Below are 288,358 nucleotides of genomic sequence, written 5' to 3'. Positions count from 1 at the left end.
ACATCCTGAAAGGAATGACAGCACTAGCAACATAAATGAGAGGCTTTCACAGAGGAGTGAACTGCTTAATGTTGTTGAGCTGCTAGTTGTCATGACAATATCTAATCAGCACTGAAACATTGTAACCGATAAGGAAGAGAAAATTCCAGTAGATTTCATATCATATCTATTCAAATTACATATAAATTAGATAATTTCTCTGTAGGTTATATTGATGCCATCTTTCGTCAACAATCAGAAACAGCTTTTTTTCTAGAAGCAAATGAGAGCATCAATCGAGTGTACTTGCTTATGGAAGTGTCTGCCCTGTAGTTATTAAACACACACATGCACAAAGTCACACACTCCCAATAATCATATACTTCAGTTTATATAAGATGTAGAAGACAAAGCGGCAGGGGACTCATTGTGGCCATCATGCAAATGTAACCTTTGAACCGTCAAAATGGTTTGCAGTCTAACCTTTCTCCTTCACTATTCGACGCCCAAACCCTCCCCTCCAGACCAGCCCTCGGCTCCACCTAACAGTTTTTGAACATAACAGGAGTTTTAGTTTTTTTTTTAAGTTTTTTTTTTCTTAATTGTGGTTTACATCATCTGAACAACATTTAACACTATTGTAACAGTAAAAAAGTACACACAAGTATTATTTCCTGCTTTATTATTATTATTATTATTATTATTATTATATCAATTCACACACACACACTGCATGTACAGAAAGATGCTTACCCTTTCCATGTATTATACTTAAGGTTTGATTTCTGTATGTAGAAATTACTATTAACCTACTATTAAACTAGATTACAAAATAGCTATTGCATTAGCTATTGTTAACAAACTAATGTTAACAAATTATATATTTTACACCCTCAATTTATCTTGTAATTTCTCCACAATCGTTTACAGTTGGAAGCTATCCAAAGTTAGACTGCTTTGGATTGAAGTATTCTCCATTTAATGGATCGCATAAAGACAAAGAGTTTAGACAGAAATCAAACAAACAAACAAACAGACAAGTGCTGCATTTAGCATTTCCAAAAAGCATGTTTGAACATGTTTTTTTTCCCTTTACAACTGCTAAGTCAAGCACAACTTGAATGTGATTGTTGTTGTCACTTAATACTTAACAAAAGCCTGCACTGTGTTTTGTTTGGAGATGCAGTTTGGAGCCCTTTGAATTGTGAAGAGACTTGGAAGAGGTCTCAGTTGTCTACATGCTCAACCCTCTATTCTCACCACTGTTGTTTTGGATGAGGAGGTTTATTATTATGCCCAGTGGAGAAATGCCTTTCCTCTAAATGCCACTTTAATCTTTTCTCTGGTGGCAGTGAGAGTTACTCATTTCCATTCAGAGTGGAACACTCCATCTGACCTGTGCTCAAGGAGAAATCTCTGAAAACCTTGCTTTTGAAGGCCTCGCTATTGGCAGGTGTTTTGTGTGTTGTGGTGAAGGAGAGAAAGACAGCCGTGCAGGCAACTGGACAGACAAACAAAAAAACACAGAATACTGTCAATCCAAGACTGTAGATGTTTGCTTGAAGCAAAAGGGGCTAAAATTATACAAAAAAATAAATAAATAAATATATAGCAACAAATAAGATTGTCTAGCATCTTTTATTTGAGACCATATGCATACATGCAGGCCCTATGCATAAACAAATTAAGTCAATAAAGTAAGGAAATAAGTCAATGATTCACTCATAAAAAAATAAAAAAAATGGAATAGCATACTACTCTTACTATTTCTGCAATATAAACATATGGCAAAAATAGTAGCACTGTGTGTACACCAGCTGCTCTGCGTCAAAAGCAAATGGAAATAGGCTAATTATAGTCAGTGATTCTGTCTACACTGGATGTGCCACGACAAAGTACAGACAGTATATTGATGCTCCATTCTATTTCTGACATCCTCCACGTGGTTGCACTACTTCCAACAGCAGGACTAATAGATTTGGAATCCAGTGTAGACAGTCTATAAATTATAGTCTGCAGACAGACAAGCTGCTGTAGTGCTGTGTTTCACCGAATCAGTCGAGTGAATGATTCAGTGACTCACTCTTAAAAAGTGACTTTTTAATCAGCTTTATTAGAAACAAACCAGTGTGAATTTATGACTAACTCATAAAAACAATTGTCAAATGTTTCCACCTACTGGTGAAACAGTGGAACTTGCAGAAAGAGTCTGTAAAACTAAGGCTACATTCACACAGCAGCAGAATACAGTTGTCAGTCCTGTATTTGAGTCCTTAATACAGTTACGTTCACACACAGCTCGGTTATTTACGGGTGTGACAACCGCATTCTGTAACCGAACTCGAGGTCAAAACTAATGCACAGATTGAAAGTATGTCTAGAACCGGGTGTGTCTCACATGTCCTGAAAAGTGAAGCTGCGGGCTCTTTGATCGCCCCCTGGTGGCTGGCTGCAGTACAGGTCATAAACCCTGCCCTCTCCATGTAAAGGAATGGGACTTCAGTCAAAATAAAAAAATAAAATTACACTTCCAATGCAATTTTCCAAAATATGGTTTTGGTAATTTAAGGTAGTTATCACACTGATATATGTTCAATTGTTCGTTTTTGTGATAAGTTTCATTTTAGCTAGTAATTTGATGCTATAAAAACGGGGCGTGTCGTTATGGTTGATTGGATCTGCAGGAGTTTGGGCGGGAGTTTGATTCCGCGGCTCCACCTCATGACTTATTTTTTTATTGCTGAAATCAAGAACAAACAAAATAGTACAAAATACAAAATAACACTTGAACAGGCAATAATAAAATAAAACAGTAAAACATACCCACCTCATGACTCTACTGCGCAGACTTGGGCTCCAAATCACGTCATTTACTCAAGATGGCAGCAGCCATACTGAGATGCATTCGCTTTAGTGATGGGAAGTTCGGATCATTTTACTGACTCGGACCTTTGAATCTCGTTCAGCAAAATGAACGAATCTTTTTTTGAGTCATTTCGTTCATTTTAGCAAAATATAATTAAAATGTTACGTGCTACTTCCTTAACACATCTACTACTTATGCAAACGTTGATCACACAACAAACAATACAAACTATAATGCTATAAGAAACAGAAAAGATGAATTCATCGTTTACCTGGGTCTTGATTAGCTCACCTCACCTCTTATCTGACAAGCCTTCGGGTTTGAGTCGTTCGTTCATCACGTGACAGCCCCATAAGCTAAACCAATGCAGTCAGAGCCGGAAAGAGAATTGATTAGTTCACCTGTTTCGAGTCTTCGGGTTTGAGTCGTTCGTTCTTTTGTCACGTGACCACTTGCCGGATCAGTAAAATACTATAAAGTAAAACTGTATTTTTTGTATGTTGGATCATATTTAAGAATTATCATAAAATTATCAAAATATTTGTAATAAGCATTTTCCTAGAAATAAAAATGGTCTGTTCATTTCTGTCACTGTTTTTGTTACTGTTTCTTGAGGAGCTGTGTTATTTTATAAATAAATAAAACCCTGTTATAAATAATATATTGATTGATTTGTCCTTTCACTGTCTTTGTCTGTCAATAAACATATAATATAACTATATAATAAAAAAATCCAAGCCTAAAATTACAAAGCACTTATAGTTTGTTCATTTTTACTCCAGTTTTGACTTTGCTGGTATAATTGTTTTTCCTAGGCAGACTTGACATATTGGTCTAATATTTGTATAAGAAGATTGGTCAAAAAGGACACAATGATATAAAGTGAAAGCAAATAACATTTTGAATATGAATGATTAATGTTAGTTTAAAATATTAAGGTTATGATCTGGCTCTGTGGCTTTAGTATATTTTAATTTTCTTGTATTTTTTATTTAAATTGTTTTAATTAATTTTGGAATAGTTATCCTCTATGCTAAAGCTTTTTCTGGCACAAAAATAAACAATAAAAAACAATTCAAGAGTGTGTACACAGTTAATGTCTAAAGTGTCATATGTTACAAAATTATAGTAAGTAACACTATAGTCTAATCGAAAGGGTTAACTCAAAAGACATAAATACAACAAGGTATTGTATTTTATGAAGATTAGACTCCAAAAAAAATAAATTAAATTCAATTAAAGCATAACCAACTCTTTATTATCTTTATTACTACATTCAGTATTATGGAAAAGAACCATCGTGACAGAAATTAAAAGGAATAATTTGAGACCAGAAATGCATCACATAACTGTAGGAGTAAATAATAATAATAATAATAATAATAATAATGACTATGCACCCGTTTGTAAGGAAGGTTGTAAATTAACTAATTTCTCTGCCCAAAGCTGTCACGTCACATGACAAAAGAACGAACGACTCAAACCCGAAGACTCGAAACAGGTGAACTAATCAATTCTCTTTCCGGCTCTGACTGCATAGGTTAGTGTATGAGGTTCTCACTTGATGAACGAACGACTCAAACCCGATGACTGGAAACAGGTGAACTAATTCCAGTAGCCTACAGAACCTATAGGATGTTGCGCATGCGCGACTGAACGAATCACTCCCTGAGACGACTCGTTCTTCCCGAGTCACATTAAAGATTCGTTCAAAATGAACGAATCGTTCAAGAACGACCCATTACTAATTCGCTTCACTTTTCTATAGTGGAAGGAAGTGGAGACGCGTCGTCCATCTTTTTATACAGTCTATGTCTAGAACATGCAAACACATATGCCAGTGCTCAGCCAATCGCATTTATAGTCTGGAGTGTGTAGAAGAGTGTGATAATAATCAGGCTTGAGGCATTGTTTTGAAACAAAGCGATCACACAGACTTTGTTACTGTTATTGAACATTGTTAAGGCAAGTAGAGTAAAATACAAAAGATTAACAAACAAACAAACAAACAAACAAACAAACCATAGTATCATTGAACGGGTGTAATGTGCTGAAGAAAGTAAGAAAATTGTCATATGGAAATACTTGTTATACTACGGGGCCGTTGAATGCTTGAATCTGATTGGCCAACGAACGTTCTGAGGTGTGCAATTATTTTCAGGGAAACGCACGGCGAACGTAATTCCAGGCAGCTCTTGACCGCATTACATGACCATATCACTTCGCCAAATGATTTATGTTATTTCAAAGGCCTTACAACAGCAAAATAACCAAAACCTACAACGACACTGGCCAAACAAATAAATATAGTAAAAAAAGGATAAAAACGAAGGATCATGTCCATGTTTTTGACACAAAATTACGTTTTATTATGTACTCCCGCTCTCTCTCCCTCACAGACGCACATACAGTTTGCACACACTTTAACATAAGCGCTAATGTTGTTAGCCCTACTCTGACAATTTTATCAGTAACATAGTTTAACAACTTAAAAACGACATGACTTCTCACAAGCGAGGTAACAACAACAGCAACTGAACTTGACGTTTCACTATAACTTGAGACATTGCCGCCGAACACTATTGAGAGACGCACAGACTCTCTCTCTCATAACTTAGTTATTAACTGTATTAATTGCATTAGTCTGCTATCAACGGCTCAAGCCTCTGTTACTAGGTTTAAAATTACGTTTTGATATTAGCAACGGAGGCGTTGGATGAGATGCAGAAGAAATTAATCCTACTCACAATAGCGATTTAAGTAGAAAAACCGGACAAATGCCTTGAAATATATCATCTGATCGATGTCTTGAGGTAGTAGTTGAGAGAACCATAGTATAAGCAGAATAATTGACTTCGGTCCATTGAATTATTAGAAAAATAATGCACACCCGAGGTGTAACCATCACTACCTCGGGTGTGCATTATTATTTTTCTAATAATTCAACGGCCCATCGTCAATTCCTTACACAATCCTGTAATCTTCTTTGGGTATTGTACATATGATCTGTTATCTGTAAGTGCCTGTAGCTATAATAAACATATATTCACATGTTCCCTCTGAAAATAAGCCGATAAAGTAATTGGGTGTGAATGCAGCACCACGAACAAAATCAACTCTTGCAACTGCTGCAGTGTAAAAGTCTGTTTATGGAAGAGTGAAACTGAAAGTATGTAAATTTAATCATAGCATTTCATATAATGGGATGCTTGGGGCACTGTAGTAATTTCTGCTTAGAATAGCAGTTGTACTGACAGCAAGAGGCCCTGATTAAACCCCATTAAAGGAGTTTAAGAATATCTTGATAGTAAACTGCTCACATGACATTGATTTCATCAAGAGCTTCGCCCATTAAGACTTCAAATAGGGCCTGGAAAATGGCATCCCTTTTTTCATAAGTGTGAGATCAGTGCAGAGTGGAGGGTTTGACTTTAATCTGTTCAGCAGAGGTGCTCTGATTTCATAATGATTAAACCTGTGCCAGTCGACCCTGCTTCTCTGTTCTGTGACCAGTGTTGCTTTATAGCTGTTACTTTGTGCATAAATCCTGCAAAGACATGCCTCTGGGGGACTACCCACTGTGCCCATAGCCTCTGCACATTTCTTTTTCTCTCATTTGGGCTGATAATTCATCAAAGTACCTGCAGAGTCAGCTCAGAATGTATGCGTTTAGCTGTTTAATTATGTAGTTTTCCTATACACATAATGCACAGTATATGTCCATTATATGATTAAATGAGGCCCACCCATACTCACCCTCATTCTCTTCTCTCCTCCTTTTCTCAGTCGTTAAACTAATGATAGTCTGGGTAACGTATACGGTCAGTAGACTATATCCATTAGTTATGAGAGAAAATGCATGGTAAAATGCTTATTAAGGCAATTCAAGTCAAAACAGGATTCCTCGTTAGTGCTGATAGTCTACAGATAGTCTTCTTGTCTGTCTAGCACTGGTTGTGTACCACATGTGACTCACCTTTTGTCTAGATCTACATGGCCATACCTGAAGGCTTTGATAGATGAGGTAATCTGAGCAAGTTGTGTTGAGAGATCCATCAGGAAACAGACAGGCCCATATAAACTATGCAAAATCTAGGTCCTTGTTGTCACCCATCGGTAGGCCTCTGGATCTATAGTGGTTCCCCAAGGGGCAATAAGTCGCATACATATGCAAAGAGACAAAAACACTTTGCCTCTCCCTAATGTCTCAGAAACATCCAATGACCCTATTCCATACCTCTTGTCACACTATCCTCCCCAAGCCGTCTTCAATTGTAATTCATTGTTTGTCTTGGAAAAATTGATTATTAATATTAATATTGAAAAATAATATTAAACACCCACATAATTTATATTTATTAGTACTTTTAAAATAACTGATTAATTTAGGTGATAACATTTTTAAAAAAAGGAGCTAACAATATTGGTAATTGGGTAATTAAGCAGATATACATTTTTAATGAAAAACACGTTTTTTCATAAAAAAAAATAAAAAAATAAAAGATGAATTAAAATTGTTGGTTACACTTCAATAGTTGGTTGAAGGGGTGTGCATAAGACTGACATGACACCTTCATAATCTGTATATGAAGGGTTTTTATGCATGTTTATGATAAGTGTCATTAACACTAGAACCGCCAGAGGTCGCTGTATACCTAAAAGCGCCAGCGGGTAAATTTTACCCGCACACATGGCAACTGTTTTTATAAGACTAAAGAACAATTAATTCACTGTATTATGCCACTGTCTTCACAAAGAAGTGTCTAGAGTCATGAAATGATTGTCTAGTCCTCAACTATATTTTTACCCTGTTGTTTTATGTTCAACACTTTTTAATGCAGCCTACACTAATCCATAATGGTCAGTAAGCTAAAAAAAAAGCCTGCACTGACAACGAAAATGAGAAGGTAGTAAAGCTCCAAAATCACATAAAGTACCGAAAGTAGTCAATTCACGTGATTCATGTACGTTATTCCAAGTCTTCTGAATACATTTAACGTGAACAAGATTTGAAAACATGGGAAGTTTTCGGTGCTTCAAACTTTGAGATCGGTAATCAGTGTGAGTTTCATATTCAGTGAATGGCAGATTCATCTGGTGTTGTACAAGAGCTGTTATGATTTTCTATTGCAATAATGGAGTTAAATCATCCAACTATCCTTTTTAATTGCTTTACGATTATGTCACACACTTCTGAATATCACATCCTGGAAATGTATTGACAAAAACACATGACTTTGTCACACCTGCTGACTCCAGGTTCTTCCTAAAGTTACTTACAGATTTACATCTACCTACTGCTTTGTTTTTCTGTAGTAGAAAGCTATTGACTTTTTTTCATTTCAATTCATAAACTGTGATTGATCTGTGGTTTTATAAAGGCTCTCCTATTTTACTCCTCTGTTTACCTTGGGGAGCCAGACAAAATTTTCCATGTGAAGCATAAAGTAGTCTGATAAATGAAAATGTTTTCTTTAAAACATCAAATCTCAAAGCTTTAATATAACTTAATAGCACCTTAAACATGACCAAATTCATTTTGCTCAAAGTATCCGTTTTGCTCTGTATTGATTGGTAAATGCGTAGGATCTCAGGCCTGACTGACATGGGCTGACAGCAGCGAGAGCTCTTACTGAGAAAAAGTAGAACTGCATTTTTCTTTGACGTTTGGAGTCTAGATGTGGTCGAGCCAAAGACCTTTTACTGTGATTACAAACAACAGAAGTGAGGTGCAGCTATCAAATGCGTTTATGATATTCATAAGTCACTCCATTATTGTAAGTAGACTACAGATGTGCTTGGGTTTTGAGTAGTCTATTCAGCTGAGGTCAATAAACCATTGGGACAGCAATTTTACACACACACACACACACACACGCGCGCACACACACACAGCTTTTTGACTTTATTTATTTTGCACTAAAATTTCTATTGCTTTAGGCAACAATATCTAAGAGTACTAAGGTATCAAAACAATGCAGAAAAACTACCCAGCACCTGGGCAAAAATATTTAAAACAACCCAATAAAACGATCCAACAGGCTGAACCCAGCATTTAGGTTAAAAAAATAACCCAGCATTTTCTGTACACTATTGCAGACTTAATAGGTTAGACTGAACTATGGCATTTCTAGTGAGTACCATATGATGGCCAAAAACTATTCAAGCTTATAGAGAAGCAATGGGGAAACTGAAAAGAGCCAGTGTAGCTACAGTACATAACTATTTAAAGGCTTATGCAATTCTGCTCTCTGCTTTCACGTTCATTAATATAGAACACCATCTCCCACCTTAAACACACACTTATGACAGAGCAGATCAGAGTAGGAGGCAGAGGGGAGAGGTGGGGAGTGTTTGCCCCCAGACCAGTAAAGCAGGAGAGGCCGCCAATACACACAGCTTCTCTGTAAATTCCCCACAGAAGCCAGAGGGGCCCTGGGGAGAATGAGTCAGGATCCTGCCTGCCTCCAAAACCTGGGAACAGCTGGGCTTGCCATCTGCCTCCTCTTCATGGTGGATACCTGCAAGTCGATTGTTGCCTCTATCTATTTATGAGGAGGTGAGAGGGAAAAGCTTGGTACTTACATGACTGCAGTACCCAGAAAGACCTCAACAGATCTCTAAACAGCTTTAGATTAGTCTGAGGAAAGGCACCAAATGAATAGCCCACAGGTCTCCAAAAAGAAATCACAAAGAAAACTACACAGTAAACAAAGACTGTAAAAAAATAAAAAAAAATAAAAAAGACTGCAAGTACAGACATAAATGAAACAAAAATTGTTTTGATATGAATTGAAATGTAAAGAAATCCATACGTCCATCTATCCATCCATCCATCCATCCATCCAAAACCCATTCAACAACTCATTATGTTTGTCTTTCATTTAATTCCAATTAAATTCAAGTTTACAGTTAATTAATTCAATAATTAAATTGGAATTTAAAATAAATTATATACATATATTAAAATGTCAATATTTAAATTTGTAATGAAGGAATTAAGTTCTGAAATTTGTATGAACCTGACAGAAAGATAGACACAGACAGACAGACAGACAGACAGACAGACAGACAGATAGATAGATAGATAGATAGATAGATAGATAGATAGATAGATAGATAGATAGATAGATAGATAGATAGATAGATAGATGGACAAGAATAGTGTTATGAATGCATAAAATGCATAAACAATGCTTCACTGTAAAAAAATTTAAGAGCTGAGAGTGAAAACCAGACTGCTAGATTAATCTTGATAGGTAAACTTCCAAAATATGTAAATACATTCCAAAATATGTTTGACTCCTCGGGTGCATTTCAGATAATGAAACCAGCTAGCAATTAACAGTCACTCGCTGAGGCACTGGCAGATGATTTCTGCATTTTGATGACCGACTCTTTACTAAATATATAAATAATCAACACCTGTTCTTTTGAGATGATTCACCAAATGGGTAATCGCCATTCATCAAAAGTCGCTGTGTCATTACTTATCCAAATGAGATGGTGTTAATTACAATAAATTACAGATGTGTTTGATGCATTAGTGAAGCTTCAATGAACACAGAGTGCCAGGTTGGTGCCTAATGGCTGTTGGTCAATGGAATGTGTGTGTTGCTGCCTGCCTGATGGTGTGTGTGGATTTAGAAAGAGAGAGAAAGCACCTGTGCAACAAGAGGCTTCTTTTCGGGACAAAGCATATACGCTGCTTTCCAAGTGCCTTGGAATCTACAAAACGAAACAAGCGCTATTTTTTCACCGAGGCCTTTAGGGTGAAATGAGTTGATCATCACTTTCAGAATGAATGAACCATTTGAAATGCTGAGACGTCTGGCATGAAAAAAGAGGTCAAAAGCTCTTCAGCATATAAAGTACGAGCGGCAAAGACTTCAGAGGGGCGGGTGCAGACCGAGTCCACAGTGGCCCTCGAAGACGCCCCGGCTTTTAACGCTGCCATATGAGCTGGTGTTGGAGCATGGTATCCAGCTTTGAAGTAGTCTCCTGATCTCACTCCGCCACTGAGAGGAAATTGAAGTCAAGGGTTCACAGCACCTAATGCTGCAAAAAAATGATCTCACAGGACAGAGGAAGAGAAGGGTAGTCGGGGGAATTAACCCGGACACTTCCTCGTAAAATAAAGCCAGTGATGAAAACAGCACTCGAGGATGGTGTGAAACTGAGGTTCACTCTCTCATAAACAAGTGGTATGAAGAGGCTTTGGCTGAAATCACTAAAATTGATTTACAGAGGCTCTTGTGCGGTGCCCCTTTGCTCAATCAAGAACACCATATAATGACAACACATATTTCCTCAGTAACAACACAAAGGCATCACACCGACATGCAGTCGATTTCAAGGTTTCAGACTAATTTGTGCACATCATGTGTCACGGGATGACTATTTAAATGTCACTCTGCTCGTGTTCGCATTAAGCCTCCGAAGCCCGACAGGGAGCCCAGGTAATGTGCTTAAATATTTAGGCTTTATTGTTAGAGACAGAAATAGATGAGAAGTGACTAGACTTGCCTGTCATCAGTGATCAGACTGCCTTAATGAGACAGACACAGGCACCTCCAGAGTCAAATATTCAAATTCCTCCCGCTGAGGAAGTGCCTAAAAGGGCTGATGACTGCCTTGGAGCAAGCCCACACCAATCTCATTTTGTCTCTTAAGTATGCCAAAACTCTTCAAAAATGCCCTTTGAACCTGGCAATGTGCCAGCAGCAGTCTGTAAACCTTGATCTAGGGGGTTGTGTGAATTACCAAACAGCTAATGCAATAGGCCTGGAGATTATCGAGGCCTCTTTTGGTGATGTCAGCAAAAGCGGCATCATAGGAGGGGGGCAGTCATTCAGGGCATGAGTCATTTCGCCTCACGCAGAGACATGTACTCGTTTAAGATATTCTTCTGTCTTGGTCAACCACCCTCTCTGAAGGTCATAGTTCCAGCAAAGCAATTCAGACCATAACAAGCTGTAGTGAGACATTAGTGATCTCAAATACATTTACAAAAAACAACAACAACAAAACTTTGCGAAAGTGGTTTGTACCCCAAAATAAACCTATACGAGAGTGAAGAGTGCTAGACGGCCCTTCTGTTATGACTGGCTTTGGCTCTATTAACTCACTACACACATCCATTGGCTTAGTTTAAGAATAGCTGATGTCAGCCACGTGAATTCCTCACTGTGTTTATTGGCTAAATCCGTGCTTTCCCGAGCTCCAATTTGCCAAAAAAGTAGGGAAATATCCATTCCAAGCCTTTCCAGAGAAATAGACTCATGACTGTCCACCACCAGTACTATGGCATTTCATCTCTAGACATCCACTTATTATTCTCTGTGTCAGAGTGGAAATACATACATAAACAAATAAATGAAAGAAAAAAAAAAACCCTCCTAAAACTCAAACAAAGATCTCAACATTTTCTACCGAAGCCATGCCGATGCCGATGCTGTGGTAAAACACTCATTAACTCAGAACCGATGGCTGACCTCATCTCATACACCATTAATAGCACACAATCATTATCAGTGGCTCATGAGCTGCGCTGGGGCATCTGCTTGCTGAAACAAGCTATCAGGAGACTGTATGTGAAGGATGAATGTGGAAATAGTGGGCAGATGCATAAAAAAGGTAGCTTTTTGTTTACCTCCTCACCTTTCATTCAGCACATCTGTTTGGGGTACTTTGGTTTCCAAGGCAACAGGCTGCATGCAAACTCTCTGACAGGTGAGTGCTCCTGGACATCAGCCGATCTCCCTTGGGTGCATCTGTCAGAGCGAGAGCGTAGACCAAAGCGGAAACTCTCCAGCATATCACCCACCCACATAAAGCCCCGATTTCAACGCAGACCCATCACAAAGAAGATGTCAACTAGAAACAAGGGGGGGAAATCTCACTGAAAGGAGACAATAACAATTGGAGTACCTCATTTCCTATATCCGTGTCAATTTGCATGTGTTGTACAGCTGAGAAAAGACTTGTGGAGTAAAACTCGAATTTAGCTCGAAACACTCATTTTACTCTAGGAGAGCATTTCTGGTAGTTTGTTTCACAGTGGTAGTCTGCCCCGAACGGACGCAGCACTTAGACAGCAGGCAGTCTGATGTGACACTAAGAGGGTTTGTGATATGCCAAGAGCGCAGGCAGAATGGAAGTGACCAGGGGCTGTGATTGTTTTTTCCTGCCATTTAATCTCCTCTCAAAGATGGTTCATTAGTCTGGAGGATAGCAAACTGCACAAAGATAAAACCTGATCTGTGAGTCAGGGACACCACAAATCCATTTCCATTCAGCTCTACGCCCAGCGGCTATACCATCAAAAGCATCACTCTGTTTCTTGCTCAAATGAAATGAAAAGAGCAGCTCATACATTTTTTTTACACTCCTCCCTTCCCTTCTTCATCTCATTCTCAATTTGAGTGATCATTTTGCATTTTGAGGTGATATAAACTTTTTGGTTTTCCATCCATGAGACCATTTTTTTTTCCGCCCTGAATGACACTGACAGGTTATCCATACAAATTCACTCCTTCAGTAGCAAGGGCCTCAAGTGGGCAAGTTCCGCCAATCATTTGTGACCTTGATGTAGTGGTTGTGGCTTTCCACTTGAGAAAATAGTTCATTGAATATTAGCATATTAGCAAAATAACATCAGATCATTTGCTGCTAATTGCTATGTTTTTAATATTTCACGAGATGAAGTACTAATGAAAATCTGCTCAAAGCACCAAGATGTCCACAATTTTTGAGTATATGCTTGGCGAGTTAAGGAATGCTAAGAAATCGTCACGGGGGACTCGTCATGTCTGAGCCTGAACATGGTGTGACATTCGGAATGATCAGTTGTCATTAAGGGGGACATGGCCTGGGGCCGATGGGTAGAGGGCCCCGTTTTTAGGAGATGTGGGAGTGTGTCGAAGGGAGCAGATTGTGTTCTTGGAGAGCCTATTAAAGCTGACAGAGACGAGGTGGAGGAGTCGGATCTCGGCCTGATTACACCCCTCTCCTCGGCTCCCCTATTGACTGTGGTTAGGATGTAGCTTTCCATTTCCTGCAGAAATAAATTAAAAGTCAGAAGTAATTTGGCTGATGTGGGATGCAGGTGGATTTTTTCCTCCCCTCTTTGCCTCCAACTTTCTGAATAAAATTCTCCCCTTGCCTGGAAATCAATTGAAGACCCTCTTTGATGAGGGAGGGCTTATTTTCTGCCAGTGACAGTTTTGTGGCAGGGAAAAAGCAGGGATTTGATTAAAGTGGAGATACCGCGAGATTGAGGTCTTGTTCCAGCCAGAAGAAGGATAAAGGCCTTTAATCGTGTCTCCTGCACCATAAAGAGGAGGACGTGCCATTACAGCTTCACCTCTTTCAGCACCTAAAAATCACCATTTGTGTTGATTTTGAAATCAATCTCATTAATCAATCTACCAACCAATCAATCAGTGGGCAGATTGTATGTTCTTAACTATACATTATCCCCTCCCTGTAGTCTCCCTGTATTATTAATTGAGAGGTCACAGTAAATAAATTAAAAAAAAATTGAAATTTACGACTAGGGGTGTGCAGCGAAGCCGAAATCTGTATCTGTATCAATCTCAAAATTATTTGGAAATGGGCGGGGATTGAGAAACTGAAAACCGTTATGTCTGTGGTTTTATAGTGTTTTTGTCATAGTTATCACTGAACAAATATGCCTTGTATAACTGATAAAATAATATTTTTCATAATGATTATAACATTTATTTAAATATCTTCTGATGCGAAATCCAATTCAGGCCAGACGGTTAGGTTGAAGGAATATGCAAATGTATTCTTTAAAGTTTCAAAAATAATAATTGTGAAACATAACTCGAAAATGAAACATGAAATTTAATAATCATATGCAAAACAGCATATGCACCTGTTAGTACAGTTAATACAAATCACTCATATTTCAAACCTTACATAGTTAAAACCATTAGTAAAGATAATAACCAATTTTGAGTTAATACTAAGTATTAATAAGGAATAATTTCCTTTTGAAAATACTACAAATATTCTAAAAAGAGATAAAATCTTCCTAAAAAGAGAAATCAATCTGCAATGAATAAAACCCATCATAAAAGTTTTAAAAGGTGCACCCAAAGTATTGAAGAGTAAAACCTGAAGTTTCAAGAGGAGAGGAGAAGAGAGAAGAAGAGTCTGCAGGGGAGGGGTGCAGCACATCTTTTATACCCTTACAAAATCTAAATATAAGAAGAGCCCAATAATTAACATAAAGCTACAGTTTGCCACATATCAAAACACAATAACTGCCAAGCCCAAAGTCCACATACTGGCTCAACCCAAATATCTCGGTACTTTCAGATCCTCTCTTTGGGGACCAAAACGGTCTTCCTCTTTCTGCTGTGCACTAGACATTTGAGATCAGTCAAAAATATCAACATGACTTTTGGTTGCAAACACAAGCTAAAAGGAGCATATAGATCTCGTGCAAAAGTCATCTCTCAGCACATATCTTTCTGCAAAGACCATTTCTCAGAGTCAAAACCTCTTAACCCTAGATAATTAACACACTATATCTGACTACTTTTAATTATATGTATAAGGCAAAGATACAGTAGATATTTAAAGTCTGCCTACTTCAGTTATTTGAAAACAACAATTTGTGCACATAAACAAACACATAAGCATAAATCATATTTGTAATCATACACATAAGCATAAACCATATTTGTATACATCATTTTTCCTTATCCAAGACACCATCTTCTAACTGTCAGAGCCGACAATTTTGTATAGATAGACAATGCTTTGTGGTGTAATGCGGTTGTGCTTCGGGTGACCTGAGTTCCAGGGACCTTTTGTGATTTTAAAAGTTCTAATTAAAACAATTTTAATAAATGCTAATAAAAGTAAAATAAGAGGAATATATATATATATATATATATATATATATATATATGGTAACACTTTACAATAAGGTTCATTAGTTAATATTAGTTAACAACATTAGTAAACATGAACTAAGAATGAACAATACTTATACAGCATTTATTAATCTTAGTTAATGTTAATTTCAGCATTTACTAATGCATTATTAAAATCACAAGTTGTGTTTGTTAACATTAGTTAATGCACTGTGAACTAACATGAATAAACAACGAACAACTGTATTTTCATTAACTAACATTAACAAAGATTAATAAATAGTGTAATACATGTATTGTTAATTGTTTGTTCATGGTAGTTAATACATTAACTAATGTTAACAAATGACACCTTATTGTAAAGTGTTACCATATATATATATATATATATATATATATATATATATATATACAGTGGGGCAAATAAGTATTTAGTCAGCCACCAATTGTGCAAGTTCTCCCACTTAAAAAGATGAGAGAGGCCTGTAATTTTCATCATAGGTATACCTCAACTATGAGAGACAAAATGAGAAAAAAAAAAATCACAATGTAGGATTTTTAAAGAATTTATTTGCAAATTATGGTGGAAAATAAGTATTTGGTCAATAACAAAATTTCATCTCAATACTTTGTTATATACCCTTTGTTGGCAATGACAAGAGGTCAAACGTTTTCTGTAAGTCTTCACAAGGTTTTCACACACTGTTGCTGGTATTTTGGCCCATTCCTCCATGCAGATCTCCTCTAGAGCAGTAATGTTTTGGGGCTGTCGCTGGGCAACACGGACTCCAAAGATTTTCGATGGGGTTGAGATCTGGAGACTGGCTAGGCCACTCCAGGACCTTGAAATGCTTCTTACGAAGCCACTCCTTCATTGCCCGGGCGGTGTGTTTGGGATCATTGTCATGCTGAAAGACCCAGCCACGTTTCATCTTCAATGCCCTTGCTGATGGAAGGAGGTTTTCACTCAAAATCTCACGATACATGGCCCCATTCATTCTTTCGTTTACGGATCAGTCGTCCTGGTCCCTTTGTAGAAAAACAGCCCCAAAGCATGATGTTTCCACCCCCATGCTTCACAGTAGGTATGGTGTTCTTTGGATGCAACTCAGCATTCTTTCTCCTCCAAACACGACAAGTTGAGTTTTTACCAAAAAGTTCTATTTTGGTTTTATCTGACCATATGACATTCTCCCAATCCTCTTCTGGATCATCCAAATGCTCTCTAGCAAACTTCAGATGGGCCCGGACAAGTACTGGCTTAAGCAGGGGGACACGTCTGGCACTGCAGAATTTGAGGCCTTTGTTACTTTGGTCCCAGTTCTCTGCAGGTCATTCACTAGGTCCCCGTGTGGTTCTGGGATTTTGCTCACAGTTCTTGTGATCATTTTGACCCCACGGGTGAGATCTTGCGTGGAGCCCCAGATCGAGGAGATTATCAGTGGTCTTGTATGTCTTCCATTTTCTAATAATTGCTCCCACAGTTGATTTCTTCACACCAAGCTGCTTACCTATTGCAGATTCAGTCTTCCCAGCCTGGTGCAGGTCTACAATTTTGTTTCTGGTGTCCTTTGACAGCTCTTTGGTCTTGGCCATGGTGGAGTTTGGAGTTGGACTGTTTGAGGTTGTGGACAGGTGTCTTTTATACTGATAACAAGTTCAAACAGATGCCATTAATACAGGTAACGAGTGGAGTACAGAGGAGCCTCTTAAAGAAGAAGTTACAGGTCTGTGAGAGCCAGAAATCTTGCTTGTTTGTAGGTGACCAAATACTTATTTTACCCAGGAATTTACCAATTAATTCTTTAAAAATCCTACAATGTGATTTTCTGGATTTTCTTTCTCTCATAGTTGAGGTATACCTATGATGAAAATTACAGGCCTCTCTCATCTTTTTAAGTGGGAGAACTTGCACAATTGGTGGCTGACTAAATACTTTTTTGCCCCACTGTATATATATATACTGAGTAGTCACGTCAGCCACAACCTCAAAAAAGTGGGGGCTGACTCTATAAACAGCTGATTGGAGAACATGGAGGTTGAAATAAATAAAAAAGCAAAACCTTTATTAAGCATAGAAATGGCAATCTGAACAAATTATAAAGTATATACAGTACCTGCCTAAATGCTGTCTCAGAGAGTGAAACCTATATGTAGCCTATGATACAAAGTTTAAAACATTTACATAGATCAAGCAGTAGAAAATGTATATGTAGCCTATTAGGCTATAGCTGGTTTGATTTCTGAGAGATGCGCAGAGACGGAATGTCGCAGTTTGATTTACGATCTACCGGTAACTGTGCTTATTTCATTAATTCGTTTATCATATCATACAAGATTTGAATCATTAAGACATAGGCTACATATCAAATAAGGTGTATGATTTAATATCTGTTTTAGTTGTTTTACTTCTGCCAAGCTCTGATTTCTAAGAGACACATGGAGAGGCAACTGCAACTGGCTGTTTGATGTCGGTAACACTTTATTTTGATAGTCCACTTTAGACATTCTACTAACAGTAAGTAACTTTGCAACTACATGTCAACTAGCAGTCATTATAGTATTAATAGACCGTCTGTTTAATATCTTCTAACACTTTATTTTGATGGGTCCACAACATACAACATACTGACTATGAGAAACTTTGGAAGTATATGTCAAATTATTCTACTAACCCTAAACCTACCCTACTGAGAGTTAGTAGACAAGTAGTTGCTAATTAATGAGAATTAGTTGACATGTTACAAAGTTACTTGTGCTTAGTAGAATGTCTAAACTGGACTATCGAAATAAAGCGTAACCTTGATGTCCACTCTTCGAGTTTACACTCGTTTACTTCACAATGTTATTATTGCGTAGTGATTTTAGAGGTTATGTATAATGTTGTGCTTTACCTTGAATCACCTGTTATCCAGCAAACTCAAGGAGTCTCTGTGTCAGCCTCAGCAGATTATTATTCTGATTAATTATTCGTTATTCGTTTTGAAACCATTATCCGTGCCTTTCCGAATAAGTTATTCGGCTTTGGACACACCCCTATTTATGACACACACACACACACACACACACACACAAACAAAAAACATATCTGTAGAGTAAAAAAATGGATAATGTCCTGGCAGAAAATTACCAGTACATTTTCCATTAAATTTACAGATATTTCCTTCAACCATAAAAAAAAACAAAACAAACAAAAAAACAATGCAATTATGCAATACAGGTAAAACGAATGGGGGAGAAAAAACAAAAAACAAAAATAAATATAAATATATATATACAGGTGCATCTCAATAAATTAGAATGTCGTGGAAAAGTTCATTTATTTCAGTAATTCAACTCAAATTGTGAAACTCGTGTATTAAATAAATTAAAATGCACACAGACTGAAGTAATTTAAGTCTTTGGTTCTTTTAATTGTGATGATTTTGGCTCACATTTAACAAAAACATTTATCTCAACAAATTAGAATACTTCATAAGACCAATAAAAAAAACATTTTTAGTGAATTGTTGGCCTTCTGGAAAGTATGTTCATTTACTGTATATGTACTTAATACTTGGTAGGGGCTCCTTTTGCTTTAATTACTGCCTCAATTCGGCGTGGTGTGGAGGTGATCAGTTTGTGGCACTGCTGAGGTGGTATGGAAACCCAGGTTTCTTTGACAGTGGCCTTCAGCTCATCTGCATTTTTTGGTCTCTTGTTTCTCATTTTCCTCTTGACAATACCCTATAGATTCTCTATGGGGTTCAGGTCTGGTGAGTTTGTTGCCCAGTCAAGAACACCAACACCATGGTCATTTAACCAACTTTTGGTGCTTTTGGCAGTGTGGGCATGTTCCAAATCCTGCTGGAAAATGAAATCAGCATCTTTAAAAAGCTGGTCAGCAGAAGGAAGCACGAAGTGCTCCAAAATTTATTGGTAAACGGGTGCAGTGACTTTGGTTTTCAAAAACACAATGAACCAACACCAGAAGATGACATTGCACCCCAAATCATCACAGACTGTGGAAACTTAACACTGGACTTCAAGCAACTTGGGCTATAAGCTTCTCTACCCTTGCTCCAGACTCTAGGACCTTGGATTCCAAATGAAATACAAAACTTGCTCTCATCTGAAAAGAGGACTTTGGACCACTGGGCAACAGTCCAGTTCTTCTTCTCCTTAGCCCAGGTAAGACGCCTCTGACTGTTGTCTGTGGTTCAGGAGTGGCTTAACAAGAGGAATACGACAACTGTAGCCAAATTCCTTGACACGTCTGTGTGTGGTGGCTCTTGATACCTTGACCCCAGCCTCAGTCCATTCCTTGTGAAGTTCACCCAAATTCCTGAATCAATTTTTCTTGACAATCCTCATAAGGCTGCGGTTCTCTCGGTTGGTTGTGCATCTTTTTCTTCCACACTTTTTCCTTCCACTCAACTTTCTGTTAACATGCTTGGATACAGCACTCTGTGAACAGCCAGCTTCTTTGAATGTTTGTGGCTTACCCTGCTTGTGAAGGGTGTCAATGATTGTCTTCTGGACAACTGTCAGATCAGCAGTCTTCCCCATGATTGTGTAGCCTAGTGAACCAAACTGAGAGACCATTTTGAAGGCTCAGGAAACCTTTGCAGGTGTTTTGAGTTGATTAGCTGATTGGCATGTCAGCATATTCTAATTTGTTGAGATTTTTTGAGGGTTTTTGTTAAATGTGAGCCAAAATCATCACAATTAAAAGAACCAAAGAAGAACCTACTTCAGTCTGTGTGCACTGAATTTATTTAATACACGAGTTTCACAATTTGAGTTGAATTAATGAAATAAATTAACTTTTCCACGACATTCTAATTTATTGAGATGCACCTGTATATATATACACACAGTGTATATCAATACTGAACATTCCTCCATATTAACACAACTCAATGAGCTGTGTTTTTATGGAGTGCACCAACATTTCTAACTACAGCATCATGTTAGTTACAACACATGCAAAAATGCATCACTCATGCTAGTACAAAGTGAACAAAGTACAAAGGGTGCTTTGTGAGATGTAGTGTTTTGGTCATTATCGTTGGGCCACTGCATGATTTGCACACATTCTCAATCTTTCTGATAGTTTGTGTAAAATCAAGAAAAACAGTGGTGGTCTTTCTCAGTCGTGTGGCTGGTGGGTTCAGGCCCCACCAAATGACGGCGCTGTGTTGCAAATTGTATTGCATGGCTATTTTGTTGTTACATAACTTGTTTTATGTTCCTAAACCTTTTTTTTTTTGTTTGTTTCTTTGTTTAAGTGTAAGCCATATAATATAGTGCTAAAATGAAACATAACATCAAGAGCACAACAACAAGAGCGACAGGAAAGAATAGCAGGAAAAGTACTCAAAAGCTTTATATATGTTATGACAGACTCTCATGGTCATGAACCATCTTTACATGCACACTTGTTAAAGCCTTTATTCTGAGAGTGAAAAAAGATGTTTACATTCTCTATAGAGTGTTTAGCTGTTGGATTGGTTTCTGTATGTCAACGTCACGAGTCAACGTTTAAATAAATTAAAGCTTTTGAGTTTTTTTCCTGCTATTCTTTCCTGCCGCTCTTGTTGTTGTGCTCTTGATGTTTGTTTCATTTTAGCACTTTAATGAAAAATTAATTCTTATTCATGTCTTTAACTGTAGCAGGAGAATGAAGGATGAACTGGTAAATGTAGACCAATAAGCTTTTTTAAATATTGTTACATTGCTGCTGTTTATGTTAAATCATCTAATACTAATCATGAGCATGTAGACATGATTAAAGAGCTTAATAGGATTGAAACTTTATTGTGAAATTCCAGAGGTTAAACACCCTTTAAATGGTAATGAATTTACTAATAGAGATGCAGATCTTGACAGGAGGGCACTGACAAACGATTGCAGTGCATCATTTTTTACAAGTAATTTTCATTGCTTAATCAATCTGATTTATTTCTAATGCACCATTAATTTAGTGTTGAAGATAAAGTGCTGAATTTATGTCATAAAATGTTATATTGCTTTTGAGGTATTGTTGATGATTTCACTTCACAACATTCAGATGCACACACACACACACACACACACACACATGGATACATTGCTCAATTTGATTGGCCAACTGCAGTACAAGAACATGCGCTGTCCCAAACCCTTTGCTACTAACTATCCTGAACTGACGTCAAAGGAGAAAAAAGGCCAGTTCACACTTTTAAGAGCCCTCCAAAAAGCATTCACTATAAAATAATGAAAATCACTAGGAAATAGGACTATTTCTTTTCAGTTTTTTTACAGCCATTATTTTCTATTATGACAAAAATAAAGACTCTTTTTTATTATTTAAATATGCATTCATTCAAATCAAGACTTTCTGCAGTCATTGCACAATACATTTTGTTAACTTGAATATTTTTTCCAATTCACTTTGATGGAATAATTACCCGCTTTTTAATTCCTTTTAGACTTACGAAAGAAATGGCTTTATTATCAAATCTTTTTTTATTCATTCAGATATCAGTAGCCTTCTTTAATCTGCCAAAGCTATTTGATAAGTGTTTGTCTGTGTCATTAAAAGTGTGGCGTTGATATTGATGGTTAATGCATTACTTTTGGCTGGGTGTGAAACTGATTAAATCAAATCAAACTGCTTTTCAAATATAGTTCTTCAAGGATTTCCATCTCTTCAACAGAGATGTTTTAATGTTATACAGTTAACAGGCTGGTGGCTTTTACAGTAAGTATATGGCAGTATAGTTATGTTGATATAACCAGGAAGGAATGAAATGTGTAGCATTCAGTTTAATGCTGTGCTATTGTAAGACTGGTTGCCATCACACCTTGACTTTAGTTGAATAGATGCCAGTGGTGGGTCTTATTACTGCCTCCTACAGCCTATAGATGTTTGGATGTGAGTGAGGTTTGTTCTAATCCTGAGCAGAACCACTACAATTGGTTATGAAAACTGTTCTGACAACTCTTTGCATGTCAGTGAGGGTTCACAGAACTGCTGGGCAAGATTCTTTCAGACAGTTAAGCTGTCTGCGTTTGTGCACGACAGTTGGTGTATGTTTAGTTTGTCTTCTTCCTATAAGTGATCTGAATTTGGGGGCATTTTCCAGTGAAACAATATAAAAATCAATTTCTTCACAATAACAGAAATGACAGACGTGACAGATGGAGCCAACCCTCAAGCTCTGTAACGACAGAAAGACTGTTCAGGGAGACAACTTCATTCCATTCGGATTACTCTTGTCTTGTCCCATAAAGCAAACTTTATTAGAAAAGCCAAAGTCAGAGATAAGTTCTGTTTTGAAACTAGGGAAAAGCTTTAGTTCTTTCACTTCCCTCTATAGATGCACCTTGATAAATGTTTGGGTGTTTAAATCTGTCTTTGTGTGGTCGCCCTTGTATCTCTTTGCTTTTTAAATGCCGCCTTCTAACTGAGCATCTCGCTACCCTCAAACAAACTGTCTCGTGGCGTGTCGCTCCCATGTGGGCTGTTGTTCAGAGCAAGGTGAACCTCTCTGACATCAAAAGGCATTTCATGTTTCTTTCATTTTAAATGGCAGAGTTTCTGTACCACTAGGCTTCTAGTGCCAAGTTAACTATGCCCTCTGCTAGGATGACAGATCTAGTCGCGGCGGCTCCATCCCTAGGCAGAGTTGTGTCTGTCTACAGGTGATGAGGGAGGAGGCCAAAGTGGGTGCTGAGCTCATTGAAGTAAGGATATGAAATTCACATCAGGTACAAGTGGGGGAAAAGCACAAAGCACAAAGGCAGACGATAAGGTGTCGGCGCCATTTATATGCCTAAATCTACAGCCTCAGATCCAAAGCCCCACTCATAGAGCCCATCTGGGAGAAGGTGCTTGTGCTTGAAGTGTGCTCCAGACACAGCGTTTTCACAGGTGCTGGAGCCCATAGGCTATTTCTGATGTTGAGATATGCAACAATGCTTTCCCCTTGATGATCCTTTAGGTTACTGATCTCATCTTACAGTGTCTTCCAAAATAACTATTTCACTTCTGCCAAGATTGTACTTCAAGCTGTGTTCATTTCTACATAGTTTTTTTTTTTTTTTTTTAGTTCATTCTTGTCTTTTGACAGAAATATCATTTACATGTAGTACTAAATATTTCATCATGTCTTTTCTATTCATTTTAGTCAGTTTTACTGTAATTTTAGTTGACAAAAAGTGCAAAATTAAAAAAATAAAACTTTGTAAATTTATTTTTACCGGGCTCTCTAGGACAATAAGTGTATGTGAAAACTAGATGTCCTGAAATAGCAATATAGTGACATAACTATTGTAAGATTGTTGAGTTATTCATTATGTGTGTCTTAGTTCACTTGTACATTTGCATGCATTTGTGTAGACATATGTTGTAATATCACATGATATAATTAATCTCATATAGGATGTATGTTTTAGGATGTATGATCTGTGCATTTTGCATTTCATCTTCATTGATGAAATAAAAAAACAACAACAACAAAAAAAAAACCCTTTGTTTGTTTAGCTGAAGACATTAATGCCAATTTCGAGGAATGTTAGGGATTTGAACCATATCGTTGGAGCGGTTTAGACCAAAGAGATGGTAAGAGGTTCTTCAGTAATTAAACATTAAGTCAGCGTCTGTGTTCACAGGCAGCAGCTCGTTTTGTATCACAGTTCTTCAAAATCCCTTTTGCAGACAAAACAAAGCAAAGGGAAAAAAGAAAAGCAATAGAATAACAATGTTGCAATAAGGCCGCTTTTGAGTTGTTCTCCCAAGATAGCTCCCCTTTCACTAAAGGAGAGTTATCTTCTTCCTAACAAGCTTGATGGTATTCTTGGTGCCCGGGTGACAAAGAAAGTGTCTATTCTCCAGAGTGACATGGGAGATGTAGCACCAATCAGGTCAGCGCCCAGTCAGCGCCTCAAACTGTGCCCTGATCATGATGAATGGAAAGAGCGAACACAAGAGGCCTGGAGTCCTCACACTGTGGGGGGAGACATCACCGCTTCTGTCGTGTTGTATTGTAAGCCATTCATTTTCTATGTCCGAACCCTAATACTGTATATTCATCATGTGCATGTAAGAAATAGACTCTCGTTCTGTTGGTGATACAAATGGGCTGGGATTCGTTTCAGATGCGGTGTGCTCAGATTGACCACTGTCTCTCTTCAGTGTTAACAAGTGGTCTCATTCTCACATCTTGCTTTTAGCATAGTCACGTCCTGTTCTCTCTCTCTGTCTCTCGCTTTCTGTCATCTCTCCTTTTCTATAACGGATCGCATGCACACAGTATATCCCTTCAAGCACTGGTAGTGTTTTGAAGATATACAGTCTGTCACAGAAATCATATGAAACACTTCTTTCAGAATATCATGGCCCTGTTTTGGCTTTGATCAAAGCCAACAATGTCAATTTCAAGAGATGGTGGAGTAATGTATGATGAAACTGTCAGAAAGTTGTTGCGACTCTACTGTGCATCTTAAAATTATCATTCTGCTGCTGGAGATTTTTCTGCTTTAGTTCTTTAAGAGATTTAACACAGACGTTCTTGTGGAGAGGATTGCAGCCATATTTGTTTGCTTTTGTAATGACTCGTGCTGAGCCACGGTCATGGAGTGCCCTTGCAATAAATGGCTTGGTTAAAATAATACATGCTCAAAAGAGCTGACAAGACATCTCGCTTACCTCGACACGGACAGCAATGAGAGCCAGCATAATTTAACGACACATTGATCTTTACACTATTCTGTTAATTACATTTTAAGCAAACTATAGATGTGAAATTAATGAGAGGGAAGATGATGCCATGGTCTTCACCTCACTTTAGTCAGCAAGGTTGCAGACAGTAAGTTATTTTCTTAGGACTTTTAATTTTTTATAATCCCCTTTGTGATGTCTAATTACTATTATTTTTTAAAGAAATACAGTATCTCTAACGCCTGAAAAACATAATGTCCAAATGCTTCTCGATTACTTAGCATTAGATAGATGATCGTCACTTTTTTTTGGATATAAAACTCTTTTTTCTGCAATAGGCTAAAATCTGCTCTTGTAAATTTTAGTGGCGTAAAAAAAACTCAATTTATGAAAATAATATTGCATCCCTGGTTAAATTCTGCTTTATTGTTAGAATTCTCCATGTTTTTTGTGCTTGTTATGAAGGACCCACTGCTTATGAGAGCAAATCATCTACAAAAGCATCCTAATAGCATCCTAATAGCTAATAATCCTACAGTATGATGGGTAATGAATCATGTCGGCTTAGGTAAACGGCAATATCAAGATTCAAATAAGAAGTCTAAGGTGCTATTACGTATGATCGTATTCTTCAGCAGAAGGTTCTTTGTGAAGGCATGCTCTGTTTGATTCTCGAATACGGAAGTATTATAACTGCTGTAAGTCTAGAGCACTTTGGCTGATATACTGACACAGTTTTCACATTTAGGGAGATGATCAATGCCATATTGCAAGATCATTAAATAGATAGTTCAACCACAGACGAAAATTCTATCATCATTTACTCACCCTCATGTCACTCTAAACCTGTATGACTTTCTTTATTATGTGTAATATAAAAGATATTGGAAGGATGTGAGAGTGAGTAAATGATGACATAATTTTCCTTTTTTGGTAATCTATCCTATTAGAATTTATCTAGTCATATCTTACATTATAAAAAGTAAAAGCTATTTAATATTATACGGGTCACGTGATGTTTTAGCTTCACACACTACAACTCTACCAGGTTTATACGTGGTACTGCAGCCATGCTCATTCTAACTGACACACAGTGTCTGATTAATGAGTTCGGAGCATAGACAAATAAACTAAGAAATAAACATTTTCACATAAATCTTTAAAAACATCATTTACCTGTACATCCAATATAGATTACAGTTGTTAAAACACCTTAAAAGACCTGATGAGTAAAATTATGCATTAAAAGTAAGCTCCGGGCTGTAGATCAAACCACAGGAAATCAAACTTTTGTCCAAATATGCTATAGACTTTTAATGTACCTTCATCCTTGATTGACAGATTTAATATATTTTACGTCTACATGAATCAAACTCCTTTGCTATTTCACGTCTTTCTTTTTTGGAGGAAAACTGAAAAGTGTTTGCATGTGCGGGGGAGATAGAAACGAGTTTGAAATTAAGTTGGGGGATGGGATAAAGAGATATTCGTGCATGCACATGTTTAATGCTCTCTCAATATTGCTTGCTGAAATTCAAATAAAAAGAAGGCATAATTTCAATTAACATTTGTGCGATTGCCTCTAGGCTTTTTAGTACAATAAATTTAATTTACATTGCATTTAATTTATTCACAGGTTTGGAAAATTAACTATTTTTAATAAAACTTACAGCACTTTACGGATGAAAATTGTGTATAAAAAGTGGGTTAATTGGAGGAAAGCAATCATCCAACCATCCAGAAGAGAGACCTTTTCCAAATGCGAGATAGGACATTGCTGAGCCAAAATATCCTCTCAATAACCTGAGAAGCCTGCATGGAGTAAATATCCCGCTGATGCTCAGTACTGTGAGGAGAGAACCGCGTTATTACCGTTTTCAGCAGGGGGCACCAATCAGAGGGAGAGAACTCATGTGGAGTCTGCCCTAGACTCCTTGGCAAAGCCATCGGGCCTAATCGTTTTAACCTTCCTCATCAGGTTCTCTGTAAATACATTTCTAATTTATCATTTTCTATATTCCATGCTTCACTCTCCATGAATATGGAGAAATCATTTGAAATTCTCCACTTCATGAGCTTCTTCTCTGGAGTAATTACTTTAGCACAATAAGCGGACTAGTAGAGAAGCGGTCCACAGCACACCTTTGGAAAAATGAGCAAGGAGGGTGTAAAAAAGAGAGAGAAAGACTAAAGGTAAAATTGGGTGAGAGGGAGAACCATTTCAAGTGCTTTAAGCTTTCACTTTAGATTTGTTCTTCCCTGTAGAAGCTGTCTTGCTGTGGCAATGGAAAGAGCAGCACATAAATAATGGGCAATTGTGTTGTTGGGAGCATGAATATGGGTAATTGGCGGTTTCTCTAAAGGTAGGTAATATTTAAGGGCATGCCCTCTGAAGAGCTGATGCGCTGGAGGGGAGGAGAAGAGGTGTGGTTGAGGGCACAGGGACAGAGGGATGATTAAAGACTGTAGTGACACAGTACATGCAGTGGGTGAAAGTTAATCGTGTCAAAATCACAGATGAGGACACTTTCATTCAATGTCGTCCGGAGGAGGACTGGAACAGTCAGAGCGCACGTGGCTTCGGAAAGACGTACTCAGCGTAATTACGACTAACATCCACCGCTGTGACAGACGGCAAGTGTTCAGAATCTCAAGGCCTCTAACAAGACTTGTAAGAACATGGTTGCACAAATGTTCGAGTTGTCCTTCTATTCCACAACTGCCGTGATCTTGTCATCCCAATAAAAGGCATAAATTTCATGGAGGATATTTTAGAAGAGCTGGACTGTTTCAATGACGGTTTCAAATCCCCCAGCTGCTGTCAGAATACAGATGACTTTGTTCTGCAGAAGTTTTAAGGCATTCTGATGTGTCTAAACCAATTTCTGTCTGGTGTTTCAAACACATTGGATGAACGTGAATAGATTTTAAAACTTGACCATAATATCTGAAAATATTATATATGAAAATCAGGAGCTTCTGTATGCATTTTCAAAACCTGATAAATCAACCATTTAGTCATGGATAAATACTTAAAATAAATTCACTTCTCTCAAATTATTGTCACTAGGGGAGTAAACCAATCATCAGGAAAAGACATTAAACTTTAGCCTTGTTTAGTATTTTGAAAGCTATCAACATATTAAACAAGCAGCAACAACAACCACATCTGATAAGACAAGATTTTAATTCATTATTAATACTTAATGTTTTTATATATATATATATATATATTATTTTTTTTTTAATTTATTTTTTTTTTCCCGTTATTTACATCATTCATCTGCTTAAGGATGTGTGTATGCACTGCTACATATATCCTCCATATATAATTTATATACACTACTCTTCTGAAGTTTTGAGTCCCTAAGATTTTTATTTTTTGAAAGAAATGCATACTTTTATTTAAAAATACACATTTGTTACAGTGTGGCAGTAAATACATTTATAATTACAAAATTATTCAGTTTATAAAAACTTTCTGTTCATTAAAGAATCATGCAAAAAGATGTATCATGGTTTCCATATAAATGTTAAGGAGCAAAAACTGTCGATCCTTCTTTCTTGAAGACCAAATCAGCATGAATTCTGAAGGATCACGTGACACTGAAAACTGTTAAAAATTCAGCATGTTACGGTAATAAATTACATTTGAAAAACCGTACATGAAATAGAAAATTGCAATCAGAATATAAATTCCCTGGGAATTGAACTTATGACCTTGGTCTCGCTAGAGTACTATATGCTCTGTACAGTTTGAACTATAGGAACACTTTTGACACATTGAAGTTGTTGAACAAAGCACATTAGGATCTTGAACGTCAAGAAGACCAGTGTTCCAGCTTCTGATTTTGCTGGATATTGCTCCGGCAGAATCATCTGGGAGGCTGTTTATCGGATGAGGAAGTGTAAAAGTTGATGTGTGATTTACAAGGCCATTACCAGGCAGTCTCAAGACACCAGTTCAAGTCAGAAAAGGCATATTGTAATGTCACTATATGACAAAGCTGGGTGCATTGCAATGGGGGTGCGCGTGGGGGGTATTGAGTGTAGATTATGGAGTCTGCCTGAGGTCTCCTTTTTCAACGGGGGAATTATAGCTAATCGTCCGTGTAATGCAGTGCTTCTCACTTTTTGACAGGTTTGTAAAAATGGTGAGTTTAGGCACAAGATCTGTATGACAGTCTCGCAATTAGTCCTTCAGCATACAAGAGCAAAGGTGAATGAGAGCGCCAGCGATATTAGATTATCAATCATCATGCTTAACCATGAGCACCTTCCCCCGCAGGGAATGGGAGAACAGGAAAAAATGGAGTGATAAACCCTAAAAGTGAGTCATTATTATTTAAAACATCCATCTCTGCTCTTAAACCCTTCACCTTCCCCAGAAGGAGTGCTCATCTCTACATGAATGGCTTGTTGTCTTGTCGAAGGCCACTTAATAGTAGCATGGCAGTCTCCTGGGGCCTGTCTCGGTCCTATGAGTGGGACAGAAGGCCCTGGAAAACTCATTCAAGACTCTGTGTGCCGCTCTCATCTGCCTGTAGTAGTCAGCAGAAAAGAGAGAGGGCTCCATCTACTAGCTTGTGAGCTGTCAGCTTCTATTTGGAGTATGTATTTGTTCCTCTCCACTGGCTTTATTTATTTATCACAAAATATGCGTCAGGGGTTTGACTCACAGGAAGACATGCCAAGACACACATAAAACTAGCAGTGTCAGGACTGTTAACACTTCACTAGACACCACTTTCGTCAGGAAAAAAGCAGGGGCCATTGATGCTGTTTTCAGTCAAAGTCAACTCCGTTTTCATGACGGCAAGCAGGAAGAATCAGCCTGTCCTCTGAAAATCACTTGAACTGGCAAAAGTTGCCATGGACTGTCAACACAAAAGAGAAGAGATCAAATAGAATTGGCAGGGGGGGAAATGAGGAGAGTTCTGTATTCTGCGGAAGGAATTCTAGTGAATGTAACAAGTATGTATGTGTATATGCAAAATGGTTCCTAGTGACATGTTGTTTGACTTTTAGAAATTCAAAAGAAAAAAAAAAGTTAAATTGATAATATATTAAAGATATATTGAAGATGAAAAAAAAAAAAAAGAGAGAGAGGGGTGGCTTGCCTTCTCTGGCAATGGCAGAAAGGAGGCTGTGCACCTGCCTTCACTGTCAAGCACCAGTAGTCTTTGGTGATTTAGTTTAAGGTAAATTTAGCACAGGCCACTGGAGACTGGGAATTCAATTCTTTTTTATAATACAATAGCTCTCTGTGTAAAAACCACAAAATATATTACCCACAGGTGGGTGGTGGGGGGTCTACAGTCATTAAATCTGTCAAATTGAAAAGTTTGAAATTAATTTTCTTTTTTTGTACTCTAAAGTCCCATTCATTTTTTTGAGTAAAATGCAAAATTTACAATAACTGACGAAACCACTTGGAAGCCATAAGGCGCCTCCATCACACAGACTGGCTGGTGGGGGTATTATGTTTGTTTTTCTGTGCGCATGTGGTGCATTTGTGTGAGTTGTCAGGTACTTGGTATCCAAATTTAGCAGCATGAAATCCAATGAACACTCAGACTTTGAGTTATAATAAATCAAAGGAGCTCACTGAAAAAAAAAATAAAAAAATGCACATTTCCAAAATGAAATCAGGGGCCGGTTGCATAAATCTGTTTTAGATTAGTTTTTGCAAGTTAGTTGTTTAAAACTTAAAAAGACTGGCCTTTTTAAGTCAGTAGAATAAAAACTTAGTGGCCTAATTTAAGATCCCGAAGTACAAATGCTTACCTTGAGGCTAAATTTCCTTTCATATACAGGCTATGAGGAGCTAGAGGAGCTGCGGTAAAGTCTATGGTTAAAGCCCTCTTCTCTTAATTTATCCTGACACTCTGTAAACACTCCTCCTGTTTCTGAATTTTTTTTTTGTCATTTTCTTTGCCTCTTGTCCTATGCTTATCTATATTTACCTACATTTTTGAAGGTTTAGTTGATAAACACTATTAATTTATTTGTAATACAAGGTTGTTGTTTTTTTTTTTTTTTCTATTGTAATCTCTAAATTTCTTGATTAGACTTGATTTGGCAGATGTTTTCCTTGAAGCAATCACTGCTGGACATGTTTACTGTATCTTACCTTATAATGCAATGTGAATTAGACTGTCTGAGTTTGCTTTATGCAACAGTTTTTCTCTAGTCTGGCCCATATATTATACAATATATGATGGACTACATACATAAGAATAATCTTGTTTAAATAATAGCTCAAAATATGAGTAAGAAGGGCTGTAAGTCTAAAATCGATTTCTTTGAGTGACTGTGTGTGTGTGTGTGTGTGTGTCTGCTAGTTAAAGCCACAAGCTAGTGATTAACCAGTGATGCTGATACATGTGCAGTGTAATCTTGAATGAATACTTCAGATGAAAGTACATCTTGATAACATTAACTGGCTCATCTCGTCTGAGGGTGATGATCAATGGAGTCATGGAGCAGAATTTATGGGTCATTACGGGATTGGATGCTGTGCCAGCAGTTATGATTAGAAGCTGACTTATTAAGACATTGATGCTTTAAATTGGATTTAAGCCATGAAGCATGCATGTGACTGAGCACTAATTGTTACAAATGAGAGCCCCATTGGACATAGCGTTAAGATGTTGATTGCATTCCTTTAGAGGTAATATGATGTGTGTGGGCATTTTGGGGAAGTTGATATTTCTTGATTTTTGGGGAAATAAAAAAAAATGTAATTAACCAGATTTTCATTAAAATGTACAAAAATATTGATGTTTATCTGTTTATGATTCAAATTGCTTTATCAAGTCAGTTTTAGTGAAAGTAACGCCATTTCTCATAAAAAGATCATTTCATTTATGTGATATAGTATATTCTAGAAAAACAAGGCACACTAATGGAGCATATTTTGGAGTATTTACAGCAACATTTTGTTTTAATGGTCTTGGCTAAGACGCAACCTGATGCAACACTCATGTACTGCTGTATTTTCAGAGAAAGGTCTGATCATACACTTTCCCTTCTTTCCATTCCATGGCATCCAGGTCTGTAATAGAGGGCTCCAGCAGTGTAGATGGGAAGCTCATTTGGTCATAGTAACCCTGCCAACGCTGCCCCAGTAGGTCCCCCATCGTCATGCCGTTCCCCCGCTGCTGACCTTCAGTGTGCGGAGGCAATGTCACGGAGAAAGGTTTGTTGTGGTTGAGTCCCATCTGCAGCTCTTTTTAGCTCTTGCTGCGTGAGTGAAATGGAGGGAGAGAGAGATGCCTGTGTGGCGTGCTAAACATGGGCTACTCAATACTCCTGCCTGTACAATGCCGGCACTGTGGACATGTGGGCTCGGGTTCACCAGGCCCTAGAGAGGGGAGAGGATCCCAGTCTGCCACAGGCACATTTCCCTTTCCCCTTCCAAATGGGGCCTTAATGATTTATAGATGTTTGCTTTAAAAAGCCATTGGCATTAATCCCATGGCTCATTAACTGTTTAATTAAAATTAAATTCAGTGGTAGGAGTTAAGCAGATTGAAAGTGTTCCTCCTTGGTAGGTGGCTGCTAGATTGCCTGGTTTTCAGCATTTCTCCTTGATGTTTGGGGAAGTGTTTTGAGTGGGGAATGACACGTGAAAATGATCAGCCAATGGGAATAAAGACCATCGACATGGAATGCATGGAATAGATAAGTGCATTAGCACCGGGCTGTGCTTGCAAGCGCAATCGCATTAATATCCACAGAAGAGCTGTGCGTGCTTTACATTTATCTAAAATTCTTCACAAAGATTTATTCAACATTGGCCTATCTTCTGGCTGAACCGAACGCCTGCGAAATGCAGTTCGTGCCATAGGGCAAACAACAAGACCTTCTGCCTCTTCTCTCCATGTTGGAAACCTTAGTCTAACACAAGGAGATACTTAAAAGCCTGCTACATAAGCCGGAGGCTGACAGCAGGAAAACAAAGAGTAATATTTGGAAGCATTTTCTGTAACGCTGATACAGGATAATTAAGAGGCTAGACTTCTTCACCAGTAGCGACGGTTGCGGAGTGCTTTAAATTGCTTTCTAAATGGGTCTATGTTACCTAATATGTGGTTTTTATGTGTGTTTCAACAACCTGAGGGAGAGATGGAGCGAGAGGGGAAAATGGCCCGAGATTGATCGCGGAGCTCCTAGTTGTAACCCTACGCCAGCCTTCGTCCCCAAACTGGTTTTTATAACATTTAAAATAGCATCCCGGTAATGGCAAACATGGGCACTTTGCAGGACAAGTTGTGGTCAAATGTGCTGGGAAATGATAGAAGGTCAAAGCTATAAGTCCACTGAAACAACCTCCTGATCTCACACGTGCTCTGTTGCCCATCTCGATCGACTGACAGCACCAGCATTCTTAACAGAGTGAATTCTAGAAGGCTGCTACTCTGGCAATATTTTCAAAGAACAAGTCAGTCTCAAACGACAGCCGTTTGGAGTTGTTGAGCAATTATCCAGGACTGACTTGGTCTGTGCCTTTTGGGTTCTGAATTTGATTACACTGTAGGAGGCTGAGTATGTGTATGGCTGGTTGGGAGAGACTGGGAGAAGAGGCAAACTCCGGCGAAGTGGTTCAGATGACTTGAAAAATGGTGCAAGGCTTCAGTTGTGAGTGTGATACGTTACAGCCCCCCCCAATTCTCTGTGGGTGATGTTTCAAAATTTAGAGCAGCTCCCAAAAAACAGCAGGAATGCTGCTGAAAGAAAGAAAAAGAGAAGAAAATTATAAGATGAATAAATAGACTAGTGCTTGCTTTGTTCCAACTTATCACATCTAAATCTGTTGTAGACAAAACAAAAGACACACATTAGTTGTGTGTCGTATGTCTTGTGTGCAATTGTGTTGGAAAACCAGATGCTTCCAGACAATCAAACCACCCTCGGAGGATAATTTAATTTTATATTTTGGATTCCAAGGTGTATGATTTCAGATTTTGGTGTGCAAGACATAAATATAATGCAATATGCAGTTATATACTGTAGAAAATACTTGTGCTGAATCAGATGATTATTATAGGTTGTTATGTATATGTGCATACAAGTTCAGCAAACAAACCTGAAAATAGGTTCACGCCTCTGTTTAAATGGACTAGCATCGTAGTCATTGAAGGTTTAGGCCTTTAGTATAATTATTTCTTTCCTGTTGCTGGCAGGTGGCCAGAGATGAGGCAAGCTGGCAGGCAGTTTCACATCAATATCCAAACTAGCCACTAGGGTACACAGATATGGTCAGGGACGTTTAAAGGCAGCTGGTAAGTTGCTCTGGGCTGTTCCCACTCAACCAAGGGTTTAAATTAATTTTAATGATGGGGATGACTTTAAAGAAACACGTCTGTTAATTTTTTGTTTGGCTTACAGAGACACGGGAAGCTTTTCTCCACACCAATGGAGAAAGATCTCATCTGATATCTCTTGATTCCAATGATAATTGGTATCACATGGAGTAATGCAATTATGCAATGAAAAGAAGAAGAAGAAAAAAAAGTTCTTTGGAAGGACCAGCCATTTGGCAATTTCATGGATGTTACAAAGAGCTTGCGGTGGGACCAATTAAGCCAGTTGAATTCATTGTGGATGAAAGTGTTCCTAAATTTATTTGTCATGTAATTATAGCACTTAAGTAATTAGTTGTGTGTAAGGATTGGTTTTATAAATTAAGCCCACAAACACTTTTGAAAGTGTAATTTAACTAAAACCCAAATAAATATAGGCTTATGTTATGTGTTATTTTTCTTGAATATAATAATCTATCACAAGCCACAATGGGTTTAATAATGAAGCATGCACATTGGTCTAACTTGACTATACAAAATTCTCACTTGCAGTGCTTGTTGCTGTTCTCTGCTCATCTTCATTCCTTCCCCGCAATGCTCAGAAAGTGCTAGACTTAGTGAAATATAGGTGAGAGTCTTGGGAGTCTTTTCCTGTTAGTCAAACAAGATTTGGCCTGTTTATCCCAAAACTTGTCGCAGGAGCCTGACTCAGGATTATTGATTTATTTATAATTGACTGAAGCTCTGCAGTGTCATTTGATTTGACTCAATTTGGCAAAGACTAGCCTCTAATCTTTCTCTAATTCTTTCTTTCTTTCTTTCTTTCTTTCTTTCTTTCTTTCTTTCTTTCTTTCTTTCTTTCTTTCTTTCATTGAAAACTAATATATATTTTGGTGGGATCATGTCATGCCATGTAATTTTAATAATTGGGCAAGAGACATTTAAGATAAAATATATATTTGAAAAGGTCTTCCGGCAACATACTGACATTTGGCTTTCTGATATCTGCTAGACAACCAGATGTATGTGCTTTCATAGTATGTTAATTGGAGCACAGTTTCAGTTCAGGAGTGACTGTGGCAGATGCTTATGTCTGGCGTTGGATTTCATAGTAACATTGACTGAAAGGGATAAAAGGAAAACCGAAAGGGAGATACAAATAATGCATTGTCTGCAGTCTTTGGTGATTGGTAAGAAAACAAAGCTCCCAACTTTTGGGACATACAACCTCTCTGGTGTAAATAGCATATCACTTTATTTTATTGTAGTATAACAAACATATTGAATCTGTCATAAAAAGGTATGGTTTTCATTAAGAATGGCTTGCATCCTCACATTTTCATTTTCCACCCACATGTAAACTTAAGATCAGCTCTTGTAACGTGAGCCATTGTGAGTATGCAGGGTGTGACACTGTTTGAAGATACATTTTCAATTGCATATGAGGTAGCAGCAAGGGAAAACCCAAAGCTTTTTGTTTTGTATGCACCTAAAAGCAGATGCATAGCTGTCATTCCAAGTCCCAATGAAGGCGTCTATCACATACAATTTCCTCGAAGCTGTTCCCATGGACTGATGTTCAGTGATACAGCTATTTCAGGTACTTGTCAAAAATGTGCTACAAAAAGCATAGGGCATAGCTTCATGTTTTTATTATGGTAATGCAATGATGAGGACATCATTCTCACCATATTTTATCGTAAAGTCCAGAAATGTGTAATTAAAAATGCACTAAAAATCTATATTGATGTTCTTGTCTGCCGAGTAAATGTTCTTATAATTATGACAAGTCACATGACCAGATGGTTGGCAGATATTAAGTTTAGCAAATTTCTGTTATGGACAGAATTAATTAGAGCAGATTTAGGCCGATGGCAACAGCTCATGTGACAAATGCAGAAGGAAACAGCTGTCCTGACGAAGGAGGATTCAGTAACTGAACAAATTAGACCTCATTCTAATTATTAATATTGAAACTTGAATTATGTTGGGAAAATGACCCATTGTTTTATTATTTGAGGCATCATTAAGAACAGCTGCATATGTATATGTTGAAAGTGTTTGTTTACAATGACAAAAAAATAAATAAAAATACTTTCAACCAAAATAATTACCCATTATTGTAGTAATGGTTCAGCGTGGATGGGTGGCCTCTGGACTGCAGTCTCCACAGATATAAGGCTTCTGGGGGTTGCAGATAGCATGTGACCTCGCACATTTCTCTTGTCCTTGGTAATGCCTTGAGGCTGGATGAGGGTGGAAAAGAATGATTTGTTTGACTTCATGTGCCTTGAGGATACATGTGCTAGTGCTCAAATTCTGGAGCAATCTTATTGCCCCTACACGTATGGTCTACTGGTCTCATTGTTTAAACACAAGTATTTATATTTAACATTTAGAGGTTCAAAAGTTATGTCCTTTTCAGTATGTTTGGGTAGATGCTGAAACATAAAATATGGACTTTCTAGCAACATCTTAAACGTAAGCAGTATTACTTATTTACAGCTATAGAAAACTAAAATATGTATGAAACCCTTATATCACATATCATAAATATATTTATATATTTTGAGCATTTTAGATATATATTTTAGATCTGTCTTAACCCTGTCCCCAATCCTAAACATAACCACTTTTCAAAAAAAAATTAAAATAAATTATAACTAACTAACTAACTAAATAAATAAATAATAATAATAATAATTATTATTCATTTTATCATTTTAAAGTGTAGGGTGAATTCAGCCAAATTGGGTCACATTTTGCCATTTAGATGACTGGGAAAAAATGGCTTAATTATCCTTAATTAACCCTAGTGTTATAATTGTGTAGTTCTCAGAAACGAGCTGGCTTCGAAAGTCACACAGAACAGAATTAAATGTTATAATATCAAATTAAGTACATGGGTAAACCATTAAATTAATGTGAATATTCATAGGTCAAATAAAGATTCTTAAACATTTGTACATCTCATACGTAATTGATTTACAGTTTAGATGCTGCCAATATGTCAGTATTGTGCATTTTTGTGTCTATGCAAACATAATCAAATGTATGTGTGGAAGAACTTCATTTTGCATAAAATACATACAAATATTAATCAAATCACACTGCCAATTCGTATCACAAACACAACCACAAGATGGCAAGAAGAGCACAAAACAAATATGCCTTGTCTTTATTTGTCAAAGGAAAACCCATTCCCTCCAATTTGTCAAGCATCTGCTATGTATATTAAGGTTATACGAATGCTTGTGAGGTGTTAAATCGTCTTTGCAAGGAGAAAAGTTGCTGGGTTCTGAGGCCCCCAATGATTTCAGTGATGCATTGAAAAATCAATTAGAATACTTGCCAAAATGGATCATGGCGACTAATGATGGCATCATATTGCTCTGGGTAAACAGCTCAATACTCTCCCTGGTGAACTGTGAAAACACATTTCTCTTAAAGGAAAATGGTGCATCAAGCTACGGGAAGGGCCTGCAGTTTGGAAGAAATCCAAATTCATATATAAATGGGATGCCTCTGTTTAATGCATCTTCATTTGAAGCAGAATCATAGGCTTGACTTTTGGCCAAACAACTAAATTCTACAAAACGTTCAGGATCAAAACATTGACTGCTGCCAACTGTTGGACTATATTTATTGTTCAGTGCATTTCGAGTGTCTTGCATAGATGCTCTAAATGTGGAGAAATCATTGTTCAGTACATGGACTGTGACACATGTTTGAAAGCTCACTTGATAAACTTCTCTCTTGCATACTGCAGTTTAATCATATTCTGCTTAAAAAGGCTCATGGTCATGCTGGACAGATTGAAATAAACAAGTCATTTGTAGCCATGGGTCTCCAACCCCTAGACTGAGAGAAAGAGTTGTGATGTAGCTTTGAGTTTCTTACTGTGACATTCTTGGCTGTGCTAGTGGCACATTAGAACCACATATCACCCTACGCTGACACCCTGCGTGTCCCTGCCAGCGATGGGCCATGCACAAAACACCCCGTTTGCAGTAACACCCAAAGCAAAACATGTGCTTCCCTAACTTACAAGGACGTGGACAAGATACAGTGACTTGATGTGCATTCAAGTTAACAATTAACTTCAGGTTAGCAGTTTAGATGGGGGGAAAAACGACAACGACCTATTATATCATACTTTTTTTTTTTTCTCCCAAAACTAAAAATAATTGTATTAATGATATTATTAATGTTAGCTAAACCGTGCCAATCTCTATTGTTTATTATAAGGTTTGATTTACTATACTATTCATTGGTTGATCTCCTGGACTCCTCAGAAGTGGAGGCAGTTTTTTTTTTTTTTTTTTGGTAGCTGTAGTTAAAAGAAAACTACACCCCCTCCACCAAGTTGTTGTATGGAGCAGTATTGTATATTGACATTTTTATGCATCTTTTTAAAGGCTCCTTTAACCTTCAGTCTGTGGCACCATAAGATAGATGGATTTGAAGCACAAGTAGATTAAGCATGATCATGGAATATATAATTTTCAATTTGTGGTGACCTCAATATTGTAAAAGACAAAAGACAAAACTTGTGGTTTTAATGCTTTCAGAATAAGGATTCATATTCAGGTGTATCTCTTTTTTTTTTTTTTTTGCTATACTGTGTGCACATGTGCACTACTATTAGGAATGTAGCTCACTATATTATGTATAAATAAGTAAAATAATTCATGTTTTGCTTGAGTTATAATTATAGGCTTTATTTCCCGATTCCTGCATTGATTTGTGGATATTGTTGTGTTGTTGTAACCAGGCATGAAGTCATATGTGACTTGTTACAGTCAAACTAAATGTGTGTGACAGCCCTGATGTTGTTTCACTGATTAGTACAATACTGTGATGTTCATCTTCACGTAGGCAGGAATAAACATGATTTGGTGACATGATTCAACACAATGAAAAATATATTAATTCATCATCTCCCTTCTGTTGCAAATGCATTTAGTTGAGTTCAACACGGTCAATGAGAAACTAAGAATTGGACACTGCAGATTTTAGATTTTAGTTTTCCAACATACTTAAAACTGCAATCTGAATTTTGCCATATTACAAATACACACCTTAGTGTACCTTAAACTTTTCTACTCTAGTTATGCAGTGTGCCTCAAGGCATCAACTTGCAAACTGTATTGTAATTTACATCAAATGGTCATTGCTTGTTTCCATAGCAATCTTCTAATTCATTTTATTTATTCCACATCTCATCTGCATTGAATTATTGTTTTAGCTGTGACATTACTTACACAATGCAATTCAAATTGTCAACATTAGAACAGAAGAAGATAAAATATACGGCAATATAAATGACCACAATTTGAGAAAATGTTTCTTGCTACAGATCCTCAGCTTTCAAAGATGTCAGTGTGAAAGAGTTACATTACTGTTCATTTATCTAAAGCAGCAGTTTGTAAGTCATCCTACGCATATTGTATTCATTTTGCATTCACGTGTGAGGAAAAAATACACTTTTTTCATGACATTGAATCAGTCAAATATTTATTTTAAGATGTACTTCTTTATAAATAAATAAATAAATAATATAAGGATAACCTACTGTTATTGTTCTTTCTCTCTGAAATGCCCTCTTACAGCACTTAATTATATTATGAGCACTTTATAGAACATCATGCTGGATAATACTTCCTGCGATGTTAAAGAGCACATCAATATGTTTTTAGAGCTTTTCACAGTGCCTCCTTGTTCCTTTTATTTTAAGCCAGACGATATATGAAAAAAAGTTATCCTGACTCTCTCGTGTCTTTTCCAGAAGGGCCACTCCAGTGAAGAAGTGAATGTTTTGACCCGCATGGATATTTGAGAGTGCGCCCCATTTGTTAAAGTCCATTGGGCTTTCTTTGAAAATTGGTTTCAAGCTAGGAGTGGATCCCGGTGAGCAAACCTATTGTGAACTTATTCTGTGTGAATGGCTCAACACAGTGATGTGTTCCCACCAAGTATATGCTGCCTTTAAATGACCACTGAAAAAATATCATCAACATCTTTTTTTCTGCTTTCTTTCATGCAATATAAGACACAAATGCACCTTAAAGTAGAAACAAAATGCACATTAAGCCATGCTGGATCTTCTAGTGTATTGTATGACCTTATACTCTTTCTTTCATCACTCTGTGAGAACAATCCAGTCCTCTATTACAGTCAAATGGCCTCTTCGTCTGACTTCAGAAAGTTTTTGACACTTTGACTGTTTGGGCTGTTCTGGCAAAGAGACGGAGAAGGGAAGGAGGGGAGGAGAGGCTGTAGAGGATGGAGGAGACGCCACCATGAAAGGACAAGAAACTGTGCCAGCCCATTGTTATCAGCGCCGAGATGAAAGGCTGGCTAGCTAATGAACATCTGCCTGACACACGCAGGTACTTCAGGAGGCTACGTCGCTTTGAAATGGACCATTGAGCAGAGCAGCTGTTCAGCTCCCATAGACCTTGTGGACTGATGTAAACCTGTAATTAAAGAGCATTCCAGGAGGAAGCCAGTGAGACAGACAGACAGAGAGAGAGCCAGCCAGTGCCCACGCTAATGTGCTTTTGAGGAGATTTTGAGTCAGATTTCGAAATATCATGAGTGGCAGGGTTGATTTGCACACTGAGATAACTCTGTGATGCACCAGAGGGGAGTTTATTTATAATTAAGCATTTATTTATAATTAAGCAATTAAACTGAAATCCCCGTGAAGAGGCAGGACAGACATCATGTTGCGGTGGAGGGTGAGCGAGGCATTCTGTGGTCTAAATTGCCCTGTTCCCTGAAAGAGGCCTTATTTACTTGTAATTTATTTTTAATGCTGTTATTATTATTATTATTTTTTTATTCTATATGGACAGTCTTAGTAAAAAGCTCTTTAGCTGGAAAGTGCCCAGACCAATCAGATTAAAAGTTGTTTTAAGAAGTTTGGTGCTAATTTAAAAAGTTGTACACAGTAAGAAATAAACTGTGTTTGTGTCCCTATACATAAATATTTAAATATTAGTAGTAGTGATGCCCAAGTTTCTTTTTTTTTTTCTCTATCTTTTTTGTTAGACAGGTAAGGGAGTTAATTATACAACCTGATCTCATGAAAGTGCGTATAAAAAGTACACCAAATAAAAATGAAAACTCGTGGTATTGATATGCAAAGATGGACTTTGGCAAGGTAAAACCTCACTCACCTGATCTCAAGAGGCGCTCTAGTGACTGACACTAGAGGCCGTGGCCTTTAGCCTCCTTATTAGAGCGCCCACCTCCCACGCCGGAGACTGCGGTTCGAATCCTGCTCGGAGCGGGGCGAGTAGGACCGCAACATTAGTGTAATTTATATAAAACATGACTTCAGCAAATCACAATAATCTAAAAGTAATTCAGACATCTCCAGTCCATCAACTGACATAAAACGATAATGCAGTATTATGGATAAAGGATATTTGAAGTTTAAAAAACATTTTGATGGATTTGTTTATTAAAAACAAAACTTTTTACTTCACAAAATTACAAAATTACAGTAATTGATGAACTGGAATCATGTCGATTTCTTGTGGATTTTTGTGATGCTTTTATCAGCTGTTCGCACTCTCATTCTAATGGCACTCATTCACTGCAGAGGATCCATTATTGAACAAGCGATGTAATGCTAATTTTCTCCAAAGATAAAGAAACAAACTCATCTACAATTACACAAGTAAATTGTAATTTTGGAGTGAACTATTCCTTTAAAGAGATATCTAAAGAACAATATTGTGATAAAATGGAATAGTTTGAATTGGATTTGATTTCCAGTTCTCTTTGATTGCCACAACTGCAGTCCACGTTTCCACTCACTGTATTAAAGGTTTTCATCTGATCCCTCTCCCCCTCCTCCCCCTCTCTGTTCCAGTAAGACACCAGAAAGGGAGGAAACATAACGCTTCTGTCTGTGGATCTATTACATTAACAAAGAGAAAGGATTACATTTACTACTCTGCGTCTACAGAGTACACACAAGCTTGTGTGTGGCAACCGGAGCTCACAGAGTTGTCACTGTCAATGTAAAAGTGTGTTTTTTATGCTGTCACATTCAGATAAAAATAACCATTTTTCACGACTTAACCTGCAGTAGTTAAGTGTTTCCGGAAATGGAAAATAAAGCCACTTTGAGTTTTCTGAGCATAGACGTGAGTTACCAACGAATTAATAGTGTCAGTGTTCTTGGTTAATAGCCTCCACCACAGGATTTCAAAGAGAAGGGAACATTTAACTCTAGACCTGAAGTAGCATGAGCACAAATGGGGTCTGAAGTGGCGCAGGACTTCAGAGTGATATGTAAATAGAAGATTACCCTCTGAGACAAGCAGTGACTCTGTGGTAATTGCTCGGAAGTCCTTCTGCTCTCTGGGTGTCTGAGATGGTGGTAGAGGCCTACGGGATTACAGGACAGAGGTGCAGTTCAGAGGGTGTCTGTGTGAATCTGATGGCATGAAGGTGTAATTGGCATCAGTGGCAGGGAAGATCTCACTCAGACAGGAAGGTCATTGCCCTCGCCCACCATGTTAATCTCTCCTTGCGACTGCAGCACCCTCCTGAGCCTCAGCCCACCAACGGACACTGGTTTACTTAAAGGATCAGTTCAGGCCAAAACTCACAGCATGAACTGGATCACAGACCAAAGCTTTCGGGCTCAGATGTGTGTAAATGTATTCATATACTTACTCCAAAAAAGAGAGAGAGAAAGATAGAGTAGGTGTGATGGAGCATGCTCAGATTTTTGTTAGCTGGAATATGATGCCAATTTTCTGTTCTTTTTTTTTTTTTTCAGTAAAACTTGTGGGGGTGCAAAACAACACTATTAAGACAACAAATACAAAGGGATTAACTAACAACATGTGGGATTTATCCCACAACACAAAGGAATTCATCCTTAACACAACAGAATTAGTGCACAAAACCACTGGTTTAACCCACAACATTAAATGAAAGCTTTGCTTTACAAGTGGACCACAGCAGAAGTATTGGGACAAAGTAGACGTGGTTTGTTTTGAAACCTAGACTCATTGGAATGACTGTGGCGATAGTTTTGCGAAATATTGTATTGCTTGTTGCCCATTTCATGACACTTTTTTGAAGTGAAATATCCAGTGAGTAAAGCTAAAAACATGTTTTAGCTGAAACAGATCTGACAATGTTTTACTACGTTGCATTTGAAAATAATATACCAATGACAATAAACCCTATCCTAAATCTAGCTGATTGTGTTAACAAAAGGAAACTGATAAAATGCATTTGTTGAAGCTATTTCATCCTAACTTGTGAAAACATGGGACTTTTCCCCAAGCTTTTCGCATCAAAAGTGCAGTCCTATCAGGTCCTACCAGGAGAGCTACCAAGCACGTTTACTATGTCAGAAAAGCAGTACTTATGGAGTTGATTGTGTGATGCAACTGTCAAAATGTATTACTTCACAAATCATGCACTATGGTAAATGTGTTTTGAGATCATAACATAGAATAGGAATCACACAAAAAATAAGTCTTTATTAATCAATAATTTGCCCCTGTAATTATAACTTGTGAATAGGAATAGGAATATTAAAAGTTGTTGTCATGGCACCTGTGTTCATATCCATTGGAAACTGGAGTTAATTTTATGTATAGGTATACGTTTTAGAATTTTGCAAAAAAAAGTAGGTAGTAAGAGGTATGTTTTTCCAATGGATTTACGTTGTAGTGTTGTTGTATTGTGAGTTAATTCTGGTGTAGAGCTGTGTCCGAAGGTCCACTGTTAATTTGCATAATTGACAAATAACAAAAAACTGTCTTTGAAAATGTTGAATTCAGTGAACTATATACAATAACTAACAGTAAACAGGTTTGGAGAGAAAAAAAAAAAATAATTGTTGGCTCATATTTTATTGATTGTCTAATATCGGTTTGCAGTAGGAGTTGAGTCCCTATGACTCAGTATGGGTTTATATTTGTAGAGAAGTATATAACAGTACCCAGCATGAGTTGCTTTGTTTCAGTGCTTCTGTCGGCGTGGATGTGTGTGGTTTGCACACTCTGCAGAGTGCTTGGCAGGAGTCCTCCAGGCGTGACTGATACTCTAAGGCCAGCGGTAGCATGTGGGGGGGGAATGTGTGCTCTCATAGTGAAACAGTTATTCTCGGGTTAAACAAGTAAGCTTCCCCATGCTGCAGCTCAGTGTGATCTAACTTTGAACAGAAGGAACAATATTCAGCACAAAAACGGAGGATTTTTCTCTGACCATTTCACACACTATATTCAGCTGGATTCCGCTGTGAGAGGTACATATAATGTGTGATCCTGAACGAGCATGAGGCAAAAGGTCTGTGGCTCAACATGGACCCGTTTCCATTAAGCCTGAGTGTGCCGAGTGACAACACAGAGGGAAAGAACTCAAGCAGAGCTTTTAAAATCATCATTGTTTCTGGCATTGTATTCTGTTGTGTGCCTGAAAGAGCAATCGCTTTATATACAGTATTGTAACACTTTATTTTAATAGACCGCTTTATACTAACCTGTAACTTAGCAACTACATGTCAATTACCAGTCGTTAGAATATAGAAGTTTTTGTCAAAAGTCTTATGGGATTTTTATTTATTTATTTATTTAGATATTTCAAATGCTTAAATTATTAGGTAGATGTATTTTCTCTTTTCCTGTATTTCCTCATATTTTATCCAAAAATAATAATAATAATAATAATTTGATCAGGGTGAAAGAATACTCACATAATAAATATATATATATATATATATATATATATATACATATATATATTGCATATATTTGCAATATTCAGAATAATAATATTATTCTGAATATTGCCCAACCATTAAAAAACATGACTAAACATGAACATGAATTTTTAGCACATAAAAGTGCAAAAAAACACAGAAAACCTGTTCTATAGCTCCATACATTGGGTATATTTCCCTTTAAGAAAGGCTATCAGCAGGCCAGCAGAGACAGCTGTGGTCCTGTAGGCTGAAGCTGGCCTGGATGCTTTAAGAGTCGAGAAATCCCACCGAGGCTGAAGAAATCCCACCTGATTGATTACTAGTAAGGAGGTGATTCATCATTAATCCGACCTGCTCCAGCTACTTATAGGAAGCTAAATCCTGGGGAGGAGGCCAAACCACAGCTAGCAAACACAGAGGATGATGGGACAATAAAATTAAAGACTTATATCCACATATATTTGGATTTATGGCTGTATGGAACAAGCAGCTCGACTTGTGTGTAATATGGTCCCTAGGCTACTTAAACTTTATGGAGTATATTCTTATAGGAGTTCATGATTCACTGAAAGTCCCCTTCTAAGTGTGTGGACAACATGGACGAGTCTACATCCACAAATGCATTGTAATGTAGATGGAATTCTGGACTGAAAGCAAGCCAGTTTACCACATCTCACTAACACATGTCTGTAAATATAGTATATCGCTGTCAAAATCAATTTACATGTTTAGAGAGGGAAGTGGTGTTGGCGAACGCATTATTAGTTTCTTTCCTAACTCGGTCAGCCTCCTCGATATTCATTCTATCTCCCGAGCTGGGTTTGAAATCGATGCGTGTCTAAATCAATTTAATCAATATATACTCTAGCAATCACGAAGGGCCACCGATCACAATCTATTGCCTCAAACTATATGTCTAGTTTAAATTCCCAGCAAACATGAAGTCTTTACAAGCACATCTAATAATCTTTCACTCCCCTATGTCCCTCATCGCATAGTGGCCGACAGAAACCATCATTATGGATCAGCCAGTGATGTAAGACAGAGGGTGTAAAATTTTATACCCCACTTATGGCCACTAAGGATTAATTTCCAGAGCTTGCTTTTTAGGAGGAGTTAAATCAATGCAAGTGCTCAGTATTTTTTTGGGATGAAGTCAATAGACCTTCAACACTAACAAAAAATTTAAGATGTGAAAAGGGAAGAATTTGATTTTACACATCCCTGATTGTGCAAATGCAGATACTCAAATTTATGATATTCACCTGCAGAGTGTTGAACATGCAAACAACGTGCCATTAACCTATATTTATATAAAGGACAGAGACTTTTGGTATTGCAATCCCCCTAAATCAGGTGTTTTTGTGAAGTGTGGAGAAGCAGATTTAAACACACCTGCAGCCATTTGCTACACACACACACTCACTTACTCTCCCTCATGTTTACTTGATCGCTTGCACATGGCATTCAAAAGCTCTTTTTTTGGGGATTTAGTAACTTGGTATTTGAGGCTACCTGATGTGCTCTGGGACACACAGGTAGGTTTTACACAGCTTTTGTGCTAAAAGGTTTCAAGTCGGTGGTGCAGATAGAGACTCCCTGTCTGTGGCACACCACTGGGCGGGCCAGGAAGAGGAGGAAGGGCATGAAGAAAGTGTGAGTCTTCAGCACAGCCAGAGCATCCTGATGGGGAGTCAACTAATCTCTTCCTTACTGTCTTCCCACTAGAAAGCACCTCATTTATGGCACGGCTCTTTCATTGTGTTGCAGCAAGTGCATGTTTCCTCCTGTGGCTGGTGCAGAGGAAGGTTTGAGATTCAGCTGCTTGACTAAATTTCTGCTTCTACACATACTGGATGTAGTTAATGCCTAAGAAAATCTGATTTACAATACTACTACTACTACTACTACTAATACTACTAATATGATTCAACTTCTGGACTAAATTACTGCTTTTCCAAACTGTTTGTATTAAAGTGCTTAGATGTAGTTAAAATGCCTGAAATTGGATTGATGGATGGAGTGACAGACAAATGGACGAATGCATAACAACAACAACAACAACTGCTAAGACAAAATTTAGAGCTGAAATGCAATGTTTAACAAATACAGTTTTTCTTCCTCAGTATTCAAAACTATCATCTATGCTCATGCCATGTCGCGCGCGTGCGTGTGTGTGTGTGTGTGTGTGTGTGTGTGTGTAGAAGTGTACCAATTTAATTACGCTGGTAGACATAACTTGTATTTTCATATTTATGACACCTTTTCACTTGCTGTGCTCCTCATAAAAACAAACACACCGATACAAATAATGATGTGACAAGTAACTAAAAGAAACCAAGTGCATTTGCTTATATATACCTCATTCAGTTCTCAAGATGAATTATTCCTCTCTAGGTGGGTCCTAGCATGAAAACGTTTGGGAATGTCTGCTCTAGCACACAGTAAAACACCTGTTTCTGTGTAGCTGTCCATGGTTCCTCGTATGGAGCTAGCCGTGGTCCTTCCTTTTTAGTGCTGAATCATTCATTCTTTACCTCATATAGAGATCAAGGATCCAGAGATTGGAGAGCTGTGATGGAAACCTGACTATGGCCTCTTCACTATCAGCTGGTGTCAGCAATCTGTGACACCACTGCATCAGGGGGCAATTGGTGAGAGCTATCGGTCGCTGGCTGAGTACTAGTTTTGGCTTTGCAGTGATTAGTCATCTGTCTGTTTTTAACTCCTTTTTTTTTAATTTTTTTTTATTTTTGTGTGAGTGGACAGAGTCTGAAAACTTCCAATCCACTGAGAGCTAAATCTCAGCCAGCAAACTCATACTGTGGACTTCTCATCCTAGAGATCAGCACAGCTCATTTCCAGCACAGTTCATTTCCAGCTCTCTCCTTCTTCTTCACTTCAACAACAACAAACAGAAGGAGCGTTGAAGCAGCTCTGCTGTTTACATTTGCTCGAGAGCTCCATTTCTTGAAAATGTTTGAACAAAGCAGAGGTGGGCAATAACTCAATTTTGAATCAACGAGATGAGAGGTAAATGCATCAGAATCAGAGCTGAGGTGATAAGGCTGCATCAGGGCCGGCTCATACCTCCTTGGAGAGAGTAAATTTGATGGTAGCCGATCAGATGGAGTGGCATTGAGGATTTATATCATATATTACCTCAGTGACAATAAAAGTTACAGGAGAAAATGTCCCAGGGGGCTAAACAAATCCAGCGCTCTGCTTTTGCCAAATGTTTTAACAAACATGAATGCATGGTAAGTAATACAACCTATTGATGCAGCCCCTGAAAAGCCCCCAAAAAACAGGTATATCTTTATGACAAACATCCATACTGAAACACGCGCTGATTAAATCTGCTGTATGACTGTGTCATCGAGCATTACGCTGAAAAACAGTGAACAATGAAACAGTCCCTGAGGTGCTCTCTTGCACATCATGATCATATTGCATATGTGTTTAGTAGCCACAGCTATGAATGGCATCAGAACAATGTTACCTGCCATTTAGAGACAAACAATTTTACCTGCCCCAGTGAATGGTAATACGGGAGTCCTAATGAGCCTTAGTGGAAATGCAAAGCAGAGGAGATGAAAACGGAAATTGGACCGTCACTATTGAATGACAAATACCTAACGTGCCTGGGGTTCTCCTGAAGACATTATAGCGAACGGCTCCTGAGTTACTCCTGAGTTCAATACATCTTATTATCTTGCAGCAAGAACAGAATAAATAAAAAAGGAAACTAAGAGTGAAAAAAATAATAATAATAAAGGATTTGTGGAAATAAAAATCAGAGATTGAATTTCCTATTGACCAAACGCTACCCTTTGCAGCTAAATTATTCTATTGCATATGGGCACCCCATTATGTTGCAAAGTATGTGTTCTTAAGATTGGGTTTATTTATTTTCTTATGCCTGATGGCTCTGAGTCTCTCAGGAGAGTGGCCCTGAGAATTGATTTCTGACAATCCATGATTCACCTCCCAAAGCCCCGCTTCTCTGACACTCTAGCAAATCAACTTAAAGGCACTGCCTGACAGCTCCTCACAACGCACTCCATATAAACAGCCATTATTCTTTCAGAAAGCTCTTTTTGTCTTGTTGCGGGTTCAAAAGGAGCACATCTCTCCAAAGATGAGAAGCACATTTGAAAGAACTTTGAAGAAGGCGAGATGGGAGAGATGGGGATTTGCTGAGCTTCTACACAGCAACATTTAGAGGTGCTGAACATGCTGTCACTCTCATCTTCATCTGACATGTCATACCTCACTAGTAGTTTGAGGCTATCTACTGATTCATGGTTATTATGAGAATCATAAAGTGATATTTGTGTCGCCATCAGAATCGTATGATGATGCACCTTCATCATGCACACTGAGATAAAAGACACATACTGTATGGGTTCTGTCAGATGTATTTCGAGCAGCACTGCAGACATATTTCACCCAGAAAGAAGCATCAATTTGGTCAAATACATATTTTCAAATTAATGCACTTTCTTAAAGGTCATTTATTTTTATTGTAGCCACATTTCTCTGCATCCATATTCAGTTTTGCGTTTGCATGTTCGAATAGAATAATTGCAAATCCCCCCCAAAAGTCTAAAATCCAAAACCCCGGTCCAATTACAGCCCTTAGACCAATAAGAAAAAAAAAAAAAAAAAGAATAATTCATTAAACAGCATTTCATTTGCTCAGTTTGACTTGGTGGTGCTGAGAGTCAAATAGTCAATAGTCTTGGCTTCAAAATGAGTGGCAGGCTCTGTTGATGGATATATGGCATAAAAATTGCAGACGATACAGAGTTTTTATATTTTTTGACAACACCATTCCACATCAGAGTGCTTGAAAAATGGCACCCACAGAACAGAGCTGTGCAGGAGAGATTGCACTTCATAAAAAGAACAGCACACAGGGGTGAAATTCCACTGTACATTATGGATTTGCCACTACATTATTGATAGATTGCACTAATATAACCTCAGTAAAGACTTCAGGACATTTATTGATGGTTTCCTTCTTTCTGAGCCTCTTGTATCCTCATGCCCTTAAACATGCTAGCTTGATTTTTCAAAGCCTTCAACCTGTCATTATGTGTGTACTGTTGTCTGCACGTAATCCCTCGGATTTACATAGACTTAGAAAGCCAAGTTTGTAGTGTTTACACTAGAAATATTGACGATTCTCTCGAGTTTAAACCGGAGTGATCTTAACAGACAGTGAGTCACCCAGCTGAAGCCATTGTTTGGCATTTTATGCCGTCAGTTAAACAGGCTGACAGTTGTGGGTTTTAATGCACTAAAGAGATTCGTATTTACAGACAAGCGAGTTCTTTAAATTGCTGACAGGTCATGGAGATTCCAGGAACCCTGAAAAAATATATATAAATATCGGGATATATGAGCAGCTGATTTTAATGTACTGGCAAACAATCCACATTTATCAAGGCTGCATTAAAGAAAAAACTTTGTGACAGTGATCAGCTGTGTCTGTAAGGGGCATTTTCATTATGTGCTAGTGGGTATGGATGTGTGTGTGCGCGGTGGTCTTCTGATCCTGCACCTCAGGGCCCTTGACCATAATGTGGTTTGTTTGTGTATGTGCCTTCTGTGAGACTGGAGGAGGCAAAACATGGGCCAGGAAAAACATATGGCACTGCTGGGATATGATCACCTGCTGCTGCTGCTGAGCCATTGTGGCCGTTTTCAGGATCATTTTGAATCAACCTTAGTTAATGACAAAGAAAACAATGAGTATTCAAACAATTCATCTCCTCTAGTAAACCCCACTGGAGTCAGAGCTCTTTTTTTGGCATAGCCTATATTTTAACCTTGAAAACTACGTTATTTGTTTCCTTTTTCATTAAAAATATATTTATTTATTTATTTCATTGAATGTGCAGACAAATATTCAAATGGTTGGTTTAAACAATCTCAGTATCTTCATTCTTCGTTTTGTACATGAAGCTGTTTTTAGTGCTTGTCTCCTATACTAATGTACCCAGTGCTGGGACTCAGTACATTCTAAACAGACATCCACCTTTTCCCCTAATCCCAAAAGGTGCAGGTGTTCTTCCGAGCTGAAAATTACAGCATTATTTGCAAACCTCGGCTGAACAGCTAAGAGAATGAAATTAGCTCAGCCCTTATGAGAGAAGAGATCAGAGCGATCAACACACAAAAAAGATCAACTTCCTTCTTACAGAAAAAAAAGAAAAAAAAAAAAAAGAAAACATTTAAGCTTTGAAAATTCTTCTAGGGGGAAGTAAAAGATGCATGGCTATTTAATCTGAACTATATATTATTGATAAATCACTATAGTCCAAAACTAAAAATTATCATCTTGAATCGCTGAAAAAGGAGTCAAAATTCAGAAAGGATGAAGAAGAAGTCCAAGAATGGTTGTACAGTTCCAATAAGTGCCTTGTTAGAATTAGCTTCAGGCTGGTCAGCCTAAATGATATTTTATGTTGGTGTCTGTTTAAGATACAGTGCAGGGTTTTAAAGTACCATTCCATAACGCATTAGTCTGACAATGACCACCGGCCAAAGCTCTGCTGTAAATCAGACAATTGCGAAACGCCAGCTCAGCACAACAACCAATAAGCCTTAATTAGGCCCGTATTGTCCAATTTGTTACCAGTTTCTCAGTGTGCCACTGTAATTGGCTAAACATCAGAGCATATTATGTCTCAAATAGGCCAACATGGTGCTAATAAATTACAACTTATTAATGCAGGAGTAAATCACATCAAGGACACAGAGCACCAATGGATATTATGATCAGAAATTTATGAGCAAAATAAAGAATAAATGCCAGAGCCCATGCTTTACTACCCAGCATAGTTGGCTAATACTTTAATTTACATTGTAATTATGTTCATTTGTAATCATTTATGATTATGACAGCAATCTAAAACTCAAAAACAAACTGTGTTTAATACCAGTAGGTTTTCATTGAGATATTGCACATTACTTTAAGACATACATACAGTGTAATAAGAGCAGAAAGTGTGAAAAGAGTGGGTGCTCTTATAATGTAACACCTGATGTACTATGAACGCCAGTATTTTTGGTTCATTATTATTAATTCATGAAAAAGTTAAATTGCCATTTTGATGTTTTGTTCAAAAACATTATTTGGAAATCAGCAGATGCTTTGCTGTGTATACTAGGGCTGGTAATCGATTAAAATATTGAATCGCAATTAATCGCATGATTTTCATGAGTTAAATCGTGATTAATCACAACTTAATCAAGTTTTTAATACTCTAATCAACATGGGCATGGACAAATATGGATGCTTTATGCAAATGATGTTTATTATTATTGAAACCATAGTCAACATAGAGCATGAAGTCTTGACATGTTTCAAAGGTCATAGATGTTTTTCAAAGAACTTGTTCGTGTCTTTTAGACACATGAAAAAAGAAATACCAGGTTCCCATTACTTCTCTTTCTTTGCACTGAGCAATTTACTTACACAAACCGGTTTACATTTCTGCAGGACAGGGCAGCTCACTTCTTCTGAACATGCAACATGTACATTTATTATTAAATGTTTGCCTCTCTGTGCCCACATACTGTATTTTGATGCTGCAAAATTATCAATAAAACTGTTTTCATTGATATATTTTACTGTTTCTGTTGTCAGACAACCCATTAAAACTACATAGCGGTTATAACCAGCTCCTCCATCCAAGATGTTAATCTGCACAAAAATCCTGATAATGGAGCCATCATCTGATGAAATCAAATGCACATAAGTTAAAGACAATAGCTGTGCTGTGATTTTGGCTATACTTGCATGTAAAATTAGAGAAGCAACATAATATCTGTGTTTAACTGAAAGTGTTGCTCCTCTCCGCCGCTCGCTGTACAGAGCAGACGCACAGCACAGAGAGAGAGAGAGAGAGAGAGAGAGAGAGAGAGAGAGTACCGGCGAGTCTCAGAAACTAAATAAGGTTTGGGCGCTTTTTTGAAGGGAAAAAAAAGTCGCTAAAGGGGTCTGCAAAGTCACTAAAGTAGCAACACTATGTGCATCTCCATTTCTCCAACTACAGGCTAGGCAATGGGTCAAGCAGAAAATACGTCTTGACATTGTTATGCTCTACCAGTTAACCTACATTACAGGAACCCCCATATTTCATACATTTCTGATAAAATGTCTCATGATGTATATAGTAAAACTTGTTTTTCTCAATTAGACTGTCCATAATAGAACCTCTTGAAAACATCTTCCTGCTGTTTTCTAGGGATGCATCTACATTTTGCTTTGTTAGTGTGGGAAACAAATATAATTAAAACACTTTAATAGATATTTAATAATGCATGTTTGGACAGTAAAGGGAAGCACAGCTTTGTTATCTGGTAAGCATGAGAAGCTTCTCAACAGCATTTACTGTAAAGAATAGATTGATGTGGTCATAGTTAACTAACTCTCCAATCTCTTGATCCTTGATCTCTGCTTTGTCCAAACATTTGCAAGTTTTAATTTGTAGCATGTTTTACAATACACATTGTTTCAAAGCAGCTTTTCAGAAATTAATGAAATTATTATTTATATTACCTTAATGCCTGATTGTCCATTTTTAGCAGTTTAGAGCTGGGCGATAAGAAAGTAGACATATATGGTTACGAGCAGTCAATATTTGAGATATATATATATATATACATATATGTATGTGTGTGTGTGTGTGTGTGTGCGTTTACTTTATGTATACAGATGAAGCTAGATATATCTATAGCAGTTGCAAGTTATTAATTAATAGATTCATGAATTTGATTTAATTAACTGAAACAATTTAACTGAAGTTATGTGTGCATATTATAAACCCTTTAAATCCTATTTCTTTTGATGCATTACAAAATGTATTCCACAAACATTTCCACTCGTTTTGTTATTGTCCAGTTTGTTTCAGAGATTTTCTCCTCGCTGGCAGCTGCTGTCTTTCATCTATGGCTGGTGGCAGGCGGTGTGTGAGGGTTGGTGTGCCAGCTGGTCATGTGATTGTTAGGTATGGGGGATTGCTTGAACCCTGTGCCCTGGGCACCTGCTGATCAGATGCTGAATGGCCTCGGCAAGATGATTGGAAAATGCTGCACTTCTCTACGTTCGTATTCAGAATTGCTAAGAAATCCATCTCCCAGCACAAATATCAGGGGCCCTTTCATTTTCAGCCAAACAGGCTTCTCTTCTCTGACACAAGCTGCCAAAGAGGGAGAAGAGTGGAGCAGAGAATCTCCATACCAACCAGGAAAAATGGACTTCCTGAGCACAATTGCCCCTGTTCCTGTCACATTATTCTCCTCTATTTGATTACAGAATTGCCCATGAATTTCTCATGGGACAAAGGAATTAAACATTTATCAAGTTAGTCCAGCACCCAGTCTCAAAATGTGTCTTTAGGCAAATGTGTCGCCAAACTTTGTTTTTAGAGAAGAAAGAAAGAGAGATTTGGAATCATTTGATCTCAGGCTGCAGACTGGATTTTCAGGTGCATAATATTTATGCAGTGTCTGGGTGGAAGGAGTAAACAGATGCACATGCTGACTCCACACCTAACAGCATATGGGTAAGTCACAGGGTGACATTAATAATTCTGCCATGCTGCAACAGCCGACATTTCCTACCTGCTCCAGTTGTCCAAACCTTCTGCTTATGAATGTAAAGCATGGATACAAGGAAACAGACAGAGCGTGAGGGAGAATCGAGGTGAGAGAAGGAAAAAATAAATTGGAAAACGAGTACATAGTAACAATAACAACGATAATAACAATAACAATAATAATAATAATAATGAAAATTAAAACTTAATGTAATGAAAGTCAGAAGAAAGTCTGTGATCATTTACTCACCCTTATGCTGTTCCTGTATGATTTTAGTTCTTCTGTAAAATATAAATGGAGATTACTTTCCACACATACAAAAACAGATCAGTGGCTATCAAGCTCCAAAAATAAATAAATAAATAAAAAGTCCATATTGCTGCTTCACAAGTCTACTGAAGCCATATGATAGGTTTGGGTGAGCAAAAATACTAAAACTGCTAAAAATCTTGCCCTCCACCACAGCGCTCAAACAACCAGTGATGTCTGAATATAGGCAAGCGTGAATGACTTTTCAGAGCTAGGACAAATTTAAGCTTTTCAACTAATTACAACAGAAGAACTGGAATATTGCACATATATTGTCATACTGGACCAGTTTAATAATTTGACAGGTACTGGTCACTATCTACTAACTTGTATGAAAAATTACAGCTTTGACTTTGACTTTACAGTTTGTGTGTGTGTGTTACAAATACAAGCAAATAAAGACAGAATTTTCATTTTTGGGTGAATTATTCTTTTAAAAACACCCCAGTTATGTATTTGAAGTTTATAAAATAAAATAAAACAGCTTGCAAAACTGTAATTGGAATGAGAAATGCCACTCACCTTGTCAACTTCACTAAGATAAACTATATAATTGGCAAGAAGCAGGAACAGACCTTGTCCTCTCCAAAATAAATTACATTCAGAAAAATGAATGAAAAATATTTTGTCATGGCAGCTTTATGTGTTTAGAGGCATGATGTTCTTCATAAACCCATTCTAGTTGCAATAATGCATTTTGCAATAAACTGTAAGCATACAAAAAGGGTTGATGCGTTTCACTGGATAATGTGGTGTGAAGCTAATATTCACTTAATGCAGCAGAATGGGTTGAATGCTCAGAGAAGCTTGCAGGCCCTATACTGCTTTATGGTGTGTGCCTGCTCCATTATGCTCACCCTTATTACAAAAACATTAAATAGTTAAGGGGAACTTATTTAAACTTTACAAACTAATCCTCATGGAGGGAACAAATTCTAGCAGTTGATGGAGCATACCTCTCTCTCACTAAGTGCACTTTCTTGGAGTGCATTCAACTGGATCTTGATTAACAATTGTAATCAATCCAGTCTTTCACCATCTTTTTTTTTCTTCTTCCTCTGCTGAGTACTGATAGTGTGGCTGCATCAGTTGTGAATTTGCACCAAACATTTAAGCAAAATGCAAAATTATTCCAAAATAGGCCACTGTATAATCTAACCTAAACTTTATTTTCTACAATAGTAGAAAACGTTTCTTCACACTGTTCTTGATTGCATGTAATATCTTTTGATCCATCCTTCACAATATTATGGGCATGGAATGTTTTTTTTTTTTTTTAATATACAAACAATCCAGCATCATTGTCAGCTCGCATGCTAAGGCACAAGCCAGAACTTTGCATGAACAAATATTTGAAAACCATGGTGTTTGTTTGGTTTGCACTCATGGACTTATAGCAAGCCAGCTGCTTGATAAGTAACTAAATAAATGAATAATGTTTTAGTCATTTGTGCAAGGGTATGTTCCTAGTTCAGTAGATCACTAGCGGGTTGCAGCCCAAAAATGTTTTTGTTGCAAGGTTTTAAAGGATAATGGACAGCAGGGGATATACAGTACAATGCTAGATGTCAATAATACATAGGCCGGTATCTTCAAGGAGCACAAAATGCTTCCCATAGCTTGTGTTGTCAATATCAATGTCTGTGAATCCTGTAATCAAGCTTTATGTGATCTGAGCACATACACATCCTTCACTTGGAAATAAATAGTAGTAATAATAATAATAATAAAGAGTGTTTGTTCTATGTGTCAAGCTGGTTTTACAGACAAATACTAAGTATCAGCACGTTCATGGTGTCTATCTGGCACAATAGAAAGCACAAACAAGATAAGACACTCCAGAGTAAAAGTAGACACTCTGTATGTTTACGAAAGTTAACCCATTTAAACCTACCGGTCACAATAGTGACCGTAAAAAAGTTTTTCATTTATAAAGCTCTACAAACCGAACCGAGGTTTTAGTGCACTTCCTGCAAATATGGAAAAAATAAAGGGTCTCAATTAAATATGTGCAGTTTTGTTGAGTGTGGTCATAGAGTGAGTAAGCATGTTGATGGTCACAATAGTGACCGGTGGGATAACAGTGAACTTTATTTTACAATATAATCCAATGGCAGTTGCTAGTGAAAATGACAATAAAATGCTGCAATGACAAAATATTGCACTAAATTAAAAATTCAAATGTTAGAAAAATTTTACAATAATACTTGTAGCATTGATTTAAAAATTTGATGTTATATTTTAGAAAAAGTAACAATTTTGAAATGCGGTCATGGTTGAATTTTTTTTGTTGTTTTTTTTTTTTTTTTATCTCAGTGTTCCTATCAATGTTGCATAATATTTATGCATACTATTTATGCATAATAGTAACCCTAGAATGTGATCAAACTGTTTAAAATAGCTGAGCTAAGATATATAACAATTTTTATGACTGCAGACATATGTGATTTCAGTACTCTCCATATCCCACTATTGTGACCGAACATAAAACACACTTTTTCACACACTTTTCAAATTTCTTTTTAAAAATAATTATTGATTATTGCAAAGGGTTACTAATGAGATATAATTTGGATATTTTCATGTCTGGGAAAAAAAATTGGGATTAAATGGGTTAAATAATAATAATAATAATAATTTACAGTAATTTATGATTTTTATATGCAAGGAAGAAGGGTTCAAAACTTTAGGTTTTCAATACAGATCATTCATGATTAACACCTTTATTGACACAATTTCAAAGTCTGGCATTGATTTAGTTGTCCAAGTATTATGTATCTTATAGTGACAATTGAATTTAATTAAACCATGAGCTGTGAATATCACAAGGCTAAACAGTTCTTCATCTGTCTTTTTAGATATTCAGAGAAACACATTCCCTATAAGCTCTTGGCCAATCAGCAAATGTTATTTTCATAAAAGGCTGAAATTTAAATATATGTATATATGTACATATAGACACACACATACACACACACACACATACAAAAAGCGCTCCTTTGTCTTGGTTTGAACAGGCATGGCACCTCTGCTTGATGATATCTTATGGAATGCCAGAAACACCTAGTATAGATATTTCATATCATATCTAGCATTATCAGCTTTGTGCTGGAACCTGCATTCATTGTGTAATCCGTCATCAAGACTAGAATAAAGGTTATGCTTATTTTTGGAAGTTTTTAACCTCTCAGAGTGTCCATTAGTCTCACACGTTGCAGCAATCTGACAGAATAGAGGGGACAGGCTGAAAATTGGAACTTGCAGGGAAAAAAAAGGAAAGAAAAAAGAAACTACTGACAGCTTCATCATGGGCAGCCAGTAGATCTCTGTCATCTCTGTAAATTAACCACCCCCAGCAAGTATGCTATGTCATAGATCACAGGAAATTGGTGGATGTATTATTTCAGCACTATATTTCAGTAGAATCTGTAGATATTTTTGGAGTATTTTGGCTTCTGTTTCAGTCGAACGATATTTGGGCTTATGTTGCATTATTTTTCCCAAGCGAGTGGTGACAGCGTACTTCTTTTCTACCTGTCCAGATGAGTGAGTTCTCTATATGCGTTCTTTATCTACTCAATTAACAAAATATTACTCCACTATTATATCGCCCTCTTGAAAATAATGATATCATTATCATCAGTTTAACAATCACTTGTAATCAAGAGAACATTTGCAGATGGCTATGCATAATGGCCATGATTTTACCATCGATGAGAGTGTCATGTATCATTTCAAACTATGTTCACGCATCTGCAAATCATTCTTCTTGTGCCTCTCACCACTACAGCAAATTAACATTTTCACTTAAGTTTGTTTATGATTTATCAGTTTTATAGCATTGCCTAAGATTGTCTTTCCATTGCTGTCTCGCGCCAGCAAATTTGGACAAATGTGAGTAAATTTGCAGCAGAGACCCGTTGGCTGCTTGGTCGAGTGCCTTGCATACCAAGTGTGTCCGGAAAGAAGGAGCCGCGTCTCCCTTCTCTCCAGGCCAACGCTCTTAAGAGTTTGCTCACATTTCCCCCAGTGTCATGCAAAGATAAAGGGTGAAAATCATGTCAATAATTGCAGCATGAGAGAACAAAGGGGAGAGTTTATATTTATAGTATTTTTTTTTTTTTTTTTTTTTTTTAAGAGCAGAATAGGCTTCAAGGACTCCCTCAGAGCCAGAACGTGAGGAGACAAGACTCATTCACCAGTGTCCTTGGCAATCGTTTCATGGTACGTATTAAGTGGCTTTGGTGATGAGACCATGCCATATTAAAGCAGACGAACTGACACACTTTTCTGAAGTTGTCTCATCAGTTCGAAATGACCACTGATAATGTACTAAAGTGAGATATATTTCATATTCAAGTCAAAATTAATTACATTATCATTCATATAATGGCATAAAAGGGTGTAGAATAAAACATATATTTCTCTTTAATTGCTACAACGGCCACATTTACAATGGCCATGTGCCCTTATAAAGCAATTTTAAGGCAGTACTGTGATAAAGTTGTGGCTCATGCCAAAAGAATACTGTGTTTAAGAGGAATATGTTTAAAATCGTAATAAGCATAAATGCAGTACAATTTGTGAAGTACTAAAGTTTTACTCACTCTGTATAAGCATGTCTAGGCTTTAATCACATTTCATCCACTTCTGGGCAAAGACACCCTCTAAAAAAATTCTATTCTGGCCCGCTTGCTACCTGTAACAACTTTTTACTAATAATTATTAATCAAACATAAACTTTATTGCATATTTAATAAGATACACTTAAAACAAACAAATTAAGTACAAAGTGTACTAAAATATTAATACATATATATAAACCTTTTTCATACACAAAAGTATGCGTGTGAAATAAGAACAGGTTGCTCAAAAACATTTAAAAATATTTTTATGCATATTGTGCAGATTTATCAAGAACAGTGTCATTATAGAAACCCCGTCGAGAATTGCTTGAGATAAGCACACAATAATTGCATTCTGTTTGGGAAAAAAAAAAAAAAAAAATCTGTATTATTCCTTGTTCTTGTTTTTTTTTTTTTGGCGTAATCAGATGTCCATTAGTCAGTTGATGGCAATCTCTGGCGGTTTAATTAAAGAAGTGCTTGTTTGATGAAGGGGCTTAACAGTGTGTTCTGTGGAGTGCTGTATCATTTTGATACACTAAGATTTAAGTACTCGTTTCGTCTGACATGTGCTAATTATATATTGTGCACCACTTCAGTAAAATGAATGTCATTGTCTGACATCTTTTATGTTATGTATTGCTGTTCTCATTGTCAAAGATACAGAGACCCTCTCTTAGTAAAACATTTTGATCATTTATGCATACAATTTTTTCCCCCTTCTGTGTAGCTCACTGGGAGAAGAAAAAAAAAAATGCAGTATGTGTCTTTATTTGTTTCATTTTGCAAATCACTACTCATACATTAAGCATTTTTGCTTCAAGTAATAACATTAACAAAACCATGCTAAAGTAATGCTGTATAGGAATGATGACTGAATGCCCACCACTAAATTAAAATTCATATAATTAATAATTCATTTTTATTTGTCTTTTTTTTTTTTTTTTATAAAGTAGTTGAATGCTGAATGAGTAAATTATTATGAGTTATTTGACTTATACTCTGTGCTCACTGTAAGTTTTTGTCACTATCCTCTTGTCTTTCTTTCTTAATTTATTTCGTTCGAATAGTCAGAATCTTCAAATTAAACAATATGCCCTTAGAAAACACCCAGAAGTACACATACATTGGGATAAACGTCAGCACTATCAGGATCTGCAGACAAATAATGTATGCAGAGCAGACCCACCATTAAAACAAGCCAGTGATACAAATTCACTGATAATGGTAATCCAATGCATATGCCATAACTTCAATACTGCAGTATTTTTTGAAAACCAAAATAATCATTTAAACCAGCAAATCGACAAACAACTCATTGCATGCAAACTATCCAATGCATGTGGCAGCAGTTCAAAGCAGATCATAGCAAACCAGTACATAGTTCAGCAAACCAATGCATATTCTTAAAGGCCAGAGACACAATACAAAATGTGTTATATTAAATCAGTGTACAGTATACAGTATAATATAAACAAATATATGCATGTTCATACTAATATATCATAAGCCAATGTATTTGCCTTTAAAGTGTATAATAAGCTTTACACAATATGCATGCATTATTTCAAGAGCACTACAAATACTTCCATCTGAAACGCTCAAACCTCAGCGGTCTATGCAATCCTGCCATGACAACCAGTGGAACAATCAATGATAAAATGATTTCAAAACTCTGCAGCTGTAAAAGTTATGCAAGCTGTTGCTATGTTTTAATGTTCTTCTGCTACTTCTTGGATTTACTGATGGATGGCAAACCGACTTTTGGTGCATTACTACCATCAGCTGCACAGCAGTGTGGAGCTTTCGTTTTCATGTCATTTTGTGGAGGTATTTTTAGTTCATGCAATGTTTTATTTTGGCATTATTTTATTATTTATTTATTTATTATTATTTTTATTTGTAATAGTTTTGTTTTGACTAAGTTTACATTTCCCTGTCCTGGCGTCCTTCTTATATCAGTCCTTCTGAGGCTTCAGGTTTAAAATTCTACTCAGAATTCTATAATGAGATGGTCCAGTAAGTCTAGTAACCATCTGTGTTTTCCCATTAGTTTATATTACAGATAGTTCAGAATCATCGGATTAATTTGCAACAAAACAAAAGACAACATAATACTTTTATCTCCAAAATCATTTTTCTTTGGTCTTGTTTACATATTGAAATTGGACGAGTGATTAATAATTTCACACTTATTCTTCCAAGAAAATTATTGCACTATTGCATTATTGCAATAAGAAAATTTATTTCTTATTATAAAATAATAAGAATGTGCACAAAGGATTGTGGGTGATTTGAAGATGTGAAGTATATGAAGTATCCTTCAAAACATGCTAAATGAAGGACGTGAGACAAATGCTTCCTTCCAAGGATCCTTCAAACTGTGACGGTCTTCGATGGGGCTTGGGCACGAGATTAAAGTCTGGGCTGCCATAAAAGACCACTGGATGCAGCCTTCCAATTAAAAAGCACCTCAGGTGTTTCCAGCAGTGTCTTGTGATTGGAAAGGAAGTGACGTGTGGCCAAGTATGGTGACCCATACAGAATTTGTGCTCTGCATTTAACCCAACCAAGCACACGCGCACACACACACACACACACACAGTGGGCAGCCATTTATGCTGCGATGCCTGGGGAGCAGTTGGGGGTCAGTGCCTTGCTCAAGGGTCTTACCTCAGTCATGGTATTGAGGGTGGAGAAAGCGCTGGACATTCACTCCCCCCACATGCCAGACCTGAGACTCAAACCCACAACCTTTGGGTTACAAGTCCAACTCTCTATCCATTAGGCCACAACTGCCCCCAAATGATTCATATTGAATTAGATTTGGTTCTCCTGCGTATTTAAACTCTCATATTTGCTATCTGTTATTAGGTGTTAAATGTTATTTGTACTTTGTTTTTGAGGCCTTATAGCGCAGTTTGTGTTCATGTCTGTGTAAATAAAATTGAATTTGGATTTAAAGTTTCATCTTGCCTTCCGAGGTTTGTTACAACATCAAAAGAAAGAAAGAAGATTGAGCAGGCCATGACTCAACATTATTTTCTGTTTTTCGAAGCAAAACACTAGCACAATGGCCTCCTTTTACCTTTTACTTCTTCAACCAAGGTCATATCACACAATAGCATAGCAGCTGGCTTAAGATTGACTCGGTTCACAATAAGCATACGATAAAGGTGCTATTTGACTTCAGTTTGTCACTGTCTAATTGGTCATAGGTGAACTTCATAGTGCACATCACTCAATGGTGCCCTCAGGTCACAGTTCATAGGATAACATACAAATACAGAACATTTATGTCAGAATGTCTTACTGAATCACAAGCCTACTTAGGGAGACAATTATTCTTTACTCTTGTGCCTGACACATGAGTGATCACCTAATCTGTTTGCAGCTCTTGAGTATAAACTGCTGAGCAACACATGGAGAGCTTTTTTTTCCCTTTCACCCTAAACTTTATCACCATCAGACATCAGGCATTAATCAGCCCAATTATGAACCCAAAACCCTGGGGCTTGTCTTCAGGCTTAGCAACCAAATAAGATGCAAAGCTGAGATCCTCAAAGAATTTCTAACTCAGGAATAATGCATTCCCTTGGCTCCACTGTGAATGTTTGTCCCCAAGCACAAGGTGCAGATAATTTAAACACATAAGCAGGTTCTTGGCGTACCTTAATCAACGCCGACGGGGCATTTTAGCAAAGAGAGAGGGAGGCAATAAAGAGATAATGCTGGTGCAACCTGGGGACTTGGTTCTGGAGAAGCCTGCAGTGTTGCAGGCCTGGGGGTAATGAGCAACAAAACTCCTGACAAGAAGTGCTCCTGGTGGTTTCTGCACATGTATGAACCCTAGCATACACCTAAACTACACTGACACATCATGTGAAAGCTACTATTAGAGTAGTTCGACCTGATAAGTAACATTGTTGGATATTTTTACATTTTATAGACTTTTACTTATTTTGTTTGCTCATTTGTAATATTATTTGCTCTCTCAGACTGTCAGTAAACCTGATGTATGACTGTTTTATATTGCACAGCATCCTGCCCACTTCAAACAAAGGTGATCTATTAGCCGCTGTCACTGCATGGCTGAGAGGACTATGATAGTATTATTTTCTAATAGAAAATCAGCATGAAGTACTTAACTGAATTGAGTGAATTGTGTGATTATGAACAATAATAGCCAATTAACACAAGAAGCCTTAAGAGCGGCCTTTTTTTTTTTTTTTGCAAACACTACCTAGTCTGTGGATAATGTTCATAATAAAACTTCCTTAAACCAGATGTCAGCACTGAAATCCCACATCAAACTGATATATGAAACCATTTTCCCAAAACAAACATACCTCAAAACATTATTAGCGCCATTCCCACAACGTATTAAGTTGAGAAATGCTGAAGGCAGAATGGTGAGAGCCTTTCTCAATGATGAAGTGCCTTCCCCATCAGGTCTCACTCATACAGAGTGAAAATGGAGGAAATTTATCAGAGAGGTCACTCTAACACATTCTCGTCTTCACTCTATCTCTCTCTAAGTGAAGGAGAGATAAGTGCTACTGATGTGCCATGACTTCCAAATTTACATGTAGCTCAGGTATATAGAATTTACAAAAGTTCACAGATAATAGAACATAATGGGGTAATATAATGGCAGTTCTGTTAGGCATAAGTTGAGTGCATAATAGGGCTGGTTGAAAATATTGATTTCTCAATTTTAATTGATTCTCATTCTGATTAACCGATTTCGATTCTTTAATCCCAAGAATCAATCTAGCTGCTTTCAGCTGATGCGTGAACAAAACCTAATGGAGTCTCCCATTCAATAAATTGCATTAAGCTTTGTACATCCTTACTTTGATATGAAACAAAGTCTTAAGCTTTAAAATTCTGAGAAATTTGTTTACGAAATTTAAAATTTTACAATAGAGCTCTCTGTGCTCTTAATGTAATGTGACAGATCAATATAACCGCTTCAGTACAAGCACAAACGAGGAGCGTAAGCTGATACATCAGAAGGTATTTTAATGTTATGTTGAAAGTAACATTAGAACTTACAGAAATGTGTTTTATGCTCATTTCAGGATAAGGAAAAAAAAACGCTGAATGGAAATGCCTAGATGTGCATAAATTGTAAAAATGCACATGAACAACAATTATTATTTTTTTATCCACAAAGAAGACATTCCCATACACTATGATGGAAACACATTTACTGAATAAAATCCTTGATGCACATTAAACAAATCATGACTTGCAATGGGTTGGCATAACTGGACTAACCAGCAGACCGTTCTCATTGCACAGGATCTGAAATGTTGTTTTGGTCATTCTGAAATACCTGAGTCGAAGTCTGTCATCAAAGTGGATTGGTATAATTATCTCTAGAACTGTCTACACAACTGTGTTCCCAAACAGGCATCCGCCTCTGAAACCACGTTTTGTTTTGTCTGCACACTCTTAAGGCGCAAATAATTATATATGGAAAAAGACCCACAGTGATGACTTATGCTGCAGCAAATTACCTTTATCTTAGTGTTATTTGTTGCCAGTTTATCAGGAATCGTCGGTGACGATCGTCTTGCTGGATGGAAATGTTTTATGCGATGTTCCAATTTTGTGCATGAGTTAAATTCACTTTGGATGAAAATATATATATATACCGGTATATATATATATTTTTGCGAATGCACTATACTACATATTCATTATATTTTCACTTAACCTGTTTTTCAAAATCCATTGTAGGGCAAAAATGAAAATTCTGTCATTAATTACTCACCCTCATGTCATTTCAAACCCCTAAGTTCATCTTCGGAACACAAATTAAGATATGTTTGATGTAATGTGAGAGCTCTCTGACCCTCCATAGCAATGCAACTGCAATGTTCCCAGAAACATAGCATGGACATTGATAAAATAGTCCATGTGACATCAGTGGTTCAACAGTAATTTTACGATGCTACGAAAATACTTTTTGTGCACAAAGAAAACAATAATAGCATCATTTATTGAGCAATTCTTCTCCCTGAGTTACTGTCTTCCACCATTTTGGAGAGAATCTACTGAACGTAAACAATGTAATAAGTGTTGTTTACGTTCAGCATGCGCGCGCTTTCGCTGAACATAATCAGCGTTGTTTACGTTCAGTAGACAGTGTGCACATGCTGAACGTAAACAACGCTCATTACGGAGAATAATTGCTCAATAAATTATGCTATTATTGTTTTCTTTGTGTCTACAAAAATGTGTTCCGAAGATGAACGAAGGTCTTACGGGTTTGGATCGACATGAGGGTGAGTAATTTATGACAGAATTTAAAGTTTTGGGTGAACTAACCCTTTAAGTTATGACATCCACAGTTTAAATATTTAGATTTCAACAACAAACTTGAGTAGAAATGTGATTATATCATTAAAAAGTCATTAAAATGTTATTATATAATAACATTTTATTATAAAAAAATATTTATTTACAGGTCACTTTAATATAGTAATGTACTAACTGACAGGGTTTATAGTAGAGTTTATACAGCATTAGTTAAAACATTGTCCTCTGTGAACTTTGATCAAAAGTTACACGTCATGACTACATTTTCTTCAAACTGGGTATCCTAAAATCATCCTCTGATTCTCCGGATAGTGTCTAAATCACAGCGTATACCCGTAATTGCTGCTTGCTGCTTTTGATGAGTGATGAAAGCGAAAGCGAGTAGAATTAAAATTTGTCGGGTATTATGCTGTTTGTTCAGTGTTAATTATCAGGAAGCACCAATCTGTTGTCGAGTTCTGCTTCTTACAGTGGATTTCCTTTGCAGCTGTTAGGTAATCATAGTTAACCATGCGCTTACGTCCATTGACTTCAGAGATTAAACTTGTCTTCCTCCACACTATTAAGTATGTATGTTTTTGTGACGATCCTGTGTGCGTTCCCTAAAACCCCCCCTTGCATTTGGAAGTTGGTTGATTCCATAAGTGGTTTCATCACGGACACCTGGCTTCCCCATCGTCATGTCCTTTAAAAGGAGCCATTCCATTACTTGTTGAGGGCCCCTTCTTTTGGTTTACTTTATTTGCTTCTGTTGCTCTTAATTTTCTTTGTTATATTTTTGCACCAGGGCCACAGCACATTACATATCATGCATACACCTTACTCTACATCACTGACTTTACTGACGGTAACATTAGTATTCCTTTGTTTTTCTGTTTTGTAAATACATTTTCAGTAATTTTCGATAGACAGCTGATTGGCAGGAACAGTATTATCTGCACAGAAATGCACTTTAAAACGATTTTAAACGATTTAATACTGAACAATGTCATTTATGGAACAGAATTGGTTAAAATATGAATAAATCTTGAATAAAGATAAAAAGTTCTGCCAAACTATATTTCTTAAAAAATCCCTTCCTACATATATATATAGCTGTAGGCTACGAAGCAGTGATCTTTAAGAAACTGCAGTTTGTCCCTAGGCCTCTCATTATGAATATGTCTTTAATATTGAATATCTCTATAGCTGCTTCTGCTTTTTCCCCCACACTGACCTCTGTGGCATCACCTCTCTGAGCGCTGGCCCAGCATGCAGCAGACAGAACAGCATGTCAGCTGTAGCACGTTTAATGATTATATGGGGTCGGCACCTTTAGCCCACGGAAAAGTAATTTGAAGACTCTCCTAAATGCAGTTGTGTCACTTTTAAAGGTCAGGCTGCAGGTCCGGGATGAAACTATGCTGCATGTTTTGCTGCCTCATTATCACATATATCTGTGCAGCCCAAACTATTCTCTGAGCCCTGGCTTTGATAACTCAATGCTAGTGAAGGCTCCCATTCCTAGGAGGACAGATTTATGCTCTAGGTGCTCAACAAGTGGGCCAATCTGCCACGCTGTTACTAGAGGATGAGATACACCTGCTTAGGCGACCACAGTGCCACACAGTCCTTGTATCAGACAAAAGCTGGCTGGGAGGTCCAGAGGGCTCACTCTTATGGGGGATTTTCCCCTCGAAAGATACAGACAGAGGCAGTCAGAGAGAATGAGGGGATGAGAGCGATAGAAACATTTCTCACAGCAGCTGAGCAGCAATGACACAGACATCTGCGGCCATGCTCCCCTCCAACAGGAAGCGTTTAATTTTTGCTTTCGACACAGTGACAGTCCAATCTTCCCTCTGTAATTACGTGTTATTAATCTTATGTTATCCATCTCTGCTTGAGGAGGACCTTGGTTTTGGCAATGCAATTATTGACACTGGCTGGAGTCTATGGTTCCTATGGCTTTGAATAGTGCAGGTCTAGGCCTGATTATACTCTCATTAAAGGAATAGTCCGTGTTCAATACAATTTAGGTTCAGCTGACAGCATATGTGGCATAATTCTGATTATTACATACAGTGCCCTCCACTAATATTTTCACCCTTGATAAATATGAGCAAAGGCGGCTGTGAAAATAAATCCGCATTGTTTATCCTTTTGATCTTTCACTCAAAAAATTCACAAAATTCTAACCTATCATTGAAGTAAAACAATTGAAAGTGGGGAGAAAATCTCATGATGAAATAAATGTTTTTCTCCAATGAATGTTGGCCACTATTATTGGCACCCCTAGAAATTATTATGAGTAAAATATCTCTGAAGTATATTCCCATTCATATTCCCATTTTTTTAGCACACCAGGGTGACTAGGAGCATGCAATTATCCAGCCATGACTTCCTGTTCCACATGATTATAAATATGAGGAACACAAAGGCCAAATTCCCTTAATCATCCATCACAAGGAGTAAAACCTAAGAACATAGTTCTGATGTGCAGAACAAGATTGTTGAGTATCACAAAATAGAAAGTGGCTGTAAGAAAAGAGTTAAAGCATTGAAAATATTCCACCATATATTGAAAAAATTTCCACCATCAGGGTAATAATTAAGAGGTTCCAATCAACTAAAGATGTTAAAAATCTGCCTGGAAGAGGACGTATATTAGTTGAGTCTTGGGGTCAGAAATCTAATATATATATATATCTCAAACATTCCCTACATCACCACATGTTGTTCGGGAGGATTTCAAGGAACATTCTCCTCACTCATCCAAAAAAAAAAAATCCAGCAAATTCAATTGTCAGACACGACTGGAACTTCAAATGGCACTGGCTTCTATGGTCAGATGAAACTGAAAAAAATAGTTTTTTGGCAGCAAACCCACCAGATGGGTTTAGTACAAACAAGGATAAAAAAGTACCCCACACTCTCAGAAATAAAGGTACACAAGCTGTCACTGGGGCAGTACCTCTTCAAAAGGTACATGTTTGTACCTAAAGGGTCCATTTTGGTACCTTAAAGGTACATATTCGCACTTAAAGTGTACGTATTTGAACCTAATACGTTGAAAAGGTACTGCCCCAGTGACTGAGAGTGCATGTCCACAGTTAAATATACTGCTGGATCTTTAATGTTGTGGGCCTGTTTTTCTACCAGAGGTCCTGAACATCTTGTTCAGATGCATGGCATCACGGATTCTATCAAATACCAACAGATAAAAAATCAAAACCTGACTGCCTCTGTTAGAAATCTTATAATGGGCTGTGTTTGTATTTTCCACCAGGACAACAATCCAAAACAAACATCAAAATAAACAAAAATATGTTTTTGATGAACCCTACAGAAAATGAGTGGGGTGAACTGAAGGGAAGAAGTGCTAACATGGAGCTGTGAATCTGAAGGATCTGGAGATATTCTGTATGAAGAAAATGGTCTCTGATCTCTTGTCAGGTGTTCTCCAAACTCTTCAGGCATTATAGGAGAAAACTCAGAGCTGTTACCCTGAGAAAAGGACGTTGCAATAATTTAAATTCCCCCACTTTCAATTGTTTTACTTCAATGATAGATTGGAATTTTGTGAATTTTTGGAATGAAAGATAAAAAGGATAAACAATGCAGATTTATTTTCACAGCCGCCTTTGCTCATATTTACCAAGGGTGCCGATATTAGTGAGGGCACTGTACATCCATATATATAACTTTGACTCAACCCAGTGGTAATGGTCATGATGTGACTTATACAGTAAGTATATTTCCCTTGTCCCTGTCCTTAGATGGAACAGAATGAAAAAACAAGAAAAAATAAATATACCTGAGCATAAATAGAAATGTGAAGTTTATAATTGTATTCAATCCCTTCCATTAATTTGTCTGTTAAAATGTGTGTATTATTTGAGCTGTAAATTTGTTCTTGCTATTTTTATGGTAGTTTTAAATATTTCAACTTTATGTTTCCATTTAAACAAACTGTACAATTGCATATAACTTTACACAGAAAAGGTTAGTAAGCATTTTTTTCTCACTAAAAACGTGTTAACATGCATATTGTTCACGCCTTAAGGCTCTACCATCGAATCAGTATTTTAATGTTTATGAATTGTCTTTATTCACCTCCATTGTAAGTGTTTTTTCTTCTTCTTTTTAAGAAAAGGAGCAACAAGTTGAGCATTTTTGTCGTAATTAACGTTATATCACAACTGCTGTTGATTAGACCATTGTACATATATTATTCATTTAAATGCTGAAAACGTGATTCCAATGTGTTTGCCTAAGCCCCTTGTTTTTAGGTTTTTCAGATGGTGTCATCACAGACATTATTTTTCTGTGGGAAACTGTAGTGTTTACACAATTAAATAACCATTATTCACCATGTTCAAGTTATCTATGAGAGGAAGTGGTGATCAACGTCTGACTGCCCCTGTGGGAGTTAAGATATGTGCTCATGATGAATTCATCTCTGGTAGTGTGAGTTCGGCCAAGGTCCACACCTCTTCACAGACCGTGGGCAGAACATATTAAATGCTGCGGTTGATTTCCCCAGGGAGTTCCTATATGTTGTTCACTGCTAAGGTTTAAAAAAGGAGTGAATTCCATTACAGAGTTTTGTCTGTCATACAATAAGCTGAATCTGACATTTTACCGATAGAAAATGTCACGTTGTCGATCATTAGACTTACACCGATAGTGGTCAGGATGTGTAAGTTGTGCTGAACAAAGGTCACAAACACCCACAGACGTTCTTTTTTTTATTTTTATACCAGTAGGCCTTTCTTTAGCTAGAAACATGTTTGTGAATTCTGTGTCAAGCATTGCTGAAGTCAACTGAAGAATCATTTTTGTTCATTATCTTTTCAATCTTTGTTAATTTTCTATTCTTCAGAAAGAAGAAATTGACTTCACTCAATTGCACTCACTACAACAATTAGGCAGCACCCACAAGGGAAGAATTTAAATTGAACTTTTAAATTTTGTTGCATACAGCAGCAATTAATCAAGATAACTAGACTGTACTTGTTGTTTCACAAGGCATAATGTTGCATTTTGGGTTTCTTTTTAAGTGGTTGAAGGTATTGACAACAATGTTTTCATTGCTTCATCCTGCTCACAACAAGAAGAGCAGTCTTTGAATGCTGTCCAAAGGGTCCTGCCTGGCTCAGTTCGGAACGTCAATTGATTCATGGTGTGCTTGTTTTTAAGCTTTAGTGTTACATATTTGACAGGCTGCAATGGTAGAAATGGCACGCTGTAATTAGGCATCACAGCCAACAGCTGTCCATGGAATACTCTGTCTTGAAAGGTGTTCTGTGAGTAATATTGTACTGGGCTGACTGCCTACCTCTTAATGTGAAATATGGTGAAATTCTGATATTATTTTAAAAAGGGATGACACGTTTTTTTGCAGAGACTTTATCAATTGCCTTATTATTTCTAAGCACTGCACTAGTGATGCCTGCAAGAATGATATGACAGCTGGGATGAATGATATTATTATACATTTTTATGTCTAACAACATTATAGTTTTTGACACATAATAGAATAATATTTCAAACATTCTGTTCATGTAATTTATGACATAGCTATTCATTGCAGCCATTCATTGTCAGAAGGATTTTTTTTTAAATATCTTTAGGGAAATTTACTTTAAAAATAAAACATTTATTATAAAAGGAAATACATGAGAAAATGATGCATAACTCACCTGAAAAAATGCATTCTCTTTAAATTTCAGGTTTTAAAATTTGATGTAGGTAATAGAGCAATATATACAATCTATTTAAATGAAAATGAAAATTGAATAATTGAAATTACTTAAATTATTGCAATTAAAATTTAAATGTCAAATAGTTACTTAGACTCTCGCCAACTGTTAGCAAAAATGTGCTATCATGTGATATATATTAGTTAATGGGAAAATAACTGGTCACAACCAGTACCAGCTTTGTGTCATTTGAGTTATGTACTTGTGTCCTTATTTTCTTCTTGCACGGTGTAAACTCAGGATGTTTGTCTTTAAGCAAACCTAATTTGGAAGATCAAGCCCTTTCTATCGGAACATGCTACACAACTCCTTGTTCAAGCTTTTGTTCTGACCAGGCTGGACTATTTGAATGCTCCCTTGGCAGGTCTTCCAGCCAATTCTATCAAACCTCTGCAACTAATCCAGAATGTGGAATCCAGAATCCACATCCTGATATTGCCGAGTTAGACGTGTTCCTGGGTCAACATATTTTGTTGACCCTGGAACAACATTTTAATCCAAAAATATAATCTTAACCATATTCCTACACCTAAACCTAACCTTACCCATGAGTAATCCCTAAAATCAGAGGAACTGATAGATGAATTACACTGCTGTACAGGCACCAAACACTGATTGTAATCCTAAACTTCACAAAAATTATAAACTGGTTCTTGAAATCTGATTGGTTAATCACAATGTTGTTCCAGGGTCAACAAAATATGTTGACCCAGGAACACGTCTAAGTCGACAATATCAGGATGTGCGGCTACCAATAGCTGGCATAGATGTTTGCCTACAAAACAACCACTGGCTCTGCAACCCTTTACCTAAATTCACTACTTCAGACTTGTGTGCCCTCCAGAAGCTTGCATTCTGCAAATGAATGGCACTTTGTAGTGCCATCCCAAAGAGGCACAAAATCACTTTCACAGACTTTTACATTAACTGTTCCCTGCTGGTGGAACGACCTGCCCAACTCGATTCGAGTTCAGAAAAGAAAGTCACAGTGTTTTTAAAGTCACAATATCAGACAATTCACATCTTAATCTTATATATAAAACATGTAAAACAGTCATTTTAAATGGTAATATTTTTTTCACAGTATTAGTGTTTGTACTGTATTTTTGAGCAAATCGTTTTTTTGGCAAAGTTTAATCAGGCCTTGTTTGCACCTTGTGGTAAACCCTCTGTATTTGTTCTTGTGAAGTCTTCTCTTGATTGTAGACTTTGACAGTGACACACCTCCTGGAGAGTGTTCTTCTCTTGGCTGGGTGTTGTGAAAAGGGTTTTTCTTTACCATGGAGAGGATCATCCACCACTGTTGTCCTCTGTGGACATCCAGGCCTTTTTATGCTGCTGAGCTCACCAGTGCATTCTTTTTTTCTCAGAATGTACCAAACAGTCGATTTGGCCACTCCGAATGCTAATTTTATCTCTCTGATGGATTTGTTTTGTTTTTGAAGCCTAACAATTGTCTGTTTCACCTGCATGGAGATCTCCTTTGACTGCATGATGTGGGTTCACAGCAACAACTTCCAAATGCTAATGGCACACTTAGAATCAACTCCAGACCTTTTACCTGCTTAATTGATGTATAAATAATGAAGGAACAGCCCGCATTTGTCCTCAAAATGGCTTTGAGTCAATTACTTGTCCAATTACTTATGGTCCCTTGAAAAAACGGGGAGGTACATATTAAAGAGCTGTAATTCCTTAACCTTTCCTCCAATTGTGATGAAAACACCCTCAAATTAAAGACCAGAGTGTGTACGTTAAGCCCATATTCATTATATAACTGTAACTTGAATATGTTTTTAGGTAAGAGCTAAAATAATAAAAATAGCCTGTGCCTATGTCCAAATATATGGACCAAACTGACCTAATCTTCAGTGTCAGAAATCATTCTGATATGCGTATTTGCTGCTCAAGAAACGCTTCTAATTATTACTAGTGTTGAAACAGGTATGTTGCTTAATATTTTTGTTAAAACTACGATACATTCTTTTTCAGGATTCTTTGATGAATGGAAATTTCAAAAGAACAACATTCATTAGAAATAGCAATCTTGTGTTACTCAGTTTTGCTTGTGTTACTTCTCTCCCATCTTCCAATATGTGTTTCTGTGCACCATTGACAAATGTAATACAAAACAAATAAATACACAAGTTAATAAATAAACGACAGCAGTAACTGTAGAGGAAATACTTTCCACAAATCCTGAAAAACTGTTACCACTTCGGAGGTTTTCTTTTCTTTCTTAAATCTATACTATAAACTACAGAAGTCTTGTCATTTTGGACCTTAACTGGTTTTGAACAACAAAAAATGGACTTATTTCAACTCAAAGCACATCTCCAAAGACTAGAAAGGCATGAAATCAGGCACTCTAAGTGTAAATGAATCCTGCGGCTATTGGTGTGCCAGGACAGAGGGTATGCATAGTATAAAGTCCCCTACTGAGTCTCTGCCTCAAACCAGACATCTTCATGAGGTGCTGTTTTATCTTCATGCTTCTTTCATAAGCAATTTTGCTGAGATCTTACCAGATCTGACAAGAATTTGATCCATGTATCACATAACCCCTGTTGCGATATGTATGGCAGTGGGAATATGTGGTTATGGCCACTGAAGGCTGTGGGTACATAACTGCTGCTCTATGTACTGTACATGAGGAAGTATTATTAATGCTAGTGAAATACAAGTACATAATATGGAATTATTTTTAACTATTTGGTATTAACACACCGTTATATTATTGCCATGGATAACATAATATATGTAAAATGGACATTACATGTAAAATATTGACTTGTATTGTTGTAGTTTAGGTATATTTTGTTGTTTAATGTCATTATAGTAGCATTTTACCTTTTTCATTTACTACAATGTTTCATCCACATTACATCTCTCAATTTTGCAAAGTACAATATTTTTTTTCTTATTGTAATACAAACCATCAGCCTTTGGTACAACCATCCTCAAATAACTTGTCTTTCATCCCTGTGTCGGAATTGTTCTTTCAATCTGAAATCCCCATCGGAAATAAACGTTTGCACTGCATGGAGTGATATTTTGTCACATTTTTATTTTTGACATGTTTTTTTTCTCCTTTTTTTCTGATTTGATATGCAGCAGAGCGAATGCATGAGCTAAATATGACAAAAGCTCAAACATTTGGAGCTTGCTACATAATGTGACAGAGAGCAAGGGAATATGTCTCGGTCTCCCTAATGACAACAAGAGATTTGATTTCAGTTTGAAAAGATGGAAGGGAAAGCTTGCTGCGCGCTCCTGCTGATTGACTTAGCAGAAATAGCAATGTAATACCTGACTCCCTTCACCGTGCATCAGGCTTGTGCATGGTCTTCATTGTCAAAGCCCTGTCAATTATCTATTCTGCATGCTGGAGAGAAGGTACACTGCTCCCTTTGAAACTAGTTTGTCCTTTTGGCGAGGATTTGTATATTCAGAGTAACTCTACAGATAATGTGAATAACTGAGAATTTAATGAGGCTTTTGTGCACCACTGTGACATTTTGGCCTCCACCATACTCTGTCCCTGTGCGTGTGGATCATATACTTTAACTATGCACATGGGTTTTGACAGCAATATCAAGCAGTTAATTATTTCATGGATGGTGCTTGTACATCTGAAACAGTTGGATCTTATGAGGGCACTTTTCATATTCCAATCACTGATTGGAGGAGACTGATTGGAATATGCTCACAACACCAGCTAAACTCCTTCTTTCCAGCCAAAGATCTGAGCATGAAAGAGTACAGCCGACAAAAATAAATATAGAAATGTGCTTCTGTTCTAATTCTTATTTAAATTCTGCACTCATTAGACAGCTACATCTAGTCACAAATTCATTATTGACTGTAGAGTGCATGGCACGGCACTTATTCATGCCACCATTATAAGCCTATACAGTGTTTATTATAGATTATAAATTTATATCAGTTGAATCATGTCCTCCGCTTTATTTTGCAGAGAAAGTTGGCCTAGCACATTCAGCAATAGAGGTTGAATAAAGTTGCATGTTGGAGGCTATTTTTTTTGTATTGACCACACAATCAATAGAGCTTCCTATAGCGCAAAGCTATTGAGGATAATATTGCTCGATTTTTCACAGTTAGGGTGTATTAGTTCCATGAGAGCTTCTCTATTGATTTAACCCAACCAGGCTATTCAGTGTTATTTATTGTTAAGGTGTGTTATGTGTGAGCCACATAGGAGAATCTTGGTCTTGTTGACTTCTTGACTTCATTCTATTAAATAGTTTCTTTAATGCTACACAGAAAGGCCAAATGACCAAAGTTGGCGAACCAAAACTAGCAATGCATTTCCCTTTTCTCCATTCAAATGTCCATTTCTATTCATATTTTTCATGTACTTTGTATTGCAGACATGCTAAAACTCAAAAGTAATTTGTGAATAGAAGTATCTTCTATTTTCTTTGGTCCAGCACGTCACTTTTTGATGTTCAACTCAGTATTCATGTATCAATTGGAAAATTCCATTAATGTGTATTTGTGTGGGAGATGAACTCCTCTCTGTTGTTAAAGTGCCAATATTAAAACATTAGCTGTGATGAATAGCAAAAAGGCAAGGCTGCAGCACTGTACTAGAGATGTGTGGTAAATGATGGCTTATTGTGTGTGCATGTATCATTCACCGAGAGCTTGGATGCTATGACCTAGCCTGTCTCTAAGTGCTATAATGAACTGGGCAAGCATTGATGAACAATGTGTGATGCCTGGGGGGCAGAAACTACGGGAAACGCTGAAGCAACGCGCATTATCGTCCATCCCGCTTTCCATTAGTGGTGTGCAATGCACCTACAATATGCCCCATGGGAAAGACGGGAATGTTACATTTGAAAGATTGCAGGGTCATGTGATATTTAGCAGGTAGGACTTCCCGTTGAGTGCTGGAAAGAGAGAGAGAGAAAAAGATGGCTCTTGAATGCATTACTGCATTTTAATGGAGTAAACTAGATACCTTTTAATCTTTTTTATGTATTTGTAGTTCTTTTGGATTATTAGTTTCCCTATGCACTGGATTTTACTGTGCATCTGTTAAAGCCACTGTCTAGTGATTAAGATTCAAACAACTATGCTTTATGTTAAATGTCAAGTTTTTAAATTAAATCAAGCATGCTTACCATTCTTTCCTCCCTTAAGATCCTTTGCCAAGGAGATTTAGTGAAACATGAGGGCTTTGGCACGTAGATTAGAGCAGTGTGTGTCAGACGGCACATGCTGAGCTGTTACGTTTCAAACAGGTGCTGTCATATTCTCAACAGAGGAATAACAGAAAGGAGAGAGTCATTCAGGGCACCCACCTGCCTCTTCTACTGCTGACAGTCTGAGAACCCTTCATTTGAAAAGGAATGGTCACATCTAAAGCACATTATATTTCTGTTCTTGTAAATATATATTTTTTTGGGGGGTTATCAGATGTTATACAGCGAGACAGGCAAAGTTCAAATCACAAACAATAAACAAACACACCTGAATGTCATAGATTCTATTATCCTAAAATGGGTTCAAAGTAAAATAGCAAAATTCACAGGGAGTGAACCAAAGATATTGTAATGACAACCATTACTTTGATATTTTTTTAAATTAAATAATAATAATAATAATTATTAGTAGTAGTGGTAGTAGTAGTAGTAGATTTAACATTTAACGCTCAGACATAATGGGCTAAAAACAAAGATGCATATGCTTGCCATATGTTTGTGCTGTCCATTAAATCATTCTTTTTCAACAGACTGTTGCCGTCTTGATTTATTTTGCTTAGTTTTAAGGAGTCCATCTGTCTCATTGTCCAACAAAACACGCACACACACACACACTCTGTGGAGAGAGAGAGAGAGAGAGAGAGAGGATAAAACAGAGTGCCGACCATCACAGCTGTGTCTCTCCTTTCATAAATATCACACGCTCTGTGCTCAGTATGGGTAATTACAAGTTTGTTTAGCATTAGCATAATAAACATGCATGTGCGAAAGTTAACAAATGTGACATGATTACTAATCCACTTTGAAAAACCACCGCATTTAATTAGACTCCAAATGGCCAGTAAGGGTGGCCTTGGTAGCTAGAAAAAGTTCTTTATACAAAAGCAGTTCAAGTAAACCATCAGGACCGGGCCTGACCTATAGTATCCCTAGAGAAGAATCCTCAGCTAATTCCACACTCTCCGACTGCAAAACTTCCCCTCGCTCCCCTGAGATAACTTACGACAGAATGATGTCATCACATGCTTGGTGGAACGAACAGTCTCGGCTCACCCAAGCACATCCTTGCATCTGCTGGAGACAGAATTATGCATGATGGTGCCTTATTTTCATAATGAACGGGTTAATTACACTTGTGTGATGGCCCAGTGGCCTTGTCGTGAGTGTTGGGACACAGCTGTAGGTCTGCTAGCTAAATCATGCACTAAATATGTCTCCTAGAATTAGACCCAATGGGGCAGGCCGAGTTTTTCACAGGCCAGGCGCCGAAGCCATAGCCACAGACAGACGCGCTGGACAGAACTGACAGTGCTCAATGAGGCGTGGAGGATGCAGAATTCCAGCACAGCTGTCTGTGAATTTCCCAAGCTCATTGGAGGATCATGATGAAAGAGGTGATACCAATTGCACAACCACTTACCCCGATTCCTTTTTCTTGACACCTTGGTAAACACACTTGCTGAAACCCTGGACTCTCACAGCCATTCTTTGACATTTCTTGTCTGAAAGCGATCACTGATCTACTAACAGCAGATTTGGATTCGGTTCAGATTCCACAAGTGCACAACATTTCTGTACCGCGACTGTTTGTTGTTGCCCTGCCCACTGAAGCGCCCTTTATTAGTATTGAATTTAGTCACTAGTTTTAGTGGCACCGCACCATCATGTAATTCCTTTTTAGTATTTGCCCTGGAGTATTATACACTTGCATAATTTATTCTGCTTAGCCTTAATTAGTGGTAATACTATTTCGTTCTTTTCCATCAGCTTGGATGTAAGAAACTCTTACTGAGGGAGTGTAGAAATTAAGTCCATTTTTCACTACAATTAGTGTTCAAACCTCCAGAGAGGGGGACCAAAAGCTCTCTCTGATTTTTTGCTTTAATTTTCATTATCTTGGCCACATGTGAATTGTCAAGAGGCCAGCGTGGGCACAAACTGCTTGTTGATGACATGCTAATCAGGGATGAAGGCGCTTCTAGGTATAACCTACTTCAGTGGCAAATGAATATGCTAACCCACTTACAACATAATGAGGAACATAACATTTAACTGTGCTGTTTACAGCCAAGGCATGAAACACAGGGAGGCCCTTCACTCTTTTAATTCAGACTTACAAAGTGTGACAGAGCATAGATCTGCCCTCCCGTGATGTGATTAACGCATCCACACTTGGTGGAATGAGCTCCATTTCTCAGCTTTTTCAAGTATCGGATATTGACAGTTTTGAATCTTGGCTGGCCTGTTGCGCTCGCACAGTTCAACAAATGGTGGACGATGTGTCAAATTTATTCATGCAGTTGGTCATCAGTTCAAAATGATCACCCTCTGAAGGAGAGATAACACAACAATGCGACACTGAATTATTTGCTTAATGTCCCACTTGATGTATAATTTAAACTGATGTCTTTAGTGTTCAGTCTCATCTTTTTTAAAAGAAAGACAGAGAAAGAAAGATTTGTTTTCAATATGCAGGGTGCAATTTGTTAAAAAGCGGGGTTTTTGAATGACGGTGTAGAAATAGTGCCTATAATTTAAAAAAATTAACTGTAAAAATATAGAAAATAGTTGATTTATCTGAATTAAATTATATTTACATTTTTAACAATTAGGTCCCATGAGGTACTAAGACAAGCTGTCAAATATTTTGAACACATTTTAGTCATCTGTCCAGACATATTTGTATTATCTTCATTCCATCCTAGTCCAGGATAAGTTGTAGTGTCGCGCATCTGATACTAGTCTTCTTGCAATGCTGAAAATAAAACCTATAATGAAATATATAATGTAAATCTGTTTTGGTTTCATGAAAGAGCAGCAACAGTGCATTGCACTAACTATCCATAATATCACCTTGTGTTGAGCAATAGCTAGTAAAACTGTTGACCTTCCATTTATAAACAATAGACATACAGGTATAACATAACTTACTGTTTCATATGGTGGTAGAAAAACTTACATCATCTACTGTCGGAAATGGGAAATGGAAAAAAACAAAAAACAAAAAAAAACAACAATGGGAATTGCATCTCGCCTGACCATAAGCAGGGATAAAACATATAAAAAATGAATGACCAGAGTGGGGGATATCAAAAACAAGGGCAGGAAAATCCCCCATTCCCCTGGCAAATCACACCTATGATTCATTTTGCTTCATTATTCCCATCAAGACTAATTTTTATTTATTTATTTATTTACTTTTACCATTGAACTATTGAACAATTGAACAATTTCACAGTTACTGCACAGGAAAAAAAAACAACAACAAAAAAACACTTTACTGTACACATTGATACAGCATGCCTCAACTGCATAGCTTGCTGTCACACTACATGGGGTAAATTGTCACAAAGAACTTACAAAAACTGTAAACTCAATTCCTCAAACAGCAAACATGTAAAAGGTAAGATACAAAAAATGTCTATTGATTTAGCCAACAAATAAAATAAAGTTAAATTAAATTAAATATGACATTTAAACATGACCCAAAACCTTATAAATACTAAACTATATAATTTATAAAACTAATTTATGACAACTAACATCAATCATCCCTGTTACAATATTTTAGCATTTCTAATTTTCCTAATGAACTACTGTGATTTAGAACATAATCCACCTTTATAACACTCACACACTTTGTTTGTTACAGCAGTATTAGACTGTGTAAAAAAATGATGCCAATCGGCTGTTGCACAGTGTGTGAATACTGAGCCTCGCAAACCAGCCCCTCTGAGTCGCTGGGATTCTGTTTAGCACTGTTGTAAGCTCTTCCTTCTGACAGTATGTGAGTGTCTTTTGGAAGGTTTCTGTCACACCCCTCTTTATTATACAGCTTTACAAGTGCCCTATTATAAAAAGGATTCAGCAACAGGCTGTGTGGAACAAGGGGATTGAGGGTAAATGAAGATAAATGGCTCTTCACTTGTCATCATTCAGTCGGCTGCCCCCTTTGCCTTGTGTCACGGTACAGGCTTGATTCTGCTGGACAGTGTTGTGCATGGCGCGTACGTTCACACTTCTATTTCTGGCCAGGCCAGGTGTCTCACTCTCCTCTGAGGTCAGAGGAGGGTACATTTTTAGGAAATAATCTGACAGGTAAGAAACATCAATTCAGCCGTTTCCATAGCCAGTCCTGATTAAGTCAACCTTATCATTTCATGGTTTAAAAACAAGATTGGAAGTGGACGGCATCATTTCGGATCTTTTTAATTTCAAACAATAAATAAGTAAATAAATAAAATATTTTTAAAACATCTAAAACTGTATTTGTACATCAACTGAATTCAGTCTGATGGATTTTTTTTTTTTTTTTTACCCACACTAGAATATGACGTGTTTCAGACTGTATTGAAAACAATATATTTTAACATCAGCACACTGTTCTTACATAAAGAATCATGTTGGTAATATATAGAAAGAAACAATACACTCTGCTGTATTTCATTGAAACAAAGTCATCATTAAAGTAATATTTACAAAATTTAAAACAATTCTGGCATCTTGCACACCTTCATGTTATTCCAAGCCTGTATGATGTTCTTTCTTCTGCAAAAGACAAAAACAAGATATTCTGAAAAAAAAAAAACACAGGAGCCCACTGACTTTCACAGAATGTACAAAACAAAATGGAGTATCTACCTTTGTGTGTAGCAGAATAAAAATAATCATATAGGCTTGGAATGACATGAGGGGTGAGTAAATTATGACAGAATTTTCATTTTTGCTTGAACAACCTTTTTAACTCACATATAGGAGTTTGCCGTTATTTCTCATTGCTATATGCTATGCTCAATTTAATCGAAATTATTTCTGCATTTCCATGGTGCTGGGTAAATTGGTCATACATTTATGCAGAAATCCAAGTTCTTCAGCAACTGTATACTCTTTGTATACTCTTGAATGTTCTTGAACAAAAAAAGCACTTCAACTAATCACATAACTTTTTCCAACACTTAACTGTAACACTCTGCGTGAATAAATTCTTAGTTCAGTGAGAAGCGCATGCACAGCACCATGGTACATAGTGTAGCTCACTACTCACTCAGAAGAAGAGTTCTTTATTGGGCTGACAGGCCTCTTGAATAGTGGGAGGAACACAGTGAGATGAGATCACAGAGCCAACACAGAGATGCTTCTTTGCGGTGCTCTAAAGGGGCAAATTTTCCATAATCTTCTCTTCCTCCTCCCACTTCCTCTCTCCTCCCATCTCCTGCGCTTTTCAAAGTGTCCAAGGTTTTTTTTTTTTTTTTTTTTTTGTCATGCCAAAAAATGACAGTGACAAAGACACCTTTGTGTCTAAGAGGGAAATGGATGAAAGGAATGGAAGAGAGGAAATAAAAATAACTAAATGAAGGCTGAAAGATGCCTCAGAGAGACATCAAGGTGGAAGGCAGAGGCAGGTGGTATGATCTACCTAGTAAACAACCATTCTTACCATGAGCCTCTGTCAGCACAAGCCTTTGATGTGGAGAGGCAGAAAGAGCTACAACTTTGCAATATGTTCTTATAGTCACATTCTTCCTCTGTAAAACTAGGAGAAGAATCTATTTCAGGCTTTGGAACATTAAAAAAATGTGTTTGTATATCACTTTTATTTCTCTCAGAGTGTGATCAAGGTAGCCAGTTTTCATTTGCACAGAAAGAAGACCCACAATCCTGTGAGAGGAAGGTGTGAACTGATAAAATGGTGTTGCATGAACCTGTGGGGAAAATAGATGTTTTGTTACGAACATGTGCGGGTTGTTTAGGCATAAAATTTGATATTCACAAACTGTCATGTGAATATACTATCACATTAGACTGCACCTTGTCTGTTGCACAAGTTTATATACTGCAAAGGTAAAATAGTAGATCCAAATCTAAAATCTTGATCTGAATGTAATTGTTCTGTACCACTGCTATGGCCAGCCCATAAAGACATCTGCGGTGTATATTGAACCACAGCCTACATGTTAAACATCTTGAATGTGAATGTCACAGAAGGTCATTCATAGCTTATGTTATACAACGGTTCCCTGAAAGGGAAAAACAACAACAACAACAAAAAAATTCCAGCAGCTTGCATTCAATTTATCAGTGAAATCGACTGATTGGAGGACAAACAATCTGACTCAAGTGCCAGGTGGAAATGAGAGGAATGGCCCTCTGTGAGACTTCCATCAGTTGCTTGACTCGGGTCATTTGAACATGCTGCACCATTGTGCTTGATTGCAATTGATGTAGAGCCATGATGAACAAGTTGAGGTATTAACTGCAACACCAGAACAAATGTAAACACAATTATTAATATAAGCACGGGTCAATCGTTAAAATATATAACTCTATGTGGGAATCTGAAGTGTTTTAGTTTTCTAATCAGTTCCTGGTTATATACAAAATGCCTCACTTAGGTCATTTAGCTAATAAAACCCCAGTACAAAAGGCTGTAAAATATACTATAGCATTTTGGCACATCCATTGTCCTGAAGTCATAGGTTTTTTGAATGGGTTTTTAGTTAAATGCCTGAAAAAACAAAAAAACAAACAAAACAAAACTGTATTTAAAGACACTGGATGCCTATTTTCCAAAAGTTGGTATGATTCTTTGTAATCTTCATGAAATGACTGTAACATGTTTTCGTTAAAATTCCTCAATGGTCATGTAAAACAACACCCTTTTTACTCGTCAAAAACAGCTCTGTTCACAGCGACTCATTTCAATGCATATCTCTTTAAATGATAATGAGCAACTGCTCACCCCGCCCCTCTCTTCTGTGGGGTGTGTCAACAGAAGAAATGTGAATTTGTGAATGTGAATCTATTTTAAAGTTTTAATATATAACATAAAATACACCAGTATTACCACACCTTTAAGCTATTGTGTGTCTTGGAAAAAGGTAGTTTCGAACAAGTGGCTAAATGGGACTACAGAGATTGTCAGGGACATTAAACACCATGACATTGAACAGGTAAAAATCATCTGCTCAATAGTGCACTTTTGCAGCCTTATTGTATTTATACTCCTGTTCATGCAAACTATGCAAAGTGAATGTTTACAATTTGTAGATTTTAAATGAAGATTGAAAGATTTGTCATATAAACATGGTGTAGTTTCTTCATTAGCTTTTTACTTCTGCTAGCTCCAAAAATAAAGGTTGTGTTCATTTGTGAAGATTATCTCGATGACCAAAACAATGATAAAAATAATCTAAAAGCCAGTGGTGAAATTCTAAAATGCCACATCCCTGCAGCACTCTATTGAAGCTGGCACATGATCACATTGTTAATTTGTACATTATCTTAAAACATTTATGTCAGCCATATTTGATCAGTGGTACTTTATGATAAAAGATGATGTATTTCAGTGATTTGAAGTTTGATGGTAAGATTCAAAGCTCCCAAGTTTTTTTTTTTTTTATTCTGCATTTGCACGTGAATCAGATCTTATTTTGATGGCTCATTGCTTCTAAAGGCAATCTCTCCTTGAGCTCATGGGGAGAAAGTATTGTATTCCTGTTCATGAATATGCAGCAATTATTAAAACCTCCTAAAATTCTCCTACAGAGAGGTAAAAATAGATGTAGGTCAGGTTTCAATATTGCATATCAACCACAGTGTTCCATAAAACAATAAAATGTGTTATCTTAAAATGATCTGAAGAGAATATGTATAATTGATTAGATCTCTTTGTCCTTACGTGAGGGGGAAAAGGCACCATAAATATATTTATCAATAAGCTCACTTGTTGATTCTGACCCTGTTGTTGGTCCACTGCTAAGCTTTTTCCATCTACAAATAAAATCCCCTTGATCACTAAAAACCCTTTGCAACGTGAGGTGAAACTGACATACCTACGGCCAAATGTATGATTAAAGACACAAAGACTCATAACAAAGGTTCTTTGATTCAGTTCAGATACTTTTTACCTCACTGAGAAATATCTGTAATAGCGTTTGATCTGAAATAATGCTGTGAGAGTATAGCCATGATTCGGATCTTTCCTGGAAACAAACATTCTTTTCAGCTTTGTTTGATTTTCCCTTCCAATATATCAAAGCCTTTATCCACTGCATCTCTTTCAGAAATCAAAGTGATGCTGTGATTTTCATGCCAGAGAGGAAATATTCAGTCCTTCAATAGATGACCTTTTAATAATACGAGAGAGAAACTATTAGATTAGATTCTGTGCTCTACTATTATGATTCATTATTAATGAGTATTATTATTCTGAGCAAGTCTGCAATTGTGAATTCAAAAGATTATTTTATATTCTTTGTTTACGATTGTTATTTCTATATATTTTTAATTATGCATTACGGGGCTGCAAACATAGCAGAATTATTAATGCTGCCTTTGCCAGATTTATCAAAACCTTCCCCCAAAAATTACAATACCTGAAATTTCACGGCCAAGTCAGCATTCCTAACAGTGTCATTGTTCCTTGACTTTCACAACCCAGAGAGCTGAGGCTGCAAATATGCCATCTCTCTCTTCCCTCGTTAATATTTCCACTAGTGCGGTTTGTTGAGTAAAACCTTGTCTGAGATTGACACATAGGGCTGCTGAAATTGACACTGAGAGATCACCTCCCCACCAGCTCCGAGGTGACAGGTCATAAATCCCTACAGAAATCCACCGGGGGGGAAAACACTGACCTGAAGGAGATTTCTCCTCATGCATAGAGAGCTACTTCCCGCCATCTCTGCCACTCCCAGCCCCCTAGGGACCAGCTGCCCACCATGCTGCATGCAAAGCAGCCCCACTGTCGATTGGGTGTGGGCAGCACAACTTCCGTGCGTGTTTTGAAAAGAGGCATGAGAGGGGAGGGGATGTCTCCAGAAATTGTAGCCCGTTCCCTATTATTCGGATGATTCTGAATGCCAATTACCCAGAGTTCTGTGGGGAATGGTCTGTCAGTCTGGATGGGTCTGCCATGTGAAGGAGAGAAGCAGACGCTGTGACTGCTGACAGTTCAGCATGGTGAAAAGACACAATTTTGTAAACACACATCAGGCACGGAGACAGTAAAGCTCACACATCCTTCCCTGCAAAGCCTTGGCAGTGTCAGCCATCATTCAGTCTATAAAGCATAACACCTAGACAGCAAAGTGGCTACCTAAAAGTTTCATTTATTCACCAAAGCCTGTGAAAGGGAGGTGATTAAAAGCAGGAGCTCCTGCTAAGATTGAAGTCTTTCTCTGAAGTTTGCCTCTAGGGCCCTGTTTACACCTGGTATTAAGATGCATTTTTGTCAATTCGATCACAAGTGCCAATATTGAAAGTGATGTAAACAGGGATTAAAACATTTTGAACTTGTTAACTTTTTAACTTGTTCACATTCAACCAACCGCCCACTGACTAACACATGAGCGTTATGGGAAAAGTTACACCAAAACAGCTGATTCCAACTTCACTTTGTTGTGCCAAAATTCACAATTGTGATCAAAATCATTGTTATCATTTGAATACTTTCCATTCACTTCTTTTCCCACTCGCTTGTAAGCAATATAATGGTTTCAATCATGTTTTCCACACATTGCGCATTGAATGTTCATCCACTCAGAACCATTATCCAGGCTGTCTGGTCTTGCTTTTTTTTTTGTTCACTTCTTTTTCCTTTCCCTCTCCCTGTAAATCAAATGTCATTTCATATCAGGAATTCTGACGAGTAGAAGCGGTCGAGATTTGTCTCTATTTTGCCACCTGGCTTTGAGGTAATCGTTAAAAATAAAAAGATAGGAGGAGAATGTAGAAGTACCTGTGTTTGTCAGACACTGTTTTCTCATCAGATGTGTGCACAGCGATAAGAATCAGAGCAATGCCCATGGGCTGAGTCACATTCTGCATGACAATCCTCAAACATGTGTGCTTGCCAGAGGCCGGACAGACTTTCTGCATGGTGGGACCTACAAATTTAGCCACTGTAGTCATATTGTCAGTCTATATGTTTAAAGGGATAGTTCACTGTCATCATTTATTACCATTATGCCACTCCAAACCTTTCTTCTTCAAATGAAAAAAAGAATGTTTTCTTCCATATAAAGAAAGTCATTGATAGGGCTGCACGATAAATGAACAATGAAATTGCAATTGCGATTAAGCAAAAGTTGTGATTTTCATGCGCATCTTGTCAGTGATTAGTAGTAAATCTCCATCTGAAGGCCAGAGAAACTCCAAATACGCCCCACAGAAGAAATCCAGGAAATCCCTATAACGTTAGCTGAATAAACAGACGATTTAACTGCTTTCATTCATTCAGCATGACGACTAAACCCAGGACTACAACAATATATGATTTATATGGGTTCTTATTATAATTCTTATTATAATTTTCATTGTAATAAAGTATATAATAATGCAATACTGATCGACATAGCCTTTATCACTGCTTAGAATACCATGAAATATGTTGCATGCCTTATTCCTGTGTAAGAAGCCACATAATCTCACGGAAGCATATATTTCAAACACTCGACTGATGTTACAAAGTGAGTTTGTAAATATGTTATTAAATGTGGTATTTTCATGTGCTTTCAGATGGAGCAGCATTTGTTATTACACAGAGCCGTAGTTCACTGAGAAGCTATGCAAACAGCTTTCATTATCGCGAACGGTATCACGCGATTGTATCGTCTCTCGTCTGCGATTTTTTTGCGTAGCTTGTCAGTGAACTACAGCTCTGTGTATTAAATGCTGCTTCATCTGAAAGCCTGTGATGGAGATTTACTACTAATCACAGAACCGGCTTTACTGACAAGATGCGCATGACAATCGCATTCGATTAATTGTGCAGCCCTAGTCACTGAGGTCCAGTGTTCAGTGGGGCCCAACTTTGACTTGGAACTGGACCAATTAGCTTTCCAGACATTGTGGATGAGTCAATGTTGGGCACATCTGTTTATTTCATGGAGATGTATAGTAGCTGTTGTGATTTGGGACTGTCTGACTCTTTCAGTTAGGTAGAATCATGGTGTCTATCTTTGAGGTCACAGCTGTCATATGAGGTCTCATAGCTTGTGATGACTTGTAGCCTGTAATCTCTTTTTGACATTTACAGGCAAGCTCCTAAGGGTAGGAGATGTAATATTAAAGCAAATCTGCGTTAAAAAAGATGATTTCAGTGTCCACGTCTGAATGACAGTCAGTCGGGTAAAAACAGATTAAAAAGAAAGTTGCTGTGCGTAAAAAAAAAAGCCCCTTTAACAATGAGAGTTTAATGGAGTCTGCCAATTAACACTTGAGCTTTTAATCAGTTTACTGACTCATTAATGGTTCACACCTTTGTTAATTTAACATTTATAACCTCCTTATGCTTTGTAATTGACTTTCAAAATGTGAAACGACAACTGTGTTATATTACTCTCATTAAGCACAGCTGTTTGAATAATCCTCTGTTCTAAGACATTTCTAATTAATGACACAAAGTCAATTTATTTAATATGACTGATCATTTTTAGTTATGATGAAAACTTCTGTGGTCTTTAGGAAAATAATCTGCCACTTTTTGGAGTGCTATGAATCAAGCTACCTTCAACAAACTCTTGCAAATGAAACCTGAGACATTGTGCTTGCTGGCATATAAGAGCAAGGTCCAATCTCGCCTTTGCGAACAGTCCTGACATTAGGTGGTGGTGACAGGGAGACAGGGAGACTGTTTTACCTTGTCTAGCAAAATAAACCCTGATTTGTTGGTGTTCTCCATATAGATGGGAGAAGCTCTTTACTGTGTGTTTAGATGTCACACAGACAGCATGTGATTGTGGTCAAGTGGACGTACAGACAGGCAATGAATTGAGGACTAGTGGGGTTTTTTTTGTATTCATTTAAACACTTCCTTGATGGTGAATGTCCACATGGTGCTGTCTTTTACAGAAAAGTTAAATAATTAGGAAAAACGGGACATTTTATCTGCAAAACCTAGGCTAAAACTAAAGAAGCAAATTTTTTACTAAGCTCTGCAAACATCAGTGTGCAGAATTCTGTTGAGAAAACCTGAAAGGAAGAATAAATGCGGGACTAATGTAGGTGTATGTCAGACACCTTGTGCATTTGTTCTCAATTTTCTCTTTACACAAGCTATTGTTGCAGAATCTGAGCGCCGGAGTTTTAAACATTGGAATGCCACGCCAGGGTAAAGCAATCGTCCCCAGCCTCATCAAATGTGACTGGGGGCTTTTCTTGGCTGTGGTGCAAAGCTGCTTTGAATCATCTGTCAGTGCCCTCCCCTGGATAAATGTCATATGTGGAATATCGCAGGTGGCAGCTGGGCTGCTCCAATGCGGGGGCAGGCAGCCAGAAAACAGCCGAAAGCGTCCCACGTTCACCACGCCGTGCAGCCATTTTCTCTTATTTATTTACTCTCAATGCAGGACTTCGGACCACACACATCAGCCAAGACCAAAGGGTCTCCAAACCATTTCTCAAATTTAATCAAAAACACACAGGGGTTCCCTTTCCTCTGGCAACTCCTGCCCGGTCAGTGTGTGACGGTCTACAGAGTTTCATTTGTGCCGCACGTTGCACAAACCGTTTGTCCGTATAGCAGACAGAAAGAAAACTGTTTGGCTCATTTGAATATATCAAAATATCCTGCTGCGAATGTGTGCCTGAGTGCCAGGAAGGTTTTCTTGCAAAAACTCTATAACACCCTCAGAGTTGCCCTATAGAGATACAATATTCCATTGCCTACACTTTTGTTGTACTAGAAGATCAATGTCTCTTTGGATTTTTCTCACAGGCAAAAGTCACTCTCACTCTTTCGCTCATGTATTTCATGACATATAAAATGATAAAATGATCCACAGAATGAAGTGCAATGATAGCATAACAATATTATCAAGCACCTTTATCACGACAATTAAGTATTTTTGTTATTATTAAATTATTTAGTATTTTTTAACAGTGTATGTTTCTGTTCTCTGTCCATGTTAATTAGCTAAGTCATTTATTTATTTGAAGGAATGCTCTGATCATGAAATTCTGAGAATGTTATTTAAACTCATACATAATCCTTCTCTATATTTATTTTATTTTTTTCAAATAATATGATAGCCTGTCAGGATGTTTAAAAAAATAAAACAGCCACTATTCCTGACTTTGTGAATTGTTAGAGCATTTCCATTCCTCAGCTTCACTATTCTGAGTGCAGGGGAAAACTGCCTTTACAGCTCAGTAAAGTTTGAATAATTGGAGCTGAGAATGAAGATTGACAGGAGATGCAAGTCTGGCATTAATATGGAATGAATGTGACAGATTGTTTATTAAGGACTTGTCTTTGTTTACTACTGAGGGCAGCTTTGCCTTGACTTTGAGCGCTGTTAGAGACAGAGTTCAGAGCAGGTTCAGACAGCAACCCTCCAGCTTTCCGCATGTTTATCACTTAAGCCCTCTAGCTAAATCCTTACTCTAAACTGTCCATCCTCATAGAACTGGTCCACTGTGAAAGATGTAATCACGTCTGCAAAATATTGCACTTTCAGCCTCTGAATTATCACTGAAGTGAGGCTGACAAGAGACAAAAGAGCTTGAACCAAATCCCCCTTACATGGAAAGCCAATCGAACAGCACAGCAGAGGGAAAAATTAATTGAGTCTTGTATATTGCATCCACAGATACATACCATTTACAAGAGGTTAAAAATAGATATATAAAACTCTCTATCTAATGATTTTCTTTGCAGGTATCAGGGCCAGTGCTCTCATGAATCATTCCTTAACAAATGTTTCAATTCAAGTCAATTCAATTCAATTCAAGTTTATTTTTATAATATAGCGCTTTTCACGATTCAAATAGTTGAAAAGCAGCTTTACAGAAAATTATTGGTCATCCAGTCTTTTACATTTTTAACACACTATGTTACCTTATATAATTTAAAAGTTTCATCTGGTCTTGTTGAAATATATAGTTGAATATCATCAGCATAACAATGGAAACGAATCCCGTATTTTCTAATAATATTACCAAGGGGCAACAACATGTATATTGAAAATAGCAGAGGGCCTAGGACAGATCCTTGTGCGGACAAGCGTACTTCAGAAACTGCATTATGCACTGAAACTAAAGATGTAGAAGATGCCCTTAAGCGGGTGTGAACGTACACCTGAAACTTGTAAATATATGCCTGTGGTCTCTCCACAACACAGGTGCCAATGAAATACATTCTGCTCTATAGCTTGACACAGTGCATCTTTCTTCTGGTTATTTCACTAAAAATGCAACATGCAAAACCTGAAATCTTAGAAATGTACAGCACATTCTAATTCCAGAGGGAAAATCCCATAAGAGTTTTATGAGTCTAGCTCATATTAGCTGTGAGGGAGAAAGGCTCAAAGCACCTGTTTTTTTTTTTTGTTTTTTGTGTGTGCGTGTATTTATTCATTCCAACATCTTTCATCATATATAGCTGACAGTCATGACCATGGTGGACTGTAGACACCTGTGTTAGCAGGATCTGAGCTGAGAGGAAGAAGACCTTGGAGGCCAACAAATCATGCCAGTAAACTCAATAAAACCAAGCCTGTGAAAGATTTATCCTCCAAAACAAAAGCTGGAATGGAATTGGTATGTGCTGACAACCTTGAGGGCCAAGAAGGATCGCACCATAGAGACTACACGTTTCACCATATACAGAAAAAAAGAAAGAAGTCCGGGGCTAGTTGTCACACTGGGAAGTTGTTGCTAGATGTTTCTGCCTCACTTTAAGGTTTCAAGGCAAAAGTCTAAATACACAATTTTTTGTAGCAGTGCTGCATCTAGTAGAAATTATGAATTGGACTTTTAAATTCTGTCTTCCAAAATAAAACTGCATTGCTAGTTGTTTGCTACAGTAACAAGTGAACACTAAGGGAAGAGTCAGATATGCAATATAGGTATATTTTTAGTTTAAAGTCTAAACTTTCAGAATTTTAGAATAGGAATATTTTTCATAATTTGTTGTCCAAGTTGTCACTTTATTTATTTTTTATGTTTTTACTTATTATTTATCTCAGAAATGATCATATATCAGAAGGGATTGACATGTCTGCATGTTTTACATACAATACAAAAAAACTATAAAAATATTATATTATATGAATGCTGTTTAAATTTTGCTGAAAAGCCTATAATAGGCTCTTTAAACACATGTTCCATTGTGACAACTTTCCCCAGGGTGACAACATGCCCTTGTTTTTGGTCAGTGTGTGTTCAGTGAACTTTTTATTTTTATTTATTTATTTTTTATTTTATTATTATTATTTTTTTAATACATTTGTATCAATTCAATTAATCAAAAGTCTCAGTAAAATATTCATAATGTTACAAAATTAATAATGCTACATAAATACATTATGTTTTTTTTTTTTTTTTTACTTTCTGTTTATTAAAGAAATGGTATCATGGCACACACACACACACACACACACAGGTACTTTTTTTTCAAAAACATTTGAAAAATACCGAACCCAAATTTTTGAACAATTGTGTGTTTATTTAGAAACATGAAGGAAGGCCTCTGTCTATCTATAAATGGTGTTGATGACAACCCTGCAACCTACAATTTAAAATCTTTGATTGAGTGAACTTGAACTGTAGGAATAAGGCTGAGACTCTCATCCTACACAGTCCATCACTGCTCATCGGTGTGCAAGGTTGGGGTAATGCAGACCTGCGCACCCCGGGGGAGGAGAGAAGGAGACAGAGTGCTCAGATGCCGCGAGTGGATGCGTCTCTGAATGAGAGAGATGGTGACAGGCAGTTGCCCCTCTCTCCGCATGACCTCCCCGGGCCTTTGAGTGTGAACGTACTCCAGAGTCACATCCTCACCAACAAAGCAGCGGGGCAACTTTCCCGAAGGGCATGCCAGCAACAGCCCTCTGACATTCAAACATCTCTAGAGATGGAAAAACAAATCTAATAAATAAATAAATAAATACATATACAGGAGTTGCAAAAGGACTGGAATAGACTTGGCCAAACCTAAGGCTAAATCTCTACTTCTACTGACCTTGAGTGTGGAAAAGAACCTGAAGGTTTGTGCTTTCTGAAGGGTGGTCAGTATGAAGAACACGGCACAGCCTCTATGTGAACTCAACACTCTTCTTCCTCTTTTCCTGATTGTATAAAGTGTTTTTTTAACAGAGAAAAAATAATGAAATATGGGTGATGCAATTCATTACTGACAATGGTCAGACTGCTAAACAAACACAACCATAGAAAAACACTAGATACTCAAATGATTTTCAATGCTTAAATCATTGTTCCCTGAAGCTTTGTTAATAAACAGATTTCAACTTTTGAAGGTTAAATAACAACAGATCATTATACTGTATATGACAGCCTTTCAAATGCATGCATATATTTTATTGTTTTACCAACAATAAACAATACCAGATTTATTCAAACTATGAAAATCCAATATAAAAAAGTTACATACTACATGTACAGTACATGTATTTGTTTTGTTTTTTTTAGAAAAATAAACAGTTCTAAGGACTTTCTGGTTTCAAGGATTTCATGCTGAGCCCTCCTGTCCCCCTGCCTTTGCGATTGTGGAAGTGTTTTCACTTGCCTGACTAAATTAAATTGAAGTGCAATACCACCTCCTCTTCTATTCAGCTCCTTGAGCATTACCTTTTTTTTATGTTTGATTTCTTACTTCGTACTCTAAAACCCAAGTATATTTTCCTCAAACAGGATATGTGCAAAAATAATAATTAGGTTGTAGAACATAGTTGTCACGCTTGTAAATAACTGAACTCTCTGAAACGGAATTAAGCACTTGACTAGACTGACAACCATATTTAGCTGCAGTGTGTTCATGGCCACTGAGTAATGGGAAATAAAGGTTACTACTAATAATAGTCAAATTATTAAATAAGCATTTCCAGGAGGGAATATCAGCAAGGCAGCTTAAGAATAGTATTAAGAGATATACTGAATGATGAGAGTAAGTGAGTAGTGAGTAAATGATGACAGGATTTGTTCTTCCTTTTTTTGTTTAAGTTTACAAAAACGGAAAAGCCAGCACATAAGTTTAAAATGATCTATAAATAGATTGGAGTCCGTTCAAGAAGTGGTTCATTCTGAATTAAGTGCAAAGATGTAATACTTACAGTTACATTTTTAGACTCTTGTCCAGAATGTGACCGCTGTATTGAGGAATAGTGCTGCCATGCAAGAATTGTAAAGGATATAAGAAATACGTTTGTTATTGATGTCCAACTAACCAAAAATTTGTTGAACCAGCTAGCACATCTGCAGGAATTGAGCTAATCAATTCCATTTCCACTGATTCTTCTTTCACTCTTCGTGATGGCAAGAAAAAACTTTCAAGACACTCGTTTTATCAAACTTTATGACAGCAAGCATTTAAAGCAGGAAATGACTAATCCCATCCTCAGTATGTAGATATATTTGCTTATAATTTTTTTTTTTTAATCACAATTTTCTGTTTACTTTTTTCATGGAGTTTATAGAGTTTAAGTTTATTTAAGGTGCTCCTGCAGAGCTTTGTGAGGCACAATTACTTAATGCCCTGCCATCTGGAAATAATTTTGTAGCTTAATTTAATATGTGCAATAGAAGAAAGTAGAAATTCAATAACTTTAAATGAAAAATCCCCCCCCCCAAAAAAAACAAAAAACAGTGAGTGGCTGATTGCGATAAACTGCTCTCAATACAAGCTGAATTTCTATTTACTGTGTTTAATCAACATAATGTGCCACAAGGCCACATCACCACTCAGTTCATATTTATTCGTATAATTTTCAGATGCATAGGGGCACCATTAATCCCAGAATGGCTGAGAGAGAGACTCATATCCGTCTATGCATCTCTTATCCACTCCACAACCTTTATTTACTCTGAAAAAAAGGGAAAAAAGGGAAGAGAAAAAAAGAGAAGAAAGCTAAAAGAAATGAGAGCAGGGCTAAATTATGCACAATGGGGATATCTATTTTCCTGTTTTCTTATGAGATAAGGGCTCTTTTTTTTTTTTTTTCAGCCTTTGTTATTAACTGTGTTTGCCCATGGGATGATTAGTAAAACAAAGGATGAAGGAATAAAAACCTGCTCATGGTTCAAAACAAGTTTTTCTTTTCAAAGATGAGAACTCGCTGCAGCTAGGTTAAACTGGGTCTGGTAACATCCATCCTAAGACCACCATAACATGGTATCCAGACCTGTGACCAATTTAATCCACTGCCTTTTCTAAATGACATGCATGTTACTGAAAAATGTAGGTGGTGGTCCATAGTCACAGTTAAGGTATTTTATTCTTGAGTCATGGGATAGAACATGCAATGGAACTGAAAGAAAGGTTAATATTTTGTATTGCAATTATTTCAATTTGCCGAACATGTTCAGAAGTATTCACTACCTTGCTTCCACTTCCTCACAAAAGGTGACAAGTTTGGAAAATCATGGTTGTTACTTGACAAGATGCAAATATGAGAAAAAAAACAAAAAAACATAAATTTCAGTTAAATATTTTGTCATATCTCCAGAATCGGTGAACAAATACACAGTGTAGATATATTATTCATATTTTGTGTGTTATCATTGTTAAAGTGTGAGTAATGGATATTATATTAGTCCTGGGCCTTGTATTAATGTAATGTATCAATTCCAATTTTTCTGAATCACAGAGAATCCACAAATATCCATTCAAAAAAAAAAAAACAAGGGACATAGCTGTATACACCAAACAAACATTCCAAAATATTACTCAAGTTTGTGACAGAATAGTTGCTTTCTTGATAGAGATAAAAGTGACAATCAAACAAATTCATCTTCAATAAAATATTCTTTCTATATTCTAAACTGTAGCTGTAAACTGAAAGGATGTCCGCTTTCTACTGTATACTGTTACTGATGCAATGGAAAGCAAAGGTATGAATGCTTTACACTTGTGTATATGAAAAGCTCTTTGGTAACAGTATAAACATGAATAAACTTCTTTATCGTTAAAGTTAAATGCCTATTGATTTGTTACTTGTCAGTTTATTTTTATTTTTTTATGCACTCTCCTTAAACCTGCAGGGTTATGTTTACAGCCCAATATCCTGAGGAAATCCACAGACCTGCTATTTACCCAGGATTCCCTGCTATATTAGATAAATAAAATGTAATTTTCCTGTGCAAATATGTGTGAAATTAAATACACAAAAAGGGGCGGCTTTACAGTCGCTGGATTTATCCTGGCCATATTTGCTTATTTTAAAGTATGTTCAGCTAGCAAGAGAAAATGTGGTGTCAATGTGTTTAAGACGTTACATGTCTGAGCAACTGTGGAGTTTCGATTGTACAGTCCATTTTGGTAAGGATGGGCTTACATGTCAACCAAAGAGAGCTGGATCAGGATCTAAAATATTTAATACATTTAAACAGGACCACAAATAAATGTGTTTGCATTTTGAGATCAGATTGTACCTCTTATAAATCACACCACACCATCGCAGACTGAGGCTGTGCAACAGGCTGACATGAAGCATTTGGGGATGATGGATGCTGTAATATTGTTAACTCTAATATTGAAAATTCAGATCTCAGATAGTGAGAGTTTTGATTATTGCAGATTATCACGGTAGTTATTGCAATGGAGTCCATCATTTTCAATGAACTTATCTCCATCTTGTTCTTTTTCTTTATGTTGTTCCTTCTTTCAGGTACAGAATGACCAAGCATTGCTATATTAAAGAGTAGTATTATTAATTATCATGGGGGAAAATCTCAAACTTTATAGTCCGTTAAAATTTAAAGCATTTAATACAATGTACCTAATGTTCTGCAAAATTAATCTGAAATTGCTGATACAAAGGTTAGCATTAGCGTTATGGTTAGTTGTTAGCAGTATAGAGTCACTGTGGGACTCCAAATAAGCAGTGTATGAATATCACATGTGAACCTTACAAGACCTTTTGCAGAACAATGTTTACCATCTAACAGAGATGAAAACTCAAGGCTGAGAATCAATAAAACTGTATAAACTATTCATTTTAAAAGTCAATTAATATATGTGACACTGGACCACAAAACCAGTCTTAAGTGTCAATTTGACACTTAAGTGCTTACCATTGATGTATGGTTTGTTAGGATCAGGCAATATTTGGCTGAGATACAACTATTTGAAAATCTTGAACCTGAGGGTGCAAAAAAAAAATCAAAATATTGAGAAAATGAATTCTTAGCAATGCTTAGGAAATTTACAAAATATCTTCATGGAATATGATCTTTATTTAAAATACTAATGATTTTTGGCATAAAAGCAAAATCTATAATTTTGACCCATACAGTGTATTTTTGGCTATTGCTACAAACATACCCCAGCGACTTAAGACTGGTTTTATGGGGCGTAGTAACCGTGGGGGATGATGGGGGGGTTAAAGTGTTCGCGTTAAAGTGCCACTGAAAATATTGACTATGTTTTCAGAATAAGAAATGCTTCAAAATGTGATGAAGTTCAGCAGGTATTTAGGCTACTGTTAATTTAAGCACAATAGTTTGTAGATTGTGAGGTATGTTATGTTCAATTATTACAGCTATTAAATTGTTGATGTGCCTGAGGATACACTCCAACTTACTGAGCCAACAAACATTTTTGTTTATGTACCTAATTTATTTTGACAATCTTTAAAACAGTTAATAACTGATATAAATGTATCTTTGCTGTTGTTGACATAATAAAGTTTCAGTTGTGATCATTCTGTGGTGTTTCTTATTGTTTGCTCAGTTGGTAGCTTATATAACATATACCCAACTTCAGTAATAAATTAATGTTTTTGTATATAAATTGTAATATAAACATTCTTAACACAGTGTTCCAAATGGTTAGAAACATGGTGTGATGATAAAAGATAAAGTCACTGAGTGCGTTTACATGGACCCTCTTAATGCGATTATAATGAGATTTTGGTGATATTGCGATTATGCTTTACCTCATGTAAACGCAATACTTCGATCTAAATAATACGATTAAGCTCATAATCGCAGCAAGCATAATCGTATTAACATAGGTGGCGTACGCCGATTTTAATCGGAATATACAAGCATGTAAACACCTTAATCGCAGTATTGCCGCTCTGACCAAAGTGCGCATGCGCTTGTGACATATATGAATAACGTGACACGCACCTGTAATAATACGGAGATTAGAAACGATGGAGGGGAAGAAAGCATCGCATTCTGAGGAAAACACAACAAGCTGCCAGCAGTCTCTGTGCAACATGATCTCACAGAATTCCGTGCAATGTTCACGGACTTAATTAACCCCGAATCTGTGGTGGCATCACGGAATCGCCGAAAATTCCGTGATGGGCTCACAGAAAAAATTCCGTGATGGGCTCACAGAAGTGATACCAATGTAAGTCAGTGACAGGCATCAGCCATGCTCCACGCACGGAAACCAGTGAATCCGTGCATGGACCACGGCTGATGCCTTCTGTGAGCCCATCACGGAACTTTCGGCGATTCCGTGATGCCACCACAGATTCGGGGTTAATGATCTCTGTGAGATCAGGTTGCTCTGTTCCTTACCCTCATTCAGAAAGGACGAACAGAACGCGACGGCAGCGTATAGGCAAACAAATTCCATCATATTTCTATCATGGCGCCGAAAAAGCGTGGAATACAGCGATACAAAATCATTATGCATTAGACGTAAATAGATTAAAACAGCGACCAGTAACACTGCTCTTTCTGAGTCCATCATTTGTGCTGTCCAGTGGGGTATGTGAATAATGGCAGTGAAAAAATTAACCACAATTCTTAGCGAATAATAAGAATAATGGAAATTGTTTAGAGAAGACAACATAACCTAACCCTTTAATCGCCGATGGACCACCTTTTCTACCCCCTCTATTTCTATTCTATTCTATTCTATTCTATTCTATTATATTGACTGAATGGCTAGATGACAGAGAACAGTGGTGCACAATTACATGTAATGACCAATTATATATAAGACTCATTTATTAGATTTTGCACTGTTGTGTTGAAGATGGATGAGGCTAAATTCAAAGCACTGACAGACTTTAAAAGATTTGGAAAGATACCTCAGGGTCTTTTCAGACATGACAAATTCATATTTCTAAGAAGGGCTAAAAGCTTCATTTTTGAAAGTAAGTAATGTAAAATGTACATCTGGATTTAGTGGCTTCACTGGTTGTTTATAATGATTTTTATACTTTTTAGATGAAGCTTTGTATTATATTAAAACAGAAGGTACTTTGGCAAACGTGGTCAGCACGGAAAAAAGTGCCCAAGAAATTTTTGAAGAGCTCCACAGCAGCCCAATAGGTGCTCACTGTAGCATTCAAAAAACCCTGGATGCCATAAGCAAGCGCTTTTATTGGCCTGGTATGTCTGTGGACATTAAAAAAATGGGTGAGTTTAATATGTGAATCCTTCGTCATGTTTTCATACATCTATTATTCCATCAAAACTGATTTTGATAATATATTTTAGGTCAAACACTGTGCTGCTTGTCAAAAAAAGCAATGTTCTCTGAAGAACTCAACAGAATATACCCCTATCGTGGTAATTCATGTTTTTATGAAAAACACAAGGAATATTTTTGTTACAGCAATTTTATATATTAAACATGAATGTTTATTAGGTCGCGATGACACGATTCACACGATCAAATTTCCATGTTATGATTTAACCTACTGTAATGCTGCAAATCAGGGCTCTACAGTGCGACCATTTCAGTCGCATTTGCCACTGAAAACCACTACGTGCGAGTCGACTATGAAAAAATATTTAGGAGCACCCGTCCCGATCAGCATATTTGTGTTTGCGCTGAGGGAGCTTCAAAGGTTTCTAACTTAGTTGCTTTTGCAATTGAGTAATGTATCGCAGACAGATGTATCCCATAACAAACAAAGTGTAGACAGGATGTAAATAAGAGATTCATTGTGCAGTGTAAGGATCGCGATGAACTAAGATGACAGCTTTTAATAATGATTAAGGGAGTTTGCAAATGTGATACTGATTTAATACAACAGTTAATTAAACAAGAAATTAATATTAGTGACTTATATTGTCTGACTACAACACTGTGGCCTTATTTTGTTTTATTTTAACTTTATTTATTTTAAACGATTCTAGTGAGTCAATGATTCAATTACCCATTCAGTCAGTTCTTCGTTCCTGAATGAATCAGCTGTTCAAAAGAATCAATTGAATGAATGATTCAGTGATCAAATCAGTGACTTGCTGTCACCTACTGGCAGTTTTATTTTAATTTTTAAATTATCTTTTTCTGTTATTTAAATCATTTAATATTTCTATATTCAAAAAAAAAAAAAAAAAAAAAATTGTGTGTCCTTCTGTGCCACTTCTGTAGTACAAATTTATTTCTTAAATACTGATTTCATTTGATTGGTAACTTATTCTTAATCTATTTCTTATTCTTCTGTTGTTTTAATTAGAAATGTTAAAAAGCTTATATATATATATATATATATATATATATATATATATATATATATATATATATATATATATATATATATATTATTATTATTATTATTTTATTTTTATTTTTATTTATTGCCTCATAATGGGAAGGCTAATTTTTTATCAGAATTTTTGATTATTGCTCCTAAATTTTTGACTGTGCTCCTAAATTTTTTTAAAGTAGAATTATCCGGAGTAGAATTATCTGTGAATAAGTGTTAAGAATTAAGATAAACGTTATTATTCAAGTGTAGCGTAATTTAAATATTGTCCATAAAATATCTTTATTTCACAAAAAGTATATTTTTACTTCATCAGAAAATACAGATGTCCACAGTGGGCTCAAATATAGATGTTCACAGTGGTCTTAAAGTCCCAAGTCCTGAAGTTATTTTTCAAATTTGAGTATGATATCACAAAATAGGTTTCTGTAAGCTATCATGGCACGTTCCCAAAATTGCAACTATGATGCTCTAAAATGCCAATTGGTATTCTATTTAGAATTTATTATATGAACATGAATGTACTTACTTTGTACATTATGTACAAAATTTATTTTCCTTTGAGGGTCACATCACCTGACAGCTGTCCCCCCCCCCACACTTTTAAAATGGCTGCTACGCCCCATATTGTTACGGAGTGAACAGATTAAGAGACGTAAGGATCCATCTGCTGGCTTTTATTTAGATGAGACAGTCAAATACACATGCATGGGTCTAAAACACAGCAAACAGGAACAACACAGGCAAGGCGAAAGAGTAATCCAAAACGGGCGTGGTCGATAGACGGTTAACAATATCCAGAGGGCTTGAAAAGAGGCGCAGTCTGATAACACAATCAATAGTCCAGGCAAGGTGCAAACATAATCCAAACGACAGGTAGAGATCAGACAAGACGAGATAACAGGCAAAGATCAAGACACGGGTAAATAGACTGTGAACAGGACTAAACTATGAACTCAGGAAACACGGAAAGGCTCCGTAATGTTGCTATCACTAGGAGAGAGATAACTGCAAACAATACTTGGCGATCAGAAAGAGGAAGTCCAAGGCTTATAAAGCGTGTCTCATTGGTTACAGCTGTGTATGTGTAATCAGTGCAGTGGATGATGGGAACTGTAGTTCAGAGTGACATGTAACAGTATGTGTAGTGTGAGAGTCTATGTGGTGAGCGGGCGGTCTCTGGTGGTGAGTGAACGGAAGGGCAGGCACAAGATTCTTGACATAGCCATACTGACATATTGGGTACATTGACAAAGGCTGATTGGGTTGACAGTTCACAATTAGATGCAGGAGTTGATTTAAAACAGACAGACAGTTCAACATCAGACTCATGGACTGAAACAGGAACTACCAATAATTCGGAATTAGGTTCATGAATTGAGACTGGTAAGACAAATGACTCAGAATTAGACACACTTGGAACCAGCAAAACCGACAGACAGATCAAACCCATGTGCTTTGACTGAAACTGGACTGGTAGACATTTCAGTGAGCGAAACTAAACAGGCAGACAATTCACAGACAGACTCAGTTGAACTGGGACACACAGACAGTTCATTAGTGGCCTCTTTGGCAATGACAGACAAGGCCGATAGTTCAAAGACAGCCTCTCCGGATGGGTCGGGACAGAACAATAGTTCATAATTGGCCTCCATGGTCGGTTCAAGGCAGGAGTTCACAGACGGTCTCCTTAGCCGTGACAGGACAGGCAAAGAGATCAAAGACGGCCTCCATGTCCATGACAAGACAGACTAAAGGTTCACGGGCGTTCTCTGTAGCCATAACAGGACAGGCAGAGAGATCACAGACGGCCTCCATAGCCATGACAGGACAGGATGGGAGTTCATAAGTGAGTACCACTGACACCTCTAGAGGTTCTACAGTGGATGCCACTACCTCTGGAGGTTCTACAGTAGTACCATCAGGATACAAGGAGAGTTTAGCAACGGTTCCTTTGACCGCAACATGACAGGCTGAGAGTGCGTTGCTGGGCGTTACCACCACACAAGGAGCTGAAGCGAGCACCGCCGCTTCGGGAGGTTCTGCAGCATGTGCCGCCACCTCTAGAGAAGCAAAAGAGGGTGCCATCGCCTCAGCGAACACAGCAGCAAGCGCCACTAACTCGGGAGGTTCTGCAGTGCCAGCCGCCACCTCTGGAGACATCACAGTGGTCGCCACCGTTTCTAGAGTTTCTGTGGTGGTGTATGCAGCCCAGATACACCATAAAGCGACCACCATTGTGGGAAGCGCTACATACAGGGGAATTAGTTCAGAAACAGGAGGGCTAGAGTGAGTGGGTATGGGGATACCAGCTGCGCGTGTAGACACCAGCAGTGCATCCCTCACACTGGATACCAATCTGGGCGACTGAAGACCTGACCTCGAAGATCTGGGTGCCACAGACAGGAAGTGACAGGACTCTGGAAGATCATTGGAGATGTGACAAGACTATGGAAGATTAGCTGAGACGTGACGAGACTCTGGAAGTTCAGCTGAGACGTGACAAGACTCTGGAAGAGACTTTGGAAGATCAGCTGTGACGTGACGAGACTCTGGATGATCAACTTTGACTTGACTCATGACGATCAACTGGGACTTGACTTGATTCATGACGATCTACTGTGACTTGACTTGACTCATGAAAATCAACTGTGACTTGACGAGGTGTTGTTGTCGCCGACATTTTGTGAATGTGCTCCATTTCAGCAGCGGGTTGAATCACCGGAGTAGCAATCACTATACAAGAATGTCCTGGGGCTTGCGACTGATCAAACTTTGCGGTCGTCATTACGGTGATGTCGTGTTCTTCCTCCACGACACTCACAGTAAAAGAGGAACCAATACACATCAAAGCATAGTTCATAATCTAAACGAGTGACGAATGCGGACCCTCTCGAATGAGCTTAGACTTTAGTGGCTGATTAATGCCATCACAGAACAAGTCTATTAACAGACAGTCCGGCAAGTCAGAGCCATTTGTTAAAACTAAATACTCCTCTATGTAATCCTCAAGTAATCGTGTGCCCTGCTTGAAGGATAATAACAGACCTGCCATACCCAAACCTGGCCAGTGTCCACTTGAAAAACCGCTGGATCCTGGTGTGGCTGAGTATTCTGTTACGGAATGAACAGACTGAGAGACGTAAGGATCCATCTGCTGGCTTTTATTTAGATGAGACATAGTCAAATACACAGGCGTGGGTCTAAAACACAGCAAACAGGAACAACACAGGCTAGGCGAAAGAGTAATCCAAAGCCGGTGTGGTCGATAGATGGTTAACAATAACCAGAGGGCTTGAAAAGAGGCATAGTCCGATAACACAATCAATAGTCCAGGCAAGGTGCAAACATAATCCAAATGACAAGGCGAGAGAAATATCCAAGGCAGGCAACAAACTCAAGGGCAGGTAGAGATCAGACAAGATGAGATAACAGGCAAAGATCAAGACACGGGTAAATAGACTGAACAGGACTAAACTATGAACTCAGGAAACACAGAAAGACTCTGTAATGTTGCTATCGCAAGGAGAGATATAACTGCAAACAATACTTGGCGATCAGAATGAGGAAGTCCAAGGTTTATAAAGCGTGTCTCATTGGTTAAAGCTGAGTGTGTTTAATCAGTGCAATGGATAATGGGAACTGTAACAGTCTGTGTAGTGTGAGAGTCAGTTTAGTGTGGTGAGCGGGTAGTTTCTGGTGGTGAGTGAACGTAAGGGCAGGCACAGGATTCATGACGCACCCTCATGTTGTTCCAAATTCGTAACACATTCGTTCATCTTTGGAACACAAATTAAGATATTTTTAATGAAATCCAAGAGCTTTCTGACCCTGCATAGACAGCAATGCAACTACCTCATTCAATGCTCATAATTGTAGTAAGGACATTGTTAAAATAGTCCATGTGACATCAATGGTTCAACCTTAATTCCTTCCTTCCTTGTCAGTCACAAGAGTACCACGATGCATGCGTGTGGTGCTGCTGACCCAAGAGCCGGCGTTCTAATGTAGAACCCGGATGTGCTGCACTTTGTTTGCATGCATCGTGGTACTGTCGTGAGCGTGCATCAAAGTCTGACATAGAAAAGAAGAAATTGTTGAATAAAGTAGGCCTAGTTATTTTTCATTTCTTTGCACAGAAAAAGTATTCTCGTAGCTTCATAAAATTAAGGTTGAACCACTGATGTCACATGGACTATTTTAACAATGTCCTTTCTTAGCCTTGAACAAGGTGGTTCCCTAGCTGTCTATGCAGGGTCAGAAAACTCTCACATTTCATCAAAAATAACTTAATTTGTGCTCTGAAGACGAATAAATGTCTTATAGGTTTGGAATGACATGAGGGTGAGGAAAATCCTTAGAAACAATACATTTTTTGAGACCTTTATAATCACTCTGTCTCCACTGTCTCTATGAATAACATTTTAACAATGCAAATAATAATGCAAGTAGACAAACAATTATTACTGCCACGACTCCACAGGCACACACAAAAAGAGATAGTGTACTCATTAGTGTATATAACATCTACCAATAATTAATCGAGACAGAAACATGAAAGCACTGCAGACACAAGTTATCCTCCACCAGCTGTACTCGTGATGTATGAAAGCGCTAGAATTACCATATTTTAGAACCCCAATTGCTACCTGAGCCAAGGACTATCAAATTCTTTATTTCTCCCCGACACTTAAACAAACACGCACATACACGCGTACACACGGGCCCCTATATTTGGTGAAAATGAACGTCCACAGCAATAAAAATGATGTATTGAGCAAAGGTTACTCTCCCTTTTAAATGCTAATTGTTCTGCCAACAGTATTCATTTGCCTGGGCTCCCAAAGGGCATGCATCCATTTTGTTTCCGCTCCAAGCAGATGTGGGGTCTCAGTTTTTGTGTGTGCTTGTGTGCATGCGAGAGCAAAATAGAGAAAGGGAGCTTTCTCCTGTTTATGCATCATAATTAGTGGCGCCTTGTTCGTCGCCATAACCTACCAAATCTAGAGAGCGGAAAGATGAGACGGTGTGTACAGAAAGCAGCATGAATTCTACACAATGACCTCTTCTGCAGCAGCAATGAAAGCGGCCCTTTAACTCTGACGCTAAACAGTAATGAGGGTCACTTCTGCTCTCGGGCCCCGCCGCTGTACATTTCTTAAGGTTAAATGACATGACAGTGTTTAAGTAAGTCTTTCTCCTTAAAGGTCAAATGAATATTTTATCTTTGGCTGGGCTGGATGTATTGAAATGTTAATGTAAATACCACCGGTGCAGAGTCTGCAGGACAGCTTCAATAAAGGGAGGGATAGGAAAGGTCATATAATCCCCTACCAGTCTCTCATCCTCGTCGCTCAGCGCTGGTACATTCCACTGTTTGAAACAAAGATGAGTAAGTGACTCATTACCAAAATACATCAGCAGTGTCTTCACGGATGACCCATCAGGTGGACTTTTGTGAGTTAAAGATTAAGGTTTCCCCAGACATTTCCTAGTTCAGTGGTCAAAATATCATTCAAATCTCACTTTTTATCATTTATAATTTAAAAATTGGGGACAATATTTTGCAGACTATATATATGTATATTTACTTGTTGTTAATGTAATAATATAGTAGGTATAATAATATAGCGTACTATTCTCATAATGAATAAATGAACCTGACAAGATCTGGTAAATTCAGTTTGTCCAGTGTGAATGTTCTATGGCAGACATTAATATTTCTGGTGGCCTTAATTTTAAATAAAGTTATACTAAAATAATGTAATGCCTATTTAAGCCAGAAGATAAATTAGATAATGGTACACTGTAACAAAAGGCTTCTGGCTTGTCACAGTTTTGAGAACTTATGACTGACCTTTTCAAATATGAAAAAAAATAAAATAAATAAAAATTTATACTTTATAATTATTTTTTATAATTACTATTATTTATTTATTTTTATTTATTTTATTCTTAATCATAATTTGATTTGGACTTCACATACTAGAGTGTGACATATTCTTCACAGACTGAACTTTGTTTTAAGTACTCTCTCAGACAGGCACAATGTTCAGCATTTTATTAGAAAAGCATTAAATGTGTGCGTGTAAAAACAGTGCCAAAATAGTACCACATACACTAAACCATGAGGCAGCATGTCTTAATAGGTCAATTATTTAATGTCTAGACCAGATTAATAGTAACACTAAAAAGCAGATTTATATTGCACAAAAATGGCTAAACATTTAATCTTGTTCCTATATTTAGCCTATATCCATAATAAACCTATATTTATTTACAGTGGCATAACAAAGATCACACAGGCCCTTGTGCAAAAACATTTCATGCGCTGCTCCAACAGCTTACAAGGTACTAATACATGAACTTAAATGCATGAAAATATAACAAGACATATGAGGTAACTTAATTTTAAAAGTGTGATTTCTAGACTTAGAAAATATTAAGTAAATAAAGTATTATAACTTGTAATATATATATATATATATATATATATATATATATATATATATATATATATATTTATTTATTTATTTATTTATTTAATTTATTTATTTTGTTATTAATATAGGCTATACATTTTACTGAGGTTAAAATAATGGGGGGCACTGGAATCAAAAATGTTGACAACCACTGTTGTAGGTCTGACATAAGAACTATTTTACAAAATGATGTTCTTATTTAATAACATCTACCAAGACATTTTTATTAGTTAGTATTCTGTATTCTTGCTCATATATCTTTAACTTGCATAATTGTTCTTCTAAGGCAGTCGATTGAATTTACTGGAATGTACACCAGTGCATGGCTGTTAATTAAATCAACATCAAAAAGTGAAGGAAGGGCACTGAGATCAGCAGCACTGTGTCATTAGTATTTAGAGCATTGGGTATGTTTCTGGGACACATTGCCAATACATCTAAGTGACTACTTTGCTACACTTTCTCAAGGACAGCATCTATCAACTTGAAATACACTATTGGAATCTTATAAGCTCAGTACAGAATGATTCACCCGATTTACTCTCCGGTCCACTTAGCCCCTTGAGGTATGGAATACATCAATGAAGCACAGCAGCTCTGTGGTGTAAAATATTCAATTATGATGCATTCCCTTGAGTGGCAGCGTCAATATCCAACATGTGATGAAATCCAGAAGGGATATTTTAATTAAAATTTGTCCAGCGATTGTAACCGCATCAAAGTTATTTGTCTGAAATCCTTTTATTGACGTACTCAAATTAAATTTTCCCACACACACTGTTGTTTCTGAAGATTCAAATTGGAGATTAGATGTGGGGATATTCTTATCTTCAGTAATCTTCAATCTCATCTGTCTCGCTGATCATGTAGCATTCATGTCAGCACACCATAAAAAATTGGCTGGGGTATTCGTGGCACTTTGCTGTTCTTAACAAAGGAATTTCTTTCAAAATTCCCTTTCTTTACTATTGACTATTTTACACTTTGTCACATGGCAAATCTTCTTTTGCTATGTTGAATTAACAGTTGCAATTTGCAGTTGGATTTTTGCATACATTTCTCATAAAATGTTATCTTCACCTAAAGCCCTCTTCGGACAGGACTAATTTTGACCAAGGAGCTCAGGTTTTTTGTTTTTGTTTTTAACAGACATACATTGTGATTTTGCATCGTTTCTAAAATATTTGCATCGGTAAAAAACGATTTATTTATATATACAGTGGGGCATTTAGTCAGCCACCAATTGTGCAAGTTCTCCCACTTAAAAAGATTAGAGAGGCCTGTAATTTTCATCATAGGTATACCTCAACTATGAGAGACAAAATGAGAACAAAAAAATCCAGAAAATCACATTGTAGGATTTTTAAAGAATTTATTTGCAAATTATGGTGGAAAATAAGTATTTGGTCAATAACAAAATTTCATCTCAATACTTTGTTATATACCCCTTGTTGGCAATGACAGAGGTCAAATGTTTTCTGTAAGTCTTCACAAGGTTTTCACACACTGTTGCTGGTATTTTGTCCCATTCCTCCATGCAGATCTCCTCTAGAGCAGTAATGTTTTGGGGCTGTCGCTGGGCAACACGGACTCCAAAGATTTTCGATGGGATTGAGATCTGGAGACTGGCTAGGCCACTCCAGGACCTTGAAATGCTTCTTACGAAGCCACTCCTTCGTTGCCTGGGCGGTGTGTTTAGGATCATTGTCATGCTGAAAGACCCAGCCACGTTTCATCTTCAATGCCCTTCATTCTTTCGTTTACACGGATCAGTCGTCCTGGTCCCTTTGCAGAAAAAACAGCCCCAAAGCATGATGTTTCCACCCCCATGCTTCACAGCAGGTATCGTGTTCTTTGGATGCAACTCAGTATTCTTTCTCCTCCAAACACAAGTTGAGTTTTTACCAAAAAGTTCTATTTTGGTTTCATCTGACCATATGATCATCCAAATGCTCTCTAGCAAACTTCAGACGGGCCCAGAAATGTACTGGCTTAAGCAGGGGGACACGTCTGGCACTGCAGGATTTGAGTCCCTGGCGGCGCAGTGTGTTACTGATGGTAGCCTTTGTTACTTTGGTCCCAGCTCTCTGCAGGTCATTCACTAGGTTCCCCGTGTGGTTCTGGGATTTTTGCTCACAGTTCTTGTGATCATTTTGACCCCACGGGGTGAGATCTTGCGTGGAGCCCCAGATCGAGGGAGATTATCAGTGGTCTTGTATGTCTTCCATTTTCTAATAATTGCTCCCACAGTTGATTTCTTCACAACAAGCTGCTTACCTATTGCAGATTCAGTCTTCCAAGCCTGGTGCAGGTCTACAATTTTGTTTCTGGTGTCCTTTGGCAGCTCTTTGGTCTTGGCCATGGTGGAGTTTGGAGTTGGACTGTTTGAGGTTGTGGACAGGTGTCTTTTATACTGATAAGTTCAAACAGATGCCATTAATACAGGTAACGAGTGGACACAGGAGCTTCTTAAAGAAGAAGTTACAGGTCTGTGAGAGCCAGTAATCTTGCTTGTTTGTAGGTGACCAAATACTTATTTTACCGAGGAATTTACCAATTAATTCTTTAAAAATCCTACAATGTGATTTTTTGGATTTTTTTTCTTCTCATTTTGTCTCTCATAGTTGAGGTATACCTAGGATGAAAATTACAGGCCTCTCTCTCATCTTTTTAAGTGGGAGAACTTGCACAATTGGTGGCTGACTAAATACTTTTTTGCCCCACTGTAATTACTAGTGGATGCGCTATACTTTTATTATTTAGAAAGTTACCAATAAACTGTGGCCAATATTTTATATGTAGATTGATATCTCCTCTCTAAACTGTTTCTCAAGCGCGTTCCCTCATCACCGCTGCGCGTGAATATGACGAATCACAACATCACGGAGACCCGAGGAAAAACTGGGATTAAAGTCCAAAACATAACCTAACCTGAAATAACCTAACAAATCAATCGGGGCTAAAGCGGTTCCATAAACCACCAATTAAATTCACACAATCTCACTAATTTGGGCACATTTAAGCAGACCTTAATGTCATCATGGGTCAAATCGATCCACCATGGCAACGGCGAATATATCTGTGCTGTTTAATGCATTTGAGACGTTGTGTTTTTCTCAGTGCATAACTGAGATGTCACAGGTATATTTTTCATCTGTAAATGTTAATCCTGGTTTAAGCCTGGTTTATACTCGAGGCGTCCGCAAGTTCGCTTGGTTTCGCTTCGCGTCAAGTATAATCACTTGATTATTACTTGATTACTTCGCGCGCACCTCCCCAAACGGACGAGGCGTTTATACTTGACGCGTTCTCCGTTGAGATATTCTTTGAAACGACAGGGGGCGCACAAACGAAATCGTCCTTTAAATCCGCAGGAAGTAGAAGAGAAGTAGGAATTTTACCGGAATTACGTCAGATCATTCAAGATGGACTATTGTTTGTTGATTTAATAAAATTTTACATCAAACTTTTTGTTCACTCTTTCATTTCTGTGCATAATGCAGACACATTTCTACATATTGCAGTATAGCTAACGGTATGTGGGTTATCGACAGTGTTTTTACAGGATGTCTTATTTCTTATTCTAACATTTCAAATTAGACCACATTATTAGAGTACAAGTTAGACAAAAATATTGCCAGGTTGAGGCTCAAGTAGGTGTAACTGTTCAAATACAAGATTAATGTTATAATGTATATAGTTGAAACCCTACAGTGTTTTGCAAATGTAACACTTCTATAAAGGTTAGGGACTGCAAAATGTACTTTGTCATAGATTAACCCATGTGATGTCTTTGTTATGTTATATAAAATGAGAAGATATAACAACAGTTCAAAAGAGCAATGTTGATCAATATTGTTTTATTCTGAATACAATATATTACAGACACATTATTATGTTGTGCATAGAATACTTTGCTATAGATACAGTGCTACAGGCATATGTGAATAATTATTTAAAAACTATTATAAAAATTACAAAGAAAATATAAGCTGTTCATGTTGACTGCGGCGCCGCGCGAACTGTTCGCTCGAGTCTCAAAAAATGTCGTGCACACCGCCACGCGAAATGAGGTCGCGCTCATCCAAAGCGAACTTCCGCTAACACCACGATGACGTCATATTTGGTGCGCACACCCAAGCGAACTTGCGGACGCGTCGAGTATAAACCAGGCTTAAAACCAGGCTTTATACTTCCAAACGCCTCGTCCGTTTGGGGAGGCTCGCGAAGCGGAGCCAGGCGCGAGTATAAACGAGGCTTTAGAAAGTCATGCAAACATATCTAATTTGCTGTCAGGAGTGAGCGAGGCACGCGAGCGCTGCTGGGCGCATGCGCGCTAAACAGATAGAGCGCAATTGAATAGTAGGAGCGCAATAATTCTGAGTAAAATATAAATTTTGCAAAAATATTTGTTGTTGGACATTAAATGTGTCTTGTGGAATTTTAAACCTAAATATAAGTGTATTTTTATGATAACAGTAACTGTAAAGGGAATATTGTAATGGGTAAATAAAATGTAAACTAATTGAGTAAGCTCAAATGAGTTAATGTGTGTTTCTTACAGCAGTTACAATATAGTCATTTTCTTTATTATTTATTTTCATTTTTAATTCAGTGATTTTAATGTTTAATTTAGTTATTTTAATGCTTTAAAGAGCAATTTTAAATTGTAGTGTTCTAATGTTCTTCTATCTGTTCTGCAAACTATAAAAGGTACAGCTGTCATAAAACCAGGTTACCATAGACCAGGTTAGTTTCCCAGCATAAGTTGTCACAGTGACTAAGCTTGATCTAGGCCTATGTTTAATTTGCTTTATGGAACCAAATAATTTGATAATTAGACAGACTAACTGAAATAAGCCTGGCTTATTTGGTTAACTTGTTTTATGATTTTTTATGAATGTTTTATGATTGTGTAGCCTAGTGAACCAAACTGAGAGACTGTTTTGAAGGCTCAGAAAACCTTTGCAGGTGTTTTGAGTTGTTTAGCTGATTGGCATGTCACCATATTCTAATTTGTTGAGATAGTGAATTGGTGGGTTTTTGTTAAATGTGAGCCAAAATCATCACAATTAAAAGAACCAAAGACTTAAACTACTTCAGTCTGTGTGCATTGAATTTATTTAATACACGAATTTCACAATTTGAGTTGTATTACCAAAATTAACTTTTCCACAACATTCTAATTTATTGAGATGCACCTATATACACTCTAAAAAATACTGGGTTAAATACAACAACAAAAAAAAATCTGTTTTGGGGAGACATTTATGTGGCCAGGTGTAAATGGAACAGTTAAAAAATAAATAAATAAAATAAAAAATACATCTGATTTATTCAAACAGAGAAATGTCCATGGCCAGGTGTAAACAGGCAATTCACTTCTCAGTAGTGGTAAAGGCACAACAATAGACAAAAACTGTCTGTAAAAATAACAAATAACACAAAAAGCATTGGTATTTTCATATTCAGTGACCAGTTTGTGAACCATTGGATTTAATAACAGACTAAACATTTGTGACTGTATTTGTGAACCAAACCTGCACTATGGTCAGGAGGAAATTGACACCATTCCTTTTGACAGAACTATTTCAGTTTTAGCTCAATTCTTTCAGTTCAGCAATATTCTCAGGATGTCTGGTGAATCACTCCCCATCCACAAAGCATCTCAGTTAGGTTGAGGTCAAGGCTGGTCCGAACCACTCCAGAAGGCACATTTTCTTCTGTTGAAGACATTCTGTTGTTGATTCACTTCTGCGCTTTGGATTGTTTTCCTGTTGCATCGCCCAACTTCAACTGGCCTTACATTCTCTTCCAAAATGGCCTGATAAACTTGGGGATTCAGTTTTCAATCGATGGTAAAAAGCTGTCCAAACCCTGAGACAACAAAACTTCTCCAAATCATGATGGCCTGTCCACCATACTTTACAGCAGAGATGTATGTATTCCATTGATGTTTGATGTTGGTGTACTCTGTACTGTGCCTTTTTCACCACACATAACATTGTGTGTGTTTTTCCCAAACAACTCAACTTTGGTTTAATCTGTCTAAAGTATATTTCGCCAGCAGCATCCAGGTGCTCTATTTTGATCTTCAGATGTGCAGCATCTTTGCAGTCATCTTTGCAGGACGCCCACTCCTAGGAACAGTAACACCAGTGTTGAACTTTCTCCATTTATAGACAACAATTTGTCTCACCATGGACGGATGAGCATGAAAACTTTCAGAGATACTTCTGTGACCCTTTTCTAGTTATTTACAAGTCAGTGTTTGTTAATCATAGAAGTTACGAGGTGCTTCTTGTGAATAGCAAATTTCTGTTTTCATAGGGCAGAGCGACTTTGAATAACATTCACTGATTGGACTCCAAACAGGTTTTGTCATTAGTCTATGGGATTCACATACTTTGTTTTAACCTTCGCTGTGAGTGCTTACATTTATTACGTGTATTAAAGAAAATGCATAATTATTTTTGTATTATTTGTTTAAGCAGAAAATCAAATGTATGCATGTAGTTCCTGCAACTGCCTTTCAAATACATTAATATAAATACAAGCAGAGTGACAGTGTAGTGACAAAATATATCAAATTTGTCATGTAGCACCAATGTTTTGTCCTCCAGTGGCAGTTAATATCCAAGCCTCATCGACACACCAGAGGCAATCATTAGTTTGCACTTCTCATCCGCAGCATATGCCAACAACATGGAGTCAAATGATACTTGATAAGGTTTACTCCACTCTGAGGCAAAAACAAACTTATCTTCTGAAACAAGCTGTCAGATAGCGAAGATTGAGATAAATATAGATGGAGTGAAGGCAGTGGTGTTGCAGGACATTTCTGAGGTTAGAAGTACTTCTTATTTCACCAGGATGAAATTATTTTGCCAATGGCAATTTTATGCTTCTGTGAGTTTCTAATTCCCTCTGGCTCGTGCTAAGTATCTCAGCTGTAGCATCCATCTCTCTCCTTCTTCTTCATTTTTACCAACCCCCCATTCACCTAGATGACAATGAGTTGACTATTCCTTCATCTTTCAGTTCTTGCTCTCTTACACATACATAGGGTGCACAATTAACAGTCAGCAATCCCTTTCTCAGTCGTCAACATGGATGGGATCCAGGCCGGAGGTGCACATATGTGAGGTACTTAAGAAAAATGCTGACTGTAGAGAAGAACAGAGCCCTGTGGAGCACATCTGTGCTTCCTGCTCCCCAACATCCAGCAATGTGGAAATGAAAATGTGTAAGCTGAACGTAAAATGGAGCAATTGAACAGCATGTCGTTGCAAGCAGTTTTGGTCAAAGCCACATCTTTTGAGCAGGGTATTACCTTGTAAATTGCCTGTTGAAATGTACAGGTGCAAACCCACCTAGGGGAAAACCTATTGGAGGACAAGTTCATAAACTACCTGCAGAAAAATGCTTTCTGTTGGTTGCTGAATACGGACAGTGCCTTTGCTAAGCTATGTTTAAAATGAAGCTGAAATGCAAGGAACAGTGATAAATGTCAAAGTAATTTAAAGTAATATCTCTACCGTTCAAAGGTTTGAGGATGGAACATTTTTTAACTGTTTTTGAAAGAAGTCTCTTATGCTCTCTGAAACAGCGTTTATTTGATCAAAATACAGTAGCTAAAAACAATATTACTGTGAAATATTATGACAATTTAAAATAACTGTTTTATATTTTCATATATTTTATTCCTGTGAGGGAAAAGCTGAATTTTCAACAGCTCCATTCTTCAGTGTCATACGATCCTTCCAAAATCATAGATATATAATTTGTTTTTATTTATTTATTTATTTTCCAGGAATATTTGATGAATGGAAACTTCAAAATAACTTATTTATTAAGAAATTTATTTTAAATAGATTTTTTGTTTGCTTGTAGCAATGAAAAAGTCAGTTTCATGTGCCATTGCAGAATAAAGTATGTTTCTTAAACAACAGCAACAACAATACTGACCCAAACTTTTAAATCACAGTGTATTTATTATTATTATTATTATTATTATTAATGCTGTGTAAATTGTAGTTATACACTTGTTATACAAATTTTGTTTTCCAAGAGAAAGGCAACAGTCCAAGTCCCCCAAAAAGCATTTCCTCTTACTGGAAAAATTTTCATTCCACCACACGGATACTGATCAATAAGACAAATAGGGACAATTTGACTATAAAGATTGGACTACCAAGAACTTCATGGGCCTATTTATAACTGTTGGTATGTCCATTGTAATAATGATTATTTTGCATTCCTGTAGGCTAAAATCCATATGTATTTTCATGTCGTGTAAGCGAGACTCAATGAAGAGATGCCACAGCATTTTACTGAGCCTTTTTTTTTCTAGAATAATCCTTGAATGCTTTTTTTTCTCTCTCTCTCTCTCTCTTAAGTGTTTCAGAATTGTATACTTAGCATTTGAATCTTCATTGTTATCCTTTTACATCCACTCTACATGCACCATTATCAAGAACCAGGGAAGTGTAAATGCCGCAATGCCATTTAAATAGTGGTACAGTATTTCATTACACATTGATATTTCATTCAAATACTATATCTACGAGAAAACATTTTAGAGGATTGGTGCTATATAAATATTTCACTTATAGTCGACTTAATTAGGTTTTCAGTGAAGACTAAGCACATAGAAATTACTAAATTAAATGCACTGTTCCTCTCTCTGTACTCCTATGAGGAACTAAATGCAGAAAATGAAATTATGTTTTGTTGGTTTTGTCTTTATTTCCATAATGTGGGATTTAATGTAATTGCTACACTAAGAGTGGGATTTATATTTACATTTATCATTTGAAATTCAGATGGGTGCCTTTGGAAACTTGCTGACATAAATGAAATCCCCGAAACTGCTACACAAGGCTGTTTCACTTCATTTAATTAGAGAGAGAGGATCATATGTGTAAAAAGAGACATAGTGGCTCTTCAAAGAGCCTATGGAAAATGGAAAGTACATGTCAAAACCAGCCAGCCATGTTGACTTTGCATTTTAAATGGCCAGCTGTATGCTTACCTTAGTTACAGTGTTTCTTAGGGTTAGGGTTAGAAGGAAATGAATATCACATAATAGAATATCAAATCTAATAACTCACTGTCCCATGTTGACACTACATAAAACAATAACAGACTAAATACAATAATTTACATTTTATGGGACACTGTAAACTCAATGAGCAGAAATTACAATTCCATTTGAAAAGCCCACTTTAGGGCACTAATAGTGCTGAAAATAGTTCACATATGGAGTGAGAAACAATGTAAGTTCCCTTTGTGAAATATCAAATACTGTAGCGCTTTGATCTCAAATTTCACAAGAAGAAGAAGGCACACAACAGAAACTGTTAACATAACTTCTTGTAGCTGTGATAGTTTTGACCACAGTTTCAAGAATTATTTTGGTTTTGAGAATCTCTCAAAACTTCAAAGTAACTTTCGTGGTGTATCTTACCCACTTTCACCAGTCCTTAACATATGTAAGTCAAAAAAGAATCAACAAACATTTGTGCACTGTATTATGACACATACTGCACTGCAGTCTCTCATATGCTGGAATCAATGCACTGAACATTGAATGTTAACTAAGGATCAGTGTATACTGTATAACAATTTAGCTGGTGCTGTCTTGTACATCATGGTTTTTGGGTAAAAATATGAGCACACCCTAGTAAAAAATAAATACATTTAAAATACATTTTGTAGTGCTATCAGATGTTAGATAGCCTAACACGGGGCACCACTAAATGCAGTGATTTTAGATTTAAGTAGCACCACCAGTGTAATGGTGTTGGGCTAAAATATGAATATGAATATTAATATTTAGCTTTGGTCATACTATTTTACAGGGCACCGGCCAAGGAATTGCACCTTGACAATAAAGAACAATCATGGAAGATTGTTGAATAAATAAGAATTACAATTAAATTATGGGAAGTTGTAGTCTGACCAATCTGAAGGATTTGTGAGATATCGTTAACTTGTAGAGCCTTTTGTCAACACAAGGAAGACACAAGTGTAATAAAAATGGGTTTTTATTAACAAAGGGATAGAAAAGAGTAACTAACAACTACTAAATACTAGATACAATGAATGGGTAAAGTGCGAAGATTGATAAATGGAGGTGACTGAGTTGGATGTCACTATGGACGTTATCTTATGGAAAGATAAACTGAAGTTTCCTGGGAGTATTCTAGGTTCAACAAATAAATCGAGGGATTATTTGTTATTAACTGCCATCAGTTATATAGAATCTAATGCAAATTAGATAATAATAAACTGACAATACACTAATGCCATCGGTCTCTGGAAAGAGTGATATTTACTGAGCGGCGACGTCTTCCACTTGTCGGTGCAGTGGAAGGAAAGGAGTTGTATCCGTTTCACAGTCTTGAACATGAATAACTGGTGGACGATGAACTCCTGAGCACCGAGAAGGTTCTTTGGTCTGGAACATGTAAAGCGGAGCCTTGAAGGTGAAGGTTCTGAAGTCTGTACAGAAGACCTGGACAGAAGACCTGGACTACTTGGAACACGAAGGAGGGAGGCTCATTAATGTTGACTTTCAGAAGTCGTTGCAGAAGATCCTGGCAGCTTGGAACTCGCAAGCAGAGGATTGCTGAAGAGAAGATTCTGAAGTCGTTGCAGAAGATTGGGGGGCACTAAGCTTGTGGTCGTTGTTGCTGTGGCAGTTGCAGCAAATTAGCTTAAGAAGGGAATTATTTATAATTAATTATAACTGGTTATAATTAATAATACATATTTAGATTAGATCTTAGAATTAACTGTAGCAGAATTGATAATACAATTACTTGATCTGTCCGTTCACCGAGCAGACAATATAATTATTTATCAATTCTAGGAAGATTATTTTCCTGGCCAAGGAACAATAGCCTTCCTACTTATACAGTGCTAGCAGTAGTTTAGCATGTAGCAAGGAGCAACATTCAGTGACTTTGAATTGTGAGCGAAACCAACGTGATCTCACAGAATTCCGTGTAATGTTCCGGCATCACGGAATCGCCGAAAATTCCGTGATGGGCTCACAGAAAAAATTCTGTGATGGGCTCACAGAAGTGATACCAATGTAAGTCAGTGACAGGCATCAGCCGTGCTCCACGCACGGAAACCCTTAGCATCAATATGCCGACGCGATAATGGGACATTTATCGTCATTATTGTTCAGAACTGGGTAGGTTTAGGGTAGGGGTGGGGTCAGGTACTCCAGTGAAAGTATAACTGCATCCGAGTCACTCTTTTTACGTTGAACCAGTGAATCGGTGCATGGACCACGGCTGATGCCTTCTGTGAGCCCATCACGGAATTTTCGGCGATTCCGTGATGCCACCACAGATTCGGAGGTTAATTAAGTCCGTGAACATTACACGGAATTCTGTGAGATCAGGTTGGCGAAACACAGAGACAATCAATTGTGAATATAAGGGATTTAATAAATGAAACTATAACTAACATACACCTAAACTAAGCAAAACATCATATACTGTATACAGAATGAAGGAAAGTAAGGAAAAGAGAGAGAAGAGCAAAGAATGACAGTATTTCACATCAATTAACCACAACCTAAATGAGAATCATCAGAGAGTCACAATTCACCTTAAAAGGGGTTCAAACTTAAACACGCTTCTAATTTGTGGGATAATGGTTACTTGCATTGGTTTGTTGCTGAATAAGAGTCTTGATGCGGTAGACAAGGTTCTTGATGATTTCTTTAGGAGTGAGTTGAAGAAGTCCACAGCAAGTCCACAAAGTTACTTGAAGGTAAACACTGCCAGAAGGTTAAACTTAAGAGGAGAGTTTTAGAGTGTGTCCGTCTCAAGAAGAAGAGTTTTGAGCGTCGATTTGTCTGAGTTCGGAACTTTTGATAGTTCATAGCCGCACCTATTTTGTGGGTGGAGTGGCCAATCAGAGGCATGCATTTTGAGCGGGAGAGACTTCCTTTGTCTCCGTTTATGAACCATTTGCATTTTATTGCTGGTCTGGAACGTTGGTGCAGCTTTTAATTCATAGTAAGAATTGTTTGATGCATTTCACGATCACATAGTGTACATCATTGTGTGAGAAATAAAGAGAAGATCATTTTGATACCAAGAAAGTAACGTCCAGACTATATTAAAGCAGAGATACACTCATACACTTGAATATAGGCATTTAAAGTCTAACTAATACAAGTAAAGGGTTTTAACTAAGTTAATATAATAGGGGAATATACATACAACACATGCATATAGCAGATACATTTATAACTGCTTAATTATGGCCTAAATAAAGAAAATGTCTTTAGGTGTGTGTGTGATGTGTATTGGAAATTGTGGAGACAGACAACTGGTCTGATGCCTGGCACGGGGGTCATTCCCTCCTCTGTGGAATGTGTTTGAAGTTTGATAGGGACACCATAGAGGCGACCTGCTGGTGGTGAAAAACCATCGGCAATTTAGCACCCATATAAATGTAAATGGTGAGGCCAGGTCGGTAATTTATATGCAAATGTCAAAAGGCTAAAAGGGTTTCTTAAAACAAAGTGCAATCAGCCATCACTGATCCTACACAGACGTTACACAGTTTCCAAACTCCCCAAACTCGCTTCTTGCAGAACTTCCTTGTTTCTCCTTAGAACCTAATCTTAGCGCATGGTCTTAGCAACAGGTCGACCACACCACTTAGCACACTTCTTTGTTTTAGAGAGAACCTTTTATTCCTTCCCTGAGAAGGCGGGGTTTGCAAGTTGGCACCTTTCAGATCCAGCATTCTGATTGGCTAATGCTGTCAGAGGTGGCCATGGTATGGCCTCTCTCTGGCATGCGGTCTATTTGCATAGTTAAAGTCCACGTTTGCATCAATGTATTTAATGTTTTTCCTACGCATTATTCACTTTCCAAACCAATTCCAGATTAACCTACACATTGTGCTGAAAATATGAAGACCAAACACCAATGGGTAATGCTGAGTATTGACCCTAGCATTCATATATACAGTATATACATTAATAGATCATGTTGAATACTTGACTGTATCACACAAAACACTCATTAAGTATATAAAGTTCTGTAAATTGATATGAGGAAGCTTTTGTCAGTTTTGTGTGAAGAAACAAGCGAGGACAACAGCAAAAATGGCAGATCATGGAAATAAATGTTATGTTCCAGGCTGTGCAGGGGATGTGATGTGCAGGGATGGGTTGGTGTCTGTATTCAGAAAGGCACGGAAAGCAAATAACGCGTTCTAATAAAATAATGCAAGCCACTAATGGCGCTTTTCCACTGCGTGGTATGACTCGGCTTGGCTCGGCTCAGTTTGCATTTCCATTGCAGTTTAGTACCGCGTTAGAGCCGGCGGGATTATTTACATGTCGTTACAGTTGCGCCGCCCCTACTGCCGTGACTCCTGAAAAACATTTTAATTCCGCGTCGCTCCATCAAGTTCTCGCTGGATCCGCTCCTTGGCTATCAACGAGAGGAACGTACTTCCTCAACAAACAACAAAACAGCCATTTTGTGGTTGTTAAAAAAGGTGCCCTCATTCAAAACAGTCGCGTTTGATCCTTCGCTGGCTGTGCTGATCTGTTGTGTCTCGTGTTGCAAGTTCAATGGCAGTGACAATTTTCTCCGGCCAATCAGTGATCAGCAGAGTTTTCACGTCACGTTTTGGTAATGGTATGGTTCGCTTGGAACCTCAGCCGAGGTGGTACTAAAAAAAAAGTACCAGGTACTGTACCCAGTGGAAAACCCCCCAAAAGTGAACCGTACCGTGCCATACCATGCAGTGGCAAAGCGCAATAAAGGGACATGGTTAGCTCCTTGCTAGTGGTAGCCTGTTGCATTACAGTACATAAGATTTCACTTACCACATAAACAGAGTAAGGAGAGATGACTGAGGATGATGGTGAATGATTTACAGATCCTTAGCACCACTGACAAGCATCTGATCTTGTAAAATGTGTGGTAAGTACTGCCGCTCCATAGTATAAACAGAGTTTGTGTGATCGCAAATCACGAAAGTGAAAGTAAAAAGCGATCGTGCATTTGAAAGCAGTTACAGTGCCCCGCATATTAATAGCAGATCCCTGATGCCCGCATTTTATATACAGTACAGTATAATTACCCGACAATATAATGACCCTTCCAAATAAGTCAATAACAGACCATTTCATTCTAGGGAGAAATCCTAGGGTTGTAAATGCACATGTAAAACCATTTCTGGAGAATTTGTGCCCTTACCTAAGCCACATACCTTCTATGTAGATATCAGAGAACAATTTAAAATATTGTATCAATGCATTCTATGGCACCTTTAAAGTGTACCAGGATTATACTTGCAATAGTTCCACTTTAGCACAATCAAATATACTTTGATGCCTATTTTACAGGTCTCAAAATAGTTGGGACGGGTGCATGTTTACCATGGTGTAGCATCTCCTCTTCTTTTGAAGAGTTTCTGGAGTTTTGGTGTTGGAATTTGGTCCCATTCTTGCCTGATATAGGTCTCCAGCTGCTGAAGAGTTCGTGGTCGTCTTTGACGTATTTTTCATTTAATGATGTGCCAAATGTTCTCTATAGGTGAAAGATCTGAACTGCAGGCAGGCCAATTCAGCAACTCTTCTACAACGAAGCCATGCTGTTGTAATAGCTGCAGTATGTGGGTTTAAATTATCCTGCTGAAATACACAAGGCCTTCCCTGAAATAGACGTCGTCTGGAAGGGAGCATATGTTGCTCAAAAACCTTTATATACCTTTCAGCATTCATAACTTCCAAAACATGCAAGCTGCCCATACCGTATGCACTCATGCACCCCCATACCATCAGAGATGCTGGCTTTTGAACTGAACGCTGATAACACGCTGGAAGGTCTCCCTCCGCTTTAGGACACGGCGTCCGTGATTTCCAACAAGAATGTAAAATTTGGACTGGTCTCACGATAGAACACTTTTCCACATTGAAACAGTCCATTTTAAATGAGCCTTGGCCCACAGGACACGATGGCACTTCTGGACCATGTTCACATATGGCTTCCATTTTGCATGATAGAGCTTTAGTTGGCATCTGCAGATCTGCAGGTGGATTGTGTTTACCAACAGTGGTTTCTGGAAGTGTTCCTGGGCCAATTTAGTAATGTCAATGACATAATCATGCCGATGAGTGATGCAGTGTCGTCTGAGGGCCCGAAGACCACAGGCATCCAACAAAGGTCTTCGGCCTTGTCCCTTATGTACAGAGATTTATCCAATCTTTTGATGATGTTATGCACTGTAGATGATGAGATTTGCAAAGCCTTTGCAATTTGATGTTGAGGAATGTTGTTTTTAAAGTATTCCACAATCTTTTTACGCACTCTTTCACAGATTGGAGAGCCTCTGCCCATCTTTACTTCTGAGAGACTCTGCCTCTCTAAGACATCCCTTTTATAGCTAATCATGTTACAGACCTGATGTCAATTAACTTAATTAGTTGCTAAATGTTCTCCCAACTGATTTTTTTCAAAATTTATTGCTTTTTCAGCCCTTGGTTGCCCCCGTGCCAACTTTTTTGAGACCTGTGGCAGGCATCAAATTTGAAATGAGCTCATTTAGTGGATTAAAGTGTAACATTTCTCAGTTTAAACATTTGTTGTGTTCTCTATGTTCTATTGTGAATAAAATATTGGCTCATGTGATTTGAAAGTCTTTTAGTTTTCATTTTATTCAAATTTAAAAAAACATCCCAACATTTCCAGAATTCAGGTTTTAAATATGCATATATAATTGAATTATACTTAGCATGAAATAAATGTATTTCAAATACATTTAAGTATATTTATTTTTAACTAGGGCAGTTATAAACAAGAATGGCAATCAAATAATGAATTGTAGAATATACAGAATTAGAATATTTTTGGAAATGTTACTGAATGCTGTAAAGCAAATGCAAATTAGTTGTAAGTAAACCTGTCTTTATTTCTGAATAGTAAAGGAGCTAGTTGTTATAGCTCATTCCTACAAGTCTCTTTCCATTCCCTCTGAAGTTAGTTGTATTTCTCATCATTTACGTGCCATTTTACAAAATGTTGTTTTTTTCCTAAGCAGCAGTGTCATTTACCAGAATAGGGTTCTTCTTTTATTTACATAAATGCCTCTCAGTGTTGCATCTCAAAGCTGTTTGTTGACATTGTTTTCCTCAGAGTTCCCATGCATTGTCACTTCTCTTGTCACATCTCATATTGCTCCAAATCCCAGAGCTAAAATGGGTGGCACATACATTAAAGTGATGCCAACTGCATTCTTAATTGTAAGCGAACACTGAGGAATCACAGCAACATCTTTTCCTAAACAGAGCCCTATTAGAGTAAACAAATTCAACTGAATTTTGTATATTTTCTTTTTTATCATATATATATATACACACATATATGTATATATATGTATGTATATATATATATATATATATATATATATATATATATGTATGTATGTATATATATATATATATTATCTTTCCTTTCAGGTTTCTAGATACCTAGCAACAGAATTTCAGCTCATCAGACGAAGCAGGAAGGCAGATGTAAATAGTTTTAAACATCTGTTATAAGCAGTGTTGGGGGTAACGCATTACAAGTAACGCGAGTTACGTAATACTACTTTTTTTTCAAGTAACTAGTAAAGTAACGCATTACTTTTTATTTTTCAAGAAAATATCTGAGTTATTTTTTCAAAAAAGTACCGCCAGTTACTTTTTTCCCATTTATTGGCTGACAGTGCGCTGTGTGAACATGATGTTACTGTAGTTCTAGACTAAATGTGATTGTGCATTAATTCATCCCACTCGCAAAAAAAAAAACTGATTTAGTATTCATCAAAATGAATTAAAACAGTGAAACGCCCTGCACGTGTCCGACAGTTTAACAATATTACCGCCCGAGTCGAGCCCGTCTTTTTTTCCCCTTCTCCCGAATCAGATTATAATACTGTTTCAGCTATTAAAATAGTTCATTTTTGTATGTAATGGCAAAGTGATTATATTTCGTTTCGTTTTTTATTAAGTTAATTTAGAAAAACGTTTGGAGCATTTTTTTGTCCATTAAATACGTTTTTTCTTTCTTATAGTAACGACCAAGTGGCCAGCGGCAGACCGGCAGGCTGATCATAGCCTATGTTTGGTCAATTTAGCCTTCTCAAATCATCACGACTTGCCTAAAATACAATCTATAGATATAGCCTACTGAAACAGTTACATTTACATTTAGCAGACGCTTTTATCCAAAGCGACTTACATTGCATTCAAGTTACAGTTTTTACATTTTATTAGCTCTTGCTTTCCCTGGGAATCGAACCCATGATCTTGGCGTTGCTAGCGCCATGCTCTACTATTTGAGCTACAGGAAAGTTCAAGCATATAACAATGTTTAAACGTTAAACCTAGATAAATGTGCGCTGCATCAAATAGTTTGTGCGGAGAATCGAAGCTAAAGCGCAGGACATGGAGGCACCAGCGCAATCAATTGCATTTTTTTCAATGGAAACACCTTAAAAGACGCCATAGTTTTTGCTCATAAAGGTAAGAGTGATAAATCATTCGGAACTGTAAAGGGTCTACTTTTATTTGTGTGCACTCACAATATCAACAAAACGTCGTGCTTTTAAGAAAACAATGCGCTTCCTGCCGTCTCTGAAAGTCAGCGAATACATGCCTCACAGACATGATAAATATGTCTATAGAAAGCTTTAAATTACTACTTAAAGAAATAAATCAAATCGATAACAAAAACTTTTTCATTATAATCCATGAAGATGCACTTCTCTAAAGGCGTCTAATGAGGAGACGGAGAGTCAGGATCATCATCTTCATCTTTGCGACACTGACACAGAAAACACTAGTTTATTAGTAAATAATTCAAATATCTCCTTACTATTTCCCCCGGACACATTCATGGTAATTTTGCTGGGGCTTTGCGGCAAGCTTCAGCCTATTGCGTGTATTTGAAGCAGAGCTCTTCATCTGCGCTGACGGCGCTCTCTGCTGGTGTGGGACTCTAAACACCGTCGATCCGCTCTTCCCAGTCGCGGCACGGTCTTGTGTTGTTTCCACCAGCGCGGCATTTTTTTTCAATCACTAATTGATGGATGTCTGAAATTAAAAAAATAAGGAGAAGCCTAAAACAGGCCCGAGGCCCGGCCCGTGAGACGTGAAAATTGGCCCGATCCAAGACCGGCCCTAGAGGCGTAAAAAAGTCAGGGCCGGCCGTCAGTCCCGGGCTGAAATGCAGGGCTCTAGCGTTCCCCTCGGTAGAAATCACGTTTCCCCCTCGGGGGCAGGCACTCGATCTTTACTTAAACTGCATATGACAGAAGTGTCAACAACTTTCATGCACGTCTTTTAAAATAAGTCTCGCATAAAAAAAATATTTAGAATTACGTTGTTTTGTTGTTGATGTCGTTTCTTTGGCCGTACACTCCGCGACCCACTTTAGATAAACTAACAATTGTGCTTCATTGTTTTTTTTTATTGCTGAAGAGTGTTGAACCTTCTTCTCCTGTGTTCTACTGTACAGACGTGAATTTACTTTTCTTTCAGCCTGAGGTTTATTCATTACACTTTTTGGTGTGAAAGGGCTTTTACATTTGCTATAAAAGCCCTGTTCATATTTAAAAAGTAACGTGAAAGTAAAGTAACATTACTTTCCATAAAAAGTAACTAAGTAACATAATTAGTTACTTTTTTAGGGAGTAATGCAATATTGTAATGCATTACTTTTAAAAGTAACTTTCCCCAACACTGGTTATAAGTACCATTCTGTAACGGGGCTGACGAGACGTGAGACGTGCAGATCCATATGCAAGCTTTTATTGATAAGAGATGTGGTCTTAACAGGCAGGGTCGAACGATGGCAGACAGGTATATCATATGCAATGCAAAGAGTCATCTAAAACAGGCGTGGGCCAGACAACAGCGAACAGTATCCAAAGGGACTTGACAAGAGAGGTAATCCAAAACGTAAGCAATAGTCCAGGCAGGGGAAAACACAATCCGAAACAGGCAAGGCAAAGAAAACTATCAAGGGCTCTGTAGAGTAGCTAAGGCTAGGGAAGCGATAAGCGCATACAATACTCGGCAATGAGGGAGAGAAAGTCCATGGCTTAAGTAAGGTGTGCAAATGGGAATCAGCTGTGTGTGATCAGTGCAATGAACTGTGTGCGTGTTGTCAGTGCAATGGATGATGGGAACTGTAGTCCGGAGGCGATGTGCAACAGCTAGTGTAGTGCAAGAGTAACTGTGGTGGGTGAGTGACCTCTGGTGGTGAGTGAATGGAAGTTCACAGACCGGATTCGTGACACATATAACAATCTCAGAGAAATATAATCCGTAGATTTGAAAATAATCAAGTTTTAGTTTCCCAAGAATATTCACTCAAGTTTTAATTATTTATACCATAGGTGAAATTTTGACACCCCTAAGAAATAACAAATGTAACTAGGTTGCACGTTTGCAGATAGTGTATATAGGTCCGCAGTTTGAGATCCTTATTGTAGACAGTCCATTAGACTTGTAATGTAAGACAGTAGTACTTCTGTTTAGGGAAGAGGTTCTGGTTGCCTGACAAATTCCCTCATGGCATGATTATGTCTTCTAAAACATCAGATGCAAAACACACGCTTTTACAGAATCACCATCCCGCATTAAAGCAGCCCAGTGAGACATTGTACTGTCACATCTCTAAAGCAAAACATTTTTTTTTTTTTTTTTTTTGCCACTCAAGACTACTCTGGATTTGCTCCTCAATGCAACTCTTCATGTATTGGCTCATTTATTCCATTTAATGAGTTTATATGAGTTTAATTGTTGAGCTGTACGGCCATGTGCCAAATTCTCCCCAGTGTCAAGGTCCTGAATTCAAACACTTCATCTAACTCTTTTGATTCATCAAATTTCTTTTAATCCATGTGGCCTGTGCTTGTTAAGTTCAAAAGAATCACTTTGAGGTGTCATTTAGCTGAATTGTTAATAACAATGTATTAATCTTTCCAACTGAGAACCCCGATTTTAATCACGAATGGAGTCCTGTGGCATTGCGAGATGTAATCAAGGTTCACCTCTGGAGTAATCATAGGGTGACACTGAGCGAAGGGAAAACCAACTTTTGTAGCGGATGAATGCTCAGAGACTTCAATGCATGCTATTTCAGTCCTGCACATAGCATTATTTGCAGCAGTACACATGAGAAGCCTGGGTAGTTAATTGTGTCTGCTTTGCCCTTTGACATGTTCTCTCAGGTTTAATTAGTTTAGAGTATACTTTTCAATCAGTCCCTGCCTTTCACAGCTGAGAGTCAGTTAGAAAGCTTCTCTTCTCTTTCTGTTTTTTTTTAAGCTTGCATTTTTCTGATTAAAGTATTAACATCTCTCTGCCTAATTAACAAGATGTGCTGGTGTGCAGATGTGTTTGGACAGATCTAGCACAGTACTGATCCACTTGTTCTGGTCTCTTCACTATCCTTGAGTGCATGAGTCCAATCAACCAGAGGTCTTTTTGTTAACCTCTGTGAATAAACAAATGCAAAAACACCCATATTGTCCAGACATGCAGTGTAATGTGCCCCATTTACATCAAAATAGTGTACTCCACTAGGATTTGAGTTTGTCTTTGATGGCTGAGTTAAAAAGTAAGCCGACTTTCTCTGCAGTAAGCAAATCACTAATTCATCCCTATTTCAGTGCAAGATTGTAAACATTTCAGCAAGTTATTCGTTTGTTTATTAGCGTCATCATTTTGGGCCAGTGCATTTGTCTAATACTTGTATTTTCAGAGTAAGTCTTTTTTTATAACAACAGTAAATTCGCAACAAAGCCTAACACAGCAAAGCACCACTTATAAAAGCTTACAGAGAAATAATTTTAAGGCTAACTGTATTCTAATCATTTTTTGATAAAGCAGAACTTGTTCAATTCTACTTGCGTTTTTATCAAAGGTTTCAATCTGTCGTGTAGTGTGGTACAATATTTATGCTAGTCTGTTTCATTTCACCCTGTCTGCTCCTCCTGGTGTCCATCCGCTCTCTCAGCTCTCAGATGGATTAGTATTTTACTCATTGGCATTACACTGATCATGAAAAATGGATGGTACTATCAAAGAGAGTGCAAAGAAAGAGAGGGGGCGGCATCTAAACAACACCTTAAGTTAATGCATCATTGCAGAATAAAGCTCTTAGCTTGCACATTTGGAAACGGATGATAAAGCATAGGCTAATATTTATTTATTATTTATTTGATTTAGTAAGTAATGAGTAAATGCGATTTTGAGGCTCTTCAGTGCCTGTAACAGAATGCACTCACCTCAGCTTTCTCTTTGCATACAAAGACATGCAATCAACTTGATGCTCTTAACATTTAACTTTGTTTCTGAAAGAAGTTTCTTTTGCTCATCAAGGCTGGATTTATTTGATCAAATACAGTAAAAACAGTAATATTTTGAATTATTACAGTTTAAAATGTCTGTTTTCTATTTGAATATGCTTTAAATTGTAATTTATTTATTTGATGATGAAATAGAAAGTTCAAATAAACAGCATTTATTCAAAATTGATTTTTATTTATTTATTTTTGTAGTGAATACATCCTTTCTGGGGGGGAAGCAATTGAATTATATATACAGTATATATATATATATATATATATATATATATACACACACATATACTACAGGGCCGTTGAATGCTTGAATCTGATTGGCTGACGAACGTTCTAAGGTGTGCAATTATTTTCAGGGAAACGCACGGTGAACGTAGTTCCAGGCAGCTCTTGACCGCATTACAGGACCATATCACTTCGCCAAATAATTTCTGTTATTTCAAAGGTCTTACAACAGCAAAATAACCAAAACCCACAACGACACTGGCCAAATAAATAAATATAGTAAACAATATGATAAAAACGACAGATCATGTCCATGTTTTTGCCACAAAATTAGGCTTTATTATGTACGGAAAGCACATACTCTATCTCTCCCGCTCTCTCTCCCTCACAGACCGCACATACATAACAGTTACAGTTTGCACCTTTGCACACACTAGCATACATCGCGCTAATGTTGTTAACGCTACTCTGACGATTTTATCAGTAAACAACTTAAAAACTACATGATTTCTCACAAACGAGGTAACAACATCGGCGCTGTTCGTGAACAAAAGGAACTAAGTTTCATTATAATTAGAGACATTGCTGCCGACCACTATTGAGAGAAGCACAGAGGTAATTATCTCTCTCTCTCTCTCTCTCTCTCTCTCTCATAACTTAGTTATTAACTGTATTAACTGCATTACTCTGTTATTAACGGCTCAAGCTTCAGTTACTAGGTTTAAAATGACGTTTTGGAATTAGCATCAGGAGGCCTTGGATGAAATGCGGAAGAAATAATCCTACTCACAGTAGCGATTTAAGTAGAAATGCCGGACGAATGCCTTGAAATATATCATCTGATCGATGTCTTGAGGTGTGGCAGCCGTAGTATAAGCGGAATAATTTACTTCGGTCCATTGAATTAATAGAAAAATAATGCACACCCGAGGTGGTGATGCGGTCACGACGCGAAGCGGAGTGGCCATTACACCTCGAGTGTGCATTATTTTTCTAATAATTCAACGGCCCATCGTCAATTATTCCTTACACACACACACACACACACACACACACACACACACACACACATATATATATATATATATATAAATCTATATTTTATGTCTTTTTATTTATTTCTTTGCTACGAAAAGGTGGGATGACATACAGTCAGTGGGGTAGTTGTCTAGAGTTGACTATAGGTATGATCTTATTTAGTATATATAATATAAATAACCTATGAACTGGTAAGTGCTTTGTACTGGAAGTGCATGTTGTATTACTGTGGTATAATTCGTACTAATGTCATTTCATACTACGCAGACAAGGATTCTGGTAAAGACTAACTGGGCTCTGGCTCAAAAAAGCATCTCACACTCAATTCTTGGCATTTGGTCAATACCTAATTTGATCAGCTGTGGCTGGTCTCGGGAATGTTGTACTCTCTTTTTTCTTTGTTTGTCTGCGAGGAGACTTAGTTGACACTAAGCTGACCCAACTTCCACAAAGGCAGAGATGTGAAATGGCTTGTGGTTGATTGTGCGCCCTCGTCTTATCATTAACAGCACCTGAGCTCTTGAAATGGGGTAGGTACTGTGGTGAAGAGCCTCTGACCAGAACTCATTGATTTTCTACATACGGCACTTGCAAAAGAGGGTTTGCCTTCTATCTGATTCTCTGCAGGAGCACTAGCCTCGAAGTGCTTTCATATTTCTCTACTGCTGTATAATTCATCAGCTTGACATTTCTCGCCATCCAGAGCTGAGTTGTTGATGTTAATGGCTGTTTAGTCAGAGGAGTGACCACAGCTTTGAGCACTTCGTGTGATGTATTGTTCACTTGCAAAGTTTGAAAAGTAACTTTTCTCCTTGCAATATTTAATTGCAAAAATCATCCGGAGTAAACAAAAAGTAAAGTGTAAAACCAATAAATACTGAAATAATTGCATTCTGGTGATAAACTCTTTTCCCAAAGATTGTTTTGTAGTTTATTGCCCACCACCAACGCCTGTCCTCATTAGGTCACGTCCATTTAATTTTCATCAGAGTTGCTTTAATTAGCATCATCAGTGCATCAAACCTATCTGCATTTCTGATGAATATGCATGAATATGCCATCAGTGTTTTACGGACCAGTAACACCATTTCGTCACTTTAAGTCATCATTCAATTTTGACCTGGATAAATGTCCAGGATCCATCAAGAGTTACTGCGAACTTGCTATCACAAAGTTAAAAAAATAATAATCTCATGAATATGTTAAAAATATGAAGGAGATGATGTATACAAACCAGGACATTTGAAGTGTGTCTGAGTCACATCCAAGGTCTCCCAAATGAAACCTCATGTATGTGGGAGGATGGAGATGAACATAGAAAGCTGTTTCAGTCCAAGAAAGATGTAGACAGAGAGAGAATTATGAAACATTTTTTTTTTTTTTTTCTTGTCTGGAACGGGAACTAAATAAATTAGCTGCCAAACATGCAGCTCTTTTTAGAAACGTACCAAACACATCATAATAAGCAGACTTTAAGTTTAGTTTGGATTAGCAGATAACCAACTAAACCTTGAAAAGGTTTACATTGCTCAATTTTCAGTAAGGAGGTAATGTATTAATACTAGAAATATAGAGTTATAATTATAATTGTATAATATTGAAAATCATTAAATTAAAATTAAAATATTCTAACTTATGAAATGAATAATAAAGAAAAATTTGTTAAACATTTGCAAAAATGAATGAAGTCTGGACAAGTTTGGTCATGGAAAACAAATGTGGAACCCTAACTTTTTTCGTCCTCACATTTTCTGATATTACTGGCACTTTTGAAACTTTTGCCATGAATCAGTAACTTGGATCAGCACATGGCACAAATACATTTGCTGTAGGATCAGAGGATAAATCCTCTATGGCATATCAGAAGTTTGAAAGTTGTCAACAATATTAATATGTGTGTCAGGGTGGTCATATGGTGCCTGTGTATTTCCACTGCTTCAGTGATCTGTGGGAGAGGCAGAGTAATGGCCCTTTCCAACTCGCTTGACTTCTATAAAGATGTCCTTTTAATGGGGACATATGCCATTTTCCAATTTATTACCTAGTCTGCATAGAAAATGCCAAGGATGAATATGCAGAGAGTACATCCGAAGTCATACAGTATTACCCACTTAAATTAAATGATTTTTAATTGACCAGCCTGGTCCTCGTGCATAGAACAGAAAATAGAGCAGAATTAAAACTGGAGTGTGTGGACACTTTGTACTTGTCTCAAACTTACTCTACTTTTTAACCTACATGCATCATGTATATATAAAACTCAAATGTGGCTTCCCAACAATTCAAGATTTTTTACTGCATACTTATCCCTCTCACTTTCTCTCCTTGGTTAATTCTCATTTAAAAGTGGATTTTGTCACAGAAACTTAGAGTACACTTTTAGTAAGAGAGAGAGAGAGATAAAGTGTGTACCTTGAACAGCCTGAGGTTCCATGCCACGCTTAAGGGTACAACAGTTAAAGCCACTAAGCAAAGTTTTTAATGACTACTGCACTATTATTTAATTCTTTTGATTCAGTTTTATTAAAAACTCATGAACCAAACTCTGCCTTTATGTGTTTTCATTTCTTTCTAGTAAATCAGTGTCTGAATCTACTTTAGGATTACAACAACAACATTCCAATATTGAGTTTGATGTTATAATTCTAACCCAGGGCATGAAAGTAAAAAAAGAAAAAAAATGCATACAAATAGGGTACAGATGATTTGAGTTGTGCACAGTAATCTTGTATGGAAGTATTTTTTAGTTGTTTATAGTTTCAGTGTAACAAATGATAAATCCACTCCAGCACAGTAATTGACAAGATCATGAGCTTTTGTTATTCATGAAAACAATCTAATATCAGATAGGTAAGAGGATAAATTCAAATCTTTCAAAGGGAATGGAGAAAAGGGGGAGCGGATTATGACTCATAAGCCTCCACTTTGTTGGAAAACACTGGAGGGACAGATAATTAAAATCTATCAGCATCTCTCACAAAGGATTTCAATCTGACTGACAGCAAAGCTGTTTTTAATATATATATATATATATATATATATATACACACACACATATATATATATATATATATATATATATATATGAAGAGTTCAGATACAAAAGCCTCTAAATGCCATCTGAAATTTTCTTCTAAAATGAGCATTTTCTCAAGCTCCTATATTTATGTTCAGTTATGGAAGTACCTGATGCCAATCACAAAAAATATTAGGTGACTGTAATAGGTCAAGGGTTAAATATAGGAAATATAGATAAATACAGGAAACTGGAGGTTTGGTCGAACACACAATATTTTGCACAATATTCCTAACTCTGTATGAGTATAAAGCTTATACTCATTTGTTTTGTGTAGGGCTGTCAATGCGATATTAATTTTATACAGTCTATTATTTATAAAATAGGTGTACTAGATGCAGCTTGCCTTGCCAAACCACACTTACCAAGAGTAGACAGGACAGAATGAGTAAGGAGCCGGTCAAACAAGATGTGACGTTGTCTTCAAAAACAGCTAAACAGAGCGCAACTGAAAGAGACCCCAAGTTTTTAACTTGACACAGTGTTTTAAAATGATATGCTGAAAATAACCCAGCAAGAATGGCCAAAAAAGTTTTAGTGCGTGTTTTCATAGACCAGCAATTACAAAAATAAAATAATAAAAAAAATAATAAAAAAAACATATCCTGAATGAATGTCTAGGTTTACCTCAGAAAGACGGACAAACTCGATTGCATAATGGAATACTGCTGGCTGTAGGCCAGTGATGGGATTATGTTCAATAAAATAGAAATCCAACAAACTCAAATTCAAGGCTTTGGTCGTCTGCCAGAAAAAAATTAAATAAAATAATAATAAATCTGTGAATTTGAGGGGGTTTCTTAGCAAAAATGGATAGATGTGCTTAATTTCATTCATTATTCAGCATCAATTTGGTTCAAATTCTTAACTGACAACCCCCAAATGGGAGAATAATTTTTATAAAAACAAAAAAGCAAGAAAGAGATCTCACGTACAGGCATCAGGACCTGTGACATACTTGGCTTAAGAAATGTTACACCCACAAGTATTTATAAAAATATATTTCACAAAGTAGGAAACAATACATGGATATCTTAGATTACAATACAGAGAGTAGCTAATTAAACATACAAGTGTATGAGCATTAAAGCACAGTAGAAAATATGATTTGCATGAAAGACTATTTTATATATATTGTCCGTCCAAGAGAATTGCCATATGTCGCATCAATACAAACAGAATATGCACGTAGCTCCAGTGCCAGATCCCCATGTGCAATAGCTAACGTGCATAGACAAAACCTATCACTTCAAAGAAAAGCTAAGAGAATCAGCAATGACTCTATGTACATCTTTTTTTCTCTTTTTTTTTGCTCTAATATCATACAGTGCAGCACATTACGCATGTCTGTTTCTGTATTTCTTTACTCAATGGATTTTGATTTTTGATTTTAAAAATGGCAGGGGTCAAATATAAACATGAACTAAATGTTTTCAGCTATTGTGCTTAGAATGATCACTGATATCACTGGGAATAGTATGTGAATATATATATACACACACAGTGTCAATAGAATATTGACTTATATTTCCTGGTCAAGAACAAATCCTCTGTGGATTTCACAGTTCAGTGTAGTTAACGAATCTGACTGTGTGAATTTCAGTACAGAAATTCAGTTCAGCTTTAAAAAAAACAGTGATGCAGCAGAATAAAACAAGCCGAGGAATAAAAGCTTGAAACTTTAAATGAAAATGCTAATAAAAATAACAGTTTTACTAAAATAAATAAATAAATTTAAAAAAATTATAAAAAGTACATATATACTCAAACCTGCAGCACAAAACAGACGACTGGCGATGAATATTTATATATTTATATAAAACATACACAATAATGAAGAAACACCATCAATGTTCCAAAAAACATTGGAATACGACTGTATTTAATGCTTGCTTTTGAAAAACGAAGGCCTCATTGTTTCCACAATTCTCTTGTTGTCCTCAACGCAGTCTTACACAGTCTAATCATCTTAGAGTGTGAACCACACTTAAAGCATATGGATACAAAGGGTTGTATAAAGCAAGCCTTGAGGCTTTTCCAGTTTACTTGAGAAATCTGGCTACGTAGTATCAAAGGGTCAAATGTTATCTCAGCAGGCAGATCCTAAAGCCAGTGTGACATAATTTCATTGCGCTCGCATTTGTTAAACCACACATACATTCATAAGTAATGTAGACAATATATTGCTATTTAGTTTACCTTCTTTTTTAAATGTTCCTTTATCTGATTGACTGAATGGCGGCAAGAGATCTGTTGTCGCTGGGGAGCGGTGTCATTTTGAGGCCTCTGCAGTCCTTTTTCTCCTGCCAAGCCACAGCGGGCTACAAGGTGTCCGAAAGTCCTCTTTCCATCCAGTCCTTTCAAGCGACTACCAAGAATCAAGGTTCTGATGCCTCTGGTGGTCACAGTGAACAACAAATACCCAAAATACTGCTAGACACTCAGTGACGGTAATCTAAACTCACACTCCACAAGAATCATTGACCTCCTACTATAGACACTGGTAAGTTCTGACGTTACGATGCACTCTGATGTGGTAGATGACTAATGCTATTAGGTCTCTCTAAGAAGATTTAAAAAAGGCGCCCCCACCCCCTTTTAAACAGCAGTGTCTAACATCCCCGTAGCATAATACACAAGTGGACAGAAGCAAAAGGTCTGTTGCGCTTAGAGGTCAAGTCTCTTTGTCGCTCTCGCCCACAGAATAGAGCTCGCCCAGTCTTCTGAAGCGCGGCCCCCACTCTCTAAGGTAGTCATAGTTCTGGTCCGAGTCCGACGAGGCAGTTTCGAGGGAACTCAGGGAGCCCGCGATGGAGCCCCTGCCCTCATAGCCGTAGATTTGGATGGAGTCGTACGGTGGAGCCGTGGGGTCGTTGTCTGCCTCGTGAAGCCGTACGTTGATGAATTCATCCACGTCTACCCCGTTCGGACCCGAGTGCTGACCCTGTCTGGGCATGAACTGCAGGTCAGGCTTGATGTCCTTCCTGGGCAGATAGCCGTTGATACCATCTGGGTTCTGCAGGGTGGCGATGTCAAAGGCCTCCGTATCCTCCTCCCCGCCTCCCTCGTCGTCGTAACGGATGATGTTCTCCCTCACGTCCTCGTCGTCTTTGATGATTAGAGGCTCGTTCTTGTGTCTCCTCAATGTCACAAACAAGACCACGATAACTGAAAGGCACAAGAACATCCACTTAGTGAGCTCTACGTATCTTGGCCTTGTGCAGTTCAAAGGTTTGATTTTTCATTAGTTTACCAAGTGCCTTTTCAATTCAAATTTTACATACAAATCACAAAGTGGATTTTAAATTCAAAAATTAGTAAGGACTAAAAGAGGCAGCTGAAATGACCTACCGAGAAGTAGAATTATACAAGCTAGAATAGCAATCAGAGCTCCCATGCTGAGACCAATGGGTAGAACAAAAGCCTCGACGTTACACGACTGCACAATGCCGTCCCTGCTGCAGCCGCACACCCGGATAGTTAAAGTGTTCGTGCTGCTCATTGGAGGCTCGCCGTCGTCAGTCACGATGATGGGAAGGAGGTACGTCTCCTGTTTCTGTCGCCGAAAGGAATCGTGCTTGGCAAGAACGCTGATTGAGTTATCTGGGGAGAGATAAAGTTTGGCTGTGATGTATGAAATCAAAGACAATTCATGCAAGTAAATGGTAGGGAAACGACACGCTATTAAATTTACGACAAGACGATGTCTATTCCGCCGATAAATAAACAGATGGATATAAATAGCTTCATCTCTGCTGTCAATCTTTTGCAAAGTGTCTCAGGGAGGAATACAAAGAAACCGAGCAAAGTATTGGCGCTTCCACTGGAGCTTCTTTTCAGAAGTTGTAACTTCATTATCTGCCCCCTCATACCCCAAGCATATGTTGAAGCTCTCCAGTGTCTCAAGGAGCTCCTTCAGTTGATACGCTACACAATGGCTCCCTTAAAGCCTTCAATTTTTATTTCAAGGAAAAATAAAAAATAAAAAATAACAAAATCAGCAACTGAGTGAAAGGTTTAGATAATACCTCAGACAGATACAACAGAATAACCAAGTTATGGAACAAAAAAAAAAAAAGCTTTATCACTTAATAGAGTCTTGGGAAAAACCGAGGCAATGTTAATGTATGTATTTATTTATTGCTTCTCACGAGGGTGAACAGGAAGTTCATCATTTAAAACTACGGAATGGAAGGACATCTCGAAGCTCACTGGAACAAATAATGGTAAACTAAACAGGGTCGGAATTTAATTTCCGCTCATAAACATGCTAATGAAAAATGTAAATATGGCTTTATTTTTGTTTCCCTGAGATCACAAAGCAATTATCTGCAAAAGCTGTGAGCTGATTTATCAATGTAATTAAAGTTCCATATTTTATGTGTCATTATGTGTGAAGAACATTGTCCTGAACTAATGTATCTTATTTCACCAAACGATACTTGCTGATATGTAGTCACTGTTGCTATGTTTATCTGACTATATTTCAATGTGTCTACGCACAGCTATGGTCAAATTAAATGTTCCAAGGTTTGCAGTTCCTAGTATGAAATGCATTCTAGATACATTAAAGCAAAATAAAGGCTAATATAATCTTCTGGTGGAATATGTGAGCTATTATGTTACACTCGAGTACTCAATCTCTCTTTTTTTCAGGTCACAATACCCTGCAGCATAACTTTTAGGTCAAGATAGCTGAGGTGGTCCTGGCAGTTCCTAGCTTGCATCAGCCTCTCCATGTCACCAGCCACCGCAATTACAGTTATCATCACAAACAAACCTCCTCAGCTCAGCTCCAGAGGTCTGTTTCAGACAACCTGCCTGGTGTGAACCATCATAGACTACAGTATATGTGTGCCTGTGTGATGTGCATATCTAGATCCTTACTTGCACATGATCTTTGAAACGAGTCGTCAGGATGGATAATCATGCAATTACATGCGACTGAAAAAATAGCATGTATTGTATGGAAAATATGATTAATAGTGTTATGACTGGAAGAGAATGAGACATAATCCAAGTGTGTGAAATCTACACTTTACATTAAAAGGTATGTAGTATACATAGACAGAAACAATGGAAGTAAATGTGTCTAATATAATGTGGGTTAATGGAAATTGTGTGTTAAAGAAATTAAAAACTATAGATATATACACACAATTTCCATTAACCCACATCGGCTTACATTAGTTAATTGTACACTGTATATACACTGAACAAAATTATAAACGCAACACTTTTGTTTTTGCCCCCATTTTTCATGAGCTGAACTCAAAGATCTAAGACTTTTTCTATGTACACAAAAGGCCTATTTCTCTCAAATATTGTTCACAAAGCTGTCTAAATCTGTGTTAGTGAGCACTTCTCCTTTGCTGAGATACTCCATCCACCTCACAGGTGTGGCATATCAAGATGCTGATTAGACAGCATGATTATTGTACAGGTGTGCCTTAGGCTGGCCACAATGAAAGGCCACTCTAAAATGTGCAGTTTTACTGTATTGGGGGGGCCTGGGGGGGTCCAAAAACCAGTCAGTATCTGGTGTGACCACCATTTGCCTTATGCAGTGCAACACATCTCCTTCACATAGAGTTGATCAGGTTGTTGATTGTGGCCTGTGGAATGTTGGTCCGCTCCTCTTCAATGGCTGTGCGAAGTTGCTGGATATTGGCAGGAACTGGAACACGCTGTCGTATACGCCGATCCAGAGCATCCCAAACATGCTTAATGGGTGACATGTCCAGTGAGTATGCTGGCCATGCAAGAACTGGGATGTCTTCAGCTTCCAGGAATTGTGTACAGATCCTTGCAACATGGGGCCATGCATTATCATGCTGCAACATGAGGTGATGGTCGTGGATGAATGGCACAACAATGGGCCTCAGGATCTCATCACGGTATCTCTGTGCATTTAAAATGCCATCAATAAAATGCACCTGTGTTTGTTGTCCATAACATACGCCTGCCCATACCGTAACCCCACCGCCACCATGGGCCACTCGATCCACAACGTTGACATCAGCAAACCGCTCACCCACACGACACCATACACGCTGTCTGCCATCTACCCTGTACAGTGAAAACCGGGATTCATCCATGAAGAGAACACCTCTCCAAAGTACCAGACGCCATCGATTGTGAGCATTTGCCCACTCAACGACGAACTGCAGTCAGGTCAAGACCCCGATGAGGACGACAAGCATGCAGATGAGCTTCCCTGAGACGGTTTCTGACAGTTTGTACAGAAATTCTTTGGTTATGCAAACCGATTGTTGCAGCAGCTGTCCGGGTGGCTGATCTCAGAAGATCTTGGAGGTGAAGATGCTGGATATGGAGGTCCTGGGCTGGTTTGGTTACACGTGGTCTGCGGTTGTGAGGCCGGTTGGATGTACTGCCAAATTCTCTGAAACGCTTTTGGAGACGGCTTATGGTAGAGAAATGAACATTCAATTCACGGGCAACAGCTCTGGTGGACATTCCTGCAGTCAGCATGCCAATTGCACGCTCCCTCAAAACTTGCGACATCTGTGGCATTGTGCTGTGTGATAAAACTGCACATTTTAGAGTGGCCTTTTATTGTGGCCAGCCTAAGGCACACCTGTACAATAATCATGCTGTCTAATCAGCATCTTGATATGCCACACCTGTGAGGTGGATGGATTATCTCATCAAAGGAGAAGTGCTCACTAACACAGATTTAGACAGATTTGTGAACAATATTTGAGAGAAATAGGCCTTTTGTGTACATAGAAAAAGTCTTAGATCTGTGTTGCATTTATGGTTTTGTTCAGTGTATATATATATACACACACACACACACTGTACATAAATTTATTTTATTTCACCTAGTTTCCAAGGCAACATTTTTCAACTTGATGTACTGAAGGAACTAAAACTAAATTAAAATGTAATAAAAACTATATATACATAAAACAACAAACACTAATAAAAATGACAAAACAACACAATTACTAAAACTTTGACTAAAATTAACATTCAATCAGCAAACATAATACAATTTAATTCAAAATATTAACAAAAACTCTAATAGCAGCTGAATGACACTAAAAAAACAAAACAAACAAACACTAAAATAGATTTAATTTTTTTTCCCTTTCATTCCAAGGGCAAAAACAGTTTTTCAAAACATCTTATTGTGTTTCACATAGTCAAGAAAGGCATACAGGTTTGGAATGACATGAGGGTGAGTAAATGATGACAGCATTTTCATATTTGAGTGAACTCTCTTTTTAAGGGATTCTAACAATACACTACACTGCACTTTTTAATCATGAATCACAAGTAACAACACATACTATGATGAAAAGCATTAGGATATAGCACAACTTTGGACATGCTGTCAAATTGCGGCACAAGTTTTGATGCCAAGCGCGATCAAACACACATGCACACTCACAGCAGAAGAGATGAGAAAGCGGCCTTAGTGCAGCAGACGCCTCAGGCTGTGCATCAAAGCCTGGTGTCCTTACAGAGCTTTCTCCTGTCTCTGTGATGGAGTGGCCATCTTTAACCTGAACTCACTCAGGCTGACTCATAATACATGCTGCCTCTCAAGATATCACTGAGATTGTCACTAATGACATTCCGCCTGTCTGCTTCATCTTACAATTCTCAAGGTCTGTCTTTGTCTTAGTAGTCCATTGTTCAACGCTTTTCCTATCAGTATTGTTTCATCTTTCTTTTTTATTTTTCTCTTTTAAACAGCTTTTTCTTTTTTTTAATACTGATCCCGCTTTGTGGGTTTCTTGTTCATTGTATTAACAGATATAAAAACAATATAGTTATTATAACTAGCTACAGCATTACTGAAATTACTAAAGACAAAGAGAACACATTTAAGAAATATTTATGAGCTCAACAGCATTATTTATAATATATTTTCTTTTACTACTTTCAATTTATTTTATATTAACATAATGTAAAGAGAAGGAATTTTATAATATTGTAAAAACCAGAACAGTCATGCTAGACACATTTGAAAGTTGTGCACTTGATCACTTCAACAAAAACAATTTATCCCTATCATAAATCTGTTTTATTTTTTACATCTTCACTGGCTACCTTGTATCACAGCAATTAAAACAAACAGAAGAATAACATTTCAAATATTAACTTACTAATCTGCTTAGTATACACTCATTTTAATCACAACTTATTTAGCATAATTGAAATTAGTTATTTAATGTGCTATTCATGAATTCTGTATAGTTTAAGGTATCCAATTGTTATTTTTTAAACAATGTTTTCTCTTGAAAAAAACTTTTTTTTACCCCTTTTTTTTTCTTTTGAGGCTATGTTTGTGTCCAAATGAAACCTCAACTGAAAAAAACAACAACAACAAAAAAAAAAAAAAAAAACATGGTGGTAAAGCAATTTTAACTCATTAATTAAACATGCCATTTTATGTCAAATTAAATGTTAAGCAGAAAGACTGAAATAGTTTTTTTCTTGTAAAATATACTCAAATAATCTTATTTATATTTAACTTAATATTTACACAGCGTATAGCACTAACAGTAAAAATAATAATTATGTTATTATTATTTTTTAAATGTATCTATTTTTTCCCTACATTTGTATATGGATTTTCTGTCACTCCACTCTTTACAGAGACTAGGGAGATACATAATTTCTTTCCCTTTCACACTCTTCCTTACTTTCATATTAACTCAAATCATGACTGTCCCTTGGAAGGCAGAGCTCTTTTGATGTAACGTCTGATCCGTCTGGTTCAAAAATATCACGTTTCCTCTTTTTGGTGAGCAGCCAAAACAACAGCTCCTTCAACGGTCAGCCATAAGACCACATGCCAAATGGAACTAGATCAATACAGTTCTGCCTCAAGTCTTCGAAAGCATAGTGCAATACTAGGTTGTGCAGCGAGAACAGCAGGAGCGCAGTGTGAAAAAGAAGGTCGGATAGGTTATACAAAAAAGAAAGAAAAAAATCAGTGTATTTAGCAAACAAATTTAGAACCATCTGCTGCACAGCCTCAGCTTTGAGTAAGTCACCCTACATCGAGTTGCATCGCTAAACCTCAGCTTGGATTCTGTTCATTTGCTTTCTTTCAAAATGCACTGGGGAGTACAAAATAGCTGATGTCCAGACAATTGTGCATCTGCTAACTTTTGGGTACACTAATTCCACCAGATTTCCCCTTCAAATGCATGCCTCCGGACTGCGCTTGACACACAACATTTGCGCTTACAGATGCCTTTCTCTCTCTCTCTTTCGCCGTTCATCTCATTCTTATTTCCCTGCTGTGTTTCAGTCATATGTCAGTCTTACTTAAATTGTTTTTTATTTGATTTTCAATAACAAAACAATGGTACCAGGATCTCAAGGCAGCACATACTGTAAGATCTAAATAGGAACAAAGCAAAACAGAGAGAAATAAAATAAAATCAATCAATCAATCAATAAATAAATAAATAAATAAATAAATATAATATAATATAATATAATATAATATAATATAATATAATACATTTTTGCCTTCCCAAAAATAAGACCGAGTGCACCAAAACAATTTACAACAACATCAGAGTTTCAAAGATATACAATAGGAGACATGGAAAACACAGTTTCCAATAATCTTTTGTATTTTGTGAATTTCTTTCCAAAAATCTTAATGATTTCCCAATCCCAAGATGTGTACATCACATGCAGTACTGGTGGCTAAAACATAAAATTGGGAGATGGAAAAAATAAAAAAAATAAAATAAAATTGTGTAGATGAACATACCTAAATTGTTTTTGATGGTGAAATTGGGATTGTTGAGCATCTCCAGGCGGTAGTGGAAAGTGTGTCCCTGGGAAGGATTGTCTTTGTCCACGGCGCTGATGGTTTGAATCACCTGTGGACACAGACACAAAGAAAGGGAGAAGCCATCCATTACTCTACTTTTGACATTATATGAGGCCAGACACTGACAGCAGCCAACACGGGATGAAAAATCTGTCCCATTCACTCATAAAAGTAGAGACCCTAAGCTAAGGGGCGCAGGCTTTGGCAGCCCACTTTTCTGTGCCAAGTCCATCTATATATCTGCCACCCCCGTTCAAGACATGTTCTTTTTCTTTATGATTTACAGCTCGGTGAAAAGCAGGACCCAGCCGTCCCGGTCATTCTTTTCCCCACATGGATGGAGAATGTTCTTATGGTGACTGTGTTAGAGGGCGGAGGATGAGGAAGTACATACTGATACTGTTAGTCACAGACACTGCATGTCAGCTAGAGAGATGCGGGCACTGACCGGGCCTGAATGGATCTGATTGTTTTCATTTTCTGCAGAGGGAGAGAGAGAGTGAGTGGCTAAAAAAGGCCACCCAGGTGTCTCTTACTTCTCTCTCTTAAATCAATAGGCTGTAATTTACCACGGCTGATCGTTACGGAGGAGCTGTGAGAGGGAGATGCTGCTGGCGGGCCTGATTGATGCCCTCTTACCTGTCCAGGTTTGCCGTTTTCACAAAGAAAAGCTTCGTATTCGGTGGCGAACTCAGGGGCGTTGTCGTTTATGTCCAGCACTTTGATTGCCACAATGGCTCTGGAAATCTGGCTGTGGTTTCCTAACACGAAAAGAGACAAGCTATTAAAACACTGCAAACAGAAGTGCAGCGGCCAAATATAGAAGGGAGCAATTGCAAATCCCAGGTAAATACAATGGCCCAGTTATTTTCGTTCTCTTTCTGCCTCACAACTATTTCATTTTCTCTCTTCCTCTCCTTTTTTTTTTTTTTCCTCCCATCCTCTGGGTTGATGGAGAGACAGATGAGATGCAGCATCAGTCTGAGCTTTAGACATTATCAAGTATGCAAAACAGGATTACGGTGAAAAAAAAAAAAAAAACACATTCAAAGTGCTTTTGAAATCCCCTGTACAGGTGCATGTTTTATACATGAAGGTTAAAAAAATGAATATTAATAAAACGGTGGCAGCTGAAGTCTAGAAGACAATAAAGGGCAATTTAATTAGATTAACTTTTCATTGGAATTATTCATTGGCAGTAATTCACAGTCCCTTCTGAGGACCCATGTAAATGATTGTATTTAATTAGGGTTGCAATCGCTGACTTTTAAAGCAATTATCTATTCGTTTGGCTTTAGCACATGACATGGTACCTTAACAGCTTACGGGTAATTCAGGGCACACTGCTGTAATGTGTGACACTTAGAACAGCAAACAGCCTTTGAAATGCATTTGACCTGTCAATTAATTTCGCTCCTTGATCACCCTTACTTGAATAAAAAAAAAGAAAGAGGCATAATGCAGTAGCGCAGACTCATATTCATAGCCATGCTGTACAGATATTTCTGTTCAAATTCTGTTTCACCAGAGGCATCAGCCAAAAAAAAAAAATCCAGATTTGTTGGTCATCATGTTAAAACACTGAGAAAGATGAACATTTTGCATGCTTAACTTCACATGTAATGTTGCTATGTGATGAGTCCTTAAATAATTCAGTTTATTCAGCTCTTTGAGCTCAAAGACATCTTATGTTAATTGTATATGACAACATCAGTATTTTTTCCTCCTCCAGGGAAAGATTTTTGGCTCCAGTATCTGAATAATGTAGCTGTACATGCCAATCAAAATGAATCTCGAGGTTTATGGATGGCTTGTGCAGTGTTTATTTCTGGTCCACAGCTTGTGTTTAATAAGTTCTTTATCCAGTCAACAGATGTTCTTTTATCTGTTATGTACAGCAAACAGCTCTGGCGTGAGTAGAAATTACTCATTAGATGTCCATGAATTGACTGCTGAGCTGTTTAATTCAGTAAAATCTCTGTCTTCGGTTTCTGAGAGGAAACTTTAGCACCTTAAAATCTGTTGACGGTAAATTAGTGCCTGAGGTGTAAGGTAAAGCTTCTATTACATTAGCTGTTATGGTTCATTTATAGTTAGAGCCCAGGTTTTGGCCTTTTTATCTTAGTACCTTTATATACCTGCATTTGTTTCTCCATTGTAAATCCTGTTACATAATTAACAAAGATGTTAACTGCCATGTGAAATTTTTATTGGTCTGAAGTGCCTCTACACAGATTTTAATGATCTCTTTGCGCATTACTGTAACAATCTCTTTGATATTGTTATACAATCATTTTGAAACATAAAACATTTAATGTTTCTATCGAGAAGATGAAGAAAGGAAAATTGCACTTACGAACTTCGGTGGCTGTCACTGTGATATTGTGCCACATATCCGTCTCTCTATCCAGAGGTTTAGCTAATGTGATCTTCCCGTCATCAACATTGATGTTAAACTGCCTCTCTAAATCTGTGTGTCTATCAATAAAATACCTGTAGAGGAAAAAGAGAGAATAAAATCATTTTAGTATATGAGGTAAAATGATCTAAAAAGTTATCTCTTGTGACTGTAGAGGAAAAACAGAGAAGAAAGAAAGAAAGATAAATCCTTTAGACGAGATAAAATTATATATATATATATATAGTCATATATATTATTTATAAATGTCATGATTATCATAAATCATTTCATTTCTTTTTCTGAAGATATACAGTACTTTTGATCATAGTTCAAAAAATCTGAGATTCCACACAGAAATATATAACATTTATATTCAACCTAGTTCATATCTAATCTTGGAATAATCAGGGTAAAGTCTACTTGGGAATTCTCTCAAACATGAGTGTGAAGTATAACATTTAAGAAGGCCCCAGTGGATGAGGAATGAGTTGTAAAATTAAAAAAGAAAAATAATAATAATTCATTGGTCTGGATAGTGAATGTGAGGAAAATGTTCAGCCGTGGTAGAGATCCTGAGACTGAGGGTGGAAGTCCAGGAGGAGTGCTCTACTGCTGTGCAGGCAGACAGCATTCCCACCTGGGAACAGTCTCCAGGAGGCTGAGTGGATTTCAGTCAAGCTCTGACAGCTCCACGTACCACCGAGAGACAGACCCTGAAATGTTCTGCTACATGTCAATCAAACTGACGAAGTTACAGTGGGGAATGTAGTGGGAGAAAAACTGAAACAAACAATCAAATCTGTAATTAATTATTCCATGGGATTTTTCTAAGGGTGTAAAGGAAAAAAAAACAAACAAACATTTAAAGGGTTCAAAAGTTATTTTGATTAAGTATCAAAATAAATATAAAAATTTGGATTTTGATATTTCGCATTTACAGTGTTAAATACAACTCCTCACATTAAAAAAAAAAAAAAATACAGGCTGATAAAAATACCTTGTTTTCATAGACAGACATTTCTGAATAACAAAAATTATTATTATTTTTGCATTTACGAAATGTATATATTCAAATATGTTTACAGTATATGCTATACATTACCACCTTTTTCTTTAGAACTGTTTTATAACAAGTCACTCAACAAAATAATTACATAAGAAGTGCATGTTGTTGTTTAGTATTACTTAGCGGCCCTATATGCTTATGCAATTATACTGCAACCTGAGGACTCTAATGTAAAGTGTGACCATTTTATTAAATTAAGTAAGAAATGAAAATGACAGAAGAAGAAGAAGAAGAAGAAGAAGAAACATTAGTTTTTGTGACAGCATTAGTTTTTAATAATACTATTTTTAATTTAAAAATCACTTTCTTTCTTTTTTTTTTCACTAAAAAAAGCACAGGATAGAACATGTTCTCTAGTGCTTTTGCCATGTAGTTATTATGTCGGGTAAAAGAGTAATTAAGAGGACTTTCAGAGAAGCACAATTTATTCTACTGTACCAAATATTTTCCAGTAGGCTGAACCCTGTAAATGTGCAGTAACCAAATCAAATGACTCTGCCTCCTCTATAAGTAAAGCGTACATCAGTATAACACAATCGCCATCAAGAGCAGTCACCATGTATTAGCATATGTTAGATATCAGGTGCCACAACAAGATCTGGAGCCAGAGGGACTTCTGTCAGAGAAGGTTAAAAGATCCCCACTGATTACACCCACACTTCTTTTGACAGATAGACAATACTCCTAACAGGGCTAATTTGAACTTGGACACAGCTTGGCACCATTTGATGTACGGCAGTTTCACAATAACAAGAGAAATCCTGCAATCTTATAAGGAGAGAGAGAGAGAGAGAGAGATGGGAAGGCTGAATGGTCTGAGAGGTCAGACTGATGTGAAACAATGTTTCTGTGAATTACTGTTTCCATGTCGAGCTGCGATTAAAACTGACATTTTCATTTAACCAGAGTCCTTTAAAAGCCACAATTACACCAATTTTTTTTTTTTTTTTTAATTCTTGCCCGTTTCACCTTGATTGCTTCTCCTATTGATGTGACAACCACACCGATATGCACAATTAGCTGTATTCAAGCAGAAATTTTGTCATTTGAGGTGAGGTCTGGTTATCTTATTTCTCTATGAAATTCTGCATGGGTTATTTGCCAAATAAAGTCAGTCATCTTTTTTATTATTTTTAAAATCTGGTTTCTTATTTCCTAAGTGGCTTTTAGCTTTTAAAATTACTTCAACCCTTCTGCTCCGTTTGGGAAGACATGCAACTTTATCACTTTATGGTTCAAAATTCAGCAAAAATTTCAAACAACCAAAAATCATTTGATCACATTATAAAAGATAATCAATCTCTTAATGCTTAAAACAACCTTGTGATGTTTAGCTTAACACAATCTACTCAATGGCCTCAGGATAGAAGTAATTCATCTTCCAAATAACACAAACGCATCAATACAAAAAAGCCTGCATGTCAGACCAATCCAGGAAGGATATAAGAAAGAAGGAAAAAAACAACAAAACCCCACATTGGGAACAGCAAATGCCACAGATTTTCTTCCTAATAATGCAGACTATGCACAGATGTCACAGCTGGAACATTTTAATCACTCTGAAATGATTATATCTCATATTTTGAAGTAACAGCCAAAGAAAAATAGCTACGAAGCGACATAAACAAGTACACTGCAATGTAGAACAAACAGCTCTTGTGCAAAAGAGAGACATTAACATTTGAGGACATGGATATTGGATTTCTGTTTTGAAATTAAACTTGAATAGGACTTGAATATAAAATATTGACAGTATATAAAATAAGAATGATTACAATCAAACATACTCTTAATACTAACCATCCTTTTAGAGCTGAACAATTTGGGAAGAAATTGGGTGTTCACAGCCTTTAAAATGTAATACTTGGTTTATCATAAGCCACATTCTCACTATTTAATCCATTCACTATGACTATAAATCAGATGTTGCGGAGCAGCATTTACTGTGAACTGAGCTGCTCTGAGATGCTAAAAACACACAGGATCATGAGTTGCTTATGTATAAAATAACACTTCACTTTGAAACACACAGTGCATGCATTTAATTAAAACACAGCCTTTGCAATATAATAATCCCACTAAGCCATTTCAATTTTATTTTGATATATTGCACAGCCCTGAAATATATATCACACACATGAGAATGCTCACTTGGTGTAAACTCCATTGCTGCGTTGAAACCCAATCTCTGATTTCTCCCATGCTCCCAGTTCCCCGTGTAATTATACAACCTGTTGCATGTTGTCCCTGAAATATCGCAAGTCACTGGAGAATTAATGGAATGCTAGGCTGGACTGAGAGAAATTGGCTGTATAACCTATACTGAAGGTGCCCTTGTAATTTTTCAAGTAGGAAGTCACAGAAGTGAAATACATCAGTGAGAGGAAGGGGAGGAATCTTATTGTGCCATTGTCCTATCTCTCTCCCTCTCTCTTTCCCAGTACAACCAATTCTGTGGAGGCGAGAGCTCCATTTAGTCTGAATGCAAATGGACCTCTACAGGCAATTTCATCAGCAGCATTTAATGGCTGGTAGGATGCAGCGGTGAAGGAGCACTTGGATATTAGATTGATGCAGAAGCTTGAGCTTGATCTCCTCTTGGTTTAATGAAGAAGTTTTTTTGGCCTAATTTCGCCAAGGAGGACAACAGAGGTCATGTGGGCTAGAAATGATTGCCTTTACCTGACTTGGCTGTGTGGGGCGTCCTGGTCTCTCGCCGCTACCGCTCCTATGACTGTGTTGATTGCAGCGTTTTCATGCACGTCGAAGAGATAAGTAGACTTCGTGAAGACAGGGGGTTCATCTGCATCCTCAACGATGATTTTGACTGTGGCCTGGTCCATGTAGGGCCCACCAGTAATCGAATCGGCACGTATGTTGGTCGCCACCACTGTTAGGTTGTAGGATTTTTTGGACTCAAAGTCCAGAGGCTGGAAAACAGAGAAAAAGAGAGATGTTTATTATTAATGGGCACAAAAACAAAGACAAACGGTTTCCTGGTTTTAGCGGACTCAGTTTGCTGGGCTTGCAGGACTGACTGTAATTGCACCAGCTTCCTCCCACCTTGCAACGGATAAGATTTAAGCTGCTGCGAGCCCAATAGCAGGGTGAACAAAAATAATATTTAGTAGCAATAACCACACTTTCACCTGGAGCGTGGGATGTGTTATTAATTTGTGGCAGAGACAGCATGTGTTTGGGATTTAAATGAGGCTGCAAATAAGGTTAATCTAATGGAAACACAAGGACTGCATTGCAAATTGTTAAGAAATCATGAAAAATACAATTTGTGTGTTTGTGTTGTCTGAAAACAAAATTAATCCTTGCCCACAATACCATGACGTTAACATTGTTAATGTATTCTCCGAGGCAATTATCCAATGGTGAGGTATTATTGAAGTAGCAGATAAAATACAATTTGGGAATTATTTGTACTCCAGGATAAATATTTGTGATTTCAGTGTATGAGGAAAGGCCCCATGTTCACCCCACCTGTGTACGTACATGCCACAGTGAAGAGAACTTGACACAGAACGCCGTTTTATATTTTCATCTAGTAAAAATGTCATGCTTTTTCCATTGTATTCTGAATCACATCTCTCTCTACCTCATTTGAACTCGAAAAAGGGCTCAAGTCCCCCTTTGCTCTTTTATTGACAGAAACTAAACTAGACCTGACCGCTGAAGTACAAGTGAAAAAGAAACAGGCTATAGGAATTAGTTGAAGTAGTAGAATGAAGAATTTGCTCATGTTATCAAAAAAAAAAAAAAAGCCTCCGTCCCACAGGGGGAGGTCAGGCGGACACTGGAGCCAGGCCAAGAGCAGCCCCAGTTGGGAGAGAAGAGCAGCTGGAGTTCCTCTATCAGCACGCTTTGAAGTCAGTGCGGCTGACAGCAGGGCACCCGGATGAGAACAGCCCATGTACCTCTGTCTGCTGCAGTCCACAAAGCTATTGGGAGGAATTTATTTCATTTTATTTTCACCCCTCCCTTGCTACTAGCATCATGTCGAGACAGAAAGCAAAACATGATGTTCCTTAAAAGTATTCAGACCCTTGGCTAGTCTTGATTTGTGTGTCATTTCACTGTATATAAAATAAAATAAAATAAAATAAAATAAAATAAAATAAAATAAAATAAAATAAAATAAAATAAAATAAAATAAAATAAAATAAAATAAAATAAAATAAAATAAAATAAAATAAAATAAAATAAAATAAAATAAAATAAAATAAAATAAAATAAAATAAAAATAAATGTTGTATGTGCTAGGCAGCATTATGGCAACATTATTTATTTATATTAGTAATTTAACAATAACCTGTGTTTGACTTAGCAACAAACTGATTACTCAAGCACTTACTCAAGTCTTCAGTGTCACACAATGCTTCAGAAATCATTCCAATATGCTGATTTGGTGCTTAAGAAACATTTCCTGTTATTAACAATGTTGCATATTTTGTGTTAATTTCTTTAAAAAATATATATTTTGAGGGGTTGTGTATTTACTGATTTGTTTGTGTGTGTCTGTGTGAGTCCAACCATTCTTTAAAAATCGTAAATCTTTTTTTCATTTCATTGCTTTCACTATTAGGCTTTCTTACAAACTCCAGATGTGCTGTCACAAAGTACTTATTTTGTGTCATCCTCTCGTACAGTACAGCATAATACAGAGCTCTTGATATGGTTGACTGGTGCACCTTTACTTCAATCTCTACTCCATAGCTCCTTCAAAGCTATTCACACAGAATTCTGAAACAGTATGTCCCTTTCCCATCAGTCCTCTCTCTTCCAATAGTTTCCTGTCTTTTTCACTACCAATTCTAATAAAAGATTGAAAGCATTTAAAACAATAAAGGTTTCATTGCAGAGAAATAAAGAAATCACAGAACTAAATTTCTATGTAGCACCTGAAACTCTGTAAAATGGGGAAAAAAAGGAAAAATGGTTAGTATTTGCAAATAACACTGCACCATTCAGTAGGACTTCACAAGCAGAAGTTTCCCTATGATATAAAATTCAGAACAAGCTGCAGTCTGGCACCTTGCTTGCGTTGGAAAAGGTCAGTGCTGTTCGAGACTATTGAATTTTGGTGACAGTTCATAGAGTTTTATGTCTTAAATATACATTATATATATATATATATATATATATATATATATATATATATATATATATATATATATATATATATATATATATATATATATATATATAAAATGGGTAAACAAAACAGCAAGAAGGAAAGAAAGAAAGAAAGAAAGAAAGAAAAAAGAATGAAAGGAAGTTCTTTCTTTTACTATGCAACATCCTTGAAATGTTACCATTTAATTGTAGTTGAGATTTTTGAGAACGTCATTCAAATGCAGCTTTGCATATTGGCAAGACTGAAACAAGCTCCTCTCATCTCAGACACTGCAAATCTGTTCCATCTAAAAATATCATGCCAACACCTCATTCTTTTGATAGTCATGCATGCCATTTGACTCTCTACAGTGAAATTGGCACTTCTGCATCCCTCTGGGTCTCCATTTTGGCACTCATTGTGCGTAAAGGCCTGAATATGACTACGGCTGTCACTTGACCTCCGTCGTTTCCAGATGATGCAATTCAGGCTTTCACATGGCCTGAACGCATACTGAACCACATGGCTGTGACTGATTTTACCACATATATATGTGTTTAAAAGCACCTAAAAACTCCCAGCATGGTGTGAGTATGTATGTTTACAGGGACATTTAGAAGCATCAAAGATCAACAGCGGGGGAAGTACAGCAACCCTCTCCACCACCACCACCACCACAGCCTGGGGGGGGGGGGGTGAGAGAGATGAAAGCATGCATCCTTTTTCAACAAAGCAGTATCTTGAGTGTCTGAGCCTGTGGCATCTCATTCAGATCAATATGTTTAACCTTGCTACAAAGGCTCTTTGGTCATGACCATTCAATATTTAACAGAAGTGAAATCAAATTTTAATTGTTGGTGAGGGCTGCATCGGCCAACTTGCTGCAGATGATAGTTGGCGCACGTCGGCTCAGCACCAGTGCCTGGGGAAAATGTGTGTCTGCGCACAGTGGCAGGTGCAAAAAAATGAGGAAAAATAAGGGTTGTGTGCTTTACAAGCTTGTTCTGCTCTCCTGAACTCAGGCACTGTCTGGAGGTATAGAGGTTAGCGGGGAGTGGGCTGTTGATTGCCTGTTTTCTCATGCAATGCCATCCATCATGCTATTAGTAATGCAGACAACAGATTCCAGGCCAAGTGCTATGGGATGAGAAGACGAGGAAAAACAGGCATGCCATTACGCATTCAGCTGTGAGAGACCTGGGACAAACCAAATGACTGCTTTTTTTATTTCTCGCTTTGTCTCAAGATTTTCTTCCCTTTTTTCATGTAAGAATTTTGATATTCAAGAGGCCTTTACTATTAGGGGTGTAACGGTACACATATTTGTACCAAATTTTTTGGATGGGTCTTCCAGTTCAGTATGCATGTGTACCGAATAAATGCAGCATTTTTTAACCACTACATGTTCAGAAGTACTGTGTGTCTGAATCTTAGAAATTCTGTTTGTAAGGTATATCAATATATTTTCAAATGAGATATAGGAGATATAGATCAATACAGTTCATTTCGATATACTTTGATGTTGCAAAAACATCTTAAAATGGAAAGCAGAGCATAGAGTGAGCTGCTGTGGCAAAAATGTCTTAAGCATGAAATATGCTTTATATAAAGCATTAGATATCACATACTTCACTGAATGAGCGGCAGAACATTCTGACTAAAATATATGTTTTCCTAAAATATTTTGCATCCAAAACTTCAAATCTCCCCCATTTACGACAGCACCGTAAACTGCATCATGAAGAGTGTTGCAGCAGGTTGCAGCTGTAACAACAGACTGTTTTATTTTAAAGACAAAGCAACAGTTTGTTCAGTAAACTACTTTCTAATAAAAAAGAAAGAAAAAGCTGTTTTATTTTTTGTTTGTTTTTCCCCCTGCTGTACCAAAAAACATACCAAATCCTTATTTCCAAATTGAGATACATACTGAACCATTGTTTTTTGTGCACTGTTACACCCCTAATTGCTATATTATTTGTGTTATTTATTTATTAATTATAGCGCTTTTAAATGTTGCTTTTAAGTGTGTTGCACAAAATAAAGGCAAATGTGTTTATATCTAAAATCCACACAAACAGATTATGGAGAACTGTTGTTAAGGATGATGTATCAAACTGTTAAATAATGCAGATTATTTAAGGCACGTAATTTGTTTAATTCTGGCATAATTCTTCATATTAATAGAGATCATGCCCAAGTCCTTGAGACTAATTCCCGCATGACATACTCATTATGTTGTTCACATCATAATATACACAGCTTTATCATCATGCGCACGTTTTATGTGGTATATGTTGAATATGTAATGGAAAATAAATGACAAATTTACTGTGTACATTTTCCCATAATATTGTCACACTGTTTGTGCAGAATTGTTGTTGCACAGTGGCACTGTAGATGTTCCTGTAAGATAAAAGGGCTTCATTGTCCTCTCATCCACCGTGAAGGGTTCTTCATTTGCATACAATGGCCATTCCATATGCAAATATACGCTGCTACACAAGAGCTGAGAATTGAGCACAGAAAGTCAAGGGGTTCAGAGTTACAGTAGTTCTCAAACCTCAGAACACCTGGACTGCACTTTTACTTCCAATTTTAGGTGTACAAGTGTGGATTTTCAGCTGTATATATATATATATATATATATCTAAGAAAATCTAGTAATTGCAAAAAGAGAGTACCCAGCAGGGATCAGACACCATAGACATTTATTACATTTATTTTACTTAGCAGCTTGCTCCGGCATGTCAATCTACTGTAACTCTTGCAACCTGTAACCTGTATTATTTTGTTACGAGCTGAATGGGAAGCCAAACACTATTTTCGGTTGTATTTGTTGCTTTTTGCTATAAAAAATAAGTTACTACTATCTTTTTTGAGTTTTATAACCAGACCTACACAATCCTTCCTATTCACTACACAAAGCAGAACGACTGTGACTCTGACAACTATATAATTATACAAAAAGATGCACCCAACTTATCACCACATGACACATAACTCATTGGGAACAACAAACACAACAACACCAGTGAAAATAATGTAGCCAACCTTAAAAAGAGTAAAACACTGAACACTAAGGCGGTAATTTGCATAATTAATTAATTTGCATGATTAATTCTTTCTTTTTGGAGGGTATGGCACAGTGTTTGAAATTACATTTAAAATGGCACGCCGTGTCAAATAGGTTTCCGACCCCTGCAATACATACTGAGAGGTTCTGTCTCTGCAATATTAACAGTCATTTGTCATCGGTAATGAGCCACTTTTCATATTTTTCTCAATATGCAGCCCAGTGACGATCCTATAACAGACAGTTTACAACTGTTAGAGAGTCCCTATGGCACATTAAGCCTACTTTTCTGGTCTTACCTTCTTGAGTCTGAGGATTCCCTCCTGAGTCTGAGCATCAGTGACAATCTCAAAGACATCCCTCTCGTCTCCACCTATGATGCTGTAAGTTGATTTAGCATTTTCCCCGATGTCTCTGTCATTCGCTTTTACTCTTCCTCCAGGCTTCCCGATGCCAAGATTCTCAGGAATAGTGAACTCATAAGAGCCTTTAGAGATGAAGTACAAGAACGTAGAAGATCTGGTCTATCATCAGGTGGCAAATAGCTCTCAGAGAAACAACAAAACAGCTTAAATACTAGATAACAAATGGTAAACAATTATTTTTTGTTTGGTGTCACATGATCCTTCAGAAATCATTCTAATTTGCTGATTTCATATAATTATCAGAGTGGAAAAAAATGTGCAGAAACAATGACATTATTTCAGAATTAATCGATGAATGAAAGTTCAAAAGAACTTAAAAAGAAATAGAAATTTGGGTAACACTTTACAATATGGTTCCATTTGTTAACTATATTTAATGCATTAACTAACAATGACTACCTGGTCTCATGGCATTTACGTACCTGGGTGCACTTTTTAGCGTGACATGAAATACGTACCAATAAGTACATCACTGCAGTTTCCAAAATAAATGAACACTTTCACACAAATTTACAGAGTTGCAATTAATAAAGCATAATTTTCACACAATTACTTGAAGAATATCATGCTATGACTTCAAAACAATATTAATAATAATATTAATGCTGGGAGATTTGAAAACTGATGCTTTTGAACGTTAGTATCGCACACATCCAGCTTCATATCTATGGGTTTTCATAGATGATAAGTTTGTTCGGTAGCTCACGGAGTACGGAGACGGACTTAGGAGACGAGAAGCGCTGGTTCGAATCCCGTGTAATCACGGTTCGACAAAGCAGTTAAAATCTGCATAAAAGGAAGTTCAAATGGCACAGTTGAATCAGCTGATATGTTTTTATATCAGTTTTGCATTTGTTAACACTATCGGGTAGGTTTAGGGCTGGATTTGGTGTAGGGCATATTTCCAACACGATAGAGCATTAACCTTTAGCGACATTCCCCGGATATTTGAATTCTGAACCACCGCAATACGTATCTGAAGCAACGTAATAAAAAACAGCAATGCGTACCAATATCTACGTAATAAAAACGTGCCAGGGTTCACATATTGAACCTGTGTTTTAGCGCCACTCAGTGGATATTTCTATTTGAAACTGCGGCGAAACGTGCAGCAAGGTACGTAAAGTGGTGTCGCACAAAAAGTGCACAGAGGTACGTATTTTTATGAGACCAGGTTGAACAATGAGCAATACATTGTTACAGTATATTTAATATTTGTTAATGTTAATAAAATATAACTTGTTATTGTTAGTCCATGTTAGCTCACGTCCATTAAATAGCATTAATAAAACTTTTGTGATATAACTTTTGATTTTAAATAATGCATTAGTGAGTGTTGGAATCAACAATAAGACTAATACAATCCTTTAGAAGTGTTTTTCATTGTTAGTTAATGTTGACTAATGTAGTTAACTAATGCTAACAAATGGAACCTTATTTTAAAGTGTTACTGAAATTTTGATTTATGAATGCATCATTGCTGATTAAATGCATTCATTTATTTAAAAATAAATCTTACTGACCCCAAACTTTTGAACTGTAGTATATAGTATTTTATATAGTCAATAAAAGAAAATTTATCTTACCCTTTGAGAACTTTGGTGGGTTATCGTTGATATCAGTAAGAGTGACTGTCACAGTGGTGGTTCCTGACAACCCACCCATGTGACCTCCCATGTCTTTTGCTTGAATAACAACAAGATACTCTTCCCTCATCTCACGATCCATCCCTGCCAGAGCCACCCTAATGATTGCTATAGCAATAACAATAAATACATGAATTTACATGTAATAATTAGATATTATAAAGAACAAAACAACAAAAGAATGCATTGAAACTATCTCTCATTTATTTAATTCTTTTTGATATGAAATATAAATACATAAGAATATGCTATTCACATTGAACATGGTCTAAATAAACATGCCAGTGTACATTCTGAGGCTTGCAGTTTGCAAAATCTGTTAGCTCTTGCCTTGTCCTTGACACCCCGACCAGTTTAGTGTGTGCCACGCATTGCCTGAGCTGCTTTCATTTGGCATTGCAAATTAGCTTGTTTGTTTGCTGAGGACTTGTCCCAGCACCTGGAGTCATTTATATTCTGACTGAATGCGAATTATGCTGTCTATCTCCTATAATCTTTAATACTGTATGCACCATCATTGATTTATAAATAAATATCAGCCCAAAAAACCCACAGGTAACCTACTCAAGCAATAAAACCCAAAGTATAATAAAATGAAAGACGCTGTAATAAATAAAAGCTGTGACAGATTTATGTATTTATTAGCTTATAATGTTGCTAATTTTTTATTTTTTTTTAAAGCATCCAGACTTATTTTTCCTGTTTTTTGTAGATGTTTTGCATGGTTTCATTGGCTGTAGAATGAGATTCCCTGCCATTTAACACTATCCTTTCATCTTTACCCCAGACGTTTCGCCCCGATTCACATACGACCACAGTTTTTACCATTGTGGAGGCGATTCCCACTGCAATTTGCGAGTCTTATGACGCTATGATGTACAACAAGCTTAAATCCTGGGAAGTGGCTAAACATATTCGATAAATACGCTACGTGGTACATTCTATGAGATATTTTTACAATCATCTGGATGACTGAGAATCTTCATAGACATGTAATCTTACATAATCAATGAGGTTTTTGTATAGAGAAACAAAAACTATAATAAGCAGCAACTACATTAAAGAGACTGGCAAATAATAGAAGTAAATAACTAAGGAAACAAAGGCATTGCACAGGAAGAAAGGTAAGAGTGTTGTAGGGTCAGCTCCGGTTCCATTACGCATGAATAATTCACAGCGCGCATGCATTGTCTGCTAGACTTTTTTTTATACTGCACTTACATGTCTTTGTTTCTTGTTCTGTCATGGAGACCAACAGACCACGATAATTTCAGTGAACTAAGGAGGTGCATTTTTAGAGTTGAAGTGCTCTGATTGTCAATAGGACTACAGAAACACAGGCCTCCCTGAGTGCTGGATGCAGTTGTGTGTGTGTGTGTGTGTGTGTGCCGTATGCGTTGCAATGCTGAATCTGATGCACACTGCAATACTCATTCTATTGTCATCCTGATTTATCATTATCTATTCAAATGAATTCCTGATGATCACAGAAGCGAGGCAACACAAACATTCATTTCCATAGGTATTTGGCGGTTTACTTTCCCTCCATTTGTTTATTTATTTTGTTTTTTCTCTTTGCAAGCCATTAACCAAGTAATGAATTGGTGCATGATGTTTACTTATTTATCAAGTGTGTCTCATTTCCTACGAGGTGTTGGAAGTGTCAAATGGTTTCTAATGGTTGTTTTCCCTTTACCTCTTATTTTTCATTAACATTCATTAAAACATCTGGCTCACTTGAATAAGCCATCTGCATGTGTTCAGTAATCACGCAAACCACGCACGCGGCACCTCACTTTGGGCTTTCGCACCTTCTCTCGACCATTTGCATTCTTAGACAAAGCTGACAGTGAGTGATTGAAATGCACGGGGTTATTAAGTGCACAAGGTGTTCTCATAAGAAAAAAGTATTGATATTTAAAGTCTGTTCATTTAATATGCACATACAATTTGGACAGATACAGGACTTGTTTATTGTCTGTTGTTTTTCCAAATTACGCGCTGTTCATTTCCATCTCATTGCTTATTAATGTAATTTCACCATTATTTAATCATGTTGCTTACAGACACACTGTTAACAAGTCAGCTGAAAATGCAATTAGGGAAAAAACAAAGTCAAGGTTGAAAAGGAAGCAGAATGCAGATGGAATTCAAAGATAGCCCTGTCATTTAAATCAGAAGCCGCAAATTGCTTTGTGCGCTATTACAGAACAAAATCAGCATCTGCATGTGTCCTTCAGGTAAAATGATCTTGTTTATTTGGTCTTTCTCTAATATTTATTTCTTGCCTCCCCTAATGATGAGCATAATAACAATGATTAAAATAATAATAAATGATCTAACACCTAAAACTCGTCTTGGTACATGAAGGGACATTCATCTTACACCTATTTCTAAGCATAATAATAAGCTTGTTGAATCATTTGAATGATTCATGACCATCTGGACATTATGGATTGATTAACTTACCAGTGCTTTGATCGATGGAGAAATAAGGTTGGCCCTCCAGAATGCTGTAGACCAGTTTGGCACTGTTTCCATACACCGGATCGTCCGCGTCGGTTGCGGTTACTCTCGTTACTGATGTACCTGCGGGGCAGAAGAGAAAACAATAGTCTTCAATAAACAAAAATGACTTGCAATGAACAAATAAATCAATTATTTCCATTTACCGCACCACTGTGTCCACATTCTGAACTTGTTTTCTTTGAGAGCAAATATTTTTTTCTCTCCCTACCGATGTTTCAAGAATACCTCTGGCCATGGTGTAAGAGCTTCTCTGGAATAAACTCATAAAAGTGTGTTTTGTTGTTCAGATGTACACAAGCGCTCGCTCACGCTGTGAGACTTCCACAATGAAAAAACATCACAGCTCCAGGCCTTTACAAGATCAAAACGAAGAAAGTCAGACAAACAAACAATCCATGCTGCTCTCCTAACCTCCTCTTCATTAACCCATGGCTTGGATGAATTGAGAAGAAAGAGGAAAAATAAGAAGCACAAAAAAGAGAGAAACGCAGAAAGAGAGAGTGAGAGTGGGAGAGAAACTGAGACGCTAATGCTAAACAGCTCACTGACAGTGCAGATGGTGTGGTAATTGTTTGTAAAGCATGTTCCACAGCACTCTGACAGCTTAGTAAGCGTCTGACCAGCAAGCGTGCCTGTGCTGCAGCTACAGGTATCTGGAGCTGTCGGAAACAGCAAGAAAAACATTCACCGCGAGGATTGGGATGTGCACGGCTTGATTTAGGCCGAAGTGAAGGTGCATCCCTAACTCTCCCTGAAGCAACACAAAGTGAAGCCCTCATGTCTCGACTCCAGCGAGGAATATGAGGTACCACAACTGTCCTTGAGAAAAAGCAGCAAAAAAAGCAAGTGTTAAAAAATACTTACACTACAGATTAAACGACTGAGGTCGAGCAATAAGGACCTTTGGACGACAGATGTCGATATCTTAGAGAGAAATTTCACCGATATCTAGAGTATGATTTCACACTACTCATTTTAAGGATGGAAAATACCAAATGCTGCAATTAAATATATTTATTTTACATAACATTAACAACAAAACAAAAACAAAACAAATTGATAATTAAGAAAAAAAATAATTAAAAAATAATTTACTTTTTTACTTTAGATAGCAACTTGTAATCATATTATATGGTATTATTATTATTATTATTATTATTATTATTTTCCACAAAAAAGAAACATGTTAAAAACATGACTAAAAAAACAACAACAACACAGATTAGTGTAACCTGATCTCTTTTTTTTTTTTTTTTTTAATATGATTCCCAGTGCACACAGACTTAACATATTTCTGCAGGTGCAGAAATCTTTTAAGTCTGTGTGCACTGGGAATCATATTATCTCAGTGAATATGACATGAATATATCATAACAGCCAATTGGATATAGCGCAGCATAGTTTGAAATCAAGGACTTAAAATTGTCAATCCAGTCCACATCCAATTTGCACAGATGGGCCGTCACGCACAGAGTACACACATTTTATGCAGGCTACAATGTACACTTTAATAGATCAGAAGAACAGCTGGATTTACAAGGTTGGTGAAGTTAAATATTGACGCAATAAAGCTTTTTCCACTGTTCACTTTTTTGTTCTACATTTCTGTCTAGAAAAAAAAAAGTAAACTAATAAAGATAACAATGGGATTCTATCCCACAACTGATGCTTCTCAGCCAAACAAAGAAAAAAAAAAAAAAAAACCCAATGTAAATAATTAAAGGTACACTATGTAACTTTTTGCTCTAGCAGTTAAACATAAGTACATGCATCTTGCGGATGAACGACGGTGCTACTTCCTTCTATTTATGGAAATTATGAATCATGCAGGTACTAGGCTACTCCGCAGCGGATGTTGTCCCAACAGGTCTAAAATATTCCTAATATGAACACTTATTAAAGACATACCACGTGATTCAGGACAGGAGAAAAACGGATGGATTCATGATGTATTCGCTCATTATATACATTCTCTAAATTTTGAGCAAAAAAATGTACATAGTGTACATTTAAATAATTAAGATATGCCACAATGTGTCACTGACACTGATAAAATGATAAACATTTTCAGATTATGGACGATAACTGAAATAAACACTCAATATAAAATGATTACTTTGTACGCTCCACGTGACAACTTCTGCCAGAGGACAGAGATGTATGTGTGTCAGAAAGTTTGTGTCAGACACATTAAGACCCACATTTGATGAGGTGTCTGAGATTTCCTCAATGACTGATGACTGTTAGTTTACGTCCTTGAGTGCGTACTCATGCGGACGATACGTGTGAAACATGACCAGGGAAATATGAGAGATTCACCCTGCAGGATATCTGTTACTTGACACACACTACTTCCTTTCACTCAGCAGGATCTTGACATACTGCACTGTGTTATCAAATGCTTTAATTACATTACCCATGAATATCGGTGTTTGTGTTTGCAGAATGCATGTGTATGCAGATGGCACAATAGTCTCCTTATCTCAATCCCAAACGCTGCTAACAGTATATGATCTCTTTCTCCATACGGCCCTGGGGAGGTACTCTATGGTTCCCTTTGCGTAAGACAGATGATTCATGTTTAGATAAAAGCAATCCCTTTATCTTTATCTAGGACTGGAAATATTTCTCTTTATTTACTCAGTGTTTCCTCTCAAAGCTGCCTTAGAGGCAGAGAGATTAATAAAGATGTTACTGTTGACTTGTGGAGCACTGAAAGCTGCTTGATATCGCAGTTGTCTCTTCCTCTTGCTACTATGTATCGGACAGCTGCTAAAAAAACTCAAAGTAGGAAGATCAAACGCACCTTCCGAACAGGCGTGTACAGTTTTTAATCTGTTTTACTACTGTAGAGCGGCGGGGGCGGCCCACGTTCTGTTTTGTTGTGAGTAGGAGGCCAGCTGAAAACAATGTAATGGAACTTTGTAATGAATGTTTACTTTGCAATGCATATAAACGGATGAATGCTGCATTAATAAGTTTAATGACTTCCTTTTCCAGGAAAGAGCAATGGTGTTAACACAGGACAACTATGGGCCAATGTGCTAATTGGCAAAGGTGTCTTTACAGTATCTCCCCACCTCTAGCAGCAGCAAAAAAAATAAATAATAAAAAAATACATATACAGCAAGTTTTTCACAGAATGCAGCTATGCAGCATATAAAATAAGGCCTAAAAAAAGAGAAGACAACCATTCTAAAAAAACAGTGGAGTCAGTCAGGCATGAAATAGCTCCTTTCCCCCTCTTGTGCAGAAGTGAAATTTGCCTCTCCTCCTCTGATAAAAAGAATGAGGGATTAGAGGAGGCTTCCACTGGCTGAGCTCCAAATCAGTACAGATTAGCCCGTCCTTGCAATGTATTGCACCGCAAAGTCCGAGACTCGTGGGTATGGGTTGGTGACACCCTTGGGTGGTGGACATTGCTGAAACTTGATTTCAAAACGTCAATGGTGCTATAAAAGATAAGAGTAAAAATGTTTTTAAAAAAGTAGTATGAAACTTCACAAGGGTCCCTGACAAACCAATAAAGACTGGTGATCGCGTTGACCCAGTCGGAGATGATACCTAACTTGCTTGATGCAATTGCACAGCACATTAATCTAAATATTATGACATTTCTTCCATCGCATTTGGGAAATCAAGGGTGCTTCATTGCCGTTCCAGCCATGAGAGTTGTTCGGGGATCACAAACAGAACAGCCATAAAAATCGTATTTGTGTCTGGAGAAATGTCAACTGCATGCTTGAAACACTGCACCAGGGCATTGGGCCTAATGAAAAAATAAAGGGAAACTGCTCTTTGTACTTACTGCATACACGGATGCAGTGAAAGAAAATCAATACCAAACCTTCTTATGAACTGAGCTTTGGGTGGGCAGTGGATAAACACTGAAGTGCAGTATTGTCAGCTGCATTATGGCAGAGATTTGGGTTGGCCAGGATTGTCTTTGTTAGATAGGTGTCGGTGCATCATGAACTCGGAAACGAGCCACCCTCCCCTGCGTGACTGGGATTTCATGTATATTCATGAATCCACTGAGGAATATGGGGGAAAGCATCACCCTGAGCAGGCCACTGCATGTCCCGGGGCCAGGCCACTTCCAAGCTGTTTACATCTCAGTGCTTTTGCTCCTATAGCCCTGGGCCATGCTGTGCTTCTCTGTGGTTCTGTCTGCGGTGGCATCATTATCCACTGGCATATCCAAATTATCTTTAGCACGATCACACTCTGTGCCAGCAGTTACCGAATGGTGTGAATCAATTCGAAGAAGGAAAATTATATTATACTTGTCAGGTCATTTCATTCTATTGAGTGAAGGTCTTTACATGTTGTGGTCTCTACATGATATAGCTCAAAGCATGCATAGGCCTATATCATTATCTGGGCTTTAGCTGTGACTGAATATTCTGCATATTAAATGATAAGAAGTTTACTGCAACTAAATGAGGATGTGCACGTTGTAGCTGTGTGGTTAATGCCAAGTAATATTCAATATTTGGTAGGTGTTTGTATGACAAAATCAGAATATAGAAATGATTTAAATCACTGTTTAAGGGATATTATTGAAAATCCTGTTATTATTTTCTCAACTTCATGCCTTTTCAAATCTGTATGACTTGTTTTGCCTTCGCTGGAATACAGTATTTTGGAACAATGTTTGGAACTTATTGACTTTGATAGTATGGACACAGACACACACACACACACACACACACACACACACACACAGACAGACTTAAAATATCTTATTTTATGTCCCACAGAAGAAAGAAATTTCACATAAGAAATGTGGAATAGCATGAGGGCGAGTAAATTATGGATTTTAAATAAATAAGTATATACGAAGAGTTAATTTGCAAAAACAGATAACTCCGTTTTTAACAATTTTCAGAAATCATGTTTTTTCATTGTGCATTCCAATTAATCTCAATCAAACTGCAGTTGGGTTATTTTGACTAGGTTGAAAAAACAAAACAAAAACAAAAACAGCTAACTGACACAATAAAACACAATAAAAACATGATAACATAATAAAAAAACATGATTTTTGAAAAAAACAAAAAAAAAAACAAAAAAAACAGAGTTATCTGTTTTTGCAAATCAACTCTTCATATATATATATATATATACAGTGGGGCAAAAAAGTATTTAGCCAGCCACCAATTGTGCAAGTTCTCCCACTTAAAAAGATGAGAGAGGCCTGTAATTTTCATCATAGGTATACCTCAACTATGAGAGACAAAATGAGAAAAAAAAAAATCAAGAAAATCACATTGTAGGATTTTTAAAGAATTAATTGGTAAATTCCTCGGTAAAATAAGTATTTGGTCACCTACAAACAAGCAAGATTTCTGGCTCTCACAGACCTGTAACTTCTTCTTTAAGAGGCTCCTGTGTCCACTCGTTACCTGTATTAATGGCATCTGTTTGAACTCGTTATCAGTATAAAAGACACCTGTCCACAACCTCAAACAGTCCAACTCCAAACTCCACCATGGCCAAGACCAAAGAGCTGTCAAAGGACACCAGAAACAAAATTGTAGACCTGCACCAGGCTGGGAAGACTGAATCTGCAATAGGTAAGCAGCTTGGTGTGAAGAAATCAACTGTGGGAGCAATTATTAGAAAATGGAAGACATACAAGACCACTGATAATCTCCCTCGATCTGTGGCTCCACGCAAGATCTCACCCCGTGGGGTCAAAATGATCACAAGAACTGTGAGCAAAAATCCCAGAACCACACGGGGGGACCTAGTGAATGACCTGCAGAGAGCTGGGACCAAAGTAACAAAGGCTACCATCAGTAACACACTGCGCCACCAGGGACTCAAATCCTGCAGTGCCAGACGTGTCCCCCTGCTTAAGCCAGTACATGTCTGGGCCCGTCTGAAGTTTGCTAGAGAACATTTGGATGATCCAGAAGAGGATTGGGAGAATCAGATGAAACCAAAATAGAACCTTTTGGTAAAAACTCAACTTGTCGTGTTTGGAGGAGAAAGAATGCTGAGTTGCATCCAAAGAACACCATACCTGCTGTGAAGCATGGGGGTGGAAACATCATGCTTTGGGGCTGTTTTTCTGCAAAAAAAACCGAAAGAATGAATGGGGCCATGTATCGTGAGATTTTGAGTGAAAACCTCCTTCCATCAGCAAGGGCATTGAAGATGAAACGTGGCTGGGCAACGAAGGAGTGGCTTCATAAGAAGCATTTCAAGGTCCTGGAGTGGCCTAGCCAGTCTCCAGATCTCAACCCCATCGAAAAGTTGAAAGTCTGTGTTGCCCAGCGACAGCCCCAAAACATTACTGCTCTAGAGGAGATCTGCATGGAGGAATGGGCCAAAATACCAGCAACAGTGTGTGAAAACCTTGTGAAGACTTACAGAAAACGTTTGTACAGCCAACAAAGGGTATATAAGGGTATATAACAAAGTATTGAGATGAAATTTTGTTATTGACCAAATACTTATTTTCCACCATAATTTGCAAATAAATTCTTTAAAAATCCTACAATGTGATTTTCTGGATTTTTTTTTAATCATTTTGTCTCTCATAGTTGAGGTATACCTATGATGAAAATTACAGGCCTCTCTCTCATCTTTTTAAGTGGGAGAACTTGCACAATTGGTGGCTGACTAAATACTTTTTTGCCCCACTGTATATACTGTAAAAAATTCCAAGCGGTTTCAACTAATTATTATTTAGTAACTAGTTCCACAGACATTTTACGTTCAGTCAATTTCTGACTTCAAAATGTTATCTGAATTGTTATTTTTTTAGTTGGCTCAACCTTTAGTGAACTAGTTTTATAGTCCATTTAACTAAAATGTTTCAATTGGTCAAACATTTAGAAGACTACAGCAATTTATGTCAATTAAAATTTAGCCATTTACTCCATGTGTTTTATATGTTACCTCAACTAAGATTTATTATTTGGGCATCATAAGATATTGCTGGGGAACTACATAAAAATATATTTTTTATAGTTTAACAAAATTATTAAAAATGATTAACTGGTGTTTATCAATTACTAAAAACACATAATAGCCTTTATTTAATAACAATCTCCATTTATAACATTTTTCATACAAAATTTACATATAGGAATGAAGACAAAAATTCACCTACATCTTGGATGGCCTGAGGGTCAGTAAATTAACAGCAAATGTTCATTTGTGGGTGAACTATCCCTTTAAAGCTCCAGTTGACAAACATTACATCTGTAATACAACTGCAAAATTCAGTTTAAACTTTGTTTAATGAACTAAGAAAAAACTAAACAAGCTAAACAAAATGTTAGTAAACAAAAATGTACACATATTATTACTAATCACAATTACATCTTTAAAATGAGGCAGAAGTCAAAAAAAAAAAAAGAAGAAAAAGAATGAAGCAGGTGTTACAGTATATAAAATCAAATCAAGTCACCTTTATTTACATAACGCTTTATACAATACGGATTGTGTCAAAGCAGCTTTACAGAGTCAAACAGGACAATTGTTTGTCAATAATGCAAGACGATATTAACAAGTCATTTTTCCAGTTAAAGTCAGTTCATAGGTGATTCAGTGTCGACATCATCCACTTTAGTTCTCTTCCAATAATGTCTGTGCAATCAGCCAAGCGTCTCCAAATAAGCAAGCCAAAGGCGACAGCGGTAAGGACCCAAAGCTCCATCGGTGACAGAGATTGAGTAGACAACTTTGGGAGAAACCAGGCACAGTCGGGGGGCAGTTCTCCTCTGGCCAGATGAAACCAGCATGGCGTGGCTTAATTCTAGGCTGCAACACAGGTCAGATTGAGCAGAGGACTTGTCTGGTTCTCGTGGTCTTGTCCTGATGGCTGATGGGGTCTTCGCAGGGGATCTGTCTCTGGAGCTCATCTAGCTGATATGGTCTCCACTGACATTCACGGCTGTAGAGGTCGTCTCTAGATGCTGATCCACCATCTGATCTGGATACAGACTGGATGTGGGTGGCTACAGAATGAAACAGACTAATATTAGCGTAGATGCCACTGAGAACAGTAAAGCTCATTATAATTGTAGTAAAAACTCGAAACATTTATACATATTACCTGGAATGAAAACAATAAACTCCTTCCCCAGTGCACATACTCGTATGCACGGTCTAGTGATTCACTACTTAGGGAACTGACTGAGAAGCTTTGAACGGCCTTGTGAAATGATTCAGTTGTTCATTTTCGTTCAGAAGACATTCAGTTGTTCACGAGAACAATGCCGTGTAACGTTAATCCGCCCCGTTTGAAAAGAGCGACATTTCACCGTGGCTTGTTGTTAGTCACGTTTAATGTCGTCTTTTTACTTCACGGGACAATTGCAAAAGTTTACACACGCAAAAACACATTCAACACGCCCATATTAACATCAAATGAGCGGATTACTGTGGTTTACATTAAGTTACACGGTTCATAGTTTTCGGTTAACGTTAGTCGTATTAAGCATAATGGAGAAAGACCGCGCAATCTCTTCATTATCTTTTCACCTCACGGAAACACAAAAAATATCATACAATACGCCAAAACTAGCTAAAATTCATTATAGTAACACAGCTTTTGATATTAAGTGTTTCAGGATTAAACAAGGTGAAATACCACATTCCCTTCACTTATTTCCCTCAGACATACCATACAATGCTTATTCGATGTTTTTATATATGTTGTAGCTACATAACGTAGCTACATATATACATGTATAAATAACGTTATATGTTTTAAATAAAACATGTACACCTTTTAAATATATACGTTTTGATAAATTCAGTCTAACGTTAAGTAGAAATATTTATTCATTATTCATTATTCACATTTATTCATATTCATGCCACTTGACTTAACTTTACCTGACACCTTAACTTGACATAGCCTACACTGTTATATTGACATTTCTTTGGATATACAACTCATAAAACACTTTCTAAATTTTTCATTAAATTTAGTCTAAAAAAATAACATTTAGTAGTGCAACTTACCTGATGCGTGAACTTGACAAGATGGCGGCGCTGTTTCTCCCGCAAAGTCACTCAGTCTCGTGCACGTGCAGAATGATCCCAGCGTTGGCTGGATTAATTTTTATTAGTTTAGTCAACATTTAGCATTCTGAATGTTGACTGGATTTGAAAATAACCATTCATTTAATGTTTTTAATATATATTTGTGCAAACTTAATATAATATGTCTTCTAAACTAAGCCCAAGCTATAAAATTAGTTCAACTTAAATATGTTTGCCCTTCCAACATTTTGTTAATTAGATTTTTTACAGTGTATATATATTAGGGGTGGCACGGTACACAGATGTCACGGTTCGGTAAGTACCTTGGTTCGGGGGTCACGGTTCGATACGATTTCGGTACAACAGAGGAAGAAAAATATATACTATGCTCAGTTTCTTTTCATTTATTTTGAACAGACAGTAGTGCAAATTACATTTTTTTTTTCTATCTAGATGTGAAAATACTAAATATTATTACATGTTATATATATAAAATTTGTTTTGTTTTCATTGTGAGTGTACACAAATAAAAGCAGACCTTTATACAGTGATTATTAATGAGACAATACATGTGTACAGTTGATTCTGCTGGTATAAGGAAACAGTTGAAGTGATCACGCCGGAGAGCACACATACACACACACAAGACATCAGTTCCAGCATTGCTAACTTGACAGCACAGTTGGTACTTTATCAAAATAAAATACAGTGAGCCAAACATCAGTGCGCACCTCTGTCTCACCGTTGGAACGCGACGGAAGTACAAAGCCTATCATTTACATAATAAATAATAGTTTAGCATTCAGATATGTTACATCGCAAATATGGAAATATTATGGAATATTCGCATTTGTACCAAATGAGAGAGGTAGGATAATCGAGCACAAAGCTCCATTTCGCAAACAGTTGAGTGCGCAAGCCTTTAAAGTATACTCCCTTGTCAGTCTATATGAGAGACGTGTTCAGAATCAGCACATGGTCACTGTGTAGGGGGCTTTGTTTTCAAGTGCGCAACTCATGGCATTCGCTGTTCTTCTGCTGGCGGCTATCAAACAGCGTTGCATTACTGCGGGCGCCCCCTTCTGGATTGGGGGTGAATTACCTGTATTCGTCGTAAGGCCTCATGCACCGAACCGAGATGTCCGTACCGTGACATATACACTGAAATCATGGGCAAAAGTTTTAGTAATATTCTAAACACATAAAAAATTAAATGAATGAATGAATAAATAAATAAATAAAGCAAAAGAGTTGGTAACACTTCATAATAACTGCACGCTATGAATCATTAGGTAAGCATTAGTAAATAGTCAGTTCATCCTTTATAAAGCATTGTTCCAACATTAATAGTCATTAGTAAGCAGTTTATAAATGCAGCTATGAATGCCTTGTTCTTGATTTATAAGCATATCTATTGCAAAGGAGATTTAAAGGCTCAGTTATCTTCCTAACAGAAAAAATAAAAATAAACAAACACAACACAGAGGGATACAGAACTCAGAAATATTTATTTCTAGATGAAAAAAAAAAAATTAAACTGTCCAACTGTACACTTTAATTTTTCTTTTTAGCTGTACAGTTGTACAGTTTCCTTTTTGCATCATGAAAAAATATTTCTGTGTTCTGTATCCCTCTGTGTTGTGTTTGTTTAACTTGTCTGTTTGGAAGATAAATGAGCCTTTAAATCTCCTTTGTAAATGCTTTACCAGGTATGAATAGTCCTCACTTTAGATGAGCTCACAAAAAATAGATGGCTGGCAACTACTAAATGTTTTATAACTACCTGACTTAATCATGAATTACAGCAGGAATATGTGTTAATAAAGCATTTATTAACACACTGAGCAACTATTATCATATTTATAAACTGCTTACTAATGCCTATTAATGTTGAAACAATGCTTTATAAATGATGAACTGACTATTTACTAATGATTAACTAATGATTCATAGTGTGCAATTATTATAAAGTGTTACCAAAGAGTTTAATTTCAATTAAGTTGTGGGTATCAGGACAATACTCACTATTTATCTTGCTATGGCAGTCATACAATAAAAAATAGCTATAAATAAATTTTTGCACAAAGGCTAAACTTGGCTCTTGTACACCAGTTTAAGAGTATACCAAAATAATAATTTACATAAAAACCATTACAGTTTGAATTGTTTTTATATAAATTATATCTGACCATTTCATGCAACACAGCAAGACCCATCACTGCAGCCTTTTTCCCTTGTTCACTTAGACAGGAAGAAATTGCCTGACCAATATGTTAAGCAGACAATAATTTAGGGAGAGTTTTGTCTCAAATGAATGATGCCGCTATAATAGACAGGCACAGACACAAACTATTATTCAGAAAGAACAGGCAAAATTACATAAAATAGATGTACTATATAGCCTACCCTGTCCTATACAAAATGCAGACTATTCCACAGATGTAAGAAAGCAGAATATACCAGTTTGCTCTTGGATAACCAGTTAACTAAACAAAACCAGACAACCTGGTCGATCCAGTGATAACTTCATCCTAAAACGCCCGTCGTATCACCCTGGCATCTTGTAAACATGATTTTGTTTCCAGGCGGAAACAAACAAACAAACAAACACCTGTTTGTCCTTACTCCAGAAAATTCAGCCAATCAGATTAGAGCTTGCCAGTTTTGTGTGCATCAGACAGTCAGTGAATGACTGCTGGAGGTCCATAGGCGTGCTGTCTGAGACTGATACTATCAGTGCAGGAACTGAATGTGATAAAGCTGGCAAGAGCCCATGTCTTCAGTCTTCAGAGGTTTCTTGTCTTTGACTTGAGTACTTGGATTGCGGTCACACGTACACCAGCATAGGGAACTCTGTCCAATATCTATCTGATCAATAAACACAGAGTCCTCACACACCCTTAAAAATTTAAATAGCATATGTTTCTTGGCACACTTTTTCCATATCCACAGAAATTCTCACAGAAAATCATTTCAAAGCAATGTCAGGCAACGAGATCTGGGATAATGAGTGGTTCTATGGCTTAAATGGGCTTGTTTTGGGTGTGCAGCTGAGCTAGGCAGGAGCCGTGGCTGGAAAAATGGGTATCCCATCATGGTACCACTCAGCTTCCTGCTGAAAGCTATTTACTCATGTCATCTGCCGAATCCATGGCATATGGAATAGCAACACAATTGGAACTTTCAGAACAAAAATGGCTTCAGAATTTGGCACCAAAAAGACATATAAAATTACATACTAAAATATATAGTAGGCTATTATAAGCTGTAACTTTAAGTTTAAAATAGAGATGCACCGATCGACTGGCCAGGGATCGGAATTAGCTGATTTACCACATGACCAGTCTGACGATTCTGAGCCGGTCTGTTTTGACGTCACACTTACACACTTCTGATAATGTATTTATGTCGTGCCAGATGAGGCTTGCGCAGCCTGAGTGAGTGTGTGAGAGACCCATAGGAAAAATGTATTGCTCAGTCAGTGGTTGCTTTTCCTAAACTCAGGAGACTTAGATGAGATTATCATATATCTCTCATTTTAGTATCAACAGCATTTCAGATGTTTCTCCTAAAATGCCTTAGGAGAAATAGAAGTAGACACAAATGAGACATGAGAAATATTTGAGAACAAAAGAGTCAAAATTGAGAATGTGGTGCAAAAAACAAAAAACAAAACAAAACAACCAAAAAAAAAAAAACAGAATATTGTCTCGCTGCAATCTCTCAAGACTCCATTATAGGAATATTTTATTGCTCAGGTTCAGTGGTTGCTCTTTCTAACCTCAGGAGACTTATGATTCTCATGTATTTCTCATTTTAGTCTCAACAGTGTTTCAGATGTTTCTCCTAAAAATCCTTAGGATAAATAAAAGTAGACACACCTGAGACATGAGAAATTTCTGAAAGAAAGGAATCCAAAATGACAATGGGAAAAACATGGGAGAACTCTTTATTGTCTTGCTGTAATTTCTTGCAAGACTCCATTATAAAAATGTTCTACTGCTCAGAGGTTTTTTTTTGTTTTTTTTTGTTTGATTGCAGTGGGGTTTTTCACCTTTCATGGTCAGGACAGTAGGAGCAAATACAGGAATCAATTGGACAGGTGAGAATTGAACAGGAGCAGGAAATTACCTTTAGCTGGGATTCAAACCCATGCTGTTTGAGCTGAGGTGTAGATGTGCCTTCACGTCAAAGTGCTACCCACATGGCTATGGCTCTGACAGAGGTTACTCTATACTCTGGATACTTAGGAGTGATTCTCTTATATGTCTCCATGAGATATCAGCTTTGTCTTAAGATGTCTTCAGTTTTATTTTCGGAGAAACATTAAACTTTTATTAATATTGTAAATACTAAAACTATAATTTAAATAACATTTCAGAATATCAAGGGTTACTAGTTGAAATGTTTAAATTGATCTTCAATGTCCAGCATTTTAAGGACTTATATGTGCAAGATGTTTAGTATAAGAGCAATATCTTTTTTTTTTCTTTTTAATAAATGTAACACTAGTGTACTAGTGTTTATTTTTTTATTTTATTTTTTTTTTTTGCTTTGTTTAGCATTAAAATTATGTTTTGTACAGCCCATTCTTGCACGTATGTAAATATAGGTTATGGTATCCTCGGTATCCACTGTCTAAAATATGACAATGCATGTATTGTCTTTGATTGAAATGGTGTGGATAAATGACATTGAAGCTAACCAGAGGGAAGAAAAATAAAATAAAAAAGAGATCTCCGTAACATTTCTAATATTTCTCCTAGACATAAACGAGGTTATCTTAAGATTAAATGGAAACTTTTGCTTGAGTCTCCTGTTTCTCAAACTTGTCTCCTGAGACAAAAACTCTAAACCTCTCACAATGGTCTCCTTTAAAGCTTTAGAAGAGATCTCAACAACTTTACAAGCTGTGCTCAGATAATTCTCCTTAGCTAGAGACTCTGGATCTCTCACATTTTTCTCCTCAAAAGTTTAGAAGAAATCTCAACAACATCACACACTGTGCTCAGATTTTTCTCATACACTAAAGACTCACTCGAGAGTTCTCACATTTGTCTCCTCTAAATTTCAGAAGTGATCTCAATAACTTTAGAAAGTGTGCACCGAGTCAAATGCCTCAATATGAGTTCAAACTTTTCTACCATATAATATGTATTAATAATCAAATTAGTCAATTAATAATCAAGACTGAGTCATAAGTCATTTCTGTACCTTTCAGCAAAGAAAGCTCCAGGGTTACATTTTCTTTAAATCAGTTTAAATCACCTGGTACATTACTATTTCCAACAACAAATGATGTGCCTAAGTACATAAACATTGTCCTATAAAAAGTAACATTATCCTTATTTCTGTATAATTTCTCTATATAGCCTTTAACTCTGAATTATTTATTAATTATTTTCCCCCTTTATCGAGTGTCTTTCAAGTACTTGACTTGATGCACACTTTGTAAAGTTGTTGAGTTCTCTTCTAAACCTTTATAGGAGACAAATATGAGACCCCCCAGAGTATTTAGCTAAAGATAAAAATCTAAGCACTGTGTGATTTTGTTGAGATCTCTAATGTAAACTTTTGAGGAGACAAATGTGAGAGATCCAATGTCTGTAGCCAAGGAGAAATATCTGAGAACAGTGTGTGATGTTGTTGAGATCTCTTCTAAAGCTTTAAAGGAGACAAATTTGAGGCCACCAGAGTCTCTAGCTCAGGAGAAATATCTGATCATAGTGTATGATGCTGCTGAGGTCTCTTTTAAAGCTTTTTTTTTTTTAAGGTTTTTGTCTCAGGAAACAAATCTGAGAAACAGGAGACTCAAGCAAAAATCTCCATTCAATCTTAAAGTAACCTCATTTCTGTCTAGGAGAAATATTTGAGATGTTAAAGAGATCTCACTTTTGATTTTTCTTTCCTATGGGGAGACTCAACAGCACGCACAGAAAGTTATAGATGCATACTGCGGCAGTAAAACACAACACTGCACGACCAAAATGTTTCAACACAATTGCAATGTGATTTTACAGTAGTAATCCAATAAACAAGAAGTTAAAATTAAGGGACTTACATTTTAGACACAATATTGACTGTTTTTGCTCAATTTTGCTGATAAAAATAGTTACAATCAAAGCCACAGCAGAACTGTTTTGTGTCTCCGAGTATTTCATTACTGAATTAATCCACATTTTTGAACGAATCAAGTGAGTCAATGATTCAAAATGACATCTGTTTTGTTATATACAGCAACTTTTCAGCTAATTGTTATTTCTTCCTCTTTTCTAATCACAGAGCACTTTATTTTGAGAGTTGTTTAAGTGAGAGAACATCTGTAACTTTGTCCAGATTGGGGGAATTTTTTTTTTTATTATGTAAACATTTTTTTTTTTTGCATAAAAAAAAAAAAAAGTACAGATTTGAATTTTATATGCTGTCAATCATAGTTTTTATAAACAAAATCGGAATAGGCAAAAAACAGTATCGGCAGGTCACACTTACAAAAAAAAAAAAAAATCGGAAAACGGGATTTGCCAAGAAATTTGCAATCTGCTTGTGCATCTCTAGTTTAAACAAATAACTAAACAAACAAATAATCCTTCTTGCTTTTAAAAAAGGCTACCTCGAGGAATGATGTGACCCTTTGGCGGCAATGCACGCATAGTCCTTCGCTCTGCTCACTTTGTCAGAAATTGTATATATCCTGTCAGTAAATTTTGAACCACTCTTTATTTAACTCACTATGAGTACCCCAGCAGTCAAGGACAGCCAGAAAAGAGAGAGTGAACAATCGCCAATAAAGAAAAAAATAAAAGATTCCACCATCTCCAGAGAGAATCTCGATGCTGCTATAGCTAACGGTATCAAGCTAGTGCTTAAAGAGCAACAAAGATCTCTCGATTCGATAGTGGCTTCGACTGTAAGAGAAGCGATAGACTCTGAACTGACCCCAGCACTCCGTGATCTACATTTGGATATACAAACGACCAACGATTCTGTAAAAGAGCTAAAAGCAGAAGTTGAAAAGCTAGCCATCGTGGCGAAACAGACACGTGACCGGGTCAATTCTGTTCAAGCAGCTGCATGTGAGGATAGGACAGTCATAAACGTAAGAAATCAGCTGGAGCAACTCACCGAAAAAATTACGGACATTGAAGATAGGAGCAGGAGAAATAACGTACGACTGGTGGGGTTGTTGGAGGGGGAGGAAGGCTCCGATGCAGCTGGCTTCCTCAGAGCTTATCTTTCCAAGTGGGTCCCTTCCCTGAAAGACCGTGACATCAAGATTGACGTGTATGACGGAAGGAAAAACTCAGATCAGCCACGTACTCTCATCTTCCATGTACTAAGGTGTCATGACAGATTGGCGATCCTGAAGGGTGCTCGGCAGGCATATCCGGTGAAATACACAGGACAATGTCACGCTACTATTTTTTCCCGACTTTAGTCCAGCCACAACTACCAAGAGAAAGAGCTTTAATCCAGTCTTGAAGAAGATGACAGCACTTGGTCTCCAGCCCTTTCTCACCTATCTGGCGGTAATTAAACTACGGCACAAAGGTGTGCAGATGATGTTCGACTCTCCTCAAAAGGCAGAGGATTTTGTTACTTCACTGTCACTGAAGACGTATTCTGCAGCGCTACAAAGCAGCGGTAACAAGGTGGCCATGGACACTTGTTAATTTCTTTTTGGAATCTTGCCCCTGCCCTGTACGTTCGTCTGCTGATTGGTAAATAATAATGATTTATTTTCTTTATTTTTCTTTATTATTATTATTGTTCGGGCTGATGGAGAGCAGGTTCAATCACTATGCTTTTGGCTCAGTGGACCTTTTGGGGACATGTCTTGCGTTGAAGTGGACTGGTCACGCATCAACATTTGTTTCTGTTGTTTATGCAGACCTACACTCTCGGTAATGTGCAGTCTGCTTTAGTTTTTATACACAATTTGTCGTTGCTTGTTCTTGTTTTTATTTTATTTTTTCTATGCCCTTCAACAGACATCAATACTTTTATTTATTCTGCTTTTCTTTTAAAAGGACTATGCATCTAGGTGGATTGGTATCTATGATTCATACTAATGTTTACATGTCACTGGCAGTATGGCATTGCTTTTGTTTCTCTTCACTTAGACATAATCTTGGCATTGTGAGCACACAATGCCTGTTCTGAATATCGTATCATTGAATGTGAATGGCCTAAATTTTCCTATTAAGCGTACCCGGATATTAGAATATTTGCACCGTAAATCGATTTCCTGTGCCCTGATACAAGAGTCTCATTTAAAACGATGCGATGTGGCACGTTTTAAAACAAGTATTACAAACTGGCAGCCTTCTCTTGTGCTCCTAGGAAGTTACATTTAACTATTGAACATACCGGGAATGATGATGAAGGTAGATTTGTTTTTATACGCTGTAAAATACATAATTTTTCACAAATATTTCCAATATATTATTTGAGCAGATTGATCGTCCTTTAGTGATGGGTGGTGATTTTATTGCTGTTTTAAATCCTGCACTGGATAAATCTCACCCTGATACTACAGCTAACCCATCCTCAAAGTTATTGAATAAATTTATCACTGAACTTAATGTAATCGGTCTTTGGATAATCCAGAATACTACATCTAAGGACTTCACTTTTTATTTTCTAAAAAGGGTTGAACGTCTGATGGGAGGACCTTTCAAATTTTGTAACAACACACCCTTATGGCAAAACTTTCATTTTTTATGTTGAAATCGGACATTTGTCCAGCCCTCTTGGTCTCCATTAGGCAGAAACACATGTGGTGACTTATATGATAACCAGGGACTCTGCTCACTTCAAGAACTAAGAACTAAGTTTTGTTTACCAGCATCATCATATTTTGTCTTTTTTCAATTACGTTCTGCTCTCAAGGCCTATGGACTTCCCTTGGCATCCCCTATTTCCACTCATCCTATGTGGGATTGGATCGCACCACCCTCTGGTCGGCCATCTGTTTCTTTAGTATATAGTAAACTTAATGATCACACTGCAAAGTCTCTTTCTATTAAATCTATCTGGAATCGTGAATGAACAGATTTTGATTTATCGGTTGACTGTGAGAGGGTGTGGTCTAATCTAATCTTAACTTCTAAAAACTTGGCTCATCATCTTATCCATTTCAAAGCCATCCATAGAGCATACATAACTCCTTACAAGAGGTTTAAAATGAAACTGCAAAAGACCTATAACTGTCATATCCGTAACACTGTATCAGCAGGTACTTTTCTCCACATGTTTTGGGAATGTCCAATTGTTGTCAATCTATGGACTCATGTGAATTCTGTTTTGTCCTTTTTACTACAAATTGAAATTTAAATTGTTGATGGTGTGTCTGTTGCTCCCCCCTCCCTGTTGTTTGTTTGAGTGGATGTTGTTTTGTTGATTTGGAGAAAATAAAAAGTTGATCACACACAAAAAAAGCTACCTCTCTCTCTAGATGTATTCATTAAGTTTCATTCTCATACTAGAATAGTAAACAGTGATGTGGTGAATGGGTCAAACATGTTACTTAATACTGCTAAAATGCTGCACTGACCAATCAGCATCCAGTACTATATAATTATAAAATATGCATTTATGCAATATCATTGTTAATTGCACTTGCAACACAATAACAATGTGACTGTTATTACTGGTTTCTTTCAATTTTTCATTTTAATGGCCCCCCTGCCAGTGCAACCATCTGTAGAACATGGGGCACCAGTGTTAGTCTGGAGCCCTGTTAATTATTGTTCAATTATTTTGATTTTAAATGTACCATTTTAAAAGGACACAATTCTGGGAAAAGTTTATAAAGAACCAAAGAGTCAGTTTGACCCAAAATGGAATGTGAGCGTTACAATAACAGTCCTATACTAGCAGCTGGAGCGATGGGAGTCAAGTTGACCCACGTGATTGAAATGCATTGGTCAGACATGTATTACCAGCCTTGAAGGCTCTCATCAAAGAGCCATCATTCTCCTCCAATTGCGGCCTAAACCAACCGGCAGGGATAATAGGCTAGGCTTAGAACTGTGAATCACGGTACAGCAGGCGAGTCACAATGTCCACTAGAGTCCGCTGAAACATGCTGGATTGAGGCCAATTTACGCTCATAACAGCAATGCTTGTCTCGTTGTCGATACAGGTGGACGTTTATGACAAATGCTAAAAGCTATCAGCAGGAGAAGGATATCAAGGTGTGTGCTCCCCCGCCTGTCATATGGAAGGGTGTAATTTTCAGGCCGCCACTCATTCCTGCATGATTTACAGCTGGAGGTATAATTGAAAAGGGTGTTTCCTCCGTGTTGTTTATCAAGGGACATGAATGTTGCTGAGAGGCTTAGTGAGGGAGACTATAAATAATAAAATAGTCTCATCTAGCACTCCGTCCACCTGATCTGTCCTCATAACGGCTGTTCATTCACATTCACACTCAAAATATTGGATTTTGTGAAGGTGAAAGGATTTGAGATTGAACCAAATAATGCATTCGGTTCATCATAAGACAACAAAAGGATTGACCAGTTGTTTAAATGGCCAGTGAGGAAGACATGAGAGGCTGTCAATGTTTTGAAAACTGCTCCCACGTGGAAACGATGCCTCAGGCTGATGTGGTATAAGTGACCATCGCTTTGGTGCCACAATTAATGGCCTTTGATGAGACAGCAAGACAATCAACACTTAACACAACATGCTACCAGCCTGGGGTGAGTTAATGTGGCAGCAGGTCGGCAAGGGTGGTGAAGTATGTGTTTGTGAAAGGCATTTGAGGCAGAGAAGAGAAAAAAAGCACTTGTGTAACATGGATGCTTGAGTGCAGTCCTTGACAAGCTGTTTACAAGAACCACAGGAACAAAACAATTAAGAGTGTCCTTTGCTTGCTGCTGATGGCTTTGACATATGCCGCCATTTTGAAGTGGCATGTCATTGATTCATTTTAATTAGTTCTTAGGAAATGTGTGCGGGATTTGTGGAGGATGCTGTCAAGTAAATTCAAGACAAATTGCTACACTTCACATATTTAATTGTCCCCTAGATAGTCAGAACTAAATGAAACAAGACATAGTAAGTTACAAGTTACACTGAGAGGAACAATAAGTCAAGAGGACATCGTGAGGGTGGATCTTTTTTCCATGTTCCAAGCACTGTTTGTAATAAACAAGTCGAATAAAAATAAAGTTTATCTAGCTGCAATGGAAATATATAACAAGTGAGACATGAGGCCTGTCAGAATTGTGGCATGTGCTGTCAAACCATAAAAACACCGGCACAGAAGAGTTCTGCTCTCTTCTGTTTCATTCTCACTTAGAAAAAATCAGAATGACAGAAAGGAAAGTAAACAATTCACATTGTGAAAAGGAACTATACATCAAGATATGTCTAATTGCCATATGTCTGTATATACTTTGACCACATTTATGATATTGCATTAAACTGATCAAAGTGACAGTAAATGCATTTTCATTTTACTATATCAAATAAACAAATGGTGTTCTTTTAATTCATCAAAAATGTAAATATATGTAAATAAATAAATAAATAAATAATAGTGAGATTTTAAACCTTAAAATTAAGTGTGACCAAAAAGGGTTCAATAAATTTATTTGTAAAAATACAACAAACCCGTAAAAGTCTAAAAACTTGAATGAATGAATGACTGACTGAATAAATAAATAAATAAATACAAATTCAGCTTTACGTCACATAAATAAATTGCATTTTCAAATACATTAAAATAGTAAAGCTATTTTAAATTGCATTTTAAATTTATAATAATTTTATGCATTTACTTACTTTTGGAAAGTGAAAATACCATAAACCATGTCATAAATGTGGTCAAAGGGAACATGTCTGGCCTTCCAGTTGGCTTGACGCACTGGGTGTATTCCAGCTCCATATTTGGCTGTGTCTAGAGTGAGATAAGTATTGAAGCACTCAGGAGAATAAATGACACATCGAAGTGATTGTGATCATCACAAAGCACGCCGGCCAAGTCTGCTCCCCCTCACCAGAAAAAGTGAAAAGAGGAAAGGATAGGCGATAAACGGCAGCACTGAGCAGGTGGGAGTGTGTACGTGTCTGTGTGTGTGTGTGGTGTGAAGGTGAGGCAATGAGCTAACACTGTGCCTGACTTCCTGTAAGCATGATGGGACCATCAAAGTTGACATATAACTATCACCGTGCTCACAGAACAGTCAGACAGCGATGAAAAGCATCACGGTCAAAGGAGCTGGGAGGACGTGGGAGTGGACGGAAGCATTGATCTCCCTGCCACAGTAACGGCGCCACCTCTGACATGACAATTGCACACGATATGGACGCAATGATGGCTTCGGCTACACCCTGACTGGTAGTATGAGCCAAAAGGGAATCACACAAACCAAACCTTTGGCCTCAGACAAAATGGCCTGGGTGATAAGGGTTAACACATTTGCTGAGAGCTTCTGAAAGGTAAGACCAAACCCAGCGAACGTGACTGGTGAGTAAATGTTTCAGTCAGCCATAGGAAGCACTCCTGGTGCCTTCTGACAAGCAATCCATCAAAAGGAACACACATACTCTTATATACACCAGTATACACACCTGCACACACATGTACCTAGAGGGATTTGTTAAAATGATGGATAAAAAGAAAGGAAAGGCAGAAAGAAAATAAATGAGGTTTCTTAAGCATCTCATCAAGTGTGGCATTTAAAAAAAGGTTTCTCTTCACCATAGGTGCTTCCAATTAGCCAGAAGACCTGATGTGACATCGCAGCTCTTATAAGAGCCAAACATAAGTGATGTCAAAGATTGCGATAGACCCATAAAAAATTATTCTGAATTCTTTAACAAAACTGAATGATGCAAACCAAAACTTGTTTGTAAATGTTTGAGTGTAGCTATTTGGGACAGTAGGGGGGAGATGATAGCGCTTCTCATACGTGGAGGAGATGTTCACTGGAGCAGAGGCCTGCTTTAATGGGCCGGTCCCCTGTGAGAACCACAAAGACTCCATGCAGCAAAGATTTACCGTTTGATCTCTCCATCTTATCTGTTTCTTTTTCAAATGACCTTGCAGTGCAGACTTTTATGCCCAGCCTTTTATTCTGAGCCATGATTGGATGCTCCTCTAAGCTTAGATCTGCGCAGTGTGATGAATGCGTTTCCCTCACATTTATGTCCCCCCACCAACCCAGACAGCCACCAATGAATCTTCTGTGGTGCGACCCCTGCAAGAAGACCTTTCATGAAGACCTTTCCTCAAACGCCTTTTTCTGCACACATCATCCCGGTTAGCTTGAGCAACACAAAAGGCGTTTGGGCTCCTTATGTCCTTCGCCGAAAAGCCTATGTGTAACGGCACAGTGCGATGGCTTGATCGCATGCTTTTCTGCGGTTGTGCATTTACTCCGCTCATTAGAATATAGACTAATAAAAGGACTATAAAGAGCAAATAAAACACATTGCCCACAGGATGTAATCAGCGCTTTTAATTTGGGAGGGCAATGCTGAATGCCTATGGGAAGTGCATACTGCTACTATGCTGCTGCCTAATAATGTGCATAGAAAGAGAGAGAAAGACAGACAGAGGATACAGTGGATTCATTGTCAAACCAGGAGGATGATGGAAATTAAGAGTAAAACACAGAGAAAAGTAGAAATAGAAGCACAGTGAAATGAGGTCCTAGGGTGAGGAGTGAAAGAGAAAGCCTTGACGCAACATTAAATATCCACACTGTGTCTCTTGCATAATTAATAGATGAAGGAGATTTTGAACAGAGGGCCGTCTGTGAGAAAGCGGCCAGGCGTCATATCAGATATAAATAAGCAGTGCCAAAGGCAAGAGTGTAGATTAGAACACTCAAGCATTCACCGAAATCTCAGCTGTCCTCTACAGAATGCTGCTTGAGTAAGACTTGTGCTGAAAACCGATCTACAGAGGTACAGCAATTCACAGTTGAACAAAGTTAAACATTCTGAATGGTATAAATATATAAATGAATAATACATATTTATATTACAATATGATAATTTAACACAGATAATCTAAATAAGACATGACTTATTATTATTAAACATTTAGAGATCCCAAATTAAATAAGCAATTTTGAGACCCTGCAAAAGTGAAAAGTCACATTGTCCTTTTCCATGTTTATTTTCATTTTTTACTTTTCTTATGCAAATAACATTAATATAACAAATCGGAAAAGTTTTTAAATATAGAAAATTCAAAATTAATAAAGATATATTTTTATGGAAGAAAATATGTATAAATCATTTAAATTGCTCTGTAATAAGTTCAACCTTACTTAAAAAGTGGTGTAGAAACAATTTTCACTCAGAAATGGCTAGTATATCTCACAATCAATTACGAAGAAACAACAAGTGACAATGAACATAACATTTTAAAGTAGAAAGAGCATTCCATGCAAAAATAGTTTACTGTGTGCAGCGGTTACAATACAGAGCTATTTTTTTTTTCTGCGCAATGTGAAACAAAGAAACCTGATGCAGTTGAGTTAATTCAGTATATTTACAGTGTGTAAGCATATACTATGTTTGTCTTCAGAGAAACAGAAACACACACGTTACGCAAATAATTTTAGAGATGAAGTACACATTTCTGCAGACCACTACTTTCCCAATACAATATAATAAAATTCAAAATATTCCACAATAATAATAATAATAATAAAGTAAAATAGTGGGGCCTCACACATTTGGATCCCACAGACTTTTTAAGATGTTCATGAATATGTTTGCACTACTAGTCAAATATTTCATTGTATAGTCTAAGTGATTCAACAACTGAATATAACCTACTGCAAATATGTTAAGCTTCAACAGTTTTTGAAGGTTCTTGGCTGCATTTCATGGCTTTTGTTCAGAGCTAATTTCCAATCTGCAGTAAATCAGCTCAATTAGGCCTTCTGAAACTGCAACGACTGTGCCATCTCATATTGAAGCATTGAATAATAGCGTGTATCTAGCATTCAGCTCACGTTTAGGATGAGGGAGATAGGTCTGAGTGATGTGAGGTTAGCTTCACCTCCATGCTTTCCCTTATCATGAGAGACAGATAATGTCAGTGTCCACCTCAGCGCTGATTACCCTGTCATATGGCATCAGTGTCACTCTCTAAGCCAACACAATACCCCCCTGGGCCCATTAGTGCTGGCCTGGGCTATTTATGGGCTCTCCTCATCACCCAACTGCAAAAACACTCTCTCCTCTCTCTTTCATCGCTTGTTGTCTATTTCCATCCCTATACTCCTTTTTGCTGTTCTCTTCTGTGAAAGGGATAACTTTTGAAAAGCATACTGTATTAGGAAAAAACAAAAAACAAAAACAACTTTTGAGCTCCAACAGAATCATTCAGTTTGCTTTTATGCTGAACACAATGAGTGGCATCATTTCCTGTGAATGTGTGGTCTTTGTTTCTGAGTCCTCAAAAACATATTCTGAGGTATTAGACTAAAACCAATGCAGTATTCCTGCAATAGAGAGAAGCGTGAGCCTTCCTTGATTGACAGAAAGTTAAAAGCTAAAAGCTGAATTCACTTTAAACCTTGAAAAAAGTGCACCATTTTGTATCATTGTTAATTGCACTTGCAACACAATAACAATGTGACTGTTATTACTGGTTTCTTTCAATTTTTCATTTTAATGGCCCCCTGCCAGTGCAACCATCTAGAACATGGGGCACCAGTGTTAGTCTGGAGCCCTGTTAATTATTGTTCAATTATTTTGATTTTAAATGTACCATTTTAAAAGGACACAATTCTGGGAAAAGTTTATAAAGAACCAAAGAGTCAGTTTGACCCAAAATGGAATGTGAGCGTTACAATAACAGTCCTATACTAGCAGCTGGAGCGATGGGAGTCAAGTTGACCCACGTGATTGAAATGCATTGGTCAGACATGTATTACCAGCCTTGAAGGCTCTCATCAAAGAGCCATCATTCTCCTCCAATTGCGGCCTAAACCAACCGGCAGGGATAATAGGCTAGGCTTAGAACTGTGAATCACGGTACAGCAGGCAAAATGTCCACTAGAGTCCGCTGAAACATGCTGGATTGAGGCCAATTTACGCTCATAACAGCAATGCTTGTCTCGTTGTCGATACAGGTGGACGTTTATGACAAATGCTAAAAGCTATCAGCAGGAGAAGGATATCAAGGTGTGTGCTCCCCCGCCTGTCATATGGAAGGGTGTAATTTTCAGGCCGCCACTCATTCCTGCATGATTTACAGCTGGAGGTATAATTGAAAAGGGTGTTTCCTCCGTGTTGTTTATCAAGGGACATGAATGTTGCTGAGAGGCTTAGTGAGGGAGACTATAAATAATAAAATAGTCTCATCTAGCACTCCGTCCACCTGATCTGTCCTCATAACGGCTGTTCATTCACATTCACACTCAAAATATTGGATTTTGTGAAGGTGAAAGGATTTGAGATTGAACCAAATAATGCATTCGGTTCATCATAAGACAACAAAAGGATTGACCAGTTGTTTAAATGGCCAGTGAGGAAGACATGAGAGGCTGTCAATGTTTTGAAAACTGCTCCCACGTGGAAACGATGCCTCAGGCTGATGTGGTATAAGTGACCATCGCTTTGGTGCCACAATTAATGGCCTTTGATGAGACAGCAAGACAATCAACACTTAACACAACATGCTACCAGCCTGGGGTGAGTTAATGTGGCAGCAGGTCGGCAAGGGTGGTGAAGTATGTGTTTGTGAAAGGCATTTGAGGCAGAGAAGAGAAAAAAAGCACTTGTGTAACATGGATGCTTGAGTGCAGTCCTTGACAAGCTGTTTACAAGAACCACAGGAACAAAACAATTAAGAGTGTCCTTTGCTTGCTGCTGATGGCTTTGACATATGCCGCCATTTTGAAGTGGCATGTCATTGATTCATTTTAATTAGTTCTTAGGAAATGTGTGCGGGATTTGTGGAGGATGCTGTCAAGTAAATTCAAGACAAATTGCTACACTTCACATATTTAATTGTCCCCTAGATAGTCAGAACTAAATGAAACAAGACATAGTAAGTTACAAGTTACACTGAGAGGAACAATAAGTCAAGAGGACATCGTGAGGGTGGATCTTTTTTCCATGTTCCAAGCACTGTTTGTAATAAACAAGTCGAATAAAAATAAAGTTTATCTAGCTGCAATGGAAATATATAACAAGTGAGACATGAGGCCTGTCAGAATTGTGGCATGTGCTGTCAAACCATAAAAACACCGGCACAGAAGAGTTCTGCTCTCTTCTGTTTCATTCTCACTTAGAAAAAAAATCAGAATGACAGAAAGGAAAGTAAACAATTCACATTGTGAAAAGGAACTATACATCAAGATATGTCTAATTGCCATATGTCTGTATATACTTTGACCACATTTATGATATTGCATTAAACTGATCAAAGTGACAGTAAATGCATTTTCATTTTACTATATCAAATAAACAAATGGTGTTCTTTTAATTCATCAAAATGTAAATATATGTAAATAAATAAATAAATAAATAATAGTGAGATTTTAAACCTTAAAATTAAGTGTGACCAAAAAGGGTTCAATAAATTTATTTGTAAAAATACAACAAACCCGTAAAAGTCTAAAAACTTGAATGAATGAATGACTGACTGAATAAATAAATAAATAAATACAAATTCAGCTTTACGTCACATAAATAAATTGCATTTTCAAATACATTAAAATAGTAAAGCTATTTTAAATTGCATTTTTTAAATTTATAATAATTTTATGCATTTACTTACTTTTTGGAAAGTGAAAATACCATAAACCATGTCATAAATGTGGTCAAAGGGAACATGTCTGGCCTTCCAGTTGGCTTGACGCACTGGGTGTATTCCAGCTCCATATTTGGCTGTGTCTAGAGTGAGATAAGTATTGAAGCACTCAGGAGAATAAATGACACATCAGTGATTGTGATCATCACAAAGCACGCCGCCAAGTCTGCTCCCCTCACCAGAAAAAGTGAAAAGAGGAAAGGATAGGCGATAAACGGCAGCACTGAGCAGGTGGGAGTGTGTACGTGTCTGTGTGTGTGTGTGGTGTGAAGGTGAGGCAATGAGCTAACACTGTGCCTGACTTCCTGTAAGCATGATGGGACCATCAAAGTTGACATATAACTATCACCGTGCTCACAGAACAGTCAGACAGCGATGAAAAGCATCACGGTCAAAGGAGCTGGGAGGACGTGGGAGTGGACGGAAGCATTGATCTCCCTGCCACAGTAACGGCGCCACCTCTGACATGACAATTGCACACGATATGGACGCAATGATGGCTTCGGCTACACCCTGACTGGTAGTATGAGCCAAAAGGGAATCACACAAACCAAACCTTTGGCCTCAGACAAAATGGCCTGGGTGATAAGGGTTAACACATTTGCTGAGAGCTTCTGAAAGGTAAGACCAAACCCAGCGGACGTGACTGGTGAGTAAATATTTCAGTCAGCCATAGGAAGCACTCCTGGTGCCTTCTGACAAGCAATCCATCAAAAGGAACACACATACTCTTATATACACCAGTATACACACCTGCACACACATGTACCTAGAGGGATTTGTTAAAATGATGGATAAAAAGAAAGGAAAGGCAGAAAGAAAATAAATGAGGTTTCTTAAGCATCTCATCAAGTGTGGCATTTAAAAAAAGGTTTCTCTTCACCATAGGTGCTTCCAATTAGCCAGAAGACCTGATGTGACATCGCAGCTCTTATAAGAGCCAGACATAAGTGATGTCAAAGATTGCGATAGACCCATAAAAAATTATTCTGAATTCTTTAACAAAACTGAATGATGCAAACCAAAACTTGTTTGTAAATGTTTGAGTGTAGCTATTTGGGACAGTAGGGGGGAGATGATAGCGCTTCTCATACGTGGAGGAGATGTTCACTGGAGCAGAGGCCTGCTTTAATGGGCCGGTCCCCTGTGAGAACCACAAAGACTCCATGCAGCAAAGATTTACCGTTTGATCTCTCCATCTTATCTGTTTCTTTTTCAAATGACCTTGCAGTGCAGACTTTTATGCCCAGCCTTTTATTCTGAGCCATGATTGGATGCTCCTCTAAGCTTAGATCTGCGCAGTGTGATGAATGCGTTTCCCTCACATTTATGTCCCCCCACCAACCCAGACAGCCACCAATGAATCTTCTGTGGTGCGACCCCTGCAAGAAGACCTTTCATGAAGACCTTTCCTCAAACGCCTTTTTTCTGCACACATCATCCCGGTTAGCTTGAGCAACACAAAAGGCGTTTGGGCTCCTTATGTCCTTCGCTCGAAAAGCCTATGTGTAACGGCACAGTGCGATGGCTTGATCGCATGCTTTTCTGCGGTTGTGCATTTACTCCGCTCATTAGAATATAGACTAATAAAAGGACTATAAAGAGCAAATAAAAACACATTGCCCACAGGATGTAATCAGCGCTTTTAATTTGGGAGGGCAATGCTGAATGCCTATGGGAAGTGCATACTGCTACTATGCTGCTGCCTAATAATGTGCATAGAAAGAGAGAGAAAGACAGACAGAGGATACAGTGGATTCATTGTCAAACCAGGAGGATGATGGAAATTAAGAGTAAAACACAGAGAAAAGTAGAAATAGAAGCACAGTGAAATGAGGTCCTAGGGTGAGGAGTGAAAGAGAAAGCCTTGACGCAACATTAAATATCCACACTGTGTCTCTTGCATAATTAATAGATGAAGGAGATTTTGAACAGAGGGCCGTCTGTGAGAAAGCGGCCAGGCGTCATATCAGATATAAATAAGCAGTGCCAAAGGCAAGAGTGTAGATTAGAACACTCAAGCATTCACCGAAATCTCAGCTGTCCTCTACAGAATGCTGCTTGAGTAAGACTTGTGCTGAAAACCGATCTACAGAGGTACAGCAATTCACAGTTGAACAAAGTTAAACATTCTGAATGGTATAAATATATAAATGAATAATACATATTTATATTGAATTAAATAATGAATATTTATATTACAATATGATAATTTAACACAGATAATCTAAATAAGACATGACTTATTATTATTAAACATTTAGAGATCCCAAATGAAATAAGCAATTTTGAGACCCTGCAAAAGTGAAAAGTCACATTGTCCTTTTCCATGTTTATTTTCATTTTTTACTTTTCTTATGCAAATAACATTAATATAACAAATCGGAAAAGTTTTTAAATATAGAAAATTCAAAATTAATAAAGATATATTTTTATGGAAGAAAATATGTATAAATCATTTAAATTGCTCTGTAATAAGTTCAACCTTACTTAAAAAGTGGTGTAGAAACAATTTTCACTCAGAAATGGCTAGTATATCTCACAATCAATTACGAAGAAACAACAAGTGACAATGAACATAACATTTTAAAGTAGAAAGAGCATTCCATGCAAAAATAGTTTACTGTGTGCAGCGGTTACAATACAGAGCTATTTTTTTTTCTGCGATGTGAAACAAAGAAACCTGATGCAGTTGAGTTAATTCAGTATATTTACAGTGTGTAAGCATATACTATGTTTGTCTTCAGAGAAACAGAAACACACACGTTACGCAAATAATTTTAGAGATGAAGTACACATTTCTGCAGACCACTACTTTCCCAATACAATATAATAAAATTCAAAATATTCCACAATAATAATAATAATAATAATAATAATAATAATAATAATAATAATAATAATAATAAAGTAAAATAGTGGGGCCTCACACATTTGGATCCCACAGACTTTTTAAGATGTTCATGAATATGTTTGCACTACTAGTCAAATATTTCATTGTATAGTCTAAGTGATTCAACAACTGAATATAACCTACTGCAAATATGTTAAGCTTCAACAGTTTTTGAAGGTTCTTGGCTGCATTTCATGGCTTTTGTTCAGAGCTAATTTCCAATCTGCAGTAAATCAGCTCAATTAGGCCTTCTGAAACTGCAACGACTGTGCCATCTCATATTGAAGCATTGAATAATAGCGTGTATCTAGCATTCAGCTCACGTTTAGGATGAGGGAGATAGGTCTGAGTGATGTGAGGTTAGCTTCACCTCCATGCTTTCCCTTATCATGAGAGACAGATAATGTCAGTGTCCACCTCAGCGCTGATTACCCTGTCATATGGCATCAGTGTCACTCTCTAAGCCAACACAATACCCCCCTGGGCCCATTAGTGCTGGCCTGGGCTATTTATGGGCTCTCCTCATCACCCAACTGCAAAACACTCTCCTCTCTCTTTCATCGCTTGTTGTCTATTTCCATCCCTATACTCCTTTTTGCTGTTCTCTTCTGTGAAAGGGATAACTTTTGAAAAGCATACTGTATTAGGAAAAAACAAAAAACAAAAACAACTTTTGAGCTCCAACAGAATCATTCAGTTTGCTTTTATGCTGAACACAATGAGTGGCATCATTTCCTGTGAATGTGTGGTCTTTGTTTCTGAGTCCTCAAAAACATATTCTGAGGTATTAGACTAAAACCAATGCAGTATTCCTGCAATAGAGAGAAGCGTGAGCCTTCCTTGATTGACAGAAAGTTAAAAGCTAAAAGCTGAATTCACTTTAAACCTTGAAAAAAAGTGCACCATTTTGTATCAGGGTTAAAATATTATAACTGTAAATGATGTAAATGGCAGTAAAAATTTCAGGAAATTATTATATGTATGTGCTTAAAGAAATGGAAGGATGTTGATAGAGTTAGGTTTTTGCAGAGAACTGGTATTCATCAAAATAACCAAGGATAAAAATGGGATAAAAAACATATTAAAAAAAAAAAATCTATACAAAAGGAGAGCTGATGGAAATTGATTAAACTGTCTATTGTAGTTTCATCTCTTTTCATGAGCAGTTGAACACGACTGCGGTAGGATAAGGGGCAGAGGCAGTGGAGTGGAGTAGGATCATTTTGTAAGCTCTTTCTTCGTGATTCACATTTTATGTATGGCACTGATGTCCAGGCAGCGAGAGAGGTGGTTTCAAAGAAAATGTGCTGAAACCAGTACTACAGTAGCACATTCACAGGAAGAATTGCTTACATCTTATTCACTAAGGCCATTTCAACTGAAAATCCATTTCACTCACACCTGTTGCAAAACCTCTGTGGATTTAAAAGTCAGTAATATAAATCTAAAAGTAAATAGAGAGAGATAGTCAGGCTTTACATGCAAAAAGAAGTCCAGCTCGTTGTAATTGTAATGGTTCGTTTCTCAATATACTAGGAAACAAGAGAAAAGGAAGAGAGATATTTTTACTGATGAATAATTATTATAACAATATATTTACACACACACACACACACACACACAGTATGTGCACTTGTTACTATAAGGAGCTATTTCTGCTTGATTGATCTGACCCACACCCAAGGGCGTCCATATTAGCTGTGAATGGTCTGCATATTCAAGCCATTTAAGAGAACGAGTTCAGGGACTGGCTAATTGATATTAAAATTACTATAAATTCCCTTGTAATTTGATATCAAGAATAAGGCTTACATAATGAAATGTTGGGAATACGTATGCAACTGTCCGTAAACGATTTATTTGCTAAATAACGGTAATCGTCTGCAAATCTGTGCCAGAAGAGATTCAGGTGAGAGGATCCACAGTAGTTTTGGCGCCTATGCTCTATTGTCATGAATCGCCATTATTGTTCCCTGTTCTCATTGGTTTATTCGCATGTGAGTGATTTAATTTACAAGGAAAGCTGTCCGAAAATTGCTCGCCCAAATGGAAAAATCTGCTGTTTTGCTGCCAGATATCGATTACTGAAAATCACATTGTATTTAATGCAAAACCAACTTGATTAAAACACTTTCTGTGTATTTTTATTGTTCCATGCTTGGCAAATCTTGCATGTGTGATGTGTGTGTGTGAATATATACAGTGGGTACGGAAAGTATTCAGACCCCCTTAAATTTTTCACTCTTTGTTATATTGCAGCCATTTGCTAAAATCATTTAAGTTCTTTTTTTTTTTTTTCTCATTAATGTACACACAAGCACCCCATATTGACAGAAAAACACAGAATTGTTGACATTTTTGCAGATTTATTAAAAAAGAAAAACTGAAATATCACATGGTCCTAAGTATTCAGACCCTTTGCTGTGACACTCATATATTTAACTCAGGTGCTGTCCATTTCTTCTGATCATCCTTGAGATGGTTCTACACCTTCATTTGAGTCCAGCTGTGTTTGATTATACTGATTGGACTTAGGAAAGCCACACACCTGTGCATGTCAGAGTAAATGAGAATCATGAGGTCAAAGGAACTGCCTGAAGAGCTCAGAGACAGAATTGTGGCAAGGCACAGATCTGGCCAAGGTTACAAAAAAATTTCTGCTGCACTTAAGGTTCCTAAGAGCACAGTGGCCTCCATAATCCTTAAATGGAAGACGTTTGGGACGACCAGAACCCTTCCTAGAGCTGGCCATCCGGCCAAACTGAGCAATCGGGGGAGAAGAGCCTTGGTGAGAGAGGTAAAGAAGAACCCAAAGATCACTGTGGCTGAGCTCCAGAGATGCAGTCGGGAGATGGGAGAAAGTTGTAGAAAGTCAACCATCACTGCAGCCCCCCACCAGTCCGGGCTTTATGGCAGAGTGGCCCGACGGAAGCCTCTCCTCAGTGCAAGACACATGAAAGTCCGCATGGAGTTTGCTAAAAAAAACACCTGAATAAGATTCTCTGGTCTGATGAGACCAAGATATAACTTTTTGGCCTTAATTCTAAGCGGCATGTGTGAAGAAAACCAGGCACTGCTCATCATCTGTCCAATACAGTCCCAACAGTGAAGCATGGTGGTGGCAGCATCATGCTGTGGGGGTGTTTTTCAGCTGCAGGGACAGGACGACTGGTTGCAATCGAGGGAAAGATGAAGGTTGGTTGATGGGCCGAAGGTTTACCTTCCAACAAGACAATGACCCTAAGCACACAGCTAAAATAACGAAGGAGTGGCTTCACAACAACTCCGTGACTGTTCTTGAATGGCCCAGCCAGAGCCCTGACTTAAACCCAATTGAGCATCTCTGGAGAGACCTAAAAATGGCTGTCCACCAACGTTTACCATCCAACCTGACAGAACTGGAGAGGATCCCCAAATCCAGGTGTGAAAAACTTGTTGCATCTTTCCCAAAAAGACTCATGGCTGTATTAGATCAAAAGGGTGAATACTTAGGACCATGTGATATTTCAGTTTTTCTTTTTTAATAAATCTGCAAAAATGTCAGCAATTCTGTGTTTTTCTGTCAATGTGGGGTGCTGTGTGTACATTAATGAGGAAAAAAAAAAAGAACTTAAATGATTTTAGCAAATGGCTGCAATATAACAAAGAGTGAAAAATGTGAGGGGTCTGAATACTTTCCGTACCCACTGTATATATATATATATATATATATATATATATATATATATATATATATATATAATTATTATTAATCACATCAAAATAAAATATTTTGTTTACATAATATATGTATGCGTTCTGTGTATATTTATTATGTATGTATAAATACACACACATGCATGTATATATTTCTGAAAAATAGGTTATGTTTATATATTAAATATATTTATTTATAATATAAATTATATGAATATAAATATGTAAATACATGTAATTATTTTCAAAATATATACTGTATGTGTGTGTATTTATATATACACATAATAAATATACACAGTACACACACTTTTATTTGATTTTTACTTTTAACTTTTATTTTGCATCAATTATTTTGTATTAATTGCAATTAATCATTTGCCAATCGATTAAAAAATTTGATCGCGTTAATCACAGTCACGGGCTGTGATTAATCATGATTAATCACAAATTTAAAATACTAGGATTTACCTGTAAATGTGTTGAAAAAGAAATTTAAATTTAAGGAAACAGAACCTTTCACACTTCTGCCAGGTATGAGACATAATCCTTATTACTCTTTTATCATTATTCTTTTGTTTTTATTCAGCCATTATCAGCCTTTATACTGGCAATAAAACGTTTACCAAGCCACATCGCTTCAATCCCAGTATACATTTACCCAACTATTATCAAAAGTATTTCTAAATAAATACAAAAAAAAACATTTTCTTGCGACCTTACGTGAAGTATTATGACAAAATGTAGTATGAAGAAAATTGGACCTGTTCTGCAGCTGCATTAGAGCTAACGTTAGCATCATGCTACATAAGACAATTTATGAGATTAATAGTACAATTTTACTCAGAACTCACTTCAAACCACCATAGAGTGTTTGTAATAACTTTCTTTTGCGATCTCATGTGGAATGTGGTCGTTTACTGTTAAAATATGCAATTTATAGCCTTTTATATCGCTGCACAAATTAGCATTTCAGATGTACACATTCAATCTCAAGAAAATCACATACAGACCATATCTATCTTAATCGTGTGTTTATTATCTTATATAATCTATAGTGGCTGTTGTCATGTTTATTTCTGTAGTGTAAAAGCCTTAACATGTATGCTCTGCTGAAACTCACGTTGTTTGTGATGTTATAACCACCTCTCCATTCTTAAGTTGCCAGGTATACATTTCAAGTATAATACACATTACCAAAAGGATCTATTTTCATTTTTATTTGTCAATATACACTTTGAGCAGCCGCGGTACATTAAAAAAGTAGCCCAAAAAACCGCAACCCACAGCTCTGTAATTTTTTCCCGCAACTGTATTTTCAAAATAGCCCACTTGTGCCATTACCCTGGCAACACTGGCTCGCTGTACCCTCATCACACAATGATAGATAACCTTCCGCGCTGCGATGACTGGAAGAAGTTAGGGTCAAACCTTATCAAACGATTAATCTGCGTTAAAAAAAATATTAACACGTTAAATTTTTTTGATTAATCGCATGCGTTAACACGTTAACATTGACACCCCTAATATATATATATATATATACACACACACACACACACACACATACTCATATATCTTGTGTGTGATGTGTGTGTGTGTGTGTGTGTGTGTGTGTGTGTAGGCATGTGGGAAGGCGCTGACACCTATGGGTATTCCTGGCAACATTCATACTTTTAAATCGACACCTGCCATGGTGTTTCTTATTTGCCATCTCAGATACATTATTTAATTAAATAGCATATCTGGTTAGAGAAGTCACTGGTCTCCACTGGTGAAACCTAATGCAGTGAAGATAATTTAGCCATTTTAAATGTATACTTACAGTTGGAGTTCAGAGAAGCACACATACATTTTCAAAGTAGAGTACATATTTCTGCTGACCACTACCTCCAGATTTTTTTTAAAGTTAGCTAGATATGGTTTGGCTGCAGTGGGTTAACTCCCTGACCCTCAAACCCAGCTGAGGCCATGGGCAAACCTCAGCGTGGAGTCTGACCAGCAGATGTGCTTCCGCAGCGGCCCAGCTGCACACCATGTTAAAGGCCCAGCACCCCCTACTTCCTCCTCCATCTGCCACCACCACACACCAGATAACAAACTCAAGTACAGTATATAACTGTAAACCCTCGGAATCTACCAGAGAAATATGCACCATGTTTCAACCGCTAATGAGGATGAGAAAGTCTTTCTAGATGGTTATTGGCCTTTACCCTTAATGCCAAAATGAACCTAGCAACAAATATAGGCTACATCTGTCATTGTGTATTCAACAAAGCAGAACTTATTTGAAATTGGCCAAGCAATCACGTATTTGCATGCTCTTGTCAGGAACGAAGTCATTAGAGATACTTACAGCAAAACAGAATAATCAAGAAGCTTGTAATTACTGTACGGAGATCTATGTACTGCCTATGGCTCTGACAATTTCATGTGAAAGCAGTCTCTAATGTTAAGACGTGATACTGAATGTAAAGCATGTACCCTTGAGTAATTAGATTACAACTCAAGCTGCCCTACAGTGTTAAAGAGAAGCTACAAAAAGTGGATGACTTTATCTGTAGAATGTTTAAACTATCAAAGCAAGGCAAACTTGGATGCAGTTTTAATAAAATAAGCCCTTGACAGGTTGCCCTGTACATTTCTGATAGCAAACACTGTGAGCAAACACTTTACAATCACTTCATTTCAAGGCTCAACTAATGCTACAGCTATATTTCTTGGAGAGATTTTAGCATATCTAGAAACTTTTGAGCCAGACATAATGTCTGTTAGCTGCCGGGTTGGCAGCTGAGGACGTCTGCTCTGAAATGCACTAATTTGTCAAATGCAGAAGTGAACGTAATTCAAAATGTATATGTTTAAATCATGAGCTTCACCCATTAAAATATGTACTTTCAAGTATTGAACAAGAGTTAAGAATTAAAGGAATATTCCAGGTTCAATACAAGTCAAGCTTAACACACAGCACTTACCACAAAAATGAATAATAATAATTAAAAAAAAGACTGTGTGATTACAGTAAGACACTTATAATGGAGGTGAATGAGACCAAACTGTAAATTATATTACATTTATATTCTTTAATATTTACTTTGATTTTAGTGTAAAAAAACACAAAACATGATTTTTTTCCTTTCTTTTTTTATTATAATCTTCACATTTCTGCTTTTAAATCTAATAAAAAATTACCTCCATTGTAAGATCCTCACTGTAAACCTGATATTTGTATTGAATCCGGAATATTTCCCTAAAACCGCTACTAACCAGTAGTGCAATTTGTTTGGTTGTATTTATTATTAATTAAAGGATATGTTTACTACAGATTTATTTTCAGAAAAAAAAAAAAAAAAACACCTAGGATTTTTGACTTTTAAATAAATGTAAAATAAACCCTTTCCAAATTATTCCAATAAGTTTTAGCATATTTAAGGCAGTGTGCAGAATCTAAATCCACATGGGCTGATAGCTTAAAATGTGTGAGTGGTATGCTGGATACGTGTTATCTATTTCCATAAATATGTCTCAGAAAATAGCTTCCAAATCATTGTCAAAAATCCCCCTGACAAGACCTTATTTATTTTTTACCTGCCAGGAATATGGCGTGCATAATCAGAAATGTTATTAGAAGAACAGACCCCTCGCCTGTTAGCCCTGTTACCGGAGCTCGTAATAACTCTGAAAATGCAAATGAACTCTGGGTAATCTATTAACGTCACTTCAATTTTATATCAGCACTCCAATTTAGCAGATCCTGACACATTCCTGCGCACTGTGTCTCCGTACACGGGTTCATTTTGCCAGGAGAGAGCGGGCACACAGCAAGCAGGGCGGAGGAGCCATGTGCCATCTGTCTCTTCCCGACTTTATTACCCGACTCTATAATGAAGCCCCCGTCGCCGAGGCCTCACACACGCTCGACTTTCAGATGACAAAAACAACTTTCCCGGCTTTATTTTTCCTTGTAGCAATTATTGTCATTCACACCTTCTTCCGTGGAAAGGAGGCGGCATGGACGACTCAATGTTAATTACCCCAATAGTCACTTCAAGTAGACTTGCTAATTTCAACAATGTAACAATCCTCTTGTCAGCAGCAGAAGGCAGGGAGCTTTGTAATGCCAGCATATGGTTTGAAGACCTGATGGGGGAATTCGCCTGCTTGTATTGGCCTTAGAGTCAAAGACCCCATTAGTGAAAAAACAGACCCGGTAATCCAATGAGATTTGTCCAATCCATGCAAATGAGTTATCACTGCCCATTGTGGACAGACCGACGCGAACAAGTAACACTCTTAAATTATTCAAAGTGAAATTGAAATATGAGATAATCTCATGAATATACATATAAAAATTCTCGGGGGAAAATTTGCATCCATGAGCTTTCATCAAATGTTTTAAGTCGAGAAGGTGAAGGATTTGTCTCGCCTCACATGGCCTTTCGAATCATTTATTCTTTGGTCTCTCATGGCTTTGGTGATCTAAGGATTTTAGAGATTGCCGACGGCGTTACACAACAGTCCAGTAGCATCTGAGCATTATTTGTTCTCACTGAAATAAAAATATATATTTTTGTAGTGGAATGCTTTTCTTGGTTTTTACATTACACCTATATACAGAATCCAGCCATTACCCAACTAAAAAAAACTTCAGGGAACAATAGTTTGAGCAACTACTGTACCACGTTACCATTATTTTATGTTTCTCTTCAGACGGATTTATTCTTATTATTATATTATTGTTATAAATTGGCAATATTACATACAAGTCAAATTCTAACACTTAAATACATTAGGACTGTAATACAACTTTAAATAATATTTTGTGATTATAATGATTTTACTTTACACTACAGAAGTAAAATTACAATACTTGCGTCTTTATTTCTTCACTTGCAAGACTTAAAGGGTTACTTCATCCAAAAATGAAAATTCTGTCATTAATTACTCACCCTCATGCCGTTCCAAACCCGTCATAAAATTACGGCTGAACCACTGATGTCACATGGGCTATTTTACCGATGTCCTTATTACGTTTATGGGTCTTGGAATATTTCAATTGCATTGCTCTCTAGGGTCAGAAAGTACTAGAATTCATCAAAAATATTTTAACTTGTGTTCCGAAGATGAACAAAGGTCTTACGGGTTTGTAATGACATGAGGGTGAGTAATTAATCACAGAATTTTCATTTTGGTTGAACTATCCCTTTAAACCTTCAAGCTTTTATTTTGGTGGTGGGAAACCTTTTAAGTTTCTGTGATAACAGGTTTACAAAAGTTTCTCATTACAAATCTAGAGCAACACTGTGAGCTACTGTCTACAATTGTCTACAGCTGTCTACAAAATGTTATAAATGATGTGAATGTGAAAAAGCGCAACTCGCGCACACTGCATTCCCAAATGCATGCTGAACTTACAGCACATGCAGATATGGAGTTCGCAGCTGTACGTGTGTAATGATCACAATACCGCACACTACTGTGTGTGTCAAACTCGCTGACAGACAGAAGCGAAAGCGAGAAAACTGGAATCGGTGTATTGATACAGTGGAAAATGAGCATTGAGCCATGAAACTAAATATTCAGACTTGGTATGTATCGAAATATCTACATTTTTGACAATGCTATAACATACATACAGTTATAGCCAAATACTTTAAAGTGAGTTCAATAAATGTGTCTGGTGTTAACCAGAGTAATAAAACTAGCTGTCTGTATACCTGTACTAACTACAATTCCATCATCAATAACCTACTGTAAGCTACAACGCAAATAAATGAATACCAATTGGTTTGGTTTCTCAACTGAACTTTAAGAACCCAAACAAACTTCACAACTTTCTCACAAAACTTATTGTCAGGCCATTATTAGAAAACAAAACATGCAACATCAGCATGAGAGGTAAACTTCTGTGATTTGTGTACATGAGACAGGAAATAAAAGAGGCTTCCTTATTTGTCTGTTTGTTGTTTTTCTCTCCCAGCCAAAGAGCTTTTGATTCTCTCTATGAGTGTCTCCCACAACATAAATACTTTATAAGACCAAAACAAGTCATTGAGAATGCCTTTCAAGCAAACAAGAGAACATCAGCTAATGTTTAATTGATCAGCAGTGACAAAAGGAAAGAACAATTGTGAAAGAAGTCAACTTCAGGCATCTTTTGCCGTATTCCCCTTCCTGCCCTCCTCCACCACTGCGCTCGTCACCCCCACCGTCTGCTGTATCCCACACTTCACTGTCAAACCCCTCAGAAAACTACACTGAGGATTTCAATTGAGTGCATTAGTCTGAAAGCAGAAGAAAGACTCACACATACAGCTCCAATTCCGTATGCTGTAAGTGCACAAAAAATATGACAAAGAACAAACGCTGAGGAGAAAATGCCCATATGAAGAAGCCAAGGTTTTAAAGGAAACAAGGAAGCTCTGTGTTACACATGACTGGGTTACCTGGAGAAGAGCACTATTCCCCCAACTGCATTCTACACTTCAAAAGTGAGCCTTGGGTCAGGAGTTGAAAAAACACTTGAAGCACGGGCCAGATTTAATGCTGTTTTACTGCTCAAATTGGCATCGATCATTTTATTAATGGCACTTCCTGTAACTCAGAGTACTCTCATCTTTAATCTATATTAATGAATATAGTTATCCTCTCTGCATTACATTATTTCATGTTGTGTATAAACCATCAACCGCAAAAACAAAACAAGTCATGAGTTTAGACATTTCATACAGCTATTCCCCTGCGCAAGAGTTGAAAATACACAACAGATTCCTTTATACTTTCCTGAAAAAAAGGGGATATCACTGCAAATCACTATATTGCAGCACAAAAGGGCTTTCAGAATGTCATGAGGGTTACAATGAATCCCTTAAGTGGCACTATTATGAGATTCCCTTCACCGACTAACTCATATTCAAAATCCATCTCAAGGTCAGGCTCGGGATTGTACGGGGAAATCTCAAGCAGGCTTTGTCAACTAAATATGAGCTCTATTCAAAGCAAGTTTTAAGGAGACGTCCATTAGAATGCATGGCTACAAATGCTCGAGAACTTATGAATACATCATGTGCCTTGAAAAACAAACAGCTTTTTTTTTCTTTTTTTTTATGGTCATACTGGACAATCTCAGTGGCAGACCCCCATTATGATTTAATGCTGAAATATGTCCATTGGTTTCTGAGGTTACAACATGACTTTGGGCACCAGTATACATTTTGTGCATTGTTGTATCAATCTCCAGACATACTAATGAGAAATTCCTGTCACCTCCTATTTCTTTGTCTATTCTTAGATTGCTATTACTTGTATATTTTGTCAGAGCTTTTGTCTGCCTCGTGTCATTGTTCAGCTGAGACAACCGGAGATGATGAAAGGAGATCACTCACCCACTTGGGACATCTCTGGCACTGAACCTTTGTAAGGCCCCTCAATGAACTGTGGGGGGTTGTCATTGATGTCTTGCACTTTGATGATGAACTCTGACGGCGGTTCCAGAGGTTGGTCGGAGTCTCTGTCGATGACCTGTGCCGTGAGTGTGTACTCGGCCTTCTCCTCCCTGTCTAGCCTTTTCATGGCGTGAATGTCCCCCGTCTTCTCGTTGATGGCGAAGATGGTGCCCGCCCCTTCCCCTGCCAGCACATACTTGATGTTCTTAGCTCCCACGTCCAAATCCGTATGGAGCTAAAAAGAGAAACAGAGGAGGGGGATTGAGGCTACTTCCAGTTGTAGCTAATGCCACTCGAGCATGACCAGATCAATGGCTTCCACACCGGACCGAGCTGCAATCAATCACGTAAAAGAATTAAAGCCCACCGTCAAATGCAGAGCTGCATAGTCTCTTCGAAATTCTAGTGTTTTACTGTGACGGCTGAATTGTTCAATCTCACAGACAAAAAAGGGGAAAAGGGCAGGCTAAGTCCTGGATTTCAAGGTAATGCTTGGGTTGTGTATCCCATCTATCTGTCATTCACCTCTTCATACATCGCTAGTAGAGGGTGGAGGTCAAAGCGTTCTGCTCACACCTGCCTCAGGGCCCTGTTACCAACTTGAAACCAGTCACCAGGCCATAGCTCCAGAACGAGAAGGCAATTGGTTGTGTGTGGGAAAAAAATAAAATAAAATAAAGAAAGTAAGAAAATAAAGGGCAAGACTATCCTTGACTGCTTCTGAGAGGGAAAACAGACAGACATCTGACAAACAAAAGAGAAAGAAGTCCAAATCTAGCTAAGCCTTCTCTCAGATTTATTTATTTATTTAGTCAAGTTTTTAGACTTTCAAGGGTTTGTTGTATTTTTTTGCTACAAAACAAATTAATTAAACCCTTTTTGGTCACACTTAATTTTAAGGTTTAAATTATTACTATTAACAAACCATTAACTACAACTTTTGCCTCCATAACCTCCTAATTTGCAGCTTATTAATAGCAGTAAGGAAGTTGTTAAATAGTTAGTAAGGTAGTTGATTAGGTATTAAGTAGGATTAGGGAATATGGTCATGCAAAACATGTGCTTTATAAATACTAATAAACAGCTAATATTTTATTAATAGGCATGCTAATAAGCAACTAGTGAGAACTAGTCCTATATTAATTACTAGTCCCTTTTTTGCATTTGTCTAGAAAACTGTATCATTGGTAAGTTGGTAGACTGAACAATTTGGAACAACTAGTTTTATAACTACAACATTTTGAGCCAGTAATACATATTCTTTTGAAGAAAGAAACAAAGAAAGAAAGAGAGAAAAAAGGAAAGAAAGAAAGAATTTTGTTCAGCAAGGACGTGTTAAACTGATTATTAAAGACATTCATAATGTTACAAATTTGATCTATGTATTTATCTATCATAGTTTCCACAAAAAAATAAAAATAATTTAATTAAAAAAAAAACAGCACAACTGTTTTAAAATTGATAATAAGAAATATTGAGAACCACATCAGCATACTAGAATGATTTCTAAAGCATCATATTGTTATTATTATTATTATTATCATTATCATAAAAAACAACAATACTACTACTAATAATAATAATAATGCTTCAGAATGGCATGAGGGTGCGTTTTTTTTTTTTTTTTTCTGATAGAAATTATGAACTTTTTGCATTTTTGAAATTACATTTTCAGAATTTTCTTCCCTACATAACTCACATCAGTTCTGTAGCTACATCATGTACAGCAACTTCAGTTTCATTTCTTGTGGAGGTAATATATACAGCCTGGTACGAGGTGGAAGTACACTTGAGACTGCAGTAACAAGGACAGCATGAGCTTTGAAATGCGGACTTCAAAAAAAAAGAAGAAGAAGAAAAAAAAGCAATTGCTTAATAAATATGGTTTTATGCATATGTTGTCTCAGCGGTGCCGTTTCCAGACACTGACAAAGCACACACACTTAAATTGTCACACCTTGCACTTTTGTTCTCCTAATTGTCCTATCATTCCACATGAAAGATCTATCTCATTAACACATCAGCTTCACAACAGTCTTCGCTCTACGAAAACCCCTAAATGAGCCCAAATTAATGATGTGCTTTTTCTGATGGAAAACTTTTTTCTCTTACCTGAGATTCTCATGTATTCGAGAAAATTAGCAATAACATGTATTATTATGGATTCCTACAATATATGAACAAAATGTCACAGCTGCAAAACTTCACTTCCTCCATTTGTTCATCCCTATGCCCTATGTGTACAGACAACATTTCAAGCTTGCGCTCACACCAGTCTCATTCTGACGAGTGATCGCTTAATCTCAATGTGCAAACAATCGACTGAAAGTGCGGCAGCGGAGGGGAGGCAGTCTGTCATTATCCGGGTTGCCAGGGCAACTCCAGTGCTCTAACATCTGACGGCATCCACATTTCCCCAACTCTCTTAACACACAGAGATGGGCAGCATTTCAATTAAATATATTTGAAATACGTATTTAATTACTAAATACGCTTTTTGTAATTTGCATTTTGCTGGACAAAAATAAATAAATAAATAAAAAAATCAAAAGTAATGTGTAATTAAATACTTTGAGAGACAGTATTTTGTATTTAAAATACTCAAAATACATAATCAAGCAGGCCTAGTTATTTTTCAATACAATATCTTTCTTCAAACACACACACACAAAACACTATTTATACATGCATTTATTTAACACACCAAGCTTCTTATTTACATTTCCTTGCATTTTTACATAACACACCTGTACACACAAATACCATATAATCTTTATTTTGTATATTGTGTTCTTTCAAAAAATTATATATTATTATTTCCTATTCACTTCTTCTATTTTTATTATCTGTGTCTTGTCTTGTCACTGTCATTCTGTTTGTGCTGTGGAAGCCTCTGTCACCATAACAAATTCCTTGTATGAGTAAACATACCTGGCAATTAAGCTGTTTCTTCACCTGTGTTAATAGTACTGCCAACTATACCCTATCATAATTTTTGGCTAGATGCAAGTGAATTATGTCCTCTTGGATCCGGGTTAGTTCACCCCCCCCAAAAAAAATCTGTTGTTAATACTCACCCTTGTGTCATTCCAATCCTGTAAGACCTTCGTTTATCTTTGGAACATAAATTAAGATATTTTTGATGAAATCCGAGAGCTTTCTATCCCTTTACAGTCAATAATGCAACTTACACATTCAAGGTCCAGAACGGTAGGAAAGACGTCATTAAGTAATCCATGTCATTAAGTAATCCATGTCATTAAGTACATGAATGCTTTTTTTGCACAAAAAAACATTATTTACCACTTCATTTCCAAAAATATGATTCAAACACATGTTGTGGTACTCTAGTAGTGAACACTCACTCATGTGAATTGTGTTGACGCAAGTCTTCTATGGCAGCGGTTCTCAATTCCAGTCCTCGCGCCCCTGCTCTGCATATTTTGCATGTCTCTCTTTTTTCTGATTGGCATGGTCCCTACACAGTGTCCATTGCTCCCTACTCCCTGAGCAGGGGAAATCTGGTGAATATTCATTCACGAATTTGCACTGCACCGTGTCTTCACACACAGACGGAACTTACTAGAGAAGCGTGAAGTGTGACATGATATACAGTACCTCTGTAAATAAATACAATTTAAATTCATGTCTCACACACTTCAATACCCTTTGAATGGAACATATACGTTCGCTTCAAACTGGAATCATGGCAGAATCCTGTGATGTCCACTTCGCAGGGCACTTATGGTGGAATAGAACAAACGTCTGAAGCGATAAGAAAAACATACAAAATGCGCAGAGCGGGGGTACGCGAGGACTGGAAATGAGAACCGTTGTTCTATGGCATGAATGCAACACAAATGCATTTTAATGATTTTGTGAACACAATGCAGTTCAATATTTTCAGAAATGAAGTTGTAAATTATGTTTTATTGTGCAAACAAAGCACTCACGTTGCTTAATAAAATTGAGGTTAAACCACTGAAGTCACATAGAGTACTTTAACGATGTCTTTCCTACCTTTCTGGGCTTGGAATGTGTAAGTTGCGTTGGTGCCTATGAAGGGAAAGCTCTTGGATTTCATCAGAAAGATGAAAGAAGGTCTTACAGGTGTTATGACATAAGGGTGAGCAATTAATGACAGAATTTCCATTTCTGGGTGAAATAAACCTTTAATTCATCCATGGTTCCAACTGGAATAAAATGAAAGAAGCTGTTTTGGTGCTCAGTGCAAACTGGCTAAGTATGTATTAAAATATATACTATCAGATATTGCTTACTGAATGTTATTACCAGTGTTGGGCACGTTACTTTAAAAGAGTAATTAGTTATAGTTACTAGTTACTTCTCACAAATAGTAATTGAGTTAGTAACTGAGTTACATCATTATAAAAGTAACTAATTACCAGGGAAAGTAACTATTGCGTTACTTTTTTTTAAAATGTTCAAATGTCAAATAACTTTGGATGCCCCCAATATTAAATATGTTAAATTAATGAAATTGACACTAAAAAGAATAAATTATTATTATAAAACATTGTACATTAATCTACACTATTTATCTACTGACACTTAGTATCAGTCAGTCAAGCATTATAATATAATAGTATGATAATTTAATATTATATGATGATAGAACTTTAGTAATTAGAATAACCAAGTATGAATGCATATTTGTCATCAATATAAAATGCACTAAGGATTAATGAGCTGCTGGGTTCATGAATATTAATCACGTTGTCTGCGTTCGCTCGAATTGATTTGCTGAAATCAAAACAGGGACGATAATAGGTGAGCGCCAGCCAATGAGATTGCCGTTTGCGCTTTAGTTCCGCACACTACCAGAGAAACCGGCAGTTATTAAAAGCTGAAGAATTCCAAAGGAACTTTGTTATTTTGACAGGAAAATACAACAAAAAATATTGTTTATATGTAGCGCGTCAATTCTGCATGTTATGAAAGACTCTCTTGCTCTGTATCTTTCTTTGCGTGCGTGTATGTGAGAGAAAGCGACGGCGAGTCGTGTGCCTTCACACTAGAGTTTATGGTACGTCAAATACAGCTACACTGCGCATCCATTCAGATGAACTGAAAAATTAAATTCTAATAATATAATATAGTAACGCCACATTTCATTGTCAGTAATGGTAACGGCGTTGTAACGGGGGAAACAGTCATTCGTTTGATTGCTCGTTACTGAAAAAAATAACGCCGTTAGTAACGCCGTTTATTTATAACACCGTTATTCCCATCACTGGTTATTACAGGACAGAAGAAAATGTTGCTCTAGAACTTTACTTGCTAGCTGACAAGTGATGTTAGCTTGCTTGGCAAAAGTTAGCTACTTGTTTCTATAGACAAACTGAAATTGTTCAATTATTACATTAAAATAAATATTATTGCTAATGTCTGAACAGCATGTAACGAAAAAAAAAAAAGAAAGCCTGTAGACTAATTATTATCTGAATGACTCAGGGCGGTTTTGCTGGGAAAATCCAAGGGAAACTGTCATTGCATTGTAATTTTAATGAACCTCATCTGTCGACATGATGTTGGTGAATATCACTGACCATTGCTCGCTGGAATTACTATGGAGTGTGTGCAAGAGCGTGAGCAATGAGTCACTGACCACAGCTCACTTAATGGCCACCGGTGTCGCTAATAACAAGGGTTTCTGTGTTCTACATAGAGCCCTTTAACAGCTAAATATCAACATTTTCAGGAGTTAATCTTTACTGTTGACAGTGAAATAGCTTGAGCCATTCTTTTGAGTACTATGACAATACAGTTTCGCAGAACTCCTTCATTTTTGGCATGCTTACAAAGAAACGATAAAGGAGGGATAAAGACACATGAAAAAATGAAGTGGAGAAATGTTTGATGGTAAATAGAAGTAAACAGAAATTAGAAGAAATATGGATCATTATATTGTATATATTGTGTAGTGTTAGGGTATATGTTGTTTATAAATATGTTGTTTATAAGTTGATCAAGGAGGGGAAAGCATTTATCTTGCTCTTATTTGTGTATCTAAATATTATGGCAGGGTCTCTTGCATTTGATTGTTTGAGAAAATACACCAGTATTTTTGTATTTAAATTAAATACATTTGATGGGCTTGTATTTGTAATTTGTAACTAAGTACTTTTTTATGTAATTGTGCCCATCTCTGTTAACACTCTGGTAGTTGTTAAAAAAAAAAAAAAACGTTTCAATACTGTCATATAAGTAAAAAGTATATAATCAATCCACTGAAGGTACAAAGGAGAAAGAAGGTCAAAGAAAATGACAAAATCACAATGTTAAATTGATTTCATAATAAATTTGTTTGAAAACATTGAGTACAAGACACTAAGAAATAAGGAGCTAAAAAATAACGGCAACAGTGGGAAATGTAAAATCCTGGGCAGTCTTAAATCTGCCAGCACACTGGTGTAGATTAGCATTCAGAGCTGCCCGACTGGAGCTGAACAGGAGCAACAGTGGGTTTTACACCCGTCTCTCTCTGTACCACTGCCGTGGTGTATAGCTTTTATTGTCAGTTCAGGAGAAAATATGTCAGTGGCTGCTAGAGATGAACCTTTATAGTAGCCTGAGGAACAATCAGCGGCTCCGTAATGAGGACCCCTCCATCCCTCTACGCCTGCCGACTGCACACTAAAGTGCAGCGTTAAGCCCGACATTGCAAATTAATGATTTTGCCTCATGTCAGCGCAAGTGGCAGAGAGGACGGGAGCAGAGAAGAGAAGATTTACATCACCTACAGAGATGTCATGTTATACGTTTCAAAAATGTCAGCGGAGCCCCAACCCAAGGACCATCTCAACGGTCAATTAGCCATTGTTTAAGTGTAGGGTTCTGCTTTGCACTAAGTGAACTGTGGATTTGACCATGTGCTACTGTAGGCCTTCAAGGTCACCGCAGTTTCTGCATGATGCCTGGTGAAAGGTTTCATGGTGATCATGCATGTTGCAAGAGCAAATTCCAGTAATGGATTCCAGGGCTTTCAGAAGCGATGCCATTTATATTTTAACAGCCACTAATGACATTAACTTACTTCTCCTCCTCATCATCAGCAGCATCACTATAATTCATGTCAATGCTATATTGGCAAAACATAGTTAACACGGCTTTCGTACTATGTTATCTTTTCATTTTGCTCATCTAGATGAAGTTGTAGCCATTGTGGTTGGCATGTGGTGCTCATGTGGGAGATGTAGGTTCAGATTTGGCTGTATGTCACATCCAATATTCATTTCCCTCTTCCCCTATTATTTCTCAACTCGGTACTTTCACCATCTGCTATGTAATTTCCAACTGAAACTACTAATAACTGCAAAAATATATATATATTTTATTATTCAAAAACACTATTCTGTTTGCAATCAGTCATCCCAAACCTGCTACCATAACTCTTTGTTTAGCATTGTTCTACATGTAAGCAAGTGCTCATATATATATATATATATATATATTTGGGCTGTCAATCGATTAAAATATTTAATCGTGATTAATTGCACGATTGTCATGAGTTAACTCGTGATTAATCGCAACTTAATCGCACATTTGTATTTGTTGTGAATGTACTTTCAATTAATACTTTTCAAGTTTTTAATACTGTAATTTACATGGGCATGGACAAATATGGATGATTTATGCAAATTTATTTGTATTATTATTGAAACCATATTCAACATAGAGCATGAAGAGTATACATGTTTCAAAGGTCATAGATGTTTTTCAAAGAACTTGTTCTATTAGACACAAAAAATAAATAAATAGAAAAAATAAATACCAGGTTCCCATTACTTCTCTTTCTTTGCACTGAGCAATTTACTTACACAAACCTGTTTACATTTTTGCATGACAGGGCAGCTCTTCTTCTGAACATGCAAAATGTACATATATTATTAATTATTACATTTGTTTCCCTCTCTGTGCCCACATACTGTATTTTGATGCAGCTAAATTCTCAATAAAACTGTTTTAATTTATATATTTTACTGTTTCTGTTGTCAGACAATGGAATGAATATGAAATAGTGATTGAAACACGACCCATTAAGACTACATAAAAAACTCTCATTACCAAGATGTTAATCTGCACAAAAATCCTGATAATGGAGCCGTCGTCTGATGAAATCAAATACACACAAGATAAAGACAATAGCTGTGTTGTGATTTCGGCTATACTTGTATACATGTAAAATTAGAGAAGCAACATAATATCTGTGTTTAACTGAAAGCGCTGCTCCTCTCCGCCGCTCGCTGAACAGAAACAGACGCAGAAAGAGAGAGAGATAGAGAGGTGTGCGTGCACTGGGACAACAAGACCTCGCACTCACGTGGCAGTACCGGCGATTCACAGAAACAAAATAAGGTTTGGGTGCTTTTTTGAAGGGAAAAAAAAGTCGCTAAAGGGATCTGCAATGTTGCTAAGTTGGAAACACTGTGCATCTCCATTTCCCCAACAAGGGGTTAGGCCACGAGTCAAACAGAAAATGCATGCTGCGTTAATCACGCGTTAATAAAATTAGTGCCGTTAAAATGAATTTGCGTTAACGCGTTAACTTTGACAGCCCTAATAGCCTATATATACAGTATATATAACACTGACTCTCATATATAAATAATTCTGTTTCAGATATTGAAAATGGGCTGTATGGAAAATAAGCTATGTGTACATATGCGCATAATGAATGATTCTAAATATAAATATTTTCTTAAATATTCTTAAAATTAAAAAAAGATTGCATGCTGCCTGATAAGCCTATTGTTAAATTCTTGCAGTACCCACTGAGAATTGTTTTATCAAATGGGATGACACCTTTACTCCCTTACTAATAAATATTATTTACATGTTTACATGTATTATTTACATATTTAAGAGATTCCCCCAAACACAATGTGCAATTCAGTTTTGTATGTGGTAAAATGAATAGGCTATATATAAAAGTAATGGTTGTTATTTTTTACTAGCTCACCCTACATTTGACATTGTATGCATTCAATAAAACAGGATTCCTACCTTCATAGAAAATAATAAATGCCCTAATGAAAAACAACGAGAGTAAGCATGTGATGCATGCTTGACTAATGAATACCACACGGTGCCTTGAATGGAGTGGCTTTCTCAGTAACCTTCCCAGGTACATGATTAGCCTTCCTGTGCTCCTGATTTATTCCTACTGTGCTGAGAAGGAACCAAACAGAGCAATTGTTATTGCTATACAAAGCAAATGTAATCAAATCAAAAACAGATAGATTTTCATGAAGCAGATCCAACTACATATCCAGATACAAAACTCTGCAACAAAAGAGCTTTATCTGTGGCCAGATAATACAGATTGAGAATCTAATTTCATTTTTTTTTTTTAAACCCGCTGCTTTATTTACTGAGAGGCTGAATGGACTGTGGACTGCTACAGGATGTGATTACCAATTCTCCTGTTAAAACATGCATTGATTTCACACAAGTAACACCATCACAAGCAACACGTCAGGTCTGGGCTGGGCCTGGTCCTGTTTAAGACTGGCTGTGACTCTGAACTTCTGGTGTGCTAAAACCTAATCAGATATACAAAGATCTTCCAACCTAGAAACCACTAACCATGGAACAACAACAACAAATAATAATAATAATAATAATAATAATAATATCTCTGCTGTTAATTTTTATCACACTGAACTAAAAACGACATGTCACTATGTCATGTTCATTTTTATTTTCAAGTGGTTCCCTAAGGCCATGAAGGTACCACAGTGCCATTAGACATGCAAATAACTCATCCATCTCTCCTTGGCAGAGACCAATGGACTGATAGGAGCTGCAATTATCATGTTCTTTTCTTTGAAGTGTCTATTGGCTGTCCCCACAAAAGGCTTCAGGGACAGAGGGGGGTTCAGTGCTCAGGCAGCACTATCTATGCTTGCTGTCTGTTCTAATGTAGAATTACAGAGAACTCTGTTTTAACATGTCACATCACGACAGAGTAGACGTGGCAACAAGCAGTTCCTTTGTCTCACAGACTGAAGACTGCATGCAAACCGAATGTGTGTGTCTGTTTGTGTGCACGCGCACATGTGCTTATAAGTTTCTATGCGGCTCTGAAGTCTGGAGATTAGAAAACCAGCAGGCAAGAGGTAGTGTTTCAGGCACAGGAATACAAAGGGTGAGCATCTTTTCTTGTTTCCCCCCTTAAGGTGTACTGTACATTTCATGAAAGCCATACTGAGTGATGAAAGCATCTTACAAATTTCACAGGTCCCAAAACATCATTGTTTTGCTGCACTGTTTTAGCACCTGTATTTCTAGCATTTCTTTTTTGGTGTGTGCCGAGGGCAAAATGTGCAGTTTACCCAGCAAATAAATTCCCACAGCAGATATTTATTTTACTTTCATCTTCTCTCTTTGGGAAGATAAATATAGAGGTCCTCTCTGTCTTTTGAATTACTTTTGAACCCATCATTATTTTCTGTTTTTAAACAGAAAATTGGTACGACCTCAAATGTATTAAATCCAAGCAAAAATAAAGAGCCTGTTTAACATCTACATCAATTGTGAAGAGACAATTCCCAAACGTAACAACTGCAAGCTCATGGAAGTTCAGCTGCACCTTCTGACAAAATAAAGTGGTTGTTGATGGAAAGAAGACAAAAAAAATAAAAAAATAAAAACATAAAAATGGACCCTTCAAAATGAACACAGTCAAATTACGCATTCATTTTTATTCTCTGTCTGAAATGCCCATCGGTAGTGTCAACAGAGATTTCACGCTGCACTGCAGGCACATCAGCCGATGGAGACATTTCCCCCTTACCTGCAATTTACATCAGAACACACGCATATTGAGATTAGCAGCATTGGTGAATGGGCTGCTCTGACTGAACGCTCTAACAATGTGTCATCAACTCACCACTGTGAGGAGCATTCAATACTGTCCTGCTTTTAGACCAAGCACCATGAACACAAGTCAGTCTGACCATTTAAAAACTCCCGATGTCAGGAATAAAACAGCAGGGTGGATTTGAGTCTTTGTTGCTTCTTCTGAAGGATATTTCATTCATCAAGAAAGGTTCCTGTTTCAAACTTGACTGTACTTGTAAGTATTTAAAACCTCTCTTCAGTGAAGCCAACTTATTTGATTTCTTAGCCTCCAAGCGGTATGGACTATCAGCACAGTTGTGCAGCATTCTGAATTAAATAAAGAATCCTCTGTCAGTTACAATTTAATTCCTGAATTTGAAATTAATTGGAATGGAGTAGCAAACAAGACGCAGAATTGCAATCCAAATTCAAATGTAAAGAAAGTAGAAATTAATGAAAGATGTATGCAGGGGTGGGCAATATACTGGTAGACACAATTAACCGGTGGAAATTCTTCAAGCGGTAGACATTTTGGACTATCGTCTCTGTTGTGGTTAAAAGCTCACGTGACAGCGCTGTGCTTTGTGGTCACGAAAACGTATCGTTTGCATGTGTTTTAAGTATTGTGATTTAAAAACATGGGATTTTAAGATGTTGAAACGCAATCAGCAGTGAATATTCTATATTCGCTAAATGTGCATGCTGTCTGAGAGACTGTTTCTGACCAGAGAGGTGTGCACTCTGAAGATGGTGCACATAGAGCATGGAGTATTGAACAGAATAATTTGTGCTGCTTTATAGGCCTTAGATGGTTACAAACATTGTTATGTGTCACAATACTCACATTTGCAAGTATCCTCTTAAACACAGTAGGTCTTAAGTGAAACCAAAAGAGCTGAGAAAGAAAAAGATGTGTAACAGCATATTGGACCCGGGAAGCTCTTAAAGTGACAGCAGTCTAAAATTCCTGTTGTCTGACATTCATGTTAATCAAACAACAAAAGAGAGAAAATAACTGTTTTCTTACTGTTCTTGACTAAATCAGTTTTCTAACTAAAACTTTCTAACTAAAATTAAATAAATATTTAATTTACACAGTGATGAATATGCAGTGTTTTTATTCATTTGATTACTTTATACAATGTATGTAGCATTCCTTATTTAATTCTTTTTTTTTTTTTTTTCTATTGCTTGCAATTATAGTTTCTGTTTGCTTAGCCAGACTGTTTGCTCGTCTTCAGTCAGCTTGTTTTTTTTTTTGTTTTTTTTTTATTCATTTATTTATTTTATTATTTATTTTTTTTTTTTTTGGTACAACCTCCAAGATAGATAGATAGATAGATAGATGAATGAACATAGAGCAGTATTGAAAATCCCTACTCTTATCAAAGGTCTTAACAGTGAAGGCCACTTGAACACATGGGGCCCTTCTTGCCAACAGAGGCCAAATGGAAGGAGGGCGGTAGGGGGTGTCCCTGTATGCGTGCCCCCTTCCTGTCTCCCCTGACTGGGAGATGGATGCCGGCTGTCACACTCGCCTGCCTTTGTGCTTGCCAGACGCGAAGGGGTCTCGAGGAAAGTGCCCAAACACTCATCAATCTCACTTTTGCCCTCTGCTCCTGCCTGTGCTCTTACAGGTCCCAATAACAATTTAGTCACAACATGAGGAAAAATGCTTCCATCCACAGAACCAGGTCACTAATCCGGTGACCTGAGAACATAGAAAAGCAACTAAGAAAGTGAGAATGAGAGAGTGATAGCCCCAAAAAAGAAATAGCAAACAACTTTATACTGGCTCTTCTATGGTACTGATCTACTGTCAGGTTGAGAAACGATGAAAAGATGCAAATGAGCGATATCATGAGACATTTTTTTTCTCGTGCTCCATTCCTCATCATTTGTCCTCTCTCACTATAAGAAAAATAATGTACCCAAGGGATGATGCAGATCTGTTTTTAAATATTTTTCCCTCTTATGTTTTCTCTTTCAGAATAGAAAAATCATAACATGCATTTTCCCACAAAGATTTAATTACAGAAAAACAGGATGTCAGCAAATTCCCCTCTGTATGCGTTCACTTTGATTGTGTCACTCATACTGTGATGCTTTTTGATTAGTGTCACTGTAACCCAGCACACTTACATCCACAGTCACAAAGCCTTATTAAAATAGCTTATAAAAGCTCTGATAGCCATCTTCAAAAATGGGTCAATAAATAGACCTCAAACCACCTCGTCATTGGAGTGGTCTCAAACCTATAATTTTTTCCAGCAACACAACACAAGAAAAAAAAAAGAAAAAAAGGTGACGTACTGAAGCAAAAGGGCTGTCTTGAAACATCTGACTGAATAACAAGGGCAGTCCAAAAAACAAAACATAAATATATATATCTACAGTGCCTATAGAAAGTCTTCATACCCCTTCATTTTTTTCACATTTTGTTATGTTGCGTCATTATGTTAAACTGCTTTAAATTACTTTTGTTTTTCACATAAATCTACACCCCACTCACCATAATGACAAAGCAAAAACTGGATTTATCACAACTTTGCAAATTTATTAAAAAGGAAACACTGAAAAAAAGAAAAAAAAGAAGTGTTCATACCCTTTGCTTTGACACTTGAAATTTAGATCAGCAGCATTCCAGTTTCACTGGATCCTCTTTGAGATGTTTATATATTCCGACTGGAGTTAACCTGTGGCAAATTCAGTTGATTGGACATGATTTGGAAAGGCACACACACATGTCTATATAAAGTTTAACAGCTGAAATGGATATCAGAGCAAAAACTAAGCCATGAGGTCAAAGGAATGGCCTGCAGAGCTGAGAGACAGGATTGTGTTTAGACAGATCTGGGGAAGACTACACAAAAAACTATGTTGTGTTGAAGGTTCACAGGAGCATTTGGCCTCCATAATCCTTAATGGATGAAGTTTGAAACAATAAGGACTCTTCCTAGATCTAGCCTCCTGGCCAAACTAAGCAATCAAAGGAGAAGGGTCTTGGTTAGAGAGGTGATCAAGACACTGATGGTCACTCTGGTTGAGCTCCATGATCTTATATGGATATGGGAGAAACTTACAGAAGGACAAACATCACTGCGACACTCCACCAATCTGGGCTTGATGGCAAAGTGACTAAACTCAAGCTTCTCCTCAGTAAAGATACATGAAACCTACAAACCTACATGGAATTTACAAAAATACACCCAAATAACTCTCAGACTATGAAAAAAAAAAGATTCCCTGGTCTGATGAACCTCAATTCCTTATTCATGTCTGAGGGAAACCAAGCACCACTTATCACCTGCATAATACCATCCCAACGGTGAAGCATGGTGGTGGCAGCATCATGCAGTGGGGGTGTTTTTCAGTGGCAGGGACTGGAGAAGTGATCAGAGAAGACGGAAAGCTGAATGCAGCTAAATACAGAGATATCCTTAATGAAAACCTGGTTCAGAGTGCTCAGAACCTCAGACTGGGGTGAAAGTTCACCTTCCAACATGACAATCACCCTACGCACACAGCCAAGACAATGCAGGAGCGGCTTAGGGACGACTCTATGAACGTCCTCGAGTGGCCCAGCCAGAGCTGTGACTTGGAACCAATCAGACATCTTTGGAGAAACCTATAAATGGCTGTCCAACGATGGTCCCCAGCCAACCTGACAGAGCTTCAGATGATCTAAAGAACCAAAAAACAAAAAAAACAAAAAAAAAAACAAATGCAGATGTGCAAAGCTTGTTGCATCATACCCCCCAAAAAAGGCTGTAATTGTTGCCAAAGTGCTTTAACTAAGTTTTAAGTTAAGGGTAGGAAGGCTTATGCAATGTCATTTTTTCAGTCTTTCCTTTTTAAAAAATTTGCAAAGTTGTGATAAATCTGGATTTTGCTTTGTCATTATGGTGAGTGAGGTGTAGATTTATGTGGAAAAAAAGTAATTTAAAGCAGTTTAAAACAATAACGCAACATAACAAAATGTGAAAAAATTAAGGGGTATGAAGACTTTCTATAGCCACTGTATATTTCAGTAATTCTCGCATGGACTGTCATCTGGCAGTAAGATTAGTATTAATGGACTTCAGCATACATTTGATTTGAACTTTTGTGAAGCGTGTTCAAGCATTTAAAATTATTAAATGTATCATTATCTAGAAGAAATTTCACTTTTCTTTGCTTGAATGGAAATTATGGAAAATAGGGAGCAAAATTGCAAGGGCAAATGTTAGAACACATTATACTTTCAGAGAAGTATTAGGGATAATCGTGGACATCTATGAAGCATGAACAGGTCACTTGGAATGACATGTACAGCAGTTCATCTGTGTTTTGCATGAAGACTGGAGCTTGCTCCTAGACCACACACACACACACACACACACACACACGCATGTGCCTAGTAAAATGTGTAAGTGCCAATTATCTACAGGCATCTCCTCAGACTTAAACTAGAACTCTCAATGTGGCTAAAACACAGAACGTTGTAAACACCACTTGGAGCAGCAAGTTTATCCATTTACTTAAGTTCCAGAATTTATTTCTCTATCCATATGCAGTAATGATCTACTACTCTGACCTTTAGCATACAAATTCAATCTCATGGAGTTAGTCATCTAGTGGGGGCCAGCCTGGGCAAGCAGTAAATGTGATGATCCCAGATGGCCCACCCCCACCGAACGTAAATCAGCGAGGGAGCCGTGAAGGGAAGTCACAGGCAGAGTCTGTCTTCACTGTCTAAAAAGATTGGGAAGACACTCCGTAGCAAGTCATCCGTCTGTTGTGACACTGATGCCGTAAAATTTGTCCTCGGGCAAGGATTCGGAATGCACAACCAGCTTTTTTTTTTTTTCTGTTTTTTGGGAGGGGGTTAACTTTTCTCTTATTCTTGCCATCTTGCAATCCTCCACTCGTTTAGTGGTGCACAGACAATGTGAAATCTGTGAAGTGGAAGGTGTTGACTCTGAGCTGTCAGTCAAGACATCTATGGCATGTCATGCAAAGAAAAAATACAGGGAGTAAGTGCAAGGCTCTGTAGGACAGATGCTCATGTTGAGTATCCATTGATGGGGTTTCTAGAATTTAGCAAGCCAGGCTTTAAATTTGGCATGAAACGAAAACGCAACCATCTTTTCTTTCCTATAATGATGTATAATGCAGGATGGGACTTGATTTTGTCCATCGAGAGTTGATTCAATCGTTGTCATTTCCTAATTGCTGCGATGTCATGTGAGTGACAGGTTTCTGGAGAAGAGAAATTACTGTCTAGCCCTTGCACCAATGCACATGTCATCAGTGTCAGAGAAGAGATGTGGTTGCGAGGGAGAGACAGTTATTTTGATTTAAGTATAGCTATAAAAAAAAATAAAAAATCATGGTGATTTTAAAATTAACCATGCTGTGGTTTTTAATGCAACACAAAATAAGAACTGAGAAAAAAAAAAAAAAGTAGGGGAAAGGACAGTCTGTTAATGTATAAGACCAATGCCAAACCATTGAGATACATCAGTCTAAGAGCTCATAGAAAAAGGACTCGAGTCTGTTCAAAATGCACTCTAACAAATTGCATTTTGAAGTTTCGAGCCAGTTTGTGAGAGAAATGAGGTGAAGGAGCAAAAATCTCAATACTGTATGTTATTAATAATGCAGAAGATCAATAATGCATTTAAAATCGCTGCCTAAAATAGTACTATAAGCACATCACAAGTGTTTCTGTTCACTAGGAGCTTTAAAACGCACACACAAAAGGCAAACGTTGCCCCCAAGACAATATGCATCTCAAAATATTCTGTGAAAAAATAAATTGGGAGAAAAAAAAAAAGTCTTGCCTGGAGAATTTCAGATTTGCTAATTTAACACAAGACATCAAATCAAAGTTTGCCACCATTTTGCTGTTGTATAGATATCTGGGGGGACTGTGTTTGTTTATCTCCCTCTTTGAGTCTGGCGCTTAAAAAAACACCCTAAAATTAAGCTGGCAACAAAACACAGCTCCATTGTATGGAAATGAAGTTATTTCCCCTTTGTTAGGATGAAAAAAAAATAAAAAATGACACCACCATTTATAAGCAGTCATATATTATACTGTTTACAAATCACTTTAATGCTTTTGGTGAAATCTCAGGGCTCCCATAAATTTTTTAAGTCCATCTCTCTGCCTCGCAGTCGTAGACCAGCCAATACTTTTCAATTTGGGAAAAAAAAGAAGCACTGAGGTAAAAAAGCCGCTGCTCAAGACGATTACATCTATTCTACCTCATTACTTGCCTTTTGGGAGACAGAGGAGGGCAGAGAGGCAGGCTGCTATCTGTTTACATTTACTGTACAAGACTATCGGAATTATAATTGTGTTCTTCTTTCAGCGCGTGGCTCTGTTTAAAGGTCCTGTGGTCCCAGGGAGATGAAGAAAAATGAAATCCCTTTAAGGGATTCCACTGCACAGGCAAAAATGCTGCAACACAACTTTTATTTCTTTTTCATCTCTTTCTTCCCCTCTTATTTTCTTTCTACATTTGGGGGACTTTCCAACTCAGGAAGATAAAAAAAGAAAAATCGAAGAGAGAGAGAGAGAGGGCAATTCATATTCTGAGGATTATTTTTTTTTTTTGTCTTTTTCACTTGAGACTGTCTCAAAGGAAATATCACATAGTAAGGTTGGGATTCCAAATGAGATCAGCGAGGGCCATTTGTAGGGGGTAGAGGTCTACAGGACAGCAAGACATAGAATCATATAAAGGAATACTTCTGCTCATAATGAAAATTCTGGTATCATTTATTCACCCTCACTTATGACTTTATTTTTTTCCATGGAATACAACATGCTTGGAAAGGCATGAGGATGAGTAAATGACTACATAATATTCATTTGAGTGAACTATCCCCTTAAATTAATTGGTGCTGTCAGAATGAGAGTATAAACAGCTGATAAAAAACATCACAATAATTCACATGACCCCATTCCTTGAAAGACGACAACAGGGGTTGGACTTTTTCACTGGAGGAAGCGTTATTATTGGATTATTGCTTCATATTTTGGCCAGGAGCAATGGTTTAAAGTTTAAATGCCTGAATAATGAATTTGTTTATTACAAACATGCATTTTTTCATTTTAAAGACATTAAATTATGTTTATTGTTGTGATGCTTTTGTACAGTACCCATTCACTCCATTGGTGAGCAAGTGATATAATGCTAAGTTTCTCTAAGTCTGTTCTGATGAACAAACAAACTCATCAACATCTTGGATGGCCTCAGGGTGGGTAAATGTTCAGCAAATTTAATTTTTGGGTGAACTGTTCCATTACTTTCTCAGATCCCATTTAAAACAGGATGTTATGATATCTCTATGCAACACCCAGTTTGTGTTCCCTTTCTTTATGCTTTCCCTTTATGATTTGAGCATGATCCACATGATTTCCTACACTGTAAAAAATAATTGTAATTTTAACTGTAAAATTTTGTAAAAACGCTACGGAAAAAATTAATTAATAGGTTAACAGTAAGTTCCCGTACTATATACAGGGAAAAACTGTAAAAGATCTAACCATACATTTCATGTAATTTTACAGTAAAATGCTGTTAATTGTACAGTTTTTAGAAGTAAAAAAGAACAAATCAATGTATAATTTACAGTCAAAAACTGTAAACTGATATTCCCAGAATTCCCTGTGTGAAACTCCACATTTGAAATTATTTTATTTAAATAATCATGTTTTTTTAATAGTTTTTGTTATCAGTTATGCACATTTGGGCTTTATGTTACATCTTCTGTTGTTTAATGAAAGTTTATTGCATTATTTAAGTATCATGTGTGTTACCGTGATGGTATTTTGTGTTTGCATGAATGACTCTGTGCACCTTCTGTATATTAGTATATACCTCTGCTTGTGGTGAAGCTACTTGTGATGAGCTTTGATTCTTCATGTGGCTTTCTCTCACCTGCATTATTATGGTGGTTGTCAGTATGTTGAAGGTGCCACAGCTGCCAAAATTATTTTGTAAAAACTACAGAATTTTTTTTTACAGTGTAGTCCAGAAGGGGCAAAGTCAGTGATGAATGTAATGTCATGTACATGTTGAAGGATCACTGTACAGATAACCTCATAACTCAAAACACTGTCTGTATTACTTGATAATGAGGAGGGTGTATTCCAAAAGACTAATTCCAAATAGCACTCCCGACATATCTGAAGTACTACAGAGGCATTCATTTTAACATTTTCTGGCATGTTTGTATCCAACGCATGGTTGAGAGCACAGACATAAAGATGTAGTGCAATAAACCGCCTGCTGTCTTTTCATTCAGTACAAGGCTACATATTTACAATACATCTGCTGGTTTATTATTCGCACATGTACAGCAGGAGATGCATCATCATATGGGTCTGCTTCAATTTGTCTTTTCCATGAGTAATTATGGGGTTTGTGTATATCTATGAGCCAATCTGAGACATTTGTTTAATGAGAACTCTCGACTAATATACAGTGTTTGTTCAACAGGATCTCAAAGCTCGGTTTATATGGCAGTCGCTGATTATTGCCTTATGTCTTTTTTAGGAAGTAATAAATCATAAATAAGCACTGATGAGTACAAATATTGGATCATCAATAAATGTCTCATAAGTTACCTGCGGTGCATGTGATGTTCAAGATTATTCGTCATCCACCCACTTTCATCTCTCAATCTCCATCATTCCGCTCAGCCTGAAATTGAATGTGAGTTTACCCAGTAAACACGATTATATGGTTTATGCTAAACCTACGCCATTAGCATACCAGAGGCGAGAGAACATGTCCAGGCGTGTATGACATGGTCTTATCCCTCCCAGCCCTTGTCCAATTATGGATTAATCTGAACACATCAAACGTGGCCCTGTTTGCACCTCATGCGATCATTTTAGCGATACTGCTCCGTCAACAACTAATTGCCTTGGCTGCAATTTCCTTCGCAAGAGGCCAAATCCAAGAGGAAAGATCCATATATAGGGTTCATTTACATATGCAAATAAGCAATACTAGTGGAAAAGCAGCATGAGGAAAGCCATGTGTGTGGTGTTTTGGGTGGGATGGGGAGGTGGCTCAATTTTTGATATTATTATCTGATTTCTGTAAGCGGTTCCGTATATGTGGCTCACATTAGCTCAGGATGAACTCTGCGCTGCTCCATTAGTCTTCCCCAGATAATGCTACACTTCTCAGTCCCGTTTACTTAACATGCTGTATCCGGCCTCCACGATTTGCACTAATCAACTGATAAGGCGAAAGCCCTTTCACCAATCCCTGGAGGGTGAAAACTGAACTCCTAATGGTCATTAGTAGTAATTATGTTCCCTAACAGACACATCCAGCCCAGCCCCTCTCACTTGTATAAGTAGTTAGTTCCCATCGCCATCCACCCTCTTTAGGTCCAGATTGTACTCCCGCACACAGGATGTGCCCTTATCACCGAGCACTGCTGCCACTCACACACATGATAAAACAAAAGTTAGCTTTCCATTATAAAGAGCAGCCATATAATATATTGAGGGGAGTAGTAAAATAATATGACTGTATTTCTCTCGCTCTCGCTCTCTGCTTTCCTAGCCTCAGTTCTTTCAGGTCAAACCTCAGTGACCTATTCCCCAGAGTCTGACCTACAGAGTGTGATCCGTATTGACAATGACAAAACTACTGGCAAGGGATCCCAAAAAATTCAATAACATGTGTACAGGCCCTTCCAACAGCCTTAGCATCAACACAGTAATCTCCTTTTCCTCCTTGTCATTTCACCATAATATTCACCTGATAGGCTTATTACAGATTCAAGCATAGGCAAGGACAGAGAGAGTGATGCTGCAGTGGTGCCCCATAATGACACAAAACATGTTTCAATGCAAACAAAATGCTTCTAAACAAAAATGTATCTCCTTAATTCATTAAACAACATACTTTTACATTCTACTGAGAAATATTTCACATTTTAGTTAGCAAAATAAATTAATAAAGTGTTTCTTTTTTGTTGAAAATTGAAAATTTGGGAATAAAAAGTAGAACAAGCCTGGACATTCAGAGCTATTTTAGTTCTTCATAATGCATGAACAAATCATAGAAATTCTGAGGACATAAACATATCTCATTCATTAATAATTACATATGTTAAATTCTTATAAACTTTTGTATGGATTCAAGAGGTGCATTTGTAGTTTTTCCTTGTTCAAATGTTTATACCCCTGGATTAATTGGAGCTTGTGCCCACAGGTATTCAATCATAAATACCTTTTAATAGAGGCCTAGATACAAATATCATGCAGATCATTTGTAATACTCTACAATAAACCAATGACAGTATTTATTCAGTTTTGAACTATACGCTACCATTCAAAAGTTGTTTTAATGTTTTTTAAAAGTATTCCCTTTTAAATATTTTGAAAATATTTATATGTATTTACATGTATATATTTATATTATTTATATTACAGATAAATACAGACATAATACATAGTACAAACACATATATAATGTAAACAAAAACTTACTTAAGGCTCTTACTTAAGAAGATGATTTTTTATTTTTTTTTCAAACTAAGCTCTATGATTGAATTTAAATCATGTGTTCTTAGCTTTATTACCAATATTCAGATGTCAGGGGGGTGTCAGCGAGCATCTGATTCAATTCAGGTCATGAACGAGAGAGGCAAGGGGGAGTAAGTTTGCTTGGCCCTGCAGCGGTGTAGCTGATGAGACAGCCCATTGTCAGGAAACTAATAAAGAGGCCGGGTGTGCAGGAGCACAGTAATTATCAAGCTCGCGATATCAGCTCGGTATTTATGAAAACACTACGTGTTAACAAAAGAAAAAGGTCACGCGCATGGGCGGGCCGTCTCTGAGATAGATTTCTGGCAGCAGACGCGGCACATGTCCACAACCGAGTGATAAGCAAAACTTGCATTACCGTTTCACTGCAGTCTGGAGGAAAAACAACAACACACTGACACCGGAATGCCTTCTTGAACTGAAGAAACATGCCCTGGAACGTTTCTAAAAGTATCTTGGAGACACAGACAAATGGGCTGAAACATGGCAATGTGAGATTGCATCGATCCGCAGGAGTGCAATTGGCTAGCCTGGTCATCCCCTTTGACTAAGTGTGCTTCGTTCCAGGATTCGTGAAAATATTGAGCCATAAAGCTAGTCGAGCACGAGAAAAGCTACCTGACATGTTTTCAGCTTCCTCCACACGGATAAAAATACACAGCAGCAGCACGACAGTGACCTTGCATTTGTAATGTGCGCACCTGTAATGTTTGGCATGACATCACGGATCTGTTATTGGCCAGGAATTTCCGGTGCGCCGTCTGTCTCCACTTATGTGTTCATGTTCCTGTGTGATTGCACGTCAGGCTTTACGTATGTGTTTGTTTTTGCCTGAGAGCGTGCTATAATAAAAAAGAAAGGCAGTCAAAGAACTAATGTTCACTCTGAACACATATGAATTTCCTGTAGCAAGGACACACAACAGATATACAATATCATTTTGAAAATGCCGATAGCTCTCTAGCACTTTGAGGAAATCATACACCATCTGGAGAAATAACACAATGTGTCTCAACACTCTGTGTGTGTGTGTGTGTTCTTGCAGAAAACCGTTTTGTTACATGTTGCAACCAATCAATTTGGCAGCTCAATAGCAAATGTGATTCTTAGAAAGCCTTAAATAATAGTAATTATAGATACTAATGATTTAGACATCTCTTTTTTTTTGACACATTAGTGTAGGAGGTGAGAGAAAGAGTGCATTTCCTTTATTTCCTTTATTTATTTCCTTTCCTTTCCTTTCCTTGTCCACTCCTTCAGAACAAGATAATATCCTTTAAGGCACGAACCGATATGTGTGAATTAGCGTGTCTCCAATCCTTTTCACACTTGTTCTGTCTCTTTTTCCTTCATCTCTGTACCATGCAGGCGTAAGCTCATGCCTGTATGAGAAGCACCACACAGGCTCTTGTTCTCTTCCTCACACTGCAATACTCCTCACACTCACACTCACACACACACACATACACACATACACATACATATATATATATATATATATATATATATACAAAGACACAGGCATCTGGCCCAGTACAAAGAAAGTCATCATTCTTTGAGTGTAATTCCAGAGGCCGGCCTATACAGGCCTGATAGCCATTAAGGATTCATGATTCATCTGGATCTCATATTATAACGGCTTGAATTTTTCATGCAACCCCTCAATGCCAAGAAGAGGAAAGGAGGAATTGAAATTAGATGAAATGTTGTCTGCAAAACCCACCCAGCGCATTAGCATGTTAAAACCTTGTACTGTTACAACAGGGCCTGTGACGAGATTTGCTTCGTTTTGTTGGATATAATCAGCATTTTTAGGATGTCTGGACTAGAATGGATCATTTTTGGACATTGTCAAGATGGAGATGTGAGAAAAGTCATTTGCAACTGATATGTGGGTGAGTGAGCGTGTGTATGTGTGTATAATGGCCAATACGGACTGCTTCTGTGCGGCGTTATGGCACTATTTTACGGTAAAATTTGCCCAGAATTTACATCAGTGGTTCTCAGCCTTTTTGAATCCAAGGTTCTCCATTGTCCCCTAGACCTAGTTTTGTTTTCAAAACTTATTTTATTTTATGGATGCTCCTAATTTCTGTATATTAAAAATAAATAAATAAAATACTACAATAAGTAACTAAAAATAGATATTATTAGCAACATTAAAATAGTTACATTTCAGGAATTTGAAGAGCTGGAATTTATTTATTTTAGCATTGCTACATTATATTTTTTGGTAACACTTTACAATAAGGTTCATTAGTTAACATTAGTTAACAACATTAGTAAATATGAACTAAGAATGAACAGCTTCTACAGCATTTATTAATCTTAGTTAATGTTAATTTCAGCATTTACTAATGCATTATTAAAATCACAAGTTGTGTTTGTTAACATTAGTTAATGCACTGTGAACTAACATGAATAAACAATGAACAACTGTATTTTCATTAACTAACATTAACAAAGATTAATAAATAGTGCAATAAATGAATTGTTCATTGTTTGTTCATGTTAGTTAACACATTAACTAATGTGAATAAATGACACCTTATTATAAAGTGTTACCAACTTTTTTAGTGTTTAAAGTCATCTTGGAAGGCTTGCTGAGGCCTCCTAGTGGGCCCCGACCCCCTGGTTAAGAAGCATTGATCTACATATACTGTACAACCCGCATCAAAGCAGGCAAATATACTGTGTGTTTATGCAAACTTTCTAATGCTGCACAAAGATGGTCTAAATGCATTTACACAGAATCACAATGGCTTGAAACAATGCATCACATGCTTGAATGCTGATTACTGATTCACATGCACAAGAGCGTCACACAAGGCTTTGCTCTCTCTCTGAGTTATTCTATTTTATTCTAACTCTCTCATGCAATATCATTAAACAAAAATAGTTAATTTGCAATAAAGGTCAGTGCCACAGTTCGCTGGCTCCCAGACAATCTCGCAGGTGTGTCACTGAGACAACCGGGGCAATCGATTCACCATGGTTACTTTTTGTTCTTCTCAAAATGGCTGCCAAGCAGCAACAGACACCAACAACAGGAGGTGCAACAATGCTAGAAAGCACCGGAAGCAGGGGTTTACTTCCTCTTTTGTTGTTATTTTGGAGCTCGGGCAGAAGGCAGCAGTGAATGGTGGCTGTTCTTAAATATCTCAAAATAGGCCTTTCCTCCCACCAGCTCTCATTGTCTACACCTCGCCTGCCCACGTTTGCTCCCAGTTAACCACGCCGCCAACTACACATCAAAAAGCACAATAGCGACATCCATTCTCGACAAGATTACTCTATCCTCCCAGTTTGGCTCCTAGGCTTTCATAGGTTGAGGGAGCCTGGGATAAGCCCTTCTGCCTGCAGTTCCCCTGACGCAGGGTGCCGTCTGCAGAAGCGAGCTGCTTAACCCTGCCAAGCATCCACTGACTCACTGGATGATGACTTAGAAGCCCACAATGACTATACCAGTGAGCAATTAGAAGGTTTAAATAATTATAATCAAGTGTTTAAGTAATCAGGATTGAATAATTGCAATCCAAAATGATGGAGAAATTAGCCTAGCTGCCAGAGCTTAAACTAAACCACGTGCTCTTGCATCAAGCCTCTCAGCGAGTAAGCAAATTTGGCTGCAAATTTGGCTTTCTTATGGTCAGATATAATTTACCAGAACTGGGAGAAAAAAAATTAAATCTCACTGAATTAAAGCAGAGCTATAACCAGTGTTCTTTTTTATTATTATTATTTATTTATTTATTTATTTGATTCTTACTGAAAAAGCCTCTTAAAATGTAGTCACTATTTTGTCAAGCACTACTCATTAATTATAGTCCATTGTATTCTGACATGACTTTAATATAATTTTAGTAGATTGCAATAACATTTTGGCAGACAATAATGGGCTGTAACAGATCAAACTTGACTTTTTTTTTAATGTACAAACATTTAAAATATGTATAAAACACACAAAAGATATGCCAGACAAACTGAACCCAGCCTGTATAAATTGGCCTTGAAAAAACCCCCTGCACAGCAAAATCTCCAGTGTTGAAATCCTAGTGTTAAGGACTTTTAGAGTAAAGTGTTAAAGTTGTGGTGTTGAACTTTAGGGGGTTAACACTAGCTAGTGTAAACAGCACTCTCTGGCCGGTGTAAATACGCCGAGAAACTCTTATAACACTCTGGGCGAATTCCAAACGGCTTTTTTGCGCCCTTGAAGGGCACTTCGGGAAGGGGACGCCATTTGTAGGGACGTTCCAAACGAAAGTGAGCAACTGATTCCCTTCACGAAGTGCCCTTCCAGAAGTCGGTTAGTGAAGGAACAGCGATGGTCACTTCACGGAAGTGATTTCCGTTTGTGATCATGTGATCTTCACTTAGGAGATCTTGCAATGCATTTTAAAGCAAAGTTGGGGTTTACTTTGACTTTACATACAAACGTAAGTAGAATAAGCTAATACATTTTTTCTTTATTTTTATGTAATACAAAATATTTTCGTCAGTGATAAAAATATGATTTAAGACTGTATTGTTAGCAAGTTTAAGTTTAGTTTGAAAAAAGTTTAATAGTAAATAAGACACAGTTAGACAATATTTGAATAAAATAATAATAAGAAGAAATATTTATTTTCAACAACTGTTGGAGCGCTGAATGCTGCACAGCACGCACAGCGTTGTCAAGGTAACATTTTGTCCGTCATTCCCTTCACCAAGGGAGTTCCAAACACTTATATGAGACAGTAATGCCCTACACCCTTTAAAGAACACACTTCAAGGGCTCTGCCCTTCGAAGGGAGTAGGGCATAGGGATGCTCACTTCTGTTTGGAATTCGCCCTCTGTTGAGTGTTATTAGTCACATCCGGGACATTTGCTCGTGTGCGCGCTTGACCCATCTGGAATATTTTTCACAGACGCCATTTTCTTAGACTCGCGATGCGGAGCATATGAGGACGGAAAACAGCGAAATTAAGTGTTTAATCTTAATCACAATATGTGTATTGTAATATCATATCGTTTTATAGCGATATTTATGAGGTGTGTGCGCCTATACGTTTTTTTTTAAAGACATTTCTTCCACTCGTGAGGCGGACCAGAGGACGTTTCTTTTTAAAAAGGACACGCCGAAAGTTAAGTGTTTTATCTCATTTGTATGTATTTCACAACATCATATTGATTTATAGCGATATTTGTGTGATGTGCACTCCTAAACTTTTCCTCAGGAAATTGGTTTTATCATGGAAAACACCGAACGTAAGTGTTTAACCTCATTTACATTTTGTATTTTATAAAATAACATTACTTTATGACGATATTTTGATGCTGTGCGCGCCTAAACGTTTCTCACAGATGCATTTGAATGGCTATGCACTGACAAAGCCACTTTTAACAGGGGAAACATAAGAAGTAAGTGTTTTACCTCATTTAAAATTTGTGTTTTATTACATCACATATTGATTAATAGCGATATTTATGTGTTGTGCGCTCTAAACCTTTCTCAGAGAGACATTTTCTTTCACTGGCGATGCGGAGCAGACGGGGAAGGAAAACACTGAGTGAGTTAAATTGTTCATCAGTCAAAGTGATTTTGTGCCCTCACAAGTCTTGAAATATGGCACATGAGTAACTTAGCATAAACTACTTTAGACACTTTATTATCTTCTTTTTTTTTTATTATCTTCTTTTGTTTTGTGTTCAGCAAATGTGAATCCTATAGGTTTGGAATTACAATTTTAAGTTAACTGTTCCTTTAATATTGTTACAGATGGTTCATGCTGGCTTAACAGAAAAATCGAAAGGAGATGATGTGCTTGAAGAGTATGAAGACACCAATACATTAAGTGGAATGAGAAGAGCTTTGTTAGGACACATACCAGAGACATGGGTAAGCCACAATTGCATATTTTAAGATTATTGATTGTCATGCTTAATTTTTTTGATTATTAAACAATAATAATAAAGAGTCTGATCTCCTTCTAAAAATGTTTCATAAAAAATGCATCAAATGTAAGTTTTTGGTATGCTTGTATTGTAATTTATTTATGTACTGTCCCATTTATGTGCAATCATTTTGGTAGGAGTAGTCCAACCATAAGGGAACAGTAAATGTTTACTTATACTCATGCCTTTCCACAGATGCCATGTATGACAGTTTCTTTTGTTGATTATTCAAAATATCTATTTTTTGTGTTCCTCAGAAGACAGAAGGTCCTACAGGTGTGGAAGCACATGAGTATAAATAAATGATGACAGAATTTTCAGTTTTGGGTGAACTATTCTTATATTGTAAGTGATACTTGTCCCTGACATTTCACCTGATAAATGGATGTGAAATAATCCTTTTTGTTTTTTCTCCTATTTTACAGGAGCACTTTTGTGATGCTGCAAGTGGGAGTTGGGTGTCTTGCTTGGCTGAAAACTGCAGAGAAACACATCTCGTCTTGCTGAAAACTACTCGTTACAAGGAGGTCCAAACACCATTAGCAGAGACTTTGTTCAGTTAGCATTAACATGCATTCTGCCTGGATGCTAATGAATGGGATGCTGTTGTTTAAGCTGATAAATGTAAGCATTATAAACCTCATGACATTAAGTGTACATATGGACCAAATAAGAATATGTATTTTGTGCCTTTGCACTGATTTGCTTTGACATTATGATGTTTTAATTGTTGTAAGAACATGTTCTTTACATGCATTGAAAACATTGAATGTGAAAACATTTTTCTCAGGGAAAAAGATTTACAATGTTTCAATTAAAAATTAATAATTGTAAAAGTGTATTGTTTTGTGGGTTTATTTTTTTATATTTTTACCTGAACATTGGTGCAGTGTTCACCAGTTGAGGGAGTTAAATTCACCCTTTAAAATTTGCTGTGTAGGTATATTTTTTTAATCTGCATTACCATTTTAAAATAAGTATTTACAATATTTACATTAAATCAACATTAAATAAATACACTGGGTGTGTAGGATTAATCACCATGAAGTGTTAAATGTGTATACTTGTGATTAATAATTTATTACCACCCTTAGTGATTAAAATTAAACACTAACACAGTGTTCGTATAATAAACACTTTTGTCAGTGTTGTTTTAACACTAGCAAAGATGGACCTGTATGTTCACCCGGAAAGTGTTAATTTTAACACCCATGGTGACAAATCTCCCAACATATTTTTGCTGTGTGCTACATAGACTGAAATGGACACTTTTATTCACTAAGGACAGAATATCACATTTTCTACAAAATATCAAGCAACTCAGATTCAGATTCAGATTCAGATTCAACTTTATTGTCACTGTGCAGGGTACAAGTACAGAGCCAATGAAATGCAGTTAGCATCTGACCAGTAGTGCAAATATCACAATATATAAATAAATATAAAAAAATATATATATACATTAAACTCTATAACATATAGTGCCAGTTATGAGGTAGAGAGAAAGAGACTAGCTCTTGGAAGTAGTGTTCAGCGCTTGAAATTGGAGTTCAGTAGTCTAACAGCTGAAGGAAAGAAACTATTCCTGAGTCTACTGGTGCGACAACAAAGACTCCTATAGCGTCTCCCCGATGGAAGAGGGGTGAACAGTCTGTGGTTGGGGTGAGAGGAATCTTTGGTGATGCTTCTCACTCTCCTTAAGCAGCGTTTGTGATAAACTTCTTTGATGGGGGGTAGCCCAACACCAGTGATGTATTGGGCAGTTTTCACCACCCGCTGGAGGGCTTCCTGATCAAAAACAGTGCAGTTACCATACCACACTGTGATGCAGTTTGTGAGAATGCTTTCAATAGTGCAACGATAAAAGTTCAGCAGGATGTGAGGGGACAGTTGAGCTTCCCTTAGTTTCCTAAGGAAGTAAAGGCGCTGTCGTGCCTTTTTGATCAGTTTAGAGGTATTAAGGGTCCAGGAAAGATCCTCAGAGAGATGGACACCAAGGAACTTGAAGCTCGCCACGCTCCACTTCAGCCCCATCAATATAGATGGGAGTGTGTGACAGCACTCTCTGGCCGGTGTAAATACGCCGAGAAACTCTTATAACACTCTGGGCGAATTCCAAACGGCTTTTTTGCGCCCTTGAAGGGCACTTCGGGAAGGGGACGCCATTTGTAGGGACGTTCCAAACGAAAGTGAGCAACTGATTCCCTTCACGAAGTGCCCTTCCAGAAGTCGGTTAGTGAAGGGAACAAGCGATGGTCACTTCACGGAAGTGATTTCCGTTTGTGATCATGTGATCTTCACTTAGGAGATCTTGCGATGCATTTTAAAGCAAAGTTGGGGTTTACTTTGACTTTACATACAAACGTAAGTAGAATAAGCTAATACATTTTTTCTTTATTTTTATGTAATACAAAATATTTTCGTCAGTGATAAAAATATGATTTAAGACTGTATTGTTAGCAAGTTTAAGTTTAGTTTGAAAAAAGTTTAATAGTAAATAAGACACAGTTAGACAATATTTGAATAAAATAATAATAAGAAGAAATATTTATTTGCAACAACTGTTGGAGCGCTGAATGCTGCACAGCACGCACAGCGTTGTCAAGGTAACATTTTGTCCGTCATTCCCTTCACCAAGGGAATTCCAAACACTTATATGAGACAGTAATGCCCTACACCCTTTAAAGAACACACTTCAAGGGCTCTGCCCTTCGAAGGGAGTAGGGCATAGGGATGCTCACTTCTGTTTGGAATTCGCCTCTGTTGAGTGTTATTAGTCACATCCGGGACATTTGCTCGTGTGCGCGCTTGACCCATCTGGAATATTTTTCACAGACGCCATTTTCTTAGACTCGCGATGCGGAGCATATGAGGACGGAAAACAGCGAAATTAAGTGTTTAATCTTAATCACAATATGTGTATTGTAATATCATATCGTTTTATAGCGATATTTATGAGGTGTGTGCGCCTAAACTTTTTTAAAGACATTTCTTCCACTCGTGAGGCGGACCAGAGGACGTTTCTTTTTAAAAAGGACACGCGAAAGTTAAGTGTTTTATCTCATTTGTATGTATTTCACAACATCATATTGATTTATAGCGATATTTGTGTGATGTGCACTCCTAAACTTTTCCTCAGGAAATTGGTTTTATCATGGAAAACACCGAACGTAAGTGTTTAACCTCATTTACATTTTGTATTTTATAAAATAACATTACTTTATGACGATATTTTGATGCTGTGCGCGCCTAAACGTTTCTCACAGATGCATTTGAATGGCTATGCACTGACAAAGCCACTTTTAACAGGGGAAACATAAGAAGTAAGTGTTTTACCTCATTTAAAATTTGTGTTTTATTACATCACATATTGATTAATAGCGATATTTATGAGGTGTGTGCGCCTAAACTTTTTTTTTAAAAGACATTTCTTCCACTCACGAGGTGGACCAGACGAGGACATTTCTTTTTAAAAGGGACACACCGAAAGTTAGGTGTTTTGTCTCATTTATATGTATTTCACAACATCATATTGATTTATAGTGATATTTGTGTGATGTCAACTCCTAAACTTTTCCTCAGGAAATTGGTTTTATCTTGGAAAAAATTTTATCTTTTGTGCACTCACAAGTCTTGAAATATGGCACATGACTCGCATAAACTACTTTAGACACTTTATTATCTTTTTTTTTAAAGCATGAACATGTTTTGTGTTCAGCAAATGTGAATCCTGTATGTTTGGAATTACAATTTTAAGTTAACTGTTCCTTTAATATTGTTACAGATGGTTCATGCTGCCTTAACAGAAAAATCGAAAGGAGATGATGTGCTTGAAGAGTATGAAGACACCAATACATTAAGTGGGATGAGAAGAGCTTTGTTAGGACACATACCAGAGACATGGGTAAGCCACAATTGCATATATAATATTTTAAGATTATTGATTGTCATGCTTAATTTTTTTGATTATTAAACAATAATAATAAAGAGTCTGATCTCCTTTTAAAAATGTTTCATAAAAAGTGCATCAAATGTAAGTTTTTGGTATGCTCGTATTGTAATTTATTTATGTACCGTCCCATTTATGTGCAATCATTTTGGTAGGAGGAGTAGTCCAACCATAAGTGAACAGTAAATGTTTACTTACTGTATACTCATGCCTTTCCACAGATGCCGTGTATGACAGTTTCTTTTGTTGATTATTCAAAATATCTATTTTTTTGTGTTCCTCAGAAGACAGAAGGTCCTACAGGTGTGGAAGCACATGAGTATAAATAAATGATGACAGAATTTTCAGTTTTGGGTTAACTATTCTTATATTGTAAGTGATACTTGTCCCTGACATTTCACCTGATAAATGGATGTGAAATAATCCTTTTGTTTTTCTCCTATTTTACAGGAGCACTTTTGTGATGCTGCAAGTGGGAGTTGGGTGTCTTGCTTGGCTGAAAACTGCAGAGAAACACATCTCGTCTTGCTGAAAACTACTCTTTACAAGGAGGTCCAAACACCATTAGCAGAGACTTTGTTCAGTTAGCATTAACATGCATTCTGCCTGGATGCTAATGAATGGGATGCTGTTGTTTAAGCTGATAAATGTAAGCATTATAAACCTCATGACATTAAGTGTACATATGGACCAAATAAGAATATGTATTTTGTGCCTTTGCACTGATTTGCTTTGACATTATGATGTTTTAATTGTTGTAAGAACATGTTCTTTACATGCATTGAAAACATTGAATGTGAAAACATTTTTCTCAGGGAAAAAGATTTACAATGTTTCAATTAAAATTAATAATTGTAAAAGTGTATTGTTTTGTGGGTTTATTTTTTATATTTTTACCTGAACATTGGTGCAGTGTTCACCAGTTGAGGGAGTTAAATTCACTCTTTAAAATTTGCAGTGTAGGTATATTTTTTAATCTGCATTACCATTTTAAAATAAGTATTTACAATATTTACATTAAATCAACATTAAATAAATACACTGGGTGTGTAGGATTAATCACCATAAAGTGTTAAATGTGTATACTTGTGATTAATAATTTCTTACCACCCTTAGTGATTAAAATTAAACACTAACACAGTGTTCGTATAATAAACACTTTTGTCAGTGTTGTTTTAACACTAGCAAAGATGGACCTGTATGTTCACCCGGAAAGTGTTAATTTTAACACCCATGGTGACAAATCTCCCAACATATTTTTGCTGTGTGCTACATAGACTGAAATGGACACTTTTATTCACTAAGGACAGAATATCACATTTTCTACAAAACAATATCAAGCAACTGTTTTTAACATTGTTAATAATAATAATAATAATAAATGTTTTAGGAAGATTTCTGAAGGATCATGTAACACTGAAGACTGAAGCAATGGATGCTGTAAATTCAGGTTAACCATTAATTTTAAAATATAACATTACAATATTTACAGTTTTTGGTCAAATAAATGCAGCCTTGGTGAACAAGATATATTCAAAAATATTTAAAAGTATAAAATACAACATAAATATAAAATACATTTGAATGTTACAGTACTTTTTCAGTGATTGTACTTTTTTCAGGTTTAGATTGTTTAGGAAATTATAATCACATGCAATAACATATCCATTACATTAGTTACATATTCTGATTAGAACTTAAATCAAATTCACCTATACATTTGCGTCATTCTCTGTCTAAAAGTAAGTTCCAATTGCATTCAGCTCATTCCAACAATATTTCATTTAATTAAAATCATCACTATGCTTCTTTATTATCAAAAATGAGATATCAACAACAACAAATATTTGTTAGCAATTTCACTGACAAGATTAATACAAACCGCAGTGTCTACAGTATATCAACCACAAGCATTCAAAATGCTCATTCCAGCAACGACCTCTCAAGGTAAACAGAGAAATAAATGAATAAGAACAAACTAAATAAATAATGGCTCTTGATACCTTCAGTCACAGTTTGTATAGCGAGTTGACTACAGTGTACACAGTGTGATTCAGAGGCTGTCACAGCGCTGAGTGAAAGGGCCATATAACACGCTTTAGCAGTGAAAGATCGAGCCCAGGCGACACAGTAAAGGTTAACTGCTTAATTCCAGTGATTAGTCCACGCAGAGTTCAAGGCTCTCTGCCAAAAGCCTTCATTTAGCAGCTACATGCACCACCTCCGCAAGTTCTCACAACAGCCAAAACCCAGAGACTGCTGGCAAACAAAGGTAACATCAGGTATGTGAAGTACCCAGGTGTATCTCTACCATCCTCTTCAAGACCAGACCACGATCAGTTTCTTCTCTAAAGAAGGCTATAATACTTGACCTAAGCAGTTTTGTTCAAACCTGAGCATGCTCAAATTTAATCAAACAGCAGAAATGAGATAGAATGCACCACGGCCTCTGAGGTTACAGCCAAGGCTCAAAAGGCATGTGACTATCTGGCCCACAGAGAAAGACGGCTATAAAAGCTTTGTCGATGTATGGATTTTCTTCCTCGCCTGTAAGAAGCGAGGTGGGCGGCCTTTGTACAGATAATATATTTTCACTTAATGAACAGAGATGAGCAGAAAAGATGGCTTTGGATATTCAGTACTGCGCTGCCATTACCTGACAGCGTGAATGAAATCGTATTCGTGTACAGTTGGTTGCGTCTGGCTTTTTCCCGCTGGTGTAATCTTTCTCTTCCTCATTGGCTTGACTCCTGCCTCATCCACGCCACATGAAAACGTTTATACAGCAGCGTTCATTGTGGATTCCCACAACGTTCCGAGGAGAACCGATGAGGACCGCATGCAGATTCCTCATCCCGAGCCCCGGTGTCACTTCGGCAGAGGATTCAGAGCGCAGGGACAAAGTGTGCCTGTTTTTGTTTGTGTTCTTGTTACCACCGAGGGATGTGGGATTTACACCTCAAACAACTCTCGCCACGACCAGACCCTATAAGTCACTGCAAAGGTGCACTGCTGTTGTCACACCTCTGCCACACTGGCTCATTACGCCTGCTGGAGCTGTATATCATGTGTTTTCGGGTGTGTGTGTGTGTGAAAGGAATGAGAAGAGAGATGCTGCGAGGGGTATGAAGATGTGGCGATCGGAGAGAGGATTGAAATGCCAGCAGTTATTTATTTAAATGCTGGGCAGTATACATATTTAATGATTCAAGCGCACCTGGTGAAAGGCAGATGGAGCAGGGCTTTTGTCTGTAATTGTGGTTGTACCGTGACCCTGCTGTTGTAATGGAAATATGCTTAGCTCAAGAAATGCTCTTCTGTCAAGTTAAGACTCTTTACACACATGTAGCAATCATGCACACACACACACACACACACACACACACACATATACAAGGCAGACCTTGTTAATGGGGACAAAGACAACAACACGGAGCTATAGACAAGCTGTCCGGCTGGTCCGAGATGTGTTAATGTGATCCCACAGCTCAGCTGGACGCTGTGCAGAGTCCTGGTGTTTTATTACAGCACTGTGCGGAGAGAGAGACAGACACCGAGACAGACAGAGAGACAACAGACTGTGCTCACCTAACAATGATATAATGGCTTTAAAGGCCTGCATGACCCACAGCTCTTGGGTGAAATAACACACTGAATAGAAGGCATGAAATAGAAAGAAAGGAACAAAGGGGGCTGAATTTAATGGTGAGGCAACGAGAACAAGAGGGGCACTGACTTGTGCTGGAGGATTCTTTTTGGATGTTTATTGATAATCTTGCAGTGCTACCACCACCACTTCGTGATAACTCGTTTTGATAACAGTAAAAAAAAACAGAAGTTGGAGCTATGGGACAGCAGTCAAGCTCTTGCAAACAGTGAGCAATATGGATTTGTCCAATCCTATTTGCCCTAATTATCAGCCTGGTCTCATTAGTATGTGCAGGTATTTGTATGCAACAATCAAAACACAAATTTATACATTTGGATATACACTGAAATTTATTTTATGGACATTTAATGAATACTTTTATTTGCAATTTAATGCAACTATGTATCAAATTGATCAAAGGTGACAGTGATATATTTATAATATTACAAAACATTTCTATTTAAAAAAGCTTTTTTAACTTTATATTCAATTTCTCAAAGTATCGTTAAAAGCGTCACAGTTTCTACAAAAATGCATGACTATTTTAAACATTGATAATAAGTAGAAATGTGTCTTGAGCACCAAATCAGCATATTAGAATGATTCTGAAGGAGCATATGACCAGAGGCAGACAGTAACTAAGTAAATTTACTTGAGTATTGTGCTTAAGTACACTTTTTGAGTATCTGTACTTTACTTGGTATTAATTTTCCTGGAAACTTATGATTTTAACTTCACTACATTCGAAAGACAAATATTGTACTTTTCACTCTACTACATTTCTATCAAGGTCCTCGAAGTAGAAAATCATTACTATGTAGCAGCTTTGAAAGTCAGTGGGTGATTTTTTTCTTCTCTAAAACGTGACTTTCTTTTTTTCCAGACAGTTTATCAGTAATCACTCTTGTAGGGCTACATGAAGTGATTTCCCAGCATGTTTGTGAACACTGACCAGTTGCAAATGTGATATTTGTTTACAACAATTCAATAATAAGACACAATATTGTCTGATTTTGCTAAATTGTGTATGTGAAAATGTTACTTATAAAGCCACAGAAGAACTGTTGTGTGTCTCCTAATAAAACACAATAGGTGTTGGACTTGAAGCAGCACTGCACAGACCGTTCTGTGTGTAAGATCAAAGTACTGCGAGAGCGATTAGACAGCATTTGAAATTTTTGTTTTGTTTTGATGTCTTGCTGTTTTGCTTTTTTTTGTTAAAGCAGTGTTGCTGTTGTAGAGTTATACAGCTACAGTTGTGTTGCTGGGTTGTAAAGCGGGTTTGATTTTTTTTCTTCCTTATCACTCTGTATTTACAGCAATTTCACTGTCCACTCTGTTCAAATGTGGATGAATGATTACACATAGATGTGTGCACACACTGTCAGAGCTGTTTGAGATCACTACCATCCTGCTTTTGTTGGGGTGGGTAGAGGTGCTAAATATTTTATTATTTTTATTTTTTTTCCCCCATAGGTTTTTAACATTCTAAAAGCTCTTTATTACAAATATACTACAAGCTAGTCAGTGTATTCAGTAGGTGTAATGTTTTGTAAGTTGCTTCAGAGGTATTGCAAGTATTACGTACAACAATAATAAAACAGTGCATTGACATAAAAAAGGAAATTTACTTTTGGTACTTAAGTACTTTTAAAAGCAAGTACTTTTTAAACTGTGCGGAGGTGTGCTGAAATCGCGTTCGTTCTCGTACATATCGTGTCCCTTGTCAGTGTCGGGTGCTTGCTTGGTCATTTGTTGTGATTAACAGGAAAGTGTGTTCAAGCGGCAGCAGAAGACAGTGTAAAGTAATTGTTTTTGAGAGAAGCAGTCTATCAGTGGAAGTTAAAATCAGCTCGTAAGTGTATTTACTTGTCTCATTAGTGTTTAGCGTAGTTGTCATTGCTAGGAAACGCTTGTTTTGTTTACTGTGTGGAGACGTGCTGAAATCGCGTTTGGTCTCGTACTGTATCGCGTCCCTTGTCAGTGTCGGGCGCTTGCTTGGCCATTTGTTGTGATTAACAGGAAAGTGTGTTCAGCTGAATAGGATTAGTATTTTGTTAGACGGGTATAAAAAAAAGCTTAGTTTACCGCGGCAGCCGTTGTGTGAAGGCTTCCTCGTGTGAAGACCGAAGAGTGTAAAGACCATCGACTCTACCGGGCAGAGACACCAGCAAAGGATATAAGTATCGCTTTTTATTTTTTCCTCTTTCCTACTACTTGTTTCACGTCTGTTTCAGTTTTTATAACCATTTCTTACTATGTGTAAGTAAGTTATTGCGTTTTTTTTAGCATGTGTGTTTGGCTCAGTGTTATTTTTTAGGATTACTGATAAACTAATGCAGTTCAGTTTGTATTTGTTATCTATTTTAGCTTTAGTTACAGTTGTAGTAATGTTGTCATTTTATTTATATATTTATTTATTTTTATGTCTGCATTTGGTTTTTTATTAAGTTTTAGTTTTATTTAATTTGAGTTATTTTAGTACTTCAACATACTAAATGGAAATCAAATAATATATATTGAATTTATATATATATATATATATATATATATATATATATATATATATATATATATATATATATATATATATATATATATATATATATATATATATATATATATATGTGTGTGTGTGTGTACAGATACATCTCAATAAATTAGAATGTCGTGGAAAAGTTCATTTATTTCAGTAATTCAACTCAAATTGTGAAACTCGTGTATTAAATAAATTCAGTGCACACAGACTGAAGTAGTTTAAGTCTTTGGTTCTTTTAATTGTGATGATTTTGGCTCAAATTTAACAAAAACCCACCAATTCACTATCTCAACAAATTAGAATACTTCATAAGACCAATAAAAAAAAAACATTTTTAGTGAATTGTTGGACTTCTGGAAAGTATGTTAATTTACTGTATATGTACTCAGTACTTGATAGGGGCTCCTTTTGCTTTAATTACTGCCTCAATTCGGCGTGGCATGGAGGTGATCAGTTTGTGGCACTGCTGAGGTGGTATGGAAGCCCACCAACACCATGGTAATTTAACCAACTTTTGGTGCTTTTGGCAGTGTGGGCAGGTGCCAAATCCTACTGGAAAATTAAATCAGCTTCTTTAAAAAGCTGGTCAGCAGAAGGAAGCATGAAGTGCTCCAAAATTTCTTGGTAAATGGGTGCAGTGACTTTGGTTTTAAAAAAACACAATGGACCAACACCAGCAGATGACATTGCACCCCAAATCATCACAGACTGTGGAAACTTAACACTGGACTTCAAGCAACTTGGGTTATGAGCTTCTCCACCCTTCCTCCAGACTCTAGGACCTTGGTTTCCAAATGAAATACAAAACTTGCTCTCATCTGAAAAGAGGACTTTGGACCACTGGGCAACAGTCCAGTTCTTCTTCTCCTTAGCCCAGGTAAGACGCCTCTGACGTTGTCTGTGGTTCAGGAGTGGCTTAACAAGAGGAATACGACAACTGTAGCCAAATTCCTTGACACGTCTGTGTGTGGTGGCTCTTGATGCCTTGATCCCAGCCTCAGTCCATTCCTTGTGAAGTTCACCCAAATTCTTGAATCGATTTTGCTTGACAATCCTCATAAGGCTGCGGTTCTCTCGGTTGGTTGTGCATCTTTTTCTTCCACACTTTTTCCTTCCACTCAACTTTCTATTAACATGCTTGGATACAGCACTCTGTGAACAGCCAGCTTCTTTGGCAATGAATGTTTATGGCTTACCCTCCTTGTGAAGGGTGTCAATGGTTGTCTTCTGGACAACTGTCAGATCAGCAGTCTTCCCCATGATTGTATAGCCTAGTGAACCAAACTGAGAGACCATTTTGAAGGCTCAGGAAACCTTTGCTTTGAGTTGATTAGCTGATTGGCATGCCACCATATTCTAATTTGTTGAGATAGTTAATTGGTGGGTTTTTGTTAAATGTGAGCCAAAATCATCACAATATAAAGAACCAAAGACTTAAACTATTTCAGTTTGTGTGCATTGAATTTATTTAATACACAAGTTTAACAATTTGAGTTGAATTACTGAAATAAATGAACTTTTCCAAGACATTCTAATTCATTGAGATGCACATGTATGTATGTGTATATATATATATATATATATATATAATACGTATATGTGTGTGGCTGTACATACACATATGTAGTTGGCAGTTGGTTTTTTTTCTGGCTTAGTTTTATCTTAGAATCATTATTATACTCATACCTTTTGTTGTTTTAGTATTTGAATTGTTTTTAGCTTTATTTTTTTGTTTTCATTTAAATGTGTAGTTTTGAAATGTTGTTGTATGCATTGGTCATTTTTATTGAATTTCCTTATTTTCTTAAATGTGTAGATATAGTATTTATAGAGTTTTAACTTTTAGTTTTAGTTACTTTTTCTTATTTGTAAGTCGCTCTGGATAAAAGCGTCTGCTAAATGACTAAAATTAAAGTACTTTATATAAAGTATTTCTATACTTTTATTTATATACTTTTTAAGTAAAAATCTGTCTTTACAACTTTCACTTCTAATGGAGTAATATTTGACCAGCAGTATCTGTACTTTCACTCAAGTAATGGAGTTGTGTACTTTGTCTGCCTCTGCATGTGAAGACTGGAGTAATGGCTGCTGAAAATTCAGCTTTCCCATGCATGACAGGAATAAATTAGATTTTAAATATATATTAAAATATAAAACAGTTACATGCATTTTAAATTGTAATCATATTTCATAATATTGTTTTAAATGTATTTCGATGAAATAGAACCAGCCTTGGTGACCCAAAAAAATAATAAATAAAAATAATAATAATAATAATAATAATAATAAATACAAATTCTGAAACGTAGATAAATGTACAGTGACAATAAATCACCATATACTATTACTAAATGTTTGCACTTGATGTAGATTTAAAATTGTTACATTACTTAGAATATTTGTACTTCTCAGAAGCATAAGCGTCATACTTCATATATAAAATTGTACATGCTGTCAGTGTTAATTATTTACATTTCAGAGTCTATGCAAACACAGCTGTGATTACTAATGATTACACTGTCATTTTATGTTCTATCTTTGCCAGCCCTAACCATAAACAGTTACAAAGTTCAAATAAGACGACAGTTTATTCATCTCTTCTTCTGCATCACCAGTGGCAGAATCCCAATCACAGGTCAGATCAGGAGCTGCAGATGGATGCTGTGGTCAGTGGTGATCATCAGCATCTCATTACTTGGGTTACTGATAAGTCCACTAATACCCTCGTTAGTGCCCACTCGCCGGCCCTTCAATCACACGCAACTGCTCGATATCCATTAAAACCTGCACTGCCTCCCTCCTAACCTGAGCAAATGCAGATTAATGCACAGGACCGTCTCAGATCAGAGTGTGCGTTGGCAGGGGTAAATCGTGAGGGGATCAGAAGGTGGACCTTTGATCTGCTAAAAAGCCCCTCGTCAGATAGCAGCAAGGAATGAAGTTGTGTGACACACCATAAGTGTGTGATGGAATTAAAGGACAGAATCATACTTTCACAGCAGTACCCTGGACACACTCATTATAATCTTGTTATATACATAATTACATGAGTCAGACATAAAAAAAAAAAAAAAAAAAAATGAAGACCTGCAAGTACAAACACTTACGCATCACATTCTTAAAATGGATAATTCACCCAAAAATGGAAACTATGTTATTATTTACTCATACTCATGTGGTTTCATACAGGTTGACATAATGAAATGACATGACGGTGAGTAAATGATGTCACAATTTTCTAGTTTTCTTATTTTTGGTCAACTATCCCTTTAATAACAAAAAACAAATAGCAAAAAAAAAAAAAGGGAAGAGGAAGATAGTCAGACCTTTAACTAAACATACAGCAGCTCATTCTGGCCAAGAACCACCCACTGAAAAGCACACACACACACACAAATAATAATAATAATAATAATAATAATAAATAATGCTGTGGCATTCTTTGCAAATGATTGTGCAGAAAACACTCAGACAAAAGGAGTATACTGAAAATTATTAGAGATTATAGGTGCATCCCAGTTTGCATACTTATACTGAACTATTTAATATATTTTCACTCATTCATTCATTCATTCATTCAATAAAAAGTGCACTTCAAATATCCAAGTGATGTATTTAATTACCCCCCACCCCAAAAAAACAACAACCCTGAAATGTTCAACATTTCATGCACTGAATTGTCACAGCTTTCTTTTGTAGAGGAGAGGAAGGCACTAACAGACTCCGACAGATGACAAAATAACCTTAAAAAAACCATACACTAGACAGTAGAGTACATTGGATTATATAAGTGCATAGTACATCATTTGGGACACAACTTATCTCTCATACTACATTATAAAACAAACCAGAATATATAGTTTTACATGAGGATATCTATTTAAATTGCCATACACAAAGCTCTCAAAGTTTCAAACAAGCAAATCAAATCCAGGGGTTATTTCATCTTCAAAAGCACTAGCTGTAACTATATGTATTTGTTCCCAGAAGAACTGATTAAAAGCATACACCTCTGTGACCTTAATCTTACAAGTTATGTAAAATCAGCCAATCAGTTTCTAATTTACTAGATTGATAAAGTGCTTTCCAAATTTGTATGCAACACGTATCAGAAGGTCAATGCACGGTCTGTGGGTGGTTCGTAGGCAAGCAGTCTGAGGCTAGCAGTCTGGTAAGCAGGTTTAGTTACCTGAAAGTGAGAAGCTGTAGCGTTTTTCAGAGCAACAGAAACACGTAGCAAAACAGCTGAGAGTTAGAGCTGTAACTCTCCAGAGTGGATCTGTGGGAGGAATATAGATAATTCATGAAGTGTCAAGAAGGTTGAACAGGGCAAGTACTGCTCTGTGGTCTAACTCGCACCACTCAGTACAGACCGTGACCAGGAGCGACTGAACAACAGAACTGCTTATTGTGTGCATATATTACAATAGTAGTAATATACAAGGTTGGGCCTGTTGTGATCAACCTTAGCTTCATCCAGGAATCCTCTGAAAAAATCATCACGGTATTGTGTTCCGAGACACTCTCTCCTAGAAAAAGAAAGGAGGTTTTGCTACACCACCGTTTGAAAGCAAAACGTTTCCTCGGTAGAATAGTTGGGACAGTTTCAGTGGATTCCCAGCAATGTGTCATGGTCGGAAAAAGAAAAAAAACAAAACAAGGTGGCAGTTAACAGCAAATCCCATCACAGGCAGCACAGAGAACATGAATCGATTGTCCGTTTCAGGGATTCACTGCTTCGTACATTCAAACTGTCACAATATTTTCCTTTTCCCCTTAGCTATAGGGCACACTTCCAAATGACACTAAAGCGTTTTTAGACACCAGCATTTCTACGACTTACCTCGATTGTAAAACGGGCTATTTTATTTCGGAATTGGAGCAGTGTAGCTTTAACGCCCGACTGACGTTAGATTTATATCCCTTCTCAGCTCCAGTCATTGTGCTCAGTGAAACTAATCCACTCTGGCTTTCATTACAAAATGACAGAGCGCTACTAATTAATATTTGATAGCAAAGTTATTCATATTTAATATTGTAATGTAATTAATAATAACATAATGAATATTTCAAGGTTAAGTTGTAGGCTCGCATTTAATGAAGCATCAGAGAATAATACTGAGCTCACACGCTTATTTACATGGATGCATTATTGCTTAATTTGTGTTGAATGAAAATATGAGAGATAATGATATGGGTTTAAACCCAAAATAGAGTCGTGCCTTTATGTAGGCCAGATCTGTGCTGGTAAATGTCCCTTTAATTTCCTCCCCTCCCCCTTTAAACAAATAGGTTCCAAAAGCATAGAATGAGCAGCTATTCTGCTGTTTTAATGCTGAAATCAGCTTCACAGTACACTGGACATCAGCATAAAGGAGACATGTGTCAAATCAACTGGTGTTTGCTTGAGCAAAACATAATTTCTTGATGTAGAAAAAAAAATAAAAATCTTTCCATAATAAAAGAAAAAGGAAAACATTTGCAGCCTTGCTGATGGCTTTCCAGATCATACATGCTATCTATCAAGTGTTGTCATGCCCCCTGTAAGGCAAACAAATGTCCACAGACACGTATCCATTTTCTTTTGTGAATAAATAATCAATGGTGTTCTCTTGTATTCAAACTGACACTCCCAGTGATCTTGTTCTTTAGCTCGGATTGCTAAATATGAATCGCGTATTATCCATTCTCTTTTTGCTACAAACACACATAATCCCATCAGAGATAAGAGCACATTATGGTAAGAAAAGGCATCACACAGCAGTGCTATTAATTTGTGCAGAGTACATCTGCACTCCAAAGAGAAGAATGATGTCCATTGTGATTAGGCTTCACAACACGCTCCTAAAGAAGGGGGAACAAAGCCATGTGCAAGATAGAATCTAACTGACATATGTTATAATAAAACTGACAATGTTTTAAGTAAACACGTCTAAATTGCTCTTTGTTGGGCAAAGACTACAATGTGTTCTTTTCTGCCCCCTCACTGTTATGAGTGTTATATAAAGATATCATGCATCTAAATCGAATACAACTAGTACTTAGTTAGAAATCGCATGTGATTAAGTGATGAAGACGTACAGTGTGGTTATTTTGGTGGCAAGTCCGAACATTATTCATGGTTAAATCATTGATTTGTGGTAAAAGCTAATAAAACTAGCAAACATATTTGTGAGAATGTATCATACTGTACGAGAGACAGGGGTGCAGTGCTATTTCTTAGCAAGGTTCTGACTGAATAATCTAATTATATAATATGTTTTCTTTCTAGCAGTTGTTTTGTATGTGGGTTTCAAATAGCCAACTCAAAACTCTCTTAGAACAAAAGGTGAAAATAAAATAGATAATTTTGCAAACCCAAACTAAAATTCATCATGTTTACAAAAATTTAAGGGTAAACGAGTAAACAAAATAAAACCATATATATATATATATATATATATATATATATATATATATATATATACACTGTGCAGAATTATTAGGCAAGTTGATATTATGGTCATATTTTTTGCCAAGAAAATTTTACCAATTCAAACCACATCAATCTTAATAACTACTACTGATTTTGTATTGAATCATTTCTAAATTATATATAATTGTCCATGAAGGCTGAAAGTCAAAAACTCCTTATTTCAGGTGTGCTGAATTTTTAGGCAGGTTTTCTTTTACAGATAAAATGAGCCAAAAAAGAGATTGAACTCAAAGTAAAAAAAAAAATAAATAATTAAATGCCCATGAGAAGGATGCAATACTAATTCAATAATAGAATTAGCAAAGTTAAGGCATGATCATTGGGCAGCTAAATGCTCATTGGGTCAGCACAGTCAGAAAAAACAGGTGGAGAAGAAAAGACACGTTAACTGCAGAAGAATTAAGGTGAAGAATTAGCTGTGAAACCATCAGGAATCATTTAGTCTCCAGCGCCACCATTTTCCAGAACTGCAACCTTCCTGGAGTCTCCAGAAGTGCAATGTGTCAGGTTCTCAGAGACCTTGCTTGGGTAAAAAATGCTAAAAAATAACCCTCACTTAATATGAATAACATGCTGAAGTGTTGTGAAATACATGAAGACTGATTTTGTATAGGCTTTATGGACAGATAAGTTCTGTTTGAAGAATTTATCTTCCAGAATCTGGCAGGAAGTTTTAGGAGCTCATTTTAGTCAATCTCTGCAAGACAAACTTTTTAGGATAGGAGATGGAATAAAAATGAGCTCCTAAAACTTACTGCCAGATTCTGGAAGATAAATTCTTCAAACAGTGGTACAAGAGGATGTGATGCTGGTCATTCAAGAGTCACTCTCAACTTATCTGTCCATAAAGCCTATACAAAATCAGTCTTCATGTATTTCACAACACTTCAGCATGCTATTCATATTAAGTGAGGGTTATTTTTTTAGCATTTTTTACCCAAGCAAGGTCTCTGAGAACCTGACACATTGCACTTCTGGAGACTCCAGGAAGGTTGCAGTTTTGGAAAATGATGGCGCTGGAGACTAAATGATTCCTGATGGTTTCACAGCTAATTCTTCACCTTAATTCTTAATTCTTTTGCAGTTAACGTGTCTTTTCTTCTCCACCTGTTTTTTCTGACCCTGCTGACCCAATGAGCATTTAGCTGCCCAATGATCATGCCTTAACTTTGCTAATTCTATTATTGAATTAGTATTGCATCCTTCTCATGAACATTTAATTTAATTTTTTTTTTACTTTGAGTTCAATCTCTTTTTTGGCTCATTTTATCTGTAAAAGAAAACCTGCCTAATAATTCAGCACACCTGAAATAAGGAGTTTTTGACTTTCAGCCTTCATGGACAATTATATATAACTTAGAAATGATTAAATACAAAATCAATAGTAGTTATTAAGATTGATGTGGTTTGGAATTGGTAAAATTTTCTTGGCAAAAAAATATGACCATAATATCAACTTGCCTAATAATTCTGCACACAGTGTATATATATATATATATATATATATATATATATATATATATATATATATATATATTTATTTTTATTTATTTTTTCGTATGTGAACATTTTAATGTGTGTTTTAAATGTTATAAATTGTGTGAATTATTTTTGATTTCTAAATACATTGCCTTTTGAATTAGTTATAACATTTTAATCTTTTTTTATTTAGCTGTAATGTCTAGGTGTTTGTGCTAGTTTGACATGCAAAGCAAAGGGGTTGTTAGTTATAGATGATCTATCTATCTATCTGAAATATTAAAAAAATCGTACTGATGCTAAACAGTATCGCATATGTTTATGCAGAAACTGACTTTCAAACAGAAACCTCCCCTTAGAAATACTCACTAGAGTAAGAAGTGTGACAACTAGCCCCAGCCTCCCCTATAACTCCAGAGCCAGCTAAAACAAGCTCAGTCATGTTAAAGGAGCGTGAGCTGTGCCGTGTCTGACGCACCTTTCAGAACCAGGTGACGGCGAGCTGCACTGCCAGCCCAGTGAGTCAGACCACTGAGACCACCGAGACCACAAAGCAACGTGAAACAGTGAGACGCCTGCTGTCATGTACCGAAGCTAACTCTTCTCCCTTCCTCGGTGGATCTCTCTCTCTCTGCTGTCTCTCTTAGCCCTGCCATGCCCACTTCTACACGTATGCTAATCGTCTCCTCCGACTGGCAGCTGGTGCTCAAGGGGAGTTCGGGCACTGACAAGACAGGAGCCGGGTGTATAATTAAACATCAGACCGGCACGTAATAAAAGCTAAAGGATGAAATGAGTGTAATCTCGGCCTGAGGTTCCTCGATAATCAGCCCACAACCACATGCCTGGCAGAGATGGCAGGAAAAGGGAAAAGAAAAAAAAAAAAAAAACATGCTGATTTGAATGACCCATTTGAATCACACACCTCCCACTCTTTATTTGATTCATTTTTTAATTAGAGAGACAGAGTGAGGGAGGACTGCAGATCTTAGGTGATGGAGTGAGGCAGTGAAAAAGAGAGGGTGAGAGGGAGAGACAGAGAGAGAGGAGCGGTGTTCAATCTCTTCCAACAGCATGGCTTCCTATCTCACTGCAACATGGAACTTATCTGAGCTCTGCAAGCCATGCTCATGAGCACTTAACCTTGCGGTTTGTTAAGAAAAAAAAAAAACTGAAAATTGAAGCAAAATCAATGCTGTCCCACCAAGGAAGCCGAGTACAGTCCATACCTCAAACGTCCACCCATTCACCTCCACTCTCCATGCATTGTCCTCCTACAGACAATCATTCTGCTCCCCAGCACACATACTTCATGACGTTAAATAAAGCACAACACATTAGAGAGGAGCAGAATGGCACATCACCGTCTGAGCGCTTCCAGCTGTCTCCATCACGCACAGAGAGCCCTATAACATTGTGAATGTGTCAGCCTGAAAGCCTCATACTCATTTGCCCTTCTACCTTGGAGATCATCACGGGGAGCCCATTTGTTGTGTTTGTTTATGCATTTCTGCTGATCAAAAGCTACGGCAGAATCCAACAAAGGCTGTTTAATTGCAGCTCTTGAAAAATTGATGCCGCTCTTAAGGACTTTTTTTGTGTCACGCCGTTATTGGGAAAACACAGGTGTAAAGGCCACATGAGAGCACATGTTTTATTCACATGCCCGAGTGACAGGAGGAGGCAAGCAGAAACAGTGGAGAATTCAAGTTAGAGGCCTTAATTAGCGAAGATCCTGCCAAATTTTGAACACACAAAGGATGGCATTTTCCACCTCACTGATGGTGAGGATGGTGTTCAGTCAGTGCAGTGAAGCTAAAGTGACTTTACAGTAAAAACCTTCTGTAGTTTGTTGTAATAGTTAATTAGTTGTAAAATTGATAGAAATATTTATGAATTATATATATATATATATATATATATATTTTTTTTTTTTTTTTTTTCTACTAAGAAACATTACTATTGAAAAATACAATTAAAAAAAAATACTACTAATGATAATAATATATATAAAAACTACTATGAAAAGTCAAATTAACCTCATACAAAATGAGTTTAGGAAAGGCTGTAATAAATTATTGATTCAAAATATGTAGGGAAGTTTAACCTTGTTAAAAAAAAAAAAACAAGCATGAGGAACGAGCATGTCTTGTTGGCTATGGTAAAGTGCTAGCTGTTGGACAAGCATAGTGCCAGGTTGGGCTCCCGAGGTTCACGCTTGCAGTGATCTGTGAACAAGCTGCTTTGGCCTGCTCATACTATAGTCCTCTCAGGACGTAGAGCTCTCTGCACAGGTCCGGTGCCAGGTCGCTCGCCTATCCCGTAATTATCTCCATATCACCTCTCCTCTCTACATAAACACATATGCATGGGGCAAATTGCACACTACACCTGTAAAATTCATTTTGAGTTTCCCTCATTCTGTATTCGTTGCAGAACATTCCCAGAGCATGTGAAATACAACACCATGCATAAATTAGCATCCAGAGCTGTATTTTACCTCGGCCTAATTGAACTGTTAAAGATGGAAACTGTGCGAGAGTCAGCGATGCCAACCTTGCCCTCTTCTTCACAGCAATTATTGCTCCTTCACAAAATGTCAAACGAAAAGGCATTGAGGCAGCAGAATTAATGTTTCCACATGATAAGTAAGCTTAATATTCAGCCGACAATTAGACTACTCACCCTGCCAACCAGAATTGGATCGGGTCCAGAGAACTCCTCCAACACAAACATTTGATTCCAAACCCATCCTCTCTTGGCACGACTGAGGATTCTTTGTCCTTCGCTTGGCCGGTTTCGCGGGATCATGGCTGATGCCGTTTGTAAACTTTGTGACTGATTGTTTAACGGAGCCATGGAAGAGTACGGCACACAAGTAATCCATACTAGCAGGAGAGAAGTCCATAGATCTCGCTGCATCTCCTCTGCTCGTTTTAGCATCTTTGTAATTTTTTCTCTTCGCCTTTTTTTTGCTTCCCCTCCAAAAGTCAGGGGTCGACCAGCTGACGGACAGCTGAATGGTTACTCTTTTGTTCTACGTATCTCCCAGCTTGAGTTCATGTTGCGAGGAGGGTCACGGATGCACTCTGATCTGTGTCCAGAACACAGAGAAGAGAGATGCACGGAGAGATGCGACATCCATTAGTTGGTTCATCAATGTAAGAGATCTAGAGGGGAGAGACAAATGCAGACTTACTGGAAGTGCATGTAAATAAAACTGACAAGCCTGAGGAGTGAAGTCTCAAGGTCAGTTGGATATGACATCAGAAATCAAGTCAGAGCACATCTGTCTTCTGTAAAAGTATATAGTGCAGCACAGAAAAAAAAAAATGTTTTTAATTCTCTAAGCTATTGGAAACAGTTTAGAAACTATACAATCAAGCCAATTACGGTGTCAGGTTACAGTTTTTGTTGTGTCTACATTCCTTGCACACACCAATATTTATGAGCACCGATATTTAACACCAATAGCACACAAAAAAGTTAACATCCATAAAAAAATGAATGAATTAAAAATAAATAAAAATAAAATAAATTACAAATACTGTATATATGTAATATTACTATCAATAGAAAAGGATAGGATTATGAATGATGACCTACAGCAATTTTGAGGACTGAAAAGGAGAATAAAAACACCATATTTTCAACATATAACTACAGCATAGACTATAAATGCAGTAAACTTGAAAACAGAAGAGAAAAACAGCAGTAACTCATCATGCTCATGAGCTGATTTCATTTCATTTCCCTGAAGCAAATGCCCTTGACATATTACAACGTTACGGTGTAATTTAGAGTTTGCAGAATGGCTAAAAAATATATTTAGGATTTTTATATCAGAAAATATAAGATAGACATTTTTATGATCCTGTACTATTTGTTTTGCAATTTGTCCATGCACTTGATTTCAATTCAGATACCAGCAGCAAGTCTTTTATTTTTATTTATTTATTTTTATTTTTTCCCTCTTCCTTTCTGTCTGGTTGACCATACAACAATCATAAACTGTATTTCACTAAACCGGATTATTTAGCTGAATAGTTTGAAGCAGCATCCTCTGGAGAACTCTGTTTCAGGCATCAATAGGCAGCAGAAAGGTGGCTAAGAGGAATTCTGACTTTTCATATTTTAATGCATTACACAAGAGTCAAGTATATATTTGTTTTCTAAAAAAAAAAAAAAAAAGTTGTGCATAAAATTAATTCAATTACCCTGTAGACTAAGCAAGCCGCACATTGGAAATATTCACCGCTTAGTCCTTCCACAGTGTAACTTAAGCGAGCAGCAAAGCTTTATTGCACTCTAACACCATATACAGACTCGGCGAGCAAAGGAGATGCTTGAATTACTGGCGAATTTCAGCACCAGCATAAGTGGACAGCTCCTCGCCAAAAAAGTCGTTTACTATTTGCGCTCGCTTTCTGGCTCTTTAGAACGAGTAAGAACTGCAGGATTTCGATACTTAAAAGCAGAAAAGGAGACTCTAGAGAAGCAGTATAGAGCACTGCATAAAACACACGGCACAGCTAGTTGACTAAGTTGATTAACCAAGACGTTCCCAGACCACGTTCTGGTGTAAAGTGAACACAAACATTCGATGCACGACATTCCTGAACGATATGCAAAACAAATAATGGACAATGCGTATTTACGGTTTGGTCTGCAGGCTGTCAATCTGTCTCGCTCTCGGATAAATCACTGTAGCGCAAACAGCATCAAACGAAACATCCAATATTTCAGTCGATCAAAAATGCACGCGCCTCCCGCCAAACGACAAATCTGCGCCTGTTAATGAGTCTTTAGTACTTACTGTATCTCATCCGGACGTCTGTTCCATGTCATTCACAGAAGATAAAAAAAAAATATATCAGAGAAGGGGAAAAAAAGACGTGACTTGTTTCGCAATACTGCTGGCACTTGTCTTTCTGTCAATTGAAAATGGACAAGAACAATATAAGAAAATAAGTTGACAGACGCGGTTGGGAACAATTATGATCCGTACAGTTTAGTGGCTTTGCGTTGACAGGGTGTCGGTGAGCTCCGGCAAGCCCGCTCGCTGAGTGGAGGAGTGAGGAGAGATGGACGAGAGGTGTTTGGTGGGAAGAGCCTCCCCTCTGCCGCGCTCATTGGGCTGATAAAGAGGCAGGTCCTCAGCTCTAGCAATGAATGCACGCGTCCTACCCTGGGAATACTGAACTTTTATGTCAGTGCGTTGGTGTTTTTCCCTACCTTTTAAAAAAAAAAAAAATTTCAACGCATTCTGCTAACAAAGCAGCCGTACGTGTGTCGCGTCTTGACACTTCTTCGACGGTCCCCTGGTTTTCCGTCTCATTTTGGCTCGTGTTTTGAATGCAACGATATTTTAGATACATGACCAGGACACAAAGTCTATACGTGGTGCTGTTTAAGCATCTCAGCGGCAGACTTGCTTTTTGGCCAAGTGTGAGTGTGAATACAGGTAAATTGGGACACTTTTGCCTTGAGATGACTGGGGGAAAATATCCAAATTAACTTAAATGCATGTCCCAATTAACCTCTATCTATCTATATATCTATTTATCATAAATGCATATATAATGACAATAATACACACTGTTTTGCTTAATCGACATCCCACCAGAAAGCACGTGATCGCTGTTGTTATGGTTACCTCAAGCCAGCGCAACATCGATCATTACCTGCTTTGGTAATAACATGTAATCTGACTTTTCTCTAATCCCATTACTAAAACGTTTGCAAAAAGAACCTGAAACATATGTACAGTATATTATTATGAAAACAACAGGCATATATTTTCATCATGATCTCAGTATTAGACTGAGTTGGTCTTTCATTTGATACTCATGTGGAGACGAGGGATGAAATTCAAAGCTTTCTGGCACAGCTCATGTATCATAATGTATTGAAAGGATTTCTAAAAGTATGAGTCGGCAAATCTAAAATAACATTTAATCATGTTTAAGCCCACAGTTATACAGCTAAATGTTGTGATCACGCTGGATAAATCAACAACAACAACAACAACTTTAGTATCTTCACACGACCCTGAACTGATGATGCTGTGAGCAGCTCCACTGTTCAGTATAAACTCCTAATTAAATTAGATGCATCATTTGCAAACATTCAGCCCATTTACTCTGCTTTTCAATGAGGAAATGCACTGAAATAAAGCCACCAGCTTTTCAGCGTTCATTAGTGCACATGAGATTTATCTTGAGACGTTTCTTGTCCACATGCATTGAAGACTCTTAAGGTAGAGCTACATTATGAAGCTCCGATTCAACTGGCTCCCTCTAGCGGCCAAACATCAAGCAGACATCAGGAGTGTTCTGGACTGTGGTCAGTCAACCCTTTGGGCTTAAATCTTGCAGATACAAATGTTTAATAAATGATTAGCCTCACTACAAGATACTGAGACCTCTGTATTAAAAAATAATATCAATAAAAAATAAATTGCTAGTCACAGAATCCTTCACAGATACAGTAGTTTAAATATCGATCAAGAAATTGATCAATAATTCAAATGTTAATTTCTGAATATTAATGTTGCAGATAAAGTTTGTCAAGCAGAAGTTAATTTTATCTACATATTATCTTAATATTACTCGCATATGTTACTGGTATTGCTAAACTATCCTTGCTTGAAGAGAGCTGCTTTGCTACAAATTGCCAGTCTTTTTTAACTTTATCCTCACCCACATGAACAATCGAGTCACATGACACAACTATTATAATTATGAATCACATCTAACAATGTAATTTATATATTTGCTTTTTGTTTACTGATATGTGCAGTTTACTCTTGTGGTTGTCACCTCAGAAACTGATCATGGATATAAACCTGCTCACATTTTGCATCCTGCTCAACATCCTCTTTAACTCTATTTCAGTTCTGCTCTGCAGTTTGTCAAGCTGCTCTCCAGTGGTTCTTTCTCTCTGTCATTGATTAATTCCACTGACACAGCCTTTACCGGTGATCAAAATATCAGACGTCTTCTGAAAAAGGCAAAGTAAGTGAAGGGGAAACGGTCTTTACAGCCCAAGCTTCCTCAATCGATCATTGGTTACTACATTGTCAGTGGAATTAATCACAGGCCTGGTGCACCGTGAACTGCTGGCACCCTTCTCCACACACCTCAGCCCTGTCATTTGCAAATGGTGACAACAGCTTCGGCAAACAAACAGGAAACAAGCCGTGATTTATTCATTTGTCTCTGCATTTACATCAAATCATTTAGAGAGGCAATTACTTGGGGATTTTCCCAGCTGTTTCGCATAGATGTGAGGCTATGTCTTAAACAATTGTCTTTCTTATTGAAGACTTGTACCTGCTGTGAATTCCAATCTCTCCTGATTCATAAATCATAGTGTTGGCATGTCTCAATACTATTGTATACTGTATGTACTCTCATACTACTTCCAAAATTGCACATTCATGGCCACACACTGTCCCGTAATGCATAGCACTCTTCAAAGATGCTAAAAATGCATGTCAGTGCATAAATGTTTGTATACATTAATACACACATGCTGTACTGAAAATCCTTAATCTAACTGAGTGATCCTGGTCAGAAATGTCCAGTCTTGGATTTAATCTTTTTTTTTTTTTTTTTTTCATCTTGTTTTATTTAAATTAGAGCATCTTTTGCATTTCATTTGGGAACAGATTCATCATTGGCATCATTTATCTGGGAGTATGCACCACAGTTCTTTGAGTGTATAACTGTCTGTGAATAATTTTATCAATGTTTACTCAAAAACTGAGGTGAATAAGCTCAAATAAATCAATGAGGCATTCGATCAATCGGTGCCAAAAAGAAACGCAAAAGTTGTGCTAATTGAAAGAAAACAACTTGAATAAATTTCATAAAATTTATGAGCAATTTTTGGTAGTCTAGTCATTTTTGATTATTAAAAATATAAAAACTATTATTATTATTAAACATATAAACATTATTATTATTATTATTATTATTATTATTATGGTAAGTCGTTATTCCTTGTGTGAGCAAGTTTTAGTCCAATGCGATAAGGTTAACTAGAATTTTCAGAGAAAAGTAAATCCTCTCCAGGTCAAAAGGACTAGTATTGAACATGTGGGAAACGCATACAGTGTATAAATGCATTTTTAAAATACCTGTTATCATATCTGATACCTATGTTTAAGCATGTGCAACATTTAATATCAGAGTATCAGTATATACAGTTGTCTAGCTATTAAGTTTAACACATTTATGCACCTGGTGGAGAATGAGATTCATTGTTGGACTCTCCATTCAAAACACAATCCAACAAGACAAGAAGATAATGGACTGTGTTTATCGATTTCACCTCAACCAAAGCAAGAAAGAGACACTATTCTTTAAAGAGCAGCCTCAACTGTATAATAACAGTTTCAGGTGGATGACTCTCCATTCCTGCAAAGTGAGTGTTCATTCAGTGTAATAGAATCTCTGTGACACAAATAACAAATAAAGTTATGCCATCTGATGCAACAACAAACCTACAGCAACCTATTTCCTTCACCATCTTAACTTCTGTAGGGGAGTGAGTAAAATTAGATTTGCATTTCCTGAAGGAAATGCTAGAGCTTGCAAACCAGCGGAAGATTAGTGTTCAAGTTTTAGATAAGATTAGATTTCATTGGCTTTGGTTCTGTGTAAATAAAATGCTTCGTCGTTGTCATGATACTAAGCAACTGTTATGTTTTCAGTCAGATGTGCACAGAACCAACAGCTTAAAGGCGGATTTAAATAGTTAATATAAGCAAGGAAGGCAAGACCACATCAGGCTTAGAAAATGCTAAATTAATCAATATGTCAATCTGTGATGTTTAGATCCACTATTGGTTAAATGTTTTCTTAGCTATGAAAATTCATCAGGTCAGGCATGCAGCAAAAACAAAACTTTTTTCATATGTGCTTGTTTCTCAAATGCAGAAATCAAATGAACGAAATGTCAAGGAACATTAAAAAAAAAAAAAAAATGCTGAATAGGCTATAAATTTAATAAAAGTTACCCAGTCATCTTTCCTTACCTTTTTAAAGAGTTTACAAAAACAAAAATATAGATAGCGCAATAGGCTGAAATTATCAGTTGGTAGTCATGGGTAGTCATGCAGTTCGGGCTAAAACGTCAGAGAAATATGGCATTGCAAGTGCATTGCAATGCACTGCAAGCACTTTAATCACTTTTTTGTCATAAAAGTCCCGCAATATGTTGACTGTTCGCATCTCCGTGTTATTTTGGAAAATACAGCCATCTCCAGCCACTCACAACAGCTGCTCACCAGAATTCCAAAGGTCGCTCACCAATGTAGCAAAGGAATTAAACAGTCAAAGTTCACTCCAATTACATGAATAATGATTTACAAATTTATGACGAGACTTTCCACCATCATACCCCCATCTTTCTGTGCCGGCACACACAAACACACACACACAAGCACACATCCATTCATGGCCTCGGGGGCTTGCGATGTGTAAACAGTTTCCAGCATAGGTTTAGTGCCATGATTAGCATATTAACACTCCTAAAAGTCAAATTTTAATTGGTAGCAAATTAAAGTTAATTGGTTTTTACGTTGATGATTTTAAAGCTCTGCAGATAATTAAGTGCAGTGTTCAGAATTTTGATATGTTGACATTTTGAGAATGAACAACCTGGATCCTAAATGAACAACACAACTAAGATCTTAATCATGCAAATTGAAAAACACAGCAGATTTGATTATCATGGGTTTCATATTGGCCCCCTATTAATTACACTTAACTTATTTATTTATTTACATCCACTTACATGTATTGACTGTATTTCCCAATTGCAGTAATTATTGTTCTCCGATAATTCCTAGACTCAAAAGCACATAAATGGAGCCGTGTCAAATAGGTTGCTGGGAATATCAGGTACAAACGTACATTTTACACATGCTAATATCCTGGCATTCTCATTCTTTGGCACCGAGATTCATAAACTGTCATGCGGCTGAATGAAACGCTCCTCAGGGCAAAGCGGCTCCGTCTACCTGTCTTAATAAGTTGTACAAGTTGATTAGAATAGGATACAGTAGCAGACCTCCCATCACGAGAGGAAGCAACTGGACATGAAAAACGTTTAGTGGAATCCATTTTGAGCTGGGCTTCTAAAAGTAGACGCTGATGGTTGCCATAAATAACAGAGGTGGCGTGATAACGGTGCAAGTTACCTTTAATAGCGCTCATTAAGAATGACACCTTCTCCATTTGGGAGGAGATGAGAGGAGGCTCATTATGATCGCTCCGCATGCACAACTCAGAGTAAAGAACGTGTGTGCATGCAAGTGTATGTTTGTTTGAGTAGGTATTGTAAGACATCATTGTAGACGTTTGCAGTGGCATTTGTTGAGGAATAAACTTGAAATTGTGACTCAAGTTTATGGAATGGAATAGGCATTAGCAGAGACTATTTTTGGATCTGACATTCATTCATGTGTGTGTCATTAAAATGGCAAGGTTTATGAAATATGCACTTCCCCTTAGATGAAATAAGAAGGATTTGAATAACTGAAGTCAATTAATACATGTTATCATTATTAATAATCAAACAATTTTAGCAACAATAACCTTTTACCAGATGTACAAACAAACAAAACTGCATTGTGGACCTTTCTAATATTAAAGCAGAATTAAAAAAGATAATGATCTCTTTGTGTACTCATAAAATTATAATAATTTTATTCTAACATTGCACAGTACAGTAAGGTTCAATTCGTTAACATCTGTTAATGCATTAAGCAAACCAAGCATGAAAAACTATTTACAGCCATTATTAATTTAATTCAAATAATCTCATTTGAATTTAATGTGAATTGATACAACTTGATGTTAAAAAGTTTATGTAGAAGTTAATATTAACCATGGATTAATAAACATTTAAAAATATGATACCTAATGCAATTTATAGAAATTAATATACTGTACATACTGTTAAAAATAAATTTAAAAAAAATTAAAGTTAAAAATAATACAAATATTTATTCAGCATGTTTTACAAGAACATACTGTTGTTTTTCTACTTCAAAATGCCATATTTAATTCAATGTTTTACTTGCCATTTCTTTGTAATTATTTGAATTGAAAATTGTTTCAAACAACATATTCTAAAGACACTCACATTGTTAAGTGTAAAAGGCCTTTAATAAATTGGGCTAAATCAAAAAAAAGAAAGAAAATTTGAACATGTTTCAAGCTTGAATATTATTTTAATAATCAATAGAAAAACAAACCAGCTGGTTAACAAGAGGGAGTGGCTATAAACAACCCACTCACACACCAGTAAACACAGGTACAGTCAAACAATTAAACAAATATGACCTATATAAAAATTTATACATTCCAGCTTATAAATTACACAGAAGGATTTACAGTTAATAAAACAACCCATGTGATTACATTTTACCAGAAAACACACAATTAAAAGTATTTGTTTTTACCACATTGTCACAATGATTACACCCTCCGAAGGCACATGTCTAAAACTAACCAGTGCTGTTTCCAGAAAAACAGCCCAGAGTGTACAATGACTTTCAATAATATAGACATTTGGAATGCATAATGTGTTAATGTATGTAATTTGTGTAGCTAATACCTTCGTTAATAAAATCTCACATGATGTGGATTGCTTTTTTTTGTCAATTGAAGGAAACCAAAGCATCATAATCAAACATTGAAACAGCTACAGTATCTGAAAACAAGGGTATTATTGTGAAACTGGCTGAGAGTGGAGGTGCTGTGGTGTGGGGAAGAGACCAATACATCCGGGAGTGACTCCAACAGCTGACTAACCCTGATTTTTATTTAGCTCTAACCATGCGTAGTTACCTTCCTGCTGCTGAAAATAAAACAAGGGTAGGTTTAGTGGGTAATTTTAGATGTGGAGGATGTAACCATTGTGACAGTGTGGTAAAAATAAAAACTTGTACTTGTGTGTTTTCTTGTAAAGTGTGTCCAGGTAAGTCTTTAATGAACACTAATTCCTCCTATGTAATTTATAAGTTGAATAATGTGAATGTGGGCATTTTTATAAGGAAGCTGAGACTGAGAGTGGCCAAACATAAACAAACGATTCATACTAAAATAATGCTGTGTCCAGTGGCAAGACATTACAACGAGGTGGGTCATGGTTGTCATAGCTTCCTCAAAGTGACTGGAATTGAATCCATTCCATGTACAATAAGAGCTGGGAGTAGATTGAGGTCTTCTATAACGTGAGACTTTTATGTTACTAGGTTAACTGTTTGACTGTGATTGTCTGTTTTATTGGTATGTGAGTAGGTTGTTAATCACAACTCCTACTTGTTAACTTTTTTTTTCTCCCTACTGATTGCAAATAGTAAAAAAAAAAAAAAAACTTTTGTGGACAATGGATGTGCATCCTGAGAAAGGCTATGTCAAGCCAAAATGTGCTGATCAACAATTTTAGCCTAGGCCACATGAGTGTCCTGGAATATTTTGTTGTTTTCATTTGATATTTACCTCTCTCACATATCCAATGTGCACCAGTGGCTATATACAGTAGCTGTTTATAACCCTGTAGAAAACCCAGGCTTTTTTGAAGATTGTTCAAAGGTAGTTTTTGGTGCGTGTGTGTGTGTATGGGTATGTGATGATACTCAGATATAGACAGCCTGCATTTTAATTACTATTGTAAAAAAGCACATTTATTTTACCACAAGCACATTTTTATCAAATGTCATTGTTTGGCTGAAGCCATAAACACGTCAAGCTGACACGCTAAAAGACAAGTATTCATCTGACAGTGTAAACAGTGTTGTCGCCTCCTGCTCATGTCTCTTTGGTGTTTTTTTTTTTTTGGAAGAAGTTTTATTTTTTGACAGTCACAAAGACTATGAGTGGTAGTTTTGTAACAGACTGAAGTGTATCTATCAATCTTTCTCTATGCTGAATATTAACATATTTAGATCAACTCTGCTGGACAGCTCAGGCATGTATAAGCACGCAACAACAACAAAAAAAAACAAAAAAAACTCTGCTCTGTGGGACAGCAGATTTGCAGAGAACAAACGTCTACCTCAGAAACACTGCAGTGGCACCATTTTGAACATCTAATCCTCTACGACAGTCACCCTGAGAATATTACCCTGTGAACCCCCCACACTGAGGATTCAGCCATGTGCGGAGATCACTTGCTGTGCTTACACAAAGCTTTAAGCAGGACGTTCCCGTGCAGATGGGGATTGAGGCTCCTCTCATGTTCACTGAGAAAAGTCCACAGTGGGATTCCTATCTTCTAATTAATAAGTGGTTTATGTGGTCTACACCCAATACGATTGCTACAAAAGACGTTAGAACAGCCCTTCTAACATCACAACCAAGGATCTCGGAACGCCTCTGGGAATGCACCACTGCACCAAAAGCGTTTTGTTCTAGAAATTTAATTGCACAATCTACAGACTTGTTCCTGTGAGTATTACAACATAATGACTCAGTTCGAACATGAAATTAAAAGGAAAGGACTTTTCTATGAGCTGAGATAATCTAAATGGAACAATATTATTGTCAAGCAAGGAGTACTGCTCAGCTTTGAAGTTCATTGCAATTGTTTGGTGATTAAAACTCCCATTGGTCTACATTGTCAGACATAGTTCAACACCTCCAGATACTAGATTTATTTAGCGACACCGTCCATAGGGGATTCCATAAACCTTTTCTCTGAAGGACAGTGTAGGCAGTTCTGCAGAGACAACCAATTTCCTTTATACACTATGTGGGATGACCATCAAGTGTGATGCATTTCTATTTTTGATGTGCAATTTCTGACTGTTTACATGCATAGATTTTAAATAAATTCATCTAAATAAATTCAATCCCTTTGCAGATTTCAATAGCACAATTTATGTTCACCCTAAATTCCGCAATCAGACGAAAACAGTTTATGCGCATCATATACATTCCGAACACAATTTCAGCGCATGAAATGAACAGCATTAATGCTACCATAACAACTGTCCTGTCAAAGAAAGTGGCCTATGAGTGAGTCAACAGAAAAACACGTCTTTAAAAAGATGAGAATTAGTAGCAACATGAATGAGAGTACAGTATGTGGCAAAAAAGGAAGTTTTATGGCAGGAATCCATGGATTTGTAACGGGGCTTTCATGCAAGAAAACAGTACAGTATGAAAGAAAACCAAGATAAGAAAAACAAGACAACAAATACACCAAGGGCCACTCTTTCTAATGGATTTGGCATTTGGTTTAAAATTAATTTATTATGTAAAGAAAACACACCATAATATGCCAGGTATTTTTTAATCTGATTGTGAAAGTAATCACAAAACCAGTTTATATTATTAGGCTGCATGAAAACAGTTATTGTGTTAATTTGAAAAACATTGTAATATAACTCCACGTCAGCCAAAACCCTTCATTTAATAAGGATAAGGAAGAGGTAATAATTAGTATGTGATAACCATTGAAATGTACTTGTTTCTCTCAACCTCAGTGACAGCCTCAATTACATAATAAAATGGTAAGTGTATATGCTGTGGATTATCACAAAGAGACAAAGTGAGCAGCAAGAGAATGAGGGAGGGAGATGTGAGAGAAAGATAGATAAGCAGAAAGAAAGTGAGAGAGGAATATAAAGCACTGGGACAAACAAATGTGAGTTATTGATTTATTGGGGGGAATAGTCTATGTGACAGGTGCAAGATTGATCAAATGGAAGGTTATCCTTACTCACAAAAGCAAGCTGTTTGCCAATATCCATCAGTGCAGATTCAAAATGCCTGCAACAACCCTTGACATTCAAACACAGTGCAACAATTTGTGTGAAAGGCCACATAACAAGATGGGAGGCTTATGTTAAAAGGAGGGAAAGTTTAGTTTATGTCAGAGGGCATGATAAACACTACTAGTCAAGTTAGGTAGCCATAGTTATTAGTTATATAGCATGGCCATCACTGTTATTTCTTCAAAATGTGTCACGGCTCATACATTTTCCCTTTTATTACAGTAATACTGAGGGGGGATTCCATTTATGTTATTGAAAAAAAGGTTTAATCAGCTGAACAACAGTCTATATAAGTGACACAATCAGAATGCATTTCAGTGTGGGATGAGGTTTCAAACAACAAAATATAAAATATTAAAATATCTGCTTCTTTAGTCTCTTCAACTCCTTAGTCTCTTGAGATACAAAGCATTTGCTGAGGTTCAAGGTGGAGATTTCCTGCATTATATTCACCTCTGTTCATACTAAGTGAAAAACATGCATTTTTTTTAACTGTTTTATACTTATAAACCTTTAAATTTATTCTTTTTATCAGATACCTTTATCTGAAGCAACTTACAAAAGTGGAACATAAAAAGCACTTCTTTCTGAAGAGATTATAATACTAGAAGAGCCTAAAAAAATAAATAAATAATAGTAATAAAATAAAAAGTAATGTGTGACAAAGCAACACTAAAGTAGTGTTAGTAAGTAGTAAGGGTAAGGAGTGTGTTTAGCGACTGTAGATCAAGTGCATGCAGAACTGTTTTCAGTTGTGTTTTGAAAACTGTTTAAGATTTTAAAGAAAAGTTCCACCACTGAAAGAAAATGAAGAGGAAAAAGAATGATAGAAACATTCCTTTCCTCTCATATTGGCATCAGTAAGTGTAGGATGTACATTCAGTGGCTGTAGACAACCACCAATGCTTTGAAACTGATGCAGTACCCAGCGGAGCAAGACAAAAAGTGTGACTTGGCCCCTCTTTAGATTGCACAGACACTGTGTGGTTGTCAGACTGAAATGACAGGCAGGTCTGCTTGTCATCAGACTAGATGTGGTGGGGAAAAATATATAATAAATAAATAAATAAATAACATTGTGCCTGAATGATTAGGCCCAGTGAGTTTGGACACATCAAGAGAAGGAGGTCATTCACTAACCCCTGAAGTATTCTTGGGGGTAGCATATGTGACTTAGACTCTCACTTATTCAAATTACCTTTGAAGAACCTACCTGTGAGCTAGGACTCAAACCAGCAAGTGCAGTTCCTGCAATGTTCAGTGCAGAGAGGACAGACAGGGTCATGTTGACGCACTGCGCAGGTGGCAGACAGGTCTGGTTGAATGTGGACAGGTGATAGGAGAGCAGATCGCACCACTTGAAGGGTTTGAGCAAACAAGAGCTGGGCAGTCTCCACGAAATGGCCAATTCTGAGTCCCAATTGTTTGTCATCCAGCAGGTTGTTCTGGGAAAGAAAAGGAGAGACCTGACTAACAACAGCTCATCAAGTGTTTTTGCCAGGAACAGGAGGATTCTGGTCCATAATCTTCCACTAGTGGAGAGCTAAGAGTGTTTTTGAGCAGTGAGGTTAGTTCAGCCTGCTTAAATGCACTGGGAAGGATGCCAAGGACAAGTGATGTGTTGATGATTTGTGTGAATGCAGGGAGGACTGTTGCCTTTTAGAAGATGGGAGTGGATGTGGGTTGAAGTGAAGGAGCTTGGAGACATATATAACTTTGGTGGATGTGTGAAAAGTGGCTGCTGTTTGCACCTTATCACCTTAAAAGTCCTCAGCAGTCAGTGAGGTGGTGGTGGTGGAGGGCAGAGGAGAGAAGTCAATGTCTTGAACAGGTAGTGGGAGTTCAAAGTCATGTTGATCTTGTCATAGTGCGACGTTGGCAGTGGCAAAGTTGGCAGAGACAAAGTGCAGAGACTGATACATACTCAAGTCAACAGCATCTTTAGATTTGCCCTATTTCCTATTAGCTGCCCTGAGGCTTGCCGGATTTTTTCACTGTGATTGTATGTGTGTATAGGTATACTATATGCAACTATATTTTTATATATTTGCATAGACATATATATATTATAATTCATTGTATTTAATCAATAACTTTAAACGTACAAATAAATGAAAGTTTTGGTCCCACTTTATATTAGGTGGCCTTAACTACTATGTAATTACATCAAACAATAAGTACAATGTACTTATTTTGTTCATATTATATTGTAAAACACTTTTGCTACTATTGAGGTGGGATACGGGTAAGGTTAGGGACATGTTTGGTGGTATGGGTATAGGTTCAAGGTTGGGTTAAGATCTAAGGGATGGGTCAACAGTGTACTTATAAATGTAATTAAAGAAATGAATTAGGCATTTTTTAAAATATAAGTACAATGTAAAAATATGCATGTACACAAATGCATTGTCTCAAATGAGTAATTTCAATCTAAGTACATAGTAGTTAAGGCCACCTAATAAAAAAGTGGGACCTTGATAACACAATACACAATGTCTCTAGCTTTAGACAGCAGTACCAGGGACTGACTGCTTTGGTCAGGGAGAGACTTCTGTCAGGCTACAAAGTTTAAAAGAAGTAGAAACAATAGAGTAAAACAGGCAAATGAAAGAATAAAGAAGGCGTGAATGATAAAACAGCTCAAGTCAGCCTCTACCCCCTTTCAGCTACACCAAATACTGTGGCAGGATCACGTAGGAATCTGACTAAATGGTCAATTAATTTCTCAGTGTTCTTGTTGACAAAAATCACCACTAGCTTTATGTTGGGGTGGGAAATGATGGGAGAGAGCTGTTAAAACAAAAAAAAAAAAAAAAAAAAAAGTGGGGGATGCTATTAATCTCTGTGATCTGAAATCCCTTTCTCCCATTAATCTTTAATTGTAAATGAGAAGAATATGTGAGGCTGTGGCGGTCTGTCAGAAGTGGGGGAGAGTGCCTGGGGGGATGTGCTCCAGAGGCCATATTCTCTGATTGAGCATAACATATCTAACAGCCACAACTTATGCCTCATTATGACCTCCTACCTTTTTAAAATCCCTGTTGAAACCCGGTCAGAATGACTTGCATTTCTTATCTCAATGCATCTGTGTGAGGAAACGTCAAAAGGAGTCTACTGTGGTATTTTCAACCAGGGCTCTTTGGAAAAACATGCCTGTAGCGACAATGTATTAAGTTTGCTGTTTTGCTGCACTTTCAAAGTGAAATATCCAAGATTGGCCAATTTTATCCAAAACAGATGAATGTGAATCTGCAATGTTTTATTACATTGCTTGTTGTATGTATCGTGGCAGTTCAGAAATGAAATGTGGTGAACGGCACTAAAAGGTAAATACTCTATTACGTTTCAAAATAATAAATTAAACCCTACCCTAAACTTATCAGTGTTAACAAAAGCAAACGTGAGATAAGAAAGCATTTTATGATGCATCCATTCCATTTTAGTTTGCTTCTACAAATCTTTGAGCTTGTTTCTCATGTTTCACAGGACTTGTACCCAAACACTCCAACATAGCAAATACAATGCTGTACCAGGTGAGCTACCTAGCGAGTTTACATACATCAGAAATGTTCTACTGTACATCAGAAAAGCCATACATACGAAGCAGTTTATGTGATGCAAACATAAAAATATATTAGTTTACAAATGATGCACAATGTTTTTGAGGTCATAGCATAGTTAGTCTTGTGTAGCCAGACCTTCAGACTGCAGAAGACAACCAATCATGTTTATTTTTGTACCGCATCATGTTTAGGGGCGTGTAAATGTCCCCAGAATAACAGATTGGTGTGGAGATATTAAAATTCTTGGAGATATTATTTTAAAGAGTTGCTGCGAACTTTACATGTTTCACATACTTTTGAAAATCTAGCATTTAGTTGATCCTGGTAAGCATTCATTGTCACAGTCGTGAACATGATGGCTCTCTTCTTCTATGAGGGGGTTTGACGCTACACTAGTGACAATTTGAGCTGGAACTGTTGTTAATTGTATATATAGTATGCACAATTGTAGATAGAGGCCATTTTTTTTCCATTGAGTCAATATGATGCTAATTTTAGTATAGTACGTTTGAAGTTTGTAGTAGCTTCAAACAATCCTTAAAGTTTGATTCACATTGACGCAAGCAGCAAGCCTGTGGACAGAGAGTTCTTTCTTGAACCCTTGCTCTCTTTCAGTTGACTAAAATATAGGGGTACTTTAGGAATGAGGTTATTAATTTTGCCTGGACAGTTGTCACCGTGCCAGTCTTTTTTTTTTTTTTTTTCTTGGCTATTCTCTACCCCTCTGACACCCATTCTCAGGACAAATCTGTAATATTTTTAGCATGGCAGATAATGAATTCTGGCAGCTAAAGCAGAAACACAAACGCTGAATACAACTGCAACAAATTGAGACAGAGGGCATGGCGTGTCCAAACATTACTGACTTGCAAATGATTTCAGGGGAGGTTTATGAAACAGTGGCACCAGCAGACTGTGTAACACGCTTAAATTGAGCCTGGACCAAACGGTAAAACTGACACCTTATATTATCCTACAGCTAAGCCGAGCGCATAATGTCTCCAACCATCCATCATAAAATGAAAGCACGGTCATAAAGCATTATTTCAGATGTTTTATTTTCTCCTCTTGTTTTGAAATCAGAAAAGCTTTACAACATCTTCCCACTAGTATTTGACAGGAATGACACTGGCCCATTGGGAGGCTAGTCAAGCATGTTTATTGGTCATTTTTATGGCTGTTTATTAAGTATTCCCTAAGGGTTTGCTACAACCCATAAAACATCCATCTGACTGAAGCTCTTGGGAATGCCATGACTCTGTCATAGACAAAGATTGACTGCACGTATAGGGTATTTCTTCTGACTGATATTTATTGTTTCATATTATGACCGCAGATCCCGAATGGAGGCAGACCAACACTCTATACGAGAGGTAAACCATGCAGTTAATTCATCAGGATATGATCTGCTTCGGCCAGCAGCCACATCACATTGATAGCATGTGACGGGTGTAAAACACTACTAAAATGGACATTGCATTCAGTGCTGTGATAATATTGAGACTTGATGAAATCCACCTCCAGAAATGCATGCCCTGATGAAGAGAGCTGTGCATCACAGCTTCATGGCCTGGTGATATATGCCCACAGTGATGGAGTGATATTAAACACGAGGGAGGTAGACAAACAGAGGGAGGGACAGAAGGCGCTGCCTGAACTCTTCTTGACTTCATAATGGTGTTGGCTTTTAAAATAAATGCATTGCAGGATTGGTTGTTTCAGTTCTATATACATATACCTCAGAGCATAAATGTTTAAATGTTAAAGGTGATGCAATATTTTCCCAATGTTAAAATACTTTCTCCTTTCCCTGCTTAATGTGGGTAACTATAAGTGAGCCATTTGTAGGTAGATTTTTTGTAGGCTTCTCATTCAAAAATGAGCAGGGAGAGTTGTGACACAGGGCGGGGTTGTAACACCATCAGTTTAACAACTTAGAAAGGAGCCTCATGGGTGAAATGCTTTTTTATTTAAAGAAATTGTCAAAATAGTATAATGTTACAAAATGTGCATATTTCATATAAATGCTCTTCTATTGACATTTCTAGTCAACAAAGAATCATGAAAAAAAAAGTATGATGGTTTCCACAAAAATATTAAGTTGCACAACTGTTTTAACATTGATAACAATAAGAAATGTTTCTTGAGTAAGCACATATAATATGCGGGGGACATGGGGGCAATATATGGTTTGTGTCTTTTTCAAGTCACCTCCAGGTAATAAATAAAGTGCATGAATAATGCAGCACTAATTGACATATAGTTTATTACAGCATACGTAGAAACTAATAAATGTTTTCTGCCTTATTCTGTGATGAAAAATAAGGGAAAAAGTGTTTTAAACTTTTAAATTGTAATTAGAAAAAAATATATATTTTTTTTTTTTTTTCTTTCTTTTTTAACTTTTTACTTGTAGAAACTTAATTTGTAGCAAATAAATGGAGGAAAATGATAGTAAACTTTGAGATAAATTGTGTTTTGTGTGTGTGTGTTTGCGTTAAGTTTCAGACTTTAAAGCAAAAAGTGTTACAACCATTCAGTCTCCCCTATTTCATGATCGTGAGCACTGCTCAACTATTTCTGCAGATGAGCTCCGGCATTTATGGCATACATAAACACTCTACCCTGAAAACACAAGATTCATAATGTAATAGCAATACAAACTTGGATTGCATTACCCAAGAGAAGTAGTTATGGAAAACGCATGGTTTTTCTACAGCAAAAGCATTAATGTAGCGATGTACCACTGTTCATGTCAAAATCAAATGAACTATGAGTAATTTATACTATCCCATTTTCCTCACCAAATACTCCAGGTTTTGTCCACATTAATACAACATGTCTCAGGATACATACAGGATATTTATTAGCAAATGTGGGAGAAGAAGGCTATAAACAAAGCTTTAATGTATATTTCAATAGCCTGCTGGAAGGTTTTCTAACATAGCCTATTAAGACAGGATCTGACAGGCATCACTGATTACAGCATGGAATCCCATTGCCCACAAGCCGTAATGTAGGGAGACAGAGTGCTGTAATTGGCTGGTTATACAGATTTTTAATACCCAGTGCCCCGGTTTATCTGTTTTTGTATTCACTTTGGACTTGGTCTTAAAAAGCACCACTAATAACTCTCTCTATATATATATATAAAAAAATTAAATTAAATTAAAAAAAGGACATCTACATTCCACACGTAGGTCACTTTTACCAACATATAAGATCCTGCTCCGTCCTATACATAAATTAAGGTGGAAACTTAAGAAGTCTATATTAGATATCGACTAAAATGGAACATGCGATTGATTATATAATGTGTATGAAACACGTAACATAAAATTATAAAATAAATCCTATTTTTTATATGCCAATCTACCTTATTACCAAGACAGTAAACATGATGAGCTTTGAACGAATGAGATGAAAAGATATAATTTATATTAATAATATTTATCAGTTAACATAAAACATGAGCAAAACGGAGTATTTTTCTTCAAGGCATGTCTCTCATCATAAGTGGTTACTGGAATTATTTGAAGGCCAGCAAGAAATAGCAAGACAAAACAACCAGAAGAGGCTGAACAAATTATGATTTTTGAGAAAAAAATAAAATAAATAAATAATAAAAGATTATTATTCAAATAAATCTAAATGCAAGAAGAATGGAGTAAGGCTCCGATCACACCGAACGCGTTTTTTTTTACTGTAGTTCTGAGAACGCAAAGGGCACCGCACTGCCTTTTTGCTAGACAACCACCGAATCAGCGCTCCTGCCAGTCTAATCAAAGTATTATAGCACAAACGCTCTAAAATGTCTGGGTTTTTCTGTTGAGTAAACTGACATATTAGCAAAAACCTTTAAACAAATAAGGTTTAAGGTTCCAGGTAACCAGCGACAGACATCAAAAGTTTCTCCTGCATCATTGCAGTCTCCGGACTTTCTAAGCAACTACGGGTAAACCTTCGTCACCACAACGGAAGGCTCGCCTCTCCTTTCATTCGATTGGACAATGGGGAAAAAACGCAATGACGCTCAGAGTTTCTATTTTTTTTTTCAGACGCTCACTGCCAACAGAAAACAATTTAAAAAAGGTGCCTCTCACTGCAAAAAACGCGTTCGGTGTGATCGGGGCTAGCGCCGGCCCTATATATATATATATGTGTGTGTGTGTGTGTGTGTGTGTGTATACACACACACACACACAGCATTAACCATTTATAGCAAATGTAACAAAATTAAAACTAAATTTATTTATTTGCTTTATTTAAAGGGGTGGTTGATTGCGATTTCACTTTTTTAACATTAGTTAGTTTGTAATGTTGCTGTTTGAGCATAAACAATATCTGCAAAGTTGCGGCGCTGAAAGTTCAATGCAAACTTTCGGAGATATCGTCTTTTAAAATTCTGGCATTTTAATGCCTACAAAAACGACTGGTATGGGACTACAACGAGTTACTTCCCGGGTCCGTTACGTCACGAACCCAGATAAACTCCGCCTCCGGTAACACGCAACAAAGGGGGCGAGGCCATGCTGCACTGCTTTAGAGAAGAGGAAGAGAAAACTAGGGGTGCACGTAAAAATCTATTCATATATGAATCGCGATTCTGTCTTCTAACGATTCTAATGAATTCACAAGTTTCAACATCATATGTTCTAAAACAGCGGTTCTCAATCCTGTTCCTCGCTTCACCCTGCTCTGCACACGCTCTGCATCTCTCTCTCTCTCTCTCTCTCTCCAACAATGAAATGTTCCATTTATACACTTATTTTCACACAGCTATGACAAGCGTTAAACATGGGCGTGCGTGTGGTTGCTGTACTGTATTAAAGCTTTAATCAGGATAAAACCGTATATTAAAAGCTAACAGAAGCAGTAGCACTTACAAATAACAGCATATCTAAAAGTATGAGACAACAACAAACAAAAAACATACCATTAAAAGCCGTGCTTGCACAGGTTCTGCGCGATCCTCTTCACTAATATCCTCTGCGTCTCAATCGGGCTCAAATTGATAAGCAATATTGACGACGCCATTGTTTACAATACAACCGGAGCACATGTTGCTGATCTGAGGGGCGGGATGTTTAGATGCGCACTAGAGGCAGTTTAGCCAATCACAACACACTGGACCAGCTAACCAATCTGAGCCCATTGCGTATTTCTGAGGGAGGGGCTTCATAAAACCAGGAAATGATCAGCGCGTTTAGAGGAGAAGGGACAGAGCGTTGTGAAATAAAGGTAAATTATGTGAAAAATAATGTGTTTTTTAAAAATGAAGCATTAACATGTTAGACTGCACCCCCTAAAACACAATCAAGCTAAGACAAAACCCAGTCAACCACCCCTTTAATTCAGATTCAGTTAAACAAAACAGGAACAAATATTTAACACTACAAAAATATATGGCAAACAGTAAAAATAGCAATCTACATACCCGTATATTATTTAAGCCTACCCCTAAACCTACGCATCACTTGGATCTTTCTGCATTTTTACATTTTCAATCATTCTGTATGATTTATAAGATTGTTTCATCATGGGACCTAAAAAAAAAAAACATTCCCAATTTACTGGTGAATTTACTGGTATTATACTTGTGGGGACATTTGGTCCCCATAATGTAGGTAATACCAGTACACAAACACACACAGCCTCTGTATGCATTTTATTTTCTATGATTGGACTGTTACTGTATACAGTACATAGCAACCTATAAAGGGTGTCTCAACTGTACCCACTTTACCACCTTATATATTTCTTAAAATGCTATGTAATCCTTTTAACATTCATGTTAGACAATATGGCCATTAATAATAGACAGTTGAAATATCACAAATATAATTTTTTTTTTTTTTTTACAGAATTTACGTAGCATATGTGTAAATGTGACTTTTATGTGACTATCCTATTAGCATAACACTGTACAACTAAACAGCATGTGAAGCAATAGGAGACCAGTCCGGGTACAGTTGATACACTGTGTCTCAACCATACCCCATGGACATGCTCGCACATTTCTCTAGATTATGAAAAGACCTTGCACGACACAATGTCATAAAATATGTCTATTTTTAGAGCACAGAGTAACGTTTGCAATGATATATGTTGAGTTTAATAATCATGAAAGAATACTAAGATATTCATTGTGGAAGGGACATGGTGAAATGAATGAACAACTGAATTGTTTCACAAGGCCGTTCAAAGCATCTCACTCAGTTCCCTAGGTAGTGAATCACTAGACTGTGCACACTAGTCCCTGCAAAGGGAAAGACCTTGATCAGTAAACACTGGGACAACTGATCAATCAATTTGTAAAACGTCACCACTGGTATTTATCAACAGGCAGGACCTTTATATGTTGATATTATTTCTATGCTATTTGAGTTAACTTAGCCTTATAATATGAAATGTACATGTTCTATTACAAATCCAGTCGGCATCAATGCTTCTTGTTGTGCAATGAAAAGAAAAGAGAAGAAAAAAAAAAAGTTTGCAAGTTCTGTTTCATCACAAATTGAATTAACTGATATTGATACATTGTAAATGATTTAAAAGGCATCATTTCATTTTTTGAACTTAAAATGTATTTTTGCTTCTCCATCAGGGTGTGGCCAAAGGTTTCATTGGTGCTTTGTCATCGTTGCAAGATTTCAGATGCAGTTCTTCATCGTTGCAACTGACTGTCAGTTCTTCCAAGGCACCAAACACTGACACGTGACCAGACTGCTCCACTGCAACTGCATACTGTGTGTACCTTCAAGACTAGGAGTTTATTGTTTTCATTCCAGGTAATATGTGTAAATGCTTAGAGTTTTTACTACAATTATAATGAGCTTTATTGTTCTCAGTGGCATCTACACTAATATTAGTCTGTGTCTTTCTTATTCTGAGGTCACCGTAGCCACCAGATCCAGTCTGAATCCAGATCAGATGGTGGATCAGCACCTAGAGACGACCTCTACAGCCCTGAATGTCAGTGGAGACCATGTCAGCTAGATGAGCTCCAGAGACAGATCCCCTGCGAAGACCCCATCAGCCATCAGGACAAGACCACTAAAACCAGACAAGTCCTCTGCTCAATCTGACCTGTGTTGCAGCCTAGAATTAAACCACCATGCTGGTTTCGTCTGGCCAGAGGAGAACTGCCCCCCGACTGAGCCTGGTTGCTCCCAAGGTTTTCTTCTCAATATCTGTCACTGATGGAGTTTTGGGTCACTGAATCACCAATGAACTGACTTTAACTGGAAAAATGACTTGTTAATGTCCTCTTGCATTATTGACAAACTATTTTCCTGTTTGACTCTGTAAAGCTGCTTTGACACGATCAGTATTGTATAAAGCACTATATAAAAAAGGTTACTTGATTTGTTTTTATATACTGTAATTTTACTGTAACTAACCCATTTTTTTACTCCTGCCTCATGTAATTGTGAACAGTAATAATATTTTTATATGTTTGTTTGCTAACATTTTGTTTAGCTTGTTTAGTTTTTTCTAAGTTCATTAAACAGTTTAAACTGAATTTTGCAGTTGTATTACAGATGTAATGTTTGTCAACTGAAGCTTTAAAGGGATAGTTCACCCACAAATGAAAATTTGCTGTTAAATTTACTGACTCTCAGGCCATCCAAGATGTAGGTGACTTTTTCTTCATTCCTGTATGTTTAGTCTGTATGAAAAACGTTACAAATGGAGATTTTTATTAAATAAAGGCTATTATCTGTTGTAAAGTCTGTTTTTAGTGATTGATAAACACCATTTAATCATTCATAATAATTTTGTTAAACTATAAAAATATATGTTTATGTAGTTCGTCAGCAATTTCTTATGATGCCCAAATAATAAATCTTAGTTGAGGTAACATAAAAAACATAGAGTAAATGGTTAAATTTGAATCGACATAACTTGCTGCAGTCTTCTAAATGTTTGACTAAATAAAACATTTTAGTTGAATGGACTATAAAACTAGTTCACTAAAGGTTGAGCCAACTAAAAAAATAACAATTCAGATTTTTGAAGTCAGAAATTGACTGAACGGTTTTTCTGTGGAAATAGTTACTAAATAATAATTAGTTGAAACCACTTGAATTTTTTACAGTGTGTATATACACACACACACACACACACACACACACACACACTCACTTTAACCTGTCTCCAGAAATCCTATAAATGATTTGCCCATTCATTAAGCATCTAAGTTAAAAGGAACGGAACACTAGTAAAAAGACAACTCCTTTTCTAATGTCCTTGTATTCTCCAGTATTTCATATATGCCAGTATCAGTACGAGGGGCACGTTGCTGAAGCAAGCAATGAGATCAGTGTGTCCTTCGTAATCTTGTTCAAGCTCACCCTGTCCTCCCCAGCTCTGTCACTCATTCAATATTCCTCCTTTCTCTAAGCCTCATCCCGTCATGTCGCCTCCCCCAGCACCCGTTTTGCACATTCGCTCAGTGTTAACAGGAATCAGCAGTGGAGTGTGGTGGGGTGATGATGCCCTAATGAAGATGAATATTCAGCTGCTTGAGAAAGGTTCCTGGAATGATTCCCAGCTTGTGCTTGCTGCCCCTTTCAAACTGGCAGCCCAGTAATAGAGGAGAAGAAACCAAGACTCAGAGAAAATAGTACTGCTCTACACAATGTCTCCATTTTGGATTGAATGTAGTCAAAAGGATGACGCTTTGCTTACACAACAACACTGTATAAATTATATATAAAAAAAGAAATAAATCAAGTCAAATAATAAAATCAAATAAAATAGGTTAAAATCCTGTTGTTTCTACATAAAGTGATATTAAAAGTCCCGATAGATCTATTGCAGTGTTTCACTGTAAGATAATGTACTGTTAAACAATTAACAGCTTTTTACAGTAGCATTTTTATAGTCTTTTACCAATTTAACTATTTTTGACAGTCTTTGGTAGGCAGCTGAGTAGAGAATGTTTGTTCAGTCAATTTTATAAATTTTCACATTGCATTTGCACACACCAATTAATGAAGTAGAAAGAGAAGGAGACAAAAAAAGAGCAAAGCTGAATGTAGGTGTAAGCTCATACCTCTCAAGGTTACATATTAATATTATGTGTGTGTGTGTGTGCATATATATATAATGTATACATTTTCAAGAGTATGTGTGTATACTTCCAGTATCTATGAATAGTACATAGTACACTGTCTCCTCTCCACCAATAAGCTGGTGTGTGGCTGCGGTCGCATCATCCAGGTGGATGCTGCACACTGGTGGTGGTTGAGGAGACCCCTCCTCACAATGTAAGGCGCTTTGAGTGCCTAGAAAAGCGCTATATAAATGTAATGAATTATTATTATTATTACATTGTATGTAACTTTTAAACAAAAATAAAACCCACAAAAACCTTTTAAAATAAATATGACATTTAGATTTGTTGTTATTTGGTAGAGTGAAATAACTCCAGATGAACCCCCCCCCCCTCCCCGCCCATTGTCATTGCTTCTGGCAAGAACGGCTCTCTGTATAAATGTGGCCTGTGAATGTCTGCTTCCTGTGACTGTTTGCGTTTTCAACATTTGTGCATGATAAAATTAGCAGAGGAGGAGGAAGGAGAAGTACTGTAGCTCCACAACTACACTACACTGTTCACTCCTTTTCCAATTCTATGCTTGATGTAATTTACTTCTCACTCTAAATTAATTTGAAAACAACTAATTAAAACACAAGTATCTGTATTATGATGTGAGCAGCAATTATCCCTATTACTCATGTGGGGATATCCAACTTTCTCTCTGACCTGACAACAGACTGGCATGTAACAAGCATTATAGCTGTCATCAGCTGTAGATGGTATGTACATTTCCCCAAACAACCTCCCATGTACTACATGTCATCATCCCAATCATCCAGTGTGGGCGGAAGAGCTCAAATGTCAACTATGTAACCTAAAACTGCCAAATAATCTCCCCGAGAAAGTTGTGACAGCTATAATACATCCAGATAGTATGAAAGCCTTGCCCCAACCTATATATGTCCACTCATCATCTTCTTACTTTGAAACCTCTCATTTTCTCTTCCTGGGATTTAATGCATCTTTATAGTGCTGAGCAAGCTCTCTGGGATGAGAGGGCCAGGGACTTAGCCTCTGTTGCCGTCGCAGTCCGGTGAAGGGAATTGGCAGATTATTTGGTCAACTGCGATCAGTTCCACCACAGATTAAAAGTCTCAGAGTTCCCCAGGACGTGCCCTGAGTTTATACTTTTTTATAAGTCCAAAGTCAGATGCACAGTCTGTGGTGAAACTGGTCTTATATCGAGAAACGGAAAACCGTGAACCTCTTCAGTCGCTGTAGCAGTGTGTGTTTTAAGGAGCTTTTATTGTTTCTGAATTCCCTGACTTTCAACTTCACTTTAAAAGCATGTTATAATACAGTCCAATTTGATCCCTAATTTGAAGCCCCAAAATAAGAAGGTAGAAACGGAAATATGAAGAAAGCAAGTGAAATAGAGAGCTGAAATACTTAAAACTCACGCTGGTTTTTACCACTTTCCTGTATAATGTAAAACCCTGATGTGTGACATTTCATATAAAAGACTATCTTGTGAGGATTATTCTACTTTGCAGTTCTGCTGCACCACACAAATGTAAAAAATATCCTATAATCATAGTATCACAAATGAGTTATAAGAAAATGTCATCCTAAAATTCTAATAGAACAAAAGGCTAATGTGAAGAATATGTATCAACTTCCGATTAGCAGGTAATGCCTGATATAATTTATTTATTATTTTTTTTAATATAGCTTGTAATCAGTCTTGCATGTAAAGTAATTCTAGTGATGGTAAGGCTGCTCAAAAATATTCCACTAACACCCTATTCTGTATGCATTGCTTTTAAAACAGTTTCACATATAAGAGTTAATGTTATAAATTACAGACCAGAATGGAAAGCTAATTCCAAATATCAAGGGAGAGCAACTACTAGCTAACTTTTAACTGAGGCCTTCACAATATTTGTGTCAATTTACAAGAGTAGAAGCCAAAATGATATGTGATGAATGCATCAACTGGATGAAAAAAACAAAACTAACACATATAAAAACATATTTAGGTAGAACTGTTTAAACCAGTGTGTTCAAGATAATACATTAAAATAATATAGTAAGACACACCAGTTTGCAATATCAAACAGCAAAATGAGCTGTTTTGTACAGCTAAAAATATCTGGAAGTGGATGACAACGGAAGCCAGACCCATAAAATGTATAAATGGCTGTGCCCACTCTTACAGGAACAATAAGGTGGATACATCCTGTTAAGAAAAAAAGAAAGAGAAGGGTTTCCTTTCTCAAATCCTAATTGCCCCTACACACAAGTTTACAAACTATGACAGAGAACACTGCAAACACAAGGAACTGGAGAGAAAAAAATAAATAAAATAAAAAATAAAAAAAGACTTCTGCTGCAACGTGTTCTGACGTAGACATCCACCAACCAATAACAACTTCAAAAAGGGGTGTGCTTTTTGGAATCAGAGCGTTTTCCTGCTTAATTAGCTTTTTTTTCACACAATTTAAATTATCTTGCACATTCATATCCATCAGATACTCTGTCAAAGCTTCTAGTATAAGCGCCCTAAGCTGTTTGCATAATCTATGCACTCAAAATGTTAATTATGGAACAAAGAAACAAACTACAAGTCCCCCAAGTCATGCTAAAACAGAAAATTTTGATATAATTCGATCCATGTTGCATTTAAAAGGAATGCAAAGCCTACAACAGAGGACTTTACAGTAAGAGTGATGAGATGATGCATTTTTCCAACAGATGAGCAACAGTGATCACGCCAAACAAATTACAATCAGGTGAGTAAAAGAAGGAGTTATGCATTTGAAGTACCAACCAGATCTCAGCCTCAGATGACATCCCACAAACAGTGGAAAGAATAATGAATCAGGACAGCGAAAAGGCATAATGTTTTCATGGAAACAAAGTCTGGCTAACAATGTTCCAGGTAGAATTTTACACTTAGCACAACAATTTTGGACACAAGACATCTATTTTTTTTTCATTCCATTTTTTTTTAAATTTTTGTTGTGTCTGTGAGTGAGCATCATCAAACCTGCATGACTGCAGAAGTGCACAGCTAGGAAAGAAAACAGACTAAAATGAAATTATCAGCTTCGACACTAATTGGATTCTAACATCACATAATAATAAACAATGCTTTCTCTTTGAATAAAAAAAAAAAAAAATGTAGAAATACATAACTGAAAGAAAAAAAAAAAAGCAGGCAATGAAACAGAGGCAACACTAACAAAAAGCAACTGTTACCTCACACAGTTCTCTGGTCTCTGACCAATTAGTGAGGCACTGAGTCAGCAAGATGTAGTACAACTTGGGCTGTCCGTTTTGTCACAGTTGATTCATCACTAAACTGAGTTCTTAGAAAAAGAGAAAAAATAAAAAATAAATAAAAGTAACATGCAACAACAAAGGATGTTTAGGGAAAATGTTATGTTTTTATTTCAAAAAAAGAAAAAAAAGAATGCTCTATTCTACTTTATTTCTACTAAAGCTCCATACACTGATCATCTGATCTCTGATTTACATGCAACATTTGGAATATTTTTGCATCATACCACAAAAGTCAGTAAGAGAACACACACTAGCACTTCTGTATCACCACAATAAAACGTTATTTTAAAATGCAGAGGCCTATGTTTAAGAATTCATGAGGACATGGAGGAAAAAAGTCCCGAAAGTCTCCAAATGAGGAGAAAGATCTGCAGACAAATGTGGTGTCTGATCATGACGCTATTGTATTTGTCACTATCCATCCCAAGGGGCTTATAATGCAGTTTAATGTAAACAAGCTGATAACAGGCCAACAGCCCAGACTTCACCTCACTGGGGACAACCCGGCAAGATTTATATGGACTGTCAAGCTCATTTGTGCATGCAGTTTGTATTTCTGGACAGAATTTGTTTTTCTGCAAGTACAGCTTCACAACAGAGCGAAATGTTTTACAATAAATAAGTAGGTCTACTTTCAATCCCAGCCATATTTTTTCTTGCACTGTATAAACTTGACATTTGAACTTGAAATGTCTAAGATACTTTGGTGTAAATAATGTTCTCAAGTACTCAAAAAGTACTGTATTCATCAACTTTCCACAACACATTTCTACCGCTGCTTGTTCACACCTGCAGAGTGAGTTGTTCCATCTATGAATGAAGATCCTTGGCTACTTTATATTTTCTACCGCAGGCAATCATACCATCAGATAAATTTAGATTTGAAATTCCATACCTCTAAATGAATGCCTTTGAAATGCAGACTGAAATCTAAACTGCAGTAGGTTTTTAAAGTGTCCTTCTAGATTTAAACTGTGAAGCACAGAAAGTGTGTGTCTCCGAGGCACAGCACATGCTTCTCCATCAGTCTGTGTACAGCCAGTGGCAACACGTGAGAATGGGGTCTGTGACAATTTCAACTGTAAACAGCGAACTTGACAAAAAGCTAATTAAGCACCGCAAGCGGCTTGTGGGTCGTAGCAGATGGGTAGTCACATCAAAGCAGTGCTGTTTGTGGTTTCCCCACTGCAAAAAAAAAAAAAAAAAAGGCTTATCTTACTTAGTATTTTTTGTCTTGTTTCTAGTCAAAATATCTAAAAATTCTTAAATCAAGATACTTTTACTAGATAAGCAAAATTGTTTAAGATATTTAGTCGTTTCCAAAAAACAAACAAAAAAACCTAAACCTAAATTAAGTGCATTTTTGCTTAAAACAATTAAAATGATCTGCCAGTGGGGTAAGTAAAATATTATTATAGAGGAGCAACAGTAATGTACAGTATGTGGAATATAATGTGTTTTTTTTTTTTTACCTTAAACCGCATAAACACATTGCATTACACCAAATACACAAAATAATGTTGTTTTTTTTAGCATCGTCATATGACCCCTTTAAATTCTGATTCTTTCAAAAACATTAAATAAACATGTATGTTCTACTAGACCTTGATCAATTCGAAAGGAACATGTATAACTACACTGTTAAATCTGGTTCTACTTATTTGCTTGTTTCCGTGAGCCTGTGTTTGCAACTGCTGCTGTACACTGAAATATTGCATTGGACAGTCAGTCAAAATAAGGGACTGCAGGAAGCATTGCCTTTGGCTGCTGTTTCACATTTTGCGTCCCTTTACTAGCTAGCAATGCAGGTGTTGAACTTGCATTTTGAATAGCACATGAATACTAATTTGTGTTGTAATAAGATCTTTGAAGTGTACAACATAACAGTCACAGAATCATAATGCTCAATTCCTCTTTGAATCTGGCCTCAAACACCGCACCAGTGCAACAAGAGTCTCTCTTCTTTCTCACTCTTTTCACACAAACACACACATTCTCAATTCTACCTCCATTTTTCATTGTTACAAGACAGTTTTGGTTACAAGTCCCTCGTGTATTCCTGTTCAATATTTTATTTTACTTTTTAACTGGATTTTTTGACCAGCCATGTTATGTCTTATGTGACAATGAAGGCTTCCACATAACAGCATTTAAAGTGTAGCGATCCTTAGGAAATGGATGTAGGAGACCCATTGCGAGAGGACCACTGGGACTGGGAGAGGTCCTTGTGTGGGCAAATAGGGGTAGGTCTTATTCACGGAATCTAAATTCTTTAAGAAATGATTTATGAGATGGAATCCCATTACACCCAACTCGACCTTACAGAGATACACCAATATTTTAAGGCTTAGAGAAATATTTTGGACATCATTTTGAGAGAATGCTGCAAGGTGAACGAGTACGCAGACATCCTTAAAACATTTCTTTCAACCCTTTTTTTTTCTTGTGCAGTTTTATTTGCTTTATCATTATTTTCCCAGCATATTATTACTTTTTTAATCAATTGTAATTCATGCTTTAGCACAAATGTTTTTGAGTAAATTACCAAAATTGACATATTTGACTTCAACACTCATGTTCTGTTGCTGGTCTGTGACACAAGGTCATTTTAATCTTGACAATGCTCAATTAAGCATCTGGCTGATATGTGTGTGTGTGTGTGTGTGTGTGTGTTTGTTTCTGTGAATTATGGGGACTTTAGACTTCTATTACTTTTATACTGACCAAACAATATTTTCTATCCCTTAACCTATTAACATTATTTTATTTGGACCATTCTCATACCCAAGGACATTTCACAAATAAGCAGTACTGCTGTTTATGCATCTTTAGAGTGAAATACTAGCTTTGAGTCTAAAGCTCATTTTAATTTGTCACCTCCAAGCCTAAATATATTTATTATTGTCCTATAAATAAATAAATACATGCACACATGCATACATACATACATACGTAACACATTTACTATATTAGTATTTAAATTTGGTTGTTTACTGCCTCAACATTTCCCAGTATTTCTAATTCATTTGTTCAAATGTTTTAACACTTTTTATTTAAAGGCACACACAAGAAAAGTGATGCTCAATATCCAAGAGAAGTCAAATATAGTGACAGTACTTACGGTCCACATACTCTATGATCCCCTGCACTGAGTCAGAGATGATGTTCGTGTAGAAGTGAAGTTGGCATGAAAGTGCAACGCAAGCTGCAGGGAGAACTAAGACAAGCTTTTAGCACAAGTCCCATAATCCTATTGATCTTAAAGCCTAGAGTCCAGAGTGAGGATCTTATGCCTCTCATAGGGGTATCAGAGCACAGGGAACATCCAGCCAGCATTATGAACACGCCACCTACAGCCCCTCCATCATCTTCCGGCCTGCCACTAGAGCCTTTTCCCCTAAATCCGCTCTCCCACTCCCTCACCCACTGAGTGCCATCAATATAAACCACAGTCAGCTCTCACCAACCCAAACAGAGCCTCATCTGTAGCCCTCTTCCTATATATTACAAGCTACTGAACATGGTAACCTCATGGTAAAAGCCATGCACATCAATGCTGATGAGTTCATCTCTGACTGATATGCTATAATGTAGATGGAGCCATTCCAAGCATGAAGATCTGACCTTCTGTAACTCCAATTTTCCTTTAGCCACCACACAAGGAATCCAACCGAATGGCCAAAGGATAATTCCAAAGCCTACCAGTGAGCAATCTCAGCAGTGCAGGTGACCTCCCATAATGCTCATCATCTACCGATGAGCCCCGCTCACCCTTTGGGTTGAAGGCCTGGTGGGAAGGAACAGTGTGACAGCATGTCCTCTCCAACATTTGCCGTTTAAAATGCTACGCGCCACTCCTCCAGTCCACCCTGTCAGTTTGCACTGCCTTCTTGTTGGTATTTCTTAAATGCCAGTGCCAGTCATGAATAGGTCAGAACAGACTATTGCAGCGAGCTTTGTCACTAATAAATGGGAGGTTGGTGGTAAAGTAGGAAATATTGCCCCACAAACAGCTACGGACAACATAAACAGCCACAGGTCCCTCATGGCAAAGGATCACGTAGGGAAAGAGACAGCTCCTCCTGGGAATGAAGAAACACGTGTTGCCTCATAGTAGCATGGTACAATCTAATTTCATACCGTAGGGATAGGCTTCCCCTCACTGGCAATCTGAAAGCTTTTAGATGTACTTCTTAATGGGGTTTGGATTTGGGAGCTCAGCCAAAAGCTGAAAGACGTGCTTTTTAGTAGCTGCACCAAACATGTGACAAAGAATGTAACCTCCTCACACTTAAAATAATGCTTGAAAACCCACCACACGTACGTTCTGCCATGAGACGAGGCAGAGCATATTTACAGTCTCTTAAGACAGGAAAAAATCTTACATAACCGACAAGAAAGTGACTGTTTGTAAACTGAAAATGGAGGGGCTAAAGCACTATATCTAATGAGAATGAAAAGGCTAATGGCCAATAACAAATAATATGAAAGGCAAATATGAAATCAATCAAACGAGGTCTGAAATGTAAAAGTGGCTGGTTCCTTTTTATGCTTTTGTTTCAGTCTGGCTGCTGACAATGTCAAAGCTGAGTCTCCAAAACAGCAAAGCGGCATGAATAAAGTAATTGACTCTGGCGCAGAAGCGACTTCCACGCCGTGGCTAATGGATTCGCGAAAAGCCACACGCTCAGGATTAAGAGAGGCGAGGTGTGAGCAGACTGCGCTCTCTAATGCTAATTAATAGCCATTTAAGGAAGACACTCACACAGACACACAGCTGCCCCAGCCAAGTCAATTACAGCGTGGGAGGGGTACAGAAAGGCAAGTGCTGTCAATCACTGTGACGCTCACATGATGGAATTGAGTATGTGTTTGAATTTTCCATACTGTGCTATTTAGAGTAGTACGTGCTAGACATTTCACCCAAAATATCATCAAAGCATAAAGATGCACAACATTAAACAACCCTTCTGCAATACTTTGATAGATAATTAATGATATAAAAGTGAGAAAACCTTGGGGTGCCAACCTATCTGAGCCATGGCATGTACTTAAAGAGGCATCCAACAATTGCAGGATTCAGAAATCAAAGAGGATCAAAGGCTACTATAGTACAGTAGGACAACCACACGGGTTCCCATGGGAATGAGTAAGGATTAAAATGAATAGTACTCAGCCTTGATAATGCTATAGCACTAAACAGCACTTTACCTAGCACGATAGCCCAGCTGAAAATACCAGAATATGCTGTATTTTGGCTGTAGATCCCCTAACCAGGATTCTTAACTAGACTAACCAGCTATATTTCTTTGGTAAACAAGCTTCATCAAAAGCAATGCCTGTTGGTTAGTCAGCATAAAATTAAAATTCAGCCTAATTTGTAAATACATCGTGTCATGAACGGTTTGTCCATGTATGTTTATATACTTTCTTTACCTCGTTTCATCAAAATGTCATAACTTGATTTTCCAGTGAAAACGACTTCTCTCTGGTGACATTTGCTAGACTTCTCCAATTATTTAGTTTACTTGAGCCCCACCCCTCCACAATCAACTGCAAGCAGTCAATTGCAGTACTTTTTGAGAGCAACGCCCACATCTTAAATTCCAATCAGAAATGGATGGATAGATGGATAGAACCAAGTTCCTGCTCTACACTTTTTTCTTCTTTTTCGATTATATGTACTCAGTTGTACAGTAAAATATTTGTTGCTATTTCCATTTCATTGTGATTTTAACACCACCAAAGTCTCCATGCCTTTGCCAACTGAGTCCCATCAATATAAATGATGAAAATGAAGAGGAGTTTTTGATAATTTGCACTCAGGTGTATGTCAAAACATGGACAAAAATATCTGTTGCTACTTCCATTTCATCCGACTTTAAAAACAGCAAATTAGTATAAACCAGTCTGGTGTTTAATTAGCTGGTATTTTCAGCAGTTCATAGTTCAGGAATAACTATTTCTGGCACTTAATGTTTTAAATGCAAAATGCAAATCTTGTGGTGTGCTAAGTACCACTAAAACACATTCCCACACTCAAGTCTCAAACACAGAAATCACTTATTTTTATTAAAGTGTACATCTGCACACAAGACCTGCTTTTAAAGTGCTCTTTTTGAATATGATGGTATATGTTTGATGCAGATGTGAAGAGTTTTGCTTGCGTGTGAGCATGTATACAGCTGCACTAATGCCTGTGGGGCGTGAGTACTCTTCACGGAGATATATAGTGCAGCTTTAAGGCATTAAGATGATACTTCCTGCCCTCTTGCTGCATTCCCGGCATCCTCCCAAGGACGAGTGTCAGAAAGCAATCGCTATTAGTCTGAGTATGCTCTGCTAGTGGATAAATTTAGGTAGCTTTTAGCAGATGAGTAACGGTGTCATCGATTAAGATTAGCGCCAGTTCTAGCATTGTGTCATAAAAACACAAAGATAGTCTACTTCTTCAATGTCGAATGTAAGAGGAACTGTAAGAATGTTAAAAAAGGTAAAAAAGGAAAAGAGAATGGGAGTGTGAAAGATAGAGATAGAAAGAGAAGCAAACATCTCATATACATAATGTGGTGTATTAATAAACTACTCAAGCCTCCACCGCTTGATGGATGTGAGTGACACAGCTCGCTTGGCAGTGAGAGGATTCAGCAATTGATGTTCCCTTTACAAGATGAAACCTCATCTAAAACCCCTGAGAAAAATTAGGCAGTTAGCTTTCTCCCAAGGCAAGCTGATCTCCGTCAGATCAAAACAAACTGTTTTGCTAAAGTATATAAAAATAATTATGAGGTTTGCATCTTGCTTAATAATGTTTACATGGTAAGAAAGCCACACTGGAATGCCTTAAAATGACTCCTGAAAGTGATCGTGAGCCACACAGAGATTAGACATATGGGTGGATTATAGGAAAATATAGATTATTTAAGAGTAAAATGTATTTATAATGAATAAAGACATTAAGTGATTAGTCAGAATGAAAGAGAGCTGAACCTTCTATACTCTGCCAACGAAACACAGACAAGAAATGCCGGCCCTCACAGACTCATGGCTAAGAATCATAAGAGTAAGGATCCTTAAAAAGAACTTAATAACAGTCCAAGCTTTATTATCTTCTTCTAATGGGCACATAATGAGTGTTTTAATGGATCCAGGAGCTGTTGAAATACTCTAAATATTTTCACTGTGTGAAAAACATTATGTGAAAACCAGTTAACCTTGCCCTGTCATGCTCTGTGTTTATTCATGTTGTAAGCTGTGGGATGAAACTGATCAGTCAGCATCACTGACACCCTGATATCCTTCAGAATTTCTGACAGCTGAATATTTCTTTCTTTCATAGCAAATGGAAGTTGATAATGATTATGAATTTGTCATGCTAGGTCAGAGAGGGAGAGCTGTATTGTTTTATTGGTGTCACTATTTAAATATTTCCCCAAGTGCTATGAGGGTGATTTATTGCTATGGGGCTAACATCTCAAATCCTCTCTCATTCTTTCTCAGTAGATGATTAATCACTTTTAAGGCCCATTATTTGGATGTGTGGCCCTTCAAAACTGATTAATGGCAAATTCTAAAAACAGGGTACAGTAGAAGAAGCAATTCATAAGGTCTCACTTAAAGTGGGATTTCAATAGTAGCTAATCTTGTTTAATCTTTGTTTGAGTTTATGAAAAATACGAATTAAATGTCCTTTTTTATTATTCTAATATCTAATTACTATTATAAAACACTGGCTCAAACTACATTTTTGCTTTTTTTACTGGCACTCCGTCTCGTACGGTCTGTAGTCTACCCTACATTCTGAATACTTCACATCAGAACTACTTTAAACTTTGCTGTTGTCATGACAATCCATGTGCATTTTTTTTTTTCTTAAATGTGCTCATGAATAACCAGTCAGTTTTAAAGGAGTAACTATTTACTTCCCATTAAGACACAAAACTCTAAAGTAATTTTCTTGAGAAAATATTAATAATAATAATAATAAAGGACTGAGCTCACCAAGCTTGTTGTTTCCTTTTCCTGGAATTCTCCATTTTGTTTCCAAAATAATTCACTACATGATTAATCCACAAAAATGATTGTAAATACAAGTTTATATGTGAAATTCCAATCCTATTTTGGGATGAATGAATGAATGAATGAATAATAATAATAATTAGTGCTGTCAAACGATTAATCGCATCCAAAATAAAAGTTTTTGTTTACATAATATATGTTTGTGTACTGTGTATATTTATTATGTATGTATAAATACACACACATACAGCATATATTTTGAAAATATTTACATGTATATATTTAAATTCATAAAATGTATATTATATATACTGTATATATATATATATATATATATATATATATATATATATATATATATATATATATATATAAATATAACATATTTTTCTTAAATATATACATGAATGGTTGTGTATTTATATATACATAATGAATATACACACATAAAAGTGCATTAAATAAAAAAATAAATAAAAAATAAATAAATAAATAACTTTTTCATTGTGGATAATACATAGCGCAGGGACATCAAACTGTATATATTTAGAACCTGTTTGTCTGGTAGTGATATTATAAACAAACAAAACAAATAAATAAATGAATAATAAAAAAATGAATTTATCCCTAAAAAAGGGTTACTGTATCTGGTCGCTTGATTTCTGCCTGATTGTATTATCTGACATTTTAATTTCCTGTACTTGGCCCAAGTTTTCAAGTGGCAGTGAAGATCATCATTTACTGTACAACATTATAGACATATATATATATATATATATATATATATATATACACATACACACACACACACAAATGCAATAAAACAAAAAAATAATAATAATAATGTTTTTACAGGGAATTATATGCACATTTTGATTATCAATACTTTGCACTTATACTTTGTGAGAAGTTTAGAGATAGCACCACCTTGTGCTAAACAAATATCACAATTATTAAACATGTCAATAATTTTTGTAAATGCATTTTGTTTGACCATGCTGGACAAATGTTTTTAAAAGCTTTTTGATACCTTTTCTTGGACTGCATAAACAAACTTGAGGATGAGAAGATGTTCTGGACTTGGGCTTTACCTTTGCTGCACTTTGGCTTATTAAAAACAAAATGTGATAACTGTGGTTATAACCTTTAAATACTTTGGCCTGCTCATGAGCTTGCTTGAGTCATGAAGAGTACAACACAATCAAAATGCCCAAATTTGGCCACAATGTTTAATTAGCTGCTTGCTATTCAAGCCTGCATATTAAAACCTGTTTACAGCAGTATCTTACTTTTGTGTGCTTTCATCTTTGGAAATAATCCAATGTCCTGTCCAGTGTGGCTCAGTTTAGTTTTTCTTGATTTTGCCTCACACTGAGGCATTATGAGCTGAAGGTTTTATATGGCCTCATAATTGCAACTTGCAGCTGTATTTATTATCACAATCATCATAATTATTATAATTGTTTTGTATTACTTTTTTTTTTTTTTTTTTCCTAACTGGACCTTATTTATTAATTGTCCTGCCAGATTTGATACAGACAGTGGTTAATCAAAGAGATCTGCTGTGGGGACAAACACAAAGTGCTCGACACATCTCAAGCGGCTTCTAAGTAAAGGCCATCAGTCTCCTTAATTAGGTCTTCTCATTTGAGCTGAGTCTAAAATCACCTCAGTGCAACTGCTTTTCTCAAGCTCTCACCAATTTTAATTAGGCCCACTGGAATATTAGCCCTGTTTTTCCTCTGTTCCTGCTCATTATGAAATTAGACAAATGAATATTTGACTTTCGTATGTGTCCTCTCCACCCAGACACACAATGCTCATCTCCTCGAACCCTCTTGCAGCGAGGGGTAAAGAGAAAATAATTCCCTAAAGTGGGATAGTAAATGGAGCTGTGAATAAGAGTGTGATATATGATCAACCTGACTTCCCTCTAACCTGGGCTAATTAACCATGTCAACACAGGAGATTATACCCTCCTGTAATGTTCTTGAACACTGTCCAAACCTCCAGTCCTTCTGCCATCCTCTATTTCAACAACCTTTAATTAAGGTCCACTACATGCTCTCAACTACAGAGGACACACATTGTAAAAAGAATCAATACTTATTGTGAAAATAAATGGCACTTTCCACGAACAGGGTACAAAATAGGTCCTGAAATCTGAAGCTCTTAATTCTTCGAAAAGGCTTTTCTCCTTTTTTTTTTTTTTTTTTTTACAAATCGTGAAATGAGATGTTTAACTCTGTAAACTATGTGAAATATTTCCAGTTATTTGACATTAACAGTGCAATTCTGAGCATTCCTGGCATCACTCTCACCTGAATTTGGTTTGTGGCAGTGATTCAATATAGGCCTTAAATTGGATGTGGTTTTGTGGAGTATAGACAAGTAAAAACAACTGTGGAGGAAGGTTCAAACTAGATAATATCTCTGGTTGCTTGTTAAGGGTGTTCAACTGGCCAACATGGGGTCACTTCTATCCTCATCATCATTATCATCATCAATCATATTGAAGTTCTTAATGAGCTGAATCATAGGTGCCATAAAAGTAGGATGCTGCTAAATTAGCTTAAACACAAATCCAATTTCTTTGCATTTGACAAAGCAAAATGTTTAAAATGAGCGGTTTAGAAGATTCAGTTCACGGAAATGAATTAGATGTATGAATGGTGGCCTGTTATCTATATCTTCCTAAATTAAATGGCTGAATGTCGGTGTTTAATATGCAGCTATACACAGTTTCTCAATTTCCGCACCTGCTAAAGCCAGTTGAATTGATTGATGGCAGCAGCCTCCAGCTCTCCACTGAATACGATATGTCCCACTTTAATAGCTTCAAGTCCCCCCCCCTTTTTTTTTTAATGTTGTGTCTCAAAACATCACATCTTCCTTTTTACCAGTGTTCTTATTTTGTTTGATCATTTGGATTATGTGCTGCAAGCTAGACTGCTTCAAAGCAGCACATTCGGTTCATGTCCTCAATCTCCTGTGTTGTGCTGCAGAAGAGAGATGACAGTTTGTTTTTTCAATACTACACCTCTCTATGATCTGTTATGAGTAAAGAGCTGCATGCATCCAGAATCTGCATATTTCACTTTTTTAAATATTTCCTCCCTCCCAAAAAAAAAAAAAAAAAATTATTCAATTTTATTATTGTTAATGATTTTATGATTGATTGATTAGATTGTATGATGTCAAACGATAATCATAATCCATTTTCCTTTAGCGCTTACCCTAATCAAATATACCTGAACAGACTAATCAAGGTTTTCAGGATTACTAGAAATCTACAGACAGGTGAGTTTGATCAATGTTGGAACTAAACTTGATCTTGAAGGCTAGTGTTACCCATGATTATTCTATGACAGGGGTGTCAAACTCAAGTCCTGGAGGGCCTCAGCCCTGCAGAGTTTAGCTCCAACCCTAATTAAACACACCTGATCCAGCTAATCAAGTCCTTCAGGCTCAGTTGAAAACTACATGGGGTGCGTCTCAATCAGCTCCCTTGTTCAGTAGTCAGGGCACTGATCAGGGAGTCGGCCATTTTAAGGGCTGTCTCAATCGCGAAATCCTTCCAGTGCACCGGAATGTTCGCTCCCTGAAAAATCCCACAATGCACCGCAAATTCTAGGGAGCACCATGCTCCCTTACCGGAAATAACGTCACATTTCTGAAGCGTCAAATATAAACCACACGAGCCAACTCGATAAATATGACACGCGATAGAAGATTTGAAAAGAGTCACGATTCATGAGCTAGGGAGCTGATTGAGACGCTCCCATGGTTTGGGTGTTGGAGCAGGGTTGGAGCTAAATTCTGCAGGGCTGCGGCCCTCCAGGAGCTGAGTCTGACAGCCCTGTGCTATGACTATGTTGCAGCACTCATTCCTTAACCAGGGGGTCTCCAAACTCGGTCCTGCAGCCAGTGTCCTGGCTCCAACTTGCCCTAACTGTTTAATTAGTGTTGGAGCTAAATTCTGCAGGACACTGGCCTTCCAAGACTGAGTTTGGAGAACCCTGTCCTAAACACACACCTTATCTGCAATCAGGAATGCTGGAGGGCCAGTGTCTTGCAGAGTTTAGCTCCAACCAACTTCAACACACTTGCCTGAAGACCTTGATTAGCTAATTTAGGTGTGCTTCATTGTGGCTGGATCTCAACTCTGCAGGACAGTGGACCTCCAGGAATAGGTTTGG

The 288,358-nt window shown here is 37.1% G+C and overlaps 1 protein-coding gene and 1 long non-coding RNA gene across 8 annotated transcripts; one reads left to right on the top strand and one right to left on the bottom strand.

The window, feature by feature from the left end:
* Positions 1–92,794: 92,794 nt before the first annotated feature.
* cdh8 (cadherin 8) lies at positions 92,795–250,493 on the bottom strand. Of its 7 annotated transcripts, XR_009272116.1 has the most exons (14): positions 250,206–250,493; positions 248,075–248,559; positions 199,868–200,162; positions 159,031–159,150; positions 156,502–156,669; positions 154,790–154,977; positions 148,975–149,222; positions 145,182–145,318; positions 143,465–143,586; positions 142,763–142,874; positions 136,348–136,599; positions 135,196–136,164; positions 93,312–93,417; positions 92,795–93,197 (listed from the first exon to the last, which is right to left on the bottom strand). XR_009272116.1 is itself a non-coding variant. In XM_058782533.1 (12 exons), the coding sequence occupies exons 2-12, from the start codon at positions 248,330–248,332 to the stop codon at positions 135,671–135,673; spliced, it is 2,394 nt and encodes a 797-aa protein (XP_058638516.1). In that variant the 5' UTR covers positions 248,333–248,559; positions 250,206–250,493; the 3' UTR covers positions 133,398–135,670. The 7 variants fall into 7 exon arrangements, 6 of the variants coding, with proteins under 6 accessions (XP_058638516.1, XP_058638520.1, XP_058638519.1 ...); XM_058782533.1 differs by lacking the exons at positions 92,795–93,197; positions 93,312–93,417 and having other exon boundaries at positions 133,398–136,164; XM_058782534.1 differs by lacking the exons at positions 92,795–93,197; positions 93,312–93,417; positions 135,196–136,164; positions 136,348–136,599 and adding an exon at positions 139,747–142,380.
* On the top strand, positions 226,487–226,887 carry LOC131544374 (uncharacterized). Its single transcript, XR_009272118.1, has 3 exons — positions 226,487–226,608; positions 226,705–226,761; positions 226,857–226,887. It is a non-coding gene; the product is annotated as an uncharacterized LOC131544374 (long non-coding RNA).
* Positions 250,494–288,358: the final 37,865 nt, after the last annotated feature.

Source organism: Onychostoma macrolepis, chromosome 07, assembly GCF_012432095.1.
Source record: "Onychostoma macrolepis isolate SWU-2019 chromosome 07, ASM1243209v1, whole genome shotgun sequence".
In the NCBI taxonomy this organism is placed as follows: domain Eukaryota; kingdom Metazoa; phylum Chordata; class Actinopteri; order Cypriniformes; family Cyprinidae; genus Onychostoma; species Onychostoma macrolepis.
The sequence above is the reverse complement of the archived record's forward strand: the minus strand, read 5'-3'. Positions and strand labels throughout refer to the sequence as shown.

Excerpts from the sequence above, each read along its gene's own strand:
- cdh8 (XM_058782533.1), bottom strand. The coding sequence starts at position 248,332 with ATGCTAAAACGAGCAGAGGAGATGCAGCGAGATCTATGGACTTCTCTC. Across the intron at positions 159,151-199,867 it reads GCCAGAGATGTCCCAAGTGG|GTACATCAGTAACGAGAGTA; the intron begins GTGAGTGATCTC and ends TCTGCCCCGCAG. Across the intron at positions 149,223-154,789 it reads GAATCCTCAGACTCAAGAAG|CCTCTGGACTTTGAGTCCAA; the intron begins GTAAGACCAGAA and ends TCTGTTTTCCAG.